This window comes from Jaculus jaculus, chromosome 4 (genome assembly GCF_020740685.1).
Source record: "Jaculus jaculus isolate mJacJac1 chromosome 4, mJacJac1.mat.Y.cur, whole genome shotgun sequence".
Lineage (NCBI taxonomy): Eukaryota > Metazoa > Chordata > Mammalia > Rodentia > Dipodidae > Jaculus > Jaculus jaculus.
In genome coordinates this window covers 159,204,659-159,437,513 of record NC_059105.1, presented here as the reverse complement: position 1 = coordinate 159,437,513, position 232,855 = coordinate 159,204,659, and the positions used below count along the sequence as shown (strand labels likewise).

General features: G+C 48.2%; 1 protein-coding gene across 5 annotated transcripts; it reads right to left on the bottom strand.

Annotated features, from left to right (window-relative positions):
* Window positions 1-21,178: 21,178 nt before the first annotated feature.
* Sema5b (semaphorin 5B) lies at window positions 21,179-186,438 on the bottom strand. 5 transcript variants are annotated; one of them, XM_045148307.1, is made up of 22 exons: window positions 186,259-186,438; window positions 79,464-79,667; window positions 71,466-71,565; window positions 63,773-63,818; window positions 45,841-45,903; window positions 45,477-45,575; window positions 44,655-44,868; window positions 43,357-43,642; window positions 40,333-40,468; window positions 39,022-39,229; window positions 38,698-38,899; window positions 27,982-28,099; window positions 27,637-27,818; window positions 26,450-26,593; window positions 26,094-26,241; window positions 25,723-25,948; window positions 25,366-25,584; window positions 25,035-25,205; window positions 24,778-24,927; window positions 23,871-23,915; window positions 23,247-23,452; window positions 21,179-22,447 (listed from the first exon to the last, which is right to left on the bottom strand). In XM_045148307.1, exons 1-22 carry the CDS (start codon window positions 186,278-186,280, stop codon window positions 22,289-22,291), a joined length of 3,348 nt encoding a protein of 1,115 aa, XP_045004242.1. In that variant the 5' UTR covers window positions 186,281-186,438; the 3' UTR covers window positions 21,179-22,288. The 5 variants fall into 5 exon arrangements, with proteins under 5 accessions (XP_045004242.1, XP_045004243.1, XP_045004245.1 ...); XM_045148308.1 differs by lacking the exon at window positions 186,259-186,438 and adding an exon at window positions 185,391-185,658; XM_045148310.1 differs by lacking the exon at window positions 186,259-186,438 and adding an exon at window positions 185,289-185,307.
* Between the last annotated feature and the right edge of the window lie 46,417 nt (window positions 186,439-232,855).

The window sequence follows — 232,855 nt, the reverse complement described above, 5'->3', positions numbered from 1 at the left end:
CTTGTGTGCATGTGCGACCTTACACAATTGCATCACCTTGTGCGTCTGGTTTATGTGGGACCTGGAGAGTTGAACATGGGCCCTTAGGCTTTGCAGGCAAGTGCCTTAACTGCTATGCCATCTCTCCAGCCCAACAATCTTTCTTTTTAAAAATATTTTTATTTATTCATTTGCAGGCAGAGAGAGATAGGGAGAAGAGAGACCAGAGAGAATGGGTGCACCAGGACCTCCAGTCACTGCAGACTGTGGATGCATGCATCTGGCTTTATGTGGGTACTGGGGAATTGAATCCAGGTCATTGGGCTTGGCAGGCAAGCACCTTAACCACTGAGCCATCTCTCCAGCCCTCTTACATTCTTTCTGCCCTCTCTTCTGCAGTGTTTCCTGAGCCTCTGCAGGTGTGTTACCTGTCTACTTTAGTGTTGAGCTTTCAGCATCTTCTGGACTACTGCTTTGATATGGTTTTTTAAAAAATATTTTTATTTATATACTTGAGAGAGATGGAGAGGCAGAGAGGAAGAGAGAACGGGCACGCCAGGGCCTGCAGCCATTGCAAATGAACTCCAGACGCATGCGCCCCCTTTGGCAGCTGGCTTACGTGGGTCCTCGGGAATCGAACTGGGGTCCTTAGGCTTCGCAGGCAAACTCCTTAACCACTAAGCCATTTCTCCAGCCCCTTTGATATGTTTTGAATGTACTCAGTGTCTATCCCCACCTCCCTGGTGCAAATTGTCAGGCTCGCTGTGAGAGCAGCACTCTTGTTTAATTCACCATTTCCTCGGCGGAGTCACCTGGGTCCCGGTTACTGTGCAGGACATGGCTGTCTCATAATAGGGAGTCAGCTACCTTTTCTTGACATGTGGATGGATTTTGGTTCTCCCGAGTTTTTGCCTCCTTCTGTGATAAAAGAAAAGAGATTCTGCAACCGAGAGTAAGAGCAGTACAGGTTAAAGCAGATAAGCATAGTTAATTAAGAGACATTTGAGGCTGGAGAGATGGCTTTGTGGTTAAGGTGCCTGCCTGCAAAGCTATAGGACCTATGTTCAATTCCCCAGTACCCATATAAGCCAGATGCACAAGGTAAGTGCATGCATCTAGAGTTTGTTTATAGTGGCTAGAGGCCCTGATATGCCCATTTTCTCTCTCTCTCTCTCTCCCTCTCTCCCCCCATTTCTCTCTCCCGCTCTCTCAAATAACTAAATAAAATATTTCAATAAAAGAGACATGTTGATAGGTTGTACTCACTCTTTGACCAGACTACTGAGAACTTCTCCTTGGAGTCTGTGTCTGTCATTTCCACAGGATTCTGACTTGATTCCCAGTGCCAGCTATGAGTTCCTTCTCCTTGAGTATGTCTCTTAGCCAGTCAAAGAGCCATTTGCTATGTTCATAGGCTGAGAACCAGGACAGCAGAGGTCTGTCCACCTTGTCCGGCTGGTTGATTTTGTATCCCTTGCTTATTCAAAATAGTGGACATTTCTCCCAGCAGCTCCTATAGCACCTTCCAGACTATAAGCGCTAACCACTGGGGAAGCTGGCTTCCTTCTAAATTCCAGTATGATCTATCAGTGTCCTGAGCCAGCAGCTTGTGCCATCTTCAGCTATAGGGTCCGACCTTTTTAGCTCTGGCTGTAATCAAGTGCTTTGGCAGAAGGCTGCCTTGTTTCGAGGCACTCATAGGTCTCTGACCAATAGCTTACTGTGTGCCCCCCCATTAATTTAAATTTATTTAAATAAATAAAACTCTGTAAAGTTTACATTCGCATTTAATGAGCTCAATCATTTGTATAGTATTTGATATCAACGATCCTAATTTGGGAAGAGGGGCTGAGTTTTGAAGTAGGGTCTTGCTTTAACCCAGGCTGACCTGGAATTCACTATGTAATTTCAGGATGGCCTCGAACTTACAGTGGTCCTCCTTCCTCTGCCTCCTGAGTGCTGGGATGAAAGGCGTGCGCCACCATACCTGGCATAAATTTTTAACTTAAATCTTACAGTCATAGGAAATTTCAAAAAATAAAGTTACAACTCCTATACATATTTATGTTGCAGAAAAAAAAATGTGGTGGGCGAACAACAAAGGTTTTCAAGCTTAAAATCATATTATTACGTTAGGATAAATTTCTGTGGAGGAAGTAGAATGGCATGCTAGTTTAAAGAATAAAGGGAGCAACATAAAATTTCCAATTGTTGAACTCTTCCTGTATGTTTCTAAATGCTATACTTTCTCAGGTTGTTGGCTACATTTAAAAGAATTGTTTTGTTTTTCAAATGTCAGTATTTACAGTATGCCACAAATTGCATCTTTTGCAGCTCTTCAGACTATGATGAAAAATTCTACATGTCAACGTGAGAAGTGCTGTGGGCGTGACTACATTTTTCCAAAGCCTTTCAGAATATGTGTTGAAAAACTCTATAATAATAAGAACAGCCCCTTCACTGCCTTGCTGTCCTCCCGTAATAGAACAGCCGAGAATCCACGTGGGTCCAAATGAAACCAAGGGCTTCCTCTGAGAAGGGAGATGTTCAGGTAGCCAGCTTTACCTTAGCACTAAAAGATTTTCTTTCTTTCTTTCTTTCCTTCCTTCCTTCCTTCCTTCCTTCCTTCCTTCCTTCCTTCCTTCCTTCCTTCCTTCTTTCTTTCTTTCTTTCTTTCTTTCTTTCTGAATGGGACCCAGTCAGGAAATAAAAACATGTCAAACTCCCCTGTTCTCTGAAAGATTAGCCAATTGTATGCCCACTCAGTGAAGAATCTCATGGGTGGGGTTTTTGGGTGGAGGGAGAAGTTGGTTGAGAAGGAAGTTCGGATCCACACCAGTGGGAGACCTTGAGACAGTGTATTCGTTTGGTTACGAGAATCAGATCCGGCTGGAGAGATGGCTCAGTGGTTAAGCGCTTGCCTGTGAAGCCTAAGGACCCCGGTTCGAGGCTCGGTTCCCCAGGCCCCACTTTAGCCAGATGCACAAGGGGGCGCACGCATCTGTAGGGGCTGGAGGTCCTGGCGCGCCTATTCTTTCTCTCTATCTGCCTCTTTCTCTCTCTCTGTCTGTCACTCCCAAATAAAAAATAATTTTAAAAAATTAAAAAATAATAAAAAAAATAATCAGATCATGTCGGCCTCTGAAGGCCAGCAACTGGCTATGTGGCTAGAGCTTCAAGTCACCTCTCCTACTTCCCATAATCCCTCAGCCCAAACAACAGGGTGGGACAGTCTGATTTAGTCTAAATTGATTTCCCTGGGCTTTTGGTCCCATGTCAAGTCCCTCATGTCAGGACAGATTTCGGCATTTATGAGTGTTTTTGACTGACAGAGGAGGACTGTTTTAGAAGCGTGGGAGTAATGGACTTTGGCAGGTTGGTGACAGATGTGCATGTGACAGCCACTGTCTGGGTTGAATGGCAGTCTGCTCTTTTCCTCACTTGTCTCAAGCCCTTCCCGTAAGTCAAATAGAAATATCAGCTATTGCGTTACCACTTGAAGATCATGTTCTCAAATGGATATTAAAATAAAGATCTAAGAGCCAGGTATGGTGGCGCACACCTTTAATCCCAGCACTCGGGAGGCAGAGGTAGGAGGATCGCTGTGCGTTCAAGGACACCCTGAGACTACCTAGTAAATTCAAGGTCAGCCTGGACTAGAGCAAGACCCTACCTTGAAAAACCAAAAAAGAAAAAGAAAAAGAAAGAAAAGAAAAAAAAACCCTCTTCATTTTGTTGATACTTTTTAGTAATTTTCATTTCTATTTCATTAATTTAATTTCTGTCCTAATCTAAATTATTTCCCTACATCCACTGCGTTTAGGTTTGACTTCAAGCTCTTGTTTTGACAAGTTCCTAAGGTGGATCATTAAATTATTTATTTGTAAGCACTCTGTTTTTGGATTTTTTTTTTTTTTTTCGAGGCCGGGTCTCACTCTAGCCCAGGCTGACCTGGAATTCACTATGTAGTCTCAGGGTGGCCTTGAATTCATGGAGATCCTCCTACCTCTGCCTCCTGAATGCTGGGATTAAAGGTGTGCACCACCATGCCCGGCTAATTAAAAAAAAATTTTTTTTGTTTATTTTTATTTACTTATTTGAGAGTGACAGAGAGAGAAAGAGGCAGAGAGAGAGAGAGAGAGAGAATGGGTGTGCCAGGGGCTCCAGCAACTGCAAATGAACTCCAGATGCATACACCACCTTGTGCATCTGGTTTACATGGGTCCTGGGGAATCGAGCCTCGAACCAGGGTCTTTAGACTTCACAGGCAAGTGTTTAAGCCATCTCTCCACCCCTCACCCAGCTAATTTTTTTAATGTAGATATTTAGAGCTATGAATTTCCCTCTTAGGATAGTTTCATTATATTTCATAGGTTTTTTGTTGTTGGTTTTTGTTCTGGGGGGGTAGGATCTCGTTCTAGCCCAATCCCAGGCTGGCCTCTAATCCACAGTAATCTTCCTACCTCAGCCTCCCAAGTGCTGGTATTAAAGGCATGAGCCACCATGCCCGACTCTCATAGGTTTTGATGTATTCTGTTTTCATTTTCATTTAATTCTATGAATTTTTTTGTCTGATTTCCTCAATGGTACATTCATCACTAATCTTCATGGGCTTGTGAATTTTCTATAGTTTCTCTTACTATTGATTTCTAGCTTTGTCCCATGGTGGATAGATAGAAGACAAAAAGCTACTTCAATTTTCCTGTAGTTTTTGAGATTTGCTTGTGTCCTAATATATGATCTGTTTTAGAGAAAGTTCCATATGCTGCTGAGAAGAATGTGTATCCTGCCGTGTTTGGAAGTGAAGTTCTATTGATGTCTGTGAAGACCATTTTCTCTATGGGGATTCAAACTCCAGTCATCAGGTTTGTGTAGTAAGAGCCTTTAACCACTAGGCCAGCTCCTCAGCCTTATTCATATGTTGTTTTTGAATTTACCATTGCACTTGACTGAATGTACCAATTCCTCCACCTTGTCTTCAGACCCGATGTTCTGTTCTTGGGACCCCAGTGCTTTGCGGCAGCTTCCGCTGAGCCTATTATCTGACTTACTGAAATGTTCATTTCTAGGATCCTGTCAGTTTGGTTTTGCTTCAGTATTTCTTCTCTCTTATTAAATTCTAGTTCCATATCCCATATTGACTTTCTGATTTCATTCAGCTGTTTGCTTTTCTCTCTCTCTTGTAATTCATTCAGGAGCTTATTTTTGTCTTATTTCATGTCTTCTAATATATTTATAATCATTCTTATGAATTCTTTTTCTTTTTGTTTGTTTTTCAAGGTAGGGTGTCACTCTAGCTCAGGCTAAGTGGACTTGGAATTCACTCTGTATTCTCAGGGTGGCCTTGAACTCACAACAATATTCCTAACTCCTACCTCTGCCTCCCAAGTGCTGGGATTAAACGTGTGCACCACCACACCCAGATTCTTTTGAATTCCTTTTCTGGAATTTACTTAAGTCATTCTCATTGGAGGCTATTTGGGAGTAGACATGACTTTTTGTTACTTGTTTGTTCATTTGTTTTTTAAGGTAGGGTTTCGCTCTAGTCCAGGCTGACCTGGAATTCACTATGGAGTCTCAGGGTGGCCTCAAACTCACGGCGATCCTCCTACCTCTGCCTCCTGAGTGCTGGGATTAAAGGCGTGTCCTGCCACACCCAGCTATGACATCTTTTCTTGTGTGTGTTACTTGTATTTTTGTATTGGGACTTGTGCTGATTTATTTTTTTCTTTCTTTTTTTGTTTTCATTTAAGTCACCTGTCTTCTTTCACTGGAACTATCTGCAGTATTCAGGAGGGGTCATTTTCCTCTGTGAAGCTGGTGTTCAGGGCATCAGACTCTATTGTCAATCCACCCCTGAGAGGAGACTACAATCTACAACAACAGTCTCTATCCAGGCGTAGGAAACATGGTAATATTCAACTAAAAAACGCACATTGAGACGGGCGTAGTGGCACACTCCTTTAATCCCAGCACTCAGGAGGCAGAGGTAGGAGGATCGCCGTGAGTTCGAGGCTACCCTGAGACTCCATAGTGAATTCCAGGTCAGCCTGGGCTAGAGCAAGACCTTACCTCCAAACACACACACAGACACACGTTGTCCCCTGTCACGGGTGATCTACTGTCTCTTCTGGGTCTTCTTGAGAACGTGGGAGTGCCAATGCTAACCAGGGTCTGGGGACACTCCTTTATGGGCAGTGTTAGGACTGACCACACCTTGGGGACTCTGCTGGGGACCTTTAGGAAGCAATGTCCGCTCCCCTCCCCTCCCCCTACCTGGGAGCCACGCTTACAGCTCTGGGTTGTGTTGACCTTTTCTTCTGGACCTTTCTGATATCCTTTCACTTCTTTTCTCTGGCTTCCTCCATTTTTCTTCCTCCGATTCTCCCCTCTGGGCTTAGTCTGTTTTTGGTTAGTCCCACTTCACTGGTTTCCATAGAAAAAACCTCTAGTCCTCCATGTAAACTGGAAGCCCCAAAATACAGAGATGTTCTTAGACTCTTGCAATGAAGATCTCTAAGTTGGGCTGGAGAGATGGCTTAGCGGTTAAGCGCTTGCCTGTGAAGCCTAAGGACCCCGGTTCGAGGCTCGGTTCCCCAGGTCCCACGTTAGCCAGATGCACAAGGGGGCGCACACGTCTGGAGTTCGTTTGCAGTGGCTGGTGCGCCCATTCTCTCTCTTTATCCATCTTTCTCTCTGTGTCTGTTGCTCTCAGATAAATAAATGAACAAATATATATACATATACATATATATATATCTAAGTTGCAATTTGTAAGTTGAACATTACTGTGCAATAACGGTAATTGCTCAGTGTGGTCAGTTCTTGTCAAGTCTTGCCTCTTGTGGTCACTTTGACTGCAGTCATGAGAAACAGATACCCATGCTCCACTAAGAAGAGAACTACTTTTTAAAAAATAATATATTTGATTTTTTTGTTTTGTTTTGTTTTTTGAGGTAGGGTGTCACTCTGGCTCAGGCTGACCTAGAATTAACTATGTAGTCTCAGAGTGGCCTCGAACTCACAGCAATCCTCCTACCTCTGTTTCCCAAGTGCTGGGATTAAAGGCATGCGCCACCATGCCCAGGTCAATATATTTGATTTTTATTTATTTATTTGAGAGAGAGAGAGAGACAGAAAGAATGGGTGTTCCAGGGTCTCCAGCCACTGTAAGTGAACTCCAGCAGCATGTGCCACCTTGTGCATCTGGCTTACATGGGTCCTTTGGCTTCTGTAGGCAAGTGCCTTAGCTACTAAGACATCTCTCTAGCTCACTTCTTGTTTTCTTTGAGACAAGGTCTCATACAGCTCATGCTGGCCTTGAACTTGTTATGTTGTCAAACATGACCATAAACTTCGGGTCCTCTTGCCTCCTCCTACTGAGTGTTGGGATTACAGGTGTTCATCACCGCACCCAATTTATGCAGAGCTGGACATCCAACCCAGGGCCTCATACATATTATACAAACGCTTTACCTACTGAGAGCTGGAAATTCCAAGCCCAGATCCACATAGTATTTGGGTTTTACATTGTACTGTTCTTTTCCTTTTCTTTATTCTCTGCATATTCCTTATGATATCTGAGCCAAAGGTGATTTTATTTATTTACTTATTTATTTTTGGTTTTTTGAGGTAGGGTCTCACTCTAGCTCAGGCTGACCTGGAATTAGTCTCAGGGTGGCCTTGAACTCACGGCGATCCTCCTACCTCTGCCTCCTGAGTGCTGGGATTAAAGGCGTGTGCCACCACGCCCGGCCTCCAAAGGTGATTTAATCATGGTTATTGTACATGTTGCGGTCAGGTCCACATTGCTGGTAGAAATCACCCGACCAAGAGCAGCTTTTGGGAAAAAGGATTTATTGTGGCTTACAGACTCAAGGGGAAGCTCCATGATGGCAGAAAAACAGTGACATGAGCAGAGGGTGGACATCGCCCCCTGGCCAACATAAGGTGGACAATAGCAACAGGAGATTGTGCCAAACACTGGCAAGGGGAAACTGGCTATAACACCCATAAGCCCGCCCCCAACAATACACCACTTCCAGGAGGCGTTAATTCCCAAATCTCCATCAGCTGGGAACCTAGCATTCAGAACACCTAAGTTTAGGGGGGACTCCTGAATCAAACCACCACAGTACATATTAGTAATTTTTCTGCTTATGAAATGTTGAAGTTGAAGAGCTCACATTCTTTTTTATAAACTTCATTTTCATCAGATATAAATTCCCAAATATAATTTACTTTTGAAAGACTCATAATCTAAATGGAATTAAATACTGAAAGTTAACATGGTTCTTTAAAGTAATTTCATTTGATATAATGAATGTGAGATAATCATCAGACTGGCTGACAAATATTGGAATTATGATTTCATCACGTCTCCATTATTCTGCCTCACTGAAAATTGTTTAACATATATTGGCTCACAAAGATTATGTTCTTACTGGAGTTATCTAGCTAATATCCCTTTTTAACTCTCAATCTTGCCCACAATTTACTTGCTATTTGAAAGTGCTTTGATTGTTTTTGAATATAAAATTAGCTGCTTTTATAATCGTCATTAGTTATTATGGCATTTTAATCTTACAAAACACACACACACATGTAATTCAACTGACTAACGAAATCTTTACATATGAAGCATAAAAGTTTTTTACATTGAGATTTATCTGGACAGTCTGAGTGAAGATAATCTATTAACAAATCTAAGTGGAATATCTTTTTTTTGAATATTTTTTACTAACAACTTCCATGAATATAAAAAATATTCCATGGTAATACCCTCTTTCCCCCCCTATTTTTCCCTTTGAATCTCCATTCTCCATCATATCTCCTCCCCCTCTCAATCAGTCTCTCTTATTTTTTTTTTTATTATTTATTTATTTGAGAGTGACAGACACAGAGAGAAAGACAGAGGGAGAGAGAGAGAATGGGCGCGCCAGGGCTTCCAGCCTCTGCAAACGAACTCCAGACGCGTGCGCCCCCTTGTGCATCTGGCTAACGTGGGACCTGGGGAACCGAGCCTCGAACCGGGGTTCTTAGGCTTCACAGGCAAGCGCTTAACCGCTACGCCATCTCTCCAGCCCAGTCTCTCTTATTTTGTAAGTGGAATATCTTGCCCATGTTACTAATGCTGGCATGCTAGTTAGATCCAATGATGACCTCATGAAACCATGAGCACAAGCTCAGGGAATTATAAACAAGGTTGAAATTGACGTTTGGCTATTTGGACTTCCAAATGATGAGGTCAAAGAGAAAATTCCAGATTTGGGACTGAATATGTATGCAAACTCTCTGGGTTATCTTAAGTATACAAATACAGATAATCCCCTACTTAATGATTTTTTTTTTCTATCTGTGCAAAAGCAATGTGAACGCAGCAGAAACTGCACTCTGCATTTAGAGTTTTGACTCTTTTCCCTGGCTAGCAGTATGCAGTGCCATATTCTCAAAACTGGACAGAGGCAGTGAGCCGGTTCCCAGCCGGCTCAGCAAGAGAGTCAAGGCTTCATTAGACAGCCTGCTTTGAAGCTGGGCTGAGTGGCTGATGCCTGTAACCCCGGCACTCAGGAGCCTGAAGCTGGAGGATCACTGCAAATTTAAAGGGGGGGGGGGTGTTGTTGGAGGTATGGCTTAGCAGCGAAGGCGTTTACCTGCAAAGCCAAAGGACCCAGGTTCGATTCCTCAGGACCCACGTAAGCCAGATGCACAAGGTGGCGCGTGCATCTGGAGTTCGTTTGTCATGGCAAGAGGACCTGGCGCTCTCATTCTCTCTCTCTCTCTCTCTCTCTCTCTCTCTCTCTCTCCCTCTCTTTTTCTCTGTCAAATAAAATAAATAAATAAATCTTTAAACAAGGCATGCTTTGTGTTGAATGGTTTTGCCCACCTTCAGGCTAATGTGAGCGTTCAAAGGACATTAAAATAGGCTTAGGAGAGCTGTGATGTTTGGGAAATTAGGCATGTTAGATGCATTTGTGATATTATATTTTCAGTTCATCTCAGGTTTGTAAGGACATTACTATCACAAGAAGCATCTGTGTTCATTAATTTATGCATGTCCCTTACCACTCTAGCTGTCTCAAAGAAGAAAAACTTGAGGCTTAGGAATCACAAATGGGAGACACATATAAAAACAATGTGATGTATGTTCAAAAGGAAAATGTCCAAAGATTGTTTTTTTTAATGTTTTCACCATAAAGAAATGATGTACTTAGCTGGGCATGGTAGCACACACGTTTAATCCCAGCACTTGGGAGGCAGAGGTAAGAGGATCGCCTTGAGTTCACAGCCAGCCCAAGTGAATTCCAGGTCAGCCTAGGCTAGAGGAAGACCTACCAAAAAAAAAAAAAAAAAAATCGGTGGGAGAGATGGCTTAGCAATTAAGGTGCTTGCCTGCAAAGTCTAAGGACCCAGGTTCCAATCCCCAGTACCCATGTAAACCAGATGCACATGGTAGCTCATACATCTGGAGTTCATTTGCAGTGGCTAAGAGCCATTCTCTATCTGTCTTTTTCTGTATCTCCCTCAAATAAATAAATAAATAGAAATAGAGATATAAAAAAGAAACAAACAAATGATTTACTCAATGAGGTTAATATGTGTACCCTGATTTGACCATTGCCCGATGTGTAGCAAAACCTCATATTGTGCCCTAAAATTTGTAAAATTGTGTGTTACTTAGTTAAAAAAAAGATTTAAAGGAATAGGAGGCTCACTTTTACTTCATTCCGTTTTTTGCCTGTTTGCTTTATTTTGTGTATGTGGGGTACACATGTGTGTGTGGGTGCATGCATATGGAAGAGCCAGAGGACAATCTTGGATGCCATTCCTATTCAGGTGTCACTAATCTTTTATTTATTTATTTATTTTGAGGTAGGGTCTCACTCTAGCCCAGGCTGATCTGGAGCACACTCTGCAGTCCCAGGGTGGCCTCAAACTCATAAACTAACAGTGATCCTCCTATCTAGGCTTCCCAAGTGCTGGGATTAAAGGGTGCACCATCACACCCAGCTATCCCTCACTGTGGTGGTTTGATTCAGGTGTCCCCCATAAACTTAGGTGCTCTGAATGCTAGGTTTCCAGCTGATGGAGATTTGGGAATTAACGCCTCCTGGAGGCGGTGTGCTGTTGGGGGCGGGCTTATGGGTGTTATAGCCAGCGTCCCCTTGCCAGTGTTTGGCACACTCTCCTGTTGCTATTGTCCACCTGATGTTGGCCAGGGGGTGATGTCCACCTCTGCTCATGCCAGCGTTTCCCCCTGCCATCATGGAGCTTCCCCTCGAGTCTGTAAGCCAAAATAAACCTAGGCTGCTTTCAGTCGGGTGACTTTTGCCAGCAATGTGAACCTGACTGCAGCAACACACTTTTTTTTGTTGTTGTTGTTTGTTTTTGTTTTTTGAGATAGGGTCTTGCTTTAGCCCAGGCTGACCTGAAACTTATTCTGTTGCTTCAGGCTGGCCTCAAACTCACCACAATCCTCACATCTTGCCTCCTGAGTGCTAGGATTACATACCTTTTTTTTTTTTTTTTGAGGCGAGGTCTATATCTGGCCTGGAACTTGCCTATTAGGACAAGCCCCAGGAATCCTCCTGTCTGTCTGTCTGTCCTTCTCCACACTGAGATTATAAAACATGACATTTCGTCTGGCTTTTTTAGGTTTATTTTTTAATTTTCTTTTTTACTGAAAAATTTCATACATGTATGTAATGTATTTGACCATAATTCCATTCCATTACTTCTTTTTATTTATTTATTCCTTTTTTCTTTTTCCCCCATTATTTCTTTTGTCTCCCTTCCCCATCTCCCTCCCAGTGAACCCCTCTTCTTTCCTATTAATCCTTCTACTTTGATGTTTTGTTTTGCTATGCTTGCTTTTATAAAAAAAAAAAATTATTTATTTATCTGAGAGAGAGAGGGAATCAGTGCTTTGGGGCCTCTAGCCACTGCAAATGAACTCCAGATGCATGTGCCACCTTGTACATGTGGCATTCCATGGGTACTGGGGAATCGAACCTGGGTCCTTTGGCTTTGCCACCAAGTGATTTAACTGCCAAGCCATCTGTCCAGCCCACTTTGTTTTTTTGTTTTGGTTTTCTGAGGTAGGGTCTTCCTCTGGCCCAGGCTGGCTTGTAACTCATGGCAATCCACCCCATCCCTGTCTCCTGAGTGCTGGGATTAAAGGCGTGCGCCACCAAACCCAGCTTTTTGTTTTGGATTTTTGAGGTAGGGGCTTTTGTAGGTTCCTGGGTCCTTGGGCCGGCCGTGGTCCCCCAAGGCATCCCAGGCAACCATGGTGGTGAGCGCACAAAAGCAAAGACTTTCCGGAGATAGCTTCAGTGAACAGCTCTCTGTTTATTGTCAGGGAAATGGGTTTATAAGCAGTTGAGGGTCCTAAGGACGTACAAAGTTGCTTGCTGATGCCTAATTAGCATATGGGGACATTCATTCCAGCACGTAGGCAATGGCAGGGGAGGGGCTGTGCAGAGATGCTGGCTGATACCATATAAGCAGTTTCCTAGGCAACTGGCCAAAGGCCACAGGGTTATGGGAAAAGCCTAAGTCTTATCTGAATGTCCAGGTATCCCGTGCTTGGAGAGGGAGTGGCCTTACTTCCTGCCAATCTCGGTGTCCTAGATTTTGTCTGGGAGTCTGGGCTCACTGTGACCCCCAAGAATGGGGGGAGGATCCTGGCTCAACCCCTGAAAATTGGGGGAGGAGCTTGCTCCCCTGCTTGTCTGTCCAGAGATATGACTGGTGGTTCAGAAGGCTGCGACCCCTCCATAGCCTGGGGCCTTAGTGTCAGACAGCTCAGCCTTGCTATAACCCAGGACCCTGCCTATGTCCAACAGGGTTTCAGTCTAGCCCAGGCTGACCTGGAATTCACTATGTAGTCTCGGGGTGGCCTTGAACTCACGGAGATCCTCCTACCTCTGCCTCCAGAGCTCTGGGATTAAAGGTGTGTGTCACCACACCCAGAAGCACTTTGATAAATTTCAAGACTCCTCACTAGTCTTGGGGTGGGGGGAAGCTTCTCTGACAGTAGCACTAAATCTCTATGGACATACACATAAATATTTAAAGGGCAATTTGATGGGCATATGATATATTCATTTATTTGACAACAGTAGTAGCTTTCCCCTCCTCGAGCCCAAGACCTTCTGGGACATAGGCTTTCGACTCAGTGTTCAGTACTAGGCATGAATTCCCTGTCAGTCGGCAAGCCTCAGATCCAGCCAGAGAGCAACTGGTTACTCCGGTTACAGTGGGGCCACTATTGTACCAGCAAGCATAGCCTGCCTGGCTGACCCATCACATAGCAGCTCTCAGCCACTGCTTGTCAAGACCGCCAATGACTTTTCTCCCCCAGCCGGCTGCACAGTACTTTGTAGCACCGTGACAAGCAAGCCAGGAGCGGGCAAGCTTCCAGCTCAGTTCCAGCTGAATTTCTCCGGGTCTTGCAGCCGCAGCATGTAAGGCCTTTAGCAATAGGGTCCCGTTCTGGTGAGCAACTAAGAGCAATGACAATAGCCTGGATTTGGGGGGAGGGTTGCTAAGAGACTTTCCTGGCCAATTGGGGTTTGCCCAGTTTTTTGCAATTTTTTTTAAATTTTTATTTCTTTTTCAGAGAGGGAGAGAGAGTGAGAGCGAGAGCGAGAGAGAGAGAGAGAGAGAGAAAGAGAGCAAGCACCAGGGCCTCTAGCCACTGCAAATGAATTCCAGATGCATGCACCACCATGTGCATCTGGCTTATGTGGAACCTAGAGAACCAAACCTGGGTCCTTAGGCTTCACAGGCAAGCGCCTTAACAGTTAAGCTGTCTCTCTAGCCCTGACCAACTTTTTTTTTTTGGTTTTTTGAGGTAAGGTCTCACTCTGGTCCAGGCTGACCTGGAATTAACTCTGTAGTCTCAGGGTGGCCTTGAACTCATGGCGATCCTCCTACCTCTGCCCAGCCTGACCAACTGTTTTTTGTTGTTGTTGTTTGTTTGTTTTGAGAGCGACAGACAGAGAAAGAGGCACATGCGAGAGAGAGAGAGAGAGAGAGAGGGAGGGAGAGAATGGGCGCACCAGGGCCTCCAGCCACTGCAAATGAACTCCAGATGCGTGCACCACTTTGTGCATCTGGCTTTATGTGGGTACTGGGAAATCAAACCCAGGTTGTTAGGCTTTGCAGGCAAGTACCTTAACCACTGATCCATCCCTCCAGCCCCTGCCCAACTTTTTTTTTTAATATGAGTTCTGGAACTTGAACTCAGTTCCTCATAATTGCACTGCAAGCATTTATTTTATTTTATTTTATTTTTGTTCATTATTTATTTATTTATTTATTTATTTGAGAGCGACAGACATAGAGAGAAAGACAGGTAGAGGGAGAGAGAGAGAGAGAATGGGCGCGCCAGGGCTTCCAGCCACTGCAAACGAACTCCAGACGCGTGCGCCCCCTTGTGCATCTGGCTAACGTGGGGCCTGGAGAACCGAGCCTCGAACCGGGGTCCTTAGGCTTCACAGGCAAGCGCTTAACCGCTAAGCCATCTCTCCAGCCCGCAAGCATTTTATTGACTGAGCTATCTCCACAACTTGTTTGTTTTGAGGGATAATGTCTCACTTGGCTAGCCTTGAACTTCCAGCAATACCCTCACCTCTGTCTCCCAAGTTCTGCAATTTCAGGTCTGAGCCACCATGCTCAGGTGCATATTCTTTTGTACAACTGAGTTTAACCCCGTGCATGTATTCCTTTTAAATACCCACTTTGCTCATTTATGAGGTACTAAAATAATAGGAATGGGACAAAAGTTGTTTAAGGGAGGCAATGTTCAAGGCTGTAGGTGTTAAGTAATGCTTTGGGGGTTACCTAACCACAAAGCCACAAACAAGCTCCTGGGAGCAGGCCTTCCTGGGTTTCTCCTGAAGGCGTATCACCTGGTGGAAAATAATGCTTCTGTATTTGAGAATGCTCACTGCTGGGGGAAGCTGATCAGGTATCCCCCAAATTAGGGTACCTTATGTTCTGCCAGCTATGGACACTGGGAATTAATCCTAGGGAAAATAACTCCCTTTCAGGGTATTGTCACTACCTATGGGCAGGGATGACACTTCCATCAAATTGAGGCCTGGAGAGATGGCTTAGCGTTTAAGGAGCTTGCCTGCAAAGCCTAAGGACCCATATTCGACTCTCGAGATCTCACTTAAGTAGCACAAAGGAGAGGCAAGTGCAAGGTCACACATGCCCACTAGATGGCGCAAGTGTCTGGAGTTCGATTTCAATGGCTGAGGCCCTGGTGTATCAATTCCTTCTCTCTCTGTCTCTGTCTCTCTCCCTCTAAAATAAAAAATAAATAAATAAGAACCATTCATTGAGCATGGCCACAGGCCAAGAGGCATCACTTCTGAAGACGGAGAGCAACTCACTTGGCAGCTTGGAACAAGGAGAAAAGTTTTACTTGACAGGACCATCTTGGCCCGGCTTACAGGGGCTCTGCAGCCAATCCTCAGGGGTGACGTCGTCACAGAGGCGCTGGAAGCCGCAGTGGGGTCTGAGCTGAGGGCCAGGCGAAGGCCAAGACCGTCTTCGCTGGAGGAGGCTCAGGGCCACCAAGAGCCAGGGTCTGGTTGCTCCTCCCTTTCAACCTTTTCCCCCAGAACTGCACTAGATCGAGGAACTCCAGGAGCTGGTGACCAAGGGGAATGTGCCAGGTGCTTTTGTCATCCCTGTGATAAAGTGCCTGACAGAAACAAGAGCAAACAAACAAGAGGAAAGGTTTACTTTGGCTCAGTGTCAGAGGATTCAATCCATGGTCCCTTGTCCCCTTGAGCTGGGCAGAACATCATGGTGGGAGCATATATTGAAGAACCTCTTTTATGGTGGACATTCAGAAGAGAGAGAGAGAGGGAATAGAGGAAGAAGGCAAGGCAAGATATATCACCAAGGAACATGTTCCCACTGACCTACTTCCTCGAACTAGACCTTACCTTCTTCCTGCCTTCTTTTTTTTTTTGAGGTAGGTTTTCACTCTAGCTCAGGCTGACCTGAAATTCACTATGAAGTCTCAGGGTGGCCTTGAACTCACTCAGGTCCTGCTACCTCTGCCTCCCGAGTACCACGATTAAAGGTGTGCGCCACCACACCCGGCCTCACCTCCTATTTTTTATATATTTTGAAATTTTTATTTATTTATTTGAGATCGACAGACAAAGAGAGAGAGAGAGAGAGAGAGAGAGAGAGAGAGAGAGAGAGAATGGGCAGGCCAGGGCTTCCAGTCACTGCAAATGAACTCCAAATGCGTGCACCCCCTTGTGCATCTGGCTAACATGGGTCCTGGGGAATCGAGCCTTGAACCAGGGTCCTTAGGCTTCACGGGCAAGCACTTTAACCGCTAAGCCATCTCTCCAGCCCTCACCTTTTATTTTTATGCCTTCCAAAAAGTGTCTTCATATGGTGACTCCATCAAAGGATTAATCAACTGACCATGTCACAGCCCTCATGACCTAATTGTGTTTAGAGATGCCATCATAGACACCCAGAGGTGTGCTTCATGAATCTCCTAGGTTCTCCTTCACCCAGTCAAGTTGACAAAATCAAAATGAACCATCACAACAAATGGCTCATTGGTTAATAATTGGTTGATCTTCTCTTCCCTTTCAGTGTTGCTGTTTGGAGAGACAGTACCCATTCAGTTGGCTCTCAGAAGAACACATTTTTCCAAGTCCCCATGTGAAGATGGGGGGCGGGGGGGGTAGCAGAGAGTTCAAGGGACTAGCTTTCCCCAGGTTTTGGAGCTCTGAGCAGCAAAGGCCAAAATGTTCTAGAAAGGACCACTACCAACACACTCTGCCAGCCATATATCCTCATTTTATCATAACTAACTCTGATGAGTCTCATTATCTACTTGCCTCCACGTCTGTAAATTTATCCTGAGGACAAGTAAGGAATATGTGCAAGGATAATAGTTTTCTTTGGTAAAGGAAAGCTTGATGAGAGTATTTAAAGTGAATTATTATAAGTTAGAATAGTGGGATGATGCATTTTCGAATAATAGAGTAGTGAGGGTTTTCCAATCATTATGAAAACTTTCATAAAGTAAACCTTGGTCTAATGAACTATATAAATCTATATAAATCTCTCAGTGGAGCTGGAGAAATGGCTTAGCAGTTAAGCGCTTGCCTGTGAAGCCTAAGGACCCTCGTTTAAGGCTCGATTCCCCAGGACCCACGTTATCCAGATGCACAAGGGGGTGCGTGCGTCTCAAGTTCGTTTGCAGTGGCTGGAGTCCCTGGCGTGCCTTGTCTTTGTTCTTTGAATTTCTTTTATTTATTTAGGTATTATTTTTAGGGAGAGGGAGCAAGTGAGCAAGAGACAGAGAGGGAGAGAGATTTGGCACGCCTGGGCCTCAGCTACTAAAATCGAACTCCAGAACTTGCGCCACCTAGTGGGCATGTGCGACTTTGCACTTGCCTCACCTTTGTGCGTCTGGCTTACATGGGGCCTGGAAAGTCCACACACACACAAAATTCTCCTGGGATGTTGTCAAGCTTCTACTTTTTGACATGGGTAATTGTTACTAGGCTGTTTGCCTTATGTTCAATAAGCTCTGCTTTTGTTGTTTTGTTGTTATCTGTTTGTTTGACTTTTTGGTTTTTCGAGGTAGGGTCTTGCTCTAGCTCAGGCTGACCTGGAATCTCAGGGTGGCCTCAAACTCAGAGTGATCCTCCTACCTCTGCCTCCCAAGTGCTGAGGTTCAAGGCGTGTGCCACCACGCATGGCTTCCGCTTTGTTTTGCATAGCTTCTCTGTACCCATGTTTTATTTTTGCAAACAGGTTTAAATAAATCATGCAACATAAATAAAAACTTGAGAGCTGGGCTGGAGAGATGGCTTAGCGGTTAAGCACTTGCCTGTGAAGCCTAAGGACCCCCGTTCAAGGCTCCATTCCCCAGGACCCACCTTAGCCAGATGCACAAGGGGGCGCACGTGTCTGGAGTTTGTTTGCAGTGGCTGGAGGCCCTGGTGCACCCATTCTCTCCCTCTCTCTCTCTCTGTCTGTCTGTCATTCTCAAATAAATAAACAAAAATGAACAAAAGGAATTAAAAAAAAAACAAAAACTTGAGAGCTGGCTGACACAGACAGATTTGCAGCCAACACCTCTCTTCAATACTCATCCTCCTCAGACCAGCCTCCTTCAACGCCTTATTATTTCTGAAAGCTCTTGGATGCTTAGGTTTGGCCCAGTCTGCCTCCCAGATGATCACTGTTACTCCATGTGCACGGCCTTCTTGAACAATCAGCCCTCCCTACACACAGGTTCCACATCTAGAGAGCCAACCAACCACAGATGGAAAATGGGGAAAATTGCATCTGTACTAAACATGTGCAGATTTTTAAATTTTTTAAACTTTTTGTTATTTTGAGGCAAGCCCAATAGACTGGTCTTTTTATGCAAGAAAGCAAGAGATAGAGAGAGAAGAAGAAGAGGAGGAGGAGGAAGAGGATAAACAAGAGGAGGAGGAGGAGAGGTGGGGCTTGGTGGTAGAGAAGTTCCTAAAAGGAACCAGCAAAGAGAGTGGAAGAGAAAGAATTGGCGCCCCAGGGCCTGTAGCCACTGCAATTGAACTCCAGAGTGCGCCCCCTTGTGTCCATGTGTGACGCTGTGTGCTTGCATCTCTGTGCATCTGGCTTACGTGGGACCTGGAGAGTCCAGTATGAGTCCTGAGGCTTGGCAGGCAAACACCTTAACCACTCAGCCATCTCTTCAACCCACCTGTGCAAGTTAAAAAAAAAAAAGTTCTCATTATTCCTTTACCAATAACCAAGCAACAGCTATGCACAAATGCATTCACACTGCAGTGGGTATCGTAAGTATTCAGAGATGGTGAAAATGCATGGGAGGATGCGCCCAGCCTAAATGCAAACACTACTCCATTTTACAGAATGGACTTCCACATCCACAGACTTTAGTGTCTACGGTGGAGGGATGTGTCCTGGAACCAACTGCCCAAGAAAACCAAGGGACAATTGCATTATGTATTAGGATTACAGTTACATGCTCACTCTATTGAAAATAGTGGCAGAGCTTTTAACCTATTTATTTATTTTTATTTATTTATTTATTTGAGAGCAACAGACAGAGAAAGAAAGAGGCAGATAGAGAGAGAGAATGGGCACGCCAGGGCCTCCAGCCACTGCAAACGAACTCCAGATGCGTGCGCCCCCTTGTGCATCAGGCTTATGTGGAACCTGGGGAATCAAGCCTTGAACTGGGGTCCTTAGGCTTCACAGGTAAGTGCTTAACCCCTAAGCCATCTCTCCAGCCTGAGCTTTTTTTTTTTTTTTTTTAACGTTATTATTATTCTCTTTGCCTTTGGGGTGATTTTTGAGAGAAAGGGGAAGAATGTCTTCACGTCGCATTTTAAATCCTCAGGTCTCTGCCTTGGTTTTCAGTATAATCATAGAGTTTTGGTTCCTTGCATCCTCTATCTTTTCTGTAATGAATATGTATGACTTTAATAAAAAGAAAGTGAGCACATGCATAAAGTTAAACTTAGAAGTGCCTGAGGGCTGGAGAGATGGTTTAGCCAAAGGACTCAGGTTGGATACCCCAGGACCTACATAAGCCAGATGCACAAGGTGACACACGTGTCTGGAGTTGCAGTGGCTGGATGCCCTGGTGCACCCATTCTCTCTCAAATAAATAAATAAAAATAATTTTTTTTAAAGTGCCAGAGACAACCTGGAACACCTGCTCCCACTTACCCTAGACACTTCAGTTCCATGACACCTGCCAGAGAGCACCCCATCGTTCTGGCATGTGTGTTGGGGGACTTTTAGGGTCCTCAGCTCTGAGCTGGGGCTGGTTATTAAATAGAAAGCAGTGTGGAGCCTTTTGTGCCTGAATTTCTGAATGGTTAGGTCTCCAAAGCCATGTGTTTCTGTTTTTAAATTATTACTTGCAAGCAAGGGGTGGGGGAGAACTCCAGATGCATGAGCCACCTTGTGCATCTGGCTTATGTGAGTACTAGGGAATCGAACCTGGGTCCTCAGGCTTTGTAGGCAAGCACCTTAACTGCTAAGCCATCTCTCCAGCCCCAATGCCATTTTTTTTTCCTTTGGTTTTTCTCTTTTTGGGGGGAGGGGTTGAGGTAGGGTCTCACTCTGGCCCAGGCTGACCTGGAATTCACTATGGAGTCTCAGGGTAGCCTCGAACTCACGGCGATCCTCCTACCTCTGCCTCCCGAGTGCTGGGATTGAAAGGTGTGCGCCATCATACCCGGCTCCCAGTGCCTTGTTTTCATAAAGAGAATCCAGTGTGTGTGTGTGTGTGTGTGTGTGTGTGTGTGTGTGTGTGTGTGTGTTGTGGTTCAGCCCATGCACAGGACACCCAAGGGTTTACACTCCCGGGAATGCTATTCCAACCAATGGGAGTGAACATTATCTGGGAATCCTCCATGACACGCAGTCTTACCCCTCCTTTTGATCACCCCTGAGAGACCCTTCAGAGGTAGACACACTGGCCCTGGATACCTGCTGCGTTCGCTAGCCCTGCCAGTCTCAAGGCAATGGGACATGGGGACCTAAGCTGCACCACAGGCTCCCACAAGCTCGGGACTATGGGCCTCAAAGGACCGAGCAAAGGAAGCTGGAGAGTGTGACCACTCTCGCGTTCCCTGAGTTGCCCCTGGGCCCAGAGACATTGCCGTTTCAGTTGTCTCCCGTGAACAGCAAGTGTCCAGGCACGTTGTGCTCTTCCAGATGCCCCAAAGCTTCAAGCACTTCTTCCTCCATTCCCCAAGAGCCTCCTCTCCCTCCGCTACCAAGATCCCAGGCCTTCTAAATCTACCTACTTTGCTGAGAATCTTATGAGAATGGACCTATCCAATTAAGTCAGGAAATTACTCTCTGGATTTAATATGTCCATCAATCTCATCCAAAATGGCAGCATTGATTTGATGGGCTGAATTCAGCTCTGAGGTTATTTTTTATTTAATTCAGAAGCAACAACGTTAGGTTTCTCCCACCTTACAGGTTGACTCATTTCTCAATTGGGTTTTATTAAACTCAGCATTGAGCACATCTCATAAATCACCCTCATGATGACTCTCCTGCTTAGGTTCTCCATCTCCACCATAGAGTTCCTGCTGGGAAGAGCTGCTGGGGGAACTAGCCCAGCCTCTCCCATGGTGGTGTCTTTGTTTGACATTGTGCACCCACTTGTGAGCTCTGCTTATCCCCAACTTCTTTTCCAAAACAGATTAGGGAAAACGTGTGAGCGTGTGCATGAACCCACATCCGGGCAAGATGTCCTCTCTTAATGGCAGACTCTATTGGGCTGTTTCCTCTGCTTTGAGAAAGCAGTTGTTACCTCAGAGACCAGACTGTGCCAAGGGGGGGCCCTACACACATATGCACAAAGACAGTTTGCATTTGGAAACTGGATATCATCTTTAATCAATAATGCCACAGTTCAACATCTTTTTTGTTGTTGTAGCAGCCAGTGTGTGTGTGTGTGTGTGTGTGTGTGTGTGGTCCTGAATAGATAAGGGGCCAGCAGAGACTTCCAAGCAGGTCTCAGCCAATGACTGTTAAGCAGCAACTGGAAGATGGTCTCCATCGAGGTCCAGAGGCCAGAGTCTGTCTCTGGTGGTCTTGAGCCTCTCTTCTTCCTGGGCCACTTGTGCGCGCTCTGAAGGTGAGGTTGGGGCCTGTGCCAAGTCAGATTAAAGGGCCTTCTCAACGGAGACCAGCCTCCAGTTCCCATTACTGCCCCTGCCCAGAGGGATGTCCCTGGGCAAGATACAGCATATTAGGTGGGGATGGACAACCTGGACCATCGTTGATCACCTGTGCCACTTGCAGGAAGCACCACAATGGTCCAGCCTTAGGCAGAGATGCAGAGTTACCGGGCCATTTAATTCAGTCTTTTCAGAGACAAGCTGGATGCTGTCCAAGTCTTTCTGTCTTGGGGTCAGCCAGAGAGGGTCAGACCGCCTTGCCTTTCATGCCTACTTTCCAATCTCTCACATGCCCAGTAGGTCGGCAGCTCAGACCTGGCAGGGACAGGCGATGGTGGCTCACAAGGAGGCCAAGAAACCTGGGCTGAGCTGGATCCGTAGCCACGCGCTGGCTTGAAGCCAACCCTTTCCCACCCCGGTAGTAAGACCAACAAGCAGAGCGTTCTGAAGCCAGATGGGACCCCCAACAGGCCAGGCAACATGTTCTTGGCCCAGTGCAAGGGAAGAAAACCAAAGTGGCTCGATGGTCCCATCTCCACCGCTCTGTGCCTTGGAAAGGCAGGAGCTGAAGTCCACGAGCGGTGACATCAGCTGTTGGTGAAGCGCCGCTGTCCAGGAGAAGCCTCGGGCCGGAAGCTGGGCTTGTTCAGCGGGCTGGGGTAATAGGTGGTCGTGTACACATTGGTCTGCTGCAGCGGGTAGAAGTTGGCTCTGTCATCGGGGATCAAGTTATTCTTGTTCAGGGTCTATGAGAAGGAAGAGGGACCAAAAGATTGTTAGAGCCACATGTTGAGACATTATGCATAGAGACATTGCCTCTTACCCACAACTGATGGCTAACCCCACAAGGCATGACCCACATTCCCCAATGATGAGAGTCCCTGTGGAAGGGTGGGGGGGAGGACAGGGAGGAGGTTAATGATGGTACCAACATGGTTGTATACACACTGTGTACATAACTAATAAAAAATCGTAAATAAATCGGATGACCACAGGTAAAGAAGAAGAAGGAACCAGAGAGAAAGGAGTGAGGGAATGCGTGGGGAAGGGGCCGACCCAGGGCAAGGAATCTAGGAGCCAAACGGAGAAGGGACATTCCGGCCATTAACAAGGGACAACTTCTCATCACTCCTGCTTCTTGATTCAGGTGTCCCCCAAAAACTTAGGTGTTCTGAATGCTGGGTTCCCAGCTGATGGAGATTTGGGAATTAACGCCTCCTGGAGAGGGTGTATTGTTGGGGGCGGGCTTATGGGTGTTATAGCCAGCGTCCCCTTGCCAGTGTTTGGCACACTCTCCTGTTGCTATTGTCCACCTGATGTGGGCCACGGGGTGATGTCCACCCCCTGCTCATGCCGTCATTTTCCCTGCCATCGTGGAGCTTCCCCTCGAACCTGTAAGCCAAAATAAAGCTCTTTTTTTTTTCTCCCACAAGCTGCTCTTGGTCAGGTGATTTCTACCAGCGATGCGGACCTGAGCGCAACACCCAGCCCGGTGTCGGGACCACGGTCCCTTTCCCACTTCCGCCTCGCCACCAAGGCTCTTACCTTGAACTCCATGGGTGTGTACTTCTCATTTTTGGGGGTGCCCCCTCCCTTGTAGTGCAAGTGGTTAGGGGTGGCAGGATGGACAAGTGTGGACTCCTGAGACTGGCGCTGGCAGTGCTGGCAAAACAAGTACACTGCCAAGGTGAGAAGCCCGGAGCCCAGGAAGCAGGAGACGCCGGTGGCCACCAGGTGGATGAGATTGAACCCTGGAGGAAGACAGGCAGGTCGTGAGAACAGGGCCAACTGCGGAGAAGGGGACTCCCGATTGTCTCTCTGGGAGCAAAGACAGCCACGGGCTCAGGGACACGAAGGGCTTCGAGGCTGGCATCAGTGGAAACAGGGAGGCTGAGAAGTCTATCACTGCGGGTGGGAAGGGGGTGCGCTCTCTTACAGGACAATCTGTGGGCTAAGTCAGAAGAGACAGCCAGAGGATCTGGAGTTGGGTAACTTTCTTGGATACAGGATGACCTCCTAGTTGGGACTAGGTCCTCCCCTATACATGACCTCGAAGCAAGGGGCGCCCCAAGGCGTGGCTCTGTGTAGCAGAAGTGAGAGGAGCTCCCACTCCACAGTGGGTGGGAGGAAGGCTGATGGACAGCGTCACCTGTGGCTCCTTTTTTTTACCTCCGCAGCCAGTGGCGTCCTCCACGCTGGAAGCAGACAGGATGACTGTAGGGGACAAGTGCAAAAGATTAGGACAAAGCGGGGGGGGGCGCGGTGTGTGATCGGAGAGAACCCGAAGTTAGAGCAGGGCTCTCTCCAGCTTGTCTTCTCTTGCCCTCCTGCTCTATGCAGGGTGGGTCATTCACTGGGGGGCGGTGGGGGAGGTCTGTGGTGGTTTGATTCAGAGGTCCCCCATAAACTTAGGTGTTCTGGATGCTGAGGGAGATCTGGGAGTTAACACCTCCTGGAGGCAGTGTATTGTTGGGAGCAGGCTTATGGGTGTGATAGCCAGTGTCCCCTTGCTAGTGTTTGGCACACTGTCCTGTTGCTGTTGTCCACCCGATGTTGGCCAGGGGGTGATGTCCACCCTCTGCTCATGCCATCGTTCCCCCTGCCATTGTGGAGCTTCCCCTTGAGTCTGCAAGCTAAAATAAACTTTTTTTTAAGAAAATTTTTTTGTTTATTTTTATTTATTTGGGAGTGACAGAGACAGACAGAGAGAGAGAGAGAGAGAGAGAGAGTGGGCGCGCCAGGGCCTCCAGCCACTGCAAATGAACTCCAGACACTTGCGCCCCCTTGTGCATCTGGCTAACTTGGGACCTGGGGAATCGAGCCTCGAACCAGGGTCCTTAGGCTTCACAGGCAAGCGCTTAACCGCTAAGCCATCTCTCCAGCCCTAAACCTTTTTTTTTTTTTTCCCACAAGCTGCTCTTGGTCAGGTGATTTCTGCCAGCAATGCCAACCTGACTGTAACAAGGTCCAGTTCATCACGCACCCTTCCTCCTAGCCCTGGACCCACACTTCAGAAGGACATGGTGGGGGGGGGGGAGTGTGGGAAGATGGTGAAAACGCTCGCACAAGGACCTACCAGGAATCTCGTTATAGGGACAGGGCCGGCTCTGGCTGCTGTTACCAGCGCACGCTCCGGGCGCCGGGACAAGCTCCTCGCAGTTCCGGCTCCGGCTCTGAGCCCCATCCTCACTACACGCGCCCCATTCCGACCACGGCGACCATCCTTCTGTGGGTTTGTGGGTCGGGAGGAGGCTAAGCGTCTCAGGATCCCCTGCTGTGGGCGTCTGAGGCTCCGCGATGTCCAACCCTCCCCAATCCAGAGGTAGCCAGTACCTGGGCAGGCCTGTGTGGCACACAGCGCCTCCTCCGTGTGCAGGCCGAGACAGATGTCCTCACCTGGCGAGGGCGCCGGGCTGGTGCAGGAACGTGTGCGTTGGTAATGGCCACCCCCGCAGGATGCTGAGCACTGGGACCACGCGGTCCAGCAGGACCAGGCGCCCCGTACTGTAAGCAGATGGCAGTGGGAATAAATAGCAAAGGCGTGAGAGTCTGCCCTGGGCCACCTGACCTTAACGTCCAGCCCATCCAACAAGCCACGCGGTCAAAGAGCATCCCAGGGGCGATGGAGTTTCCCCCAGGTCAAGGATTGCTTAGGCAAGGGTACCTGGGCAAGCCTGTGGGTTGCAGTCCTGGTACTCGGTGGCATCGCCCACACAGGGCAGGCCCCCGTTGCGGGGTTCCGGGTTGGTGCACGTCCTCTTGCGGACACGGAAGCCCAGCTCGCAGTCCCGGGAGCACGACGACCAGGGTCCCCAGGCGGCCCAGCCTCCGCTCAGCGTGTGCGGCGAGGTGCTCCCGCTGCGCAGGAGGTCCTCCACCAGGGCTGGGGAGGACCAAGGACCTCAGCCCGGGAGCGCGGAGTGTGTGTGTGTGTGTGTGTGTGTGTGTGTGTGTGTGGAGGGGAGTCGTCCGGAGTCCCTCTGTCCTCCCCAACACCACCACCACCACCACCGCGCCTTACCATCCGTGTCGCAGGCTCCAGAGCCATCCGCAGGGCAAGTCCTCGTCTCGGTCCGCCTCCGGCCGAACTGGAGCCCGTGTGGATCTGGCAAGGGGGCTCGGCACGTGAAGCGGAAGCGCTGCTCCTGCCGCGCGCCGCCCTGCGTCACGTTCACCGGCAGCCACGGCGTCCAGGGCGTGTTGCGCCGCACCTCGGGGCAGTTCTCGGGGTTGCACGTCTTGAACTCCTTCGAGGGATCGGTGTGTGTGTGGGGGGTGTTTGGGGAGGGGACGGATGGTGAGGAGTGGTTTTAGAGGCCCATGGCCTCCGCGTCTGCTCCTCCCGCGCGCCCCCCAGCGCCCCTGCGCCCCTGCGCCCCGCGCGCCCCTCACCACGCTGCAGCCCGGGCACGAGTTGCCATTCTCGCAGGCCCGGTGCCGCGACTGCACGCCGCCCCCGCAGTTGCTGCTGCACTTGCCCCATGAGCCCCAGGAAGCCCAGAAGATGGGTACCGGGCAGGGCGTGTTTTCATTGCAGAACCTGGAGTTGGAGAGGCACAAATGTCATTCATCCCAGGGAGGGGCGCCGCCACCCCAAGGACAGCAGAGGACAGGGGAGGACTGAAGTCCTCTCCAAGGCACCTTGGGGATCCAGGCTGCGTTCTAGGAGGTCTGTGGGCTCAGAGCAGCCAGACATGGGATACACCAACCCCCCCCACACACACACACACGCACCCCACCCAGATTACCTCTCCTCCCGGCTTTTGCCCACGCAGATGCGGCCCCCGTGGCGAGGGGCCGGGTTGCTACAACTTCGCTGGCGGACCTGGAAGCCTATTCCACAGGATGTGCTGCACTGAGCCCACGGAGACCATGGGGTCCACGCCCCATTCCTGGTGAGGTGAGAGGGGACAGAGACACATGCCCCTCTGAGCCCCCCTAAACTTCTTAAGATCTGGGCTACATTGGGGGGGAGGGGCAGATAGATTTTTTTTTTTTTTGGTATTGTCAGGACTGGCAAGACAGTGGACAGAAAATATCAACTCCTAACCAGGCTGTCTCAGGCAGATTCGTGCATTCATCCGTTTTTTGCTCATTCATGCCTCAAATATGTATTGAGAGCCTTCTTCCATATCAGGCTGGGCTCAGGGCCAAGGACACAGATAGGGCGGGGCCCCTACACAGACAGGCAAAAGGACACACTCTTTAGAGAAGGGCGCAGGCACCGTTCCCATCTTCAGCCTTCCTCACTCTCAGACCCTGTCTCCCTCCGCCACCGCACATGCTCGGCCTCAACCTCAGACACGGCTCATTCATGTCCACTGCACGGGTTGGGCTCTCTCTCGCTTGCTGGCACCCTGATCTTTGAAGCAAGACTAATAATGATTGCATCCCTGCCCGTTGATGTGGCTTGTGAGGGTTAAACCACTGAATGTAGATGAAAATCATTATTTTTAAGAGTGTCCACAGTTATAGATTAGCTGTGATCATGTCCACTGTATGGAGCCCCGAGGTAGCAGGCAATGTGTACGTTCTTTCCGTGACACTATCTCTTTTAACCTTCTGAACAATTCCGGGGATGGGGGGCAGTTGTCTTGTATTCCTTATTTAGAAAAAGTCTTGAGTGGTCAGGGAGCTGGTCAGGATTGCCACCACCTTGTGCTGTCCTCAAGTCTGGGTACAGAAAGGCTTTCTGTGGCTAGCTCTTGGAAGTGGCGTGATGTCCATGCCTGTCCAGTCTTTACCTTGGCATTTTCTTCCCGGCAAGAGGAAACTCTTCTAGGGCTCACATCTCCTGCCTCAGACATAAGCCACGTCTCCAGTCCCCAGCACTGTCCTGAAGTGTAAACATCTGGCTGGGACGTCCTGTCGCCCTGACTCTTTTCCCCCATCTGAATGCTAAGCAGACGCGCCACAAGCCCTGTCCTGAACCTACCTGGAGCAGTTGGCAATGTGGATGGCTGGCCCCAGGCAGTCTAAGCCCCCACATCGGGGGCGTGGGGAGTCACAGGATCGGGCCTGGCACAGGCAAGAACCTGAATTGTCTCCATCTAAGTGTTCACATGGTTGCCATGGTGACCATGGGCCAAAGCCCCCATCCCGGGTCACATTCCGTACCTGCAGACTCACATGGGGGAGGGGGGGGTTGGACTCCTGTCACTCAAGGCAGAGACAGACGGGAGACAAAAATCCCCAGGGAACCTGGAGAGGCACTGATGGGGGAGTCATAGCCTGCCCTGTGGGGAGGGGGCTGAGGGGAAGGCAAAAAGGGGGTGCTCACGGGACAGGCGGTGATGTTCTGGGTCCAGAGGCTCATGTTGGAGCTGTCCTCCAGGGTGCTGCAACGATGCTGCTTCCCATCCCAGCCGCAGTAGGGGTCCCGCGCCCCCAGGCATGCCCTGCGGGACAGAAGTCCTGAGCCTCAAGAACACGGGCTCTCTAGCCTCAGTTTCATCTCTACTCCACACCCAGACACCCCTTGGGCACCTCTTTCCATCTCAGTTGCCCTTCATTAAAACAAAAACAACAAACAAAACCCCCAAAAAACACAGCTAAGTTCATGGTTGGCTGTGTGGTCAACATCATTTTAAGCATTTTTATAAACATGAATGAGTTGATTGCAGACCCAGGGAGTTTGGAGGAAACTGAGAGAGCTGACCAGGGACTCACACTTAACCAGGAGACTTAGCTGCTTCCCTCAAGCACAGGAGCACCTTTGTGCGTCAGGCTAACGTGGGATCTGGAGAGTCGAATGTGGGTCCTTAGGCACAAGCGCCTTAACCACTAAGCCATCTCTCCAGCCCTGGGGTGATTTTTAAAAGCACTTCCCCCACCCCGCCCGTGATGTTAAAGGAAGCCCGAATCCCCAGCATCCATACCAGATTTTTTTGTTTGTTTGTTTTGTTTTTTGAGGTAGGGTCTCACTCTGACCCAGGCTGACCTGGACTTCACTATGGAGTCTCAGGGTGGCCTCGAACTCACGTCGCTCCTCCTACCTCTGCCTCCCGAGTGCTGGGATGAAAGGCGTGCGCCACCACGCCCAGCTCCATACCAGATTATTTTTTGCTGTCCTAGTATGATCTCTTTTTTAATTATTATTATTAATTAGTTTTGTACTCAGTGAATACAGTCAAGTTGGTACCACTGTTAGGCTCAGCCATGTCCTACCCCGTCCCCCTGGCCCCTCCTTGTTGAGGTATATGGGCCATGCATTGTGGAGTTAGCCCTTAGAACACAGCACAAGGCGAGAGGACACCTGGATATGGTCCTGGGTCACACGGGTCGTCCCCTGCTTGTGCTGCTTGGTAGCAGAAGGCAGAGGCCAGTAACTTAAGGTCCTATCATAGCCTGCGGCAGGGCGGGTCTGTCACTGCGGTGGGCCAGCAAAGGTAACGGTTCATACACCAACACATGCCTCCACTTCTCATATTTTATTGCAGGGTTATTTTCTTCCCTTTCTTCTGATTTATTCATGGGATGTATTTTATTTTTAATTTTTATTTATTTATTTGAGAGCGTCAGACACAGAGAGAAAGACAGACGGAGGGAGAGAGAGAGAAGGGGCGCGCCAGGGCTTCCAGCCTCTGCAAACTAACTCCAGACACGTGCGCCCCCTTGTGCATCTGGCTAACGTGGGACCTGGGGAACCGAGCCTCGAACCGGGGTCCTTAGGCTTCACAGGCAAGCGCTTAACCGCTAAGCCATCTCTCCAGCCCCATGGGATGTACTTTTAAATAAGAAATTGAAATCTCTGTTCCTAGGCTTCAAGGAGGTGAAAGAGTCTGTGGGAGTTACGGAGCCAAGATTTCCCGTCCACTGTGAACTACAGAAGTATCTGGTCCTGGAGCTGTAAAGAGGGACCCTCCAACCGCCAGTGTCATCCCACAGCACATCTGGCCCCTTCTCTTCCTGGCTTCCACCCACAGCTGACCAGATCTTCTGGAGACAGTCACAAGACCACAGGCTTAGAAACTGGAGATTGGGCCGGGCGTGGTGGCACACGCCTTTAATCCCAGCCTCAGGAGGCAGAGGTAGGAGGATTGACATGAGTTCGAGGCTACCCTGAGACTACATAGTGAATTCCAGATCGGCCTGGGCTAGAGCGAACACCTACCTTGGAAAACCAAAAAAAAAAAAAAAAAAGTATATACCATGTTCACCAAACTGCCCAGTAAGCACTTCTCTTAATGTTCATACCCATATATTAATGCTATTCTCACTTCTGATTAAAGAACCTTCTGTTTTCAGATGGCAGTGACCTTGGGATGACTCAGAAGGCACCATGGTACTAAGAAGAAGTGACAGATTGAGAGCTCAGCACTGAAATATCTCAATCACACCTCCCATGGCTCAGGGTCCATTGCGGAAGAGGTGGCAGAAAGAATGTAAGAGCTAAAGGAAGGGTAGGACTCCTTACAACATGCTCCTCCAGACACAAAATGGCCTGGATATCCATGACCTCACAGTGCCTGACACTACCTACACAAGACCATCGTAATAGGAAGAAAAGATCATGCCATCAAAATAAAAGAGAGACTGATTGAGATGGGGAGGGGATATGATGGAGGGTGGAGTTTCAAAGGGGAAAGTGGGGGGGAGGGAAGGAATTACCATGGGATATTGTTTACAATTATGGAAGTTTTCAATTATACACACACATACACACAGAGAAAGAGAGAAATTGGAGGTCAGGAAACAAAAGAGGCCTCAAGAACTGACTACAAAGAAGGCTGAGAAGACAGGTGGAAGAGTTCACAGCATTATGTGAGCTTGCAGAAGGATTTCCCCAGTGACCAAGGGGACCAAGGATGGTGAGGGCCAAAGACCCAAGTCCAAGGTCACTGCTTTTTGTGTCTCCAAGATGGAATTCTTATTCTCTCTTAAGGCTTTAGAGATAGTCACATGTCACCTATAAGTAAGCTATTTTGAAAACATTTTTTTGTTGTTTATTTTATTTATTTGAGAGTGATAGACAGAGAGAAAGAGGCAAATAGAGAGAGAGAGAGAATGGGTGTGCCAGGGCCTCCAGCCACTGAAAACAAACTCCAGATGTGTGCGCCCCCTTGTGCATCTGGCCAACGTGGGTGCTGGGGAATCGAGCCTCGAATCGGGGTCCTTAGGCTTCACAGGCAAATGCTTAACCGCTAAGCCATCTCTCCAGCCCTAAATAAGCTATTTTTTAAATGTAGTTTTAGAGATAGGGTCTCTGTAACCTGGCCTGGAACTATGCAGTACAAACTGGCTTCCAACTCATAGTAATCCTCTTGCCTCAAGACGCCTCACTGTTGGGATTACAGGCACAAACCATCACACCACGCTACTGTGGGTTCTTTTTCACACACACACATATATATAATTTACAAGGGAAGAGAGAGAGAGAGAACGCCAGAGCCTCTTGCCATTGCAAATAAACTCCAGGTGCATGTGCCGATTTGTGTAACTGGCTTTATGTGGGTACTAGGGAATCGAACCTGGGTTGGCAGGCTTTGCAAGTAAACATCTTTAACTGCTGAGCCATTGTCTCCCCAGCCCTGTGAGTTCCTTATATTCAGTGAATGCAGTAGATCATGTCAGACATCAGAAGACAAGAGAGACAGAGATCACGTGAAAGACTTTACAAAGAAGACAGGAAAGAAAGGAGTGGGAGAAGACAGTGCTGGCCCCCGTTCCAGGTGACTCATGATCTTGTATAAGGTGAGGTCCGTGCTGGACCGCAGTGAGCACACTGTGACCCACGTGGGAACCCAGGGCATTCGCTCAGCTGTTGTTAAGTAAATCTGTTTCTACTTGGCTCATTCCAGGACAGGTTGTATAAGTCGGACAATTTAAGTGTGTTCAAATTTTCCTCTGGGATCAGCAGTTTGATTTGAGGGTGCCTCGTCAGCAGAATCCATCAAACTGGATTTCGTGGGGTGCAAAACCACGGAGTGCAGGCAACCTGTGACTTTGAAACTCTGCCCACTGTCTGACATTTGGATCAAGAAGACTGCGAGCAAATTTAACCAATTAGAACACAGGAGAGCCCACGATTGAGTTTATTACCTCCAGGAAAGGGTATCAAACCCAAGAGGAACCCGATGGGGTGCTTTATAAGCAACAAATGCATCTATTTATTTTTTTAATTAATTAATTTATTTATTTAAGAGTGACAGACAGAGAGGCAAAGAGAAAGAGAGAGAGAGCGAAAATGGGCATGCCAGGGCTCCAGCCACTGCAAACGAACTCCAGACAAATGCGCCCCCATGTGCATCTGGCTAACATGGGTCCTGGGGAGTCAAGCCTCGAACCGGGTCCTTAGGCTTCACAGGCAAGCGTTTAACCGCTAAGCCATCTCTCCAGCCCTACTTACTTACTTACTTACTTACTTACTTATTTATTTATTTATTTATTTATTTATTTATTTATTTATTTATTTGACAGAGAGAAAGAGGGAGAGAGAGAATGGGCACGCCAGGGCCTACAGCCACTGCAAACGAACTCCAGACGCATGAGCCACCTTGTGCATCTGGCCAAACGTGGGTCCTGGGGAATCAATCCTGGGTCCTCTAGCTTTGCAGGCAAATGCCTTAACTGCTAAGCCATCCCCCCAGTTCTAAGCAACATAAATGAACTGAACAAAAAAGAATGAGCCAAAGTGATGAGAAAAAGTGACAAGTTGAGTGTTCAGCACTAAAAGAGACATCTCTATTACATCCTTCCAAGGTTCTGGAACAATTGAGAAAGAGGTAGCAGAAAGAATGTAAGAGCCAAAGCAGGAAGCTAGTGCTTAGGAATGTTGTCTTCCACACACGTGGTGGAGGGTGGGTTTCTGACCTCACAGCAGCTGTGGCTTTCCAGCCCAAGACATGCATACTATGGGTGGGCCGGGGTCCAGGGGAGGGGGTCAGCTGTGGTGGCACACCTTTAATCCCAGCATTCGGGAGGTAGAGGTAGAAGGATCGATCGGTGTGAACCTGAAACCACCCTGAGACTACATAGTGAATTCCAAGTCAGCCTGGGCTAAAGGAAGACCCTGCCTCAAAAAACAAAACAAAGGGCTGGAGAGATGGCTTAGCGGTTAAGCGCTTGCCTGTGAAGCCTAAGGACCCCGGTTCGAGGCTCGGTTCCCCAGGTCCCACGTTAGCCAGATGCACAAGGGGGCGCACGCGTCTGGAGTTCGTTTGCAGTGGCTGGAAGCCCTGGCGCGCCCATTCTCTCTCTCTTCCTCTATCTGTCTTTCTCTCTGTGTCTGTCGCTCTCAAATAAATAAATAAAAAAAAATTAAAAAAAAAAAAAAGAAAAATAGAAAACCAGGCGTGGTGACGCACACCTTTAATCCCAGCACTTGGGAGGCAGAGATAAGAGGATCGCCGTGAGTTCGAGGTCACCCTGAGACTATAGAGTTACACAGTTAATTCCAGGTCAGCCTGGGCTAGAGTGAGACCCTACCTCGAAACACCCCCCCTCAAAAAAAAAAAAAAGGAGAAACACATAAAACATCAAAATAGAAGAGAGACTAGTTGGAAAGACGGTGTTTAGTGAGGGGGTAGGGGGACAAAGAAGAGTGATGGAAGGGTATTATGATTGGAGTACATTGTATATATTTATGGAGGTTGTCAATAAAAGGTTAAAAAATAGGGCTGGAGAGATGGCTTAGCGGCTAAGCGCTTGCCTGTGAAGCCTATGGACCCTGGTTCGAGGCTCAATTCCCCAGGTCCCACGTTAGCCAGATGCACAAGGGGGGGCACGCATCTGGAGTTCGTTTGCAGAGGCTGGAAGCCCTGGCGCCCCCATTCTCTCTCTTTCCCTCTGTCTTTCTCTCTGTGTCTGTCGCTCTCAAATAAATAAATAAAAATATTTTTAAAAACCAGAAAAATAAATAAAATAGAATATTTTTTTAAAAAGTTAAAAAATAATTAGCCGGGCTTGGTGGTGCACGCCTTTAATCCCAGCACTCTCTGGTGAAGGAGGTAGGTGGATCTTCGTGAATTTGAGGCCACCCTGAGACTACATAGTGAGTTCCAGGTCAGCCTGGACTAGAATGAGACCCTACCTTGAAAACCCAAAGTAAGTAAATAAATAAACAAATAAATAAATAAAAGACCTGTCCAGGCTGGGGGAAAATGTCGTAGCTGTTAAGGTATTTGCCTGCAAAGCCTAATGACCCCGGTTCAAGGCTCAATTCCCCAGGACCCACGATAGCCAGATGCACAAGGGGGCGCACGCGTCTGGAGCTTGTTTGCAGTGGCTGGAGGCCCTGGTGCGCCCATTCTCTCTCTCTCCCTCTTTCTCTCTCTCTCTCTCTCTCTCTCTCTCTGTCACTCTCAAATAAGTAAAAACGAACAAAAAGAATTTAAAAAAAAAAAAGAATTAGCCATGATTGTGGTAGATAATAACAACAAAATAAGATTCTATCCAGCAGAAAACAAATGGTGTGCCAACAGAGAAGATGGTTAAAGATCAAAATTTTTTTTTGAGGTAGGCTGACCTGGAATTAAGTATGTAGTCTCAGGGTGGCCTCGAACTCATGGCAATCATCCTACCTCTGCCTCGTGAGTGCTGGGATTAAAGGCATATGCCACCATGCCAGGCAAGGATCAAAAATTTGAATCAGCTTATGCAAGGCTAAAGCAAAAGATTTCTATTTCTTCTTCTTTTTCTTTTTTCTTTTTTCTCTAGCCCAGGCTGACCTGGAATTCACTATGTAGTCTCAGGGTGGCCTCGAACTCACGGCGATCTTCCTATTTCTGCCTCCTGAGTGCTGGAATTAAAGGCGTGCGCTACCATGCCCGGCTAAAGCAAAGGAGTTCTAGATGGGTCTCATCAGTGCTAAATCAATAGTTTCCAGTCTTGAGTGCAAACTGCAATCTCCTGGGCATCATTGCAAATGCTTAAGCACACAGAACAAAAAGCCTGCAAGCATCTAGCCTTTGGGGCTGGAAACGGCTCATGCATTAGAATCTTTAAACTCCCCAAGTGACTCCAGTGAGTAGCCATGGTTGGGAACTATGGTTCCAGGGCCACTTTTATCAGGGTCCCAAGCCTTGTTTTCCCAGCCTGTGACAGCCTGCTCTGCCCCTGTCCCTGGTAATATGAGGGGCTTTTGAGACTTCATGGGTCCAGGGTCTATGTCCTCCTCCTGTGAGCAACTAACGGAGATCACTACGCCCTTGGATCAAGTGGATCCACACTCACTGCCTTTGGGCCAGAGGCCACTTCAAAGCTGACAGAACAGGGAACATGCTCTGAAGACAATGAAAGCTCCAAGCTAAAGAGAGTGAAAGTGGCCTGTGACCTTAGAAAGGGGAGACAAGTTAGAGTTCTTTTCATAGAAAGGAGATGTCAGGCCAGCAATATATCACCATGTCTTTTTACTGCTCTGTCTCAAGCAGCCATTACAAAAGAGAACGGGTTCTTTCTACAGGCCCACAAGCTGGACAGAGATGGATAGTGGGCGTTGTAGTTAACTGGAGGATTCAGGCTCACCACGGGAGCTGTCCAGGGTAGAAATGGCATTACTTATGACAGCCCAGGCACAAGAACCTTGTTAGGAGGAGATGCCATTGCGTGTGGGCCTCCCCTGATCTCATGGGCAGGGGCGAGCTGGGATTAAAGGCGTGCGCCACCACGCCTGGCCCCTCCTGCCAAGTTTGGAAGAAACGAGGACACAAACGTGAGATGTCTCGGGCACTAACTCTGATACACAGCAGCTGCTCCCAGATACCTGGAGTGCTCAGCTTGGTACACACTCGCTTGTGTCATTTTGTTAGCCTTACAATAACGCGCCCTCATAGGCTGTCATTTGTGGATCCACCTAGCGCTTCATAACGGGGTCATTCCTGTACACTTCAGGAGCTCCTATCCCAAACGTGGGAAATTACAAAGGACTGTGCAACTTGAGGGTTCCCATCCCAGACTCAGGACACCGGACTCCAAGCTGACCTCCTGCTCCTCTGCTCCAGCGCGGGGGCGTGTTAGGTACACTAAGGCAGCTCCCCAGCCCTCCGCTGGACCCTGGGAGTGGGGACGTGTCCCGGGACCTCTTCCTCTCATTCCACTGCTGACACAGGGTCTTCATACTGGGCTAGAATCACACTAGCTTTTCTCAGATCTCAACCTGCCCCACGACGCTGCCGCTGGCCACCGTCTGGTCAGTCCCACGAAACATGTTTTTACGCAGCCAGAGACCGCGCCCCCCCTACCCCCCCCCCCCGTTCCGCCACAACCACAGGGTTCAAGTCAGACTCCTCCCTTGGCATTGTCAGCTGGCCTCAGTCCACTTTCCAGGCCCATTCACCATGCCTCTCCTCTACCGGCTTCCTCTCAGGCCAAATAATCAGTCAACTGAATGAAGCCCCAGTCCTGGGCAGAAGGCCACTGTGAGCCTGTGCTGGACAGGGCTGACTGGTGGACTATTTAAAAAAAAAAATACTGGGCCACTGGGTTTGCCTTTAAGGATTTATAACCTCTTGGAGAATGAGGCACATATGAATAGATTAATGACAATACGCATGCCAAAGGAGGACACAGAGGTGATGGAATTGCTGTCAGCAGATAGCCAGGGCTTTGTGCCCAAACAGAGCTGTCTGATTCTGAGCCTCTGGAGAGCCCAAGAGGCTGGGGGTAGCAAGGGCGGGGGGCTAGACTCCTAAAAGCAACTGATGAAATAAAAGCCGAGTAAAGATATTAACTACCATTTATGATCATGAGTACCAGGCCCAACCTTTTACAACTCCGCCTGAATTAAACATCATTTGTGCCGATAAACTCCACCCCACCCCCAACTTCCTGGCAAGAGAATTGAAGCTCTAAAAGGGTTAGGAACCTGCTTCCAAGTCACACAGGCGGCCGGGGGGGGGGGGTGTCCCCAGATGTGTCTGATTATGTCCTTCTCACAACGGCAGCTCCGGGTGGAGGTTTCTGTCCCTAACCAGATATGTGGGGGATGCCGGGGGGGCGGGGGTTAGGTATCAATGTCTAGTCACACAGGCCTTCTCTCACACTAACAGCTCTACACAGGGTCCTGTCCACAGCAGGGCGTCGTAGATGTGTGTGTGTGTGGCCCGACACTGTCATATGTGGGGGTTCAGGGGAGCTCCGGTGGCAGCCCACTCCAGCCTCCTTGGCTGCCTCACCATGCCCTTGCCTCCTCTGGCTCCTGTCCGGCTTCCAGTACACCCAGAGAACAGCCTTTGGCAGCACGAATCCCATTTGTCTCCCAAATCCCAAGGACAGATGGCACCACCAGGAGGACTGGGTTGCAAAGGCCATGGAACGCGGGTGGCCATGCCAACTCTCGAAGAATGGGCAAAGGAAAGGGATGCGGAGCCTGGGCCTCAAGGCTGAGGAGTCTGGGACCCATTTCCATTTGGCTCCGGTTTTCCCCTTTAAGACTGGGGTCACTTCTGTCAAGTCTGCGACTCTACTTGAAGCTATAGCCTGAAGAGCCAATTTTTTTTAACATATATTTTATTTATTTATTTGCAAGGAGAGAGAGAGAGACAAAGACAGAGACCAGGAAAGAATGGGTGCCCCAGGGTCTTTAGCAGCTGCAAACTCCAGATGCCTGCACCACCTTGTGCATCTGTGAAGAGCCAATTTTTACCACCCAGGCCTGTCTGTCTCAGAGAGAAAGACTTAGGCTTGTCTTGAACACCTGCCCAGGTAAGAAGAGCTGCCGCTTTCAAAGGCAAGGAACTGAAGGGCCTCTGAGGAAGTCAAGTGAAGTAGAGATGGCTGTCAGACAGAACTATACACAAACATAGCCAGAACTCTCGCTAAGCGTGTAATTCCCCCAACTTTAAGCAGATGTACACACACACACACACACACACACACACACACCCTTGAAGATGTTTTAGGAGGCAAAAAACAAAGTTCAGGGAGGTTAAGTGACTTATCCTAAAGCACACACCTAGAGATTTGCAGTGGCCCTGACTCCAAAGTTGCATCTCTCACTCTCTTTTTCAATAACTTTATTTATTTGGGAGAGAGAATGGGCAGACCAGGGCCTCCAGGCATTGCAAACTTCAGAGGCATGCACCATCTTGTGCATCTGGCTTATGTGGGTCTTGGGGAATCGAACCTGGGTCTTTTGGTTTTGCAGGCAAGCGTCTTGACTGCTAAACCATCTCTCTAGCCCCAAAGCTGCATCTCTCTTTAAAAATATTATTTATTTATTTGTTAGAGATAGAAAAAGAGAAAGAATGGGCACACCACAGCCTCTAGTCATTGCAAACAAACTCCAGAAGCATGCCTCACCTTGTGCACCTGGTTTTCATGGGTACTGGAGAATCAAACCTGGGTCCTTTGGCTTTGCAGGCAAGCGTCTCAACCTCTAAGCCATCTCTCCAGCCCCAAAGCTACATGTCTTTCTGTTTCTCTCCCTGTCCCTCTCTCTCTCTCTCTCTCTTGTTTTCCTAGGTAGGGGCTCGCTGTTGCCCAGGCTGACCTGGAATTCACTATGTAGTCTCAGGGTGGCCTTAAACTCACGGGGATCCTCCTACCTCTGCCTCCCGAGTAGTGGGATTAAAGGCGTGCACCACCATCACCTGGCTCTGCATATCTTTTTTTTTTTTAAGTACTTTTTTTTTTTTTTTTTTTTTGGTTTTTCGAGGTAGGGTCTCACTCTGGCTCAGTCTGACCTGGAATTCACTATGTAGTCTCAGGGTGGCCTCGAACTCTCAGCGATCCTCCTACCTCTGCCTCCCGAGTGCTGGGATTAAAGGCGTGTGCCACCACGCCCGGCAACTTTTATTCTTATTTATTTATTTGAGAGAGAGAGAAAGAGAAACAGAAAGAATGGGCGCACCGGGGGGGTGGGGGTGGGGGCCTCCAGCCACTGCAAAGGACCTCCAGACGCATGCACACCACCTTGCGCAGCTGGGCTTACGTGGGCCCTGGAGAATCGAACCTTGGGTCCCTGAGCCAATCTCGCCAGAGCCTCCGGGCGTATGCACCACCACCAACACCCCCACCCCACCCACCCCCAACCTCCGTGCCCGCCGCCCCCGCTTACCCCCGGCTGCCGTAGGCGGCGCACCTCTCCAGCGGGACCCGCAGCACGCCGTCGCTCAGGCCCACGAAGAGCGCGCGCGCGCTGTGCAGGATGCGCAGGCTGCGCAGCGGCTCGCGGCGGGCGGGCGGCAGCGGGTGCAGCTCCTCCAGGTAGCAGCTGCTGCGGCTGCCGGTGGACAGCGCCTTGAGGATGGTGCCGGACTCTGCGACCAGACCAGACGCAGGGCGACCTTGAAAGCTACTGGAGCTCACAGCTCCCCCCCACCCCAAACACACACCTCCCGGCCCTCCGTGGTCGTCGTCTCCTGGGGTTGGGCCGGCTCACCCGTGCCGATGTAGAGCACGTGGTACAGGGTGTCCCTGGCCTGCACGAGGTCCACCACGAGGTGCGAGAAGCGCACGCTGTCCTGGGTGACGCAGGGCTCCGGGCTCACCGGCTGCACCGCCTCGCTCATCAGGAAGAGCCGCTGGGCATCCTGCAGGCTGCGCTCGGTGAGGTTCTCGTTGGGCCCGGTCTCCGGCAGGGTGCCACACTGCCGTGGGGGAGCGGGGGTCACGCGTGCCCAGCCTCTTCTCACCCAAGAGGTCCCCCAACTAGCATCCCCGCTGAGCCCCCTGAGCCGGTTCCAGGAAATGATCATGATCCTCCCCACCTGTCTTTTTTTTTTTTTTTTTGAATTAAGAGGAACTGAGGCTGGGAAGATGGGGTAGGAGGGTCCTGCGGAGGGCCGGGGTACGGGGACGGCAAGGACCAAGGCATCTGGCCTAACTCCAGATGAATCGCTGGGATGTGGACAGTGTCTTGCGATTCTAGGCTGTTTCATAGGGGGCTGGTACCCAAACTGGGCCGGAGTCTGTTGGCCCTGTCCTGTAACCTTTCCAGCTCTGGTCCAAAGCCGGGAGGCAGTCACCTTTCATGGAGCACCATAACGTTTGCATGGATCTGTGACATTAAGACCTAATGCTGCGTTATTCTTAGTTCCGAATAAGGAAAAAGAGTTTCAAGGAAGTTGGGTGATGCATCATGTCACACAGGCGACAGGCTAGATCCGGACCAGAATTGCTGGGCTGCAAAACCTGAGGTCTTTCCCAGCTCCGGAGTGGACAGCAAAGTTGCCAACAGCCACCTCTGTCCCCTCGTGTACCCACGAAAGCCCTGACCCCTGGCAGCCCTGAGATTAGAACCAGATATGCCAGATATTCTTCCCCCTCCTCCCTGCCAGGTAGGGTCTCGCTCTAGCCCAGGCTGACCTGGAATTCACTCTGTAGTCCCAGGGTGGCCTTGAACTCACAGTGATCCTCCTACCTCTGCCTCCTAAAGTGCTGAGACTAAAGGCGTGCGCCACCACGCCAGGGACATGCCGGATATTTTGTGAACAATCTGTAGCCAAAATCCCTCAAGTCTGGCCACAGTTCCCCTGTGTAGAACTGAGGTGCTCCTCTGGAGGTGTGGGGGTCACATTTAGCGATAGTTCAGAGCAGGCTCCCCGGCTCTCCCTCTCTCATATCTCCTGTTTCTCAGTCTTAAAGGACCCATCATAGAATAATAAGACGACAGGCCTGGTAATAGCGGGCGCTTGCTAAGCAGTTTAGAGTCGGCTTGTTGCTGGTCGTGGGGCGGGGGGCAGAGCGATACCTGGAAATTGGGGATGGGGTTGGCAATAGGGAGCCAGGCAGCCCTGGGGTTCTCCTGGTAACGAAACGGGCCATTGAAAGCCTGGGAGATGGCACTGAGGTTGAAGGCGCACACAGCTGAAGCGGCGATGCTGTTTCTGAAAGGCAAGAGACGGTGGGAGGCAGCCCTCCCTGTGAGCCTCCACACTCCCCTGGGGAGCCCCACAGGCTGATGTCATGCCCTGCCTCCCAACTTAGGGGGTGCCTCAGAAGGAGAGGTGATCCTCACCTCTGCCTCACCTCACCCTGGGAAGGACCTGCTGCCCATGTTCACCCATGGGCTCCACGTTTACGGAATATAGTTTACATCACCTCCATACTGAAGTTTTATGAAACAATACTTAATCGAAACTAAATTCGGTATACCCTAATACTTGATTCCGGTCTGTTCTGATTTCTGAGTGTTTTAAACAGCTGGTCCCCAAACCACCGGTTTATGCTGCAGCCTGGAACATCCAACCCCCCACACACACAGAGCCAGATATAAAGCTCTGAGTCCCAGAACCACATGTCAGCCCAAGTGGGCAGCTCATGGCTCACAGAGAGGACACAGTCACATCCGCGTGTCCAGGTCTCGTCTCTGCGTTTTGTCCCCCTCTCCCAAACGTGTCTATTGCCCTCCCTTGCTGCCTGGTTTCAGGCTGTGTAGGCTCATAATCCATTCTGCACGCAGCAGCCACAGTAACTAAGCACTTTCAAGCTGGTCTGCTTCAAGTTCTCCAATAACTTCTTGCCCTTCAGGTAAAGACCAAAAACCTGAGCGTGTGGGCTGGAGAGATGGCTTAGCGGTTAAAGCGCTTGCTTGCCTGAGAAGCCAAAGAACCCTGGTTCGATTCCCCAGGACCCACATAAGCCAGATGCACAAGGCGGCGCATGCGGCTGGAGTTTGTTTGCAGTGACTGAAGGCCCTGGTATGCCCATGCTCTGTCTCTGCCCCCCTCAAGTAAAATAAAATATTTAAAACAAACAAACAAACAAGAGCCATCTGCAAGACCGGGAGGACACCATCTTCCCTTTAACCTCCTCTCCAGTCTTGCTCCTCACCCTCAAAACGCCTGCTGCCCTGGTTCATCCTTAGTGCCTAAAACGTTTCTTCCCACCTGAAGCTTTCCACAGGTTATTCCCTGGGTAGGGAAAGCCCTCTGTACCCTGCACCCTGCATCCAGAGACCCTCACATCCTACAGGAAGTCTCTGACCATCGCCTCTCCCTTCACAGCGGCTGCCATGGTTAAAACAGATTAGTCAATGTCCTTCCCCTCTCTTAGAATGCTCCAGAATGTCATCTCCTTAAAGACAGAGAGCTACAGCTGCTTTGGCTCACGATTGCCGAGCCCCCCACCAAGGCAAGCACCTGGCACGGAGGAGTTACGCAATAAATAAACTATGTTACCCTTTCCCCTTGAAGCTTCTCCGGCTGCCTCTGCCCTCTGCTTCCGGCCATACACCGTGCTGAAAGCCATGGTCTGCCAGTTTTCAGCCCACAGCCTGTGTGAGCTGTGCCATATGCCTTCCCTGCTAGCCCAGATGGCCCCTCTTTTGCTGCTGGCCAGCCTTACCCTCATCCCTGCCCATCCCCTCAGACTGTCCTTTCTATAGCCAGCCTGGCTCCCATCCAACGCCTGCTACGTGGACCTTGAGGTAAGCAGACACCATTGTGCAGCCCACGAGCTTTTTATTTTACTTTTTATTTATGTATTTGAGAGTGACAGACAGAGAGAGAAAGAGGGAGAGGGAGAGAGAGAAAGAGACAGAGAGGGAGAGAGAGAGAGAGAGAGAGAGAGAGAGGAGAGTGGGCACGCCAGCCATTGCAAACGAACTCCAGACGCGTGCGCCCCCTTGTGCATCTGGCTAACGTGGGTCCTGGGGAATTGAGCCTCGAACCGGGGCCTTCAGGCTTCACAGGCAAGCGCTTAACCGCTAAGCCATCTCTCCAGCCTACCCCCCACTAGCTTTTGTTCATTTTTTTATTTATTTGAGAGTGACAGACAAAGAAAAGGATAGATACAGAGAGAGAGAATGGGTGCGCCAGGGCCTCCAGCCACTGCAAACGAACTCCAGACACGTGCGCCCCCTTGTGCATCTGGCTAACGTGGGTCCTGGGGAATCTAACCTGGGTTACTTGGCTTTGCAGGCAAACGCCTTAACTGTTAAGCCATCTCTCCAGCCCACCCCCAATGAGATTTTGTTCATTTTTTTAAAAATTTATTTGAGAGTGACAGACACAGAAAAGGATAGATACAGAGAGAGGGAGAGAGAGAGAGAATGGGTGTGCCAGGGCCTCCAGCCACTGCAAACAAACTCCAGATGCGTAGCACCCCCTTGTGCATCTGGCTAACGTGGCTCCTAGGGAATCCAGTCTTGAACCGGGGTCTTTAGGTTTCACCAGCAAGTGTTTAACTGCTAAGCCATCTCTCCAGCTCCACAGCCCCCACCCCCGCCTCCCCATGAACTTTTGACATCTTTACAAAGTGCCCTGCACAGTCTGCTGACCTACAAAGGCTTTCCTCGGTCTCTGGTGCCCATTCATCACTGGCCACATGCAAATCACCTGATTGTTAGCCTCCACCCAGAGGAGCCGTGGAGGAAGGTCTGACCTCTCCGGGAAGGTCACCCTTCCTCATGCCTAAGGGGACAAAATGGGCTCCAAATCCCAGGTTGGGTTTTGTAGTCCACCGGGGTGGGAGGTGGCCCCAGAATTGCTAGAATGCTTCTGCCTGTGTTTACCATAGGCTAAGGTTGTCAGAGAGCACGGAGGACCCCTGCAAAGTCACCCCGGGGTTCTGCTGGGGGCCCTGCCATTTCACCCCAGACAGTCTTCTCTACTGCCCCCCCCCCCAACCTTCCCACTTTATGGACAAACACTCCAGGGCTCTGAGTGTGTGTGTGTGTGGGGGGGGGGCCCTGCCAAGCCCACCGGGCTTCAAGGCTGCCCAAGGTAAGCCTTGGCATGGCCTGGAAGGTGGGTGGCAGAGGGTGTGAACTCACACGTTGGTCGTGAAGACTCCATAGATGAGGTCCTGCTCCGGCAGGTGGAAGGCACTGTGCAGTTCATTATAGTAGAAGGGTACCTCACCCGGCCGAGAGCAGTTGAGCCGGGCCTTCATGAACGTGGTCCACGTGTCCTCCAGCAGGAAGCGGCCCCCCACGTCGTTCTTGCACACGCGGGCCACCCGAGAGTACACGGTGCGCCCACAGTCATGCTCCACGGCGTTCTCCCGAAGGAAGAAGTACGTGAACAGCCCGATGTCAAAGGCTGCCACGAAGTTGGGCTCTTTTTTTTTGGGGGGGGGGGTGAGAGGAAGCAGGAAAAGAACAAGGGGGGCGGGGATTAGGCCAGCAGGAAAGAGGCAGGGAGTGGGGGAGAACTGGGCTTGCTTTAGAGTTCTCAGGTGGGCGTCTGACCCAGGGGGCCTAACCAACCACATTCCCACCTCCAGTGCGCAGTGAATCGAGAAGTACTACTTTGTACACGTTCACACCAGGTATCATACACTATCACAAGAACTTGATATAGGGTCCCCCATTTAATCCTCACTATAATTTATAAGCGAAGTCCTGGGATCCCTGAATAATACAAAGGTGCAGTACTTACTCAAGGCCACAGAGCTGGCTAGGAAAGAAATGGGATGCCTTAGCAGTTAAGGCCCTTGCCTGTGAAGCCTAAGGACCCAGGTTCGATTCCCCCAGTACACACATAAGCCAGATGCACAAGGTGGCACATCGTCTTGAGTTCATTTTCAGTGGCTGAGGCCCTGGCGTGCCCATTCTCTCCCTCACTCTCTCTCTCTCTCCCCCTCTCTGTCTCTCAAATAAATAAATAAATGAATAAAATATTTTTTAAAAACAGCCAGGCGTGGTGGTGCATGCCTTTAATCCCAGGACTCGGGAGGCAGAGGTAGGAGGATCGCTGTGAGTTCGAGGCTACCCTGAGACTACAGAGTGAATTCCAGGTCAGCCTGGGCTAGAGTGAGACCCTACCTCGAATATATATATATATGACATAGGAACTCAACCTCAAGGGGTAGGACATTCATACTGCCCTCCATCTAATCGTTTATGTCCTACAAAATTCCCAACTCTCTCCTTTGATAGCCTGCCTTCCTTTTGTGCTGGGTCCTCGGGACATCGGAGATTTCATTTGGGGCTCATCTCCAGTGTCCCCTGGTCTTTGGACAGACACCTTCCCTGTCCTGGCCTCTTCCTTGATGACGCATGTGTGAAGCAAGAAGGATTGACGGGATTTCAGAGCCAGGGGAGTCTGGCCCCTGGGCTGGCTTTCTTACCATTGAGCCACTTGGAGTTATACTGGGCAGTGCGGAGCGGAGGCCCGCTGCCCAGGCTGCGGTAGATGGCTGGGTCCCGACCTGAGAAGTCAATGACAGTGGCCGCGTAGAGCTCCCCTTGGGAGGAGATGACAGCTGTGGAGTTGTGGCGTGGGTCATAAGGACAGCGGGCCACACCGTTGATCTTCTCGATAACCCGGCTGAGGTTCCCCACCTGGAAACAATGGGGATATGGGTTGTCTTTTTTTTCTGAGGCCCCAGGTCTCTCTGGGCTGCAGGGACGGCTTAGCAGTTAAGGCGTTTGCCTGCAAAGCCAAAGGATCCAGGTTTGATTCCCCAAGACCCATGTTAGCCAGATGCACAAGGGAGCACATGCGTCTAGACTTCGTCTGCAGTGGTTGGAGGCCCTGGCACACCCATTCTCTCTCTCTTTCTCTGTCAAATAAATAGATAATAAAATATTTTTAAAAGATATAAGCTTATGCAAATAGGCAAAATATGACAACAGTTTAATTTTTTTCTAATTTATTTTTATTTACTTATTAGAGACATCAAGAGGGAGAGAGGAGGGAGAGGTGCATCAGGGCCTCTAGCCACCACAAACTCCAGACACATGCGCCCCCTTGTGCATCTGGCTAATGTGGATCCTGGAGAATTGGACCTGGGTCCTTAGGCTTTACAGGCAAGCTTCTTAACCACTAAGCCATCCCTCCAGCCCCGAACTGAGCCTTTATTCTGGCCCCCTGCTACATTTGTCAGTCCTCTCCAAGACCGTGTGCCTAGGTAAGACACCTCCCCATATGCACCCCCCCAGACACCCACCTGTCTGCTGGAACACACTGGGGAAAAGGCGTTGGTGCCACACATGAACACCTTCCGGCCGGCCACGATCAGGACGCGCACGTAGTTCTGACATTCCTCCTGGGACGGGAAGGAAAGGGATGGACGGAGGACCAGCGCTCAGAAGGTGTGGCTCTGGGTTTCCTCCACACTGCTGCCTCGTGGATGCCAATGAAAGGTTCTACAATACCCTCCCTGGATCTATGGTCCAGCTGGTGGCTGCAGGCATTGCTGCTGTCCCCTCACCTGCACATGGGGCCTTAGATCATCTTACATCATACCCACATGGAGCCCCTCTAACCCCTGAACACAAGCTTCCAACAGGGCCCCTGAGACCTCCCCGTACCTCGGTCTTCCCTTTGCTCTGGCAAGAGCGGCGCGTTTCCTCATTGGAGGCCCACTCTGTGGCCTGTAGGAGGAACACAGGAGTCACATGACTTGCTTCCTGTCAGTCTCCATCAAGGCAAGCAGGTGCCAGGGTCTGAAGAAGACAGGAAGCTGGGAATGGGGTCAGGGTAGCCCAAAGGGTAGGGCATCCTCTTGTTGCATGGGAGAGACCTACTAGGTAAAGAAAAATTTTCTCACCCACAGACATGCTTTTTAATTTAGTTTAATTTAATTATTTTTAAAAATTTTGTATTTATTTATTTGACAGAGAAAGAGGGAGAGAGAGAGAGAGAGAGAGAGAGAATGGGCGCACCAGGGCCTCCAGCCACTGCAAAGGAACTCCAGACGTGTGCGCCCCCTTGTGCATCTGGCTAACGTGGGTCCTGGGGAATCGAACCTGGGTCCTTTGGCTTTGCAGGCAAACTCCTTAACCACGAAGCCATCCCTTTTAATTTATTATTGAGAGAGCATCAGAGGAAGAAAGAGAAATGGTGTATCAGGACCTCCAACCACCGTAAATCACCTCCACATGCATGTGCCACCTTGTGCATCTGGCTTACGTGGGTACTGGAGAATCAAACCTGGGTCCTCAGCTTTTGCAAGCAAGTGCCTTAACTATTAAGCCATCTCTCCAGCCCACACTTTCAGGCTTTTAACCAATGGTTAGTTCCTCAGCCAACACCCTCCCCCGGCTGCTTGTAGCAGAGGTGGCCTGGAGAACCCACGTCTTTCTCCCCTGGGCTCCATTATCCACAAACAGCTGCCTTGGTATCTCCCTAGCTCGGGCACAAATGGCCAAGAAGAGCTTTCAGCAGAACTCAACCCCTAGCAGGGGGTGGGAAATGTGCCTTCATTATGGACAAATGTCCCCAAAATGAGTGGGAGCCTTGGAGGAGGCTCTCCAAAGGCTAGATTTTTTTTTTTTTTTGCAAACCTCAGAAACAGAAGATTTAATTTTCTATTAGAACCCCGAAAAGTGTTATTTTTTCCCCCTCTTTACCTCTGAAGATACTGAGGTTCTAGACGACAATCTAAGTACCTGGTAGATGTTTCCCCCATGCCAAAGGCTCTGTGTGTGTGTGTGTGTGTGTGTGTGTGTGTGTGTGTGTGTGTTCTTTATCCTCAGGGATACAGGGCCAGTCATGTGTCTCACCTCAGCTGCTGCTCCTACACACAGTGGCTGCTGGTTTGTTTAAGAGAAGGTCTCGGGCTGGAGAGATGGCTTAGCGGTTAAGCGCTTGCCTGTGAAGCCTAAGGACCCCGGTTCGAGGCTCGGCTCCCCAGGTCCCACGTTAGCCAGATGCACAAGGGGGCGCACACGTCTGGAGTTCGTTTGCAGAGGCTGGAAGCCCTGGCGCGCCCATTCTCTCTCTCTCCCTTTATCTGTCTTTCTCTCTGTGTCTGTCGCTCTCAAATAAATAAATAAAAAAATTAAAAAAAAAAAAAAAAAGAGAAGGTCTCTATCCCAGGCTGACCTCCAACTCAATATGTAGCCATAGAGGATCTTAATTTTTAAAAATACTTCATTTCTTTATTTAAGAGAGTGAGAGGGAGAGAGAATATGGGTGTGCCTAGTCCCCGAAAATGAACTCCAGACACATGCGCCACCTTGTACATCTGGATTACATGGGCCTGGGGAATTGAACCTGGGTCCTTTGGCTTTGCAGGCAAACGCCTTGACCTCTAAGCCATCTCTCCAGCCTGATCTTATTTTTTTTTAAAATATTTAACTTATTTATTTGAGAGAGAGAGAGAGGCAAATAGAGAGAAAGAAAGAATGGGTGTGCCAGGGCCTCCAGCCACTGCAAACAAACCCCAGATACATGCATCAACCTATGCATCTGGCTTACTGGTCTGGGCAAAGTAGGTCCTTAGGCTTTGCAGGCAAGTGCCTTAATCACTAAGCCATCTCTCCAGCCTTGATGTTAAATTTTTGCTCCTTTTGCTTCCCACCTCCTAAGCGCTAGGAGGTATGCCACTGTGCACTGCTGAGGGTGAAATACAGGCCTTCACTTATCTCCCTTCGTAAGTTTCTTGGGGTCTCACTCACCCACTCTGTCATGTGGTAAGCCATGCCCATGGCATCAGGAGAGAGCTGACTCCACCTAGGATCCCCTTCACCTTCACCTATCTCTCCCACCTCCTGAACAGCACCAAAAAAAAAACCCAAACAAACAAAAAAAAAAAACAGCGACGCTGGGCTGGAGAGATGGCTTAGCCGTTAAGGCTCTTGCCTGTGAAGCCTAAGAACTCACGTTCAAATCTCCAGGTCCCACATAGCCAGATGCACAGCGATTCAAGCATGCAATGTCGCTCGTGTGCACAAGAGGGCGCATGCATCTCGAGTTCATTCACAGCAGGCTGAAGGTCCCGGCATGCCCATTCTCTTTCTTTCTCTTTCTCTCTTGCTCTCAAAATAAAAACAAAATAAAATTAAAGAGAGCGATGCTTCTTATCTGGCATGTCAACAGCCTTGCCGAGTCACATGTATTCACATGAACCACATGACCTTTCCTGAGACCCCCTAGATAATGGACCACACGCACTCACGGTACATATGGGCATGCATCTTTTTTTTCTTTTTTCTTTTTTTTGGTTTTTCGAGGTAGGGTCCCGCTCTAGCTCAGGCTGACCTGGAATTCACTCTGTAGTCTCAGGCCGGTCTTGAACTCACAGTGATCCTCCTACCTCTGCCTCCTGAGTGCTGGGATTAAAGGTGTACGCCACCACACCCGGCTCAGCTTCATTTCATTTCTTCCAAAGCTGCTTTGCCTACAGAGCTCCGGAGTCCTGGCTTTTAGGGCGATGTAAGGTATGAGGAGGGGAGCTGCTGGACTCTTGTCTGCTTTCGGGATCAGGCCCACCCACACTTGGAGGTGCGAGGCGGCTGAGGACAGAGGGAGGCTGACCCTGGTAGATCTCGGACACAGGAGCTGGTTTAGGTTAGGCGTAGGAGCCTCGTCCTGGCCAGGCCAGTCCAAAGCTTGGACCTATTTCTCTTCAACTTTAAAGAGGGGCAGGTGACCTTTGAGAGTCAGGATTCGTGTGGGCAGAAATGCCCAGGTATTGTCACCCTCAGGACCCCTCAGGTCCGAGGCTGAGCTGAGAGGCATAAGGGGGGTGTAACACATGTGAGTCCTTGGGAATTCTGGGACCAAAGAGGAACTGGGAGCCACATCCAGAAGGCAATAGGCACAGGGGGCACACTGAGGCAGACAGCCTGGCCCTAAAGCGGTTGGGGGCTGGGCAGCAGGATTGCACACTCAACAACAGGACAGGCACCGTCAGGGACTTGACCACGTCTCTCGGATCCTTACAACGACATTGAGCCTTTTGCTCAATGTAAAAGTGAGGAAAGCCAACTCCAGTGAGGTTGAGCAATTGGTTCCAGGTCACCAAGCTTCAAGCCAGTGAGCAACAAACTCACTACCTCACTAATGATGCAAAGCCGACCACCGATGCTGGTGCCCAGAAGCTCTTGCTTCCTGGGCAGTTATGTCACATGGAGCAGATCCCCTGAATGAAAAGGCCACCACGGCTGGGCGTGGTGGCACACACCTTGAATCCCAGCACTCGGGAGGCAGAGGTAGGAGGATCGCCGTGAGTTCGAGGCCACCCTGAGACTCCATAGTGAATTCCAGATCAGCCTGGGCTACAGAGAGACGTCGAAGAAAGAAAAAAGTCCACCACAAGTGTATTTATAATGGTAACAGAGCAGAATGGACTTTTTATAGTCATTTTATTTGAAAATTACTTTTATGAAGGTAATTATGTACAGTTAAAACAGCCAGGCGTGGTGGCGCATGCCTTTAATCCCAGCACTCGGGAGGCAGAGGTAGGTGGATCGCCGTCAGTTTGGGCCACCCCGAGACTACATAGTGAATTCCAGATCAGCTTGGGCTACAGAGAGCCTCTACCTTGAAAAACAAAACAAAACAAAAAAAGATGAAAAATAGCCTTTTTTTTTTTTTTTTTTTTTTTGAGGTAGGGTTTCTCTCCTCTAGCCCAGGCTGATCTGGAGTTCACTATGTAGTCCCAGGCTGGCCTTGAACTCACAGTGATCCTCCTACCTTGGCCTCTCAAGTGCTGGGCAAAAAAAAAAAAAAAAAAAAAACAACTTACTAAAAAGCCCCTCTTCCCTACCACAGCCCCTCCCCACTTATAGCTGTTTCTATGCATTTTCTTTTAATTATTTATTTATTTATTTGAGAGCGACAGACACAGAGAGAAAGACAGATAGAGGGAGAGAGAGAGAATGGGCGCGCCAGGGCCTCCAGCCTCTGCAAACGAACTCCAGACGCGTGCGCCCCCTTGTGCATCTGGCTAACGTGGGACCTGGGGAACCGAGCCTCGAACCGGGGTCCTTAGGCTTCACAGGCAAGCGCTTAACCGCTCAGCCATCTCTCCAGCCCTGCATTTTCTTTTGAACCAACATCACACGTGTATATGCCAATCTCACACCCGCCATTAGGCAAGTAACAACATTTCCCACCTTTCTATCTCTCTCTCTCTCACCCCAGGATCTGCATCTCCCTTTGTAATTATTTAATATTTCCTTAGAAATCCATATTGGCATACATATTATTGTAAATGTGTAAAGCTTGCTCACTGATCTACATTCAAGTGCTTCTGACTCCACTGACTGCAAGCCACCATGGATTTGCAACATGTAAGAAAATATGCTGCCAGTCAAACGCTTTTTATTATCTAAATTTTTAATGTAAACTTATTGAAAGTGCTCTTATTTCGATGTGTTTTTTATCACATATTGATTTTTGTATGTAAAAAAAAAAAAGGAAAATGTAAGCAGATTTAAGTGTCTTTAACCTTCTTTAAATTCAGTACTCATCTCGTCGGAATCCTTTTCGGTTCAGAGCTGTCAGTGCTTGCTTTTTGCTGTAGTCATCTGATTTAGAGTGGCAGTCCCCGAACTACCCCAGTCCCCCATAAGGCAGGAATCTATACCGTGGCCCACTCTGGTTCCCAAGACTTTCTTCCAAGCCTGTGATGATCCCATCCTGCAAGTTTGGATATTGACACTTTAAAAAAAAAAAATTTGTTTATTTATTTGATTTGAGAGAAAGGCAGAGAGAGAGAGAGAGAGAGAGAGAGAGAGAATGGGCACACCAGGACCTCTAGCTACTGCAAACGAACTCCAGATGCATACACCACCATGTGCATCTGGCTTACATGGGTCCTGGTGAATTGAGAGCCTCGAACCGGGGTCCTGAGGCTTCACAGGCAAGCGCTTAACCGCTAAGCCATCTCTCTAGCCTGGCACTTTTTTTTTCTTTTCAATTTTTTTTTAAGTAACAACTTCCATGATTATAAAAAATATCCCATGGTAATTGCCTTCCTCTCCCCACTTTCCCCTTTGAAACTCCATTCTCCATCATATGCCCTCCCTCTCTTGATCAGTCTCTCTTTTATTTTGATGTCATGATCTTTTCCTCCTATTATGATGGTCTTGTGTAGGTAATGTAGCCTGACACTTTCTTGATCTTACCAGGAGGTGCTCACAGAAAGTTTTCTGGCATACCAGTCCTCACGTGATCTTGACTGACATGATAAGAGGCTGCTGCTCTCCGGTAAGAACAGCATGAATAATGCCCACCTATCCAGGCCACGGCAAATACATCAGGACCAAGGTTTGGCCAAGAGTGACTGTAAGATGCTGTAAGCCATATTGATTTCCAGCTCCTTAAAATGTGAAAATGGCTATCAGAAAGTCAATAAAGCACTCATAATCTGATGAAAATTCCTTTCTTTCTTCATATTTTTATGTATTTATTTGAGAGAAAAGGAGGCAGATAGAGATTAAGAATGGGTGCGTCAGGGCCTCCAGCCACTGCAAACAAACTCCAGATGCATGCGCCACCCTGTGCATCTGGTTTTACATGGGTCCTGGGGAATTGAACCTGAGTCCTTTGGCTTTAACAGGCAAACGCCTGTAATCGCTAAACGGTCTCTCCAGTCCGAGAATTCCTTTCTTGAGCAATTTTTTGCTCTTCTTGGATTGAATTGTCTTGATTTCCTTCACCGGTATGTCTGGCGTGTTCTTAGCATTGATTTTCTCAAATGTTCCAGAGGTCTTAAGAAAGCCCTTTCAGTAGCATCACTTTGTGCACAAACTGCTCATATAAACTACTGGTGTGGGCTGGAGAGATGGCTTAGCGGTTAAGCACTTGCCTGTGAAGCCTAAGGACCCCGGTTCGAGGCTCGGTTCCCCAGGTCCCACGTTAGCCAAATGCACAAGGGTGCGCACGCGTCTGGAGTTCGTTTGCAGAGGCTGGAAGCCCTGGAGCACCCATTCTCTCTCTCTCCCTCTCTCTGTCTTTCTATCTGTGTCTGTCACTCTCAAATAAATAAATAAAAAAAAAATTAAAAAAAAAATTTAAACTACTGGTGCTAGCTTAGTCTTTATCCCCCAGCTCACCCTCCTGCCCCAATGGGCAGGCCTCCTAGTGGCTAAAACCTGGGACTTCCCTGCTGTCTTGCGTTTTCTGAAGCCCCACATTACCCTTCTTGGTGACTTGACTTGCTTATTTTAGTGAAACAGATCTCCAGTATCTTCCTAAGAAAAGGAACATCAGTCTTTAAAATTCTTGCGTGTTTGACTGACGCCTTCACACTGATTATTTTTTGCACAGAATTCCAGGTTGGAAGTAATCTGTCACTCAGAACTTGACCCATTCGTTGTCTTGATTCTGGGACACCTGCCATTCCTCATTGTTTATAGTGGCCGGTAGCCTTTTTGTCTTCTGGGACCTGGGGAGCTCATGGCCCTTCCCTTTAGGGACAGTGGAGGGAATCTAACAGTTGTGTGACGGCCACTTTCAGGAACTTAGCTTTACCTGTTTGGAGGCTCATCCTCTGTTTTGGCCAATTTTCTGATGTTTTGTTCCCCTCTCGCTTTTTCCTCTTTCTCTTTGAGATTTTTGTTTGTTTGTTTGTTTATTTTTACTTATTTGAGAGCGGCAGAGAGAGAGAGCGAGAGAGAGAGGCAGATAGAGAGAGAGAATGGGCGCGCCAGGGCCTCCAGCCACTGCAAAAGAACTCCAGACGCGTGCGCCCCCTTGTGCATCTGGCTAACGTGGGTCCTGGGGAATGGAGCCTCAAACCAGGGTCCTCAGGCTTCACAGGCAAGCGCTTAGCCACTAAGCCATCTCTCCAGCCCCCTTTGAGATTTTTATTAATCCAATCCACTGCTGATCCTTGGGCAATCGTTGATCCTCTAATTTTCTGATATTTCTTGTATCTGTTGTTTTAATTTCTAGTATATTTTTCTTCAACTTTATCTTAAAATCCTTCCATTCAGTTTTGTTTTGTTTTGTTTTTCGAGGTAGGGTCACTCTAGCCCAGGCTGACCTGCAATTCACTATGTAGTTAGTCTCAAGCTGGCCTCGAACTCACAGTGATCCTCCTACCTCAGCCTCCCAAGTGCCAGGATTAAAGGTGTGCGCCACCACGCCCGGCTGAACTATCTTTTATACACCACCACGTCTTAGTGACATCCCTAGAATTTGAAGGACTCAGGAGCCAGAGGAATGCCATGATAGGCTTCAGAGTCACCAGTAGGCCTAAGTTTCTGTTTCCCAGCAAGGTTTAAATAAGAATTTAACAGTTACTGAAAAAAGATCACAAATTGCTTATGCCATACATTTCTATGGTCATAAGATAAGTTGCTTAAGTTCCTCAAACACACATAGCCAATCACAATAAATTCCCCTAGCCCCCTGCCCACCAGCTTTGCCCACCAGTATCCTAAGCCTATCAGAAAAATACAAGTGCAGTTACTGCTTCAATCAACCAATCACGTAACCATTCCCCTACTTCTCCCTACTTCTTTGTTCAAATCCCTATAAAAAACCTGCCCCCCGCTGCTCGGGGCTCTTGTACGGATCCACTGCGCTGGTGAAGTCAAGAGTCCGAGCTTCACCCCGAAATAAAGCTCCTTGCCTTTGCATGCGTGTTTGGTTCTCCTTGGTGGTCACTGGGGGCGCTGAGAACTGGGCGTAACAGAATTAACTACAGAAAAGGGCCCATTTGTTCTATCATTTCTTCACAAATTTATTGTTGGGAGGAAAGATTAATTTTAGTTCCAGGTTTAAAGAGATACAACCCACTGTGGCAGGAAAGCCATGGTGTCTAAAGTAGTTTGAGGGCTGGAGGGATGGCTTAGCGGTTAAGGTGTTTGCCTACAAAGCCAAAGGACCCAGGTTCGATTCCCCAGGACCCATGTTAGCCAGATGCACAAGGTGGCGCATGTGTCTGGAGTTCGTTTGCAGTGGCTGGAGGCCCTGGTGTGCCCATTCTCTCTCTCTCTCTCAAATAAAAATAAAGTAGTTTGAGGATGTAGTGGTGAGGGCTAGCTCACATCTGAGTGGATCAGGAAGCAGAGAGCAGACAAGAAGCAAGACAGAGCCTCAGACTTCACAGTGACCCACCCCCTCCCATTTAAAGATTCCACAACCTCCCCCAAACAGTGTCACCAGTTGGGGACCAAATGTTCCAACACATGAGCCTATGTTATCAACAGCCAGCGAACATAGTCTTGTCTTTGCTATATGACCATATGAATGGATAATCAAATGGCTGAGAAGTCTGTCTCTGTAGTAGCCCAGTAAATATATCTAACATTAGAAAAATTAATGAGCCGTGCATGGTGGTGCATGCCTTTAATCCCAGCACTCAGGAGGCAGAGGATGGCTGTAAGTTTGAGGCAACCCTGAGACAACAGAGTGAATTCCAGATCAGCCTGAGCTACAGTAACACCCTACCTCGCCGAGGGGGAACGCGGATATTAGTGGATCAAGGGAGATCGTTCAGTCAGTAAAATGTTTGCCTTTCAAGCATGAAGACCTGAGTTCAATCTCCTGTATCCACATAAAATGCCAGGCATGATGGTATGCACCTGTAATCCCAGACAAGCGGATACCTGGGCTCACTGGCCAGCCAGTCTAGACTAATTGGTGAGCACCAGACCAAGAAGAGATCCTGACCCAAAGGGCACAGATGGCCTCTCTGAGAATGGCACTCACATTGCCCTCTGGTCTACACACACATGCATGTACACATACACATGTTCGCGTGCACCTACTTAATACACAGACGCATATGCTCCCCACCCAGCGATGGATGGATCTAGAAAAGGATCCTCAATGGGGCACAAGATCAGATCAGACTCGAAGTACTCCCAAGCGTACAGCACCTATTAAGTAACCTGGCCAGAATCCAAACTGATTATATCTGCAGGGCAAACTATCAATTCACACGTGATACAAAGACCAAGGGGACATGACAAATTATACCACAGCTGAATTATATACTCTGAAAAATCAAGGAACTCTATGGGCTGGAGAGATGGCTTAGCGGTTAAGCGCTTGCCTGTGAAGCCTAAGGACCCCAGTTCGAGGCTCGGTTCCCCAGGTCCCACGTTAGCCAGATGCACAAGGGGGCGCACGCGTCTGGAGTTCGTTTGCTGAGGCTGGAAGCCCTGGCGCGCCCATTCTCTCTCTCTTCCTCTATCTGTCTTTCTCTCTGTGTCTGTCACTCTCAAATAAATAAATTTAAAAAAAAAATCAAGGAACTCTAATAGGACAAATGATCAGGTTTCTTTGAAAGAGGAGCATTGTTTGCAAGAGACTTAAGAGACATATTTGAAAATTACAATGTCTTTGGATCCTAATTCAAACAAGCAAAAAAAATTTAAATTTATTTGCAAGCGAGAAAGAGGCAGATAGAGAGAAAGAGAAGGGGCCACGACAGGGCCTTCAGCCACTGCAAACAAACCCCAGACACATGCGCCACCTTGTGTGTCTGGCTTACGTGGACTCTGGGGAATGGAACCTCAAACTGGGGTCCTTAGGCTCTGCAGGCACTTAACCACTAAGACATCTCTACAGTTCTCAAAAAAAAAAAAGTTTTTTTGTTTGCTTGTTTTCCTTTTACAGTGTTGGAAATGGCCCAGGGCCTTGTATGCGGCAGACAAAAGCCCTATCATTGAGTTACATTCTCAGCACTATTTTGAAATTTTATGAGACAACTGGGAAAACTTAAATATTCACTAGATATCTTAGCAATATGAACTTAATTTAGGTCACTTGCAAATGAAAACTGCTTTTTAAAAATGCATACTGAAATCTTTTTCTTTCGTTGTTCTACTTTTTTAAAAAAGATTTATTTTTATTTGTTTATTATTAGAGAGAGAGAATGGACATGCCAGGGGCTCTAGCCACTGCAAATGGACTCCAGACACATGTGCCACCGTGTGCATCTGGCTTACGTGGGACTTGGGGAATCGAACCTGGATCCTTAGGCTTCGTAGGCATGCGCCTTAACCGTTAAGCCATCTCTCCATCCCCCCCCCCTTTTTTTTTGGTGTCTGTAGATACATTCATTGTCATGTATAGTGAGTTCCTCAGCCCCTATTCTTTTATTGTTATTTCCAATTCCTGAGTTTACACGTCGTTGATGAGCTTCAATCCATCCTTATTGTCTTTCCTTACTACTCCATGTATCACAGTGAGGGGGGTAAGGGAAGTAGACGTCCACTTTTGCTCTTTGTTCTAGCCCCACACCCCACACCCCATCAGTGCCCTTCCTCCTTCTTGTGGTCCCTAAATATCGCGCCTCTCCCTTTGGGGTCTCTGAAGAAAAGGCGTCCTTTGTTTGGTGAAAAGGATGAGGTGGGGTGCCTAGAGACCCAGCCTTTCCACTCAGAGAATTTCAATCCGTACTCCCTTTTGGCCCTATACTTTATCCTTACATTCCATAATACTCAACACCCCAATTTCTTTTCTTTTCTTTTTTTTTTGGCTTTTCGAGGTACAGTCTCACTCTAGCCCAGGCTGACCTGGAATTCACTATGGAGTCTCAGGGTGGCCTCGAACTCTCGGCGATCCTCCTACCTCTGCCTCCCGGGTGCTGGGATTAAAGGCGTGTGCCACCACGCCTGGCTTCTTTTTTTTTTTAGGGGTTTTACTCTAGCCCAGGCTGACCTGCAATTCATTAGGTAGTCTTAGGGTGGCCTCGAACTCAGTGATCCTCCGACCTCTGCCTCCCGAGTGCTGGGATTTAAGGTGTGTGCCACCATGCCTGGCTAATTTATTTTTTAAAAAAATTATTTTTATTTATTGATTTGAGAGAGAGAGAGGCAGAGAGAGAGAGAGAGAGAATGAGCACCCCAGGGCCTCTAGCCACTGTAAATGAACCCCAGACGCATGTACCACCTTGTGCATCTGACTTATGTGGGTTCTGGGGAATCGAACCTGGGTCCATTAGCTTTGCAGGCAAGCCCCTTAACCACTAAACCATCTCTATAGCCCAGCACCCAAGTTTCTGAACCCTTCTGGGGACTCGGCTTGCTTTCCTGCCACTTTTCCCTCTGTAAGCCATTCTGCTCCACTGAGTTAGCCTCCATCGGCTTCCCATCTCCCCAGAAAGTATGGGGTCTCTTCTCCATAGACAGGTCCTTTCCCGTTCTATCCCATGGACGTGGGCCTGTCCCAGTTTTCCTCTGTGCCTTTGGTGGGTTTCTGTGAAGGCGCACAGATAGACACACTCTCTACTTGAGGAGTGTTTTACACCCAGGAGTTCCAGGGTGGTAAATCTCCAGTAACAGCAGAGCTGTGTGGTTTCTGTGCTGTGGGAGAGAGCAGGCAGGCCTCCAAGGGACATGGAGGACATCATCTCCTGTGGACACAGCAACTCCCCCTGGGTGCGTGAGAGCCAGCCAGAGATGATGGCTGAGTATCGACACCCCTTCTGAGCCTTGAATCCACCACTCAGCAGAGTTCAAAACTACCAGCCACTCCGGGCTGCTGGACCCAAGGGTGGAGGATATGAGGTGAGATATTTAGCAGTTAAAGTGCTTGCCTGCAAAGCCAAAGGACCCAGGCTCAATTCCCCAGGACCCACATAAGCCAGTTATATAAGGGGGCACACGCATCTGGAGTTCATTTACAGTGGCTGGAGGCCCTGGAACACATTCTCTCTGTGTGTGTCTCTATCTCTCTCTCTGCCTATTTCTTCCTCACTCTCAAATAATAAATAAATACAAACAAAATATTAAAAGAAGAAGAGAGCTGAGATCACCACCCTGCTGCCATGTTTAATCCACCCCAACAAGGTCTCAGCATGTGTCCCGATGTGCACGTATAGAATAGCTCTCATTTCCTTGGAAGCCCAAGATCATAAATCTGTAGCAATTATGCCTCTAGCCACATCAGTCCCTGGAAGTGCCCTGCAGGGGTCGCTCGTGAGTGCCTAATTGCCAAATCCAAGACAGCCTCATGCTGGCCTCTCAGCCCCTCACACTGGAGGCTCACTCACCTCCTTTGTGAAAACTCCCAGGACTATTTGATTGGCGTATACTGGTAATCACCACTGCAACTAAGCTGATTTACTCTTCCTCATTCATCCCTGTTCCATGCCCCCAAGCCCCATGCCCTTCACACACACACACACACACACACACACACACACACACACGCACAGAGCCCCATCTACCCCTCCCCCCCACAGTGTTTGAGGAAGGCATCTGGGATTTATTTTTTTAATATTTTTTGTTCATTTTTATTTATTGATTTGAGAGTGACACACAGAGAGAGAAAGAGGCAGAGAGAGAGAGAGAGAGAGAGAGAATGGGCATGCCAGGGCCTCCAGCCACTGCAAATGAATTCCAGATGCGTGTGCCCCCTTGTGCATCTGGCTAGCGTGGGTCCTGGGGAACCGAGCCTCGAACTGGGGTCCTTAGGCTTCACAGGCAAGCGCTTAGCCACTAAGCCATCTCTCCAGCCTGCATCTGGGATTTTGATCCCCTTAAGGAATAGTAGGTTACATTGCTTGTTAATTAGGTTATAGGGTCTTAGGCATTCCTTTAATGGACATTGATTTTTTTTTTTCTTTTTTTGAGGCAAGCTCAACAGACTGGACACTTGTTGTTTTTTTTTTGATGCAACAGTGAGAAAGAGAGAATTAGCACGCCAGGGCCTCCAGCCACTGTAATCAAACTCCACATGCGTGTGCCACTCGTGTGCATGTGTGGCCTTACACACTTGCATCACCTTGCATCTGGCTTATGTGGGATCTGGAGAGCTGAACATGGGTCTTTAGGCTTTGCAGGCAAGTGCCTTAACTGCTAAGCCATCTCTCCAGCCCAGACACTGATTTTTTTTTTCTTTAATGAGTGTTAATTATTTAAAGTATTAACAAAACATCGAGGTATAAATTAGCTGAAATTACACCTCAGGGCCCAGGGGGTAGCTTAGTGTCTCCTCCTGTGTTCAGCACAGCAGGGCAGTCCTTGGTGGCTGGTGAGCTGTTTGTAAGAATGGACACTGAGGGCAAGGACTCAAAGGTCCCCGAGACAGTGACCCAAGGCCCTTGGTGAAGTGGACACTTATGGCCCAACGCCAGGACTTTCTTCCTAGACCAAGCAGTGACCCCAGGAGCTAGCCTCAACCTCTCACTTGGTAGCTCCCCTTTGTGACCATCTAGTACCTTCCAAGGTGGCAATATGAACATAAAATATATTTATTTATCAGGCCGGTGAGATGTCTTAGTGGTTAAGCACTTGCCTGTGAAGCCTAAGGGTGCCGGTTCGAGACTCGATTCTCCAGTACCCACATAAGCCAGGTGCACAAGGGGGCCCATGCGTCTGGAGTTCATTTTCAGTGGCTAGAGGCCCTGATGCGCCCATTCTCTCTCTCTTTGCCTCTTTCTCTCTGTTATTCTCAAATAAATAAATAAAGATAAATTAAATATATATATATATATATATACATACATACATACATGTATATACATACATACATACATATATATATATATATATACATACTCACACACACACACATATATATCTGAGGCCACATTGAAGCTGAGTCCCTTTGCTGCAAGCATGCGCTCTGGGGTGGTCACAGATACTTGCTGGTGGTTAAGATCACCTCAATACCAAGCTGGATGAACCACATCCCAGGCCTTGGGCATCAGAGTTGGGTCACTAAGTAACGAGCTCAGCCTGTGACCTGTGTGCCAGGGGGAAGGGGCAAACCCAGCAGGGCAGCAGCACCCACAGACTAGGCATTCTTGACATCTCACAGCAGTGGCCCCTGGCTTTCGCTGCCTATTGAAATCACTCGGGAGCTTTTGAAGACCTCAGTGCCCAGCCTATACTTCAGAGCAATGGAGGCCAAACCTCAGAGGCATCAGGGTTTGTGAAAGCTCCCTGGTGGTTCAAAGTGCTCAGCCAAGGAGATCCATGACGTCAAGTCAGCCCCAGTACCACCCTAATTTGTGGTAGCGTGTAGTGTGAGGCAGAAATCTAGAGATCACTTCTGCGGTCCAAGTGATGCTATGGGTCTATGTAACCCTCCCACCATAAAAGCTCTTCCTTGGGCTGGAGAGATGGCTTAGCGGTTAAGCGCTTGCCTGTGAAGCCTAAGGACCCCGGTTCGAGGCTCGGTTCCCCAGGTCCCACGTTAGCCAGATGCACAAGGGGGCGCACGCGTCTGGAGTTCGTTTGCAGAGGCTGGAAGCCCTGGCTCGCCCTTTCTCTCTCTCCCTCTATCTGTCTTTCTCTCTGTGTCTGTCGCTCTCAAATAAATAAATAAAAAATGAACAAAAAATATTTAAAAAAAAAGCTCTTCCTTTCGCCACACTACGTTCCTGCTTCAAGTCTCCATCTCTCACCTGGACAACTGCACTTGTGTCCTAACTGGCTCCTCACTACCCCAGTCCCTGTCAAGAGCTAATTGTCAAGTCTGTTCATGCCACTTCTCTTCTTAAAACTCATCACTGGATCTCCGTTGCTTTCCAAATAAAACAGAGATGGACCACTCCGCTCAGCAGGGATAATGGCTGGGTGGTCCCTTGAGGAATGCAGATGATCTACTACTTAATGTCTCTGTTGCCACATGGGGACTCCATTTCGGGAGCCTGCCCCAACCTTAACAACCACGGCTCCATGCTCGCTTCTCATAGCGTTGCCATTATTCCAGTGCCTTTGGTCTCTCTACGTTGCCAGGACCATGGGAAATGAAGCGCATCTGGCCAGACTCCCAGCTGTTTTGAACCTCGGGGCCAGCTTCCTCAGAAACCTGACCTGTCCGGTTCCACAGTCTGGCTTTGATTTCTACGAATGCCAATGAAAAGCTGGGCTCTGGGCTGGCTCTGGCTGCTGAACCCGGGAGCTGTCCCCTGCTTGGCTGAAGTTCAGAACCCCAGCCACATGTCACCCGGTCCCCCTCCCTGGGAAAAGAACCACCCACAATCTCTCTTATGTACGTGTTCCTCAAGAAAGGGGATGGGATCCACCATTTAGAACTCAATGGCAGGCTGGAGAGATGGCTCAGCGGTTAAGGCATTTGCCTGCAAAGCCCAAGGACCTTGGTTTGATTCCCCAGGAGCCACGTAAGCCAGATACACAAGGGGACGCACAAGTCTGGAGTTCATTTGCAGTGGCTGGAGGCCCTGGTGCGCCCATTCTCTCTCTCTCTCTCTCTCTCTCAAATAAATAAAGATACGCAGAGACATCTCCTCCTACTCAAAACTGATGGCTAACCCCACAATGCATGACCCACATACCCCAACAAGGAGGATCCCTGTGGAGGGGGGACGGCAAGGAGGAGGCTAACAATGATACCAACCTGACTATATTCACTAAGTACAAAAATAAACAAACAAATAAATAAATTTTTTAAAAGAAACAAAAAAAAAATCCAATGGCAAGTGCTATACTGTAATAGGTAAGCTTTTTCTCATCACCATGATCAAATTCCTGACAGCAGCAACTTAAGGGAAGAAAGCTTTATGGTGGCTCATGATTTAGAGGGTAAAGTCATCACAGTGGGGACAGCACACACAGTTCCTGTAGCATGTGACTGAGGACCCTAATTTCTTGGTAGATCAGCAACCAGAGATGGGACCAGAAGTACAGCCGGGCTATCACACTCAAGGCTTACTCTCAGAGGCAAGCGCCCACCAGTTAGGCTCTATTTCCCAAAGGTCCCATCACCTCCCGAAACAATGCCATCCACTGGAGACCAAGTGTTCAAACATAGGAGACTGGAGGTGGGGGGGGGGGATAATTTCCTTCAAAATCATTACCACATGCAGAAGAGTGGAACTACTTTTCAGGAGGTATTCATTAAGTGTTTAGTGGGTTGGAGGATTGGATGGATGGAATAGCAGGTTCACTAGGCAAAGGATAAATGGATAAAAACACAGATGGGAAGCTCAGCATGGTGGTGCACGCCTTTAATCCCAGCACTGGGGAGGCAGAGGTAGGAGGATCGCCGGGAGTTCGAGGCCACCCTGAGACTATATAGTGAATTGCAGGTCAGCGTGAGCTAGAGTGAGACCCCACCTCAGAAAACCAAAAAAAAAAAAAAAAAAAAAAAAAAAAGACAGATGGGGACTGGAGATATTTCTCAGTGGTTAAAGATGCTTGCTTACAAAGCCTGACAGCCCAGGTTGGGTTCCCTAATACCCACATAACACCAGATGTACAAAGTGATATGTGTCTGAAGTTCATTTGCAATGGCAATAAACCCCAGCATGACCATTCTTTCTTCTCTCTCTCTCCCCTTGTAAATAACTATGAAAAATATATTTTTAAAAAGGACAGATGGAGGGCTGGAGGGGTGACTTGGAGGTTAAGGCATTTGCCTGCAAAGCCAAAGGACCCAGATTTGATTCCCCAGGACCCACGTAAGCCAGATGCACAAGGTGGCTCATGCTTCTGGAGTTCGTTTGCAGTAGCTGAAGGCTCTGGTGTGCCCATTCTCTCTCTCTCAAATAAATATTAAATTTTAAAAAAAATAGGACAGATGAACACTTGAATAAATTCATGGTATTATCTTTCATCTTGTCCTGGTTTCTCCTGACCCCCTTTTCCAATGGGCACACTTCTCCTGCCTTTAGATCCCCTTCTCATGTCTACCATGAGATGCATGACCACTAGAGGAAGATCAGTTAGAAAAGGAGACCAGAATGCCACAGCAGGTCACCAAGGAGCCCCCCCTCCCCCCAACTACCTACTACAGTGAATCTCTGCACCAAACAGCCCAACGCTTGATTCACTCCTAAGTTCTAACTTAAGTCACGTCTTTCAACGGAGTCAGAAGCTCTGCTTTTCTATCCACAAGACCCTAGCTCGGCGCTGGCACACAGCAAACGCTCAAGGAATGCTCGGATGTCGGAAATGAACACAGCTCCTAGACAGAAATTGGAGCTCTCTCTTCATTGAAGAAGAATGGCCGTCCTCTCTTGCGAATGTTCAGCCGCTGCAGAGATGGCTTGGCATCTGTTTCTCGATCTGGGATAGCTGTTCTGGATCAGAGTCTCATTAAAAAGCCTCGGAGCACTTAGGGAATTGGGTTTGGGGAGTCTTTCTTGGCAGCAGGTGATAAGTCAATCACAGCTCAATGACAAGACCTAGTTAGAGTGAGGCTCGTTCTGGCCAAGCTAAGAGAGGAACCAGGGACATCATTTCTCCCGAGGCCCAGACTCTGTGACCCTCCTGTAGACTTGGGTTACAGACTTAGGATGGGCATCTATCCCAGTTCATGCAGTATAGTGTCCATTTTGGTCCTGAAAGTTCTGCATCTTGGTGAAGCCCCCAACAGATAAACAGGGACAGGCGCCCCCACCCCCAGCCCCAGTGGTTTTTGGTTTTGTTTTTCTTAGCCTTCTTTGAGGCTCCATGTGCATGTGGGTCACAGCCCACTTCCAGGGGTGACCTGGACAGCAGGATCCGAGGCGATGGCCAGGACAAAAGGACCAGGTGGCTCCTACTTTCAACCCCAGGGGCTGGATTAGGAATCTCGCTACCTGCGTTGCCCCAGCCCGCAGCTCCCAAGACATGAAGAGAAGAAAAGCGGATGTACCTGAAGAAGGGAGACATTGGCAATGCTGAGTCTGAAGAGGTAGTTCCTGTGAAAACAGAAACAGAGCTTATCAGCAGGCAGCACCTCAGGAAGAAGCTTCCAGGCTTGGGCATCGTGAGGTGCGAGGAGTTTCTGCAGAGGACCAAGCTCCAGGAAGAACCTCACCAAACGTCTCACAATCCAGCAGTAGCTACAGGAAACTCCATTTGACACATGACAAAGTAGGTTTGGTGGACGGTCCACAGACATAGGAAATCAGAGAGCCGGGAGTAAACCACAGACCCCTGGCAGATCCGCGGGGCACAGGGTGGAACTTCCCAATCCATTGTGAAATTAGATTAAAGAAAGCCACTGTTTTGGACAAAGCTCTTCTGTGGGTCCTCAACAGGCCAGACTGAAAAGCAAAGGGAGCCCCACCACATGCTCAAGTTCCCCATCGTCAAACCCAAACTGACCCACAGAGAGATCAGAAAGAGAGAACAGTTAGATTGTCAAACAGCTCACTTGCAGTTGGCGTGATAGTGATTCTCACACCACAACAATAACATTATCAATATCAAAAATAATAAAATCAAGTCACCTAGTGTTAGCACAGTTACTTTTCTATTGTTCTATCTCCCTGCCTGCACTTTACAAGGAAAGTAACTTGGAAGCGACCAGTCTGCTTTTTGCCTTTTGTGTGTGTGTGTGTGTGTGTGTGTGTGTGTGTGTGTGTGTGTGTGTGTTCAAATCATTTCATGACACATGAAGGCAGGGAGGGACAAAAGACATCCATGGAGTCCCAAACCTTCGGTTGTGAAGGTCTCCCTGTTCCCCTTGTTGCTTTTCTTTTTTTCTTTCTTTCTTTCTTTCTTTCTTTCTTTCTTTCTTTCTTTCTTTCTTTCTTTCTTTCTTTTTTTTTTTTTTTGGTGTTTTTGGGGTAGGGTCTCACTCTAGCCCAGGCTGACCTGGAATTCACTATGGAGTCTCAGGGTGGCCTTGAACTCACGGCGATCCTCCCACCTCTGCCTCCCAAGTGCTGGGATTAAATACGTGTGGCACCATGCCTGGCTCTGAAAGCGCTTTTTGTTCTTACTTTCTGCTCCCCTCCAACCCTTCTTGAGATAGATTATATATATATATATGTTTTTGGTTTTTTTTAAGACTAACCTCTGGCTCAGCCTATCTGAATACTTATTCTGTTTTATGGAATACAGTGTTACTTAATCCTAGAATCAGAGATAGAGTTGGGGCTGGAGAGACAGCTTAGCAGTTAAGGCACTTGCCTGCAAAGACTAAGGACCCAGGCTCGATTCCCCAGTACCCATGTAAGCCAGATGCACAAGGGGGCGCATGCGTCTGGAATTCATTTACAGTGGCTGGAGGCCTTGGCACATCCATTCTCTCTCTCTCTCTCTCTCTCTCAAATAAATAAATAAAAATATTTTTTAAAAAAGATAGAGCCAATTATTATTTGAAAACTAAATGGTTGTAATTTGTGCCCACATCTCACCTTTTATAGCCATTGAACCTTCCTTCCTTCTCTCCCCTCCTCTCTTCTCCCCTCCCCTCCCCTCCTCTTCCCTTCCCTTCCCTTCCATTCCTTCCTTTCCTTCCCCTCCCCTCCCTTCCCCTGACCTCCCTTCCTTCCTTCCTTCCTACCTACCTTCCCCCCCCCCCCCCAAAGAAGGGTCTTACCCAGGCCCAGGCTAACCTAGAACTCATTTTACAGCCCAGGCTGGCCTCAGACTTACGGTGATCCTCCTACCTCAGCTTCCTGAATGCAATGCTGGGCTTAAAGAGGTGTGCCACCATGCCTTACTGAACCTCCCTGTTCAACTCAAACCTCGAAAGCTCTTGTAGAGATGCAGAAAGCCCAGCTTCCTCCTCTCTGGCAGCCGCCTCGATCACTCTACTTGCCAACACGGGTCCCAGGATCCTGTTTGCTGACTCATCTTCTGTAGCCAACGACCCTAGACCTGCCCTCTCCATGGCTCCCTCCCAGACCACTCTGTGTCCCCCCAATCCCGGCTCAGCCTGGACAGTACTGTCACCCGCATATTCTTCAAATACCCCCCAGCAGCTGCTTAAATCATTTTATAAATTTTATTTTATCTATTTTTATTTTTTAAAGCTTATTTTCTTGTTTATTTTTATTTATTTATTTGAGAGTCACAAACAGAGAGAGAGAGAGAGAGAATGGGCACGCCAGGTCTTCCAGCCACTGCAAATGAACTCCAGACACATGCGCCCCCTTATACATCTGGCTAACATGGGTCCTGGGGAATCGAGCCTTGAACTGGTGTCCTTAGGCTTCAGAGGCATGGGATTAACCACTAAGCCATCTCTCCAGCCCTATTTTTATTTTTTTTTAATTACTTAAACATATTTTGTTATTTTTATTTATTTATTTGAGAAAGAGAGAATGAGAATGGGTGCACCAGGGCCTCCAGCCACTGCAAACAAACTCCATATGCATGTGCCACCTTGTGCATCTGGCTTATGTGGGTCCTGGGGAATCAAATTGAGGTCCTTTAGCTTTGCAGGCAAGTTCTTTAACCACTAAGCAATCTCTCCAGCCCTCTATTTTTATTTTTATTTGAGAGAGATGAAGAACGAGAGATTGAGAAAGAGAGAAAATGGGCACACCAGGGCCTCTAGCCATTGCAATCAAACTCCAGGCACATGCGCCACCTTGTACATCTGGCTTCCATGGGTCCAGGGGAATTGAACCTGGGTCCTTTGGCCCTGCATGCAAATGGCTTAACTGCTATGGCTTAAATCATTATAATGATGAGGAAGGTGCAAATGCTATCAGACATTCATTGGTAACTCCTACTGGGCACCACTGAAATCACTGTGCATGGATTCTGGAGCCAGTGGCCACTACACAGGGACTTGGAACTTGGAAATCATGAAAGTGACCGGGGCAGAGGGCCACAGGACAGGGATAATCAAGTTCTGAAAATGTGCCCTGTGGCAGAGACGGGCTGAATTCCAGCTTAGTGCCTTGCTGGGGCCTTCAATGGGCCTCAGTCACTGGCATCTGTGAAATGGAGCTCTAGCTAATGCCTGGCTTTCTTGTTCTTCATGGTCCCATGGAGACATACTGAAAGGATCCACTGAGGGCTGGAGAGATGGCTGAGCGGTTAAGGCATTTGCCTGTGAAGCCAAAGGACCCAGGTTTGTTTCCCCAGGACCCACGTAAGCCAGATATGGTGCATGCATCTGGAGTTCGTTTGCAGTGGCTGGAGGCCCTGGCATGCCCATTCTCTATCTCTCTCTGCATTATATCTGCCTCTCTTCTCTTTATCTCTCCCTGCTTGCAAATAAATAACTAATTATTTTTTTAAAAAGGATTCACTAATAACAAGCACATGTGAAGTTTGCTTTTCCAAAAAGATCATCTTTCTTTCTCTCTTTCCTTCTATCTGCTTTTGGCCGTTCCTCTTTGGGGTTTCTGAACTTTTCAGGAGTAATTACTTCAGAGAGTTCTGGCCACTTCAGCTATGCTGAGAAGTGAGGAGAAAGGGGTGCAGTGGGCCAGCAGGAAAAGGGGGGGGGACCTTGCTCAAGGGTGGAAATAGGCCAGGCCAAGAGACTACTCTCCCGGCTCTAGCGGCTGGCCAGGCCCTACTCAGCTTCTCTGCTGTCCTGGGATGGGCAGCCTCTCCTGGGACCTGGCTCCAGGCCTCTGCTGCTCCTCCTCCAGCCCCTCCCCAGTCCTTGGCAGAAGTTCCCGGGCCCCACCCTCCTAGCCCCGGGGACAGATGGGCCTCAGCTGATGGCTTTGCCCCAGCTGTGTGCTCAGGTAAATGCAAGCATCTGCTCACAGCTTTAACAAATTAGGGGAAACATCGCATCACTCGATTCATTTTTATCCCATCAAAAACCATTCATCATGATGTCTCAAGTCCGCTCTTGTGGGAGCTGGAGATGAGAGAAATCCATGTAGCCCGCCCAGCCCTCAATCCTATAGGAAACAAGATGGTCTATAGAGGGATTTACACACACACACACACACACACACACACACACACACATATATGATTCCCAGCCTGGGAATTCCAGAGGTCCAAAAGAGTCAGAAAGAAGAAGGAAAAATAAAGTTCAGCAGAGGAGGGAAAAGGGAAACACTCAGAAAAAATAAGAAGAGGGAAAATGGCTGGAGAGATGGCCTAGCGGTTAAGCGCTTGCCTGTGAAGCCTAAGGACCCCGGTTCGAGGCTCGGTTCCCCAGGACCCACGTTAGCCAGATGCACAAGGGGGCGCACGCGTCTGGAGTTCGTTTGTAGTGGCTGGAGGCCTGGCTTGCCCGTTCTCTCTCTCTCTCTCTCTCTCTCTCTCTCCCTCTTTCCCTCTCTGTCTGTCTCTCTCAAATAAATAAAAATAAACAAAATTAAAAAAAAAAAAAAGAAACAGCTAAGAACTCAGGACATTGGCTGTATGGGCAACAAGCACCTGTCCAGGACAAACTGTCCCCTTATCTATCTGAGGGCAGAGCCAGGCGCAAAGACCCTGGAGAAACTGTGCCTCCAGTGGGTGAGGGAATCCTTGGGCAGAAAATGTGACCACCGCTCCAACACGGGAGCTCGAGGCAGGTCAGGTAGGAAGAGTGTGACCACCACTCTGGACTCAGTTTCCCAGTCCATGAAATGGGGGCCATCACAGAAGTCACCTCCTGCGGTGACAGCAGAGACCGCAACCTTTTCCGCGTGCGTGATTCACCACATGCATTAGCTGGTTTGTGACGTAGATGGCACGTAAAACAGCGTCCAGCCCATGGCAGTACCAGAATGGATGCCAGCATTCAAAATGCTTTCACATGTCTCAGAGCAAGGTTTCTTTCTAGCTAGCTTTTGAGTTTGAAAAAGTGCATAGGAAACAAACCAAAATAAAATTTTTTTAAAAATAAAAGCCAGGACTGGTGGTGCACACCTTTGATCCCATCACTGTGGAGAGCAGAGGCAGGAGGATCCCTGTGAGTCCGAGGCCTGCCTGGAGCTACAAATCTTTACTCTTGTAAGACCTTACCTTGAAACCCCCACTCCCCCCACTCACAAAATAAAATTAAAGTGCATAATTTGGGATTGTTTTAGTTTTTTTTTAACTGAGGCTTTTTTGTTGTTTATTTTTATTTATTTATTTGAGAGCCACAGACAGAGAAAGAGGCATAGAGAGAGAGAGAGAATGAGTGCTCCAGGGCCTCCGGCCACTGCAAACGAACTCCAGATGCGTGCGCCCCCTTGTGCATCTGGCTAACATGGATCTTGGGGAATCGAGCCTCAAACCGGGGTCCTTAGGCCTCACATGCAAGAGCTTAACCGCTAAGCCATCTCTCCAGCCCCATTTTTTTTTTTTTAATATTTTACTTTTACTTGAGAGAGAGAAAGGGGCAGAGAGAGATTAAGAGAATGACCAGGGCCTTGCTGGAAACAAACTCCAGATGCATGCGTCATCTTGTGCATCTGGCTTATGTGGGTCCCGGGGAATTGAACCTAGGTGTTTTGGCTTTGCAGGCAAGCACCTTAACCACTAAGGCATCTCTCAAGACCTTATTTTAATTTTAATTTTTATTTATTTCAGAGCGACAGAGAGAGAGAGAGAGAATGGGCGCACCGGGGCCTCCAGCCACCACAAACGAACTCCAGATGTGTGCGCCCCCTTGTGCATCTGGCTAACGTGGGTCCTGGGGAATCAAGCCTTGAACCGGGTCCTTAGGCTTCACAGGCCAGCGCTTAACCGCTAAGCCATCTCTCCACCCTCCCCCCCCTTTTTTTTTTTTTTTTGAGACAAGGTCTCAGGCATAGGTTGCCATGTTTAGTTCAAAGCACTTATGTACACTGGTGAAACTAAGTCTCAAAGGTCAAGCTCATTCAGTCCAAGAACCCAGCATGGCTGATCACAGATGAGAGTATTCTGGGCAACTTGCCTCCTTTTCATATAGCAAATGAAGAGAGGGAGACATGAAGAAAGGTCCCAGCACAAGTTCAGCCAGCTATACAGCAATACCTGGAAGTGCCCAACCCAGTGGCCACGCCTCCCAGTCCAGCCCAGCTGAGCCAGAACCTCTTGCACTGGTGACCCTAACGCTGACCCACTCACTAACCCTGAGCTTAGGAGATCCGGGTTCTAGTCTTTACACCCGTACGGTCTTGCTGTGGGATCCTCTCTCCTCCTAGGGGTCTTCCTGTTTAAAATGAGGCAATTCAATCAGACCAGCCTTTCTTGAGCGTGCCTACACCAGCCACGGGGAGGGCTTGTTGATTCACATGTTGGGGACCTACTCCAGAGTTTCTGACCCCAAGACGCAAGGGTGGACTCAAGAATTTACATATCCGGACTGGAGGGATGGCTTAGTGGTGAAGGCGTTTGACTGCAAAGCCAAAGGACCCAGGTTCAACTCTCCAGGACCCAGGTAAGTCAGATGCACACAGTGAGCATGCGTCAGGAGTTTGTTTGCAGCACTGGAAGCCCTGGTGTGCCTATTCTGTCTCTCTATCTGCCCCCCTCTCTCTCTCTCTCAAATAAATAAATAAAAATAAAAATATTTTAAGAGAAAGAATTTGCATTTCCCAGGAGCCACTGGCGCTACTGGTCCAGAGACACATTTTGAGAGCCCCTGGATAGAACATCTCTAGACTCTCCCACCACTCCGGAAAGCTCCACTAGACGCGAGACTTTCAGTTACTGAGTTCAGATCTGGACAGTGGACCAAAGTAGGCTGCAGAAAAGTGAGACTCTTCATAAAAGAAGCACACGGAGGCCTGGAGAGATGGCTTAACACCTAAGGCACTTGCCTGAGAAGCCTAAGGACACAGGTTTAATTCTCCAGGTCCCAGGTAAGCCAGATGCACAAGGTGGTGCATGCGTCTGGAGTTCATTTGCAGTGGCTGGAGACCTTGGAGTGCCCACATTATCATTCTCTCTCCCTTTCTCTCTCTCTCTCTCTCTCTCTCTCTATCTATCTATCTCAAATAAAATAAAATAAGCAGGGCATGGTGGTGCATGCCTTTAATCCCAGCACTTGGGAAGCAGAAGTAGGAGGATTCCCGTGAGTTTGAGGCCACCCTGAGACTACATAGTGAATTCCAGGTCCGTCTGAGCTACAGTGAGACCCTATCTCAAAAAATCCAAAACCAAAATAAAAATAAAATAAAACTTAAAAAATATTCTAGCCGGGCGTGGTGGCGCACGCCTTTAATCCCAGCACTCAGGAGGCAGAGGTAGGAGGATCGCCGTGAGTTCAAGGCCACCCCGAGACGACATAGTGAATTTCAGGTCAGCCTGGACTAGTATGAGACCCTACCTCGAAAAACCAAAAATAAATAAATAAAAATAAAAAATATTCTAAAAAAGAAGCGCATTGGGCATATGGTAGCAGCCCAGGTGCAGGTGGCCAGCCAGCCACCAGGGGGCTCCTGAGCACCTTGACTGGGCTGAGCTTCCAGGAAGTCCTCCAACCCAGGTAGGTCCTGGCATCCGTCCAGGAACAGGACAGAAGGTGGTCAGTAGGTGCCCTTGCTCTTACTACCCCATGAGACCTCTGACGGGTGTGTTTGGCTGAAATCAGAAGGTCTAGGGTTCACCCTTGTCTCCAGCCCCCCACAAGTGAGGGCCTTACGTGGAGAATATGTGTGCCCACGAGTCCTGTTTCCTTCACCTAATTCCAAGCACCTGCTACTCTTGGCTTTATCTGTCCCGCACCCCATTACCTGGCTCCCACAATGAGCTGGTTCCTGGAGGCGTCCAGAGCGAGCTGGGAGAAATCTTGGACTCCAGGGTAGGTGAAGTTGGAGACCCATGGCTTCAGATCTGGTGGAGAGAGAAGGAACCCTTTGATTATTTGCTGGACCACATTTCCAGCTACGCCGCAGCAGACCGAGAAAGTTGGGAGGGTGTGGGATCGAAGCTCCTAAGGAGCCCTCCCTGAGCAGCCAGCCTGGTGACCTCAGGGACTGGAGTGTGGTCGCCATTTCTACATTGGTGGGAGGGCTGGATGCTACATAAAGGGAACCCTTTAATCACCCTTGGTGACGCCCCCCCCAGACTCTCAGGAGCCACTCCAATATCTGCCTGGTCTGTTCTAGACAGCCTCCAAAATCCGTCTACTTCTTCCTCCTGAGACTCAATCCCCGCCTCAGCCGCTATCAGTTTTTGCCTAGATTAGTGCCAATAGCCTCATAACCTGCCTGCCTGCCAGTCCTGCCCTTCCAATGCATTTTCCACAGGCAACCAGAATCATCTTTCTGGAATGCTGGTAGAGCTCTGCCCCTCGCCCCTTCCTAGCTCCCCAGGAAAAGGCTCAGCTCCTTTGACCATTGGGTTCTGGCTCCACTGTTTTCCCAAGCTAACTGCCTGGCACTTTTTTCCCCCCTCTCTAGGTAGGGTCTCACTCTAGCCCAGGTGCACCTGGAATTCACTACATAGTCTCAGGGTGGCCTTGAACTCACGGCAATCCTTCTACCTCTGCCTCCTGAGTGCTGGGATCAAAGGCGTGCACCACCTTGCCAGGCCTAAAAATTATTTATTTATTTATTTATTTATTTATTTATTTATTTATTTATTTATTTGAGAGTGACAGACACAGAGAGAAAGACAGATAGAAGGAGAGAGAGAGAATGGGCACGCCAGGGCTTCCAGCCTCTGCAAACGAACTCCAGACGCGTGTGCCCCCTTGTGCATCTGGCTAACGTGGGACCTGGGGAACTGAGCCTTGAACCGGGGTCCTTAGGCTTCACAGGCAAGCGCTTAACCGCTAAGCCATCTCTCCAGGCTTAAATTTTTTTAATTTAGTGATTAATTGAAAAGAAAAAGAAAAGGATGCTACATGTTTACAGTCCTTCAAACTCTCTACCCTAGACATATCAAAAGAAAAGCCTTCGTATTTCCCAAACACGTACTATAGGCCCTTTCAGCCTTTGCTGTGTGTTTTCTTTCTTTTTTTTTTTTTTTTTACTTTTTTTGTTTATTTATTTGACAGTGACAGACAGAGAGAGAGAATGGGTGAGCCAGGGCCTCCAGCCACTGCAAACGAACTCCAGATGTGTGCGCCCCCTTGTGCATCTGGCTAACGTGGGTCTTGGGGAATCGAGCCTTGAACCGGGGTTCTGAGGCTTCACAGGCAAGCGCTTAACCACTAAGCCATCTCTCCAGCCCCTGTGCGGTTTCTTTATTGACCTCTTCCAGGCCTTCCTGTCTCCCACCAGCAGGGTTAAGAGCTCCCACAGTCTTCCGCTTTATTGAAGTCACAGTTGCACTGCAGCGTGTGTCTAACCTGGCAGTTTGTCCTGGGGGCCAGGAAAGATCTCTCCAGGCTCAGCTCTATACCTAGAAATGTTGGAATATATACCCAAATAATGTTCAACTCCTTCAGGTTTTCAGACAAGATGCCATGAAGGGCGGTGGGTGGGTCAGAGGCTGGCTGGTCAGTATCTATTTTTGTCTTTAAGAATATTCTTCCCAGGGCTGGAGAGATGGCTTAGCGATTAAGTGCTTGCCTGTGAAGCCTAAGGACCCCGGTTCGAAGCTCGATTCCCCAGGACCCACGTTAGCCAGATGCACAAGGGGGCGCACACATCTGGAGTTTGTTTGCAGTGGCTAGAAGCCCTGGCACGCCCACTCTCCTCTCTCTCTCTCTCTCTGTTTGTCCCTCTCAAGTAAATAAATAATTTTTTTTTTTAAAAAAGAATATTCTTCCCAAGCTAGACTAGGTGGTGGTGCACGCCTTTAATCCCAGCACTCGGGAGGCAGAGGTAGGAGGATCGCCTTGAGTTTGAGGCCACCCTGAGCCAACATAGTGAATTCCAGGTCAGCCTGGGTTACAGTGAAACCCTTCCTCCAAAAACCAAAAAAAGGAAAAAGAAAACAAAAGAATATTCTTCCCAGGCAAGGCCAAAGCTTTTCAAGGGGTTTGGGTGGGTAGAAAGCAGACATCATGGTCTCATGACTGGGAACTGGGAAGGAATGGCCACGCCAGGCCCACTGACTTTCCCTCACTCCGTCCTCCAGGGCACCCACTTCTACCAGGTTGACCCCCAGTTTCGGAACCCTTCTCACTTGGCTCATGCCTCCGGATGGGAGGGAACTGGTACCCACAAAGAGAGAGCCATGGGCTGAGGAATTTTCATGCTGATGGGGGATGGGGTCAAGATGAAAAGGAAGTGGGAAGCTGTGGTAGTTTGAAGAGATGGTCCCCAATATATTCAGCGTTTTATTAGCTTGTAGTTTGGATCTGCAGCCACCTCGCTTGAGATGGTGTCACTGGGTGGAACTTAGGGTCCAGCCCTAAGGTGTGGTGGTGGGTTTGAGATTCCAAGCTAAAGATATGCAAAGTGTGCCTAGCCGGCATGCTGTGTGGATTTTGGCTTCTGTCTCTCTCTGCTTGGGCCTGTGAAGGCAGGCCAGCTTCTTCTGCCATTATGGAACTTCCCCTGGATCTGTAAGCTTCAATACTGTGTCTGGTCTGGAAGTTCATCTCAGTGACCCTGAAGCTGTCTGCTAAAGAGGCCCTATGCTTTCTCACCACTGGGTATTAGCAACGAGCCCACACAAGGCCCAGTACAGTGTGTGTGTGTGTGTGTGTGTGTGTGTGTGTGTGTGTGTAATCCAAGTGAAATAAATCATTGCTCATTATCCCTCCACTACCAAGTAAAAGCAGCCCTTCATTTCTGCACGACAGGCAAACACTTAATCACTCCCCGGAGAACTGGAGGTTTTGCGAGTTGGATGTTTTTCAGAAAACTGTGATATGCTCGATTGAAAAAAAAAAAAAGAAGAGGAAGAAATTCTGCAGCAAAATGAAGCAAAAATCTTTGGGCCTGCCCCTGCCCCCAGCAAGTGACTAGTGGTTTGCAAGAATTGTCACATAGCTCCCCCCCCCCACACCCCCTGTCCCCCCTGAGCAAGGATAGCTATGAGGAGTGGAATTTCAAGTCTGCATGGGCTCAGTTTTCAGCCTGACCCCAGAGCAACTCAGAAATTCTGGTAGGATGTTGGACTATCTTAGACTAAGCCAAGGGCTCCAGAAAGACCTCTTGGATCAGACCCTCCCCACATTCTCCCTCCGCTCCCGGTTCCATTCAGGTTGTCGCTATGAATGGAGTCTTTTCAGCGCGTGTGTGGTCCCCATTGGACCAGGTACTCTCTGCCAGTAGCAAACAGGTTGCATTTTAACTGCCCTCTTCCCCATGGGCAGGGCAGGGCATTCCAGATGAGTGGGGGACGTGGTGGCATGACCTGTCTGCAGTAAATGTTCTAGTGACTTCATTCAGGTCCCTTCTCAGGGAAGAGGGATAAGGAGGAAACAGCTGAGGCTGGGATGACAGTCAGGAGGTGGAGGTGGGGGTACCTTCTAGCTTGTGTCTCCCTAATGATCCCTGAAAGAACAAACCCCCATGGGCAAGGGGCTGGGAAGAGACGTGGTTGGGCGCAGCGCTGCGATCCTGGGGGATCCTTGGGAAGGGAGCCAGCCTCCTCGTATTAAGCAGGCAGAGGGGACGGGAGGGGAAGGCTGTCTTTAAAACACCAGGCACGTCCTAAGCTCCGTGTGCAGTGCAGGCTTTGGATGGCGACTTTAAGAGAAAAATGACATTCTCCGTGACGCGGCCTGCGATTTTAATTATAGTCAATTCAATTACCCACTTTGGGGATTAACCACTGCCAGGGTGTTAACTCCAGGTTGGTTTCTCACGTCCACCTGGAAAGGGCATGCTGTGGCAAACAGAATAATACACCGGCCGAAGAGAAACCCAGGTGGGTCCCCTTAAGAGGAACCGACAGGAGGAAATTGAACCTTACTAAACAGAAATCCGCCAGTCGGCTTACTGATGGGTGATTCACAGGTCTGTCAGCTGTCAGGGGAGAAGGTAGCTCAGGGCTGCAAGGTGGGGAGAATGGCAGGTCACTCAGACATACAGTAGGACTGAGGGGTCTTGGAAGGAGCTGGATTAAGGCTACTTCTCTGGAACGCAGCACCAGGGAGCACTCAGTTCCCCCACCCAGGGTACACTGGGACCCTAATGGGTGCACTCCATGCTACAGATGTTGGGGGGCACAGGGAAACGGGTGGACTTGTATCACAGGGATGACACCTTTGAGGAAGAACACACAGGAAACTCAAAGGAAAGGCACATCGCCTCTGAGGCTCCACAGCACCAAGCAAGGCTCATAAAACTTGGTTAGTCTAGGGCTGGAGAGATGGCTTAGCGGTTAAGCGCTTGCCTGTGAAGCCTAAGGACCCCGGTTCGAGGCTCGGTTCCCCAGGTCCCACGTTAGCCAGATGCACAAGGGGGCGCACGCGTCTGGAGTTCGTTTGCAGAGGCTGGAGGCCCTGGCGCACCCATTCTCTCTCTCCCCCTCTATCTGTCTTTCTGTGTCTGTCGCTCTCAAATAAATAAATAAAAATAAACTTGGTTAGTCTAGCATGCACGAGGCTCTGAACACAGACGCACACACGTGTGTGTGTGCGCGTGATAGTTTGGTGCGTGGATAGGAAAACCGAATGCTATCAGGATGGGAGAAGCCTGAAGGATTCCTTCGCCCTTGGAAGAGGGTGGGGTGAGCGGTCAGAGGCAGTCAATTCACACCTGGGCGAAGTTCGTTCCACACAAGCATGGGCCCGCGTGAAAATGATGGATGTGGTAACGTGTCTTTAGGAGATAAGAAGACTTGCTGGCTAGCGTGTCTAGCCAAATTGTTGAGCTCTGGGTTTAGTGTCTCAATAAAAAAAGCAGGTGAAGAGCACTAGAAAACATTTTGTGCCAACTTCTAGCCTCCTTCACACACAAGCACAACTGGGCAAGCATGCCTTCACACATACATGCACCCACAAACTTGTAAAAACATGCATTACATTTGCATGTTAGAACACACACACACACACACACACACACACACAAATTATAATAATGAAACTGACATTCATGCCACCTTTCCACTTGGCTGGGATTTTGCTAGTTTGTACCTTGAGCCAAGCATGGCAGAGTACATCTGTGATCCCAGTACAGAAGGGTTACTTCAAGTTCAAAGCCAGCCTGGCTACATAACGAGATCTTGTTTTAAAGAAGGAAGGAGGACTGGAGAGAAGGCTTAGCGGTTAAGCGCTTGCCTGTGAAGCCTAAGGACCCCGGTTCGAGGCTCGGTTCCCCAGGTCCCACGTTAGCCGGATGCACAAGGGGGCGCACGCGTCTGGAGTTTGTTTGCAGTGGCTGGAGGCCCTGGCGCGCCCATTTTCTCTCTCTGCCTATCTCTCTCTGTCTGTTGCTCTCAAATAAATAAATTAAAAAAAATTTAAAGAAGGAAGGAGGGGGAGAGATGGCTCAGTGGTTAAGGTGCTTGCCTGCAAAGCCTAAGGACCAGGGTTTGATTCCCCAGTACCCATGTAAAGCCAGATGCACAAGGTGGTGCGTGTGTCTGGAGTTTGTTAGCAGGGGCTAGAGGCCCTGGATCACCCATTCTCTCTCTTACTTTCTGCCCCTTTCTCTCTCTTTCTCTCTTTCTTTCTCTCTCTCTCATAAATAAATAAAACATTTTGGGGGCTGGAGAGATGGCTTAGCAGTTAAGGAATGTGCCTGCAAAGCTTAATGACTCTGGCTCAGCTCCCCAGTGCCCATGTAAAGCCAGTTGTACAAAGTGGCACATGTATCTGGAGTTCATTTGCAGTGGCTGGAGACCCTGGCATGCCTATTCTTTCCCCCTCGCTTGCAAATGAATAAATAAAAGTAAATATTTATTTTTTTTAAAAAAAGTAAAAGAAGCTGGCGTGGTGGTGCACACCTTTAGTCCCAGCACTCAGGAGGCAGAGGTAGGAGGATTGCTGTGAGTTCAAGGCCACCCTGAGACTCCATAGTTAATTCCAGGTCAGACTGAGCTACAGTGAGACCCTACCTTGAAAAACCAAAATAAATAAAATGAAATAAAATAAAAGTAAAAGAAAAAATACATATGGTTTCAGGAACCCCAATTACTCAGGACCCACCTCCCACCAATCCTTCCCCCTTTCCTCTACCCAAATGTGACCCAAAATAGACCAGCCAAAGGTTCCCCTGCATCAGCTGGATCAATAGTGCCCCGCAAAGCCTCCTCTGAGGAAATGTTCCATTAATAGCTGTCACAGGAGCCCCTAACAGGAGGCCAGCCTGAAGAATTCCCGCTCCTTCAGTCTCCCAGCCACCAGGAGCCATCAGAAGTCTGAGGACGTACGCTCATTTTGTACGCTTAAGACATTGCTAATTTACTATAATCCACTTGAGCGATCAAAGCCAGGGATCTCAGCTCAAACACGACATTGTGGAAGAGGCAGCTGGAATCCTTATCTTCTGGAGAAAGGACCCTGCACACAGCTGGGAAACCCCACATCCAGAATGCCCCTAGTTTCCCTACCCAGCAGCCCCAAACTCTCATCCACGTAGCCGCTCCTGCCCCTTAAGTCCCATCCCAGCCTTGAACTTGGTGATCGATTTTCCACTCTGAGTTCCATATCACCTCCCATGGGACAGGGCTGTGTGTGTGTCCTCCTATCCAAGGCTGAAGAGGGCCTGATGGCTCAAGCATAGGCAATGGATGAGGAGACCCACACTGAGGTCTGGTTTGACAAGTCTCTTCAGAATCCTCAGTCTTCCTGCCTGTCTTCTCCAGCAGGGCTAGTGTGAGAAGGAAGCAAGCCATTGTGGTCAGCATTAAAAACTCGGGGACCCCTGGCAGCTCATCTACAGAGTCCACAGAGGTGGACCCCCGAGTATGAATGTGATCAGAAACATCCCAGGACTCCCACATGGGTTAACAGATCATGGGAGGACATCCAGACCTCTCTGAGGCTTGTGCTTTACTTTCTGGCTTACCATCAACTGTATATACTAATTTTAGAAATCGTGGAGAATTCACGGACCCCCTTGGAATACATCCAGTATCGTGCACATTCTGCGTTTGAGAAAGGCCTTAATAGGACACTCCCACGCTCTCCCTTGACAAGCAGAGGAGTTGTGAGTCACCAGGGCCCTTTCGCTGGGGGTTCCCAGGACTCCAAAGACAAGAATCCTTGCAGCCAACTTGGAGCAAGAAGGAAGCTTTCCCAAGACCTCCAGACCCTTCTCTTGCCCCTAGAGAAGCCAAGAAATGGAGTCTGTGTGTCCAGAACAGCCAGAGCTGAGACCACCAACAAAATCTTGGCCACTCTGGACTTGAGAGATGGCTTAGTGGTTAAGATGCTTGCCTGAGAAGCCTAAGGACCCATGTTCGACTCTCCAGATCCCAGTTAAGCCAGACACACAAAGGTGAGGCAAGTGCTAGGTTGCAAATTCCCACCAGGTGGCGCAAGTTTATGGAGTTTGATTTCAGTGGCTGAGGCCCTGGAGCACCAATTCTCTCCCTGTTACTCTGTCTCTCTTGCTCTCTCTGTCTCTAAAATATTTTTTTTTTTTAAATTCCTGGCCACTGTCACCCAGGGTATCCATAACTTTATTCTAGCCCAAAAGATCCCAGTGAAAGAGAACCACTTCTCCCAGGTAGACATGGATGAAGAGCCTGAGAACATTCTCTGGAGGCAAAAATTAGACCCAATGAGCCCATGACTATCTGCTCTTGAAACCTTGACCAGAGGATGTCTCAATACCCTACAGAAGCAAACATCTCAAGGGCTACAGACAGCCTTGGAAGACCCTGCCAAGGTCTGACCTAAGACCCTTGGGATAACAGAAGGGGAAGAGCACTCTCACCTTCAAAGGCCACGATGGGGTGCTCCCTCTGGGCACATAGCTGCTGTTCACTGCTGGGCTCACTGGAGATGTCCTGGGAGCTACAGAGGTGGGACTCCAGCAGGATGAGGCTGGGCAGCAACAGCGAGACAGCCAGAGGTGCTGGAGTTGCCATGGTGGGCCCTTCCGCAGCCCTAGGTCCCAGAGGAAGGCCGGTAAGAAGACCTGGAACACAAAATTCAATCTCACCAAGTGTTCCCTCCATCAACGCCCACCTCTATCTGTTTCCTCCCACTTGCCAGCAGCCCCGTAAGGTTTCCTTTTTTTTTTTTAATTAATTAATTTATTTATTTGAGAGCGACAGACACAGAGAGAAAGACAGATAGAGGGAGAGAGAGAGAATGGGCGCGCCAGGGCTTCCAGCCTCTGCAAACGAACTCCAGACGCGTGCGCCCCCTTGTGCATCTGGCTAACGTGGGACCTGGGGAACCAAGCCTCGAACCGGGGTCCTTAGGCTTCACAGGCAAGCGCTTAACCACTAAGCCATCTCTCCAGCCCCTGGTTTCTTAAGAAACAAATTTATATTGTATTTATGTTGCTCAAGCTTACTCTGCCTTAGTAATGCAAAGTTATAGATCATATCTTGAAAGCTAATTTCCTTTATAATGGTATTCTGGACAAAACTGACAAATTATAGAGCCTTTTCTATTATGATCCCAAATACTTTAGAATTAGTTTTAATGATAAAGGTGGGATCTATTTAATAAATGGGACTGGGGTGATGGGAAGTCATTTGTAAAAGAAAAACTTGGACCCAAATCCAATTTAGACCTCACATCTTATACTCAGAATTATTCCAATTGGATAAAAGAGATAAATGTTAAGGATTAGGTTGGGCATGATGGCGCACACCTTTAATCCCAGCACTTGGGGGGCAGAGGTAAGAGGATCACCATGAATTCAAAGCCACCCTGAGACTACATAGTAAATTCCAGATCAGCCTGGGCTAGAGCGAGACCCTACATTGAAACAACCACAAAATGTTAAAGATTTTTTTAAAAATATGCTAGGATAAAAAAAAATATACTAGAAGAAAAATTGAACAAAAATCCTTCCGTGGGAACCATGACTCAAAGTCCAGAAGCCATCAAAGAAGAGATTGGCAGATTTGACTTCATTCATAGCATAGTCACGGGCCGGAGAGATGGTTTAGTGGTTAAGGTGCTTGCCTGCAAAGCCTAAAGAACCAGGTTCAATTCCCCAGTGCCCATGTAAGCAAGATGCACGTGGTGGTGTATGTGTCTGGAGTTAATTTGCAGTGTCCAGAGGCCCTGGCACCCATTCTCTTTCTTTCTTTCTCTCTCTCTCTCTCTCCCTCATTCTATCTCTCAAATAAATTTTTTTTTAAAAAAGGACACCTCAAAGCACAGTCACCCTGCTGCTAAAAAAACAACTTTAAGCATAGTCAAAAAACTAACGACAAGCCTGACATGATGGCCCAATCCTGTAATCCCAGCCCTCAGGAGACTGAGGCAAGAGGATGAAAAGTTCAAGGCCCATCTGGGCCACATAGTGAAGCCCTGTCTCAAAAAAAGAGATGGCTGGAGAGTTGGAGGTGGTTAAGGCACTTGCCTGCAAAGCCAAAGGACCCAGGTTCAATTCCCCAGTACCCATGTAAAGCCAGATGCGCAAGGTGGCACATGTGTCTAGAGTTCATTTGCAGTGGCTAAAGGTCCTGGCACACCCATTCTCTCTCTTTCTCCATCTCAAATAAATAAATAAGACATTTTTTTAAAAAGAGAGATAGGGCTGGAGAGATGGCTTAGAGGCTAAGGCACTTGCCTGCAAAGCCTAAGGATACGTTTGATTTTTATCCAGATCCCACGTAAGCCAGACACACAAAGGTGAGGCAAGCGCAAGGACGCACATGCCCACTAGGTGGCGCAAGCATCTGGAGTCCGACTGCAGTGGCTGAAGCCCTGTAATTCTCTCTCTCTAAAATAAAACTTAAAAAAAAAATAAAGAGATAAATGACAAACTGTAAAAATATTTGTGATTCTGATAATCAACAAGGACTAATCGTCCTAAATGCACAAAGAAGGAAAAGACCAAAAGACAGTAGAGAACCAGGGAGAGAACATAGATACAAGCAGGATGACTCTTAACTCCCATCCACAACAAGAGCAATGCACATTAATTAGCACTGAGCCTGAGCTAGCATTTCTTGCCTATCAAGTCAGCAAAACTCCCCAGGCAGACATGTTCTTTTGGTGAGTCTGTGAGGAAAAGGACATTGTCACATTCTGCTAGTCTATGAACAAAGTCACAACGTCTGTGGAGAGGAACCTGAGGAAAATATGCCAAAATTGACTACATCCTTACCCTTTCACCCAATTACTGAATTCTGGGAGTCTAGGCTTATCCTCCTCAAAGCGGGGCCCACGGGCTAGCATTGAGTCATACACACAATAGCTCCACAGTAAGATAGCTACCGAACTTTGAGAGTTGGTTAAGGAGCATCTATAGTATTTTCATTTATTTATTTATTTATTTATTTTACTGAGAGAGGGTCTCACTCTAGCCCAGGCTGACCTGGAATTCACTATGGAGTCTCAGGATGGCCTCGAACTCACGGAGATCCTCCTACCTCTGCCTCCCGGGTGCTGGGATGAAAGGTGTGCGCCTCCACGCCCGGCCATCTATAGTAATTTATGCGCATTGTCTCTCATTACAAAATATTTGGGGCTGAGGCGCAGTTCGGCGGTAGAGCCCTTTTGCGGCATGTGCAAGGACCTGGGCTCCAACCCCCGCATGATAGAAACAAAGAGAAAACAAAATATTTAGGCTTGCATTTTGCATGTCGCCTCTCAATTCATTTCTCTAGTAATTTACTTTTATTGAATTTTACGTAAGTATCCATCTGTGACAGATTGTAAATTGAAAAGTCAAACCTGCTCCCTCGCAAGAGATATTTGAGAAACAAAAATAGACCAGAGAGGCACCTGCAGGGGTGCAAAGTGACTTATGCATGCGCCAGCTCGCTGTGGTGTTCTTTGACATCACAAAGGCACACAACAAGCAACTACCGAGAAATACAAGGCTGCTTAAATGAGCTGTGGCGTGTCTCCGTGATAAACTACTAACTACGCAGCTGTAGAAAAGAAGGACTCGGGCTGGAGAGATGGCTTAACTATTAGGGCACCTGCCTGTGAAGCCTAAGGACCCATGTTCAACCCTCCAGATCCTATGCAAGCCAAACGCACAAAGGCGAGGCAAGTGCAAAGCCACACGTGCCCACTAGGTGGCACAAGCATCTGGAGTTCGATTGCAGTGGCTGAGGCCCTGGTGCACCAATTCTCTCTCTCTCTCTAGAAATAAAAAGAAAAGGAAGAACTAAAAAGAAGAGAAGGACTCGCTTCTATAAAGTGAAGTGTTGCACTAAATCAAGGACTACTGACCAGAGAGACAAGACAGTGGGACAGAATTGCTTCCTCTTGGGCTGGAGAGATGGCCTAGCGGTTAAGCGCTTGCCTGTGAAGCCTAAGGACCCCGGTTCGAGGCTCGATTCCCCAGGACCCACGTTAGCCAGATGCACAAGGGGGTGCACGTATCTGGAGTTCATTTGCAGTGGCCGGAGGCCCTGGCGTGCCCATTCTCTCTCTCTCTCTGCCTCTTTCTCTCTCTCTCTCTCTCTGTTTGTCACTCTCAAATAAATAAAATAATAATAATTAATAAATAAAATAATAACTATTATTAATTATAATTATTATAGTAGGATGCTTCCTATTGGCTGGGCCCTCAGATACCAGATGAGAGATCCCAAAGGTGGCTCTGCTGAGCCTCACAAGCGGGAGGCAAAGGACAGAGGTCTCTGGGGACCCCACCTGCCCTAAAATTTTTGTGTGAGTGTATGTGTGTGTGTGTGTGTGTAAGGACCCTTGTCCCTGAACTGCTGCCAGGCTGCAGGGACATAACACAGCGAGAGACCCTGTGTGGCCCACACTGTGCCCGTAGTTTGCCTCCACGGTCCCAGTCTCTTTGATCCACTTCTCGGGCACGCAGGGGCATCCTCCGCACCCTCAGAAGGGCCTGGCCTTGTGTCCCAGCAAGGGTGCTCCGGGAGGTGGTGGAGATCCCACCTTTTCTCACAATGTCACCTGGAGTTTTCCTCAGCATAAGGCTGGGCTTTTCTACTCTGTACAGATCGCCTCTGAGGTCCCATCCTTGGTGCCCGCTATACCCATTTCTGATTCTGGTTCCTGGCCTCCCCAACAGGTCCCAGAGGTAGGCTGTGGCTAATCAAGGGTCAAGGTAGACCTACTGGGGACAGAAACTTGAGGTCAAATCTTAGCTCTTCTCCTCGCTAGCTGTTTGACTGAAGGTGGGGAAAATGTAATGTCTCCCTGCCTTAGTTTCCCCAAATTAAGAATAACAATATCAACTTCACCAGCCGTGGTGAGGATTAAGGACTTAGTGCCTTTAGAAGGCCCGGAATAGCCAGGTGGTGCACGCCTTTGATCCCAGCACTCGGGAGGCAGAGGTAGGAGGATCACCGTGAGTTCGAGGCCACCCTGAGACTACATAGTGAATTCCAGGTCAGCCTGGCCTAGACTGAGACTCTACCTCGAAAACCAAAAATAAATAAATAAATAAATAACTTTTATTGAGCCGGGAGTGGTGGCGTATGCCTTTAATCCCAGCACTCAGAAGGCAGAGTTAAGAGGTTCACCATGAGTTCGAGACCACCTTGAGACTACACAGTAAATTCCAGGTCAGCCTGAGCTAGAGTGAGACCCTACCTCAAAAAAACAAAAACCGGGCATGGTGGCGCACGCCTTTAATCCCAGCACTCAGGAGGCAGAGGTAGGAGGATCACCGTGAGTTCGAGGCCACCCTGAGACTACATAGTGAATTCCAGGTCAGCCTGGGCTAGAGTGAGATCCTCCCTTGAAAAACTTTAAAAAAAGGGGGGGCCCGGATTAGTGCCTGGCTGACAACAAGTGACCCAGTGTGTAGCACTAGAGAGAACCCCCTTCGACCCTTGACACTGAGCCAGATGCTTTCCACTGGCACCTGCAGATTCATTCTCTCCTCCTGTGTGCCCCGCACGGGTCAGGCACTCCAGGGACTGTGCGCAGGCTCTCTGTGGGTCTGACCAAGGAGCCAGGGGGACAAAACAGCGGATGCAGCTGGCCTCTCTCCCCAGGCCAGAACTTCCACGGGACCCTTTGCTTTTGGCTTTAGGAATGGCTGCTGTCCTCTTCCTTCAGAACGAGGGGCCGGGGCTGGGTAGATGGCCTGGTGGTTAAAGGCTCTTGCTTTCAGAAGCGGAGTGGCACTCTCCCTTGGTTAGCAGCCGCAGCATGGCACATGGCAATCCCATATGGCATCCAACCCCCTTCCCCACACTTTTGTAAACAGTTCCCTTATTAAGCGGCCCTCGCATTTCCCAATTTGACAGCGCCATCTGGTTCCTGAGGGCACCCTGACTCATTAGGGGTACTCAACACATATACAAATATCAGGCTTCGAGAACAGGCTTGCTGGCCTTTTTCCCATGAGCCCCTGAGGTCGTCTAAGGTGGCAGGTCAACCCCCTTTCTTGTTTCTTCCCTGGGTATGTGTTTGAACACTCGGTCTCCAGCTGGTGGTACTCTCCTGGGAGGTTATGGGACCTTTTGGACCACGGGCTAGATGATTCATGAACAGCCACATGGGGCAGAGCTTCAGGGTGATGCGGGGACCCCATCCTGCTTTCTTTTTAGTTCTCCGTTTCCTGACTGATAACGCTGTGTAACCTGTACCATGACTTCTGCAGTGATGGAATCACCCGACCCACGGGCCAGAAGAAATCCTTCTTTCCAGCTGCCTTTGTCAGGCACAGCAATATGGCAAGTGACTTAATACACTCCCCCTCACCTATTTGAGTCCCCTGAGGCCTGCCCACCACCATCAGAACCCAGGCATGGCACTGTGTGTGGTTATAAGCACATCCAAGACTCCTCCCCTCTTCCAATCCCCGGGGCCTAAAGGTCCTAAATTATCTAACATAAGCTCCATTTTCATTATGGTTTTTTTTTTTAATTTTTTTTTTTCATTTTTTATTTATTTGAGAGCGACAGACACAGAGAGAAAGACAGATAGAGGGAGAGAGAGAGAATGGGTGCGCCAGGGCTTCCAGCCTCTGCAAATGAACTCCAGACGCATGCGCCCCCTTGTGCATCTGGCTAACGTGGGACCTGGGGAAGCGAGCCTCGAACCGGGGTCGTTAGGCTTCACAGGCAAGCGCTTAACCGCTAAGCCATCTCTCCAGCCCATCATTATGGTTTATGTTTAATATTTTATTTATTTATTTAAGACAGAGAAAGAGGCAGTGAGAGGGAGAGAGATAGGGAGAATGAAAATGGATGCACCAAGCCCTCCAGCCATTCTAAACGAACTACCTTGTGCATATGACTGTGTGTGGGTGCAGGGGAATCGAACCTGGGTCCTTAGGCTTTGCAGACAAGTGCCTTAGCTGCTGAGCCACCTCTCCAGCCCCATTATGGTTTTCACATAAGTAAGCCTTCCCAGTCTCTTCTGAATCAATAGTTGCTAGATTACTGTCACGGCATCCACCTGGGCCCTAGCAAAGTCTGTCTGTCTGGGATTCAGGAGACGAGGAGGGGGTGCTCTGAACATGATGGGAACAGGGAAGGGGTGAGGGCAGAGCTGGCCTCAGAGCTTTCCTCCTGGACTCGGTGAAGGATGAGAAAGAAAGAAGGGCGAAGCCTGTGGACAAGCACGTGGGCCCACATTGCATTCAAGTCGCTGAGCATAGCGGGGTGACTACAGACAAGGCCTCTGTTTTTCTTTGTAAAGATTGTTCTTTGGGGGCTGGAGAGATGGCTTAGCGGTGGAGCGCTTGCCCACGAAGCCTAAGGACCCCGGTTCGAGGCTCGGTTCCCCAGGTCCCACGTTAGCCAGATGCACAAGGGGGCGCACGCATCTGGAGTTCGTTTGCAGAGGCTGGAAGCCCTGGCGCGCCCATTCTCTCTCTCTCCCTCTATCTGTCTTTCTCTCTGTGTCTGTGGCTCTCAAATAAATAAATAAAAAATTAAAAAAAAGATTGTTCTTTGGGTTCATTTACTTTTAATATTTATTTCTTTGCAAGGAGAAAGAGAGAGAACGAGAATGGGCTCATTAGGGCCTCTTGTGCCGCTGCAAACGAACTCCAGATTCATGTGCCACTCTGCGTCTGGCTTTACATGGGTACTGGGGAATCGAACCCGAGGTTGTAAGGCTTTGCAAGTGAGTGCTTTTATCCCCTGAGCCATTTCTCCAGCCCAGGAAGAGCCTTTCTAACTCACATCAGTGTTCCCAAACCTGGGGACCCATGGGGGCTCCAGGACAGGCCTGTTTTGCCATCACCTTCCTCTCCCCTTAGGAAGGGAGCCAACAGGAGCTGAAATGCAGAGTGCTAATGGCCGGGGTAGAGTGGACAAACCAGGCTTTGCAGCTCTGCAAATTTTAGACCAGGGGGCTGGGGAGATGGCTTAGCAGTTAAGCGTTTGCCTGTGAAGCCAAAGGACCCTGGTCCTAGGCTCGATTCTCCAGGACCCACGTTAGCCAGATGCACAAGAGGGCGCACGCATCTGGAGTTCGTTTGCAGTGGCTGGAGGCCCTGGCGTGCCCATTCTTTCTCTCTCTCTATCTGCCTCTTTCTCTCTCTGTCACTCTCAAAATAAATAAATAAAAATGAACAAAAAAAATTTAAAAAAAAATTTTAGACCAGGGTTTCATACTAAGACAGTAGCGGACAAAATATCCATGAGTGTTTCAGGTTCTAGCCTTGTAAGCTAAGTTCTGGACTGAGTGCAAGCAACAGCCTAGCTTCCAAGGACCTCTCATCTTCCGATGTTACTCCTCTATCCATAGCCAGAGGATGCTGCTGCTGGTACCAAAGGCAGTCATGTGATCAAATCAGACCAATCAGGAGCTGTCTCTTAGCAATTTGGCAACTTAACCCAAGGGTCAAGTCACCCTTTGCAGAGGAACCCGGATCATAGACCCTGAGGGGAGTGGTCACACCAGCCTTGTGTGTGAGAACGATCTGAAGACAGAGACCAGGGATGGGAGGGAGGGTGGATACTTCCTGGGACGCCTCCAGCCTTCCAATTCCCAATCCTAACCCTTTCCTGAGTACATCCCACTTCCAGGAATCACCCCACTCCAGGTAGTAGTTTGAAATAAAACAACCAAAACAAAAGAGCAAATTTCCCATGTTTTTTTGCTTAAGCCAAATGGCTTCTGCGTTGGACCAGACAATGATTGTGGGCGTTGACCCTGATGTCTGAAGGCCCAGCCTTCCAGACAAGTAGTTAATGAGGTGAATGGGTGAGTCTGGATGGGGTACACAGAAACACTGCTAAGAGGGCTCCCTTTCTTGCTATGTGGCCCACAGATAGGATGCCTGCCTGGTGCTTTGCTAGCCACCCAAAGCCATCTGTAGCCAGTCAGTATCCTTTAGCCTGGCACTAAGGAAGGTGGTACAGGAAGACAGGTGGAAGGTGGAAAGTTGGCACACTGGATCAGCCTTGTTCGGCAAAGCAGGAATTCTTCCCCAGGTCTGACCTTTGCACTTTCTTTTTTTTTTTAAATATTTTGTTATTTATTTATTTGACTCAAAAAGAGAGAGAGAGAATGGGTGTGCCAGGGACCTCCAGCCACTGTAAACGAATTCCAGACGCGTGCGCCCCCTTGCGCATCTGGCTAACGTGGGTCCTGGGGAATCGAACCTGGGTCACTTGGCTTTGCAGGCAGACGCCTTAACTGTTAAGCCATCCCTCCAGCCCTGCACTTCCTTCAGTCATTAGTGGTGGGAGTCGGATGCAGCACCTTGCACGGGCTCGGCGCCTGCTCTACCAGTACCTTGGCATTTCTGTGTCTCTTGTTCCTTTGTCTATAAAATAGGAAGGATGACACCCATCTCTTAGAGGTTGCTGCAGACGTTAAATGTTATTTCATCTAATGGGCTCGGAACAGCACTTGCCGCAAAGAAAGTGTTGAAGTGCCAACTCTTAACAGTATTATTATAAGAGACTATTATTAGAAATGAGATTGTTTAAGCCCTTGCTTTTCAGGTCTCAATGATCATTAGACAAATGCCACTACTACCCAAATACAGCTTGGTTTCTCATACTTAAAACCAAAAGTTTCTAAGACAGATGGGAATTTCTACCTTTAATACGTGCATCTGATCTGATGTTAAAACAACCACAGAATTTCTCCACCAGCAAGAAGCTGTCTGATTTTTTTTGTTTGTTTGTTTCCTACAGGTTGCATAACACCATGGAAAGCCTCTATCTTGGAAGCCGCCAGGTCTGGGTGCAAATCTCAGATTCATCCCCTGTCAATAGAGGTACCTAGCGGGGCGTGGTAGCACATGTTTTTAACCCCAGCCCTTGGGAGGCAGAGGTAGGAGGATCGCTGTGAGTTCAAGGCCATCCTGAGATTAAATAGTGAATTCCAGGTCAGCCTGGGCTAGAGCAAGACCTTACCTTGAAAAAACAAAATACACTCCCATTTCCCCCCCCAAAACCCACTTTACCTTAGAGAGAATGCTGTGAGGCACCCAGCATGAAGCTGGCCAGAGCAGACCTTTCCATAGAGGAGGTCATTTAGCGTCCATGGACGGAACATTCAGTTAGTAGCTATCGTGTATATAACACTTCACTTACTGAACACCTAATCGGTGCTGTGTGTCTGTCCCTGTAAGGTGGGACATGAGGGCGGGAAAGGCCCACAGGACACCAGCAGGCTCCCTATCTTCAAGAAGTTTACAGTCTAATTGGAGAGAGACGTGACCACAAAGAGTAGAGATAGGGACTGGGGGGAGGAAAGGACTTCAGAAAGGGTTGTTTCAGGGTTGCTTGTCATGGGCATGATGGCGGGGTACTCGGGGAATGGGGGAAGGGAGACGTAGCACCAGCTGACTCCAACTGTTTTGGAAAACCCCAAACCAAGGGGAAAACCTTTTCCCCAGATCTCAGCCAGAGCTTCTTGTAGCCTGCGCTCACACCGCTGCCTGGATTGATTCGCCAGGGGCCTCACTATGGGGTCACTCTGGTTTTTTTTTGTTGTTGTTCATTTTTATCTATTTATTTGAGAGAGGCACACACAGAGAGAAAGAGGCAGATAGAGAGAGCGAGAATGGGCGCGCCAGGGCCTCCAGCCACTGCAAACGAACTCCAGACGCGTGCGTCCCCTTGTGCATCTGGCTAATGTGGGTCCTGGGGAATCAAGCCTCGAACCGGGGTCATTAGGCTTCACAGGCAACCACTTAACCACTAAGCCATCTCTCCAGCCCTAAATTAGCTTTTAAAAAATTATTCTCAGACAAGAGAGAGAATGGGCACACCAGGGCCTCCTGCCACTGCAAACGAACACCACATGCATGCGCCACTGTGTGTCTGGCTTCATATGGGTTCTTGGGAATCGAATCCAGTCTGGCAGGCTTTGCAAGCAAGTACCATTAACTGCTGAGCCATCTCCCCACTCTGTCTTTTTATTTTTTAAAAATGGGTATAATCAGAGAGGAAAAGACAATTTCCTATCGGAAAGATGAAGGTGTTTGAATAAGAAATGGCTGGAGCAAGCAGGGCGTGGTGGCGCACACCTTTAATCCCAGCACTGGGGAGGCAGAGGTAGGAGGATCACTGTGAGTTTGAGGCCACCCTGAGACTACAGAGTGAATTCCAGGTCAGCCTGAGCTAGAATGAGACCCTACCTTGAAAAGCCAAAAAAGAAGAAGGAGGAGTAAGAGGAGGAGAAGGAAAAAAGAAATGGTTGGAGCACAAGCCAGGCATTGTGCTGAGCCCTGCCCTGAAAGATCTCACGACAGCTCCGTGAGAAAGCTGCCCGGTGCCCATCATCTTGACCAGTTGGCGTGGAGGTCAAGATCACTGAGGTGGAGGAACGGGCTGAGATTCCATAGCTGTGAACCATGGAGCTAGGATGTGACCCTGAGACTCACTGGACCTCCCTCCAGGGCATACTGCCCCGTCCTGTGGTACATTCCACGGCCCTGGCTCTCTGGACTCTCCCAACAGCCAGAGGAATTTAATTTGATTTCCTGAGTTGCCTTTTTATTATTATTATTATTATTCCCTAAGGAGAATGCTTTCTAACTATAAATTATTAAGCGGATTCCCACTACAAATCAGTCTCCTGCAAGGTTGGGCTGTGTGAGCCAGTTTACCCAGCTCCTGAGCGGTTCTGGAGGAACAAATTCCAGGGGTTCCCTCTGGACAGGACAGAATCCAGGCCTGGAGCCCATGTTGACAGCCACCTGGAAAAGCTTCTCCCAGCCCAGAATAGGCAGCCAGGGGCCAGGTTATGGGAGCGAGGGAAGGGGGGCTCTTCTCACATCTCCACCTTAGATGGGAGGAGCTGTCGGGAAGGGGGTCTCGGCTGATGCTCCACCACCCCATCTGCTCCCCTCTCCTTCCCTCCATCCAAAGTCTCCACTTGGCTGCCTGCCTGCGAATGGGAGAAGAGAGAAGGAAAAAGAAAAGAAGAGAAGAGGAAATGGAGAGGAAACTAAGAGCAGGCGAGAATGTATTACTTTTGTGGCTTGGCAAGAAAGGAAGGTGTGGGGACTCCCCCACGGAGGCCCCCCAAAAAAGCGTCTTTCCACCCACCCATCGCTCACCACTTGGGAGGCCCAGCCCAGCCAAACACGCACAAAGATAAAGATTGAGATGCAGATTCCTTCCCCTGCTCTAAAAAGAGCAGATTGGTTACGGATTTCCTCCTTTTCTTCCCAGTTAAGACTGTCTGGGCCACTGGGGCCCAAAGAGAAGATTGAGTCTTGATGGGGGGGGGGGGGTGAGGAACGGCAGCTGGAAATTCTTCCAGTACTCTTCAACTCTGAAACATGGGGGGGCCAGTTAGAGAGTGGAGATGCACCCCCCGCCTCCTCACCCCAAGTCCATTTCCAGGGAGGGGCAACTCATTTCCCGCTTCACTCTTGCATTCTGCAGTCTGGGCTCTGCCAAATGGTCAGTGAGTGTGGGGTTAGGGAGACGGGAAGTGGTGGTCTGCCTTTCTTCCATAAAGTCCCAGAAACCTCCAAGCCATCCATCTGTCCCGTCAGGTTGACATGTCCTTCTGCAGTCTCACCCAGCTGCGTTTAAACCCGCGGGGGAGTTAAAGGAAAGCATGCTCACAGGAGCTTAACAAGAAGGGCTGTTTCAGACCATTAGGTTCAACCGTATGCTTTGAGATGAGGAAACGGAAGCTTTGGAGTGCAGCCAGGTTAAGATTGGGTAGGGAGGCCTGGAGAGATGGTTTAGCAGTTGAGGCACTTGCCTGCGAAGCATAAGGGCCCAGGTTCGACTCTCCAGATCCCATGTAATCCAGATGCACGTGGTGGCACATGTGTCTGGAGTTCGTTTGCAGTGGCTAGAGGCCCTGGTGTGCCCGTTCTCTCTCCCTCTCTCTCTTCCTGCCTCTAATAAATAAATAAATAAAATATTTTAATTTTTGTAAAACAAAAATTTTTAAATGTTTAATTAATTTATTTATTTGACAGAGAAAGAGGGAGAGAGAGAGAGAGAATGGTCACATCAGGGCCTCCAGCCACTGCAAACAAACTTCAGACGCGTGCGCCCCCTTGTTGGCTAACATGGGTCCTAGGGAATAGAACCTGTGTCCTTTGGCTTTGCAGGCAAATGCCTTAACTGCTAAGCCATCCCTCCAGCCCTAAAAATTTATTTATTTATTTTTTTTTTAAAGAAAGGCTAGCTGGGTGTGGTGGCACACGCCTTTCATCCCAGCACTTGGGAGGCAGAAGTAGGAGGAGTGAATTCCAGGTCAGCCTGGGCTAGAGTGAGACCCCATCTCGAAAAACCAAAAAAATTAAAATTAAAATTAAAAAAGGCGAAATGAGTAGAAGCTGGATACAAATCCAGGTAAGCCACACTCTGGTGCCAGCTGCTTGCCAGGCGTCACTCAGCGCACCAAACAGGACTCAGCCATTCATTTGACAGAATCTTGGGAGTGGAGCCCAGGCCACTCCATAGGAACCACCACCCTCCACCCCTTAGCACGGTCTGTCGTCACTCTGCCCTTGTGACTGTGCAGCCTGGACTCACTCATCTCAACAGAGTCAAATACAGGTCAGACCTGAACATAAGAGCATAAGGAAACAGTCACATCGCTCAGGAAAACCAACAGTGGGTCATCTTGAGAGAGCTGTGTAGGAAGAGCTAGGCGTGTCGAGGAAGGTAGGCGAACTGGACCAAATATATGGAGAGAGTTGTTAGAGGGAGAGAATTGTTGAAGGGAGAAGCTTCCTGGAACTGCAATGTGGCTTCAAGAAATCAGGTGAAGGTGTTGGAGAGATGGTTCAGCAATTAAGGCACATGCCTGCAAAGCCTAAAGACCCAGGTTCGATTCCCCAGTACCCATGTAAAGCCAGATGCACAAGGTGGCACATGCATTTGTTTGCAGTGGCTAGAAGCCCTGGCATTCCTATTCTCTATCTGCCTTTTGCTCTTTCAAATAAATAAAAAAGTGTGTATATATATATATATATATATATATATATATGGTTTTGTTTTGTTTTGTTTTTCAAGGTAGGGTTTCAGTCTAGCTCAGCCTGACCTAGAATTCACTATGTAGTCTCAGAGTGGCTTTGAACTCATGGCGATCTTCCTACCTCTGCCTCCCATGTTCTGGGATTAAAGGTGTGCACCACCATGCCTGGCTCAAAATAAAATATTTTTGTTTGTGTTTTGTTTTTTGAGGTAGGGTCTCACTCTAGCCCAGGCTGACTTGGAATTCACTATGTAGTCTCAGGCTGACCAGGAACTCGCAGCGATCCTCCTACCTCTGCCTCTCCAGTGCTGGGATTAAAGAAATGCACCACCATGCTTGACTAAAATAAAATATTTTTTATGCAAGAAAGAGACAGAGAATTGGCACACCAGGGCCTCGCCACTGTAATCAAACTCCAGATGCATGTGCCACCTTGTGTGTCTGGCTTACGTAGGGGATCTGGGTAGTTGAACATGGGTCCTTAGGCTTTGCAGGCAAGCACCTTAACCACTAAGCCATCTCTCCAGACCAAAATTTTTTTTTTTAATTTTTTAAATTTTTTTAAAGAAATCAGGAGAAGAGCATATCTGATCCATGCCTTACACAGATCAGTATCATAAACGGTGATGATTGGTGATGGTGGCATTATGATGCTGCATAAGCTTTCATTCCTGCATGCCAACTCTCCCTGCAATATTTCATTGTTTGGGGAAAGAAAGAGAAAACAAAGGAGACTTGCCTACTTTAATTACTGGAATTAAATGCTAAGGACATTGCCAAACACATCCTGTTTATCTATTCATTAGACTGGCTGCGTGTCTCCTCCCCACGGGCAGGAGCTCTCTGTGAAAACATTTTGCTATCAGATATTCTGAGGCTGTATACAGTGCAAACCGCATTTGAAAACATGCCTATAAGCTCAAAAACAGATGCAAATCCATTGAAAGGCCTTTACTTCCCTGGGTTTTCTGCCACAGACTCTTTTTATTTATTTATTTTAGACTTTTTTTTTTTTTTTTTTTTTAATTTGAGAGAGAGAGAATGGGAACGCCAGGGTTTCTGACCACTGCAAACCAACTCCAGACACATGCACCACCTTGTGCATCTGGCTTACCTGGGTGCTGGGAAATTGAACCTGAGTCCTTAGGCTTCATAGGTAAGCGCTTTAACCACTAAGCCATCTCTCCAACCCTCTGCCACAGATTCTTTTGTTCTCCATAGACCTTGTAGGCCCCTTCCTGCCCCTCTGAGCAAGGCTGCTCCACAACAAAAAAGCGACTTCTACCACAGAAAGAGCTCCGATAGTGAGGGATGGCTGTGGTGATGGCGAAGCAACGAGAGTGTGTTCAGTGCCCCGAGCTGCACCCTTGACAATGACTGAAATGAAACGGCGTGGCCAGCTACGTAAACAATATGGACATTTCTTCAAATGTGAAATGGGAGAATTACCACATGATCTAGCAATTCTATTGTAGGTATCTCCTGAGCAAATTGGTAGCACAATATTACAGGCATTTGATATCCTGGGCATCCTTCTCTGCCTATCTACCTATCTGGGCAATGTGTTCAAAGCGAATTATATACAATAGCCAAAAGGTGGATGCCGTGCAAATGTCCATCAACAGCTAAATGGGTTTTAAAAATGTGGTTCAAGGGCTGGAGACATGGCTTAGCAGTTAAGGCACTTGCCTACAAAGCCCAAGGACCCTGGTTCAATTCCCCAGGACCCACATAAGCCAGATGTTCAGGGTGGCTCATGCGTCTGGAGTTCATTTGCACTGGCTGAAAGCCCTGGAGCACCCATTCTCTCCTTCCCCTCCTTCAAATAAATAAATTAAATTAAAATATTTTTAGCCAGGTGTGGTGGCACACGCCTTTAATCCCAGCACTCGGGAGGCAGAGATAGGAGGATCACCATGAGTTCAAGGCCACCCTGAGACTACAGAGTGAATTCCATGTCAGCCTGGGCTAGAGCAAGACCTTACCATGAAAAACCAAAATAAATAAATAAATAAATAAAATATTTTTTAATGTGATGTATACAAACAATGGAATATTATACAGCCTTACAAAGTAAGGAAATCATAAATGAAACATGTTATAATCTGAAAGAGCCTTAAAACATGGTAATAAGTAAAATAAGCCAGTCACAGAAAGACATACAGTGCCTGATTAAACTTGTATGAGGTTCCTAAGAATGGCCTGAAATCACAGAGGTAAAAAGTAAAGCAGTGGCTTCCAGGTGCAGAGGGAAAGGGCAAAATTACTGTTTCATGAGTAGAGTTTCAGTTCTGCAACATGAATAAGGTTCCGTAGATAGATGAGGGCATAACAATGTGAGGGCCCTTAATGACGTGGAACCCCACGATTAAGAATGGTTGTGAGGGGCTGGAGGGATGGCTTAGTGGTTAAGGCATTTGCCTGTGAAGCCTTTCAATTCCCCAGTGCCCGCGTAAGCCAGATGCACAAGGGGGCGCACGCATCTGGCATTCATTTGCAGTGGCTAGATGCCCTGACACGCCCATTCTCTCTATCTGCCTCTCTCTCTTTCTCTGTCTCCCAAAATAAATAAATAAAATTAAAGAAAAAAAAGAATGGTTGTTAACACAATTTTTTAAAACTGGCTCCTAAAATATATACTGGGCTGAGGTCCCTTCAGATCACCATCTTCCGTCTGCCTGCTCCTCTGTCGGGCGCCTGCTGCCAACTTCTCTGCCTCCCCCAGGGCACACTTATCTCTGACCACCGAGTCAAGCAAATTCCCCTTCTCTAGTACATCTTGACTGTCAGGCTGGAGCAACAGGAAATGGCCAGAAGGCACGGGGCAGCCAAGGAGTGAAAGCCCAGAGACCGAGACGATCAAAATCAAAAGAGACCAGGTGCAGTATGGAGCCAGACTTGAAAGTGGGCATGAGGGTGCCCCAGGGGTTCATTTCCTATCACCACTGCATAGATCATTACAGAACGAGGGGCTTTAATACCTTAAAGGTCCATGGGTTAGACGTTTTGTGTTTCCCAGGGCAGAAATCGAGATATTGGTAGGCTACGTCCTAGTCCCGAGGCTCTAGGGAAGAATCCACTTCCAGGCCACCCACACTCCAGCTTAACGGCCACATCCTCACATCCCCTCCAACCGTTCTTCCAAAGTTACATCTTCCTTGGACCACAGCTGGGAAAGGTTCTCCACTTTTGTTGTCATTGTTGTTACTTTTGTTTTTGTTTTTCGAGGCAGGGTCTCGCCCTAGCCCAGGCTGACCTGGAATTCACTATGTCGTCTCAGGGTGGCCTCGAACTCACGGTGATCCTCCTACCTCTGCCTCCCGAGTGCTGGGATTAAAGGTGTGTGCCACCATGCCTGGATGGCCACTTTTATTTCTTTTAATTCACAAGGAGAGAGAGAGGAAGAGAGGGAAAGAGAGAATGAATGGGTGCACCAGGGCCTCTGACCACTGCAAATGAACTCTGGATGCATGTCCCACTTTGTGCATCTGGCTTTACCTAGGGGAATTGAATCTGGGCTGGCAGGCTTTGCAAGCAAGCACCTTTAACTGCTGAGCCATCTCTCCGGCCCTGAGAGTCTTCACTTATTAGGGATTATACTCTGTGGCCCAAGGAATCCAGGAAAATCTTGTTACCCCTCCCCCCCACGGGCGTTCACTGAATCACTTCTGCAGGATCCCTTTTGCTAGGTGAGGTGACACATTCAGGTTCCAGAGATCAAGCTAAGGGGACCTCTTGGGGGGCTATGACTTTACCTGCCACAGCCAAGCTACCACAGGTATTCCCAACCAGCCATCACATTTTGACATCCGGAGAGTCATCTGGACTTCCAAGACAGAGGAGTAGTAGCCAGCAAGTCAGGGTCACACAGTGTCATGAGAAAAGAAAAAAAGGGGGGTACTGTGGAGGGAACAATCTGGGACCACGAATGTGCAGCCCAAGGGAGAAGGAAGACCAGGGACATGGACATGCCCGGCCTCGATTGGTGTTCATGGGAAAGGGGACAGCCACATAATGCAAAGGGAGTTATGGGAGGTAGAGAGTGTTCAGGTGAACTGCATTTACACACACACACACACACACACACGCACGCACACACACACACACACACAAATTCATACACACTGGCATAAGAGTTACGGACAGGGTGATCATTATTCACTTCCCCAAAGGACTTTACTAAGCATTCTTGAAGTAACGAGTTCTACTGTGTTCTTAAAATAGGATTTACACCCGACTTTTCAGTAACACATAAAAATGCTTGTAAATCTATGGAAATGAAGTGAGACCAATAACATCTGCCAATTGCCTTCTGTGCTGCTGGTATCACCAGCAGATGGAAGGAGACCGGCTCAGACGCCTCCACCCTGCGCAAGCGCACGGACGCCCAAGTCAACCTACTTAATCCTCATGGCTAGGTTACCCTCACTTCACACCCACAAACCAAGGCTGGAAAGAAAAGGACGGATGTTAACCGGCGAGCGACAAAACCCAGGGCTGGCCCTGGGACTCTCTGGCTCCAAAGCCTTGGCCTTTCCACAGAGAGAATATTTTTCTGGACCGTGGAGAGTATATGTTTGTGTCGGGCATTGAAGGTGCACCCCCCCTCTTACTGGGTATAGAGGCTGGGCAGAGAATACCCAGTCATCACCACTGACATAGTGGGTCATTTCTGGGGTTATAGTAAGACTTCCTCTGAGGGCAAAACCTTGCATTCTAAAGTCATTAATGATAAAATTCCTGAAAGGGGAAAGACCTTGGGGACATCAGTGGCTGATTTCCCATCTTGCTGGGGAAACCAGTCCTGGTAGATGAGGAGAGACAGAAATACAGGGAGTCAGAAGGACCATGGCTATTGAAATTTCTATATTGCTACTTGGGTTTCAAAACAGGCACTAGAGGGCTGGAGAGATGGCTAATATATTTTATTTATATATATATATTTATATGTATATAAATATATTATATAATATATATAATAAAATATTTATATATAAATATATAAAAAGAAATGTATATTTAATATTATTTAATTTTATATATAAATATTTTATTTTTATTTTGAGAGAGAGAAAGAGGATGGGGGAGAGAGAGAATGGGTGTGCATCAGGGCCCCTAGACAATGCAAACGCAAACTCCAGACACATGCGCCCCCCTGTGCATCTGGCTAACGTGGGTCCTGGGGAACCGAGCCTCGAACCGGGGTCCTTAGGCTTCACAGGCAAGCGCTTAACCGCTAAGCCATCTCTCCACTCCCTCTGTTCCCACTCTTTGATGGTGTGTCCACATTTCCCTCCAGGACAGGAAGCCAGCTACTTAGCCTGTTTGCTCCACCGGCCCTTAGCAGGGTCCCAGGCCTCCTGGGACAACTTTGAGTGCTTCAGCCTTAGACTCATGGTCCTCCAGTGATGGACAGAAGAGTTAAGGAAAAGGGGACAGAGGAGAGAAGCCTAATGCCAGTCAGGGCGAAGGAGCCATCAATTAACAGAGTTAATTAAACATCTGGTATTTAATTAACACCCTCCCTCTGCTTTCAATCTTCCTCACTCTTAATTCTCCCTGAGGGTCTCCGCGGCGGGTGGAGCAGAGCAGAAAACAGGAGAACAGTCTTCTGGCCGCGAAGCTGGTGGTTGTCCTCCCTGATGGTCACTCCCCAACTGTCCTTGTCCCCTGTCCCTTACTGCACTGAGTGGCAATGTTCTGGTCCAGAGGAGACAACACACATCTCTCTTTGGAGACCAATCAACCTCTTTCCTCCCTTCGCCCTCCTGTTTCGCAGGAGTGTGTGATGTGTGTACTGGCTTCAGTGACATCATCCAGGATTTAATTATGAGACAAATCAGGCATGTGACATAATGTTCGGAGACCTTCGAGGCACTAAATAAAGGCCAGAGGGCGCTGTCACTTCCAAACCCCTTGTGAAGTGATTTAAAACCTCTACATTTAAAGGTATTGTGGATTACTCTGTTACTTGCAGCCAAAGGCATTCCTAAGTACCTTCTCCCTTAAAACCTTTTCTCTCCGGGAAAGGGAAGTGAGCCCTATTTAACAAGACTGGCAAGCCGGGCGTGGTGGCGCGCGCCTTTAATCCCAGCACTCATAAAACAGAGGTGGGAAGATCACCGTGAGTTCGAGGCCACCCTGAGACTGCAGAGTGAATTCCAGGTCAGCCTGGGCCAGAGTGAGACCCTACCTCGAAAAAACAAAACAACAACAACAACAAAAGACTGGCAATTACCAGCCGACACCCTGCATGGAGCATTTCCAGATGCGGACTGTCCAGGTCTCGGGATGAGGGTCTAGACAGTACGCAAGCATCAGTGTGGGCCACGGCCGAATCAGATGGAGAGCTCTGAGGGGACCACTCAGCTCTGCCCCACAGCGCCAAGCACAGGCCCTCCTGTGCACGGAAGCTCAGCTGACATGGGTTTCTGCGAATGAATTCACGAGTGGATGCATGTGCCGCTTCTTGGCACAGGTGCCCCAGGGACAATCAGCTGGCAGGATGGGGCCTCTTAACAGCTAGTTTGAATTCCGATGATTCAAGACTCACCCTCTTTGGGCCAGATTGGGGCTGTACAAGTTCTCTCCTACTCCTCAGTACCTATGATGCCCATCTATAATCTTACTTGGTATTTAATATTTTATTTTTATTTATTTATGTATTTATTTATTTGACAGAGAAAGAGGGAGAGAGACTGAGAGAGAGAGAGAGAATTGGCACATCAGGGCCTCCAGCCACTGCAAACGAACTCCAGATGTGTGCGCCCCTTTGTGCATCTGGCTAATGTAGGTCCTGGGGAATAGAACCTGGGTCCTTTGGCTTTGCAGGCAAACCCCTTAAACACTAAGCCATCCCTCCAGCTTGGTATTGAATCACACCTCCCTATTTGCTTCCAATCTAGCTCCTTGGGTAGATTCCAAAACTAATGAGGTAAGCTCCCCAGAAAAAGCAGTGTCTGAAACACTGAAGATACCTTGAGAAGTATTGTCATTGAAAGCTGGTGTTTAGGGCAAATGCTGAGAGATTCATCAATGACTTAGAGACCAGCTCGGAGAAGGAATCCTCTGGAAACGACAGCCCTCAGATATCTGCCGTACTTTCTGAAACTTTACTATTAGACACGGGTACTGTGGCTGGGTGTGGGTCACCGTAGGTGGACACTTAGCCTAAGTGTGAGGAACAGCCTCGTAGAGAGGGGGAATCCAAGTAATTACTGGGCCTATTTCATGTGCTCCTGTGAGAATGGAGTCAGCATTGAAACTTGAATACAAGGATGTTTATTATGTGATAAGCCTTTCAACGTGATTAGTCTTGGAAGATTTATCTCAGTGGTTACTGGCTTCTGAGTATGATCGGTAGACTGTGGACCACAGTGAAGCAAATTCTATTTTTCTTCTACCTCACCTACCTCACCAGGGGTTTCTATCCACCTTTGGAATTATGGAAGAAAGGGTCTTGTATTGAGTCAAGGAGTATTTCACAGGAGAAAAAAGAGGTAGCGGGTGCTGCCCAGCTCCCTTTTCCGGGGGCTAGACCACCCATCCCATCGTCACGCATCCTTCCTGGACTCCTGACCTCCTCCCGGGCTCCCCGCCCTACCCTCCAAGGAAACCGCAGAGCCTCTCCATGGCCCATGGAAATGTTTCCCTAGAAAGCTGTAAATCCAAAAAGCAATTGGTCTCCATGTCACCAGATTATGCAGATGGGCCCCAGGAACATTAAGGTTCACGCACTCCCAAATATTAGTGTAGAAAGGGCCTTGGGAGGCGATGGAATGCCCCTTTACAGTTTGATTTGGATTAAACTTCAGCATCTGTGCCTCTCCCCTCTCATTATGACTGCGATCACTGTGGTCTGCTTTATGCTTCTCTAAAACCATTTACACAGCTGGCCAGAGTCAGAAAGGCGTGAAGATTAATATCCCACCGGGGCCCTTTTCTAAGGGATTGGTCTTCCCAGGGAGGGCAATGAACTTGAGCCACATGAGGGAAGGTGGTCCTTGAGGGTCCCTCTCCTAGCAGCGAGGTGGGATGAGAGGGTCCAGTCCTAACTGCTGTGCTTCTTTGTCTGTAAGGGTGGGAAGGGAGCTCTTTGCCCTATTAGGAAACCCATTGCATACCCCCTTGCATAGTTAGAAATGCACTTCTTATTAAGAAGAAGCAAGGGAGGGCTGGAGAAATTGCTCAGTGGTTAAAGGTGCTTGCTTGCAAATTCTGATGGCCTGAGTTCAATGCCCCAATATCCATGTAAAGCCAGATGCACAAAATAGCACATGCATTTGGAGTTCATTTACAGTGGCAGGAAGCCCTGGTGTGTCCGTTCTCTCTCTCTCTCTCTTTCTTCTTGTAAATAAACAAATAATTTTTTAAAAAGACTGCCTCTCAAATAAATGATTTTTTAAAAAAATGTTTAGACCCAAGCGTTGTGGTGCACCTCGTTAATTTGCACTTGAGAGGCAGAGGTAGGAGGATCACCATGAGTTCAAGGTCACATAGTGAATTCCAGGTCAGCCTGCACTAGAGTGAGACCCTACCTCAAAAAAAAAAAAAAAAGTTTACGGCCTGGAGAGATGGTTTAGTGGTTAAGGCGCTTGCCTGAGAAGCCCAAGAGCTTATGTTCAAATCTCCAGGTCCCACACAGCCAAACTCAGTGATGCAAGCATGCAATGCCGCACATGTGCATAAGGGGGCGCACACACCCAGAATTTGTTTGCAACAGGCTGAAGGTCCTGGTGCACCCATTCTCTCTCTCCCTCTCTGCCTCTTTCTCTCTCTCTCTCCAAAAATATATAATAATAATGAAATGTTTAAAAGGATTAGAGAGATGGCTTACCAGTTAAGGCGTTTGCCTGTGAAGCCTAAGGACCCAGGGTCGATTTGCCAGGACCCATGTAAGCCAGATGCACAAGGGGGCGCATGTGTCTGGAGTTTGCTTGAAGTGGCTAGAGGCCCTGGTGAGCCCATTCTCTCTCTGCCTCTCTCTCTCAAATAAATAAATAATTTTTTAATTGCTTTTATTTTTTAACTTTTTTGTTGTTTATTTTTATTTATTTGAGAGCGACAGACAGAGGAAGAGGAAGAGAGAGAGAGAGAGAGAATGGGCGCGCCAGGGCCTCCAGCCACTTCAAGCAAACTCCAGACACATGCGCCCCCTTGTGCATCTGGCTAATGTGGGTCCTGGGGAATGGAGCCTTGAACCGGGGTCCTTAGGCTTCACAGGCAAGCGCTTAACCACTAAGCCACCTCTCCAGCCCCCATTAATTGCTTTTTTGTTTGTTTGTTTGTTTGTTTGAGGTAGGGTCTCATTTTAGCTCAGGCTGACCTGGAATTCACTATGTAGTCTCAGGGTGGCCTTGAACTCATGGTGATCCTCCTACCTCTGCCTCCCGAGTGCTGGGATTAAAGGCGTGTGCCACCACACCCGGCTACAAATAAATAAAATATGTTTTTAAGAAGAGAAAGAACATGAAGACTTTAGGCCAATTCTGATTGACCTGCTGTTAACATGCCTTCCTTTAGGCAACTCCTCTCTCCATTCAAGGAAGCTGGTTTGGGTGCCACACTTTTCATGACCTCAGCAGTGTGTGGAGTCCCTACTGTCGAGACAGTCTTGTGCTTTTGTTCTGTTATTGAACCAGCATTTATCAAGGGCTCCAGTGAATGCTGTGGGGACCTTACTTGTTGTGGTACTGGAAATTAAACCCAGGACTTCACAGACTTCACACATGTTGGCTAAGGGGTTCTACCCTGAATGTTTCCTCAGCTCCGATTTTTTTTTTTTGTTTGTTTTGTTTTTGTTTTTTTTCGAGATAGGATCTCACTCTGGCTCAGGCTGACCTGGAATTCACTCTGTAGTCTCACTGCAGCCTCGAACTCATGACAATCCTCCTACCTCTGCCTCCCAAGTGCTGGGATTAAAGGCGTGTGCCACCACGCCCGGCTTACTTTTATTTTTTTTCTGAGGCAGGGTCTTGGTCTTGCCCAAGCTGACCTGGAACTCACTATGTAGCTCCAGCCTCTTCTGCTCATTAATTAATGCTTATATTTTTTTCTATTTTTTCCTCATCAGTGATTCTCAATTCATCAAAGCCTAGGTACCAGGTCTCCTGATAATAATATACAATTAGTGTACTCTAATAACTATAATCATACATAGGTTTTTTTTCATTTACTTATTTGAGAGAGAGAGAGGAGAGAGAACGAGGCAGATAGAGAATGGGCGCGCCAGGGCCTCCAGCCATTGCAAACGAACTCCAGGCACATGCGCCCCCTTGTGCATCTGGCTTACGTGAGTCCTGGGGAGTTGAACCTGGGTCCTTTGGCTTTGCAGTCAAGCTCCTTAACAGCGAAGCCATCTCTCCAGCCCATTCATAGGTTTTACTGAGTCCTTTATTCCATGAAAGGCAGTGTACTGATCATTTTACAAATGCGATCTCATTTTCTCCTCACCACGCACCAGTAAAATAGCTTTCTCTGAAGCTTGAAGGATGAGTAGACTGTTGGGTGACTGTCCAGGGGCCGCATAGGATGGCAATACTGGAATCTGCTCTCAGGTATGGTGGACGCCTAGCCTGGTGCTCAAACAGCCTGCTTCCCTCCTTACAGAACTGCGATACACAGGATTCCCCTAGGCAAGAGGGGCAAGGGGATCCAGTGCTCTCTCTCCAGCTTGAGAAACATGAGAGATGCTGTCCAGGCCCCCTTTTTACTCACCGGATCCCAGGCTGAGCCTGGCTCAGCTCTTCCCCCTCCGCCCAGAGCCTCCTCCCATGTCCCATCCCACGCAGATGTCTGGATCCACTTTCTCCCCTGGAAAGAATGCCTGCCTCTGGAAGGCCTTTGATCGGCATCCTCTATCCCGGCTTCCCCGAGTAGAGCCGTGCTTGCTCCCGTCCCATCCGGTCCTCCAGACATCACAGGCCCTGTGTCCTACTGAGTGCCTCACCGCTGCCTGCCTTGGACCCACCAGCCCTTCTGCTTGCTCCTCCAGGGTTGCCAGCTCAGGGGAAAAAAAAAAAAAATCGCTGCTCATTAGCTGTGCCAGCGGCGGGGGTGGCGGAGAGCAGTGAGGCAGATAATCCGAGGTAGCAGGGATGTAAAAATCATCTTTGTGTGGCTGTGCAGGGTATTTTTGGACTTACAGTTGAATGTGTGCGTGTGTGTGTGTGTGTATGTGTGCGCGTGTGTGTCTGAGATTTCATAACACTTCAAACTGGATCCTGCAGGGAAACCAACAGGATCCGACCGCTGACTATAGGAATTGGAAAGGTCCACTCTGCTTCTATTTCCCTCTAGGCTGGTGGCTCCATGTCTCAGTTTGATGTTCATGTCTCTAGGGGTTGAAGCACCCTTGTTCCTGGCCAAGAGCTCAGGCTGCAGACGTGGATGCCCAGAGTGACAGAGAGCCAGTGAGTGATGCCAGCTAGGACCCACAAGGTTGTGGGGGGGGGGAGGATGAGGACTATGCCTCCCTTCAGAAGGCACAGCCACCCCTTGGGCAGCTGCTGCTCTGCTCCGGCCGAAGACAGAAGCCAACAGAGGACGTCTGTGGAATACTTGGCCCTCTGCCAGCGGCTCTGAGATCCGCAGCAACTTTCTGTGGGCTGATCAGAGTCTCCTGGAGGGTCTGTCACAGATCGCTGGGCCCTTCCCCACTCCTCATCTCACAGTTCTGGGGATGGGGTTCAAGACTTTGCATTTCCAGCAAGCTGCCATGGCTAATACTGAAGGCCAGGGGCCAAGCTTGGGAACCACTGTTACAGACGAGCAGCTAGACGAAAAGGGAACCTCGTGCCTCTCTCACGTCTTCTCTGCTGGCCTTTGCCCACTGAGTCCCTTCAGAAGGTAAGCGAGAACTTAAAAGTCAAAGGTCAGGGCTGGAGAGATGGCTCAGCCGTTAAGGTGCTTGCCTGCAAAGCCTAAGGACCCAGGTTCGATTCCCCAGGACCCACGTAAGCCAGATGCACATGGTGGCGCATGCGTCTGGAGTTCGTTTGCAGTGGCTAGGGGCCCTGGCATGCCCATTCTCCCTCTCTCTCTCTCTATTTCTCTCTCTCTCCCTCTATCCTTAGTAAATAAAAACAAATTAATTAATTAAAATAGAAGTGAAAGATCAGGCCTGGGGAGATGGCTCAGCCCTTAAGGTGCTTGCCTGCAAAGCCTAAGGACCCAGGTTCAATTCCCCAGTACCCATGTAAGCCAAATACATAAGGTGACACAAGCGTATGGAGTTCGTTTGCAGTGGCTAGAGGCCCTGACATGCCCATTCTCTCCCTCTCTCTCCCTCTCTCTCTCTCTCTCTCTCTCTCTCTCTCTCTATATATATATATATATATATATATATATATAAACAAAAAAAGTCAAAGATCAGATGTACTGAAGAAAGGGTAGGCACCCAGTGACTACATGTCAAATCCATGTCCGAAAGTTCCACGAAGACCATCTCACTTAATCATCACAGCATTGCTGCAAGGTGACATTTGCTACCCCTGGTTTACGAGGCACCGGGATGCTCATGACTTGCCCAGGGTGACATAGCAGCTGGAGAGGGACAGTTCTGGAACTGAAATCCCAGTCTAACTGCCTCAGTCTAACTCCAGTCGTCACGCCGCAAATGTCACGGGGAAACGAGGCCCCAGCCTGAGATTGCAGGAAGGCTCTCTTTGTAGGGGCCTTTTAAGGTATGTCCATCAGCAGAAACTCCCACAGGAAGGGTCAAGAGCCAGGTGGCTCGGGGAAGGGCGAGTACTTTGCCGACTTCTAAAGGGAAGGATCAGCCAAAACGTGGTCCTCGACCATGAGGGCACGGCCTTTGATTTCCAGGAAACAGGCTGCCCAGCCCTGAGTGGCACAGTCTCCAAGAAATTATGTGCCTGAACACAGTCCCTACGTAGGGTTACATCAAAGCAGGAGAGAGGACAGCCCGGCCATACCCTGCAGACCTCTCAGGCTGGCTCCGTGCCACATGCCAATCTGCTAACCCAACACCAGACGTATCACGCATACGTCCTGAGTTAGCTTTTTACTGACTGAGAGAGCGATGGTGATGGGAGCCCTGGGGCAACAGGTAGAATCTTTGCTCTTAGCCAAAGAGACTCTGGATAATGCGCCCACTTGTGGTTGAAAGTTTCGACCCTCATAAAACAGCCAGCCTTGAGAAGGAAGATGTGGCGAGTGATAATTCTCCTCAAGGTAATTGATCAAAGATGTTTTCCAAATCCATCAGGGGCTGAGAAGGAAACATATTAATAGGTCTGCGGAGACCCGTCAAGAATACCAGCTTATTCGTCTTGGGATCCCCAGCCCTATGTCTGTGGAATGGAGGGATGTCTCCCACCCTGACTGCCCAGTAGGGGGGTTGGTGTCACATGCTGCTGTGTGGGCGGTGATGCGCCTGCGCACAGGAAGCCATCCCAGACAGTTTCAGGAAAGCAAGTGGAGCAAGGGGAAGAGTGTAGCCTGTGGACTGGAAGGCCTGACGTCAGCCACTCTACTAGCCAATGGATCCAATCGGTGTGGGAGCGTGGCTGGGCATAGGGCTCCATGGTGCTGGGTGGTGCTTCCTCCCCCTCTTAATTTTTTATTTTTTATTTTTAGTCTCTGTTATTGTTTTATTAAAAGTTCAGCAACACAAACAAGACTGTGTAGTCATGGACTTGTTTAGAAGGAAGGAAATATGTGAGAAACAGCCAGAAGCAATAGTCTTCATGGGCTGGAGATGGCTTAGCGGTTAGGCGCTTGCCTGTGAAGCCTAAGGACCCCGGTTCGAGGCTCGGTTCCCCAGGTCCCACGTTAGCCAGATGCACAAGGGGGCGCACGCATCTGGAGTTCATTTGCAGTGGCTGGAGGCCCTGGTGCGCCTATTTTCTCTCTCTCTCTGCCTCTTTCTCTCTCTATCTGTCGCTCTCAAATAAACAAAAGTAACAACAACAAAAAGAAGGAATAGTCTTCATTTTCAGTTAAGAGCTGAGCCCACTCTGGCCCTCTTTATTCTTTTTAATTATTTTTATTTATTTATATATGTATGAGAGAGAGAAAAAGAAAGGAAGTATAGAGAGAGATAATGGGTGTGCCAGGGCCTCTAGCCACTGCCAAAGCACTCCAACTGCATGCACCACTTTGTGCATCTGGCTTATGTGGGTCCTGGGGAATGAAACCTGGGTCCTTAGGCTTCGTAGGCAAGCGCCTTAATTGCTAAGCCATCTCTCCAGCTCCTCCCCCCTCTTTGAAACAAGGTTGAGGGCTGGTGAGATGGCTTACCGGTTAAGGCGCTTGCTTTCGAAGCCTAAAGACCCAGGTTCGATGCCCCTGGAGCCACATAAGCCAGAGGCACAAAGTGGTGCATGCGTTTGGAGTTCGTTTGCAGTGGCTATCTCTCTCTTTCTGCATCTTTCTCTCAAATAAAATAAATAAATAAACAACAAATAAAACAGGGTTGATAATGACAGCAGTAATGATGTAGCCATCACAAAGACGTCCAGACTGGGGATGAGGTTGGGATATGTGAACAAGGGGAGGCATCATGAATAAAAAAAACACCCGCCCTTGGTAGATCCCCCACGGCCCCCGTCACTTCTCCAAGCTGCTTGAGAAGAATTCCTGATCTCTCCCAGCAGGAAGTCCTTCCACTGTCTGACCGGCTTTTCTCCTGCCACAGCTTAAGCCCTCAGCCCGCCCCCCTTCCATCGTGATCCGGGACATCCATCAGGATTGTCAGGATCAGCACCTCCCTAAGGACAGAATGCATGCACTTCTGTCTTCCACTTTCCCAGGAATCCAGCAACCGCAGGCTTCCGGAGGTCCTGCACTAGGTGTTACGGAGACTGTCCACAGACTTATGTCCTGCACACATCGCATCCCCAAGCCAACTGTGACATGAATGGTTCTGCTCTCCACGTGGGTGACGCGTGCCAGCCCCTTTCCTTGCCCCCCATCCCACTCTGAATCGCTCCTGACATCCAGTAATACGTCTGCAAAGCTCAGCCTGGGACACTCACAGCCCCTCTGAATTTGGACAATAAACGTTGTTCTTGGGTTCCACCTTTCTCGCATCATCTGAGCTCTGGATGGACCATACCCAGCTCTGCGAAGTCTGCAGGTGGGTTGCCATGGCTCCCGCTGAACAGATGGGAAGTTGGAAGCCTGAGAGATCCACATTCTCTTGATCTCAACCCACCTTGCATCCTCTCCAAGTCAGGCCCTCTTGGATGCAGATCTGAGCACCTTGGGTTTGGGAGCCTGGGATACAGTAGGAGAAGTACTTTTGGATCAGTGATGGGTAATTCAAAGTTTCTGTGTAGTTTCTTTTAGCACGCTGGCAGCTAGAAATGACGGGATCCAAAGGACTCCAGGAAAACCATGATTAATACCTTCTCTGGGAAGTGAGCAGTTTTGGGGGCACTCATTCCATCTGCCTGCCAGCCTCCCTGACTCCCATTTGTGTTTGGGGACCTGTGTGCCCTCTTCTGTCTCACTATTAACCTCCGGAGGGTTTGGAGTGTCAAGCAGACTGGGACCCCAGTGGCGTCAGAGGAGCCTGCCAGTGAGTTGCTGTCAAGCTCGTTTCTTTTTGCCTTGGACCAGCAAGAGCAAGTCCCCCAAGCCTTGCGCTGCAGGTGTGAGGCGGACAGAGCCTGGCAGGCCGTGGCAAATGCCAGGTGTGAGCCGCCCCGCTCCTTCAGAGAAAAAAGAGCGAGGAATATAGCGGAGCGGGCTAGGGGCAGGGATCGGATGGAGCAAGGTAGTTCATCTGGGAGGTCATAAAGTGGACAGGTTCTTCCTTTGAGTTGTTATTGCTTTTTCGATGGTGTTGGTGCAATCAATAACACAGTGAAGAGATTAAGAGTCTTCTCGGGCGATGCTGGGACTCAGTGGGTTGCAGAATCCCAGAGAGGAGAGACAGTGTGGATCCAAGATGGAAGTGTGGGTAAGATTGAGAAGACATAGAGAGGATTTCCTCCTGGAGAGCCAGGAGTTTTTCTTTTCTTTTCGTTTTTTGTTGTTGTTTGTTTGTTTGTTTTGAGATAGGGTTTCACTCTAGCCCAGGCTGACCTGGAATTCACTATATAGTCTCAGGGTGACCTCGAACTCACAGTGATCCTCCTACCTCTGTCTCCCATGTGCTGGGATTAAAGGCATGTGCCCCCGCATCTGACTTTTAAAGTTTGTTTTATTTTTATTATTTTTTATTTTCACACACACACACAGAGAGAAGAGAGACAGACGTAAACTATCAGGTGTAAACTACCAGGACCTCCAGCTGCTGAAAACTAACTCCAGATACACGCGTCGCTTTTGTGCATCTGGCTTTACGCGGGTCCTGGGGAACCGAACCCGGGTTATTACGCTTTGCAGGCAAATGCCTTAACTGCTGAGCCAGCTCTCCAGCCCCAGGAGCTTTGTTTTCTTTCCACAGGCTCAACTCCATCTGCAGCTTGCCACCTCAGATTCCTGAACTTCCGGAACACAATTATGTGCCGGCTCATCAGAGCAAGGCCTCGGGTTGATTGGGGCTGCACTCCCCCCGCCCCCACTGTGCCCAGATCCATCTGGAGAGTAAACGGTTGGCTGAGGGCAGCTGGGATAAAGAACTCATGCACGCACACACACCCCCATCTGCTTCCAACACATGCCATGTGCTACCACCCGGGAGAGAGAAGGCTGCAGGTGGCTGGCTATTACAGAGAGGCTGGGAGAGATAATGGGGGGCGGGGGCTGGCTCAGCCTCTTGTCCAGTCCCAGCAAGCAGCCTTTTGGGAACAGCGCCCATCCCAGCCACCTTGCCAGGGGACCCCCTCCTTCCCACATCAATGGGTAGAAGGAAGGTTGGCATAAAAGCCAGGTCCGAGGCACGAACGTGCACTTGACCTCGCTTCAGCATTGCCTCTCAGAAGCTTGTGCAAGGAGACAGGTTTGCGTTTGCCTAGGGGGAGGGCAGGGGATATACCCAAAGACCTCTCAGGTCGGCAGCGTCTAGAAGGCTACAGGGCTTGGTGGGGCTCGAACACGGAGCTCCAGCTCTGGGCCAAGGGACAGGAATGAAGCAGAGCGGGCTTCAAGGAGAGTACAGTGGGCTCTTTCTGAGCTAGCCTCAAAGCAGCCCTTCTTGGTGACACAAAGATGGACGAGAGCTGACAAAGCCCTCCCGGTGCTTGATGAATGTCTCTCTTTAAACCTGACCACGGTGCCAACGTCCCTTAAGTGGCACATTCATGGAGCCTTGTTAGCATAACAGCAAACGGGCTTACTGTGTGCAAGTCTGTAACTGGGCCTCGCTCGGCTCTCCTTTGCTCCGGGGGGAATGGTCAGGGAACAGAGTGGCCTCCCTCCCAAGAGGAACCTGCTGGAAAAGTTTTTCAGTGTGAGAGTTCTGGGGGAAGAGCTTGAGCCCCCTCCTTTCTCCCATAGCAGGAGACATGGAAGGGGAGGAGATCCTTGCCATGTGCTCCTGGTTTTACCAAGTGTCCGCGGGTGTGTTTTGCAGGCAGCCCTGGGGAGCAGAGAGAGGGCTTCAGGGGGTGTGGGCTAGGGTAGAAAGCAACCTTACTGGTCCCTGCCTGTGGGACTACAGCCATATCCCCAAGATGCAAGTGGGTAGATGTTACTCATGTGGTTGCACAGCTCCCAAACCAGGCCTCAGCCCGGGCAGGGGAAGGACATGAACCCTGAGCCTTGACAGGGGGGCGGGGGGCACCCATGCCTGGCCTCAGCCTGGGTTACCACTGACCAGTCACATAACCAGTCTGCCCTGCATCTGAATTCTAGTCTGGGTACTCCTCCCTGAGCTGTTTTCCTCATCGGTAAGAACTACACAGGGCACTTGCAAAGATTAAAAGATAATGCTTGCAAAAGCACATTACACTGTCAGGCACCCAGAAAACGCTCAATAAATGTCAGCCACTATTTTTTTTCACATTTATTTGAGAGCAACAGACAGACAAAGAGAGAAAGAGAAAGAGAGAGAGAATGGGTGCGCCAGGGCCTCCAACCACTGACAATGAAACTCCAGCCACATGTGCCAGCTTGTGCATCTGGCTTACGTGGGTCCTGGGCAATCGAGCCTTGAACCGGGGATCCTGAGGCTTCACAGGCAGGCGCTTAGTTGCTAAGCCATCTCTCCCGCCCCGTCAGCCACTGTTTTATTATCATTATTAGTGTTGTGACGATGCGGACCTGCCTGTCTCTCACTCCAGTTGCTCACAATAGCCTCCCAAGCTTGTGTTCTATCTTTCATCTCTCCTCTTCATTCTGTCCCACACAAAGCTTCCAGAATAACAATCCACAGTGACGATTGGGTGATTGGGCAGTATTATTCTGCTGCTGAGAAGCCTTACCAGCTCCCTACCACCAACACCCTCCAGTGCCTTGCATGGCAAGCCCCTTTCCATCTGGCACAAACTACCTCTCCCGGGTCTTCTGTGACCAGCGCCATCCATCCTCACTGGCCCCGGACACGTCAAAAATCTAGCTACCCTGACCTTTGTCTTAACCTCTCAATAAAAGGACACTTTTCTATTCAAAAAAAAAATCAAAACAGGGCTGGAGAGATGGCTTAGCAGTTGAGCGCTTGCCTGTGAAGCCTAAGGACCCCGGTTCGAGGCTCGATTCCCCAGGGCCCACGTTAGCCAGATGCACAAGGGGCGCACGCATCTGGAGTTCGTTTGCAGTGGCTGGAGGCCCTGGCGCGCCCATTCCCTCTCTCTCTCTCTCTCTCTCTCTGTGTGTGTGTGTGTGTGTCTGTCTCTCTCAAATAAATAAATAAACAACAACAAAAAAAATTAAAAAGAAATCAAAATAGAAATCTAGCTACCTGTCATATACTCCTACATGGGGAATGCCTCTCTCTTCCAATGGAACCCCTCCCTTCAAGGCTCTGACAAACGCCAGCCCCTTTCTTAAGTCTACCTGATTCTCGCCCAGCTGAAAGCTTCCTCTGCCAACAGGTACAGCATATGCCCTCGGCACGGGTGGGAAGCCATACTCAAAACTGTCTTAGCATCTGCAGCATCTGCGTCCCCTAGGGACCGTTTAAGATGTAAATTAGGGTTTGGAGCGGCTGCTCAGAGAGGTTAAGGCGCTTGCCTGCAAAGCTTGATGACCTGCGTTTGGTTACCCAGTACCCACATACGCGAGATGGACCAAATGACTCATGGGTCTGGAGTTCGTTTGCAGTGGCTAGAGGCCCTGGCACACCCATTCTCATTCTCTATCTCTATCTCCCTGCTTGCAAATAAGTAATGTGTGTGCACATGTGTATTGGTTTTTCCAAGGAGGGTCTCACTGTAGCCCAGGCTGACCTGGTATTCACTATGTGGTCTCAGGGTGGCCTTGAACTCACGGTGATCCTCCTACCTCTGGCATTAAAGGCGCACGCTGCCACATCTGGCTAAAATATTTTTTTCTAAAAGCATAAATTAGCCTCACTCACAGACCTAGGTCTGGGGTGGAGAGGCCAAGGCATCTGCCCTCTAAACATACCTCACTTTCATCTTGGGGGGACCTGATGAAAGTTACCTGTAACCTACTGGTGGTACTGAGCATACAGAGAGAAATGACCTTGGCTGCATCGCCTGGGCAGCTAGAAAACTGCCTGCCCAGCCTCAACCGCACAGATTCTGATTTAAATGGTCACTGGGCATCCAAGGTTTTTTTTTTTTTGGTCTTGGTTTTATCTCCCACACATACTATATTTTATTAGGAACATTTCCAAACATTCATAGCAGTTAAAGGATTTCACAGTGAACACCTGTCTGTCTGCCACCCAGCTTCTATCATTAACATTTTGCTATGTTTCCTCTACCATCTATCTATCTATCTATCTATCTATCTATCTATCTATCTATCTATCTGACTATCATCCATCTACCCATGCATCCATCCATTGTATTATTTTTTTTAAAGTTTATTGGCCTTTTATATTTCTTCCTTTACTATTGCCTGATCAGTATCCTGTGCCATTTTTTTTTACTACATTGAATGCTTTCTTTACTGCATATTTGTTTTTAGTTCTGTGTACATTCTATTTATTTATTTATTTTTTATTTATTTATTTGAGAGTGACAGACACAGAGAGAAAGACAGATAGAGGGAGAGAGAGAGAATGGGCGCGCCAGGGCTTCCAGCCTCTGCAAACGAACTCCAGACGCGTGCGCCCCCTTGTGCGTCTGGCTAACGTGGGACCTGGGGAACCGAGCCTCGAACCGGGGTCCTTAGGCTTCACAGGCAAGCGCTTAACCGCTAAGCCATCTCTCCAGCCCCATTGTATTTTTTTTTTTTTTGACGCATTTCAGAGTAGGTTGCAGACATCATACGCAACAGACAAACCTGAGTGACTTAGAAGCCTTCAGGTGGTCACACTGCCGCCGGCGCTGTTCTGCTCCCAGCCGGGATGCTCAGACAACCCCTGAGCCTCAGCGACTCCTGTGCAATGGTGACAGCGAAGGGGATGGTGACTGCTCTGCCTCCACATCCCGTTCACAGGATGAGAGCGCACCTGAGAAATCTCTGTAAAGGTCTCCACACGTCACAGGAAGTCCCTGACTCTAGGCTTCAGAGGCAAGTGACCAGAGCAGTCATTGCTGGATGAAAGTTAATCAAAGATTAAAAAAAAAAAAAAAAATACTGTAATGTTAAGAATATCTCATGGCTTAGTGGTTAAGCACTTGCCTGTGAAGCCTAAGGACCCCGGTTCGAGGCTTGAATCCCCAGGGCCCACGTTAGCCAGATGCACAAGGGGGTGCACGCATCTGGAGTTCATTTGCAGTGGCTGGAGGCCCTGGTGCACCCATTCTCTCTCTCTCTCTCTCTCTCTCTCCCTCTGCCTCTTTCTGTCTCTATCACTCTCAAATAAATAAAATTAAAAAAAAAAAAAAAGAATATCTCAGACGGGGTGATGGCACACACCTTTAACCCCAGCACTCAAGAGGCAGAGGTAGGAGAATCACCCTGAGTTTGAGGCCACCCTGAGACTACATAGTGAATTCCAGGTCAGTCTGGACTAAAGGGAGACACTACCTTGAAAAACCAAAAAACAAACAAACAAGCAAACAACAAAATATCCCTCAATGCAGGGCGGGCGTGGTGGCACTCGGGAGGCAGAGGTAGGAGGATCACCTTGAGTTCAAGGCCACCCTGAGACTACATAGTGAATTTCAGGTCAGCCTGGGCTAAAGCGAGACCCTACCTCAAACAAAACAAAACAAAAACCCTCAACTATTCCATGAGACATCCACTGAAATATTGAAATATTATTCATTGCTTACCCAAAATCCAAACATAGCTAGACATCCTGTAGTTTTTAGTGGTCAGTCTGATGACACCAGACCTGTCCAGTGGAGGACAGCAGAGATAGGACTCTCCACCCAGAGCCAAGGCTGAGGGACTAAGACCACTGCCCTGCCCCAGCAGCCTCTCCTGCTCCTAGGATTTTAATATTTGATACCATCAGAGAAAAAGCCCTCACAGAACTATCCAGGAAAAATATTTGACCAAGTATCTAGGCCATGCGGCCTAGCCAAGTTGATAAATAAAATTAATGATGACAGTCACTAAGTCTCAAATATTAGAGCCCAAAAGTTATCACTTGGGAGAACTGATTAAAATGCAAATCCCTACCCTTCCCCTGAGATTCCGATCCCTTAGGTCTGGCACAGGGCCCAGCAGCCAGCATCCGCACCATCATTCCAGATGGTTCCAATCTGGGGTCTCCATGGGCCCACTTTGGGAAGCTGTGCAGTTGGCACTCGCTAAAGGAATGCCAGAGGTAAAAAGTGTGGGTAGGCAGGCTTTCTAGCCAGGGCCAAGCTACTCCTGTCAGACTATACTCCCCCCGCTGCCCCCCCCAGGCTCCCGCACAGGTGGAAGAGATGGCCAGAGGGGAGCCAGCCCACAGTCTTGGTCCTTGGTCCCAAGTGACAATCTGGAGCGAAGTTTGCAAACAGACACAGGGAAATGTGTGCCTGGGGCTGGAGGGATGGCTTAGCAGCTAAGGGGTTTGCCTGCGAAGCCAAAGGACCCAGGTTCGATTCCTCAGGACCCACATCAGGCAAATGCACAAGGAGCACATGCATCTGGAGTGCATTTGCACTGGGTACAGGGCCTGGCGTGCCCATTCTCTCTCTGTCTGTCTCTCTAGCTCTCTACTTGCAAATAAACAAATAAAAATTTTTTTAAATGTGTGTCTGTACCAACCCTGGCATAAACCCAAAAGCCACCCACGCCCCCCCCCCCTCAACTAGCCTTAGACCCACTCTGGCCTGAGGCGACCCTCTGCGTCCTATAGGAGTTTGTGGGCCGGGTGGACGTGCTTGGTCTCTCACACACGATGAGATCATGGCTCAGGAATCCATGTGCAGTTGGTTGGCCCTGAAAAGAAGCGCTCACTGGGCTGGGGAAAGGGAAGCCAGCAGCTGAATGCATACAGGCGGGGGAGGTGTGTGTGTGTGTGTGTGTGTGTGTGTGTGTGTGTGTGTGTGTGTGTGTGCAAGAGCATGGTCTGTGGGGATCCACACAGCATCCCAAACATCTTTAGAAAGGAGAGAACTGATTCTGGGCAGCAGAACCCCATTCTGACAAGCTTGATTTTTTAAAATATATATTTTATTTTTATTTCTTTTTTTTTTATTTATTTGAGAGCGACAGAGAAGAGGCAGAGAGAGAGAGAGAGAGAGAGAGAGAGAGAGAGAGAGAGAGAGAGAGAGGGAGGGAGGGAGGGAGAGAATGGGCACACCAGAGCTTCCCGCTTCTGTAAACGAACTCCAGATGTGTGCGTCCCCTTGTGCATCTGGCTAACGTGGGTCCTGGGGAACTGAGCCTCGAACCAGGTTCCTGAGGCTTCACAGGCAAGCGCTTAACCACTAAGCCATCTCTCCAGCCCATTTTTATTTCTTTATTAGAGAGAAAGAATGGACACGCCAAACCCCTCCCCCCCACACACACCCCGGGCCACTGCAAACGGACTCCAAACACATGTGGCACCTTGTGCATCTGGCTTACATGGATTCTGGGGAGTCGAACCTGGGTCCCTAGACTTTGCAGACAAGGGCCTTAATTGCTAAGCCATCTCTCTAGGCCACAGCTTGATTTGTGTGTGTGTGCGTGCGTGCGTGTGTGCGTGCGTGCGTGCGTGCGTGTGTGTGTGTGGTTTTTCGAGGTAGGGTCTCACTCTAGCCCAGGCTGACCTGGAATTCACTATGGAGTCTCAGGGTGGCCTCGAACTCACAGCAATCCTCCTACCTCTGCCTCCCGAGTGTTGGGAGTAAAGGCGTGCGGCACCGCTCCCCAGCTCAGCATCTGCATTTGGAAGCATCTCATAGGCTGCAAGGTTAAGGATAGGAACCTCGGCCAGGAAAGGGTGGTTAGGGACACGTCAGAGCCTCTTTGGGGGACAGAGACTGGACCATGTCACCCTCAGCGCCTTGTCTAATGCAGAGTAAGTAGGTATAAAACAAACAAGTACTTTGCTCAGGTCAAGTAAGGTTAGGAAGCAGGTGGCAGACGTTCCTTCTCTAATGTCCCCTGGACACTTGGCTGCTGTGGCCTGTAGTTCTGGATGGACTGTTCCCCCATTACTCACTCTCTCTCTCCTTCTATCTCTCTCTCTCTTCATCCTCCTGCCTTGCCACTGCAGGCCTTTCTCAGCCGGCCCACCCTGCCAGATACCCCACAGCAGCTAGGAAGGCGCTTAGGCCAGAGAACACTCTTCCACAGCCTGGAAGACAATGAAGTAAAATGGGATGGGATGGGATGGGGGAGGGGAGAACCCATGTCCTTGGGGGTCTGAAGGGCTGCAGATTAAAGCTATGAACAGGGCTGGAGAGATGGCTTTGTGATCAAGGCACTTGCCTGCAAAGCCAAAGGACCCAGGTTCAATTCCCCAGGACCCATGTAAGCCAGATGCACAAGATGAATGATGGAGTTTATTTGTAGTGGCCAGGGGCCCTAACGACCCAATCTCTCTTTCTCTCTCTCTCTCTCTCTCTCTCTCTCTCTCTCTCTCTCTCTCTCTCTCTCTCTTCCTCTCCCTCTCTCAAATAAATTAATAAAAATAAAATATTAGGCTGTGTATGGTGGCTCACGCCTTTAATCCCAGCACTTGGGAGGCAGAGGAAGGAGGGATTGCAGTGAGTTCAAGGCCACCCTGAGACAACACAGTGAATTCCAGGTCAGCCTGGGCGAGAGTGAGAGACCCTACCTCGAAAACCCAAAAATAAATAAATAAAATATTTCTTTTTTTTAAAAAAAAAAGAAGGTATGAACAGAGACACTCGTGGGCAGGTAAAGGGGGAAAGCCAGATCGATCCACTAAGAAAAAAAAATAAAAATCAGAACCGAAGCAATAAAGCATGCCCAGCCCCGGTCAGGAATCATCCTGACAAGCCGCACCCTACAAGACTGCAGATACCCATCGCGTAGCCCCAGCATCCCCTGACCACCTATGATGACCACCATCCACAAATGTCTCCGCACCCCCCAGCCCAACCCTCTGCCTATATTTAGCTTATACCACCTCTGGGGGTTACCAGTGTTCCATATCAGTTGACTACCTGCTGTGTAAATAGCGCTCACTTTCGTTTGTGAGAACGCTGCCTTCTGCCAGCATCCAGGGCTGCTCCCCCGCCCCCCCCGCCCCCTCTTTCTGATTTCAGCTCTGGGACATCAAAGCCCCCTGTCTCTCGGCCACAGCCTCCACGGGGCGCAGCAGGGTTCACAATTGGGATTCCCTCCCCCACCCTCACATTTCCTTCCTGCCTGGAATCAGGATTCCCCCCCCCCCCTCTCTCTCTAACCTCAGAAGGACAACCCTTTCAAGAAGGAAGAACAGGGTTTACTCTGGATTTGGGGGGGAGGGGAGAACCTGCTTCTGTTTCCAACACAAGTCACTGGCGGGTTATCCAGCTAGCTGGTGTGGTCAAACCAGCAGGTGGGGCCAAAGCCTTTTGGGGAACAACATCAGCAGCTCCCTAAACTTGCTGGGTTGTATCAGAGCATCCCAGACTTGTGACTGTGACAACGATTCGACTTCCTCCTCCCTAAATGTGTAGATTTACATAAGTAGAGGCATAGTCAAGCTGACTTTTTTTTGTTTTGACCACTTATAATAATTGATCCAGCAAGGTCTTGGTATCATTCCCATTTTCTACTAGACTCTGCTACTGGCATCAAAAAAAAAAAAAAGGCTGATTTCCCACTCCCTCCTTACATGACAAAAAGCCCACCTTCCGACCAGGCTGACTTATTGTGGGGTGGATCATGGCCTTAGCCCATGAACACTCTCCCTGGCCTTGGATATGAGCCACTCTGGTTTGGACAGAGGTGACTCTAATCCATCCTTCCTGGACAGAAGGTTCGTCATTGCGGTCAGTCAGCAGCGTTCTTCCTAGAGGGAGGGCAGTGGCCCAAATTACTGTTACTGTTTTTATTGTTGTGAGATACACCGAACACAAAAATCAACCATTTTCACCAACTTTACGTGCACAATTCAGTGACATTCAGCACATTCACGTTGCTGAGTTACCACCGCCATCCGTCTCTAGAATTGCTCTTTTTCTCATGCTGAATCTCTGCGTCCATTAAACAATAACTTCCAATTCCCGCAGCGAGAACCAGTTATCTCTTCCTCTGGACTTGATTCTTCTAGTTACCACATGTAAGTAGAATCACATGTATCTATCCTTTTGTGACTGCTTCACATTAGCAAAATGCCCTCACAAGTCATCCATGTTGTAACATGTGTCACCAAATTATTTTCATCACTATTGTTACTATTATGGTTTTTTAAAATTTTTTTGAGAATTTTTTTTAACTTTTTTTTTTATTTTTTTTATTTATTTATTTGAGAGCGACAGACAGAGAGAGAAAGACAGATAGAGGGAGAGAGAGAGAATGGGCGCGCCAGGGCTTCCAGCCTCTGCAAACGAACTCCAGACGCGTGCGCCCCCTTGTGCATCTGGCTAACATGGGACCTGGGGAACCGAGCCTCGAACCGGGGTCCTTAGGCTTCATAGGCAAGCGCTTAACCGCTAAGCCATCTCTCCAGCCCTGAGATTTATTTTTATTTATTTATTTATTAGAGACACACAGAGAGAGAGAGAGAGAGAGAGAGAGAGAGAGAGAATGGGCACACCAGGGCCCCTCTAGCCACTGCAAATAAACTCTAGATGCATGTGCCACTTTTTGCATCTGGCCGATGTGAGACCTAGAGAATTGAACCTGGATCCTTAGGCTTCCCAGACAAGTGCCTTAACTGCTAAGCCATCATCTCTCCAGCCCACTATCATGGTTTTATTTATTTATTTATTTATTTGAGAGAGAAATAGGAAGAGAGAGAGAGAGAGAGAGAGAGAGAGAGAATGGGCGCGCCAGGGCCTCCAGCCACTGCAAACGAACTCCAGATGCGTGCGCCCCCTTGTGCATCTGGCTAATGTGGGTCCTGGGAAATCAAGCCTCGAACCGGGGTCCTTAGGCTTCACCGGCAAGCATTTAACCGTTAAGCCATCTCCCCAGCCCCACTATTATGGTTTTGAAGACAGTGTCTTGCTATGTAGCCCAGACTAGCCTTGAACTTGTAATCCTCCTGCCCCTGCCTCCCAAGTGCTGGAATTATAGGTGTGTGTCACCATACCTGGCCTACCCCGAGAGTCAGATTTAATTTCTGACCCCTTTTCCAGAGGAAACTAACCCTGGGCAGAGCATGCCATGGGCAGATGGTGTCCACGGGCTTTGTGAGAAGTTCCCGGGGGCATGTGGGCAAAAAGAGCCCGGCACACCAAGGCTATACCCCATGGCAGAGTTTAACTGGAGCCATGGAAGGCTCGCAGACACTAATGCTCTGGCAGAGATCACTCTGGGCTCCTAGAAACAGGGGGTCACTGGAGAACCACAGATCCCTGGCTTTACATAGACGCTGCAGGGGTCACATGCTCAAAACAGAGACAGGACAGGCTTTGGGTCCAGCGTGACGTGGAAGAACACGGACTCAAGTCCGAAGCCCAGTATGCTTCTAAGTGATTTCCCTCAGCCACGGAATGTGGCAGGTGACCAACTGCCGCCCGCTGTCCCTCACATCAGAACCTCGGGGAGTGACAGGAATAGAGTCAGGGACCCCTGGGTGCCACTTAACTCCCGGGGAGGCTAGGAGCAATGCTACGCTCCAAGAGCAGAGAGCTACCTTCTTCTTGTAGCCGCGGGTTTGGGGCTGTGTGTCTAGCTCTCTGGCTAGCCTGGCACCTTGGTCACTTATGCCATCCCCTTTCAGGGATCTCGTCCTCCTCCGGGGAGTGCCCAGTTCCTGGGAGAACTAACAGCCCATTTCCCTCCCCCCATCCCCCAGTACCCATTCACAAATCAAGAAATGTGAACCCTAAATAATTTATAAACATGTTAAATAAGCCTTGATCCCTGGGGAAGCTCACTGTTAATACTTCCCTCATTTAACATGAGCCGGAGCCAGACATCATTAGGAAGGAAAATCTCCTTCTCGCCTTTAAAAATCATGTCGTTTAAATGCTTTGGGATTATTTGCCGCTTTGAATCATTCCTGCCACTGCTGCCTCCCATTACGGGGGTAATTAAGAATTGACTATGGTTGGCAAAAGGCATTCAACAGCCAACTTTTTATTTGGTTTATTCAAGTGCCTCAGTCTTCGCCCTCGCTGGTTCAGCCTTCTCTTTTCTTGTCTCCGAAGCCTTGCAGCTCGAGGTCTCTAGATTTCCACCGCCCCCTCCCCACCCCAGCACCCCAGGTCTGCTGCCTGTAAACACACTTGGAGCCCCCATGGAAACCACACACTGAATGGAGGAAAAGCAAGCCGACCATTCACTTTCCTCTTAGTCCAGTGCCCCATCCCCTCCCGGCACCTTGCCTGGTTGTTTCTTGGGCCTGGGGCCAGAGTGTGTTTGTTCGGCTGCCCTGGTCAGCCGGGAATGGGGTGGGCTCTGATCCCAGGCCTGTCCACCAGCCGGTCATTCTCTCTTTGGAGAATCACTCTCTCTGAGCAGCTCAAGGCAGGATTAAAGGCGGCGGCTGTAGCAAGAGTGAGCCTCCGGTAGTGGAAGGATGCAGTGCAGGCCACCAAGCAGGCCAAGGAGGGCCAGGCACAGTGAAGTGACCACAGGTTTCCAACCCGCACATCTCAATCACAGACACCGCCCCCCGCCCAACCTCACACAGCTCATTCATTCTCAGAGGACAGTGGGTCTCCACTGGGTGATTGTCTGGGGGATGTTTTATTTCCTGCCTCCAGCCAATGCCACCTCTACGTCATCTCAAGCATACGGTGGCTTCCTTTGTGATTTTTTTTTGTTCCTGTCTCCTGGTCACACTGATTTCTAACATTTTCAAATCCTAGAAACTCTTTTTACAGTCTAGCTTATCTAATTTAAATCTTTTCTGAGTCAGAAACAGTGCATCGTGGGCTATTCCGAGTTCCAAACCCCCTGCATAGAGATTCATCAGGCTGGGGTTTGAAGAGATGGTACAGCAGTTAAAGGCAGGTAAGGGTGCCTGCTTGCAAAGCTGATGGCTTGGGTTCGATTCCCCAGTATCTACCTAAGCCAGATGCACAAAGTAGCATACGCATCTGGAGTTCGGTTACAGAGTCAAGAGACCCTGGTGCACCCATACTTCTCTCTCTCATTGCAAATAAATACACAAAATTTTTGTTTTGTTTTGTTTTTCAAGGTAGTCTCACTCTGGTCCAGGCTGACCTGGAATTCACTAAGTAGTCTCAGTGTGGCCTCAAAGTCACGGTGATCCTCCTACCTCTGCCTCCCAAGTTCTGGGATTAAAGGCGTGCGCCACCATGCCTGGCTTACAAAATATGTTTTTTAAAAGTATCAGTATAAACAAAACAACATATAAAGAGGCTCAAGGAAGTCACACAACCTTGGAGTGTGTGTGTGTGGGGGGGTTGTTGGTGGTGGAGATAAAGCTTAGAGAATTTTCTAGAACTGGCTGCTGGAGTTCTCTGTCTTGACTTAACCTGGGTGGGGGCAAAAGTTGCCTAACCTTCTTCTTGAACTCTTTGCTGAAACACCTACTTTGGATGGCTTCTTTGTTTCTGTTGTTTGTTTGTTTGTTTCCAAGGTGGGGTCTCACTTGCCCAGGTTGCTCCGGAGCTCACTCTGTAGCCCAAGCTGGCCTCAAACTCATAGTGACCCTCCTACCTCAGCCTCATCCTCCCAAGTGCTGGGATTCAAGGTGTGTGCCACCACTCTGGGCAAATGTGGGCTAATATGTAGCCCAGGCTGGCCTTGAACTCCTGATCTTCCTGCCTCTGCCTCTTTAGCAATTTCCCAACAGCGGGCACCACCACAATCACTTTGCATGGCTTCCCATGTTGGTTTTACAATCTTCAAAACTTTTTTTTTTTTTTTTTTTTTTTTTTGGTTTTTCGAGGTAGGGTCTCACTCTAGCCCAGGCTGACCTGGAATTCACTATGGAGTCTCAGGGTGGCCTCGAACTCACAGCGATCCTCCTACCTCTGCCTCCCGAGTGCTGGGATTAAAGGCGTGCGCCACCACGCCCGGCTTCAAAACTTTTAAATGAAAGAAAAACTAAATCCAAGGGTCCTCTCCCTCTGAGCTCTTGACTGGGGTGAATTGCCTGGCTGCTTTAGTGACAAGGCTGAGAAATCTGCCCAGCATGCTCCAGCAAAGCCTGTGGCCAGTTCTCAAAGGAACCTTCCAGGCCCAGTACTGCTGGAGTATACGAAAGAATAGGAGAGTGGGTTTTGTGAGCTTTCAGAACAATAGGTTAGATGACTATGTTGCATGGGCTAATAAATACCTGTAGAGAGGAGGGATTTGAGGCTGGAGAGATGACTTTGTGGTTAAGTCACTTTCCTGCAAAGTCTAACAACCTGAGGTTCAATTCCCCAGTACATGTAAAGCCAGATGCACAAAGTGGCACACACATCTGGAGTTCCTTTGCAGTGGCTAAAGGCCCCAGCATGCCCATTCTTTTCCCTCTCACTCTCTGTCTCCATTTGCTTGCAAATATTTTAAACTCTTTCTGATCTATTTTTATTTATTTATTTGAGACAGAAGGAGGGAGGGGAGAGAGAGAGAGAGAGAGAGAGAGAATAGGTGCACCAGGGCTTGTAGCCACTCTGCAAACGAACTCCAGACGCATGTGCCACCATGTGCATCTGGCTTACGTGGGACCTGGAGAATCAAACCTGGGTCTTTAGGCTTTGCAGGCATGCGCCTTAACCACTGAGCCATCTCTCCAGCCCATAAAAAAGTATTTTTAAAAGAGACAGCGAGAGAGAGGATTTGATGAGGCAAGGAAGAAGCCTACAGCCCTTGCCTACCACTAAAGGTTGGAGGTTACTGATGTTACTCAGATAACCTTGGGGTCAGGCAGGAGCTTGTTGCCAGACCCACTTCCCTGAGCCTTGCACCTGCTAAGTGCTCTGTGAACAGTAACTGTCTTTTGACTTTTCATTACTACGCAGTGGAGGCAGAGAAGAGGAGAGGCAGGAAGAAGAGGAAGAGAAAACAAGGGTAGGTTTTGGTAGGAAATTAATTTATCAGCCTTACAATTGGTCCTGCCGAAATATACAACTAGCAAGAGTGAAAGAGGCCACCTTCTCCCTCCTACGTGTTTGTCCAGAATTGTCCAGCTCCTCTTCTCCTGCATGACACCCCCTAAGTGACCCTTCTAAACCCATTTCTAGAGGCCCAACCCTCAAGGCTGGAATCTACAGATGGATCAAAGGCCCAGGGTATACCCCTTCCCACTGTGCCAACCTCCCGATCCCCACAACTAACGAGGGAGCCCGGCAAAGAACTTGGGAGTCCGCCAATGACTCCCACTATAGCCAGGAAGAGTGGACTGATTGTTAAAGGGGTCTCGGGGCTTGCCCCTCAAGTGTTCCCTCATTGTCAGTCCTCAGTTGGGAGCTACCAATCTGACCACATCTCTTGGCATCTGTCTGTGGTCCTTGGTCGGGACCCACATCTCTGTCTCTTTGAAGCTCTCAGGCTTCTCTGCTCCAACAGAAGGGTATGGTGGAATTCTGGGCACATCACAGATGTTTTCCTTTAAGAATAATGACAAAGGGAGCTACAGAGAAGACAGAGGAAAGCAGATTTTATTCTAAACTTGCCCAACAAAGGATTCCCCAGAGACAGGAGTGAAAATGTGAAGGCCCAGGAAAGACACAATAGGGAGGACAAATAAATAAATTCCCCTTCTGTTTGGTCCCAAAGAGTTATTTGGAAGACATGATTTGAAAATAACGTTTCTGGATACCAAAACTTTCTAGAATGAATAAAGTGCTTGTAACAGGGTATTCTGATGTGCTCAAACCATATTGTAAGATTTAAAGTTGAACAAGTACCATGCATCTTCCTGTCTGCATACAACGATGTAACTTCTTTGACATTCCTATCTAAATGACCTACAGAAAAATCAATTGTTCCTGGGAATACAAGTATACTTCCACTTATAAGTTTAGAAGAAAGTCAAATAGATTACTTTAATGAAAAATGGGAAGAATTAAAAAAAAAACAAAAACTTGCTCTCAGTAATTCATGGCATTGTGAGAATACTGAATCTGGGATTGGGAGATCAATGGAGAAGGAAGAGGGCCATAGCTACAGCATTTGATAGGTCCCAACCCAAGCCCCATGCCCAGGTCTCCTAAGGCCCAGGTACCCAAGGCATACAGGTAGTGGTTTGGGCCTAAAGAAAGCCAGGGGTCTTCCAAGCAGACTTCTACTGTGGTGGCCACAGACTCTAGGGTTCCATTCTGCTCCCTTAGTGGGAGCACTGTCTCTGAAAGATAGGGGGCCACCTTTGGGGGATTAGGGGAACGTGGTACAAATCAACGACTAAATTGACAAGTGAAAGGAGGAAGGATTGCCTCAATTTGAACAAATCCTTGGTTTCCAGGACGGGAGGAGCAGGATAAAAACTAAAATGTTAGAAGAATAAGCAATGACTCAAGGTAAGGGCTGAGGGAAGGAATCTGATCAGAGCAAATTCTAAGGAGCAAACTGTTACATGAGATTGCACCGTTTCCCTCTTTTTCCTTTTTTCTTTCCACAACTCCCTTTTTCTGACAATAAGTGCTTGTCTGTTCTCGCCAACACCAAGTCCAGAAAACAGAATGCTGTCTTTTGTCTTACTGTGAATGTGTCACAGATGGTTTCTGCCTGCAAGGTTTTGCCCACTTCTTACAAACTGTCAGAAGACAGTGTGCGCCAGGCTTCCAAAAGGCAAGGTGCTTTCATAATGGAAAATGTGAACTTATTAGCAGAACACACTTTAATGTGCACGTTGACCCAACAAGTATAATTTATTTTTAATTTTTTTTGTTTATTTATTTATTTGAGAACGACAGAGAGAGAAAGAGGCAGAAAGAGAGAGGACCCAGAATGGGCCCGCCAGGGCCTCCAGCCACTGCATGCCCCTTGTGCATCTGGCTAACATGGGTCCTGGGGAATCGAGCCTCGAACTGGGGTCCTTGGGCTTCACAGGCAAGCGCTTAACCACTAAGCCATCTCTCCAGCCCTTATTTTTATTTTTTATGTTTCGAAACATAGGGATGTGAGAGCTTGTGAACACACCCCCTCAAACCAAAGCTTTACATATACTTTCATTTCCTTCTAATACTTGAAAAAAAAATAAATAAAAAGGTCTCTTTTCTCCACGCCTCTCAAATTTCTGAGAATGCTTAAATTAAGCCCTTTCTAATGTCCCCTGGAAGGAGGCACGGGAACTGAGGCAGGCTTTGGGGAGTGTGGGGGGCAGATCTTGTGTGTTGACCCTCCTCTTCTTCCTCCCCCAACACACACACACAACACACACACACACACACACACACACACACACACACACACACACACACATACACACACGCAGAGGACAGCCACTCCACCAGGAAAATCTCTCCGCTGAGGTTGTCCCTATAACCCTTGCATTCCTGCTCCACCCTCTTCAAAAGCAGTTTGAAATTCTTTCCCAAACTTTGCTGCACTTTCCATGAGAATGGGGACGTTCCTGCATAAAACATGAGTTTGCCAGAACCTCAAGGAACTGGGTAGGTGGGGGGAAGACAGGGGCCCCCAAAGAGCCAGGTGGGGGAAGGGCAGGGAGGCTGTGTTCTCACGATGCATTTCTCGCAGGCTCCTTGGAGACCGCAGAAAGGCTGAGAGAGAGGTCTCTGCTGGGGCCAGCCCCTCACACAATCAGCCGAAAAGGAGGAGCACAGTCCGACCCCTTACCGCCAGATGGGCTGGCATTTGAGGACCCGAGGGAAACTGATGCTCACCACCTACATACACAAGAGGGAGGAACAGAGCAGACTGGGAACTGGAGGCTGGAGGAGGGGTGGAAAGAGAGGGAGCTCTTCTAAACATAGAAATCATCCCTGTCCAGAGCCCGGAGGCCTTTGATCCCAGCACTCGGGAGGCAGAGGTAGGAGGATCGCTGTGAGTTCGAGGCCACCCTGAGCCTCCATAGTGAATTCCAGGTCAGCCTGGGCTACAGCAAGACCCTACGTGGAAAAATAAAAATAAATAAATAAATAAATAAAGCCTATTCACAGAGGGCAGGAACCGAGGTTCCGTTTCTACTGGTGTCTTCAGAGAATCCAAGAGAGCACTGTGTTTGAATCAGAAACCCTAGTGAATAGGGTTTAGGAGCCTGCAAGAGGTCTGCTGCCTGCAAACCAGTTATTAGTATTGCTTGAATTAACTCCGTGATGGCATAAATGCCAACAGCGGGAAAAGGGATGTTAGTTAGGGCCTTCTGTTCCTCTGGGGACCTAGGCAAGGCGGCATCATAAAATCCCTGGGCCAGCTCTCACCAAAAGCTCTGAAAGGGCAGGAATGTTTACATTGCTGCATCCTGCGAGAGCCCAAGGCAGTTTTCAGGTGGCTGTGGTACTGCCGGCTCCCTGAGATTCACTGGATTCATAGGGCCACCCCAGGAGCTGCTTCCAGCAAGGGATCGGGATGCACAGAAACCGTCTCAACTCCTTTTTTAGAAAAGCCTGGGGGCGGGGGCGGCGGGAGGCAGAGGTGGGAGGATCACCGTGAGTTCGAGGCCACTCTGGGACTACATAGTGAATTCTAGGTCAGCCTGAGGTAGAGCTAGACCCTACCTAGAAAAACCAAAAGGAAAGAAAGAAAGAAAGGAAAGCCTGGAGAATGTGTCATAACTTCCCCCGACCCCACTCGGGATGAGCGGCAATGGTCCAGCATGGGCTCACTAGGTGTTCGCCAGTCACCGGTTCCTGCAAGCTGGGAAAGAACGAGAGGGATGTTGGAACTGCAGATGACGGTGGGTCACACAGATGTCCCAGAGCAGCTGGGCTCCAACCCTCCTTGTGTCTGCAGCCCATGGGGGCAATGTTGACTGCTGGGCCTGACCCCGAATTTCATTCTTTCATATTCTCTCTCTTTCTCTCTGGCTGGCCTGATATGGAAACCTTCCTGTCCCAGTCTCCTAAGTGATGGGATAATAAGCATCAACTCCTATGCTAGGCTCAAACATAGAATTGTTTTTAATTCTTATTATTTATTTAAGAGCGACAGAGAGGGGTGGAGAGAGAGGGAAAGAATGGGTGTGCCAGGGCCTCCAGCCACTGCAAACGAACTCCAGACGCGTGCGCCCCCTTGTGCATCTGGCTAATGTGGGTCCTGGGGAATCAAGCCTCAAACAGGGGTCCTTAGGCTTCTCAGGCAAGCGCGTAACCACTAAGCCATCTCTCCATCCCCAAACATAACATTTAAAAAATTTTTTTTTGTTATTTATTTGAGAGAGGAAGAGAGAGAGAATGCCACTGCAAACAAACTCCAGACTTTGTGCACATGTGCGATATTGCACACTTGTGTCACCGTGCGTCAGGCTCACGTGGGACCTATAGACCTGAACAGTTCTTAGGCTTGGCAGGCAAGTGCCTTAACCGCTGAGCTGTCTCTCCAGCCCTCAAACATAGAATTCCAACAAGTCCCCCAGTGAATGCTGGATCATGGAGCTCACTGTAGGGACTGTTCTAGAAGACTCACTTTATCTGTGTGAGGAGCTTGAAGCAAGCTTTGAGAGCAGAACCGTGTTCTGGCAGCACCTTCCCCTGGGATAGGTGAGAGCCTGGCTGCTAACTCCAGCACCAAAATCCCAGTGCGGGGGATGAGGCGGAGAGGTAACGATAAATCCCAGTTAGAGCCAAGTGCCCTTTCTATGCCCATGGGTTACAACAGAGCCCACAGGAGCACCAGCCACCTAGGTGTCTCTGTGGAGTCCCAGGGGAAAGTAAAGAGGCAGGGAGTGCCAACACAGGGTAGCTTAGGGGGCAGCAGAAAGAGGGAGCAAACAGATTGTGGGAGCCTGTTATTGCTGGGGCATTGCAGTGGGGCAGAGGGAGGTCAGCACATCTCAGTAGGACCTGGCAGTCTGGGAACTGGCCTTAGGCCCCGTGGCTTCCAGCTGTGACTTGACCACCACATCTGTTATCTTCCAAAGATCTTGGGGGTGAGGCCTGGAAAACACTATCTTTGGGATAAGAGCCAGAAAGCCAGCATATCACAGCCTCATCTGGACTTGTAATGTGAGGGTCCCCTTGAGCCCTGGCCTGGAGACTGTGATAAACACTCACGTTGGATAAAATCATGCATGCAGGGCTGGAGACACCGCCTAGCAGTTAAGATGCTTGCCTGCAAAGCCAAAGGACCCTGGTTTGATTCTCCAGGACCCACGTAAGCCAGATGCACTAGGTGGCACATGCGTCTGGAGTTCATTTGCAGCAGCTGAAAGGCCCTGGCGCGCCCATTCTCTCACTATCTGCCTCTTTCTCTTTCTCTCTCAGATAAATAATGCAGCTCCCTGATCCTCGGTTTGTGGGCTGTGGCCAACAGCTTCAGGTTCGCTGAGATGAACTTCCAGACCAGGCACAGGTATGGAGGAAGGGATTTATTGAAGCTTACAGACCCAGGGCAAGTTCCATAATGGCAGAAGAAGCTGGCCTGCTTTTGCAGGACCAAACACAGACAGAAAAGCCACGAGCCAAAAGCCACACCACAGGGCACACTTCAGGAACTCCAGGTGGTACTAGGCACTTGGCATCTTTCGATTAGAATTTCAAACCCACCACCACACCTTAAGATCCGCCCAGTGACACCTCCTCCAGCCAGGTGGCTGCAGATCCAAACTACAAGCTAGTGGCGCTTCAGTTCAATGTGTCATGCCAAGAGAAGCAAGCAACATGAGCAAGGGGTGAGTGAGGGAAAAGTTGATTTATTAAGAAAAAGAGGGCTGGAGAGATCGCTTAGTGGTTAAGGTGCTTGCCTGCAAAGCCTAAGGACCCATGTTCAATTCTCCAGGTCCCAGGTAAGCCAGACACACAATGCTGCACATGCGCATGTCTGGAGTTCAACTGCAGTGGCTGGAGGCCCTGGTGTGCCAATTCAATCTCGCTTTTTCTCTCCCTCTCTCTCTGTCTCTCATAAAATAATAATGATGATGATAGTGATGGCAAAGAACTCTCGAGAAGGAAGAGTCTGGAGAAAGGGGGCTGCCACTGAGCTGTCTACCTCACCGGATTTGCTCTGGAAGGGTCTCATGCTACACGTGGCAGTCCAAAACAGGACACACAACATAGACGGATGCCAGCCATGTCCCTGGGGCCACTGATCTGCAAACCTCGAGCATGCCCACCCAAGAGGGTAGGAAACCGTGATTTCACAGAGCCGTGCCTTGCCTCAAAGCTGCCCATCTGGTGAGATTTCTGTCCCCTGCTCCCAAGCCCATTAAGCTTTCCAGAGAAAAACTGGCTCATAAAGGAAGGAAAAGGCAAAGAAAGAAGAGGCAGAGGTTCCCAAATAGCTACAGGGGGGAAATGGATTCTGTGCAGCAAGGGCCAGGCTATGCACACTCAGGTCCACAGGCCGGTGGGGGGTGCTTGTCTGGGTTGGCTAGATCTCGGGAATCACTGTCCAGTAACCTCTGGGTCTCTGCGCTTTAAGTGTCATGTGTTTAGGGAAAACCAAAACCAGGCAGCATGGGGAGATAAAATCTGCTTAAGTGGACACACGACACCTGAAGCAGCTCTCCATCCCATTTCACAAATCTGAAGTTGGCTGTACGGTTTATTTTTTGAATATATATATATATATATATATATATATATATATATATATTTATATTTATATTTATATATTTTTATTATATATTTATTATTTGTTATATATTTATTATATATTATATATTACATGTATAATATATATTATATATTATTTATTATATATTATATATATTTATTGATATATATGCATATTTATATTATTTATTTATTTGAGAAAGAGGCAGATAGAAAGGGAGAGTAGGTGCTCCAGGGTATACACGCCCCCTTGTGCATCTGGCTTTATGTGGGTCCTGGGGAACTGAACCTGGGTCCTTCGGCTTTGCAGGCAGCAGCCTTAACCACTAAATCATCTCTCCAGTCCCTCCAGTCCCGGCCGTAGTTTTTCTGTCATACAGGGCTTCCCATAAGTCCTTCCTGCCTCCCAGCTATGAAAACAAGTTTTAGCACAGTAGGTGGGAGGTATGGGAAAAGAAGGGAATCTTTCTTCCCAAGGGGGAAGGGTAGTCCTAAGATATCCTTTTCTTCCTGTCCCCCACATTTACTGTCAGATAAAAGAAGGCTCCACATGCTTCACGGTGAGCTCACATGCGCACGCACATGCACCCCATGACTTCCACATACAGGATCTGAAGCATTGTCTTGGAGCCCTCCTGGACTGAGCCAGACAAGATCACTGTGAGCCCCGGTTTCAGGTACACAGGAAGCTTAAGAGGTGGTGCTGTCCCTTGCTTACAAGGGGTTGGACAGATGGCTTAGTGGTTAAGGCATTTGCCTGTGAAGTGTAAGGACCCAGGTTCAATTCCCTAGTACCCATGTAAGCCAGATGCCCACGGTGATACGTGTGTCTGGAGTTCTTTTGCAGTGGCTGGAGGCCCTGGTGTGCCCATTCTCTCTCTCTCCCTTTCTCTCCTCTTTCTCTCTATCTCTTTCTCAAATAAATGATTTTTTAAAGTATTTTATTAGAAAGGATGAGTTCATTCAAGAAAGGCACAGAAATCTCTGGTTAGTTTCTTTCTTTCTTTCCTTTTTTTTTTTTTTTTTTGTTGTTGTTGTTTGTTTTTCAAGGTAGGGTCTCACTCTAGCCCAGGCTGACCTGGAACTCACTATGGAGTCTCAGGATAGCCTTGAATTCACAGCAATACACCTACCTCTGCCTCCCTAGGGCTGGGATTAAAGGCATGTGCCACCACGCCCGGCTTCTTTTTCCTTTTTTTAATTTTTTTTTTTTTTTGGTTTTTCGAGATAGGGTCTCACTCTAGCCCAGGCTGACCTGGAATTCACTCTGTAGTCTCAGGGCGGCCTTGAACTCTCAGCGATCCTCCTACCTCTGCCTCCCGAGTGCTGGGATTAAAGGCGTGCGCCACCACGCCCGGCTCCTTTTTTTAATTTTTGAAACAAGGTCTATCTAGCTTAGACTGGCCATCAACTCTTCTGCCTCTGTCTCCCAGATGCTGAGATTACAGGGATACACCACCACACCTGGCCTGACTGGTTTACTCCTTCATTGATGCATAACAGGATGCGTGGCTCACCCAGCAGCTGCCCAAGGCAGGGTTCCACATCATTCACACAGACCTGGGTGATGCACCCATCCTGGCCTGACGCCACGCTGGCTTCTGGCAAGTGACAAGAAGGAACAACGGTAGCCAGCCATGGGATTTTCCTTCCAGATTTCACACCTCACAGACGGAGGATCCCAAGTATCCCCATCACATTCCACCAGGAAGCGTGCAGACTGATGGCCACCCGGGAGGATTAGAAGTGACTCCCGCCTAGAACGAGTCCTCGAGCAAGACCCGTGGACTCAGAACCCAAATGTCTGTCTCCCCAGGTCACAGACGCAGTGCTTCTCCGAACTCAGTATCATGAGGCCCAAGGCCGCCTGAGATTCCAAGGGAATATTCAGGAGCAATTTTGTCTTAACTGCTAAGCTATCTCTCCAGCCCTATTTATTTATATTTGAGACAAAGAGAAAGGGAGAGAGAGAGAAAGAGAGAGAATGGACGCACCAGGGCCTCTAGCCACTGCAAATGAACTCCAGACACATGTGCTACCTAGTGCATCTGCCTTAGGTGGGACCTGGAGAATTGAACCTGAGGGATGGTACAGGGGATTCCAGCTCAGACCAGGGTCAGAGCAATGAAGACTCCCAGCTCCAGATGAGGGTGTAAGGCTTATGAGTATCTGCCAGTGTGCCTCAGGAGACTGCTGCTATCCTCAGACAGAAAGCATTTCCTGGGGCTGGAGAGATGGCTTAGTGGTTAAGCGCTTGCCTGTGAAGCCTAAGGACCCCAGTTCGAGGCTCTATTCCCCAGAACCCAAGTTAGCCAGATGCTCAAGGGGCGCACGTATCTGGAGTTCGTTTACAGTGGCTGGAGGCCCTGGCACGCCCATTCTCTCTCTGTCTCTCTCTGCCTCTTTCTCTCTCTGTCTGTCATTCTCAAATAAATAAATAAAAATGAACAAAAATTAAAAAAAAAAAAAAGAAAGCATTTCCTGGTGAGATCAGCTCCCTTTGCTGAGCTCAAGGGGAATCCACAAGACAACATGTCCATCTTGCCCAGTGGCTCTGAGGAAATCGGTCCAGCCACACCTCGCTCCCAGCACCCCACAAACAGCCCTGGGCCCCCTAGCAGTGACACGCCAATCACCAGCTCCAGCTGGCCATCCCTGGGCGGGGTGGCTTCGTCTCCCGAGTTTCCTCCAAAGGCAACCGGGGGATGGTTTAAGATGTGTTATCCTCATGGAGTGGACTGCTCATCCCAAAATAGTCCAACTTTGGCTGCATGGGGAATCAGTGGAAGCATGTGCTGGCAGACCTGGGAATGTACAGGTATGTGTGCCTATACATGTGTGCGGATGCACGTGTGTGAACTTGAAAGGAAGGGGAGAAGCAACGTGTGCACAGTTTCTCAGATGGGGGGGGGTCCCTCTCTCATCTCCGTCCTCAAGCTTGAGCCATCCTCAGGGGATGGATGGCGAGAGATGCTCAGATTCCAGAGCTGGATTCAGAGATTCCCACCGCTCTTGTCTCCTGCCTGCCACCAGGGGGATAGTAATGCCACCAGTCAGCACTCCAAGAACAACTCTGGAAGAAGCAGTGTTTCAAGAAACTTGGCAGCACGGACCCTCCTTGTTCCAGCCCTGTCTTGCTCCATTTCTTGTCATCCCTCTCCCCATCTCTTGTCCCTACGCCTGTTCTCCAGAAGATCGCTCCAGAGCCACATGACTCTCCCCCCGCCCAGTCCCTGCCTGGGGACTCTAGATGCACCTTCATAATGCCTCCTGAGGAGCAGGGGTCTGGGGAGAATCGGGGCTGGGGACAAACTTTCAAGGACCCCCCACCATAGCTCTCTACCTCTGTGCTTTCTTTTTTTTCTAAATATATATATTTAAATTTTTATTTATTTATTTGGCAGAGAAAAAGAGAGAGAATGGGGCAGACTCATGCACCACCTTGTGCATCTGGCTTATGTGGGTCCTGGGGAATTGAACTTGGGTCCTTTGGTTTTGCAAGCAAGTGCATTAACCGCTAAGCCATCCCTCCAGCCCTACCTCTGTGCTTTTTCTCTCCTCTATGAGACTAACTGCTCATAAGTCTGAACATCTCCCTGCTTCATATACTGGCGACCACAGAGAAGGCGCTATACTTCCCTCTGTCTTTGCAAATGACTAAGGTTTGGCCCCCCTCAACAGGGGCAAAACCTATTAGTCTCTCTTGGCCTTGAAGCCTGTGGTCTCCTGCCTCTCTTTGCTCCATTTCTGAGCCATGCTGTTTGGGCTGATGGGTTAGTGGAAAGAAATAGGCAGGGAGGTAGCTAGGGGGTGTCATTTGCTATTGCAGTGTGGACCAGGCAGCTCTGTAACTGGGGACACTGCCTAGGTTCAGAGGCCAGCACTGTACACTTAAACATATGACTTTAAGCAAGGGGCTCAGGTTCGTTCTTTTTTTTTTTTTTAATTTTATTTATTTCTTTGAGAGAGCGAAAGACACACACACACACACACACACACACACACACACACACACACCACCATCACCACCACCACAACAAATGGTTGGCCTGATGGCCTCAGAGCCTCTGTATCTATCTACCTTCCTCTTTGAAATGAGACCAGACTGGTGGTAAGTCTTGGGCTTCATTTCTTTTGAAGAGAGCAGCAGCAAAATCCATGATTCAAATGAAATCTCATCTAGAACATCAGAGACTCTGTTAGAAGGCAGAGCTATAAGGTGGGCAGAAGGCCATAGGCCGGATGCTCGGCCGCCCCCGGCAGCTCTGAGAGTAGCCTGCAGGAACCCTAAAGATCTTCGGGTCACAGCAGAAAGCTATCAGGTTTTTGAACAATAAATATTTTAATTGTATTCTTATTATGTATTTATTTACGGTAGGGTCTCGCTCTAGTACAAGTTGACCTGGAATTCACTACATAGTCTCAGGCTGGCTTTGAATTCACAATGATCCTCCTACCTCTGCCTCCCAAGTGCTGGGATTAAAAGGCGTGCACCACCATGCCCGGCTTATTTTTATTATTTATTACAGGAAGAGAGGGGGAGAGAAGGAGAGAAAATGAGTGCACCAGGACCTCAGGCCACTGCAAATGAACTCCAGACACATGGGTTACCTCATTCATCTGGCTTACATGGGTACTGGGGAATCGAACCTGGGTCCTTAGGCTTTGCAGGCAAGTGCCTTAACCACTAAGCCACCTCTCCAACCCAGCTACCAGGCGTTTTTAATCCCCAGGGAGAACTAAGTAGCTACCAGCTTGGATTGGCACCAGCTGGAAGGCCTAGCCTGTGAGGGTCCCAAGGGAGGGAGCAGCCTTACGCCCCCTCAGAGCACCTGCTGGGGCAACAGGTCCCATACCAGGGACTGCTGAAGGTTTCAGAAAGCAGGAGGGAGGCCAGTCAGGCCCTGGACTCCAGAGTGACAAATGTAGCACATGGAGAGGCCAGTTGGATGCCGCCCCCACCCGGCCTTGGCACCAAGTCGCCTCTAGGAAACACTGGACTGCTTTTCATGCCCTGGAGGCCGCAGGCTCCAGCTCTTCCCGGCTCAGCCAAATCATAAATCTAGTCTGCCAGGGGAGCCGGCTGGCCTGACCCCGGCCCTGCGCCTCTCTCTGTGCCTTGGCCTTGCCTCATGCCAAGATGGGGATCCAGACATGAGCAGCGCAAGGAGAGATTGCAGAACCAGACCCATTTAGACTAGGGGCCCCATACAGGATTTCTGGACCTTTCACTGCTTGCTTTTTTTTTTTTTTTTTTTTTTTTTTTTTGAGGTAGGGTCTCACTCTAGCCCAGGCTGACTTGGAATTCATTCTGTAGTCTTAAACTGGCCTCGAACTCACAGCGATCCTCCTACCTCTGCCTCCGGGAGTGCTGGGATTAAAGGTGTGTGCCTTTACTTTTTTTTTTTTTTAATTTTTATTAGCATTTTCCATGATTATAAAAAAATATCCCATGGTAATTCCCCCCCCCCCACTTTCCCCTTTGAAATTCCATTCTGTTTACTTTTCTTTTTATCTTTTCTTTGTTTAAGCCACAGAGAGAGAGAGAAAGAGACACATAGAGAAAGACAGAGAGAATGGGCGTGCCACAGCCTCCAGTCACTGCAGACTAACTCCAGATGCATGTGACCCCTGTGCATCTGGCTAACGTGGGTCCTGGGGAATCGAGCCTCGAACCGGGGTCCTTAGGCTTCACAGGCAAGCGCTTAACCACTAAGCCATCTCTCCAGCCCCTTACTTTTGTTTCTATCCTTTCCTCCTCCAAGTCCAAGTCCAAAAATTCTGTTAATGGATTTTGCCCCCCCACCCCTGTGAAGGTTCATCTTGTCAACTTGACAGGATTTGGGGATGTCTATGAGAGTCTTTCCAGAAAGGTTAGCTGAGGAAGGACGAGCCACCCTGAACGGGGGCAGCACATTCCATGGGCTGGGGTCACAACCTGAATAAATAGGAGAAAATCAGAACACAGGCATTCACCTCTCTCTGCTTCCTGGCTACAGATGAACCTTGAGCTGCATCTCACATGCCTACAGCCAGGACTTCCCTGCCATGACACACTGTGTTCTCAAACTACAACCCAAATAACCCTTTCCTTTCCTAAATTGCTTTTGTCAAGTATTTTTGCTATAGCTATGAAAACAGTAATTGACCCTTTTCCACTAGCCTCTTTGACCCTTAAAGATTTTTTTTGGGGGGGGGGGGAATTTTGAGGTAGGGTTTCACTCTAGTCCAGGTTGACCTGGACTTCACTATGTAGTCTCAGGATGGCCTTGAACTCACAGCAATACTCCTACCTCTGCCTCCCACTGGGATTAAAGGCGTGCACCACCATGTCCAGCTCTCAACCCTTAAAGATTTTAACGACTGGAGCTGAAGAGATAGCTCAGCAATTAAGGCGCTTGCCTGCAAAGCCTAACAACCCGGGTTCAATGCCCCAGTACCCACATAAAGCCAGATGCACAAAGTGGCACACGCATCTGGAGTTTGTGTGCAGTGGCTGGAAGCCCTGGTGTGCCCTATCTCTCTCTGTCTCTCTCTTTCTGCTTGCAAGTAAATAAAAAATTTTTTTTAAAGATTTTTAAGTCTGAGCCAGGTGTGGTGGTGCATGCCTTCAGTCCCAGCACTTGGGAGGCAGAGGTAGGAGGATCACCATGAGTTCGAGGCCACCCTGAGACTACATAGTGAATTCCTGGTCAGCCTGGGCTAGAGTGAGACCCTACCTCAAAAAAAAAAAAAAAAATTTAAGTCTGACAGATAATGGGAACTTCTATGAGAACTGGAAACCAAGGACTGCCCTTTGCTGTGGCCATCTAGAAAGGAGGCCAGAAGCCAGCTGCACAGTTAGGCCCCAAGTCTCTGACTCCCAGAGGGGAGATGGACACCAACGGCAGCTTTTGCTTCGTCCTTTGGTCTACTTTTGGGTTATTTATCCCCCACACCCACCTCCTTCTTTATCCATGTAGCCAGGGAAAGAAAGTTCCACAAGTGGAGAGATGGCTTAGTGGTTAAGGCGTTTGCCTGCAAAGCCAAAGGACCCAGGTTCGATTCCCCAGGATCCACATTAGCCAGATGCACAAGGTGGTGCATGTATATGGAGTCTGTTTGCAATGGCTGGAGGCCCTGGAGTGCTCATTCATTCCCTCTCTCTCTCTCTCTCTCTCTCTCTCTCTTAAATAAATAAAATATATTTTAAAAATTCGAAGTTTCTCAAGTGAGCTTCCTTTGGCCAAGCTTCAGCCCTTGTAAATCCCACTGACAACTCTGTGTAGTGTTTCATGGTTTGGAGCCTGCTTGTGCGTCCTTCACCACGGCCAGGTGTCCCTCAGGTATGACAGCCCAAGCTCAGAGGTCACAACCTGGTGGGAGTCAGGGTTAGAACAGACCAAGTGTCTTATGGGCTTATTTCCTATAGTCTCCTCCTCCTCCTCCTCCTCTTCTTCTTCTTTTTTTTCTGAGGTAGGGTCTCGCTCTAGCCCAGGCTGACCTGGAATTCACTATGGAGTCTCAGGGCGGCCTCGAACTCATGGCGATCCTCCTACCTCTGCCTCCCGAGTGCTGGGGTTAAAGGCGTGCGCCATCACGTTCGGTTTAGTGTCTTCCCCATTCTTTAGCTTCCCTCAACTTTTCCTCCTCCCCTGTATCTCCAGCCTTTCTTCTCCCCTAACTTTCTGGACTCTCTTCTCAAAGTCTAGACACCCACACACACACACACCCACACACACCCTTCTAGATTCACCTGAGGTCCGAGTCAGCAAGGCCTTGGGATCACCTATCTCTCCGCCCACTCGCTGCTGTCCAGGTGAGAACTCTGAGGCCCTAAGACCTGACCAGCCCCCAGGACTCTCCCCCATCTCCTCCAGGGTTTGTGGTAGCCCAGGAAGGCCCAGAGGGGTAATGGATTTCTGAAGCCATCCTGATTTTATTACTTGAAGCATTTCTAGGGCAGGACCCAGACAATGTTCCTTCTCCCTCCCTTGGCCCCTCCCTCTGCCGCGGGGATGTGCACCTCTGCAGAACGCTTCTGCCCTACTTCCCAGAAAAGGGAAAGGTCAAGGTCTTGCTCTTTGCATTTAATGTTACCAGCTGTCTTTGAGTGCCTTTAAGAAGTTCACTGGCTCAGGGTCTTCCATGCTGGACCAGGAAACCCTGCTCCCTTCTCCTCCCCTTCCCCCACCACACACACTAGGTTTCCTTCCTCTTGGGATCTCAGCATTGTCCCCCAGGAATACAGAATCACCCTGTCTCTGCTGCCCACCCCACGTTGGCACACCCTCCTTGACGCAATGGCAAGTCATTTGGCAAACATTGCCGCTCACTGCCATGTACCCGCTATCTTAAGAAGCCCTCACCCGGGAGGCCGTGGTCGTTTTTTAAAAATTTTATTATTTACTTATTTAAAGACAGAGACAGACAGACAGAGAGAGAGAGACATAGAATGGGCGCGCCAGGGCCTCCAGCCACTGCAAAAGAACTCCAGACGCGTGCGCCCCCTTGTGCATCTGGCTAACGTGGGTCCTGGGGAATCGAACCTGGGTCCTTTGACTTTGCAGGCAATCACCTTAGCGGCTAAGCCATCCCTCCAGCCCGGCCATGGTCTTTTTAAGAGACCCTGAGACCCTCCTAGGAGCTTCTTGGGGGGGCTTCACACCACACCTCTCACCACCCCCACTCTGGGAGCCCATGCCCACAAAGCCGTGGCCCAGGACGGCTTTGCAAACCTCTTGGAGTATTCTGAACAAACAGGTCACCTCACCATGGGCAGGGCCAGCAGGAGTGGTCTGCCAGCCAGGGGAGAGGAGAGCTAGCGGGTACAGCTAGTAAGGCATGAGTGTTAGGACCCAGAAGGTCAAATGAAACACACACTCCAGCACTTCTTAGCTCCCTGCCTTGGACCAGGTACTGCTCACAACCTCTTTTTTTTTAAATTTTTTTATATTTTTAATTTTTATTAGCATTTTCCATGATTATAAAAAAATCCCATGGTAATTCCCCCATACACACTTTCCCCTTTGAAATTCCGTTCTCCATCATATTTCCTCCCCATCACAGTCATTGTACTTAGATATATACAATATCAACCTATTAAGTACCCTCCTCCCTTCCTTTCTCTTCCCTTTATGTCTCCTTTTTAACTTACTGGCCTCTGCTACTAAGCATTTTTATTCTCACGCAGAAGCCCAATCATCTGTAGCTAGGATCCACATATGAGAGAGAACATGTGGCGCTTGGCTTTCTGGGCCTGGGTTACCTCACTTAGTATAATCCTTTCCAGGTCCATCCATTTTTCTGCAAATTTCATAACTTCATTTTTCTTTACCGCTGAGTAGAACTCCATTGTCTAAATGTGCCACATCTTCATTATCCACTCATCAGTTGAGGGACATTTGGGCTGGTTCCATTTCCCAGCTATTATAAACTGAGCAGCAATAAACATGGTTGAGCACGTACTTCTAAGGAAATGAGATGGTTCCTTCGGATATATGCCTAGGAATGCTATAGCTGGGTCATAAGGTAGATCAATCTTTAGCTGTTTTAGGAACCTCCACACTGTTTTCCACAATGGCTGGACCAGATTGCATTCCCACCAGCAGTGCAGAAGGGTTCTTCTTTTTCCACATCCCCTACAACCTCTTTTATTCTCTTTATCAGATAGGACAGAAAGTTCCAGGTCAGGCCAGGTGGTGTAGGCTACTGGGGATGCTGAGGCAGGAGGATGAAAAGGTCCAGGTTCAGCCTGAGGTACAGAGGGAGTTGCAGGCCATAATGGACAACTTACTGAGATTCTGTCTCAAAATAAAAAAGCAAGCCAGGCATGGTGGCGCACGCCTTTAATCCCAGCACTCGGGAGGCAGAGGTAGGAGGATCGCTGTGAGTTCGAGGCCACCCTGAGACTCCATAGTGAATCCCAGGTCGGCCTGGGCTAGAGTGAGAGCCTACCTCTAAAAAACAAAAAATTAAATTAAATTAAAAAGTGGGCTGGGGATATAGCTTGATGGTAGAGCCCTTGCTCAGTCGGATCCATTATAACACGTACAGATGAAGAGAGGGAGAGTCAGTGGAGTTCGCGTTAGTTCCAGACTTAGCTCTGTCTCGCTGAATACTGGCGCACTGAATGAGACTGTATGGGTTGGACGGGACATAAGGCCACCATCATCCGGGCTTACCAAACTTCAGCTCTATCTACAGGGCTTCCCCAACAGTCGAGTCACCGTGGGGAGACTTCACCTCTCTTCCTCCACAGGTGACTTTGCTCCTGACTCTCGGCCACCTTCAGTCCCCAGGCAGGAGCCCGTGGCTCTCTCTTCCTCTTCGCAGGGGCTCCGTTTGATAAGAATACCTTCCAAGCCTCACGGGCTCAAGTCACGACAAGAGGTGGAGAGAGGTACTTCCAAGGCCTCCGTAATCACTTCACTGTGTTCCCACTAAAACCTCATGAATTAGCTGTTCTGAAGCTGTCAGTACAATGAAGCGGGCTCACAGCCTTATAGACTTTCACAGAAGAAAGGAAACTCGAACCTGCCCAACCTCTCATGTTAGAAACCAAGTAAGTGGGCTGGATAGATAGCTTGGCAGTTAAGGCGTTTGCCTGCAAAGCCAAAGGATCATGGTTTGATTCTCTAGGACCCAAGTAAGCCAGATGCACAAGGGGGCACATGCATCTGGAGTTCGTTTGCAGTGGCTGGAGGTCCTGGTGCACCCATTCTCTCTCTCTCTCTCTCTCTCTCTCTCTCTCTCTCTCTTTCTCAAATAAATAAGTAATAAAATTTTTAAAAATTACTTTAAAGAATAACCAAGTAAGTAAGGCCAAGAGAGGGCAAGGGACTCAGCCAGGGTCACACAGCAGCTACTAATGGAGTCAGGGCTTGGAACATATCATGGAGTCCAGTCCAGAGGTCCCTCCGCATTTCACCACGTTCCCAAAGGAAGACAATGCCACGCCTCACTGTCTATTGCCTTTCATTTTCCCAAAAGGAGTCATTCTAGGTGCAAGAAAATATTTCATGCAAGGAAACATAAGCATGAAATTTTAAGTAGATTTTTTTTTTAAGAATCCACCAAGAATGATGGCATATGCACCTGAGCCAGATGGAAGCCAGCTGTAACATGCTAATGAGCCTCATAGCTCCAGTAGCGAGGCCAGCAGCTCCTCACCCTCCTCCTGGGAAGAGCAGTGAGACCCGTGGAGTTGGTGACATCCCCAGCATCAGGTGCCATGCAGGCTCTTGGTTCCACCTGGACACCCACACTGGAATAAAATTTCTGGGAAGGGGGATGGAGAGATGGCTTAGCAGTTAAGGTACTTGCCTGTGAAGCCTAAGGACCCAGGTTCTACTCTCCAGGTCCCACGTAAGCCAGACACACAAAATGACGCAAGCATGCAAGGTTGCATGTGTGCACAAGGCGGCACGTGTCTCGTGTTTGATTACAATAGCTGGAGGCCCTAGCGCACCAATTCCCTCTACCTCTCCATCTTTCATTCTCTCTACCTCTCTCCATCTTTCATTCTTACTCTCACTGTCTTACATAATAATAAACAAATGGCAGTCTGCTGGGCTTGCCTCAAAAAAAAAAGAAAGAAAAAAGTGCCCTCACTATTGTCAAAAGTTGAAAGATCATGCTTAGGCTTGCCTGTAAAGCCGAAGGACTCAGGTTCGATTCCCCAGGACCCGCGTAAGCCAGATACACACACATGCATCTGGAGTTTGTTTGCGGTGGCTGGAGACCCTGGCACACCCATTCTCTCTCTCTTTCTCTCTCTCTCCCTCTCTCAAATAAACAATAGAAAAATAAATTTAAAGAGCAACTTAAAGAGAAAGATGATGCTTAAAGTACTGAATCCATTGTTCGGTTCCATGCTGTTAAGACTCAAATCAAACATAAGAAAAGGGCTAGAGAGATGGCTTAGCGGTTAAGCGCTTGCCTGTGGAGCTTAAGGACCCCGGTTCGAGGCTCGGTTCCCCAGGTCCCACATTAGCCAGATGCACAAGGGGGCACACGCGTCTGGAGTTCATTTGCAGTGGCTGGAAGCCCTGGCGTGCCCATTCTCTCTCTCCCTCTCTCTCTCTCTCTCTCTCTCTCTCTCTCTCTCTCTGCCTCTTTCTCTCTCTGACACTCTCAAATAAATAAATAAAAATGAACAACAACAACAAAAAAAAAACATAAGAAAAAAAAATTCCGAGATGGACCCAAGAATCAGCATTTTGAGGACCACTGTCCAAGGGAGTTGCCAACAAACCAAACGGCAAGCATGCTCACCAGCTCCGGGGTAGAGGAAGCAAGTGGACTCTTGGTGGAAGGAGCAGAAAGGCAGACCTCCAGAAGGTTCTAAAGGAGAGAAGGCAGGAGGGCGGAGCTGGGCTGAGAACAGAGGCTAGGGAGGGTCCATGGGGATGGTGATTAGGGGCTGGGGCCAAGGCAGCAGTTCAAAGTGATTCTCAGTCCCATGGGCCACATGGAAGCCACTTGCGCATGAGCTGACAGTTTCTTTCACCTGAGGGCAATGGGGGTGATCCTAGGTACAATTAGACCATACAAGGCAGAGTCATAAAAGTGCTGTAGCTATCACCAAATAAGGAGACAGAGGCTAGGAAACTAAAGCCATGGGGTACCAAAGCAGGAACTGAAAACCAGGGTGTTACATAGGGTCTGACCGCCCCCCCAACCACCACCGCTATCACCCCTCCAAGCTCAAACCTGGCTTCACCTAAACTACCAAGGGCCTTTCCTTTCTTTTTTTTTTTTTTTTTTTTTTTGTTTTTTTTTTTTTTTTGTTTTTTCGAGATAGGGTCTCACTCTGGCCCAGACTGACCTGGAATTCACTATGGAGTCTCAGGGTGGCCTTGAACTCACGGTGATCCTCCTACCTCTGCCTCCCGAGTGCTGGGATTAAAGGCGTGCGCCACCACGCCCGGCCCAAGGGCCTTTTCAACAGAGGAGCGATGGCACTTTCTGAAGGACGGATGATGGCCTTCCCAGTGTACTTCAGGGATCTAGCCTTCTTGAATGACACATCCCCCTGGGTTCTCCACGTCACCTTGATGAGATTCTCCAGACGTTGCTGATGGTTCTTCAGGAAAAGCATCCCCATGGAAATGTGTAGGACATAAAAAGCCAAGTACATATTCAAAAAAGTTGAGACAGGGCTGGAGAGACGGCTTAGCAGTTAAGGCATTTGCCTGCAAAGCCAAGGATCTCCGTTCCACTCGCCGGGACCCACATAAGCCAGATGCACAAGGTGGCGCACACATCTGGAGTTCGTTTGTAGTGACTAGAAGCCCTGGCATGCCCATACACACTCTCTCTCAAATAAATAAATAAATAATTTTTTTTTTTTAAAGTTGAGGCAGCCAGGCGTGGTGGCACACACCTTCAGTCCCAGCACTCAGGAGGCAGAGGTAGGAGGATCGCCACGAGTTCAAAGCCACCCTGAGACTACAGAGTGAATTCCAGGTCAGCCTGGGCTAGGGTGAGACCCTACCTTGGGGAAAAAAAAAAAAAAGTTGAGGCAAGGGAGGGATTTTTAGAAGATGAAAATTACCTAAAATATTTCGAAGCAATCATATTTGGCCACAAGAAATAAAATAAAGGGTGTTCAGGGTCAACAAGGGTAACGTAAGTGGCATCAGTCCGATGTTGCACAGGTCCTATAGGCGAATTCTTTCTGTGAGGTTGCAGTGGCCTTTGTACAAGGTGATGGCTCAAACACTCTCTATGAACAGCTCCTATTATCTCACACATGCACGAGGCTCCTTCAGATCATTCCTGCTTCATCCATTTACTTATTGTTTGGCTAGGGCTTGACCAAAAACAAAGGACTCCATTTTGATTCAGACAACTTTCACTACAATGCTAAAAATGTGGTGGTTGGGCTGGAGAGATGGCTTAGTGGTTAAGCGCTTGCCTGTGAAGCCTAAGGACCCCGGTTCGAGGCTCGATTCCCCAGGACCCACGTTAGCCAGATGCACAAGGGGGCGCACGCATCTGGAGTTCGTTTGCAGTGGCTGGAAGCCCGGGCGTGCCCATTCTCTCTCTCTCTCTGTCTCTCTGCCTCTTTCTGTCTGTTGCTCTCAAATAAATAAATAAAAATAAACAAAAAAAAATTAAAACGGTGGCAGAGGACATGGAAGACAAGGATGGCAAGGGCACACTGGAGTCCCAGAGGTTTGGCATCATTCAGCAAAGCCTGCCAACTAGTCATGGGAGGTTCAACTGGAAGAGTCCTCAACCCTTCTCCCTTTGCCCTCAGCTATACCAACCCCATTCTCTCCAGCTCCACTCTCCCGTTTCTCTTCCTTCAAAATTCCCAGCAACCAAAAACACAGACTATGTTCATAATGTACTGAAGAATTCATGTGCACAACATAAGCCAAGTTCACGGCCATTCCTTCAAATCCCTGCTCTGACAATGCATGCCTGCTCTGAGCTTCGCACTGAGTAGCCACGCCAGGTATTTGGCGCAAGGAGGAGTGAGCAGAGAGAACACAGAAGACACGGGGGGAGATGATGACATTCCTAAGGTATTTATAGGGTAACAAGCCAGTGATAATTCTAAAATTCGATGCAAAGTGACTGCTAGATGCTATGCATCCTAGAAAAGCAATATAAAACATAATCCTTGACCCCCCCGCAGGAGACAAATATACATGCAATGCCACTTTCAAAATTGTGTCAAAATAAGTCTTCTATACAATAATGTCTTCCTATATGTTTCTTTCTTTCTTTCTTTCTTTCTTTCTTTCTTTCTTTCTTTCTTTCTTTCTTTCTTTTAATTTATTTTAGGGCTGGAGAGATGGCTTAGCAATTACGCACTTGCCTGTGAAGCCTAAGGACCCCAGTTCGAGGCTCATTTCCCCAGGACCCACCTTAGCCAGATGCACAAGGGGGCGCACGCATCTGGAGTTCGTTTGCAGTGGCTGGTGTGCCCCTTCTCTCTCCCTCTCTATCTGCCTCCTTCTCTCTCTGTTACTCTCAAATAAATAAATAAAAATGAACGAAGCAATTTTAAAAATTTTATTTTAGAGAGAGAATCTCTATCCATTGCAAATGGACTTCATATGCATACATCTGCTTTGTTTTTGGTTTTTTGAGGTAGGCTCTAACTGTGGTCCAGGCTGACCTAGAATTCACTATGTAGTCTCAGGATGGTCTCGAACTCTTGATCCTCCTACTTCTGCCTCCCCAGTGCTGGGATTAAAAGGGATGTGCTACCACGTCCGGCTCTCTTTCACTTTTTTTTTTTTGTTGTTGTTGTTGTTTTGGTTTTTCGAAGTAGGGTCTCACACTAGCCCAGGCTGACCTGGAATTCACTATGTAGTCTCAGGGTGGCCTCGAACTCACAGTGATCCTCCTACCTCTGCCTCCCAAGTGCTGGGATTAAAAGGCATGAGCCACTACGCCCGGCTCTCTTACACTTTTTTAAAAGATTTTTATTTTTATTTATTTATTAGAGACAGAGAGAGGGACAGAGAGAGAGATAGAGGAAAAATGGGTACACCAGGTCCTCTAGGCACTGCAAACAAACTCCAAATGCACGTGCCACCTTGTGCATCTGGCTTATGTGGGACCTGGAGAATCAGTCCTTAGGTCTTGCAGGCAAGTGCCTTAACTGCTAAGCCATCTCTCCAGCCCCTCTTTCACGTTTTTAAGAAAGCCGGAGGAACACATCCCCGCAGAAGTGGACGGACGCACTCAGAGTCCCACTGGGTGGCTAAACATCACACGGACACATCAGAAGCAAGAAACCCTCAGGTTTCACGGTTCGCTTTTAGCTGCAGAGCTCGTCAAGGCAGACAGACAGAGGCGAACTCCAGCTTCCACCCGACTGGCTGAACAAGCACCAACTAGCTAAGAGGAAACTCAAGCTGTGAGTCCTGAAGAGCTCTAACTTGATGATGGCAAATGCGGTTTCTGGGGTTGCAGAAGCGCAGGCAGCAGTGGGAGGCAGAGGCAGACCCAGCCCTCCCGACGCCCCGAATCTGCAGTGGCTGAGCAGCGGAAGTTATTTATGTCTCCTGGAGAACATCAGAGGACCTCGTTTTAGAAGCATTAGAAGGAGGGCTTCTTTTTGAGCACAGGGTTATTTATTCCAGAAGAAAGTGCTTTGGATAACATTTCAAGATTAAATATGGAAAGAACTAGTTACGAAATTAAAATTCATGTAAATCCAATGGCCTTTAGTCTTCTCTGTAAAATGATAATGAGTCCTGGCCCTACCTCTTTCCTAAGCTGAGGAGGAAGTGGCAGTCTATAAACTGTAAAGCACTATTTATTTATCTGGCTTTTTATAAAATGTTTTATTGAGGGCTGGAGTAATGGCTTAGCAATTAAGGTGCTTACCTATGAAGCCTAAGGTTCCAGGTTCAACTCCCCAGTACCTACATAAACCAGACGCACCAGTTGGTGCATGTGTTTGATTTTGTTTGCAGTGGCTGGAGGCCCTGGCTCACTCATTCTCTCTCTCTCTCAAATAAACAAATAATATTTTATTTAGGGCTGGAGAGAAGGTTTAGTGGTTAAGGCGCTTGCCTGTGGAGCCTAAGAACTTGTGTTTGAAACTCCAGGTTCCATGTAGCCAGATGTACAGTAAAAAGCATGCAACGTTGCATATCACATAAGATGGTGCACGTGTCTGGAGTTTGTTTACAGTAACTGAAGGCCCTGGTGCACCCATTCTCTCTTTCTCTCTGTCTCTCTGCCTCATTCTCTCTTTCTCAAAAAATAAATAATAGAGCCAGTTGTGGTGGCACATGCCTTTAATCCTAACACACAGGAGGCAGAGGTAGGATGATCACCATGAGTTCCAGGCCACCCTGAGACTGCAGAGTGAAATCCAGGTCAGCCTGAGCTATAGTAAGAACTTACCTTGAAAACAAACAAAATAATAATAAGTAAATAAATAATAAAAAATATTTTATTTAGCCGCGTGTGGTGATGCACGTCTTCAATCCCAGCACTCAGGAGGCAGAGGTAGGAGGATCACTGTGAGTTTGAGGCCAGCCTAAGACTACATAGTGAATTCCAGGTCAGCCTGGGCTAGAGTGAGGCCCTACCTCAAAAAACCAAACACAAAAGCAAACAAAAATATTATCCAGACAGTGTACCACCTTGTGCATCTGGCTTTACATGGATACTGGGGAATCTCACCCTGGTCCTTAGGTTTTGAAGGCAGAACCTTAATAACAAAGCCATCTCTCTAGACCTGTAAATACTATTAAAAACAAAACCAAGGCCAGGCGTGGTGGCGCACACCTTTAATCCCAGCACTCAGGAGGCAGAGGTAGGAGTATCACTGTGAGTTCGAGGCCACCCTGAGAATTCAGAGTGAATTCTAGGCCAGCCTAGATTAGAGTGAACCCCTACCTCAAAAAGCAAAACAAAACCAACAAGCAAACAAAAAAGTCAGAGCTGGAGCCTGCCGCAGAGAACTCTAGAATCAGAGAGGCCCTGGGCTCCGTTCCTAGCACCCCCAAGAGATGACCACTCGTACCGATGGCTTGTGGCGTATCTGTAACTTCCTAACACACCCAACACGTAAGGAGCAGTGAGTGGGCATGATTGCAAACAAGGGACAAGCAGACTGCGGTTACACGCAGACGGCTGGACTCAGCAGATCTAGGTTTTCAGATGTCCAGACTGTCTGGGGCTGTGACAAGAACTGGGGAGCAATCACTGCCCACCTGGAAAATCTCATGAAGAAATAAATGAGTCTCCATTTCAAGATCAAAAGAGCCAGCTCACCATTGATCTTTGCATCTGGGATTTATCCTTTGGTGTACTTTCAAGGAAACGTAACCAAAAACCCAACTCTATTCAAAGTGGCTTAAACCAAAGCAAACAGAGTAACTCACCACAGAGTTTAGAGGGGCATGAAAATTCGTGCAGTTCAGGCTTTCACCATGGCTCTCCTCTGCCAGCTGCTACGATTCCACATTCTGCAATTTTGTCATCCCCAGCGGGCCTCTTCCCCAAGAAAGCTCTTGAAACTGTAATTTGGCTGCCGAGAGCAACCAAGGCAGCCCGTCTTTCTTTCTTTTTTATTAGAGAGCGAGAGTGAGAATGGGCCCTCCAGGGCCTCTAGCCACTGCAAACAAACTCTAGATGCATGCGCCACCATGTGCATCTGGCTTATGTGGGACCTGGAGAACCGAACCAGGGTCCTTAGGCTTCACAGGCAAGTGCCTTAACCATTAAGCCATCTCTCCAGCACTAACTATCCATCTTCTAAGCCAATTTAGTAAATGCACATTAAAAGTGAAGCCCAACAGGCTTCAGACAGGTAGGTACACCATGTCTAGTAAGAAGGGACATCCATTAATACAATAAGCACAGCTAGAAAAAAAAAAAAAATAAACCTTAAAATTCGGGCACACATAAAAAAAGAAAAAAACCAAAATCTCATGAGGCCATTAGATATAAGCAAATTATCCCATACACTGCACTGAATTATACCCAGTACATTAATTAAGACTTCTAATATCCCATTGGGACATCCAGAAAAGGTTACATTGATGCTTGCATTACTTTGTTTAAGAAGGCAAGGACACGTGTAATGCATTTTATACAAAATCACAAACACAGTGGCCCACAACTTGAAAGTGTCGTTGCTTAAAGGGCAAATCTAGAACCAGGCAAGCTCAAAATCTGGGATGACATACTCCAGCTCCTAAGGGGAGAGCCGGGGCATGGTGTGCAGACTGCAAATCCGATACATCCAGGGCAATGATATGTCACGGCTGGTCTCTCACAGGCTCCTTCCTGTGAGGGAAATTGACTGTACCTCATCTCTGGACTGAACGGCTGATTACCGATGCCACGCCAATGGTAGGGATTTGAATTATCGTGCTGTTCTTTCAGAACACACACACACCCAGCCCCACCTACACCTACAGAGTCAAATGTCAAGTGTGGGATCTAGAGTATGTCTTTTATTAAAGTTTCCCCATTGCAGAAGAGGTGGCAGAAAGAATGTAAGAGCCAAAGGAAGGGTAGGACTCCTTGCAAAGTGCTCCTCCAGACACAAAATGGCCTGAATATCCACGACCTCACAGTGCTTGACACTACCTACACAAGACCATCATAAGAGGAGGAAAAGATGATGACATCAAAATAAAAGAGAGACTGATTGAGCTGGGCGTGGTGGCGCACGCCTTTAATCCCAGCACTCGGGAGGCAGAGGTAGGAGGATCGCCGAGAGTTCGAGGCCACCCTGAGACTACATAGTGAATTCCAGGTCAGCCTGAGCCAGACTGAGACCCTACCTTGAAAAACCAAAAAATAAAAAGAAAAGAGAGACTGATTGAGAGAGGGAGGGGATCTGATGGAGAGTGGAGTTTCAAAGGGGAAAGTGGATGAAGGAGGGCTTATTGTCTATAATTATGGAAACCGTCAATAATGAAAAAGTAATTTTTTTTAAGTTTCCCTAGTAAAGCTACTGATCTACCCTACCAAACCTCATACTATCTTCCTGAGAATCCAGAATACTCCGTAGGAAGAGCTCTCAGGATAGGACAGCCAGGACCTCGTGAAACTGTAAGAGACCATTTATTTTGCACCCTCTCTTGCCTTTAACAAGGGCCATGTGAAATGTCAGAAAAATAAAATAGTGGACACTCCGGAGACAAACTCATTCAAGGGTCCAGCACGGTTTTGTCGCCGTCCTCCCCAGGCCTCACTGACGTGGCCCGTCCTTCAAGTGCGTCTTCCGCTCAAGTCCATAGTTCATCCGTCAGTCACGCTCACTCCAACCTGTTGAGAGACCTCCTCCACCTGATCCTACCCGTGATGGCATTTGGGTCCTGGGAATGCTGGGATTGACAAGCATGATCCTACCCCAGCCAGGAAGGACACTATTATGTCCTTAAGTGACATCAAGCCAGTCTGGAGCTGGAGAGATGGCTTAGCAGTTAAGGCACATGTCTGTGAAGCCTAAGGACCCAGGCTTGATTCTCCACGTCCCATGTGAGCCAGGTGCACATGCTGACGCATGTGTCTGGAGGTCGTTTGCAGTGGCTGGAGGCCCTGGTGTGTCCATTTTCTCTCTCTCTCTCTTTTTTCTCTCTATCTCTAATAAATTAATAAATAAATCTTTTTTTTAAAAAAAAAAAAAAAAGGCCAGTCCATTGGGCTTGCCTCAAAAAAAAAAAAAAAAAAAAACTCCTTGGTTCCTTGGAGGGGAGGGGAGGGAAAGGGAGAGAAGGGGAAGGGAGGGGAGGGGATTGCCAATGTTCAGGGGGGGAAAGTGCAGTTAGCTTTAGTACACTTTGCTTTTTTGTTGTTTGCTTATTTTTATTTATTTATTTGCGAGCGACAGAGAGAGAAAGAGGCAGATAGAGAGAGAGAGAATGGGTGCGCCAGGGCCTCCAGCCACTGCAAATGAACTCTAGACGCGTGCACCCCCTTATGCATCTGGCTAATGTGGGTCCTGGGGAATCAAGCCTCGAACTGGGGTCCTTAGGCTTCACAGGCAAGCGCTTAACCACTAAGCCATCTCTCCAGCCCAAGTACACTTCACTTTTTTTTTTTCCAGGCAGGAGAGAAAGCAACGCTAACCTGGGAAGCACTCTGCTGGCGAGCCCTGCAGAGGTGCCCCTCTGACCTGGGCTTCCCTGACATTCCCCTCGCATCCATTCCCAGCCCTTGTGCGTGACCAGAGAGGTTTATAGGCCTGGCCATTACCAACACCGCTCTGCAGCCTGGCTCCCATGAGCAGCATCAATGTGACCTTGGAGAGATGTCCTGCAGTCTCTGAGCCTTAGCATCCACTTCCTGGATTGGACAGTGTTGACGGGGAGTGGGGGGCTTGTCACCCCAAGTCCCTGTGAGGCTCCAGCATACAACAAATGGCATGGCGCTGTCGGCCAGAAAGTGCTGTCCGCTCACAAAAGATTACTGGGCGCTGGGCGCCGGGCATCTCCAGCCACGAAAGTGTGCCATCCATTTTGGCATCTTCAGTGTCTGCTGTTGGTAGATGTGTTCTGAGGCACGTGGACCGAGGGGAGAATGCCAAGGAGGGTGAGTGTGACCAACAGGAGCCGGGAAGATGGACTGAAGAAAGTCAAGGAGGAAAGAAGAAAACCTATTCTTTTGTCACCCACCAGTGTCCCCAGACCAAGGAGCGCCGCCTCCCACCGATTAGGTAACTTTTAAAAGTCATCCTAGCTCCAAATAGAAAGAGACATTATTAAAGCTTCGCCATGGCGATTTAAATAAAATATCGAACACAGCCAACCTTCAGCCAGAGTGGAAAAGCGCTTTATGAACAATTCACTAAGTTGCTTGCTCGGTTTGGCTGATGCTGTACTGGGCGTTAAGACTTGGGAATTGCAGAAGAGATGTTCAGCTTGGGGTGCCCTAGAAGGCGACCCTTTCCCTAACTCCTGCTTCCTGGAAGAAGGGGAACCGGGAGGCTGAGAAGGCCAGATAGGGACTATGTAGCTTTAAACAAAGGGAAGCTGGGTCCCACATTCGTTCCACTGAGCAGTTGCCCCAGGCCCAGGGAGCCCACAGGATGCACCAGCCACGTCCAGTTCTGCTCTAGATGAAAAGGGCAACTGCTCTGCACCAAACACAGGTCTCCCACCACATCCCCTTGCCTGAACTGCAACGGGATCTCTGGAATAAGATAGAAAAGAGAAACTTCCCGCCCAAGGGAGCATGAGGAACCAGAGAGGGTGGCAAGTTTTAGACATGAAAGAACACGCCTGCAATGTGACCCTTGCCCTCTGAGCATGGGGACAAATTGACAAGCCAGAGAAGGCCTCGCATATCCAAACATATCCTCAGCAAAAGAAATACCTCTGGTGGCATCACCATACCCGATATAAAGTTATACTACAAAGCCATAGTAATAAAAACAGCATGGTACTGGCATAAAAACAGGAGTATAGACCAATGGAATAGACTTGAGGACCCGGATTTTGGGTCAAGCAACTATAGCTACTTGATATTCGACAAAGGCCCAAACAATATAGACTGGAAAAAAGATAGCATCTTCAACAAATGGTGCTGGACAAACTGGATAACCACATGCAGGAAACTAAAACTTGATCCACACATTTCACCATGCACAACACTCAAATCCAAATGGATCAAAGACCTCAACATAAGACCAGAAACTCGAAAACTACTGGAAGAAAATTTAGGAAGTACTTTCCATGATATAGGAATGGAAAAAGACTTCCTGAATAAAACCCCAGTGGCTCAAGTTCTTAAACAGTCACTCAACCACTGGGAAGCTGAAGAGTTTCTTTACAGACAAGCATATAATAAGCAAAGCCAATAGAATACCCACAGAATGGGAGAAAATATTTGCAGGTTATCCAACTGATAGAGGCCTTATCTCTAGAATTTACAAAGAACTCAAAAGTCTAAACAATAAGAAGACAAATACCCCACTCACAAAATGGGGCACAGAGTTAAACAGGCAATTCACAGAGGAAGAGATACAAATGGCAAACACACACCTAAGAAAATGTTCATCATCCCTAATCATCAGAGAAATGCAAATTAAAACAACTATGAGATTCCACCTTACCCCAATAAGGATGGCCAACATCAAAAGGTCAAATGAAAATAAATGCTGGCGAGGATGTGGAGAAGCAGGGACACTCATTCACTGTTGGTGGGAATGCAGGATGGTACAACCACTTTGGAAAGCAATATGGAGACTCCTGAAAAAGCTGACTATAGAAATACCAACAGACCCAGTTATACCATTACTGGGCATATACCCTAAAACCTTCAAACCAAAAGCCAGAGAGATTTGCTCAACCATGTTTGTAGCAGCTCAATTCGTAATAGCTAAAAGCTGGACTCAACCCAGATGTCCATCATTAGAAGAATGGATAACAAAGATGTGGTATATCTACACAATGGAATTCTATACAGCAGTAAGAAAAAACGACATAAAGAAATTTGAGGAAAAATGGTTGAACCTGGAACAGATCATTCTCAGCGAACTTACCCAATCACAGAAAAAAAATCGACACATAGTCTCACTCATCTGCAACACCTAAACTGAATCTGCCCAAAATGCCTTACATACCCAGCAAGCACCTCATGGACTAGACAATAAGATGGATGGGAGGGCGGGGAGGGAATCAAAGGGTGGAAAACAGTAATCCGGACCCAAATGGCAATGGTACCATAAAATTCTACTCCCTAAAAGACAGACCAAATGGCTGAACCTTCACTAGACCCTTACAGGAAACACCTGAACCACAAGACACTGGAGAGGGTAGGATCAAGACTGACCTAAATCTCCTACATCTTCCCTCCCTCCCTCTCCCCCTCTCCCCTCTATCTCTCTCCTCTCTAACTCTTGTATATTAGTTATCTTTTTCCTCAATTTCTTAGTGGACACTGACCTGAAACCCCCACTTCCAGCTTGGGCCTACCATTCACAATGAGCTTTTGATCAGAGAAACCTACAAGGTTTCCCAAAACAATGACAGACTTCTGTCAGAGTACTTGATGACCCACCAAAGGCCAGTGATAAGACCCTATTGCTGAAGACTCCATACACAGCTGACGCGTAAAATGGAATGACATGGCTGGAAGCCAGGAGAGAGTCAGTCCCCAGACAGTCAGCGTGTCTAGTGCCAGAAGGCGCTACATAGGTGACTGGGGGAAATGACCAAGATCTGTCCAAGCAACACATTATTTAACCTAATTAGCAACAAATAACTGGATGTGATGCCCACACAAGTGCAATAGTGGTACACAGCCATGGTGAGGAATCAATTGCTCTTGATTTGGCTAACTGATCCACTCAGTGGTACTAGACCCTTAGCTGGAGCTGGGAAACAAGTCAGAACCATACCCAAACACAAGCCCACTCTACAATATCAAGCTACCATCAATCACGGGGTATAAGAGGGCCTACACCTATCAAACTGTCTATCAAAAAAGTAAGTGTTATCTCAATTTTCCGGGTGCTAACTTACTCTCCGTTGGAGAATCTGCTTCTCTTTTCCAGATAGATGCAGATCCTAAGAAGAGAGCTGCCCCAACATACCTCAAAAGGGGACCAACTGAAACTAAGGACAACTGGCGAAACAAGCAAGGGTGATGTTTTCCTGTGAACCGGATACCAGCACAAAGGGGAAGGAGATCAACGCAGAGAAAAATCAACTCCTACCAAATCAGAGAGCCACAGCCTCACAGGCCCCCAACACCTCAGCACTGAAGCAGACCAAAAATGAACCCAACATGGCTCAGGGAAATCTTGCGGAAGAGGGGGCGGAAAGAATGTCAGAGTTACATGTTGGGTCATGATTTGCAGAGACATTTATCATACTAATAACTGGGGGCTAACTCCACAATGCACGACCCATTTTCATTAACAAGGAGGGTCTAATGGGAGGGGTAGATCACAGATGAGCCTAAATAATGGTACCAAACTGCCTGTATTCACTGAAATGAAAACTAATAAATTAAATTTTAAAAAAAAATTGACAAGCCAGGAAACCCTCTGGGGTACATCCCCCCACCCTCTAACACCCACTCACCCACACCCACACATCTTATTCTTTCCTCCTGCTGACAGAGGTGGGGGCAAGGTCTTGATCCCAGGAACCCAGGAAGGTCAAGGACTCTCTGTATAGCTCCTGGACACCTGCCTTGTTTTCATCCTCTAGGGTGCGACACCTCCACTCTAGCTCAAGAGTAAGTGACTCTCGCCAGGCGTGGTGGCGCACGCCTTTAATCCCAGCACTTGGGAGGCAGAGGTAGGTGGATCGCTGTGAGTTCGAGGCCACCCTGACACTACATAGTGAGTTCCAGGTCAGCCTGGGCTAGAGTGAGACCCTACCTCGAAAAACCAAAAAAAAAAAGAGTAAGTGATTCCTTCCTTCAGCTAGTTTGAGCCCACACACACGTCAGCCCAGGTGAGACCAGCTAGGGGAAGACATAGGAGAAACAAAACCACTGTCAAGTGTAATTTTGAAGCCGCTCTTCTGTAAGTACATTTCTTTAACTCATTAAGGAGAAAAGCATGAAGCTGTTTCAAAAGAGAATTTGAAGAACAAGCCTTTGTTCGGATCATCACCAGGGAAAAGAACGTAGAAATAAATCTGCGAGGCACAGACAGAACTGGCTAATGTCCTGCGGGGCAATAAACCCTTAACTTGTGAAGTTATCTTTCTCCACTACACAGAAGTCATTTGTGTCTCTATTGGGGAAACATACATCTGCTGTATATTTCGAGCCTTGCAAGCTATCAATCTATAAGTTAACACTACACTTCATTAGGTCTGGCCTTAATCAATAATAAATGGAGAGTCAAGCAGAACATTCATCTGGAGAATTAAACAAGCTTTGGGAGGGGCTGGAGAGATGGTTTAGTGGTTAAGGCGCTTGCCGGTGAAGCCTAAGAACCCATGTTCTACTCTCCAGATTCCACATCAACCAGACGCACAAAGGCGAGGCAGGTATAAGGTCACACATGCCCACCAGGTGGTACAAGTCTCTGGAGTTCAAGTTCAGTGGCTGAGGCCCTGGCATGCCAATTCTCTATCTTTCTGTTCCTGTCTCTCTTGCTCTCTCTAAATAAAAAAAATGATCATTTTAAAATAAGCTTTGGGAGGGCCTGGACAATGCTGCCAGCACACAGTCGTCCTTTTGCCTTATTTCCAAGCACTGGAAACCTTTCCTCAGCATCCTGGTCTTTATCCTCAAGGGGCTTCTAAGTACCTGGTGAGGCAAGACTATTACACACAATGAAGAAGCAACACCCCTTTCCAAATTACTGTCCCTTCTGTTAGGTGTGACACTCACAGGTTATTTACGTACAATGTGGCTAGATCCTCACCAATTGAAATGCACACTGAAGTGTCCATAGGAAAAAAATTATTATGTCTAAGATTTGTTTAAAAATATGCCAGTGAGCCAGGCATGGTGGTTCATGCCTTTAATCCCAGCACTCGGGAGACAGAGGTAGGAGGATCACCATGAGTTCATGGCCACCGTGAGATTACATAGTGAACTCCAGGTCATCCTGGGCTAAAGTGAGACCCTACCTTGAAAAAAACAAAAACAAACAAACAACAAAAGAAATATGCCAGTGGGCTGGAGCAATGGCTCAACAGTTAAGGCGCTTGCCTGCAAAACCTAAGGAACCAGGTTCAATTTCTCCCGGCCCCACGTAAGCCAGATGCACAAGGTGGTGCAAGCATCTGGTGTTTGTTTGCAGAGGCTGGAGGCCCTGGCACGCCTATTCTCATTCTCTCTCTCTCTCTGTCCTAAATAAAAATAAATATATGTCAAGGATAACAAAAGCATGTGTGGGGGGTAGTGAATAAAGGAAACAAGATGGGCTCAAACTGATAATGGTCAAAGCAAAGTGTGGGGTACATGATAATTCACATTTTCTTCTTTGTTTGGGGGTCTATTCAAATTGCTTCCATGCTAATAGTCAAGTCAACATGACATCTCACACCCGTACAGGGTTTATGGTAGTCACTGTGTGACTTGTACTGACTGGTGGCTCTCTTCCCTGCAGAGCAGCCAAGCTCCAGGACACAGGGTATCTTGTCGCTGCTTGCCCCCTCCCAAGCATGAGGGAGACCCGTGAGTGCTCAGGGGGTGTTCTTCAACATTCCACAAAAGAGAACACTTGTATCCTTTTTGCCTGGGGATCTGGGGGGGCTTCATCGTGGGGGTGGGATAGGAGGGTCTGTAGAAAGATTCATAAAGGTCAGACGTGGAAGAAGACAGGGGAGCTAGATTTTGCTTTGCCATATTTTTTTTTCTCCTCCTTTCTCCTCCCTATCTCTCTCTCTCTCTTCCTCCCGTCTCTTCGACTGAACCCAGGGCCACCCACATATTGAGCACAGGGCTCCATCCTCGGCCTTGGGGTGGGCTTATGAGAAGGGGTTGCTAGGAACGTAGACTGTGAACCATCCTAGGGTTGCAACAGGGAGGCCGCACCTTGGAAACTCTGGCAAATGAGAGACCTGAGGCCCCTCAGTTCCAAAGTTCAGCTGGGCATAGAGAAGGCATGTGGAGAAGGGTCACGCCGGTCCTGTTTGGACATCAGAGGAGAGAGAAAGAGAGAGGTGGCCCTCCATGTAGCAGGTCATGGCAGGATTGTTCCCTGGGCCCTGGCTTTGGGAGTGAAGGTGGGGGCTAGGGATTTCAGCAGGAGTTGGGGAGATGGGGGGCAGCCATAGGGATAGCGTCCTGCCTGTACTGCAAGTGTGCCTTTTTTGCTGTTGTTTATTTTTATTTATTCATTTATTAGTGACAGACAGAGAGAGAAAGAGGCAGAGAGAGAGAGAGAGAGAATGGGTACACCAGGGCCTCCAGCCACTGCAAAGGAACGCCAGACGCGTGCGCCCCCTTGTGCATCTGGCTAACGTGGGTCCTGGGGAATCGAGCCTCGAACCGGGGTCCTTAGGCTTCACAGGCAAGCGCTTAACCGCTAAGCCATCTCTCCAGCCCTGCAGGTGTACCTTTGCTGTGGCTCTGGCTGCAGCCAGAGGGAATTCAAGCTTCCCAGTGCAGCCCGCTCCGTCAGTGCCACCCAGTTTTCGATGAAACTGCAGAAAGCCTGAGCTAGCGGGTAACTGCTTTGCGGCAGGGCGGCTGGCAGGAAATCAAGGCTCAGCGTTTCAGCCCGAGATGAAAAGGAGTTTTTACCCAGACCCCTATCAACTGCACCCACACTCTGCTCCTCTCCCTGGGGAGTGGGTTAGAGACTCTCTTACTTTCCTCTCCACTTCCTCTGGGGAAGGGGTGGCATTATAAGGAGAGGGGACATATTCTTTCCTAGGAAAGGTCTGTGCTATTCGGCAGGCACCAATTGCCCAATGTCCCATGCAGGTCCTATGGACATCACCTAGGAGCAAAAACGTGTTCCCTCAATGCCTGTGCATTATCCTGTCCCTCCCACCTCTGCGTTTACAAATTTACAGTCTCCATTCCTATTCTGGAGGAAGACAGAGACAGAGAGAGAGAGAAACAGGGTTTGGTTTCTTTTCAGGTAATAAGTGTCACAACATGACCTTAAACAGCTAAAGGGTACAGGGCCTCCTCTCCTAGGCCCACACTGGAAATATGAAATCAAGGAGAAAAATAAGAACAAAATCATGCAGACTTTTGTGGGAAATCTGCTTTCTTTCTTTCTCTTTTTCTTTTTTTTTAAATTTTGTTTATTTGAGGGAGAGAGAGAAATAGGCGAAGAGGGAGGGAGAGAAAGAGAAAGAAAAAGAGAGAGAATGAGCACACCAAGGCCTCCAGCCGCTGCAAATGAACTCCAGATGCATGCGCCCCCTTGTGCATCTGGCTTACGTGGGTTCTGGGGAATCGAACCTGGGTCCATTGGCTTTGTAGGCAAGCGCCTTAACCATTAAGCCATCTCTCCAGCCCAGAAATCTGCTCTTTGTAGGCATTGAGCTAAGGACACAAAAGGGGGAACTAGGTGAGTTATGGGCTGAGACCTCAGCACCTAGAAGGTACAGCAGGAAGGGCAAAAGGACACAGAGAGAAACTCACCACAGGCCGCCCTGAGGGGGGGATGGAGCCCATCCCAGAGAGGCTGTCACAAAGGGGTGCAGAACTGGTACCCAGCACTAAAGGCAAAGCAGAAACAGATGCCTGATGCATGTAGCGAGACCTCAAATATACTGACATCCATACCACCCAGGGCAAAAACAATCACCTTTGATGATGGAGACTGGAGGGGGGGAGGGGAATGGAGACCAGAGGTGGCGAGCTGTGTGTGAGTGAGAGGTAGGGAGGGGACCTCAGGTGGCTTCAAGTTCCAGGGCTCAAGACCAGAGCCTGATGACTCAAGAGTCCCCCAGGAATACACAGACAGCAGCGACCAGGTGGCAAAATGGAGCAGAGTGTGGAATTTGGCCTAGTAGGCAGGAGTTTCGAACTGCCATGTCTGTTCTTCACTTCTAAATGGATGTCACAATGCAAAATTTGAAATCATTTGTAATTGTGAAAACGAAATAAGATAATTAATGTGTGTGTAAACCTTGGCTTCAGTAAAGATTAAGTTGGAGCTGATGGCAGGAGTAAATAAGACTCGTCAATAATACTAAAACTACTAAGTAATTTCTTCTGTCATGTATGTTCTTCAAATGGAAAGGAATTCTGGATTGCACATATGGAATTTTATGATGATTAGATCTGAGTATATCTATTTTATCTTAGTCTGTGTTGTGGAATATAGTCTCTGTGCTTCTCGTATCAAAATATACAGAAAGGGAAATCACCAAAAGTGTTCATGTAGTCCATGAATTCTACTATAGTTTTTGTACGCAATATACTCTGATATTGTCACCCTCTTGTAAACATTGCTCCCCCTCCTCCCATATCTCCCTGTTCACTGAATCTCTAATTCTTTATAAATAATTTCTAGTTAAAAAAATAAAATAAAACTACTAAAAATGAGCCAGGGCATGGTGGTGCACACCTTTAATCCCAGCACTGAGGAGGCAGAGGCAGGAGGAGTGTTGTGAGTTCAAGACCACCCAGAGACTACCTAGTGAATTCCAGGTGAGCCTGGGCTAGAGTGAAGCCCCTACCTTGAAAAAGCAATTTTATATTATGATTATTATTGTTAAATAAATGATGTCTGAGCCAGGCATGGTGGCACAGGCAAGAGGATCAGGAGTTCAAGATCATCCTTGGCTACATAATGAGTTGGAGATCAGCCTGAATACATGACACACTGACTTTACAAAAACAAAAAAACAACAAGGGCTGGGAAAATGGCTGAGCAGTTAAGGTGCTTGCCTGGAAGCCTAAGGACCCTGGTTCAGTTCCCCTGGGCCCACATAAGGCAGATGCATAAGGGGGGGGACGCATGCATCCGGAGTTCGTTTGCAGTGGCTAGAGGCCCTGGTGTGCCCATTCTCTCTTTCTCTCTATTGCCTCTTCCTCTCTCTCAAATAAATAAATAAAATTAAAAAAAAAACAAACATGGGGCTGGAGAGATGGCTGAGCGGTTAAGTCATTTGCCTACGAAGCCTAAGGACCAAGGTTTGATTCTCGAGGTCCCACATAAGCCAGATGTATGTGGTGGCGCATGCATCTGGAGTTCGTTTGCAGGGGCTGGAGGCCCTGGCGCACCCATTCTCACTCACTCTCTATCTCTCTCTGTCTCTAATAAATAAATAAAAATATCTTTTTTTAAAAAAGTGCCTGCCATAGTTTCATCATCACTTAGCCTCAACAGTGGAAAGTGAATGACTTGGGTGTGCAAAGAACAAGTGAGTAATCAGGCCTCAGCCTATGGTTTTTTTTAATTTATTTTTTTGTTGTTTATTTATTTGAGAGAGAAAGAGGGGGAGAAAGAGAAAGAAAGAATGGGCACGCCAGGGCTTTCAGCCGTTGCAAACAAACTCCAGACGCGTGCGCCCCCTTGTGCATCTGGCTAACATGGGACCTGGGGAACCGAGCCTCGAACCGGGGTCCTTAGGCTTCACAGGCAAGCGCTTAACCGCTAAGCCATCTCTCCAGCCCTCAGCCTATGGTTTTATCCCTGTTGGCAAGATGGGTGGCAGGGAGGGCTTACGCTAAGCCAGGGGCTCCAAAAGTGGGGCTAACCTGCCTGGCACGCCTCCCAAAGTGCTAGAGAGCTGTGCTTTATTCACCCCAGTCTCTCCAGTACACAGCAGAGTGGGTGCTCGAGACAGTGTTCGACAAGCAAAAGAGCAAATAGTGTGTGTGTAAGACATTAGGTCAGCTGGAGGTGGAGTTGAAGAAGTGTCTAGTGCAGGTCTGAGGTTAAGGGTGTGGACAAGGGTGCTCATGTAGGGCGCTGTGGCTGTCAGAACCATGCTGACACCTTCTTCATCCTTCCCCACAGTGTGGTGGCAGAGGCTGCAATGGTCCTGACGCAGAAAGGCGACCCCTGCCTCACATTTCAACCCCCACACCTGCTGGAGGCCAGTAACCTTGGTTCTTAGCTCTCATTCTCAGATATAAATATTACTAGCAGAAGGGATGGGCTACCTTCCAGTGAGTTGTTGGCCAGGGAGGTCCCTGATGCCCCCAAAACATTACAGGCCATTGCTGAGGCCCTTGGTTTCCCACCTGGAATAGATGGTAAGACTCTATTGCTGAAGACTCCACATACTTGGGCTGCAAGGCCACTGAGAAATCCTGCTGGAACTGAGCTGATAACCTCCTCCATGTAGACCAGCTGACAGAAAGCTGGAAGAAGCCATGCTGCATGCAGTTCAATGGGAATGAGAGACATCACCAGTGAAGATACTCAACAGTGGACCCTGCAAGCCTTATATTTGGCCAGGCAGGCCAAATGAGCCAATGGGCACAATAGTGGCATGTTTTTCATGGTGGAAACCAACTGCCCTCTAATTGGACTGGAGGCCTGCTTCGTGGAAGGGAATACATCCCTGATACTGAAAACCTACAACAGGGGTAATCATGAGCCCTAGGGGTGTAATGTCTGCTGCTGTCTGGCTAAATGTATACACTATGCTCATCAAACTGCCCAGTAAGCACTTCTCTTAATGTTCATACCCTTATATTAATGCTGCTCTCACTTTTGGTATAGAACTTTCTCTTTTCAGATGGCAGTGACCTTGGGACAACTCAGAAGGCATCATGGTGCTGGGAAGAAGTGACAGGAGTGTTCATCACCTTCCAAGGCTCAGGGTCCATTGCAGAAGAGGCGGCAGAAAGAATGTAAGAGCCAAAGGAAGGGTAAGACTCCTTACAACGTGCTCCCTCCAGACACAAAATGGCCTGGATATCCATGACTCACAGTTCCTGACATTACCTGCACAAGACCATCATAAGAGGAGGAAAAGATCATGACATCAACATAAAAGAGAGACTGATTGAGAGGGGAATGGGATATGATGGAAAATGGAGTTTCAAAGGGGGAAGTGGGAGGAGGGAGGGCATTACCATGGGATATTGTTTATAATCATGGAAATTATTAATAAAAATACAATAAAATAAGTACATAAATATTACTGGCAGACAGTGAGGACACTGGCAGCTCACAGTTTGTCTTAGCAAATCCCGACCGTGGCAGTGACCCTTCTCACACCAGCCCCTTCCATGACCAGGAGGACTAGCTTGGCCATCAAGCCAGAGTCACAGCTGACGTGCATGATCGAGACACTGTGACCTCCATACGATGGCTTCTCAGCCTATACTGGGTATGATCCCATGTCTCCTGAACCCTGTGAGGCCCCAGCTCCCTAAAATCATTTCCACCCACAACATGACCACTGTACAAGATTTTGAGCTTACAACCAAGTGAAACATTGACAAGAGAGTCCCAGCAGAACAAACCCAAGTAGGAGAATCACCCTGCATATTCGGTGCCTCAAAGGCTGGTACACACATGCACACCAAGCCACCTAGATCTCTAAAGCTGCCTGCTTTCATACCCTCTTAAAGGGTGCCAGGTTGTGCCAGATCCACGGAAAGGGGGTCTCCTTGACACCATCACATCATCTAGAGTGGAGCTGGTTTCTATCAGTGCTTTTGGGACGGGAGCCTCTCCGTGGTAGTTTGAATAGATGGCCCCCAATATTAGTCAGTGTTGTATTAGTTTTTGCAGTTTGGATCTGCAGCCGCCTGGCTGGAGGACGGGAATCTTGGGGGCGGGGGGGTTTCCAGCCCTCAGGTGTGGTGGTGGATTTGAGATTCCAATCTAAAGACCAGGGTTCCTCCTGGAGTTCCTGAAGTGTGCTGTGTGGCTTTTTGGCTATTGGGCTTATGGCCTCTCTCTCTCTTTATCTCTCTCTCTCTCTCTCTCTCCTTGGACCTGTGAAGGCAGGCCAGCTTGATCTGCCATTATGGAACTTCCCCTGGATCTGTAAGCTTCAATAAATATCCCTTCCTCCATGACTGTGTCTGGTCTGGAAGTTCATCTCAGCGAACCTGAAGCTGCCTGCCATAAATCCCTTCACCAGACTCACCCTTCAGGCTCTGACACCAAGGACAGGGTCTCCTTAACAGGGGGCAGACAGCCTGTCCTGGAGGTCTCTTGTGAAGCAGAAAGGCCCAAAGGCCATTCTTTTTTTTAAATATATTTTTTAAAGTTTTTATTTATTTGAGAGTGACAGACAGAGAGAGAAAGAGGCAGATAGAGAGAATGGGCATGCCAGGGCCTCCAGCCACTGCAAACGAACTCCAGACACGTGCACCCCTTGTGCGTCTGGCTAACGTGGGTCCTGGGGAATCGAGCCTCGAACCGGGGTCCTTGGGCTTCACAGGCAGGCGCTTAACCGCTAAGCCATCCCTCCAGCACCCCAAAGGCCATTCTTGAACACCCGAGGGGTAGGTTAAGAAAGCTCCTCTCACGTCACTGGTGAGCCCCTTTCCTTCCAAAAGCTGCCACATTCATTATCCTTGCCTATCAAAGCAGGGGACTCAGGCCCAGAAAGCCAAGCGCCACATGTTCTCCCTCATATGTGGATCCTAGCTACAGATGACTGGGCTTCTGTGTGAGAAGGAAAATACTTGGTAGCAGAGGCCAGTAAGTTAAAAAGGAGACATAAAGGGAAGAGAAAGGAAGGGAGGAGGGTACTTAATAGGTTGGTATTGTATATATGTAAGTACAATGATTGAGATGGGGAGGTAATATGATGGAGAATGGAATTTCAAAGGGGAAAGTATGGGGGCGACGCAGGGTTTTACCATGGGATATTTTTTTATAATCATGGAAAATGTTAATAAAAATTTAAAAAATAAAAAATAAAGCAGGGTACAGAGAAAGCCAGGGAGGTAGAGTAGGATCTTGGGCCAGTTAATTAGCTACTGGAGCCTCAATTTTACCTTCCCTAGGATGCGGAAGCATCTATGGGGTGGTCTCTTGGAGATTGGGGAGTGTGTAATTAAGAGGAGAGAGCGCCGGGGACACGGACCATCTGAAGCACAGCCAGCCCTGGTCTGTCACCCGTCAGCAAGTCCGCGTGCAGGTTCAGTGCACAAGACCATGGGGTATCCAGGATTCATTCTGGGCCTTGGCTTCTCAGCTTCCATGTGCGCACAGGAAGAGACAGAGCCTGCGTGGGAGAATCCTGAATACAAAGTCTCTGGGAGTTGGGGATATCCAAAGGATAGAAGACTGTCTGGGTGTGTGTAAGATGAAGCAAAAAGAGTATCCAGGGGCAGAAGAGATGGTTTTGAGGTCTATGTACTTGCCTGCAAAGCCAAAGGACACAGGCATTTTTTTAATTGTTTATTTATGTATTTATTTGAGAGCGACAGACAGAGAAAGCGGTAGATAGAGAGAATGGGTGCACCAGGGCCTCCAGCCACTGCAAACGAACTCCAGATGCGTGAACCCCCTTGTACATCTGGCTTATGTGGGTCATGGGGAATCGAGCCTCGAACTGGGGACCTTAGGCTTCACAGGCAAGTGCTTAACCACTAAGCCATCTCTCCAGCCTGGGACACAGGTTTGATTCCCCCAGTACCCATGTAAAGCCAGATGTACAAGGTGGTACATGTGTCTAGAGTTTGCCTGCAGTGGCTAGAGGTAATTCTCTCTCCCTCTCTCTCTCTCTCTCTCTCTCTCTCTCTCTCTCTCTCTCTCTCATAAGTAAATAAATAGATAATATTTTTTTAAAAGGAAGTGTCCAGGACCCCCAGGCTCCTGACAAGTTCCGGTCGTGCTAGGTTACTAGAAGTGTCCAGATGGAACCAAAGATGTTACCTCAGGGAGGTTATGGGGAGGGGCAGCCTGGGAACTATTGCTGGGTGACAGAGAGAGAAAATCAGAGAAAAGAGAGACGAGAATTGGGGTGAGAGGAGGCTGGGACTGTGTTGGCTGAGAAAGCACGTCCTAAGGGTGGAACAGCAGTGACTCCCCTGTCACCTCCCAGAATCCAGGATGACCTAGAGAATCCCTGATTCCCAGTAACAGTGCTTTCACATCCTAGCTCCCAACCTCCCCTCCAGTGCCTGCAGTGGGCTCTTCCAGTCCCTTGAGAGGGGAAGAAGAGCTTCAGTCCACAGTGGCTTTGAATCCTGCTTCCCTTTGTGTAGAGTTAGGGGATGTTAAATGAGCCTCTTAACCTCTCTGAGGTCTCCTCCTCAGGTACAAGCTGGGCCCATCTCTCCCTGGGGGCCTTTACGGGGTGACTTAAGTGAACCCTTGGAGGCAGCTGCAGCAGCAAAGCACCAGAATTACTTCACAGTCAGGGATGTCTCCCCGGCAGACAGACAAGCAGGGGAAAGCCATTAGCATGTCCCTCGACACCCGCCTCCCCAACATCCTTACCCTTCTCAGACCCAGGCCTGCCCTCTCCAAGACAGAAGTTTCTGAGGTGGAAATGCTTCAGACATTTTAGCCTAGTGTGACAATCTCTGAGCAATCCTCTCTCCCAGCAGGACAGGGCTATTAGGAGCATCAGCCACCTTGCCAAGGGGAGCACCTCCCCCACTCTCACCCCGCCCCACACATCCAGGGGGCTGCGGGAGCCAAGAGGGGACCGCCTCCCATCCTCTTCCTTCTCCATTCCCCACCCCCATCCTAAAGAGCTCCTGAGGGCCTGAGTTGTTTTCAATCAACAGGAGTCTAACTTAATATTCTTCCTTTAGGCTGGTGGGGAAATAGGGAAGGGCAGTGGATAGAGCTGTGAGACCATCTCCAAAGAGGAGATGGTTTGAGGACTGGTTTCAACACAAAATCCTGCCAGGTGGAGCCAAAGAAGCAACGTAATGGACGATGGACAAGTGAAAAATAAAGTCAGTCAGAAACAGGAGAGCGCTGGGGGTGGCCAAGGCACATGGCTTGAAAGCCCTGCATTGGCTTCTGGTGGTCTTATTAATAGCAAAGCACGTCTCATGTTCCCCATCTGTAAGATGGTGTAATAAAATCATATCGTGGGCTGGAGACATGGCTCAGTGGTCAAGCTGCTTGCCCACAAACCCTAAGGACCCATAGTCAACTCTCCAGATCCCACATAAGCCAGATGCGCAAAGGTGAGGCAAGTGCAAGGTCGCACATGCCCACTAGGTGGCGTAAGCCTCTGGAGTTTGATTGCTGTGGCTGAGGCCCTTAGGACTTTTAAAAAACAATTCTTTTATCGTTATTTATATTTTAACTATTTATTTACAAGCACACACAGAGAGAGAGAGAGAGAAAGAGAGCCAGGCATGTTGGCACACACCTTTAATCCCAGCACTCGGGAAGCAGGAGGTAAGAGATCTCAGTGATTTCGAGGCCACCCTGAGACTACATAGTGAATTCCAGGTCAGCTTGAGCTAGAGTGAGACCCTACCTCGAAAAGCAAATAAAATGAAATGAAATGAAATGAAATGAAATGAAATGAAATGAAATGAAATGAAATGAAATGAAATGAAATGAAATGAAATGAAATGAAATGAAATAAAATGAAATAAAATAAAATAAAATAGAAGAACAAAAGACAGACAGAGAGAATGGACGCTGTGAATAAAACCCCAGATGCGCCACTTTGTGCACCTGGCTTTACGTGGGTACTAGGGAATCGAACCAGGGTTGTTAGGCTTTGCAGGCAAGCACCTTAACCTCGGAGCTATCCCTCCAGCCCTGGCCCTAGGACTTTTATGAGTTAAAATACATAAAGCTGTGGGATATTGTTTACAATCGTGGAAGTTGGCAATAAAGAATAAATTAATTTTAAAAATACATAGAGCATTTTAAGTGGCCTGCCACAGTGTGAGCTCTCAGTAAACTAGGAAATCCTCACACTGTCCATCCCTTCCAGGAATGGCTATCTTCCTGGCCTCTCTCACAGACCTTCCAGCAGCTTCCGCCCAGTCTTGGCCCTTAGCCCCTCATGCTGGGTCCTGCCTGACCCATCCTCCTGCATTGGATTGTCCTCTTCCCCACCCACTTCAGACCGCAGGTCTCTTCCCCACTCTGCATAAGCACTGGTTTCTTTGGTGATCGGAGGTCTAGAGACCCGTTTGCAGGTGAGCTGCTTGACAAAAAGGAGCACATTTCATTCAGGGCCCTAGCGTCTGTCTGAAGCAGGCTACCGTGGCCGTTTCACAGATGAGGAACTTGTGCCTTTAGAGATGCCATTTGCCCACAGTCATTCTAAGAATACGTGGCTGATGGGCTGGAGAGATGGCTTAGCCATTAAGCGCTTGCCTGTGAAGCCTAAGGACCCCAGTTCGAGGCTCGATTCCCCAGGACCCACGTTAGCCAAATGCACAAGGGGGCGCACGCGTCTGGAGTTTCTTTGCAGTGGCTGGAGGCCCTGGCGCGCCCATTCTCTCTCTCTCTCTCTCTCTCTGCCTCTTTCTCTCTCTGTCTGTTGAAAGAAAGAAAGAAAGAAAGGAAGGAAGGAAGGGAAGAAAGAAAGAGAGGGAGAAAGAATATGTGGCTGAGGGCTGGAGAGATGGCTTAGCAGTTAAGGCGTTTGTCTGCAAAGCCAAAGGACCCTGCTTTGATTCCTCAGGACCCACGTAAGCCAGATGCATAAGGGGGCATATGTGTCTGGAGGCCCTGGCACACGCATTCTCTCTCTGTCTCTCTCTCTGACTCTCTCGAATAAATTAAAAGAAAGAAAGAAAGAAAGACTATGTGTCTGAGCCAAGCCTAGGTTTGCATGCTCTTAGTTTTTTCTCCTACTCCAGACTGCTCCCACTCCAGCCTGCGGAGCCCAGCAGGAGGCTTTCACACCAGCAGCCCTTGGAAGCAAGCGCTTCCCTTAGAGAGCCCGAGAGCAGGAAGAGAGGAGAGAGCCAGAAGAACCCAAGGGAAAGAAAAAGAGCAGGAAGCGTGAAAGAAAGAATGCTAAGGGGGACTTAAAGGGCAGCAGCCGACCTGGCTTCCTCTTCCCCATCAGGGCATGGGATTCTGTAGGAAGTAGAACAAGGGGGCGCTCTGGGCACAGGTGGGCCATGCAGAGGTTGGCAGAAGGTTTGCCCGAGCTCCAGCTGCTCTGCGGGCGCTCAAGCCACTTGGCCCAGACACTCACCCCCCAGGCAGAGGTGCGTGCAAACAGCTGTGGGGGTCTCACAGGAGTCCTGACAGGATCTTGGCAAGGCCCTGGGTAGGGTCTGGGAGGCCACATAGCCCTGCTTTCCAGAAAGTGGGGGGTCTGTCTGAGGTATTTCTTTTGCAAACCACGGAGAAGCAAACGCAGTATGCTGCCTGGGTGTGTGTGTGTGTGTGTGTGTGTGTGTGTGTGTGTGTGTGTGTGAGGGGAATCCTGCAGAGATTGTAAACGGAGGGTGGTGGGCACTCGGACAGGATGCTGCGATCACAGGCAGACGGCGTGTGCACGGTAATAAAGTGCCGTCAAGCAGAGCTCATCTCCTGCGTTGACAGGGTCACTGTGCCGCAGACGGTGGAAACGAGAGTTTACCCACAGCGCCGATCTTGAGCAAAACATCTGACAAAGCTGTTCATAAAATGATGTGTCCACGCTAGAGAAAGGAAGCTGGAAGGGGATGGAATTATCCAGACGTGTAGCTGCTATGTGATGGGTGCTTCCTAACTGCAGAGCTCCAACCCAAACCAGTACCTTTCAAATTCTTATCAGCCCCTTGGATAGATGCACTGGCATCTCTGGTAGCCAGGAGCAACAGCGGCAACAGGATCTGAAATGTCTCAGTCAGCCACAGCGATAGACTGAACTTAAAGAGAGAGAAAGTTAAAAAAAAAAAAAAAAAAAAGGAGAGCCAGGCGTGGTGACGCACGCCTTTAATCCCAGCACTGGGGAGGCAGAGGTAGGAGGATTGCCATGAGTTCGAGGCCACTCTGAGACTCCATAGTGAATTCCAGGTCAGCCTGAGCTAGAGTGAGACCCTACCTTGAAAAACAAAAATTAAAAAAAAAAAAAAAAAGGAAAGAAAGAAAAAAGAAAGATGGGCTGGAGAGACGGCTTAGTGGTTAAGCACTTGCGTGTGAAGCCTAAGGATCCTGGTTCGAGGCTTGATTTGCCAGTAGCCACATAAGCCAGATGCACAAGGGGGCGCACGCGTCTGGAGTTCATTTGCAGTGGCTGGAGGCCCTGGCACGCCCATGCTCTCTCTTCCTCTCTCTGTCTGTCACTCTCAAATAAATAAATAAAAATAACAAAAAAAAAATTTAAAAAGAGTACTAACGTAAGTGGGAAAGAAGTGGAACCAAGAGAGCTTGCTAGCAGCATCAACATAACGCACAGAAATGATGGAGCGCACAGGGAGACTTGAGAGAAATTCAAGAACTTGCTAGTAGGTGTGATGGCCCCCCAAAAAAATCAAACGGGCACCTTGTGGAGAAACAAGCTCTTTATCTCTCCAGTACTCTCCACCGCACCTGCTAACCACTGATGACCTTGAACAAGTGGCAGCTTCTAGAAGGATCCACTCACGTTCCTGCCTGGCTGGCCATCAACGTCGGCCTCTCGCCTTCTTAGAGGGAGAACGCACCATGGGACGTTTCGGCCCCGAGGCTTTTCCTTGGCAGCTTCAATAGATTAAGCTGTCTGGTGAGAGCGGAGGGTCGAGTCAGGGCCTCTGATCGGATCTGACGGGACCCACTAGACAGGGCAAATGCTTGCAGGAGGTTCTAGGAGAACAAGGGATGCAATGGGGGACAGTCCTGGCTCTCCATTGTCCAGGGAGGCGGAGCTGGCAGCGTTAAGAGTTAACTGAGAAGCTAGGGATGAAGCTCAGCATAGAGCATTTGCCTAACATGCACAAGGCTACCTAGCATCTCAGAAGTACAAAACGTGGGCTGGAGAGATGGCTCAGCGGTTAAGCGCTTGCCTGTGAAGCCTAAGGACCCCGGTTCGAGGCTCGGTTCCCCAGGTCCCACGTTAGCCAGATGCACAAGGGGGCGCACGCGTCTGGAGCTCATTTGCAGAGGCTGGAAGCCCTGGCGTGCCCATTCTCTCTCTCTCCCTCTATCTGTCTTTCTCTCTGTGTCTGTCGCTCTCAAATAAATAAATAAATAAATAAATAAATAAATAAATAAATAAATAAAAAGTACAAAACATTAACTAATCAGGTGTGGTGGCATATGCCTTTTAATCCCAGCACTCTGGAGGCGGAGGTAGGTGAATCACCGTGAGTTTGAGACCACCCTGAGACTACATAGTGAGTTCCAGGTGAGCCTGGGCCAGAGAGTAAGACCCTACCTTGAAACCTGGAAAAAAAAAAAAAAAAAAGGTTAACTAATCCCTAACTTGAGGATGCCCCATGTTGGTGCAGGTTGTGAGGAAATGGGGGACCCCCATATCGAAAGCTTTTACTTGAGGGGGCTCCAGGAGAGCTCATGAGGACAGGCAACTGTGATACCAATAGGAAGAGACTTACCAGTGAGTATCTATGTGAGCTATTACTACAGTTTGGATCTGAAATATCTCAAAAGGTTCATGTGTTTAAATAAAGACTTATTCCCCTAGTTTGGCACTGTTGGAAGGTGACGGGACCTTTATGAGTTGGGCTTGGGAACTTCGGTCACTGGGGGATTCTGTCCTTGAAGAGGACTGCAACCCTGGTCTCCTTTCTTTCTCGTGTCCTGGCCATGAGGTGAATGGTTTTGCCATACATTATTGTCACCATACACTGCCTCACTACAGGCTCAAAAGCAATGAGGCCATCCAATCGTGGCTGACTAGACCTTTCCTCTTTAAAAATATTTTATTTATTTATTAGAGACGGGGAGGGGGCAGATAAGAGAGAATGGGCACACCAGGGCCTCCAGCTACTGCAAACAAACTCCAGACACATGCGCCACCTTGTGCATCTGGCATTACGTAGTTACTAAGGAATCGAACCAGGGTCCTTAGGCTTCACAGGCATGCACCTTACCCACTAAGCCAACTCTCCAGCCCTTTCCTCTCTATAACATAGTTATCTAAGTATTTTCTACACTCATGGGAAGCTGACTACATCCTAGTATCTTCCTTCATCTTATACTAGGGAAAAATACAGACTTGAAAAAGGTAAGAGAAGGACTAGAGAGATGGCTTAGTGGTTAAGGCGCATGTCTGTGAAGCCTAAGGACCCTGGTTCGATTCTCTAGGTCCCACGTAAGCACATGGTGGCGCATGCACCTGGAATTCGTTTGCAGTAGCTAGAGGTCTTTGCATGCCCATTACCACTCTCTCTCTGTCTCTAATAAATAAAAGAATAAATAAGTAAAATCTTTTTTAAAAAGGTAAGAGGCTGGAGAAATGGCATAGCAGCTAAGGCATTTGCCTGCAAAGCCTAACGACTCTGGTTCGATTCCCCAAGACCCACAAAAGCCAGATGCCCAAGGTGGCACATGCATGTGGAGTTCGTGTGCAGTGGCTGGAGGCCCTGATGTGTCCATTCTCTTTCTCTCTATGTGCCTCTCTCTCTCTCAAATATATAAGTAAATAAAATATATTTAAAAGGTGAGAAATTTATACTCATAACCAAAGCAGCATCTCAAGCTTCAGCGCACAGCAGTTCGGCCTGGAGATTTACAGGGTACGTGTAGGCCTCACCCTGGACTTGCCCATTTAGAGGGTCTGCAGAACTGGGACCTTGTTCCTAACACCAGCAAGCTCCCCCTTAACAGTCTCTGGTTGCTGGGTGGCAACCTGACCAGAAGTGAGCTTCAGCTGCCCGGATCAGCAGTTCATCCAGCCACCAGCCAGCCAGCCGGACTGCTAGTGAGTGCTGAAGTAGAAGTCGGCCTCACTAGAATTCATCTGGAACCTTCTAAAAAAAAAAAAAAAAAAAAAAGCTTTTCCAGGACTGTCTACTCTGGAGTCTTCTGCTTGCCTCAGACCAAAAAGCTATGTTCTCTTCTACTTCTCTGGGAGTCAGTTACCATGACAGTGACCCCAAGCACTTTCTCCTCTCTGGACAGAGTAGCTCCTCTGGTGACCGAGTTGTGTTTTTTTTTTTTAATTTTTAATTTATTTTTTATCAATTTGAGAGCGACAGACAGAGAGAAAGAGGCGGATAGAGAGAGAGAGAATGGGCGCTCCAGAGCCTCCAGCCACTGCAGGTGAACTCCAGACGCGTGCACCCCCTTGTGCATCTGGCTAACGTGGGTCCTGGGGAATCGAGCCTCGAACCGGGGTCCTTAGGCTTCACAGGCAAGTGCTTAACCGCTAAGCCATCTCTCCAGCCCGTGACCGAGTTTTTTAACCTCCTCCTCAGACCAAGTGCCTGCCACTGGCCACCCTGGGGTTGGTCAGGGTCTCCTTGAAAAGCCATGTCCAGAAATGAGCCCAGAATGATGGAGAATCTATACACTTCCCTTTGTGCCATGTAAGGTGGTATCCTCATCACCTTATGCGTTCTTTTAAAAAAAATATATTTACCTATTAGAGAGAAAGAGAAAGAATGGGCACACTAGGGCCTCCAGCCACTGCAAACGAACTCCATATGCATGCTCCACCATGTGCATCTGGCCCACGTGGGACCTGGAGAATCAAACCTGGGTCCTTGGGCTTCACAGGCATATATGCCTTAACCGCTAAGCCATCTCTCCAGCCCCCACCTTATGGGTTCTTATGAAGCCTATGCAGAATTAGATCCCTCCAATCTTCTTCTGTAGGATCTCAGCCAAATCAGGTCTGCCCCCATTTCAAGCCTCTTCCAGAAGTTGAGTAATTAATTTCTATAATCTAAATGAGGCTTTCTGTCTCCCCTTGTTAAGTTTCATCCGGTTAGTTTAAGCCCAGCATTTCAGTCTATCGAAATCATTTTTTGAATCTTTTATAGATGCTGCCCATCACGGCCTTATCATCACATATGATAAGCTCGCTTATTCCAGCTTCATCCATGGCATGGAAAAAAGTGTGAGCCTTCATTTTTTCTTTCTTTTCTTTTCTTTTTTCTTTTTTTTTTGGAAGCTCACATGCCACAAACCATCTTTTCCTTTTGGAATCCCTAATCATATGACCATTCACCCCCAAATCAGGCTTCTAACAGTCTAAGGAAGCTCTCTAGTCATGTCATTTCTTTCCTTGGACACTGTACCCCAAGCTTCTATGTCCTCTTTGATGAGAAGGTTCTATCATGTCACTCTGTAGTTCTTTGTCATGGTAAGAATATAATCAGAAGGTAAGCCTGGCTCACCTTTCTCAACCTTCTCAGCAATGGCAATGTCATAGATGTAAGAATTCAAGGATATACCCAATCCTGCACTTAGAGCAGTTTTTGACTTCTGACAAAGTCAGATGCCTATCTCCCATCATCACTAGGACATACCTCCCTGTCAACTTTATCCTGGGAAGGAAGGTGCCACGCCATCCCGATCCTTTTGACTCACTGGGGAAGCTGTAAGAGAGATATGTCATAACTTGGACCCACTCAACCACAAAGTAGGTTGAGATCTTGGCAGCCGGTCAGTGAGGAGTCAAGAAGTGTTTTCTATCCAGGGATATTTGAGAAGCGAATGCAAGGACATAAGGAAGTGAAAAGGAATGGGGAGCAGGGGTGTGGCGATGCAGACCTGTAATTTCAGTGCCTGGGAGGCAGAGGCAGGGGTATCACGAGTTTGGGGCCAGACCAGGCTACGTAGAGAGGCCCTGTTTCAAGAACATAAAAGTAGGGGAAAAAAATAGCTGGGCATGGTGGCGCATGCCTTTAATCCCGACACTTGGGGGCTGGAGAGATGGCTCAGTAGTTAAGGTGTTTGCCTGCAAAACCTGACACCCCGGTTCCATTCCCCAGTACCCACGTATAGCCGGATGCACAAAGTGGTGCATGCATCTGGACTTCATTTGCAGTGTGGCTAGAGGCCTTGGTGTGCCCGTTTTCTCTGTCTTCCTCTCCTCTCATCCTTCTCTCTCTCTCTCTCTCTCTCTGCACGTAAAAATGTTTTTAAAAAATAGGCAAAAGAAAAGTGGGGTACGATGATTAGTACCCCCATTCTCCAGCTAGTCACATGTGAGCAGTGTCTCTCTTCTGCTACAGGAAGGCACCCTCGATGTCCGTGGGATGCTGACGGATCACTTAAGAGCAATCTGTTGGCATCACAAGCCAGAAGCTACCCAAGAAGGCGAGGGAAATGCAGAATAGCACTTCCGCGCAAAGACTCTGGGTTCGAATCCCAGTCCTCCTCCTTATTAGCCATGTGGCCTCAGGCAACTTGTTTTATCTTTTGAGGTTTCAATTTCTTCACGGGGAAAATAGAGATAAATATGGTATCTGTACGTAAAGCACATGAGGAGTAAAAGGGATGATGCCTACAAAAAAAAAAAATTAGGGCTGGAGAGATGGCTTAGCGGTTAAGCGCTTGCCTGTGAAGCATAAAGACCCCGGTTCGAGGCTCAGTTCCCCAGGTCCCACATTAGCCAGATGCACAAGGGGGAGCACGCGTCTGGAGTTCGTTTGCAGAGGCTGGAAGCCCTGGCGCACCCATTCTCTCTCTCTCCCTCTATCTGTCTTTCTCTCTGTGTCTGTCACTCTCAAATAAATAAATAAAAATTAAAAAAAAAATTAGCACCCTTCCTGGTCCACAGGAAGGGCTCAGTAAATGAACGGTGGCTCTTACGGAACAGTCGCTTGGAGGCTGAGCACACAAAGGGCGGGATAGTAAAAAAAAAAAAAAAAAAAAAAAAAGAACCAAGGAGTCGGGCGTGGTGGCACACACCTTTAATCCCAGCACTCGGAAGGCAGAAGTAGGAGGATCGCCATGAGTTCGAGGCCACCCTGAGACGGCATAGTGAATTCCAGGTCAGCCTGGGGCTAGAGCGAGACCCGACCTCAAAAAAAAGAACCACGGAAGCAAGAGGTCAAAGGCAGAGGACAGGGAGCATTCATGTCAAGGCCAGGGCGGCCTTATGGGAAACTAGTCTGGGAAGTGAGCCTAGGAAGCAAGCAGGCTAGGTCAGGGGAGCTCTGGCATCAAGTCAGAGAGGGCAAAGCAGCCACCCTGGAACCTCCTAGCTCAGTTAAAACAGTTTTCCTTTTCATCTCTGAATCCAAAAACCTTGTTATTACTACAGGAAGCCAATCAGAAATGGCCTTAATGGTGCGTGTTAAAGAGACGCATAAATAGTCCACTTCAATAAATCTGTTCTAAGAAAATAATCATCAATAGCACAAAGATTGATGTCCAAGGATGTTCACTGCAGCATTATTTATATTAATGCCCAGCCACACAGCGTTTGTTAATAAATGTGATGGCCCATCACATCTATATGATGGAATACAGGCAGCATTTTAAAAAGTCTGTAGGGCTGGAGAGATGACTTAGCATTTAAGGTGCTTGCCTGCAAAGCCAAAGGATCCAGGTTCAATTCCCCAGGACCCATGTAAACCAGTTTGGAGTTTGTTTTGCAGCAGCTGGAGGCCCTGGCACGCCCATTATCTCTCTTCCTCTCTCTCTGCCTCTTTCTCTCTGTCTCTCATAAGTAAATAAATTTTTAAGTCTATTTTAGAAGAGCATAAGGCATGGGGAAATTATCACAATGTTGTTAAATGAAAAGGGGTGGATACAAAATAGCCCAGATGTATCATCACAATTGAGTTGCATACATATCTAGAAAGAAAGAGGTCAGCAGTTTAGGCTCTTGCCTGCAAAGCCAAAGGACCTCAGTTCAATTCTCCAGGACCCACGTAAGTCAGATGCACAGGGTGGGGCATGCATCTGGACATTGTTTGCCATGGGTGGAGGCCTTGGGTCACCATTTTCTCTCTCTGTCTTTTTCCCTCTCTCAAATAAATAAATATTTATTTATTTATTTAAGAGCGACAGACACAGAGAGAAAGACAGATAGAGGGAGAGAGAGAGAATGGGCGCGCCAGGGCTTTCAGCCTCTGCAAACGAACTCCAGACTCGTGCGCCCCCTTGTGCATCAGGCTAACGTGGGACCTGGGGAACCGAGCCTCGAACCGGGGTCCTTAGGCTTCACAAGCAAGCGCCTAACCGCTAAGCCATCTCTCCAGCCCAATAAAATATTTTTTAAAGACAAAATAGGTTAAAACTTTGAATAGGTGAATTATAAAAACTTATTTTTATAAATGCTTTTTAAGAAGAAAGTATGACCAAATAATTATATTTGGAAGAAGCTTCCATAACCACTGAATTCAGAACACAGGAACATAAACAGCAGCCATGATCTGAATGCCAGGAGCTGAAGGTGGTTTGGGTGAGAAAGGATCTGACTGTTCAGAAGGGCTGAAGGCTAAGGGATTCCGCAATGCCGCTGGCATGAAGCCAGGTAGAGCCTAGAAAAGATTTAGGTCAGTGGCTCTCAACCAAGGCTGTGTATGGGAAACACACACACACACACACACAATACCAGTACCCAGGCTCCACCCTCAAGGATATAATTAAGGGCTAGGATGAAACTGTTATATATATATATATATATATATATATATATATATATATATATATATATATTTTTTTTTTTTTTTTTTTGAGGTAGGGTCTCACTCTAGCCCAGGCTGACCTGGAATTCACTATGGAGTCTCTCAGGGTGGCCTCGAACTCACAGCGATCCTCCTACCTCTGCCTCCCAGCGCTGGGATTAAAAGCTTGCGCCACCACACCCGGCTATATTTACATTTTTAAATTAGCATGCACAGTGTTGGGTTTCATTTGGGCAATTTTTTTTTTTTTCAAATAGAATTTGTTTTTGTGAATTCTTTCTCCTCCCTCCCCTTCTCCTCTATCCCCTTGGCCCCTCCTCATACATTTCCACCCCCCCCCACCCCCACGACCACCAATAGCTTTTTGTCGTGTATACTTTTATCCACTTTCCAGGTGATTCTTGGTGAATTCAGTACTGAGCTGGATCGAGCCACTGTGGCCTGCATGCAGTACACTTGAGGTTGGGCCCCCCACTTCCTCAGCAGCTGACTTCCTCTCCACCAGACAGACCCTGGGCTGGTATCAAGGCTCACTCCAGAGAGGCGCTGAAAAGAAGCAAGTGTCCCGAGGCGCCCGGTCTACGGAGGAAAATTATCCTCAGCCTTGAGGGTCGTTAGCAGAATTGCTCCTTAGATCTGGAGCCGTTTGGGAGCATTTGCCTCAAGGACATTGATGTGTACTTACAGATTCCTGCTGGGACCCAGTGGGCCAACCGAATCCATACATGGGGATTTACAGGTGTCACAAAACCAGGAACCTGGGAAATCTACTGGGGCCAGATCCTGCATAAACAGGCATCCGGGCTCTTTTCCCTCTTCTGTCCTGCTTTTGGGCAGAAATACACACTGGCCGAGAGAGCAATGAATGCGTGGACCTGAAGAGAAGTCTGCTTTTCGTGGAAGAGGCCTCTTGGAGGGATCCTCAATTCCCCCAGGCGCCTTGAGGGAAGAAGAGAAGGGAACAGGTTGCTAGAAACAAAAGTTGGTATTAAATGATAAGATCTCCCAGCTTCTCGCTCCAGATATAGAATTACTGGAGGCACTCAAAGAAGGGAGAACAGCCGCCTGGTTGGTTCCATCCATGCCTGAATAATTAAGAACCAGCAGCTCTTTTGTCCTCCATATAGCCAGGATCCTGAGGGACCTTCAGGACAGCGAAAAAAGAGAACTTTGGCTCACGTACACCTCTGGAGCAGGCAAGTAAGGATGGACCTCAGCTTCCAATTCCAGAAGCCATGTCCTTAAAGTTAGCTCCATGGCAGCCTTGTGTCAGCTATGGTGGAGGGCAAGTATGGAGATCCAGGGCATGGCTGTGTAGTGCATTGTGTGTGTGTGTGTGTGTGTGTGTGTGTGTGTGTGTGTGTGTACACTCATCTTCCAAGGAGCGTCAGACTCTGGCTGAGGCTAAAGGGAGAATATGTGCTTTTCTGAATTCTGTGACTACAGTCAGGTGGGTTACTAACAAGCAAGCTGAAAACTGGCCTAAAAATTCAACATTGCCCACAAAGACTCCACAACAAATGTAAATGAACTAAGCCAAGGCATGGTGGCGCACGCCTTTCATCCCAGCACTCGGGAGGCAGAGGTAGGTGGATCGCGGTGAGTTCGAGACCACCCTGAGACTACATAGTGAATTCCAGGAGAGCCTGAGCTACAGTAGCCTTGGAAGTCCAAAAAGCAGCTGCAGTCTCCATTTGAAATCAGTGACTGGAATGCCAGAAACGACCTGACCACCTCATTTTTCCAGATGAAGTATCCAATTGGAAAGGCTCCCTCTTTGTTAACCCAGCCTCCACAGCGCTTCAAACCTCTCTCTTCTCATGTGATCCTCGGGGGACAGGCAGAACAGATGGTCACCAGCCATCCTCCGAGAACCAACCTTTCCCATCTCAAAAGATGCAAGCCAGCCAGAGGTGTTCCTGGTTCAACTGCAAAGATATTCTGATAATATCGACAAGGCTTCAAATTCAAATGAGTTCCATGTGCAAGTCTGATTAAGTCATCCTTATTAAAGGCAGATCAATGAGGGCAGCGTCATGGAGGAGCTCAACACATGCAGCCTTGAAAGCTTTCATGTGCTCAGGAAGGGCCCAGTAGAAACCTTGTCTTCGTGTTTCAGGTCAGACAGGGAGGGAGGCGACATGGACCAACTGTCAGGAAGCAGGCGTAAGGTTAGATTCTCCCAAGTCCAATCTTAAGCCCAGGGAGTCCCTCTTCATTGTCTGTCTGTCCCCCCACCACCAACAAGGTGTCCAGCAGCAAAGTGGACAGAAGATTTATATCCTTGTTTGTTCCACTTTCAGATCGCAAACTCTAATAATTTCTTATCAGCAAGCCCCTAGCTCATGTCAAGATTAAAGTGTTCATTGTTCAAGGCTTGCCTCGCATCTCTCGTGCTCAGGAAAGCAAAAGGGAAAGGGAGAAGAGAGGACAGGAGGGGAACGGAAGAGAAAAGGAGAAAAGGGAGAAAGAAGGGAAAGGGACGGAAGGGACGGGGAGGACATGCCAGAGTGACACAGAACACAGCTTTCCTCATATTCCCTTCCTTTCAGAACTGCCCCCACCCCCACACTGGAGCCCCTCCCCGACCCATTCTAGTACAGGCTGGTTGTAATGGGAGCTTCTCAACAGGAGAGTCTTGAAGCTCTGTGTGACATGGAGCCCTGGCCTTCACAAAGATCGCTGTCCCCAACCACATCAGCCAGGGAATCAGCTCCTCAGCTAAGCAGACATCATCCAGCCAAAGCTACAGAGAGAGAGGTTTGAAGAGAACCAGTATCAAGCCAGTGAAAAATCCAGGTGCCGTCCTGTTGTCCATAAAAGCTCCACAAAGTGGATGCAGTTTTGACAATTAGATGAGATTCCATTATGCAAAACACTTGCTTCGGGCTCTTGGTACACGTTTAAAATCAAGTTAGTTAAGGCTTGTCAGCAATGTAAGATCATCTTAGTATCTTAGCGATGGCTGAACTCAAATACAAGGATGTGAAATATGAAGAAAGCTCATTTCGTGGAAATATATTGTGCACACATGCGCATGCACACACACACACGCCCCCGACACACATCATCATCAAGAAATGAAGACAGGCCGGGCGTGGTGGCGCACGCCTTTAATCCCAGCACTCGGGAGGCAGAGGTAGGAGGACCGCCGTGAGATCGAGGCCACCCTGAGACTCCATAGTGAATTCCAGGTCAGCCTGGGCTAGAGTGAGACCCTACCTCGAAAAGACAAAAAAATAAAAATAAAAGAAAAAAAAGAAATGAAGACAGGCTGGAGAGATGGCTTAGCCCTTAAGGCGTTTGCCTGAAAAGCCTAAGGAGCCGGGTTCTACTCTGCAGATCCCAGTAAGCCAAACGTACAAAGGAGAGGCAAGTGCAAGGTCACACATGCCCACTAGGTGGCACAAGCGTCTGGAGTTCCAGTTCAGTGGCTGAGGCCCTGGTGTGCCAATTCTCTCTCTGTCTCTCTGTCTCTCTCTTTCTCTGTCTCTCTCTCTAAAATAAATTTAGAAAATTTAAAAAGAAAAGAAAAAAAGACTGACTACTGATTAAGTGAATCCACAAGACAAAGAGCGATTCCAGGACCACTGGCGTTCAGACCCTGAAGTATGGAGAACCAAACATTCCCTCCAATAGTCATGCCCAGACACGCCTGGCTTTGCCCTTGTCTCATACCCTAGGGGCATTAACCCTGTGCCCTCTATGCCCATTCTACCTCCTCAATCGTCAGTGAAAGCCATACCTAGTTGACTGATCAGTAGTGACCTGGCTTACTATCTGATGACTTCGGTGGGATATAGGAGGGTGACCAAAATTAAGAACAGGAAGGTGGGTCATGGTCAATGTTCCCAACTAGACCCAATAACATCGTCTCAAATTCACATACTCCATCCAGCAACCTTCAGCTAGGTTAGGATGACCTTCTAAAAGTCTGCCATATCTCTTCCGCCCTACTGGGAATCACCTCTCCCCCTTTTATTTTATTTTATTTTTTTGTTCATTTTTATTTATTTACTTGAGAGTGACAGAGAGAGAAAGAGGCAGATAGAGAGAGAGAGAGAGAGAATGGGCGCGCCAGGGCTTCCAGCCACTGCAAACGAACTCCAGACGCGTGCGCCCCCTTGTGCATCTGGCTAACGTGGGTCCTGGGGAATCGAGCCTCGAACCAGGGTCCTTAGACTTCACAGGCAAGCGCTTAACCGCTAAGCCATCTCTCCAGCCCTCCCCCTTTTATTTTTAAGATTTCTTTTAAATTTATTTTATTTTATTTGCAAGTAGAGAGAGAGAGAGAGGAGAAGGACAGAAGAGACAGAATGGGCATGCCAGGGCCTCTAACCACTGCAAATGAACTCTAGACACATGTGCCCCCCTTGTGCATCTGGCTTACATGGGTACTGGGGAATCAAACCTGGGTATTTTGGCTTCACAGGCAAGTGACTCAACCGCTAAGCCATCTCTCCAGCCTCCCCCTCCCCCACCACCACACCCTCTTTAGACCCACACTCAAGGCTCAAGGCTTTCTGGATACTCCCTGGGATCTTTGAACATCTGGTGTGAACTTCCTGTCTTTTCTCATCTAACTTCTTTATAATTTTTTTTTTTTTTTTGGTTTTACGTGGTAGAGTTTTGCTCTAGTCCAGGCTGACCTGGAAATCACTATGTAGTCTCAGGGTGGCCTCGAACTCATGGTGATCCTCCTACCTCAGCCTCCTGAGTGCTGTTCTTTATAATTTTGATTGTTTGTTTGTCTGGCCCAGGCTAACTTGAAATTCACTCTGTAGTCTCAGGGTGGCCTTGAACTCACAGCAATCCTCTACCTTTGCCTCCCTAGTGCTGGGATTAAAGGCGTGTGCCACCATGCCCGGCTAATTTTTTAAATATTTATTTGACAAAAAGAGACATACAGACCATATATATATATATATATGGTGTATACACACACACACACACACACACAGAGAGAGAGAGAGAGAGAGAGAGAGAGAGAGAGACAAAGAAAGAGAGAGAGACAAAGAAAGAGAGAGAGATGAGGGGGAATGGGTATGCCAGAGCCTCCAGTCACTTGCAAACAAACTCCAGACACCTGCACCACCTTATGCATCTGGCTTAACATAAGTACTGGAGACTCGAACCCAGGCACTTAGGGTTTGCATGCCAGTGCTTTAACTGCTGAGCCATCTCTCCAGCTCTCATCTAATTTCTGAACAAGGCTCTGATACATTAGGGAAAACAGAAAGTCATGGTTGTATTTTCTTTTTTTTTTGGTAAAGTGTCACTTGGCTTATAAGCACTGGATTGGTGGGCAACAGGAGACCCAAGTTTCAGTCTTGGCCTTATATCTGGAACCTTGTATCAATGGGGGTGAATTGTGCAGACCCCTCCCCCCGATCTAAGGGACTTGTCATCTGTCAGAAGAATCAAGGGTAAGAGAAAGCTGAGATCCAACAGGTTGGAAGTAAGACAGGACTGAGGGATGTTCCCATCAATTTCCAAGGCATAGAGAGACATAACACGTACACCAAAAATGGATGCGCTCGCGTGTTAGAATCTTAACTTCTTGACCTATAAATATAGGGGAGCAGATTACCTCAAACTCACCTTGGATTGGACCATTTCATTTGGCCAGTTTGACTTTAAAAAAATTTTTTTTGTTGTTCATTTTTATTTATTTATTTGAGAGTGACAGAAAGAGAAAGAGGCAGATAGATGGAGAGAGAGAGAATGGGCACGCCAGGGCTTCCAGCCACTGCAAACAAACTCCAGATGCGTGCCCCCCCTTGTGCATCTGGCTAATGTGCGACCTGGAGAATCGAGCTTCGAACCCAGGTCCTTAGGCTTCACAGGCAAGCACTTAACCGCTAAGCCATCTCTCCAGCCCCAGTTTGACTTCTAAACACCCAGTGGCCACAATGTCACTCATTGACTGATCAACACGTTGTCCCCTGCCTCACTTTCCGTAGGTATTTGAGTTTGATATTCCCCTGACACAGATCATCTCCAAGTTCTAAGTTTGACCCTCAACAAGAAGTGATTGACGAAACCCAGGCATGGTGGCTCATGCCTGTAAACCCAGCCCTTGGGAGGCTGAATGACGGGAATTGGAAGGCAGGCTGTGCTATACAGAGTGGGTTCTAGGCCAGCCTAGGCTACCGAGTGAACGCCTGTCTCAAAAGAAAAGGTGGGGGGATGCTTGGGGGATGGCTTAGCAGTTAAGGCATTTGTCCGCAAAGCCAAAGGACCCAGATTTGGTTCCCCAGGACCCACATTAGCCCCATGCACAAGGGGGCGCACACATGTGGAATCCGCTCCCAGCGGCTGGAGGCCCTGACGTGCCCCCCCCCCTCTCTCTCTCTCTTTCTCTGTCAAATAAATAAATCAATAAAAATAATTCTTCTTTTAAAAAAGTGGGGAGGTGAAAGAGAAAAGAAAAAGAAGTGTTGGGCTTTCAAACGAGCCTTGAGGTTCACTCTAAGTAAAGTTTCCAGGGGTTTCCAACCTCCTGTCCCACCCTTCTTGTAACAGGCACCCCTGCGGGGAAGGGAGTATGTGTCCCTCTTCTCTATGGGTAGATCAACACGTCCAGTTCCGTCCCACTAGCATGACCACACTTTATTTAGCCAGCCCCCTCCTTGGGCCTCGTGAGCTCATCATTTGGCCCCAAGCCCTCGCTCCCTTGCATTGCCCATGTGTTCCTATTCAACTTCTCCCCACACATGAGCATGTGTCACAGGATCGAGCTGGTGAATGTCGCAGCCTCTCTGCGCCTCGCTGCTTCTATCAGCAGCTGGCAGGGTGCACCGCACATCATAGGTGCTTGGAAAGTGCTTGAGACCCACAGTGACGATCGTGGCTGTTGTAGGCTCTAGAGGAGGTGATTTTTGGCATCCGTTCCCTTGAAGGAGAAAAGAACTTCCATTCCTTTCCTCAAACACACACACACACACACACACACACACACACACACACACAGACACTCCATACACATACCTTTCCTAACTTGTCACAGCAGAGGTGGTCTTTCCTTCTGAATAATGGTTGTCTCTCCAAAAGCCCAGAATGACCAAGGCAAAGAATTCTAACTTCTCCTTTCTCCTCTCACCTCTCCTCCTCTTCCCTCCTCCTCCTCCTCTTCTCTCTCTCTCTCTCCTCCTCCCCTTTCTCTCTCCCTCGCTCCCTCCTTACCTCTCTTCCTGCATTGAGAATCTGGATTTGAGACAAGATTTCTTCCCAAGCCTTTTCTTAAAACGGGTCTCCCCTTGCCCCCTACCTGTGAAGGCCAGTTCTAAGGTTCAAGTTCCCCTCTGTCCCGTCCTCAAGGTCACCTACCCTGGATCAGGGGCCAAGCGACAGGAGGCTACTTCTAAATGCCAAGAAGAAAAGCAAAGAGGGTAAGGGAGAAGGGAAAATGGAAAGGGTCGAGCCAAAAGACAAGCGTTAAGTGGGGAAGGGAAGCGCAGTGGACCGGAGCATCGCAGAACGAGACCCAAGTGGTGAAGGACCGAGGGGGTTTGGGGGTGGTCCGGATGAGAGAAACGTGGAAGGAGGGTCGGATCCGCTAGAGGATGCAGAAAACAGATCGCGGCTGGGGCTAGAATCGGTACGGACCTGGTAGGATCTGGATGCAAGCTAGGTCCCAGCCCGCCTTGACCCCATGCCAGTCGGTTGACCCCCCAAAAGGCGCGCGTCACCGATCATGGGCTGCTCCGATGAGCTCCGCAGCCTCCCGGTGACCGCAAGCCCTGGAGAGGGCCACAGGACAAGGTCCCTGAGGCCACCCCTTCGGGATCCGAACGCGGGGGCCCTTTTCTGCCTGGAGAACCCGAGGACTAGGCCCCAGGGGGTTTTTTTTAGGGGGAGGGGATAGGAAGGAGGAGGGGGCGCGAGAACGGCGCTTCAGGTGGTCCTCCCGGTTCTTTAAAGTTTTCAGTGGACGGACCGATCGATCGCTCCAAACTACGTCCGGCCCGGTCCTCTCCGGCCTCGCCGGCTTCCAGAGCGCAAGGCTCGGGTCCCCCCCCAACCCCCGAACTCCCGCTGCCCCCCGCACCCCATCCCGGTCCCGGTCGGCATCCCTGCTCGCGCCCGGCGCCCCCGCCCCCGCCCTCCGCGCTGGATCTCCCGCACGACGTGAGCGGAAAGTGAATGGGCAGCCCAGCCACAAAGACAAATTACCATGAGAAAAATAAATCAGGAGAAAAAAAAAAAAAAAAACAACCACGCCGTCTGCGACCCGGGTTCCCGCCGCCGCACCCCTCTTTTCACTCGCCCAGGAGGCAGGGAGGGGGACCCCCCCCCCTCCAGGGCCGCTCCATCCAGGGCTTGGAGAGCAGTTGTTATGTATGTTTTTGGTGGGGGGGAGGAGTGGGGGAGGCTCTGCAGAACCCAGCCAGGGCAGGGAAATCCTGGAGGGGAAGGTCTGGGACGAAATCGGGCTACAAGAGACGGAGCAAAAGACGTCCACGCGCGGGAGATTTCACACTCCGGGCCAGCCATGCGTTCCCACGCGCCTCGCCGCCCGCACTCCTCCTCCCGGACCGGGGCACCTCGCCTGCTTGTCCTCTTGGAGCCTCCATTTCGGACCCAGTCTCGGGGCCTCATCCCCGATCGCCCGTCTCCCCAGTCTTTCCTTCCCTTCGTGGGTTTCCCCCACCCTCCCCACCCCACTTCCTCCAGGCCCGGACCCTAAGTCCCCATCGCGGTGGCCGCCCCAGACACACCGATCACACAGCCCCGGTGGCATCCAAAGCCTGAGCAGGTGGGTGGCAACGAAACGCAGCAGAGCCCAAGGCGTCCAAGCTCAGTTGGCAGCGGACCGCGTAGAAGCCCTTCTCCTACGCCCTGCGGCCACCCAGACCTGCGTCCAACTTACCCGCGCCCCTCCCTTCCCCTCCAGACCCCGGATTCCCACCCCTCTCACCCACCCGAGTTGCTGAAGTTTGCAACTTGCAGCTCCACTCCCGCGCGCGGTGGAGGGGGTTGGGGGGTGGGAAAAGAGAAAAGCGTCCGGAGCTCGCGGGACTCACCTCCGGGTTGCAGTAGGGGTGGTGGTGATGCGGGGGGGTGGGGGGCGCAGGTGCCGAGCTCCCCCTCCGGCTCCGGTTCCGGGAGGGGAGGGTGCAGAGCAGAGCCGCCGTTGGAAAAGAACCCGGGGTGCGGGCGGCCCGTCTGGGAATGGGAGCGGGCCGAGCGATCGGGAAACGATCCGGGGGTCTTGGACTCGGCGATGTCCGTGTGGTCCCGGTCCCGGCCCACCTCCCCTCCCAGCCCGGGGCTCCGCCGCCGGGCTCCGGGCTCCAGCCCCCCCGCGCTCCCACCAGCTCCAGACCCAGCGCGCGCTCCGGAGAGCCCGGAGGAGGAGGAGGAGAGCGCGGGAGCAGGAGGAGGGAGAGGCGGTGGGGGAGGAGTTGCGAGCGAGGGAGAGGAGGGGAGGGGAGAGGACCGGAGGGGAGGAGGAGGGGGCGAGGACCTGCCACCGAGAGCGAGACTGAGAGAGAGAGAGAGAGAGAGAGCGCTACCCGCGGGCCCGAGGCGCACGAAGGAGCGCGAGGGGGCGCCCTGCATCCTCGCATCCTTTGGACTCGCCGGTGTCACCGGGAGGGTGGACACAGTCTTCCCTCTGCCCAGGCCAGCATTCCGGGGACGAGACGTACGACTCTCCCCAGAGCATTGACCAGCTATTGTCACATCCCTCCCTACGATCTTCCATCCCCTTCCCCATCTCAGACCACCCCCCTCCCCACAAACCCTTGGACACCGAGGAAACTCTCTCCCTCTCTCCCTCCCTTTCCTACCCTGGGCTCCCCAACTAGCCAGGGCTTTAATCACTTAAGCAACGTCTTTCTGTCCTGTGCATTTGAGATGCATGCGAACGGGGAAAGGAGAACCGCGTACCCAAGCGGGGAGATGCGTTCATAAAGCGCCAGGGATGGAGAAAGAGCGCGACGACCAGGCTGAGCCGGACAGGAGCCCCGGGACTGGCCTTGTGGCTGGGGACCAGCGCAAGCTGTACGACCTTGAGACAACTTCTCCCAGCCTCGGTCTCCTCGGTTGTCAACCGGGCTTGGTGATGACTTGAACGCTGCCAAAGGCTGAATGGAGAGCGAGCAGGAGGGGATCTGGGGAGGGAAAATAGCGTCGGGGATACTGGGGGGGGGGGGTGCGCGGTGGGCGGGGAGGTGGGGAGTTCCGCTGGGAATGGGGTGGGGTGGGGGGACGTTTTAGCGCAATCTCCCCGAGCGAGGCGGAATTGTTTACAAGTTGAAGTGATCGGGTGTTTCTGATGGCCAGAAGGCGGGGAGGGAAAGTCATCTGGAGCCGGCTTTCGAGTCCTGACTGCCCCCGGGTCCTCAAGCATTGGATGGGAAGGGAGCCCTCTGCTGAACAGAAAAAGGTACTTTGGAATTTAAGAAGCTGACCTGAGGAAGTGAGAGAGGAAAAGACAAAGCACCCGAGGGTGGGTGGGGGGGATTAAAACAAGGTTAAGTGTGATTCTGTGAGAGAATGAAATATAACAAATAAAAACAGATGCGCGGTGGCGGTGGGGTGGGTATTACAAAACTCTCTAGATTGTGCACAGAAACGAGAACAAAACCTTGGTAATGGAAGCTCTGGGTAAAGAAGGATGAAGGTGGTTAAGAGCCCCCCCCCCTCACCCCCGGGAAAGAAGGAACAGAAAGGGCGTGTGCTCTGCACCTAAAAAGGACGATTAACCGGGTGCTCCCAAAAGAGAAACAGTGCCAAGCTGTCAGAGAGAAAGGCTTTCTAGGGCAACAGAAATGCTGAAACTCATAACGGTCACAATAAAGAACTTCCAAAGGTGAAACCTATTCTGGACCGCGGATATTACAGCAAGAAAAAAAAAATAGATGAAAACACACATACATGCGGGCACACCATCCATCTACTATTAGTGTGGGCATCGGCTTGGAAGAAGAAAACAACGTGTCCCAGACAAGGACAAAGGTGTCTGGAGAGCTGAAGCCACTCGCTCCCTCCGTCACTCACTTTGGACCCGGTCCATCCTGGGAGCGCTGCCTCCCCACCCAGACACCGTCTCTCTCTTCCCTAGAGACCATGGGGGACTGTCTTTGTCATTGCAAAGATGGAACCACATACAATTCAAAGGCATCTGTTAATTAAAACAAACAAACAAAAAAAAGATAGGGCCTACAGAAATGGCTTAGCGATTAAGGCACTTACCTGCAAAACCTAAGAACCCAGGTTCCATTCCCTGGTACCCACATAAAGCCAGATGCACAAGGTGGGCGCACGTGTCTGGAGTTCGTTTACAGTGGCCCGCCCATTCTCTCTCTCCCCCACCCCTCTCTCTGTCTCTTCCTCTCTATGTGCCTCTCTCAAATAAATAAATAAATAACAAGCAAATCATTCCTCCTTGGGGGGGGTCTCCGTGGTAGGGTCTCACTCTAGTCCAGGCTGACCTGGATTTCACTATGTAGTCTCAGGGTGGTCTGGAACTCATGGCCATCCTCCTACCTCCACCTCCAGAGTGTTGGGATGGAAGGCATGCTCCACCATGCCTGGCTCAAATCATTCCTTTTGTTGTTGTTTGTTTTTATTTATTTGAGAGCGACAGAGAGAGAGAGAGAGAGAGAGAGAGAACGGGCACCCCAGGGCCCCAGCCACTGCAAACCAACTCCAGATGCATGTGCCACCTTGTGCATCTGGCTAATGTGGGACCTGGGGAACTGAGCCTCAAAGCGGGGTCCTTAGGCTTCGCAGGCAAGCACTTAACCGCTAAGCCATCTCTCCAGCCCTCAGGTGACAATAGGGCTGGAAAGATGACTTAGTGGTTAAGGCACATGCCTGCAAAGCCTAAGGACCCAGGTTCGATTTTCCAGGTCCCATGTAAGCCAGACGCGCATGGTGGTACATGCGTCTGGAGTTCATTTGCAGGGGCTGGAGGCCCTGAGGAACCCATTCTCTCTCTCCTCCGCCCCTCTCTCTGCCTCTAATAAACAAATAAAAATAAATCTTTTTTTTTAAAAAAGTGACAATATCCACGTGCTGTAGATACAGGGTATGAGCAGGAAAGCTTCCCATTTGTCTGGCTGGGAGGATAGACAAATGTCTTCTGCACTGTTCCACACTGCAGCGCTCTCTCCCTCTCTCTCCCTCCTGCTTTCTCTTTCTCTCTCTCGCTCTCTCTCTCTCTCTCTCTCTCTCCCCACACATACCCCAAGAGGCCAGTAGTCTCCATCCCTCACACACACATTCTCTCACCAGCCTTCTTCTCTCTCTCCACCCTGTTTGGATTTTCTCTTTCCTCTTTTTCACTCCATGATCCTTCTTGGCTTTCCCTCTCCACCTCATGAACGTGGGGGGCTCTAGGGGGGTGCAGGCTTGGCACGGAAGAGAAGATTCCTTGCCTGCAGAAACAGGGAAGGAAAGGCTTCCTTTCAAGGAAGGAGAAGCTGAGAGGGCTAGACACCCAGGCTTCGGGTGAGGCGCGCAGGGTATCTTGCTGCACTGGGCCAATTAACCCTAATTGCATCCTATTGTGTTGTGTTGATGACCAGTGATTATTCAAGGGCTCTCAAGACAAGAAAGCTGCAGAAACCCCTGACACTCAGAAAGGGACAGTTTTCCAGTAGCCCTGTTCGCCACCTGCTCCAGACATTCCCTGGTGATTGGCAAAGCCAGCCTCATGAGAATCTCTTTCTTTTTTGAGGTAGGGTCTCACTCTAGTCCAGGCTGACCTAGAATTCACTATGTACTCTCAGGGTGGCCTCAAACTCATGGAGATCCTCCTACCTCTGCCTCAAAAGTGCTGGGATTAAAGGTGTGAGCCACCACGCCTGGCGGCTGCTGCTGCTGCTGCTGCTGCTTCTTTTAACTTATTTTATTCTATTTGTTGCGGGGGGACAGATAGAGAGATAATGGGTGTGCCAGGGCCTTCAGCCACTGCAAACGAACTCCAGACGCATGCGTGCATGCGCCACCTTGTGCATCTGTCTTACGTGGGTCCTGCAGAATCGAACCCCGGTCCTTTGGCTTCACAGGCAAGCGCTTTCACAGCTAAGCCATCTCTCCAGCTCGGGAATCTTGGAATCATTTACTTGGAAACAAAATCTGAAGTATGGACACCATCAGTAGCAGCTTCTGCCACTTGTTCAGACCTTTGCAATAACCTGTGTGGTAGTCACTTCTATTAGGAGTCTCCCACCAACCAAAACACTGCTGATTACACAGAATGTAAACACGGTAATTAATCTAGAATGATCCAAAACAAACACGCTGAAGAGCAGTGAACACAGCAGGTGGGGAGGACTTCTTCAAGTTCACTCCCGAGGTAGAAATTGCAGAGTCCTCTTACACTATAGATCCAAGAAATTAAGAAGTATAAATTCTCAAGTACAAGGGTACCAGAGCCAGGAGTACAAAGCTCTCCCCTCCCTCCCACCTGAGGTCATTTGCTAGGTACAACTAGTACAACTTCGACTTGGGATGACTCAGAAGGCACCATGGTGCTGGGAAGAAGTGACAGAGGAGTGCTCAGCACTGCAATATCTCTATCACACCTTCCAAGGCTCAGGGTCTAACCTGGAAGAGGCGGCAGAAAGAATGTAAGAGCCAAAGGAAGGGTAGGACTCCTTACAACGTGCTCCCCCCAGACACAAAATGGCCTGGATATCCATGACCTCACAGTGCCTGACACGACCTACATGAGACCATCATAATAGGAGAAAAAGATCACGACATCAAAATAAAAGAGAGACTGATTGAGATGGGGAGGGGATATGATGGAGAGTGAGGTTTCAAAAGGGAAAGTGGGGGGAGGGAGGGTATTACCATGGGATTTTTTTGTTTGTTTGTTTGTTTGTTTGTTTGTTTGTTTGCTTTTGTTTTTCAAGGTAGAGTCTCACTCTGGCTCAGGCTGACCTGGAATTCACTCTGTATTCTCAGGGTGGCCTCGAACTCACTGCAATCCTCCTACCTCTGCCTCCCGAGTGCTGGGATTAAAGGCGTGTGCCACCACGCCCGGGTGGGATATTTTTTATAATCATGGAAGTTTTTAATAAAAATTTGAAAAAAAAAAGTGCAACTTCGAAAAACCACCCACCCACCCACCCACCCCCACACACAACTAAGTACAACTTCTCCTGGGAGGCATGAGAGAGAGAAGAGAGACAAAGAGTGTGTGTGTGTGTTTGTGTGTGTGTGTGTGTGCGTGCGCGCACGTGCACGTGCATGTGTGTATACATCCTGGTGCATAGCCCAGGTACAAGCACAAATCTTGCCACGCACCGCAAAGCAGACAACAGCCAGCTTTGTACTGATAGGAGAGAGAATTGAAAACAAAAAGGCAGCAATCACTTACAATGTCCAAAATCGTTTCCTGGCCCCAGAATTGCCTGCTCATTGTGTCTAGAGATGACAAAGGAAAAAAAAAAAAAAGCCAATTCCCACTCCAGAAGTCATTGTCATTGTGTGAACCAAAAGCATACTCAGGCCAGAGGAACTGAAGTGTCACTGAATGACAGCCCTGTCATTGTCCCCAAAGAAGGTGAGAGGTCTTCCTTCCTTCCTACCCAAAAATGTAAGTGCCACTCACCGGTGGGAGAGGTCATAGGAAGTGCCTGACAGGCAGCCTGAAAGATAGACATAATCCCAGTAGCAGGAGCCCTCAGGCTCTGCAGGCCCTGGAGGACCAACGTCTGCATCCGGGCTGGCCCAGAAAGTCTTCCCTGGAAAGGGCCATCCGAACCCGGGGAATGAAAGATGGGGCAGAAATTTGCCAGACAGAGAAGTGGGAGGAAGCCGAGTGTTCCAGGCAGAGGAAATAGCATGTGTAAAAAGCACAAGGCGATATAATTAGATTGGTGTTTGAAGAATCACTTGGCCCTGGTTAACAGATTCCCAGAGAGCTAAAGCCCTGCACGGTGAGCAGATGTGGCGTGCAGAGGGATACCGCACTGACAGTATTTCCCGTTCCCCAGGTAGCTCAGCCACCCCAGGAGCTGAGGTGAACGAGCCCCCTCCCGCTGCGGGGTCCTGCGGATAAAATAAAAGGGCTCAGCAACTGCTGTGTCTTTGATCTTGGCACCCATGCAAAGGAGGAGACCATCACTTAGAGACTCCAGACTGATCCTGGTTGGAAACACTAACTCTGTGCTAGAGACACCAGAGCAGCTCTGTCTTTGCTCTGAAATCCTGTGTACAGGAATCTGGGCATCTCCCATGGAGGGGCTGGGGATGCAGCCCTCCCCCAGCAAGCACAAAGCTCTGGATGCATTGCGGCCCCCCCCCCCCCACCAACACCACAAAATAAAACAAGCAAAACCCTCCATTCTGCCAGTTCTTCAAGAAGTCCAGAGTCACTCCACCCCACCCCCATGTGGAAAGCATCAGCAAATTCGGTCGTGTCGACTCCGACCTAATTCCAGACTCTGACCACGTTTCGTACCTCCACCAGCACCCCAGTTCAAACCACTCTCTTCTCTCACTGGGATGCTTGCCTGTTTCCATCTTTGCAACTTGGGCTATTTCCCACACAGACGCCCTGCCTAGGTCCGACCCTGTTACTCCTCAACTTAAAAACCTTCTATGGCTTCCAAGGTCCTTAGAGAAAAAGCAACATTCTTTTCTTTTCTTTTTTTAGTTTTTCGAGGTAAGGGTCTCGCTCACAGCGATCCTCCTACCTCTGTGCCACTACTGAGGAAAAGCAACATTCTTGCCAGGCACATCTCTTATACCCCCCCCCCACACACCCCACTTCTCTTAGGCCACACCAGTCTCTGTTCTTTGTCAGTCTGTGCCGGTCACTATCACCACGAGACACTGTGCAGTCTTCACTGTCCATCTGTCCTCACCAGGCTCTAAGTTCCGCAAAGACGACGCCTTTGCCTGCTTTTTTTTTTTTTTTTTTTTTTGCACTGCTGCCTCCCCAGCCCTTTGATGAGCACTATGGGAAAAGAAATGCGCAGTAATGATGCCGTGCATGAGCTACTGCTGACCCCATTTTACAGATAGGAAAAGTGAGGCTCCGTGATGCAATTTGTTAGCTTCAGAGCTGAGACTTGAACTCAGATGCTTCCATATCAAACTGTTCCCTCCGGTTGGCTGTTAAATAGCACCTGTATCAGCATTATAAAAGGGTTTTAGTAAGCCAGGCGTGGTGGCGCACGCCTCAAGTCCCAGCAGCACTTGGGAGGCAGAGGTAGGAGGATCGCTATGAGTTCGAGGCCACCCTGAGACTACATAGGGAATTCCAGGTCAGCCTGAGCTACAGTGAGACTGTACCTCAAAAAAGAAACAAAAATGTAGGGGGAAAGAGGCAATGAGTGAAGGAATACGGTACTCAGAAAAGGAGGAGTGTAGATGCCCAGAGGGAAAAAAAAATCAGTGAAGGCTGATGGGGAGAAGGTTGTCCCTTTGCACCTGTCAGTTTGGCTATCACCAGCTCTGACTCCCCCAGCACCCCCTCCCCGGGAAAGAATATGCCCCCTTCCTGGTGATGCTGTAAGGTATAGGTCTCAAGTGTCAGCGAGCAGATCTGGTAGGTGGTATGGAGGAAGCCCAGGCCGCTTCCTTTCAATTAAAGAAGAACTTTCACAGCACAACCCTGTCATCTGCTCAGCTCTGCATTGTGCCGGAGAGGACACAGGTAGAGGAGAAGCAGTGCTTAAGGGAAGCTCGTCTTATTGGGAATGTGAGTTGCCTGCAAGGCATAAATAGCAGGGAATGCCAGATGAGCTGCTTCGGACAGGAAGCCGTGGACAAGTGAGGAGAAGGGATGCTTCTTGGAGAAGTTGGGGGTCATCCTGGGCCACAGAGAAGATGTAAGCATTAGCAGGGACAGGAAGAGAGTCATTGGTGGAGCTCCTTGCCTGCTTTTTTGCACTGCTGCCTCCCCAGCCCTTTGATGAGCACTATGGAAAAAGAAACATGCAGTAATAATGCCGTGCACGAGCTATTACTGACCCCATTTTACAGGTAGGAAAAGTGAGGCTCCGTGTGGTGGTTTGATTCAGGTGTCCCCCATAAACTTAGGTGTTCTGAATGCTAGCTCCCTAGCTGATGGAGATTTGGGAATTAATGCCTCCTGGAGGGAGTGTATTGTTGGGGGCGGGCTTATGGGCTTTATAGCCAGTTTCCCCATGCCAGTGTTTGGCACACCCTCCTGTTGCTGTGGTCCATCTTATGTTGGCCAGGGGGTGATGTCCACCTTCTGCTCATGCCATCGTTTTCCCCTGCCATCGTGAAGCTTCCCCTCGAGCCTGTAAGCCAAAATAAATCTCTTGTTCCCAGAAGCTACTCTTATTGGGTGATTTCTACCAGCAAGGCGAACCGGACTGCAACACTCCGTGATGCAATTTGTTAGCTTCAGAGCTGAGACTTGAACTCAGATGCTTCCATATCAAAATGTTCCCTCCGGTCGGTTGTTAAATAGCTGTAATCTGCTCAGATTTGTAAATTGGTTTATGACAAAGTTTTCTAGGATCACCTAGAGTCAACTGGGAGCAGTAGAAAAAACACTAACGCCCAGGGCCCCACTCAAAGAAGTTAAATCCCACTGGATAGCGTGTGGGTGAGGGTGTGTGTCTCTCATAGCTTCCTCAGATGATCTCAAAACCACAAAGCGTTTAGGAACACTGCTTGCCAGGCTGAAATTAACATGGAGAGGAGGAATGATCTCTCTCTCTCTCTCTCTTTTTTTAATCAAGAATGACTGAACAGGGGGCTGGAGAGATGGCTTAGCGGATAAGGCACTTGCCTGCAAAGCCAGAGGACCCATGTTCGATTCCCCGGTACCCACATAAAACTGGATGCGCATGGTGACACATGCATCTGGAGCTCATTTGCAGTGGCTAGAGGCCCTGGCGCACCCATTTTTTTCTCTCTCTCTAATAAATAAACTTAAAAAATAATTTTAAATAATAAACAAAAGAGAAGCTAGGCATGGTGACACAAGCTTGTGATCTCAGCACTTGGGAGAATGAGGCAGGGAGGTCATGAATTTGAGGACAGCCTGGGCTACAGAGCAAGTTCAAGGCAAGTCTAAGTTTGGGGGGAAATAATAAGTCTAATGTAATAATATAAAATAGAGTACAGAGAGCCGGGTGTGGTGGCATATGCCTTTGATCCCATCACTCGGGAGGCAGAGGTAGGAGGATCGCCATGAGTTCAAGGCCACCCTGAGACGACATAGTGAATTCCAGGTCAGCCTGAGCTAGAGTGAGACCCTACCTCAAAAACTTTTTATAAAATGAAAAGAAAATAGAATAGAGCATAGAAACACACCGGAGTGGTAGTCTGCCTTGAAGAAAAGAAAGGACATCCTAAGTGGTTCTACATTATGCACAAACTGCGAAGATTATAAGTGAAAGAAAACAGACACATCAGGACAAATACTGACTAACTTCATTTATATCATGCATTAAGAGATGCCAGATATTGCTGGGGAAATGGCTTAGCAGTTAAGGCATTTGCCTGCAAAGTCTAAAGACCCCAGTTCGATTCCCCAGGACCCACAAGGTGGTGCATGCGTCTGGAGTTCCTTTGCAGTGGCTAGAGGCTCTGGCACGCCCATTCTCTCTTTCTCTTTCTCTCCATCTGCCTCTTTTGTCTCTCTCAAATAAATAAATAAATACAATTTGAAAAATAAAAGAGAGAGAGAGAGATGTCATCCAGGCGTGGTGGCAAATGCCTTTAATCCCAGCATTCGGGAGGCAGAGGCAGGAGGATCTCCATGAGTTCAAGGCCACCCTGAGACTACATAGTGAATTCCAGTTCAGCCTGAGCTAGAGTGAGACCCTACCTCGAAAAACCAAAAAAAAAAAAAAAAAAAAAAGAGGGCTGGAGAGATGGCTTAGCGGTTAAGTGCTTGCCTGTGAAGCCTAAGGACCCCGGTTCAAGGCTCGGTTCCCCAGGTCCCACATTAGCCAGATGCACAAGGGGGCGCACGCGTCTGGAGTTCGTTTGCAGAGGCTGGAAGCCCTGGCGCGCCCATTCTCTCTCTCCCTCTCTCTGTCTTTCTCTCTGTGTCTGTCGCTCTCAAATAAATAAATAAAAATCAAAAAAAAGAAAATGTTAATAAAAATTAAAAAAAAAGAAAAGAAATAATTTAAAAAAAAAAAAAAAAAAGAGGGACACACGTTCGAGGCTAGCCTGCGGCACTGTACTCTGAACGTCTTACCCTGGTGCAGGGTGGGATTTTGTATTAAATAAATTCTTCTCTGTTCAAATACGATAGCTGGGTTAGTGGTTTTAGAGCTGAAGAAGAGCAGGAAATGAACTCAGGCATGGTGGCACACATCTGCAGTCATAGCACGCAGGTGACCGAGGTAAGAGAATCACAGCTGTAGGCCAGCCGGGGCTAGGTAGTGAGGCCTGCTCTTTGTTTTCATTTTTATTTATTTTCAAATCTATTTTATTTGTGTCTGTTTGTTTTGTTTTTTCAAGGGAGGGTCTCCCTCTAGCTCAGGCTGGCTTCAAACACACCATGTAGTCTCAGAGTGGCCTCAAACTCACGGCAATCCTCCTACCTCTGTTTCTCGAGTGCTGGGATTATAGGTATGACCTGGAGATGGCTCAGTGGTTAGGGCACTGGTTAGGGCACTCTGCTGAGAAGTCTAAGGGCTCATGTTTGAGTTTGCAGCACCCAAGTAAGCTAGATGTACAGGGTGGTACATGTGTCTAGAGTTCCTTTGCAGTGGTTAGAGGCCCTGGCCCACCCATTCTCTCTCTCTACATATATACCCAATAAATTAAACTTTTAAAAAGTGGGCTGGAAAGATGACTTAGCAATTAAGGCTCTTGCCTATGAAGCCTAAGGACCCAGGTTTGACTCCCCAAAACCCATATGAGGAGCCAGTGTCTGAAGTTTATTTGCAGCAGCTAAAGGCCCTGGCATGCCCATTCTCATTCTCTCTCTCTCTCTCTCTCTCCAAAAATAATTTAGAAAGGACAGTATACATAGAATAATGCAATTTAAGTATTAAGAAGTAAATTTTTCAAACAAGACTTCACTATATAGCCTAGGTGAACCTCTAATTCCAAGTCCTCCTGCCTCAACCTCCCTAGTGTTGGGATTACATGCACGCACCTGGCTGAATCACTCTATAACTTAATTTTTATTTAGTTATTATTTATTATTAATTCTTATTTATTTATTTATTTGAGAGCGACAGACACAGAGAGAAAGACAGATAGAGGGAGAGAGAGAGAGAATGGGCGCGCCAGGGCTTCCAGCCTCTGTAAACGAACTTCAGACACGTGCGCCTCCTTGTGCATCTGGCTAACGTGGGACCTGGGGAACCGAGCCTCGAACCGGGGTCCTTAGGCTTCACAGGCAAGCGCTTAACCGCTAAGCCATCTCTCCAGCCCAACAATTTTTTAAATATGTGTGTGTGTGTGTGTGTGTGTGTGATCTATTTATTTATTTAAGAGAGAGAGAAGGGGCACACCAGGGCTTCCAGCCACTGCAAAGGAACTCCAGATGCATGCGCCCCCTGTGCATCTGGCTTACTTGGGTCCTAGAGAATTGAACCTGGGTCCTTTGGCTTTGCAGGCAAGCGCCTTAACTGCTAAGCCATCTCTCCAGCCCTCATGAGAAGCTTTTATACTGCAGATGACATCAAATGTGCTCTTCAGCTAAGGGGCAGATAACCTGGCAAGCAGTGTTCCTAAACGCTTTGTGGTTTTGAGATCATCTGAGGAAGCTATGAGAGACACACACCCTCACCCACACGCTAGCCAGTGGGATTTAACTACTCCGAGTGGGGCCCTGGGCGTTAGTGTTTTTCTACAGCCTCCAGGTGACTCTAGGCCACAGCCAGGGTTGACTGCTCGGCGTTTCAAAGCTGAACATGTCAGACTCCCTGGCCTTCCACCTAAGCTCTGCCATTGGCCAGCTGTGTGATGATCAAGCTACTTAATCCCTTTGTTTCCCAATTTTCTCATCTTCAAAATTGGGCACTAATAGTCCATTAGGTTGCAGAAAGGATTAGGAAAGATACCACACACGGAACACTTAGCTCTGCGCCCAGGGCATCGTAAGAGCTCACTGAATGTTAATTATTATTGTCATCAACTGAGTTTGTATAAACTGGCAGAAAAGGGAGCAGATAAGTTTAACACGGCATGTACAATATGCTTAAGAATAAACAAATGCAAACCCTGTGACTAATGTCTCTATTAAAAGCCAGGAATAGAGATTTAGACGCATTTCAAACTTCCGCTACATAAATTTGAAGAATGACTTCTCTCCAAAAACCAAGAAAATACATCAGGTATCAGCAAGGGGTGGGGTAGGAGTCATCCCAAAACAAGTACAGCCATGTTGTCCCAGAATTTCTTTCTTTCTTTTTTTTTTTTTTCCAAATTTTTATTAACAACTTTCATGCTTATAAAAAAAAAAAAACCATGGTAATGCCCTCCCTCCCCCGACTTTCCCTTTTGAAACTCCACTCTCCATCATATTCCCTCCCCCTCTCAATCAGTCTCTCTTTTATTTTGATGTCATCATCTTTTCCTCCTACTTCTATGGTCTTGTGTAGGTAGTGTCAGGCACTGTGAGGTCATGGATATCCAGGCCATTTTGTGTCTGGAGGAGCACATTGTAAGGAGTCCTACCCTTCCTTTGGCTCTTACATTCTTCCCACCACCTCTTCCGCATTAGACCCTGAGCTTTGGAAGGTGTGATAGAGATATTGCAGAGCTGAGCACTCCAGTCACTTCTTTCCAGCACCATGATACCTTTTGAGTCGTCCCAAGGTCACTGCCATCTGAAAAGAGAAGATTCTCTACCAAAAGTGAGAGTAGCATTAATATAAAGGTATGAACATTAAGAGAAATGCTTACTGGGCAGTTTGATAAGCATAGTATATACATTTAGCCAGACAGCAGCAGACGTTACACCCCTAGGGCTCATGACTACCCGTGTTTTAAGTTTTCAGTATCAGGGATGTATTCCCTCCCATGGAGCGGGCCTCCAGTCCAATTAGAGGGCAGTTGGTTTCCACCATGACAGATATGCCACTATTGCACCCATTGGCTCGTTTGGCCTGGCTGGCCAAATATAAGGTTTGCAGGGTCCACTGTTGAGTATCTACACTGGTGATTTCTCTTTCTCTCATTGAACTGCATGTAGAATGGCTTCTTCCAGCTTTCTGTCAGCCCAGCATTTCTTTTTTAAAAAAAATTTTTAAATTTATTTGAGAGAGAGAGAGACAGAAACAGGCAGGTAGAGAGAGAGAGAGAGAATGGGCATTACAGGGCCTCCAGCCACTGCAAACAAACTCCAGATGCATGCGCCCCCTTGTGCATCTGGCTTTTGTGGGTTCTGGGGAGTCGAACCTGAGTCCTTTAGCTTTGCAGGCAAGAGCCTTAACCACTAAGCCATCCCTCCAGCCCCCCCTGACAGCATTTCTTTAAAGGTGATATTTCCACCCTGGCTGTTTTGCACTGAGTTCTACCCACTGAACATTCTGACCCTGGAGAAGGGAGAGAGAGAGAGGAAAAAAAAAAAAAAAACCAGGCTGAGCTTAGCTGCAGGGGGAAAACAGGCCGTATAGGTTAGAACCCGCCAGACTGGACAAGGGCAGGGTGAAAATTAACAATCCCACCAACAGCCAGCCGAAGATGGACAATGATTCATCAAAGACAAGAACTCGCTGGAGGGAAAAAATGATCAGGAACAGGTAGGACAAATTAAAAAAAAAAAAAAAAAAAAAAAAAGGATAACAAACTCTTGGAGCATATGACTCCAAGATGGAATACCTGAGGGAAATATAAATGAATTCACACAGGGTCTGGACCAAAAAAAAAAAAAAAAGAATGTCAGAGATGGGAATGGATACCCAGGGTCGCTGACATATGCCCACTTTGAAGGTTGCTATCAGAGAAGGCAGCAAATGTGCCCCCGGCAGACCCTGGAGAGACCGTGATCTGTCCATGGTACTCTTATAGCTTTTTCCTAGCGTCCTTAGGGAGGGCTTGCCAAAGCGTCAGGTACGAAGATAAGTGGGCTGCCTTCAAGGACAATGAGAAAACTGCTTTGACTAGAGTGAATGAGCCAGTTTAGGCCATGAAGAGGTTTGGTCTGCATGGCTGCAAGCAGTCCAAGAATCACAGAGTGTCGGAACTCCTTTAGTCCAACCACTTTTCTTAAAAGGTGCAAAATGGAGCTCAAGGGCATTAACGCCAAGCTCCTGAGTGTGTTGCCAGCAGAATCCACATGCGACCCTTAAGGCTCTTGCTCTCAAAATATTTTATTTTTATTCATTTATTTGGGAGAGAAAGAAAGAGAGGCAGACAGAGAAAGAGAGAAGGGGCATGCCAGGGCCTCCAGCTGCTGTAAACAACCTTGTGCGTCTGGCTTACGTGGGTCCTGGGGAATTGAACCTGAGTCCTTTGGCTTTGCAGGCAAGTGCCGTAACTGCTAAGCCATCTCTCCTCCAATTCCATATATATATAAGCCCACATAAGCCAGATGCACAAGGTGATGCATGCATCTGGAGTTCATTTGCAGTGGCTGGAGACCCTGGAATGCCCATTCTCTCTCTCTCCCTCTATCAAATAAATAAAAATATAAAAATATTTTTTTTCTTTCTAGTTATTTATTTGAGAGAGAGAGAGAGAGAGAAGGCTTTCTCATTTTTTAAACCACATATGGTAGGCTGGAGCTGGGAGGTCTTGGGAGAAAGCTCATCAGTGAATCAATGAGCCTGAGACAGTATCACATCCTCTGAGCCCACAATGAAATGACCTCACCCTCCCCAGGGCCCACTAGCCTGGAGGTAAAAGTAAAGATGTGGGAAGGTCACAGAGCTGATTTCTTGAGCTCTGTCTCCTTAGTTTGGTGGCAATCAAAGCCTTCCCTCAGTGCCTACCCTATGTCCTTGCAAGCCCCAGCTATACCTCAGGCACGACCTGCATCAGTTACAACTCCTATGCCTAACACAACGTTGTATACATCATAAATGCTCTGCAGATACTTGTTAGATGAATTCATGGAAATTTCTTCTTGTCTAGGTAGACTCTTTTTTCTTAAAAATTTTTTTTGTTCATTTTTATTTATTAATTTGAGAGTGACACAGAGAGAAAGAGGCAGATAGGTAAAGAGAGAGAGAGAGAGAGAAAGGGCGCGCCAGGGCCTCCAGCCACTGCAAACGAACTCCAGACGCGTGCGCCCCCTTGTGCATCTGGCTAACGTGGGTCCTGGAGAATTGAGCCTCGAACCAGGGTCCTTCGGCTTCACAGGCAATCGCTTAACCGCTAAGCCATCTCTCCAGCCCTAGATTCTTTTTTTTTTTCAAGGTAGGGTCTCACTCTAGCCCAGGCTGACCTGGAATTCACTACGTAGTCTCAGAGTGGCCTTGAACTCACAGCAATCCTCCTACCTCTGCCTCCCGAGTTCTGGGATTAAAGGCATGCGCCACCATGCCCGGCTTAGGTAGATTTTTTTGAAAATATCTTATTTTTATTTATTAAAGAGAAAGAGACAGAGAGAGAATGGGCACACCAGGGTCTCTAGCCACTGCAAATGAGCTCCAGATGCATGCGCCATCACGTGCATCTGGCTTACGTGGGACTGAGGAATTGAACCTGGGACCTTAGGCTTCATAGGCAAGCACCTTAACTGCAAAGCCATCTCTCCGGCCTTAGGTGGATTTTTACTGAAAGTTAGTTTTCCCTCACAGGAGGCTCAGAGCAATATCCCTACGTCTCCTATAGGCCCCACATAGGCTTTCCTGAACCTTAGGGTAAACTGGTCTTGAGTTCCAGCTAGGACCCTATACATCTAGGATTACACAATGAGGCGGTATAAACACAGGTCCAGCATCGAGCCTAGGATGTCACATGTAACTCACTACCGTTCTTCTTTCTCTCCCTTTCGCCTAACAAGGATAACTGAGTCAGAAGGGGGTGGAGGCATCAGGGACTTCATACCAAAGAACGTTCAAATAAAAGTGATTTGGAGACCATGAGATCATTCATAGCTGGCATAAAATGTGTAGTTCTAGTCACTGAAACTGAAAATAGCTATAATGGGGTTATTTATGACAATTTTTTTACATTAGACTTCTTCTGTTTCCGAAAAGGATTGAAGACGAGTAAAAAAAAAAAAAAAAAAGGCTGCAGGAAAAATAAAAATAAAATCAACAAGCAGACGTCTATGTACAGGAAAAGAAAAATAAAACCACCGGGCTGGAGAGATGGCTTAGTGGTTAAGCACTTGCCTGTGAAGCCTAAGGACCCCGGTTTGAGGCTCGGTTCCCCAGGTCCCACGTTAGCCAGATGCACAAGGGGGCGCACGCGTCTGGAGTTCGTTTGCAGAGGCTGGAAGCCCTGGCGCGCCCATTCTCTCTCTCTCCCTCTATCTGTCTTTCTCTCTGTGTCTGTCGCTCTCAAATAAATAAAAATTAAAAAAAAATTAAAATAAATTAAAGATAAAACCACCAACTAGGGAGGAGAATGTTGTGGGTGTTTCTTTGATCAATGTAAGAAAGTTAGAAACGTGGTCAAAAGACATCAAAACAGGCACACCGGTAGACTTGAACTTGGAAATGAAAAACAGAGGCACAGAATATAGATAGGAGTTAGCTTTTTTATTTATTTATTTATTTTTGTTTTTTCGAGGTAGGGTCTCACTCTAGTCCAGGCTGACCTGAAATTCACTATGTGTTTTCAGGCTGGCCTCGAACTCATGGCCATCTGCCTACCTCTGCCTTCCCGAGTGCTGGGATTAAAGGTGTGCGCCACCATGCCCAACTTTTTTTTTTAATTTAAAAATTTTATTTTTTTTTAAATAACTGTCACCAAAATCCTGAGTGAGACGAGTTCAAAGGAGGAAAGATTTATTTGGACGTACGGTTTCAGTCCATGCTGGGCTGGCTCGGTAGTGATGTGCCCACGGCGAGGCAGGACCGCAGAGAAGGTTCCAGCTCTCACGGTGGCCAGGAAGTGGAGAGCCAGAGGGCGAGCCTGCCCTGAGCTGAAGCTGGCTTCCTTCTCCTGCCTCGGTTCCCCCTGGACCCCCAGCCCATTGTACGGTGTTGCTCTCATTCAGGACAGATTTTCATCTGCTGCTGTTCACCCAGGTGTCTCTCCATCGAGTCAAGCTGACAGTCAGGATTAATTGTCACACAGTGGACTAACATTGAGCTCCTGCCCATTGTTTCTTCTTGTTTCTATCTCGTTTTGGTCTTAAGGTGAGGAGAGAGAACGCTCTCTGGATTTTCTCCATGCTCGAAGTGGCAGGAGGGGATACTTTTTTTGTTTGTTTGTTTGTGTGAAGTAGTTTGTGGCTCTAGTCCAGGCTGACCTGGAATTCACTCTGTAGTCTCAGGGTGGCCTCGAACTCATGACGATCCTCTTACCTCTGCCTCTACCATGCCCAGCTTTAAAGAATCTTTTTGAAGATTTATTTTTAGGGGCTGGAGAGATGGCTAGTGTTTGCCTACAAAGCCAAAGGATCTCCATTCAATTCCCCAGGACCCACGTTAGCCAGATGCCCAAGGGGGCCCACACGTCTGGAGTTCGTTTGCAGTGGCTGGAGGCCCTGGTGCACCCGTTCTCTTGCTCTCTCTCTTTCTCTCTTGCTCTCTCAAATAAATAAGACATATATATATATATATATATATATATATATATATATATATATATATTTATTAGAGACAGAGAAGGGGGGAGTGAGAATGGGTGCACCAGGGGCCTTTAGCTACTGCAAACGAGCTCCAGATACACATGCCACCTTGTGCCTCTGGCTTACTTGGGACCTGGAGAAGCGAACCTGGGTCCTTAGGCTTCACAGGCAAGCCGCCTTAACTGCTAAGCCATCTCTCAGCCTGAGAGGATACATTTTGTGTTTATGGGTTGAGCAAGAGAGCAAACTGAGAGATATAAAGCCAGACCGAGCCTCCGTTGGGATACATCTCACCACAGAGAAATGTGGTGGGGACTGTGGCTCCCAAAGCATCTTCTTAGGATGGGATACAAATTGGGGCTCCTCAGGACCCAGATAGTGCAGTGGATTCACATGAGGCCCATACATCATGGCAGCCACCCAGTAGCCCCAGAAAGCCACCGGCTGACAGCACCTTTCACCTCAGAACTCTGCTGCCCCTGGGGGTGCGGGGGGGGGGGAGGGGACATCTGTGGACTCCATCCTTCCGCCAGGATCTTGGAAAAGAAGAAATCATCCTGAGTTGATAAGTTTTAAATCAGAGATGACTAAGAAATGTTGAATTTTGTTGAGAGCGTTTGGAAGTGACTAGAATAACGTTTCTTGCATTAAGCAGAATAGAGGCCCTAGGTCAGAAATTAGCTTGAGTGGTAAGAAAATAAAGTTACATGTTTGCACACCTGAGTCTCTGCGAGTGAAATATGCACCTATCGTTGCGATTTTCATAATTTCTGTTGCCATAGTAACGCCTCCATAAACCAGAGAGGTTCCTTCCAGGACCTTTAAGCTTTCGAAAGAGCCCTTAAGTGGGGGCAAAAGCTGTTTCCAGTGTTAAGGAGTCCCTGGACATGAGATGACAATGAAAATGGTAAGAAAGTGATTGGCTTATATGTGAGAAACTTTTATATTCTCTTCTCCCTCCCACCGTGTCTCGTTGCTGTAGGGCCTTGGGCAAGTCATTCAACCTCTCTGAGACCAAAACTATAGCAAGAGAACCATGAGCGTGCCTGGGACACCCCGGGCCCTATGTGGGTATAACTTCTAATGTCCCTATTACATGAGCACCTCCTGCGGGCAACATGAGTTGTACTTGTCTCTTAGCCCCTAATAAGGCATTTTTGTCCAAGGCTAAGCGTCACAGTGTGTACAAAACTCTACTGAACAGGTTGACTACCTCTTGTATGGTCAAAATGCTTCCTGTTTGCTGGAGAGATGGCTCAGTGGTTAAGGCACTTGCCTGTAAAACCTAAGGACCAGGGTTTGATTCTCCAGTACCCACATAAAGCCAAATGCACAACAAGGCACATGTGTCTGCAGTTCATAGTGGCTAGAGACCCTAGTGCACTCATTCTCTCTCTCTCAAATTAATTAATTAATTAATTAAGTTTTTTGATGCTCCCTGGAGAGCCAAGCATGGTGGCACACGCCTTTAATCCCAACACTCAGGAGGCAGAGGTAGGAAGATTGCTGTGAGTTCAAGGCTACCCTGAGACTACATAGCAAATTCCAGGTTAGCTTGGGTTAGAGCAAAACCCTACCTTGAAAAACCAAAAAAAAAAGAGAAACTCCCTGGAAAAATAAAGAGTACAAGAAGAAAGAAATGAAGGGAAACTTGATGGTAAGACCTTACTGCTGAAGATGCCACATACTTGGGTGGCAAGTGACTGCAAAATCAAGCTGGAGCCAAGCTGGAAGCCTATTGGCTAGCTGTCAGGCTACTGGGAAGAACTGTGTCATCTGGTGGAGGCAATGTCATCGGTGGCCTTACCCAGTAGTGGACCCTACAAGCTTTGTGGCTGGCCAGCCAGGCCAAAATGTGCCAATTGGTACAATGGTGGCATGTCTGTTATGAGGAAAACCAACTGCTCTCTGATTGGACTTGAGGCCTGTTTCACAGAAGAGAATTCCTCCTTGACACTGAAAACATAATCAAAAGCCTATGGCTGGGATGGAGAGATGGCTCAGTGGTCAAAGACACTTGTTTGCAAACCCTGAAGGACTGGGTTTGATTCCCCAGTACCCACATACAGACAGATGCACAAAACGGCATGTGTCTGGAGTTCATTTGCAGTGGTACTAGGCTCTGGCATGCCCAATTCTCTCTCTCTCTCTCTTTTATTCTCTCCTAAAAAATAAATACATAAGTTATTTTTTTTAAAGCTTATGGCTTGAGAGGTCATAAGCCCTAGGAGGGCAACTACTACTATTGTCTGGCTAAATGGCTATATTATGCCCACCAAACTGCTCTCTAATTACTTATACTTATGCCCATATTTTTAAAATAAATTTTTATTTTTATTTATTTATTAGAGAAAGAGAGAGGGAGAGAGAGAGAGAATAAGCACACCAGGGCTTCTAGCCACTGCAAACGAACTCCAGACTTATGCACCATCTTGTGCGTCTGGCTTACATGGGTCCTGGAGAATCAAGCCTGGGTCCTTAGGCTTCACAGGCAAGTGACTTAACTGCTAAGCCATCTCTCCAGCCCTTATGCCCATATATTAATGCTACTCTCACTTTTGGTTAGAGAAGCTTCTCTTTCCAGACTGTGGTGACCTCTGGGATGACTCAAGACTCACCACGGTGGGCAGAGAAGGGACAGGGGAGTGTCTAGCATAAAGTGAGACATCTCTATCACACCCTCCAATGCTCAGGGACCAAGGTGGGAGAGGTGAAAGAAAGAATGTAAGAGCCTATGCCAGGCGTGATGGCGCACGCCTTTAATCCCAGCACTCGGGAGGCAGAGGTAGGAGGATTGCCGTGAGTTCGAGGCCACCCTGAGACTACATAGTGGGCTAGAGTGAGACCCTGCCTCAAAAAAAAAAAAAAAAAAAAAGAATAAAAGAATGCAAGAGCCAAAGGAACACAATATGTCTTCCAGACACAACGTGGCCTTGAGATTCGTGGCTTCACAGTGGCCGATGCTACCAACACAAGACCTGCATAATAGGAGGGAAAAAACTCAATGACATCAAAATAGAAAAAAGACTGGTTGGAAAGAAAGAGTTTAGTGAAGGGGAGGGTTTGGAAAGAAGAAAAGGAAGAGAGACGGAAGGGATTGTGATCAGGGAATATTGTTTAAATCTATGGAAGTTGTAAAAGAAAGGATTTTTTAAAGGGAGGGAAGGGCGGCAGAGCAATGTCAAGGAGCAGGGCAGGAGGGAAAATCAGGAAGGAGCCAGATTAATGGGAATAATAATAATGCTTCTAGCATTAGATGCAAGTGGAGATGAGAGGAGTTCGCGTGAGCCCTTCGTATACTGCAAGGTCAGAGCTCTGCGTTTTGTTGCTGTTCATTTGTTTTGGTTTTGTTTGCTGTGCTGGGATCAAACCCAAGGCCTTCCTTGTCTGTTCCAGGCAGGTGCTCCGCCACTGAGCCACATCACCAGTCCAGAGCTCTGTTACTGATTTCCACTGTTAGACACAGACACAGAGCATTTGAAAAGAAATACAAATTAACACTAAGTACCATTGCCATTTATTGGCAAAGATGAAAAAACTGAAATTCATATATATATAATATAATACATATTATATTATATTATTATATTATATTATATTATATTATTATATTATATTATTATATTATATTATTATATTATTATATTATAGCCAGGCACATGGTGCATGCCTTTAATCCCAGCACTCTGGAGGCAGAGGTAGGAGGATCACGAAGAGTTCAAGGCCATCCTGAGACTACATAGTGAATTCCAGGTTAACCTGAGCTGCCAGTGAAAACCTGCCTCTAAAAACCAAAATAAATAAATAAATAAAAATATTTTATTTAATTAATTAATTTATTTATTTATTATCAGAGAGAGAGAGAGAGAGAAAGGGCACACCAGGTCCTCTAGCCACTGTAAATGATCTCCAGATGCATGTGCCACTATGTGCATCTGGCTTACATGAGTTCTGGGGACTTGAACCTGGGTCCTTGGGTTTCACAAGCAAGTGCCTTACTGCTAAGCCACCTCTCCAGCCCCAAACTGTAGTTCTTGAATCCTTCACATTCGATAAGGATTCAACAGGAATTGAGAGGTGACAGTTGAGCAGGAAAGAATTTCTTTCGAGAGAATTGTGTTAACAGTTTCAGTTTCTCCCTCTCTCTCTCTCTCTCTCCATTCCTTGATATGAAGAGGAGTCACTGCTGCCTATCCTTAACTTAAAACGGGGAAAGGGATTCAGCAGGACCACTTAGAAAACCAACTATGCAACCCCTTGCTGGAGGTCGAGCACAGGGCAGGTGGCTTGAGAGCAGAGGCGTTGCAGTCTGAGACCAAGCATGGGAATTTCGGACAAAGATGAACACATAGGGGACACTTTTCAACATTGAAATGAGCAAGGATGATTCTGGAAATTACTCCGAGAGCAGAGGCAACAAAAACAAAAATAAGCAAATAGGCGTTCATCCAACAAAAAAGCTCTGCTCAGCAAATGAAACAATCCACAAAGCAAAGAGACAACCCACAGGGTAGGAGGGAATGTTTGCAAACTATTCATTCAGTGAGGGATTAACGTCCAAAAATATATGAGGAACTCAAACAACGCACCAGATAAAAAGCGAGCAATCCAATTAAACAATGAGCAGGTGATCTGAATAGACATTCCTCAGAAGAAAATGTACAAATTGCCAACAAATAAATGAAAAATGCTCAACATCATTCATTGTCAGGGAAATCCAAACCACGCTGAGCTATCTTGCCGTCCCCAGGAAGAATGACTCTTGTCAAAGAGATAAAAAACAATTTTTTTTTAATGCTGGTGAGGATGCAGAGGAAGAACTTGCATGCACTGTGGATGGAAATGTAAATTAGTAAAGCCATTCCAGGAACAAGTAGAGAAGTTCCTCAGAAAAGCAAAAATAAGCCGGCTGTGGTGGCACATGCCTTTAATCCCAGCACTCAGGAGGCAGAGGTAGGAGGATCGCCATGAGTTCAAGGCCACCCTGAGACTCCATAGTGAATTCCAGGTCAGCCTGGGCTAGAGGGAGACCCTACCTTGAAAAAATAAAAGCACATTAAAAAAAAGAAAGAAAGAAAGAAAAAAGAGTAGGCTGGAAAAAGGTAGTGGACAAGGAGGTACCAAATTGCCCTTAAATAAATGAGTTCTAGTACTCTATAGCACAGTAGAATGGTAATTTCAACACTTGACACTGAGGCAGGAGGATCACAAATTTGAGGCCAGCTTGCGTAACAGAGAGCATCTCCCTCACAACAATAAATAGATAAATTCTAACGTGCCACAGTCAGGCAAAGCAGCTACAATGTCTTAGAAAACACGGAGCCTCTGTTACGGGAAAGGTGAGACTCTACACGCTAGATGGTATCAACGCCATCCAACCATTCAGGTGTCTACAGAATAGCTGGAAGCAAAACAGCCAGAAGAAAGCAAAGCTGTGGCTGTCCCCAAGATGCAATGGATACAAGTTTGAGATGCTACATGTAGCAATTACTTTGATTTGGTCATTACACAGTGTATATCATATCATTTTCTTAATTAATTAAATATATATTATACCCCATAAACATGAATAATTATGTTTCAGTGGAAAAAAAAAAAAAACCAATTCAACCTACATGAAAGAAGAAAGTCAACTTTGAAAGCCAGGTGTGGTGGCGCACACCTTCAATCCCAGCACTCGGGAGTCAGAGGTAGGAGGATCGCCATGAGTTCGAGGCCATGCTGAGACTACATAGTGAATTCCAGGTCAGCTTGAGCAAGACCCTACTAACCCTCGAAAAGAAAAGAAAAAAAAAAAAAGCTTTAAGCATCTCTCGTGCTATGAGACGACAAAGCCATTGCATGACAGCATCAGTTACATAAAGTCTCTCTTCTTCCCTTGATGAAGAGAGAAAAGCTAAGCCCAAGAAAACAGCTAGCCTGTAACTCATCCCAGCTGGGGACCCGAGGCATTATCTTTGAATAAGGAGTAAAGTGCTAAAAGGATTAACATTCTAAGACTGAATGCTTTTTAATTTTATTTTGGACAGAGCGCGCGAGAAAATTGGTGCACCAGGGCTTCAGCATCCACTGCAATCAAACGCCAGACACTTGCGCCACCTAGCGGGCATTTGTGACCTTGCATTTGTTTCACTGTGCATCTATATCTGGCTTACCAGGGATCTGGAGAGTCAGACATGGGTCCTGAGGCTTCACAGGCAAGTGCCTTAACCGCTAAGCCATCTCTCCAGCCCTCTAAGGCTGAATTTAAGATTATGTTTATATCTCAAAGTGATGACCATAGGCTGTTTATCATGGAGATGTGTGTAGAGTTTACATTTAGGAACAGGAAGTAGATTTCTTCCACCAAGCAAGCCTTTGGATTTATTTTCTTCATGATTGATTGATTTGATTGACTTCTTGTTGCTGTGGAGACAGGATCTGCTATATAGCCCAGGCTGGTCTTCTACTCAATCATCCTGCCTCGGGCTGGGATTACAGAGGATGTGCCGCCACACCCGGCGCCACCAAGCACGTTTAAAGAGACACGGGAGCTGCAAAGTGCTCGGAGGAGGCATCCTCCGAGCCTGTTCGCTCAGTGCACTCGATGTGGCTTCCGGTTGCGGGGCTCAGCTGTGGCTTTGGGGGGCTGGATCTGTTTGCTCAGCATCCCCAGTCTCCCCCCCCCACACCCCCCCCCCCGCCACCCCCACAACAAAGACTTTACCCTCACAGCTCACATCTGCCTCTGGCTAAGAGAAGGGCAAGTCTCCATGCTCTGCCTTGAGACTTTCTCTGTAGACTTGAATCTTGAGGGCAGCAGTGGCATGTGGGCTTAATGCGCCCAGAAACCTGCATTAGCTCCTGCACCCAGAACCCTGGAATTTCCCTTTTTCTTCTGTGGCTTCTCCATGTCCTCCAGAAACGTTCTGTTCCTCTATGAATTATCCATGACCGGGTTCCACTCCCTGCCATAGAAAGATCCTATGTGTCAAACTCGAGGGAAAATGGAAATGTGACAAGTGTCATCCCATGAGAGGGAGTCTAAATGGAAATGCCACTGAGCACAGCTCAGCTCCTATGGAATGTGGACAGTTATAAAGGGTAGCAAGAAGATAGATGGATATGTAAAGTGTGTGTGTGTGTGTGTGTGTGTGTGTGTGTGTGTGTGTTTTACTTCAAATATCCTATGGTCATTCTCCCTGTGGCCCAGGGCTAACTGAAAATGCATATGGATTTGAACAAGCATGTGTGGTTGATGGTGCCTGCATTTCCTGAAGGGCTGCTGTGGCATCTCACAACGAGTTAGATGATTAGCCTGGGTTAGTAAAATCCAGCCACTCCATCCTGAAGCTATAGACCAATTTTTGTAGCTCTCCCAAGGAACTCTTTCCTGAACACTGTCTCTCTTGAGCAGTTTTATGTTTTGAAACTGGGTTGTTATTATGTGCAGCTTAATGATGTTTATCTCAGCAGGGGTCTGTGAATCAAATGTCCTGGGGTTTAAACAGAATAACATAGATTAGAATCAAGAACTACGTATTGAGCCCTATGTCAGCATTGTCAATGCCCCCTTATATATCCTTGCTAGTAGAGTATGTGTGTAGTTCAGATATCAGACAGTTGTGTATTTTGGGAATGGACTGCCCCAGCCTGAACCCAAGAGACACAATTTTAAAAAAAAAAAAATATTTATTTAGAAGCAGAGAGAGACAGAGAGAAGAGAGGCAGACAGAGCAAGAGAGAATGGGTGTGCCAAGGCCTCTAGCTGCCGCAGACAAACTCCAGATCCATGTGCCACTTTCTGCATCTGGTTTTTATGTGGGTACTGGGGAATCAAACCCCAGTCGTTAGGCTTTGCAAGCAAGAGCCTTAACCACTGAGCAGTCTCTCAAGCCCCCGACAGACAATCTTAGTCACTCAAAATAATACAATTTAGGGCTGGAGAGATGGCTTAGTGGTTAGGCGCTTGCCTGTGAAGCCTAAGGACCCCGGTTCGAGGCTCGATTCCCCAGGACCCACGTTAGCCAGATGCACAAGGGGGCGAACGCGTCTGGAGTTTGTTTGCAGTGGCTGGAGATCCTGGCACGCCCATTCTCTCTCTCTGCCTTTCTGTCTCTGTCACTCTCAAATAAATAAACAAAAAATTAATAAAAACACACAAATATTTAAAAATAACAATGCTATTTATTTTACTGATGATTAGCTTTACAAAAGACACATGAATGAATTTATATATTTTTTATCTCTATTAGTTATGTATATAGTGTGTAAACACCACATCGTTAGCCTCCTCCCTGACCTCCTCCCTCTGAAGGGACCCTCCTCTTTAGGGATTTTTTTCCTTTGGTTTTTTGAGGTAGCATCTCAATCTAGCTCAGGCTGACCTGGAGTTCACTATGTAGTCTCAGGGTGGCCTTGAACTCACAGTGATCCTCCTACTTCTGCCTCCCAGGTGCTGGGATTAAAGGCATGCGCCACCACGCTCGGCTCTACATGAATGAATTTTTGTCCATTGAGACTTTAGCAGTCGTTTCCTGGGTAGATTCTTTGAAGAGAGGCGTGTCAGTTACTTTCATTGTAACAAAATACCTGCCAGGAACAACTTAAGGGGGGAGAAGTCTATGTTAGCTCACAGTTTAAAGGGATCAGCCTCGCCTAGGAGCCATAGTGGTGGGCTCCATCCGCGGTGGCCAGAGCTTGCTGTGCAGCTCACGTTTGATAGAACGGGAAGTAAAGTCAGTTAGGTTCAGATCTGGGTGGGCTGTATCCTTGACCCCTCTCCCCCCCCCCCCATAGCAACTCACTTTCTCCAGCTAAGATTCACTTCCTAAAAGTTTCACAGCCTCTAAAAACAGTTCCAACAGCAGGGCTCAAGTGTTCAAACACATGAACCACAGTGGGACGTCATACATTGAAACCATCGCAGGGGGTTCTTAGTGTTAAATAAGACATAAGAAGCCGGGATTAATCCCGTCACTCAGGAGGCAGAGGTAGGAGATTCGCTGTGAGTTCACGGCTACCCTGAGACTACACAGTGAATTCCAGGTCAGCCTGAGCTAGAGAGAGGTGGTGGATGAGGATGTGATGCTTGGAGACAGTGCAGCTATTTTGTGACGATGAGGAGTCACAGCTAGGGAACTGCCTGCCAGTGGGGTAGGGGAAGACAGGACAGAACTTGATCTTTGATGTTATTGGTAAGCCAAAAAACTGACCAGTCCTAAGACTGTCTTACCTCTGCCCTTCTTAGTATATTAATTACTGATAAGTCTCTTCATTCAGCCTTGTGTGTATGTGTGTGTGTCTGTGTGTGTGTGTGAGAGAGAGAGTGTGTGTGTGTGTGTTTGAGGTAGGGTCTCACTGTAGCCCATGCTGACCCAGAACTCACTCTGCAGTCTTAGCCTGGCCTTGAACTCATAGCAATCCACACACTTCTGCCTCCATGGTGCTGACATTAAAGGCGTGTGCACCACACCCAGCCTCAGCCATTTTGAGAGTTGATTATTATTATTATCATTATTATCATTGTGGCTGCTATTATTGTCCATTAGAAAGCCCCTTCCCTCCAGCAGTTTCCAATGTTTTCTAGAAATTTCTCTAGGTGGTTTTTTTTTTTTTTTTTTCCCAGATCTGCAGCATCACCACCAAGACTCTCTATGGCATAGATAGCTTTCCTAACCAGTACGAATGTTCTTTTGAACCTTTCAGGAATGATTATTTGAGAGCCACAGAACTTCTTAGGTAAACAGAGCTAGCTTATTACCAGATAATTATAAAAAGCTCCCTGAGGTCATGGTTGGCTACTTCCCTGGTCTGACCTATGGAACGGGGGAATATTCAGAAAATGAAGCATTATTACAAAACAAATGTCATGAGCAGGCTGCTCTATCATGTAGACACTATGGACTTTTTTTTTTCCCCCTAGCCTTGTGACAATATTAAAGATACGGCTTTCATATTGCTGGTGCCTGAGAGGTTGTCCAAAGGCAAATATTAAAAAGAACCCAAAGAAATCATGACCAGTGGCATATTTGAGAAACATGTCCTCTGAAGGGGAGGGGGAGCTGTGTATGATGCAATAAAATCGATCCAAAATGCTTCTGCATGCAATATTGGCATGAAAGAAGGGGGTCCTCCTTCCCTCCCAAATGCTCACCTCCTGCTCATACAGGCACAGTGGGTTCTAGTCCAGCCCAGGGCAGCGGTGCCGAAATAGTCCATTTGACTTGCAAGGCTGTTGAAGAGTTACCAGACAGCCACGGCCACAGTGGAGAAGAAAAAGGCTATTCCAGAGGAGCAAGGAATGGCTGGGGAGAAGGCACCTCTGACCTTTGGTTTGCTGATTAATTCTGCAGAAAGGCAACCTACAGAACATTGCCCCCCACCCTCCCCCCACCCCCTGAGAGTGGGCAGGCCGCCACCTTCACCCAGCTCTACGCCAGGGGAAGAAAATAGCCAAAGCTCGAGCTAGCTTTGGGGCTTTTCCAAGAGAGCAATTTGCAGGGCGTTTCCTAGGGTCAGTGATCACTCTGCCCCACGGGTCATCCTGTTCGCTGCAATTACTGCAGTGTAAGGACGCGGCCAATGCTCCAGATGCTGCCTCCTGTCTGCATTGGCGGGGGGCCCCCTGGACCACCGCTCCTGCCTCCCTCTCCATCTATCTGCGTGGTGGGACCTTGGCCAAATGCCATTTCCTTTCCCAACCTGTTTTTCTCCTTGTAAAGGCCCATTTGCCTTTCAAACTTATTGTATGGATTGAAGGAAATAAAGGGAATGGTATGGTCATATCTGGAGGACCCCTCCCATTCCAAGGCAGTGTTCCTATTGGTCCCAAGAGCCCCTGCTCCTGGGACACAGTTGATTGGTACTGAGAGACACCCACCAACCTGGGCTAAGTGGAGTCCTGTCCTAGAAAGTTCAGGAATGAAAACAACAAAAATAAAGAAAGGTTGGCCTCACCCTGAAACCAAGGACCAGGCTGGTAAGAGAACGGCAGCTTGATTCTGCAGAGCGGGATGAGATGGTTGGAAACAAGAGAAAATAGGAAGGGAATTGCCCTAAATTGCCAGGCGTGGTGGCGCACGCCTTTAATCCCAGCACTCTGGGAGGCAGAGGTAGGAGGATCGCTGAGAGTTCGAGGCCAGCCTGAGACTACATAGCGAATTCCACGTCAGCCTGGGCTAGAGCGAGACCCTACCTCGAAACAACAAAAAGCAAAACAAAACAGACAACGAAGAGCCCAAAGTCGAGGTGAGAAGTCAGTTTCTGGGCTCAGCCAATTCAAGGCTTCACAACCCTTGACATTGAGACCCCCCCCAACCCACCTCGGATATGTCTCCATTTCTGACTCACTTAGCCAGGACCATCTTCTGATCAAGCTAATGGTGTCCTTCATAACACAGTGTTAGGGGGTTCTTGTCACACACTGTGTGCTTTCTTTGCTCAAGTAAGAACCTCCCCTATCCTTGTGGGGGGAGGGGATAACCCGCATTTCACAAACAATTAATCAAAGAGAAATAAGAAAACTCTTGAGAGCCGGGCGTGGTGGCGCACGCCTTTGATCCCAGCACTTGGGAGGCAGAGGTAGGAGGATCGTCGTGAGTTCGAGGCCACCCTGAGACTATATAGTGAATTCCAGGTCAGCCTGGACTAGAGCAAGACTCTATGTTAAAAAAAACAAAAAGAGAGAGAGAGAGAGAACTCTTGATTCCTTTGCCTGAAAGACTAAATTATGCCCCATATAGACATACACGAAGAGAGAGATGCATTTTAATAGGTTTAAAAGGTCAAGTCCCAGCACATCAACAGTTAAACTTCAGTGTGTGGAAAATGTACTTGGCCTCCTGCGAGCGGAGTGAGGAGACCCTGTGCATCTCTGAGCTTCACGTTTCCCATCATCACCTTTATTGCTCTCTTTAAATCCTGGGGTTTCAATTTTCCTTCCCATCAGAATGATTCTGCTCTCCCCACCTGGCCCCCTTTCTCTGTGTTGTACTTTAGCCCCGGGCCTGGAACATCCTGAGCAGAGCCATCTCTCCCTAGCACGGATCCCAAGAAGCTATGTTGTCGCTGATTTATGGCTCCCGGTCCCCTCTGCCTGTTGAAGAAAAACTACTTTTATCAAGATGAAAACCCCCGGGGCGGGGCCGGGTGGATCGGGGCTGGCTGGGTGGCTCTGAGCGCGCTCCTGCGCTGTGCTTCTAAGTCATGAGAGTGCATGCCAGGGGCGAGCAAACAGCGGAGAGGTGTGGGCTTCGCTCACCCTGCGTGTATTCCCTTGTGCTGTTCAGGATTCACAGGACGAGATGTGGGTCTGAATCCACACGGAAGGATCAGAAGCAGCCGCCTGCCAATGCACATGACGGGGAAGCTGTGTCCTGGCCCATCCTCCCCTTAGGTGGAAGTGATTGTCCACATAAGTGAGTTTCAGGCCAGTCTAGGTAGCAGTGTAAGACTTTGGCAACCCACTCCCCCAAAGAGAAGCAAGCAGTGGGGCTGGGGATGTTAGCTTAGTGGTTAGAGGTCTTGGCGCAGTGCCTAGTACTGATAGACAGAGATAGAGGATAGGTAGGTAGGAAGATAGATAGATAGGAAGGAGGGAAGGAGAGAGGGAAGAAGGAAGGAAGGAGGGATGAATGGAAGGAAGAAAAAAGGAGGGAAGGAGGGGAGGGAGAGAGGAAGGAAGGACTTGTTTAAGGTCACACTGTGAAGTCGGAGCAGAGGCTAAAAGCCAGATCCTCTGACTTCTAATCCATTAATACCACCAGGTCTTTTGTAGGCAGCCTAAGAAGCTTCATGAAATACATGAAGCAATTTTTATAATATTTTTATAATATTCACTTACATGCCATATAGTCATGTAATCATATTATAAAAACTCAAAAAGAAAAAAGAAAAAAAAAATCTTATTCTAACACAATATGCATTTTTTCCCCTGATTTCTTCCTTCATGTTTTGCTTCCTCTGTGTGTAGTTGGGAATATAGTATATCCATATAGTCTTATGTACTATGTTTTTATTTAACTTTATTCCCAGGCACTTTCCATGTTATTACTTTGTCTTCATAGCCATAATATTAACGGTTACTTAATAGTCTCGAAAATAGATGCATCTCAGCTTAGTCGCCCATTTCTGTATCATTGGACAGTTAGGCTCCTCCAATTTCCCATTAACATAAATAATGCTGCAACGAACATCTTATGCCTATAGCTTTTTTTCTCCGTGCTTATGTTATTTTTTTAGGATAGCTTCCAAAAGCAGAGCAACTAGGCCAACAAATCTGAACAGTTTTATGGCTCTCAATACATATTGCCAAATTGCCTGCTAAAAGCTTCTTACCAATTTACATAAACAATTTTGAATAAGAGTCAAAAAGATGACCAAATTAAAAAAATTAAAAAAAAGAAAAACTTGGCAAGGAGTTAAACAAGAACCACTCCATGTGCACATCTTGTACGCATGATAGTTAAATGCATTTGGCTTGTAGGCATGGCCTCTCCCTCCTAGGGGTGGAACAAAGGAAGGGAAGAAAGGCCTTCAGGCTGGTCATGTTGTTATGATATCCAAGGTCCTGCATGGCGGGTGTCTCCTGGCTGATCAACACTGTGTGATATTGTCAGATTGCTGAGCCCCAGGGCCGGTCCCTAGAGCTTTGAGTTTAATAAGATGGGCCTAGCGTGTGTTCTGGTGCTAAGATTGGAGAAGTTTCCTAGGTGGTTGGGTGACGGATGCACGGGGGCATGGGGGACATGCTGAGCACCCCTGCATAGATCTGCAGGCAGTCAGCCAGGCTGAGGTCAACAAAGACCCTGAATAACTTCCCTGTACTTATTTCCTTCTATGCTTCCTGTGCCCCAGAGGCCTCAACCCATGGGCTGCCAGCAAGTCTCCCAGCAACTCCCATCCTGAGGCCGGAAATGCCTGCTACATCTGGTTCCCGAGGGCCCTGACTTTGCAGGTCCTGGGATTCCTAAACTGATGGCACGAACAAGTGGTTAACATCAAAGTTGGCCCATGGAGCCTCTGCGCTTCCAGCCTAGGATTTAAGATGGTGGCAATCCCAAATGCCCCACTGACTGGGCATGGTGACGCACGCCTTTAATCCCAGCACTCTGGAGGCAGAGGTAGAAGGATCGCTGTGAGTTCAAGGCCAGCCTGAAACTACATAGTGAATCCCAGGTCAGCCTGGGCTAGAGTGAGACCCTACCTTGAAAACCCAAAAACATGAGCCAAATGCCCAGCTGTAGGAGCCTGGCAAGCTTATCACGGTGTATGCACACCCTTAGAGTGTCATGCCACCACTAAAAAAGCTAACTTGTACTAAAATGAAGAGCTCTTCAAAATGCTAGATGGGGGAAAAAAACAGATACATGATAAGATGTTCAGTAGGTTCTGATTTTGGCTGAAAAGAATCTTATTACATACATACATATTCACTTCTTTTTAAAATTTATTTATTTATTTTCACAGGGGGAGTTTCAAGGTAGGGTCTCACTCTAGCTCAGGCTGCCCTGGAATTCACTATGTAGTTTCAGGGTGGCCTCGAACTCACGGCGATCCCCCTACCTCTGCCTCCCAAGTGCTTGGATTAAAGGCGTGCGCCACCACACCTGGCTCCTATTCACTTTTCTGTGCGCAGGTGTCTGAAAAGATCTGTAAAAGTGAACAGACGTGTAACCAATTAGAAATGCGGATTTGGGGGTGTGGGAGTAAAAGGAAAGAAAGGGATTTGAACTGCTCACTTAAGTCCTTCCCTTTTACTTGTGTAACGCGAACATGTTTCCTTGTTTTTGCCTGTGTGTGTTGGGTGGGGGTGTAGGTACTTGGATGTGCTCTGGGCATGTCCGTACGCTCAGCTGTGGTGGCTGCTCCATCCCTCTCCCACCCGCCCCTGTTCCGAGCAAGGAGTCTTCTGTCTCTGGCACTGGCTCTGAAGAGTCTCGGGTCTTTGCTCCCCTGCAGAACTGGGGGTTCCTGGTACATTACAGGTTCCCGGTTCCAGATGTCCACGCTCAGCTGTTTTGTGTGAGATCTGGAGATTAGGACCCGGACCGTCTCAGGCCTCAGTTCTTCCTGTGCACTTAACCACTGTTTGTTTTGGAGGCGTCTGTTTATGTAGCTCAGACTGGCATTGAACTCTTGAGCCTTTTACATCAACAAATGCCACCCCTCCCGGGGCTATTTTTATAATTTCATTTTGAAAAGAATACTAAATAAAGACGGCTCTCACCTAACAGTGGTCTGACTTGTGAGTTTGCAACTTCACTGTGACATGAAGGCAATGCGCATTCAGTAGACCTGGAACTCTGAAGCAAGATGCAGATGTTCTGGGGAGGCTAGGGTGATCAAGGGCAGCTACTCACACTTGCTAAGCTATGGAGTTTGTAAGTAAATTAAGCACATTTAACAATATTTTAATTATCTACTTTTAATTTTTTTAAAATTTTTTTATTTGAGAGACAGAAATAGGCAGAGAGAGAGACAGACAGAGACAGAGAATGGGTGTGCCAGGGCCTCTAGCCACTGCAAATGAACTCCAGATGCATGCGTCCCCTTGTGCATCTGGCTTACATGGGCCCTGGGGAATCGAACCTGGGACCTTTGGCTTTGCAAGCAAGCACTTTAACCACTAAGCCATCTCTCTAGCCCTTATTTATTTATTAAAGAGAGCAAGAGAGAGAGAGAATGTTCCAGGGCCTCTTGCCACTGCAAATGAACTCCAGATACACGTACCACTTCATGCATATGGCTTTATGTAGGTACTGGAGGGGTTGAACCCAGGCCAGCAAGCTGTGCAGGCAAGTGCTTTTAGCTGCTGAGCCCTCTCCCCAGCCCCAAGTATACTTTGGGCTTAACATATTTTCTTTTTAAAAAAGAAATATGTTATTTATTTATTTGAGAGAGAGAGGGAAGGAGAGAATGGGCACATTAGGGCCTCTAGCCACTGCAAACAAACTCCAGGCGCATGCACCAACTGCTTTACGTGGGTCCTGGTGAATCGAACCTGTGTCCTTAGGCTTCACAGGCAAGTGCCTTAAGTGCTAAGCCATCTCTCTAGCACAACATCTCTTCAATTTGCGAAGGGTCTATCCTATGTAAGCAGAGGATATAAGTCTATAAGTCTTAAGTCTTAAGAGGATATAAAGTCTATAAGGCTTTGTAATAAGTGGGGGAGAGAGGGAAAGAGATGAGAGTAAAAATAATTTTGAACATCCCTCCTGGCACATTACAGTTCTAAAGCATTGTCTCTGAGGTGAGTTAGATCAAAACTATTTCCATTTTACAGACGAGGCACAGAGATAATCAAAGGTTCAGGACAGGTCACAGGAGGACTAGAATCTAGGGCCTCTAACCTGCGTCCCCTGGTGCCAGTGTCCCTTGAACAAGTTCATGTTTCAGAAATACATCCAGAGAAACAGGAATTCTGATGTCCCCCAAAAACACTGATTTCCACTTGCTCTGGCTTTTCCTGTCCCTCCCCTGGAGCCTGGGAAGAGCTCCCAGAGGAGACCCAGTGAGGAAGGAAAGCTGCAATTCATGTTTCAGGAGTCCAAAGTGATAAACTACGACGTGATGAGCGGAGCCCTCCCCCTGGACATTTCTCTGCCACTCAGAATATGGCTTGATGGAAGGTGGCAGTGGCGGGGGGGGGGGGCGCAATCTGAGGGTGAATGGATGGAAATGTGCTGCGTGACAAAAGGAAATACAAGCATTGATTATCGACAACGTAATAGGTATGGTGTTGGAGAAGCTAATGTTGGCTCCTGGACCATCCAGGCTGTAGTCAGTAAAAGGCAGTAAAAGGTTAGACATTAATCCCCGCAGAGTGTGATCTAGAATTCTCCGAGGCACAGGGCAGAGCCCTTCAGAGAAGAGCAAGGAGAAAGACAGTAAATAGCTCATGCTCCTTCAGAGGCCCATAAAACAACCCCCCTCCCCCCCCCACACACACACAGGAGGATCTTTAAAGGTCAGTTGTGTACCTGACTTCCAACTGCATCCTCCCCATCCCTTCCCACTCAGTCTGGAGAATTTGTTGGGTGAGAGGAGGCATGCCTCTTCCTTACCTCTGTGACCCCCACAGTACCTTGCCTCCAGGTGGCACAGAAACTCCTTCCTAAATGGCTAGCACATAAATGCAGAGGGCTGGAGAAATGGCTTAGTGGTTGAGGTACTTGCCTGGGAAGCCTAAGGACCCAGGTTCAATTCCCTGGGACCCACATAAACCAGATGCACAAGATGGCGCATTGCATCTGGAGTTCATTTGCTGGGGGCTCGGGGCCCTGGTGTGCCCATTCTCTCTATCTGACATACATTCTCTCTCGTTCAAATTAAATAAATAAATAAAAATATAAAAAAAAAATGAATGCAATGAACACATCAAGAATAGTGATGGCTGACATTTATCCTATATTTTTGGTTTGGGTTTTTAAAAAAATAATATTTGTTTTTATTTTTATTTATTTATTTGAGAGACAGAGAAAGAAAGAGGCAGAGGAGAGAGAATAGGTGCACCAGGGCCTTCAGCCACTGAAAATGAACTCCAGATGCATGCACCATCTTGTGCATCTGGTTTATGTGGGTCCTGGGGAATTGAACTCAGGTCCTTTGGCTTTGCAGGCAAGCATCTTGACCACTACGCCATCTCTCCAGCCCTGGTTTGGTTTTTGTTATTGTTGTTGTTGTTCATTTTATTTATTTGAGAGTGACAGACACAGAGAGAAAGGCAGATCAAGAAAGAGAGAGAGAATGGGCACGCCAGGGCTTCCAGCCACTGCAAACAAACTCCAAACGTGTACGCCCCCTTGTGCATCTGGCTAACGTGGGTCCTGGAGAATTGAGCCTTGAACCAGGGTCCTTAGGCTTTACAGGCAAATGCTTAACTGCTAAGCCATCTTCTCCAGCCCCCCCCCCTTTTTTTTTTTTTTTGAGGTATGGTCTCGCCCTAGCCCAGGCTGGCCTGGAATCCACTATGTAGTCTCAGGCTAGCCTCAAACTCATGGTGATCCTCCTACCTCTACCTCCAGTGCTCTGGAATTAAAGGCATGTGCCAACCACCATGCCCAGCCCATTTATACTATTTTAATAATAGACTAATTTGACCAACTTTATGTTGCACATTATATAATATGAATAAATATGTAATATATCAACAGGTAAAAGCACATTTATATTATCAACTTAGATAATGCATTTATTTACCAATAGCTAATGACTCTTCAGCTTGGGAAATGGAAACTCTAAACAATCCCCCAGGGCCATGGCATCTTCACCCATAGGCTTTTTTTTTTTTTTTTAATTTTTTTTATTCATTTTTATTTATTTATTTGAGAGCGACAGAGAGAGAAAGAGGCAGATAGATAGAGAGAGAATGGGCGCACCAGGGCCTCCAGCCACTGCAGATGAACTCCAGACACGTGCGCCCCCTTGTGCATCTGGCTAACATGGGACCTGGGGAAATCGAGCCTCGAACCGGGGTCCTTAGGCTTCACAGGCAAGCATTTAACCGCTAAGCCATCTCTCCAGCCCAAGAAATGGAAATTCTAACCAACTCCATTGGTCCAGATGAAGACATTGGGCCCCTCCCCAGCCAAATAAGCTTACCTGAGGCCACGCCAGGAGAAGGGGACTCCAGGCCAGCACAAAAATGCAACTCATAATCCTGTGCTCTACGTTAGCCCGCCTTCCAAGGACCATGCAGTACAATATATATGTGCTCTCTTGAGCCTAGGTGGTGGCAGCTCCCAAGAAATCACATGATCACGAGAGCAGCTACCCGTACTCCACATAGCACTCTCTGCTGCCATGCCAGGAAGTGTGGAAACCTAGATGCATTATGTTCATTTTCTTCACTTACAGTACTTCCAATGTGTGATGAGTTTATCAGGATCCCACTGTAAGTAGAAGAGTGCCCGTAGAAAGTTTTGCAATAACAGGGCTGGTGAGATGGCTTAGTGGTTAAAGCACTTGCTTAAAAAGCCTAAGGGCCCATGTTCGATCTCTCTCCAGACCCCTAGTAAGCCAGACGCGCACAAAGGTGAGGCAAGCGCAAAGGCCACACGTGACCACTAGGTGGCGAAAGCGTCTGGAATTCCACTGCAGTTGCTGAGGCCCTGGCATGCCAATTCTCTCCCTCTTCTCTTTCTCTCTCTCTCTAACAAATGATAAAAAATTTAAAAAAGAAACATTTTGCAATAACATGTGGGGGCTGGAGCATGGCCAAGGAACCCTAAGGAAAGAGTGGAAAGACAGGAGAGATTTAGGAGTGATGGATTCAGAGGTATGTTTAATAGGAAAGGATGTGCAGTTGTTATATAACGAATGAACTGGGGCTGGAGAGATGGCTTAGCGGTTAGGTGCTTGCCTGTGAAGCCTAAGGACCCCAGTTCGAGGCTCGGTTCCCCAGGTCCCATGTTAGCCAGATGCACAAGGGGGCACACGCATCTGGAGTTCGTTTGCAGAGGCTGGAAGCTCTGGCGCGCCCATTCTCTCTCTCTCCCTCTATCTGTCTTTCTCTCTCTGTCTGTCGTTCTCAAATAAAAAATTTTAAAAAAAAGAATGAACTGATGAGGTATGTTCAACTGATGAGAAAAAATTTATTAAGCCACACTTATGATTTTTGCATTGTACAAAGACTTGCCTCAATAAAATTAAATTTAAAAGAATGAGGTAGCAAATGGCGCCCAAGGCTCCTGACGTCATCTTGTATGGAACGATCACTAGTTAATTTTTTTTTTTTTTTTTTTGCTTCACCCTTAGGTGGGAAAAGCCAGGTGCTTCCTCCCTTGGAATCTCTCTGCCCCTCAGCATCTTCCATGGTGCCACAAAACCGTCAGCTTGAAATACAGGTCCAGTCAGGTCCTTCTCTGTCCACAGTTCCTCGTGGCTTCTTGTTACTTACAAAATACATTCCAGGCTCCTTGGTAAAGCCAGGCACTGTGCCCATCTCACCTTTCCAACGTAATCTTTCATAGGAGAGACAGCGTAAATAGCAGTTGAATGTGGAGACCTTGGGCTCCGCTACCTCCTGGCCATGTGACCTTGGGGGAATGTATCAATCGCTTTGTCATTGCTGAGACAAAATGCTTGACCTGAAACAGTATTGAAGGAACCAGTATATTTGTACTTACAGATCCAAAGGGAAGTCCATCATGGTGGGAAAGCACAGCTGCAGCAAAGAACCCAATGATAGGGCTGTAGAGAAGGCTTAACAGTTAAGGCGCTTGCCTACAAAGTCAAAACACTCAGGTTCAGTTCCCCAGGACCCACGTAAGCCAAGATGCACAAGGTGGCGCATGTGTCTGGAGTTCATTTGCAACGCCTGGAGGCCCTGGTGTGCCCATTCTCCCTTTTCCTCGCTCTCTCTTTGCCTTTCTCTCTCAGATAAGTAAATAGAACGAGAGAATGGGTGCCAGGTCCTCTAGCTGCTGCAAACGAACTCCAGACACGTGCACCCCCTTGTTCATCTGGCTTATGTGAGTCCTGGGGAACCGAACCGGGGCCCTTAGGCTTCGAGGCAAACACCTTAACCGCTAAGCCATTTCCCCAGCATCCCCTCACCCAAATAAAATATTTTAAGAACTAAACCAGTGACACCTCACCACATCAACAGGGAGAAGGAATGAGAGGAGAAAACTATCAAGAGGAGCCAGGCTGTGGCTATCCATGACCTCACAGTGCCTGACACTGCCTACACAAGACCATCCTAAGAGGAGGAAAAGATCATGACATCAAAATAAAAGAGAGACTGATTGAGATGAGGAGGGGATATGATGGAGAGTGGAATTTCAAAGGGGAAAGTGGGGGGGGGGGGAAGAAGGGTATTACCGTGGGATATTTTTTATAATCATGGAAGTTGTTAATAAAATTTTGAAAAAAAATATTAAATAAATAACTAAAGAGGGGCCAGGCTGGAACCTCCCAAAGCCTGCCCAGCCCCCACCGCTCACCTTCCTGTGCAGCACCACCAACCAGGAAGTGAGTTCAAATAGACGAGGCGATGGGCAACATTTTCTGCTCAAACACCTCAGGCAATGCCAGGTCCCCTCTACAAAGGCGGCGGAGGTCGCGCAGCGAGGGCGGGTGGTAAAGAGAGCAGAGATGATGAATGGCCGCTGTGTAAGGCAGCGCCTGGCAGCCAGCAACCCCCAGCGAAGGCTTGCAGCCCCTTTTCACCTTCATCCCCCTACACAGACGTCTTGCACTATTTCCGTTCCCTTTTCAGACCATGCACTCCCATGTGTGTCCACTCACCACCTACATCTTCTTGTTTTAATTTCTATTTATTTATTTACGTACTTGAGAGAGAGAGAGAGAGAGAGAAAGAGGCAGAGAGAATGCGCATGCATGCCAGGGCCTCCAGCCACTGCAAACGATCTCCAGACGCGTGCGCCCCCTTGTGCATCTGGCTAACGTGGGTCCTGGAGAGTCAAACGGGATCCTTGGGCTTGGCAGGCAAAAGCCTTAACCGCTAAGCCATCTCTCCGGCCCCACCTTCTCCTCCTTCTCCTCCTCCTCCTCCTTCTCCTTCTTCTTCTTCTCCTTCTCCTCCTTCTTCTCCTGCTTCTTCTCCTCCTTCTCCTTCTCCTTCTCCTTCTCCTTCTCCTTCTCCTTCTCCTTCTCCTTCTCCTTCTTCTTCTTCTTCTTCTTTTGGTTTTTCAAGATAGGTCTCACTCTGGCTCAGGCTGACCTGGAATTCACTATCTAGTCTTAGGTTGGCCTTGAACGCACAGCGATCCTCCTACCTCTGCCTCCTGAGTGCTGGGATTAAAAGTGTGTGCCACCACGCCCGGCTTCCACCTACATCTTCTTTTTATTTTGGTTTTTCGAGGTAGGGTCTCTCTCTAGCCCAGGAGGCTGACCTGGAATTCACTATGGAGTCTCAGGGTGGTCTCGAACTCATGGCGATCCTTCCACCTCTGCCTCCCGAGTGCTGGGATTAAAGGCCACCTACATCTTCTTAATGCATCCAAATTCTCCTAAAATGAGCTCATCTGCCACTTCCCCCCAAAAGTCTCTTTCAGGACCTCCCCACCCAAGAAGGAACGGCTACGTCCTCCTTTGCTGCTCCCGTGTTCGATGGCTCCTGCACCGACGTTAGAATTTGCATGGGGGATTTCTCCCTCACCACAGTATCTTCCTACTCAACTTCAAGAACTTCCCAGGGAGTGGCCGGCATTCTGTACATAGGATCATACTTGAGCTATCCATCCAGTAGGTGAGACAATATTCCAGCACTTTCTGATACACGCTCACAGCTTTTTGCAATTGCTTTGGGCAGTATGACTCTAGCTCCTCCCCTAACCTGCTATTCCCAGCAAAATGGCACTGGACCTTCAGCCCAGTTAGTCCTGGGACGCTTACTCTTTTTCTAATACTTTTATTTATTTATTTATTTGACACAGAGAGAGAGACAGAGAATGGGCACCCCAGGGCCTTCAGCCACTACAAATGAACTCTAGACGCATGTGCTACCTTGTGCATCTGGCTAAGGTGGGGAATCGAACCTGGGTCCCTTGGCTTTGCAGGAGAATGTCTTAACTGCTAAGTCACAAGACTTACTCTTATCTGGCCAGCATTGCCCATCCCTCTCTTATGGATTAAGTTATGCCCCGTCCACCCAAACAGTGATGAAGTCCTAAGCCTTTGCACCTGTGTGACTACAGCATTATTTGGTCTTTGCAGGTGATTAAGATGAGGTCATAGATACTGCCTACACAAGACTAGTATAAAAGGAGGGGAAAAAATGATGACATCGGGCTGGAGAGATGGCTTAGCGGTTAAGTGCTTGCCTGAGAAGCCTAAGGACCCCGGTTCGAGGCTCGGTTCCCCAGGTCCCACGTTAGCCAGATGCACAAGGGGGTGCACGCGTCTGGAGTTCGTTTGCAGAGGCTGGAAGCCCTGGCGCGCCCATTCTCTCTCTCTCCCTCTATCTGTCTTTCTCTCTGTGTCTGTCGCTCTCTAATAAATAAATAAATAAAAATTTTAAAAAATGATGACATCAAAATAGTAAGGAGGCTGGGCATGGTGTCACACACCTTTAATCCCAGTACTCAGGAAGCAGAGGTAGGAGGTTCACCCACTGTGAGCTTGAGGCCAGCCTGGACTAGAGTAAGACCCTATCTTGAAAAATAAAAGAAAAAAGGGGAGGTTGAGGGATGGCTTAGATGTTAAGGTGCTTGTCTGCAAGAGTCCAAAGACCCAGGTTTAATTCCTCAGGACCCACATAAGCCAGATGCACAAGGGGGTGCATGTATTTGGAGTTTTTTTGGAGTGGCTAGAGACCCTGGCATGCCCATTCTCTCCCTCTCTCTTTCTCTCTCTTTGACTCTTTCACTCCCTCTTTCAAATAAATACATTAACTAGTTAATAAGAAAATATATTTTAGAAAGAGACTAGTTTGAAAGAAGGAAAGGATTCAGTGGAGGGAGGCTCAGAAGGGGAAGATGGAGGATTGGAGGAAAGGATTATGATCATGGTATATTGTCCTATATGTATTGAGGTTATCAATAAAACGTCTTAAAAATGTTTTAGTCTTAGTCAGAGCAATAAGGCAAGAGTCACACGTAAAAGGGATACAAACTGGAAAGGAAGAGATCAAGTTATCATTATTTGCAGATGACATGATTCTATACATAAAGGACCATAAAGACTCTACTAGCAAGCTGTTAGAGGGGATAAAAACCTACAGCCATGTAGCAGGATACAAAATAAATACACAGAAATCAGTAGCCTTCATATATGCTAACAACAAACACACAGAGGATGAAATCAGAAAATCACTCCCATTCACAATTGCATCAAAAATAAATAAATAAATAAAGTACCTTGGAATAAACCTAACCAAGGAAGTAAAGAATCTCTACAATGAGAACTTTAAAACTCTCAAGCGAGAAATTGCAAAAGACACTAGAAAGTGGAAAACATCCCTTGTTCCTGGATTGGAAGAATCAATATTGTGAAAATGGCAATCTTACCAAAAGCAATCTACACATTTAATGCAATCCCTATCAAAATTCCAAACACATTCTTCATGGAAATAGAAAAAAACAATCCAAAAATTCATTTGCAATCACAAAAAACCTCGAATATCTAAAATAATACTGAGCAACAAAAATAAGGCTGGTGGTATCACCATACCTGATTTTAACCTATACTACAAAGCCATAGTAATAAAAACAGTGTGGTACTGGCACAAAAACAGACATATAGATCAATGGAACAGAATAGAGGACCCAGATGTAAGTCCAGGTAGCTATAGCACCTGATATTCAATAAAAATGCAAAAATTGGGCTGGAGAGATGGTTTAGCAGTTAAATGCTTGCCTGTGAAGCCTAAGGACCCAGGTTTGAGGCTCGGTTCCCCAGGACCCATGTTAGCTAGATGCACAAGGGGGTGCATGCATCTGGAGTTCGTTTACATTGGCTGGAAGCCCTGGTGTGCCCATTCTCTCTCTCTGCTTCTTTCTCTATCTGTCGCTCTCAAATAAATAAATAAAAATAACAAAAAAAATGTTTTTAATGCCAAAAATACTCATTGGAGAAAAGACAGCCTCTTCAGCAAATGGTGTTGGGAAAACTGGATATATGTCTATAGAAGGATGAAAATAGATTCTCTCTCCATGCACAAGAATTAAGTCCAAATGGATTAAAGACCTTAACATCAGATCTGAAACTCTGAAACTGCTAGAGGAAAAAGTAGGGAAAAACCCTTCAACATATTGGTCTTGGCAAAGACTTTCTGAATACAACCTCAATTGCTCAGGCAATAAAACCACAGATTAATCACTGGGACCTCATGAAATTACAAAGATTTTGCATTGCAAAGGACACAGTGAATAAAGGAAAGAGGCAACCTACAGAATGGGAAAAAATCTTTGCCAGCTATACATCTGATAGAGGATTAATATCTAGGATATACAAAGAACTCAAAAAGTTAAATAATAAGGAATCAAATAAGCCAATCAAAAAATGGGCTATGGAGCTAAATAGAGCATTCTCAAAGGAAGAAATATGAACGGCACACAAGCATCTAAAAAAATGTTCTACGTCACTAGTCATCAGGGAAATACAGATTAAAACTACCTTGAGATTCCGTCTCACTCCTGTCAGATTGGCCACCATCATGAAAACAAATGATCATAAATGTTGGCAGGGATGTGGAAAAAGAGGAACCCTTATACACTGCTGGTGGGAATGCAATCTGGTCCAGCCATTGTGGAAATCAGTATGGAGGTTCCGAAAACAGCTAAAGATTGATCTACCATATGACCCAGCTATAGCACTCCTAGGCATATATCCAAAGGACTCATCTCATTTCCTTAGAAGTATGTGCTCAACCATGTTTATTGCTGCTCAATTTATAATAGCTGGGAAATGGAACCAGCCTAGATGTCCCTCAACTGATGAGTGGATAATGAAGATGTGGCACATTTATACAATGGAGTTCTACTCAGCAGTAAAGAAAAATGAATTTATGAAATTTGCAGAAAAATGGATAGATCTAGAAAGGATTATACTAAGTGAGGTAACCCAGGCCCAGAAAGCCAAGCGCCACATGTTCTCTCTCATATGTGGATCCTAGCTACAGATGATTGGGCTTCTGTGTGAGTAGCAAAGGCCAGTAAGTTAAAAAGGAGATATAAAGGGAAGAGAAAGTAAGGGAGGAGGGTACTTAATAGGTTGGTATTGTATATATGTAAGTAGAATGATTGAGATGGGGAGGTAATATGATGGAGAATGGAATTTCAAAGGGGAAAGTGCAGGGGGGGAGGGTATTACCATGGGATATTTCTTATAATTATGGAAAATGTTAATAAAAATTGTGAAAGGATAAAAATAAAATAAAATAAAATTTAAAGAAAAACAAGGTCCAGCACTTGGGAAGCAGAGGTAGGAGGGTTGCTGTGGTTTGAGGCCACCCTGAGACTACAGAGTGAATTCCAGGTCAGTCTGGTCTATTGTGAAACCCTAACACCGCCCCCCCCCAAAAAAAACAAGGGCTGGAGAAATGGTTTAGTGGTTAAAGGCACTTGCTTGCAAATCCTGACAGCCAAGGTTTGATTCCCCAGTACATATGTAAAGCCAAGTGCACAGAGTGGCACATGCATCTGGAATTTGCAGTGGCAGGAGGCCCTGGTGTACCCATACATTCTCTTTCATAAATAAATAAATAAAATATTTAAAAAAAATAGGGGCTGGAGAGATGGCTCAGCAGTTAAGGTGCTTGCCTGAAAAGCCTTAATGACCTCAGTTCAATTCCCCAGTGCCCATGTAGAGCCAGATGCACAAAGTGACGCAGACAACTGCTTGCAAATTATAAAAAGAAAAAAAGATGGGATCATAAGGGTGACCCCAATTCAATATGGCTGGTGTCCCAAAGGGGGCACCTGAATTCCGAGAAGGTGATGTAAGGTCATAGAGAAGAAACATCTAGAAGTTGAGGCTACCAAAAAAAAAAAAAAGTCAAAAAATTAGGAGAGAGGCTATCCTTAGTAGGAACCAGCCCCACCCACATCTGTATTTAAAAATTATTTATTTATTTATTTGAGAGCAACAGACACAGAGAGAAAGACAGATAGAGGGGGAGAGAGAGAGAATGGGAGCGCCAGGGCTTCCAGCCTCTGCAAACGAACTCCAGACGCGTGCGCCCCCTTGTGCATCTGGCTAACGTGGGACCTGGGGAACCGAGGCTCAAACTGGGGTCCTTAGGCTTCACAGGCAAGCGCTTAACTGCTAAGCCATCTCTCCAGCCCACATCTGTATTTTAGACTGCTGGTCTCCAGAGCTGTGTGAATGGTGACCCAGCCAGTGTCTGTCCTTAGCCACCCACTTCATGATATTTTATTACAGGAATCCTAGGAAACCAATCGATCTTCTCTTTCGTGAACTTGTCTCCCATCAAGCATTGGCTCAGAGTGCTCTCTCTCTTCGACTCCACTGCATCCATCATCATCACGCCTACAGAGCCTTACTTTGTGCTGTTCATACACCAAGTTCAATCTTTATAATAACCTGTGAAATGGTCCTAGTTCTTCCCATTTTGCCAATGAGGAGACTGAGACATAGTACTGAGAGTCACAAAAGTAATATCTCAGAGTCAGTCCTGCAGAGGTGATCTTCCCTCCTCCACCCATGTCCAGTAACCTTCCCACCTGGCCACAGGCCTGGAAATGATCCCAAGGTCAATCAACTAAGGATATTTTTTTTTCTTAATTAAATATGAATTTGGGAAAGAAGAGACCACGTTCCTGGATGGCCACATTTATAAGATCTTGTCCATTGTCATGCCCTTTAATGCCAAGGAGGAACAGATCTATTTAAAGAAAAGATAGAGCCCCGGTGTGGTGGTACACGCCTTTAATCCCAGCACTCGGGAGGCAGAGGTAGGAGGATCACCGTGAGTTCAAGGCCACCCTGAGACTGCGTAGTGAATTGCAGGTCAGCCTGGGCTAGAGTGAGACCCTACCTTGAAAAAAAAATGTCAGAGCAACAATGGAGAGATTAATTTTATCATCCCCATTACTCTGTGACCAGAAGGGTTTACCTCAACTCTGCTCTTCCCCAAGTTTGTTTGTAAGAACTCATAAATCATTTTTTTTTTTTTTAGAGAGAGAGAGACACACACACAGAGAATTGGCACCCCAGGGCCTCAGCCACTACAGTTGAACTCCAGACACTTGGGACACCTAGAGGGGGCCACGTGTGCCTGGCTTACGTGGGATCTGGAGAGTTGCACCTGGGTCCTTAGGCTTTGCAGGCAAGCGCCTTAATCGCGACGCCATCTCTCCAGCCCTCATAAATCATATTTGTGTTGGCTTCCCATCATTTACACGCAGAAGATTCCAGACCACTTACAAATTAGGAACTGGGGCTGAAGGATTCCACTCCCCCTTAAGGCTGCTCTCCTGAGTAACAGGGATCAAAATCAACCTTGGCCTCTGTGAGGCAGTCTTCTCCCAGAAGAGAATGGGTGCCAGGCAGACCTACCTGGGCTCTGCAAGGGGTAATGCAGGGAGCACAGGTGATCAGAGCAGAGACAAGATAGAGAGAGAGCACCCTACGTGGAGTCCTGAGGGCCCCATTATGAGGCTTGACTGTTCTCCCAGCCTTGGGATCCAGGCGTGCACCTTGCATCTATGTAATCCACGCCTTCTTTTCAGCTTAATTTGGCACGAGTTGGTTTCAATAGATTGCATACAAAGAGTCACCAATAATACACACGCGGTAGGAACTCAATTACGGCTGAATATACTGGAAGGTTCTTAGGCGTGGATGGAGATGATTCCTTAAGAATATTGCTCTAACGCCTATACTAAGTGGGAGAGATTAGTTGAGGGAGCCGGGGTGGGGGGGGGGTGGGGGGGTGGGGGGGGGTGAGCAATTAAAAAAAAAAGAGGTTCCAACAGAGGTCGGTATGAGAGATGGCAAGGCCTGAGGGACTAGAAATAGAGTAAGGGGTTCCAGGGGAAAGGACCTGGAGGGAGTCAGCAAACTAGGAGAGTGGTAGTCAAGAGAAGAGAATGTCAGAGATGACTGGGAACCGGAGCCTGGTTTCCAGAAGGAAGGATGACACCGTTAATAGGTCTGGGAAGTTCGGAGAGAAGCCGGAGAGCCGCTCCAGCGGTGACAGAGCTAATTAGAGAAACTGAGCAGAAAGGGACAGGGCGCTGTGTCCCGGAGGGCAGCCAAAGAAACTGGAGCTGGGGAGTCCAGGGAAGAGCATAAAAGATAAAACTGGGGAGAAACAGCTCAATTTAGGAAGGAAAAAAAAAATGAATTACCTGGAAAGGAGGAAGCAGTGGAGGGGCCTGGGGTGGGCGTGTCAGGGTGAGGGGGTGCGCTGTTAAGGAAAGAGAGTTTCCAGAAAGTGATTGCGCAAACCGGTGCTCAGAACAGCAGACAGGCCAAAAAAGGACAGGTCTCAGGAGATCTGGATAAGGTGGTTTGGCTCAGGAGGAGGAGGAGATCCTGAGAAAGCCCTAAGAGAGGAGTGAGTCAGTCAGGGGAAGAAGACAGATGGCAATGCTTTGTGGGAGGGGATGGTGATTGATTTAATGACACCCTGAGGGAGGAGCCTCAGAGTGATGAGGACTTAACAACCCGGAAAAGATACAGGCTGCTGCCTGAAGGGCTAAGCCTCAAGGCCATCACCTGGATATGCTGGTGAGAAACCACGGGAGATTCAGGGGCAGGGGTTGAGAGATCAGGCTTGGGGGTGGAGGTGGAGGCCAGTGGCAGCCTCCTCCGCACAGGCTCTGGCTTGTCAACAGCAGAAAGCAACCCTGCCCACAGCTAGCAAGAAAAGGACTTCTTATTGAAAGGCTTTTAAAAAAAAACCAAAACGAATTGTGTTGGACTGGAGAGATGGCTTAGCCCGAGAACCCTGGTTCGAGGCTCAATTCCCCAAGACTCACATTAGCCAGATGCACAAGGGGGCGCACGGGTCTGGAGTTGGTTTGCAGTGGCTGGAGGCCCTGGCACGCCCATTCTCTCTATCTCCCTCTTTCTCTCTCTGTCACTCTCAAATAAATAAAAATAAATAAACAAAAAAAAATTTTAAAAATTGTAATTTATTTTTGAGACAGAGGGGGAGAGAGAAAAAGAGAGAAAGAAGGAGAGAATGGGCGCGCCAGGGCCTCCAGCCACTGCAAATGACCTCCAGTGCTTCCCCTTGTGCATCTGGCTAATGTGGGTCCTGGGGATCTGAGCCTCTAACCAGTGTCCTGGGGCTTCACAGGCAAGCGCTTAACTGCTAAGCCATCTCTCCAGCCCTAGAAGGTTTTTGGGTGGCTGCGAAATCTGAAAGCGTATTAGCAATGTATGTTACAAAACTAATTAGTTCAAACATGAGAGGCTAAATATAAATGCCCATGTATAACCACAGCTTTTGTGGGTTGGACA

Excerpts from the sequence above, each read along its gene's own strand:
- Sema5b (XM_045148307.1), bottom strand. The coding sequence starts at position 186,280 with ATGAACGCATCTCCCCGCTTGG. Across the intron at positions 28,100-38,697 it reads GCCGCCTACGGCAGCCGGGG|GGCATGCCTGGGGGCGCGGG; the intron begins GTAAGCGGGGGC and ends TCTGTCCCGCAG. Across the intron at positions 25,206-25,365 it reads CAACCCACAGGCTTGCCCAG|TACGGGGCGCCTGGTCCTGC; the intron begins GTACCCTTGCCT and ends ATCTGCTTACAG.